This window comes from Dermacentor andersoni, chromosome 2 (assembly GCF_023375885.2).
Source record: "Dermacentor andersoni chromosome 2, qqDerAnde1_hic_scaffold, whole genome shotgun sequence".
Taxonomy (NCBI): Eukaryota; Metazoa; Arthropoda; class Arachnida; order Ixodida; family Ixodidae; genus Dermacentor; species Dermacentor andersoni.
In genome coordinates this window covers 185,339,945-185,561,041 of record NC_092815.1, presented here as the reverse complement: position 1 = coordinate 185,561,041, position 221,097 = coordinate 185,339,945, and the positions used below count along the sequence as shown (strand labels likewise).

The 221,097-nt window shown below is 47.1% G+C and overlaps 6 protein-coding genes across 6 annotated transcripts; 3 read left to right on the top strand and 3 right to left on the bottom strand.

The window, feature by feature from the left end:
• Positions 1-23,037: 23,037 nt before the first annotated feature.
• LOC126540826 (uncharacterized) lies at positions 23,038-157,734 on the bottom strand. Its single transcript, XM_072286198.1, has 9 exons — positions 157,530-157,734; positions 119,287-119,452; positions 104,411-104,562; positions 81,086-81,341; positions 55,094-55,269; positions 45,918-46,009; positions 43,034-43,192; positions 37,801-37,870; positions 23,038-23,191 (listed from the first exon to the last, which is right to left on the bottom strand). Exons 1-9 carry the CDS (start codon positions 157,732-157,734, stop codon positions 23,124-23,126), a joined length of 1,344 nt encoding a protein of 447 aa, XP_072142299.1. The 3' UTR covers positions 23,038-23,123.
• On the bottom strand, positions 62,852-63,694 carry LOC140216151 (uncharacterized). Its single transcript, XM_072286544.1, has one exon. The coding sequence runs from the start codon at positions 63,692-63,694 to the stop codon at positions 62,852-62,854; it is 843 nt and encodes a 280-aa protein (XP_072142645.1).
• Positions 157,735-158,069: 335 nt separating the features above from the next.
• Positions 158,070-165,519, top strand: LOC140215862 (uncharacterized). Its single transcript, XM_072286197.1, has 3 exons — positions 158,070-158,114; positions 161,960-162,145; positions 164,851-165,519. Exons 1-3 carry the CDS (start codon positions 158,070-158,072, stop codon positions 165,400-165,402), a joined length of 783 nt encoding a protein of 260 aa, XP_072142298.1. The 3' UTR covers positions 165,403-165,519.
• A 31,822-nt stretch (positions 165,520-197,341) lies between these two features.
• Positions 197,342-199,537, top strand: LOC140216192 (uncharacterized). Its single transcript, XM_072286604.1, has 3 exons — positions 197,342-197,969; positions 198,695-198,857; positions 199,217-199,537. The coding sequence occupies exons 1-3, from the start codon at positions 197,725-197,727 to the stop codon at positions 199,520-199,522; spliced, it is 714 nt and encodes a 237-aa protein (XP_072142705.1). The 5' UTR covers positions 197,342-197,724; the 3' UTR covers positions 199,523-199,537.
• LOC126529366 (uncharacterized) lies at positions 198,873-201,611 on the bottom strand. The gene is made up of 2 exons (XM_050176966.3): positions 200,564-201,611; positions 198,873-200,145 (listed from the first exon to the last, which is right to left on the bottom strand). Exons 1-2 carry the CDS (start codon positions 201,238-201,240, stop codon positions 199,566-199,568), a joined length of 1,257 nt encoding a protein of 418 aa, XP_050032923.1. The 5' UTR covers positions 201,241-201,611; the 3' UTR covers positions 198,873-199,565.
• Positions 201,612-209,622: 8,011 nt separating this feature from the next.
• Positions 209,623-214,370, top strand: LOC126540827 (uncharacterized). Its single transcript, XM_050187658.3, has 3 exons — positions 209,623-209,634; positions 210,767-211,000; positions 213,703-214,370. The coding sequence occupies exons 1-3, from the start codon at positions 209,623-209,625 to the stop codon at positions 214,252-214,254; spliced, it is 798 nt and encodes a 265-aa protein (XP_050043615.3). The 3' UTR covers positions 214,255-214,370.
• Positions 214,371-221,097: the final 6,727 nt, after the last annotated feature.

Sequence of the window (221,097 nt, the reverse complement as noted above, 5' to 3'; positions counted from 1 at the left end):
GCGATGCGTCCTTTTCGTTTCTGTGCGAGCAGCATGTATTCAGATCTATTCTTTCCCCTTTCACCTTTCGCACAATATCACTGTGAGGGGAATAAAACTGAACTGTTAGTAGCACTCTGTCCTGTTGCCTCCTTTCCTTCCTTGTGAATTGTATGCTAAATAAGGATTTTTTGGTGAAAGAGTACTAGTTTACGCATAAACTATTCACATGGCAGTTTGCAATAAAGGAGGGTTAGCATTCTCTAAAAATATGTCCATGCAGAGCAGTATCAAAATAGCGCCTTAAAGAAAGAACATGAGTGTATCTATCATAAAGGCCAACCCTCGTTTTTTTCCTTAACATATTTTTCAATACCGATATTGAGGTACAAGCTCACCATAGTATATCACCTTGTCAATGAAGCAAGGCACAGTGGTGTCCAACTGTCGCGGGACCAACATGGATGTGGAGATCGGCGCAGTTCAGCAACATAGCATTGTCTGCTTACACTTCTTCTCCAGGTCCAACCATACCTGTAGCAGGTATAAAACAAGTGAGTTTAGTGTCACAAGCGAAGCAATATAAACAGTGACACTGAACAAAGCAACTTTGGTTAGGCATAAATGGGATCGAAATGCAGACATTATGCCCATAACTAACTTCACTTTGAGCAGCAAAGCATCCAAGTTAAGAAAGATTATATGTATGAGCTATCTATGTGAGAAAGATTATTCGAGCACCCTCTTTTTGCCATGCCCCTCCCTTTATGCATGGATGTCTCCCTGGCTGAGTAAGCTGGACTGATCCCAGGTATAGTGTAATCAAATGTTGTCACTTGGGGGCCAATCTCGATACCATTGCATGACTTGTACAATAATTTTAATGTGTATTGTAATGCATTGTAATGTGTATTGTAATATCACCCATAAGGCTAATGGTATTACCTGACAAGGTTAACTAATAACTGTCCCCAGAAGCATAACTCAGCGTGTGTACCCGGAGGCCATTATTAGCCTTCGATAATCAGTCTTCTATCGCTTCAACCTAATTTTCATCAACATAGTACAAGCTTTAAGCATCTTCACAAGCTTAATGCACCAGGGCACCATAACGGATACCACAATAGCTTCCTGTCCAACTCAGCCTTTAAAACAAACAGTGGCAAGTTCCGTACCATGTTTTGAACAAGCGAAATTATTCTAGAATTGCATAAGCCTTTCCCATACATACAAAAATCACCGGTGCTACGAATTGCATATGAGCATTTTGTAGACAGAAAACAGCAACCACAATAGTTGGGAAAATTGGCAAGAGTTCATTTTGACGGTGCTCACAATGAAAATGAAAGAGCGCTGTGCTCTTTCAATCACAATCTGATTCTTATTTCCTCGATATGTGTGCTATGTGGACACCACATCTGCCTGTCCGTTATACCTTTAGCGTCTATGCACAGCGAATAGAACTGAAAGGAACATAAATACCAGATAATGCTATGTTGGATAGAATGAGCAAGAAACATACCTTCTCATGCAGTACAGCTTGATGAAACAGTTTTCTACCAATATCGTATACCTGCCACTGCACTAAAAAACGCTTCTTCGATTTGCTGTGCAAAGCAAATTTCTTTTACAGAAGATTGCATTTCTTCAATTACTTAGATAAACGGGTGTTTATGGAGTATTGTGGAAAACTGCTCTCATTGAAAATCACCTTAATTTTTGTGTAAAAAATAACCATACAGTCAACTCCAGAGATCAAGCTAGGTACAAGTATGCAGCAGACAAAATGGTGAACTGGTCTTTCCATGACTGTTGGGGTAAAAACAAGTGCTGCAACATTCCCGACACACTCAACATGTTTTAATAATAATAATATATGGGGTTTTACGTGCCAAAACCACTTTCTGATTATGAGGCACGCCGTAGTGGGGGACTCCGGAAATTTTGACCACCTGGGGTTCTTTAACGTGCACCTAAATCTAAGTACACGGGTGTTTTCGCATTTCGCCCCCATCGAAATGCGGCCGCCGTGGCCAGGATTCGATCCCGCGACCTCATGCTCAGCAGCCTAACACCATAGCCACTGAGCAACCACGGCGGGTTCAACATGTTTTGGAGAAGACAGCATATCAGAATTAAAAATGTTAAAAAACAAATATTTAGAGTTATATAGTGCTTTTCTGCTGTAATGGTCTGTCACTCATCCAGTATGATTCAGCTTACTGCTGAGGATAATAAATAGATCCTCTTTGTGGATTTTCAGGGAATGATTACAATGACTAGCCAGTGATGTGACATCTCTGAACGCCTGAGGACAGTGCTGGTGATTATATATCACAAACTGCTGACATGCAACTGAACTTTCGAGAAGTGTCATCTCATGCCACATGATTCACACAAAACTTTAAAGGGCACTACACAGAAAATAATTAGTTGAGCTGCATAAGTAAATTACTCTGCCACAATACCAAAAAACTATAGTTACCAAGAGAGGAGGCTTCATATGCCAAAAAAGGCAGAATGAAAGATGAACGGTGAAACGCCAATAAAGTTCCTGCACCAGCTTGCCATGGTGCCTTCACTTTTGTCGCAGCCTGCTAGGGGTCTAATTAATTTGACTTTGGCAAATATTGACAACATTACATTATAACTGAACCAGAAACTGAACTTAGCAAGTTTTAAGCAAGTGAACTGAACCGCAATAGCCAAAATACAAGAAAATACCCTGGAATGCACCACGTGCCCCTAACATGCCCGCAGTGCAATCCTGGCACAAAATTTGAAAAATTGAATTTTGATCTTCATTTTCTCTCTTTATAATTAAACTCTTATTATCAGATTTAGTAGAGAAAGCGTCCTCGGAGAATACTTAATCCGTCTAAAATGATTTAGTCTTTCTTTCTAGCATTCCTTTAAAGCCAAATTTGCAAGCTTGTTTACCGAGTCATGTGGCCCTAGTCATCCTATACACATTCAAACCGTGCACTTATCCTTGGCCTCATTAAAACTACCTTGGTATTCCATGCAACATAACACTGAACAACAGGAGTCACTGTAAAGGGAGAAACAAATGGGATGCTCCCTGTGTGACGCAACAGCAGAGTTTTAAAGGAACTGACAACAGATTGCTAAGGAGCCGAGGCATTTGTGGCACAATTAAATGTTCATTCTTGGAAGCAGTTATACCTGCAGCGGTTCCAATATCACGTAGAAATTTACTAAGCAGAATTTTTCGATCAGGATTCGGCCCCTTTCAAAACTAGGAGCCCCTATGCCAGCAACAGAGAAGTGAAAGCAATGCCTATAGCCTACTTCACTAATTGTGAAAGCAGAATGGTGGGTGGCTTTCGCAGGAATGAGTTCAACTTTAATTAACCATTTGCAAAAGCCCATTCGGAAAATAAAATGCTACCATAATATGCTGCTGCATCTGTGGTGCCCTATTTCGGCTATGTATGCAAGTTATCGAGGACAAATTCTTCTTGTGTAAGTTGATGCTTACTTAACATGTTGCTTTCTAGCGCAGACAACTCGAAAGAAAGAAGACAGTGAGAGGCAAAAGTAGAGGAAAGACAAGCGCTACACTTACAACTGCTTATTCGAAAAACAGAGCATCCCGTATATACACAAAAATGCACGTGCGCAATCGCATAAAACAAGCAAAGGATGTCAGTCAGCCGAAGGCATTGTTGTCAATTCTTATATGGTTAGCAATCTGAATTCCGAATCATAATGCGTAACAGAAGTTTGACTCGCGCGAGGTAGACAAGTGGCATGGATATGGACGACCTCTAACAGTTGACGTGAAGTTTTGTTTTTGCTTCTGCCTAGGATCCTGACGTTAAAAAACAGTGGTCAGTCGTATCTTTCTTTAAAATATTTGCGTGTTCTCTCCTTCGGTCTTTGACGCGACGCCCAGTTTGCCCGAAGACGGCTTGCGCGAACGCAGCCTAAACAGCGGTGTGTGTTCAGAGAGCGATGAGGGGGACGTTGCAAGCACGGAACCACAGGACTGCAGTTACGGGGACAGCTCATCAACCGATGACGATGACAGCGACCAAAGAACGGAGGAATCTCAACAGGAAGAAAAAGAACTGGTTAGTAGCTAAGCAAATTCAAGTTTTAGTGCACCCCCATGTGTTCCGACTGCCTTTACCTGAGCGCACCACGTCACGCACAAAACACAATTTAAAAGTGAACAACCTACTTGACATCGAACAGCACTGAAGTCTGCAGGATAATACATTCGAGCGCACATATGTAAATGGTCTTGTCCTATAAGAGTAGCATTCAGCTACTAAACATGCCGAAGAATTGATTGGCTGCGGCGCCTGTTCTGAATGTGGGCGAATCGAAAAGAATATTAGTACAAACAGTATAATTGATATTGCTATAATTTAAGCACCAAGAACAGTACCTAGAAAGCGCCGATTACTTTTATTGCATACCTGAGAACATTTTAGCTTCCTAATATATATGACCTGTGTGTAAAGTTTACTATTCTTGTGTAAAAATTTCAAGACACGAGAAACGTGTGTCATTGTTGCCCTAGTAGGTTTTCACCTTCAGTGCTTCTGTCTAGTATTCAAAAAGATGTAGCAATATTAATATTATATGGATAACCATGTCTTCTTATAAATAGCCAACAGACAGTGACACAAAGGAGAGGACTGCGGAAATTATTTGTAGTTTTAATTGAAGCGAAGAAATTTTAACTAAGTTGTATATATGGAAATAAAACTGGATGAAAAGAGCAACTGGCCGCAGGTGGAATACAAGCCTTCGTCTTGACGTTTCACATGCGATGCTCTAATTGAGTTACCGCGGTACCGTTTGTCCATCGACTTTCTTGGGTATTTATGTATTTGTATGTCTTCATGTTAAAGTTCGAGATCAGGCATTGTTGAGACACCCGAATGACGTCACCATATTCAATGTTCTTTGCACCTCCATGCATAGGTCGGCATACTCACTCACAAGCACAATTTTTTGTTAAAATGCAGGCAGTGCGAAAAGTTTTCTAGCTTTAGTTGCGTTGCACCTTAGTTATAAAACAGAATATGGTAGAAGCTTCAGTAAAATATTAGTTGAAAATTTTCTCTGTGTGGTAATAGCAAATTAGATATGTTAGACCAAATTTGAAGGACTATCTTATGCATCATGTGTGCAAGGGGAATGAAGCAATATTGAAAAGCTATCTGTATAATTTTCCAATGAAGGTACTGCCTAGACACCGTTGTCCAACCGGAAGTGCTGCCTCTTAAGAAAGCAGTCTTTGTATGTTGAGCTACAAAAGAAAAAGTAAACATCTAAACAGTGACACAAGCTTATTGCTAATTTTTACACATAATTGGTCATTCTGGTTGTAGGGAGACGATGTCACTTTTGATTTCATATACATTTTGCACTCACAATTTCCTTCAACATTAACTCGATAACTGCAAAGCTTTGTAAAAGGTAACCTGCACTGCAAGGAAGTCTATAATGTGAGCATAATTTTGATACTGCTGTTGTTTATGGGTATGTGGTAAAATCAGTTGTCACTACAATATGTACTGTACTTTGCTTTTCCCAGGATGTGCCTCGCTTTCCGGAAGCAAGAATTTCAAAAGGTCAATCTCTCATTATGGTGATGGCCCACAGCTTGCGGCATCATTAGTCTATGGAAGGCACTAAACAAGGAGGCCTTCTAAAGATTATCTATGTCCCCTTGCCAGAAGGTGCAACTTTCCCAAAGACAAAGTATCTTTTCTTCAGGAACTTCTCCTGTGTGCTTGAAAGTGAACGTACAACACATGTTTGTTGTCGAGAATGTAGTGGCTACCTTGTTTCACTACCATGTGCTGCTGCTGATATAAGGTGCTCGCAGTGCACTACTAAGCACAGAATTTCTAGTCTTGCAGAGTCGGGCTCATTTTTCCTTACTCTTAATCTCGGTGCGCTGATCAAAGAGCTGTTATTAAGCGGCAAGCTTCCACAAAAGTGAAACGCTCCTTCGCATGATGTGGAGAACATCACACGAAGCACGGGTTACACCGCTTTGCCCATGACAGTCGATGGCATATCCTTTACATGCAGCACAGATGGTGTGCCCCTTTTTAAATGATTTGGTCACAGTGTGTGGCCCCTGCTAGTGCAAGTCAATGAACTTCCCTTCAAAGAAAAGGTGCAGAAGCTCCTGCGTTTTGGCCTATGGTTTTGCACTGGCAAACCAAATATGAACACATTTTTAAAACCCCATGTTGACACAATGAACCGCCTCTCTTCTGAAGGAATTTCTTGGACAACTAAGATAGGCATGGCTAAGACATGTCGTGTATACCCAGGCCCATGCACTGTTGACACTGTTGCACGTTGTCTTGCCATGAACATGACACAGTTCAATGGTGCTCATGGCTGTGCGTGGTATCAGCATAGTGAAGAGGTCATTAACAATGGTAAAGGGCACACACGTGTTTATCCAATTGAAGTGACTGCACCGAGGCTAAGAACACAAAAAAGCTTTGAAAGGCATGTGGAACAGGCAGATCGAAGGGCGAGCCATTGTGTCGCATCAAGGGTGCAAGTGTTTTCTTTTCCGTGGCATTTTTGAAATTTCCATGTTCATTCGTAGTAGGCTATATGGATGCAGTTTGCAATGGATTTCTTAGGACTACAACTTTTTCATGTGGTTTAGCCACAAAAGACAAGCAAAATTTAGTCTCGGATCCCATCTCAGAGCAATTGATCAAAGATTAAGTCAGCAGATGCCCATCTGGGAAACTACTAGGCTGCCGCGTTCGCTTCTAGAAATGAAGTTCTGAAAGGTCCCTGAATGGCGTTACTGGTTTCTTTTTTTTTTCTCCAGTCGTCCTTATGGGTTGCGTAGCAAGAAAGTACTACAAGAACTGCACAATGCTTGTGACACTCATTCACTTCTGTTCGCAACCATCCATTCCGCTGGACAGAATTGCAGAAGTGAAGAAGCTGCTTGTACGCTTCTTAAAGGATTATCAAGAACTGTATGGAAGAGAGTGCATGTCTTATAATGCACACATTCTTATTCATATGGTAGACAATGTCAGCCAGTGGGGGCCTTTGTGGGGCTTCTCAAGCATACCCTTTCGAATCGATGAAAGGGAGGCTATTCCGCCTTGTAAATTGCACAAGGTGCGCCCATGCACAAATTGTTGACAAGTTTTCTATCTTGATGTCCCTTCCTCAAGGTGTCTCCAAGAATAACAAGTGGCAAAGTGCTGACCAGCGGTCGCTTGTTAGGTCACTCGTTATAGGCTACAACCTCAAAAAGAAGTGCACACAAACGGGAGCTGTAGTGCTATATGGGAAAGGGAGCCACCGAGCCTTATGCACTGTCATGTATAAGAAAGCAGCAGTTGGCGCATTCACTTATGTGTAGCTACACAGGACAAGTCGAAACAGAGAAATTCCTTTGTTGTTTCTAGTGCAGGTGTCCTTGAACAGGTTGCGAATATTTTCACAAATCGTAATGAACAGTCGTGTTCCTGTGTCTTATTCAAGATCAAGAAACTGCATATTGTCGACATTTTTCTTTCCTGTTTGGTCGACTGTCAGTCAGCCTATTTTGTCTCTGTTGAGGAAACAAATAAAAACGCCATAGTAAGTGCATTTGACATCAAAAAGTGCATGGTTCTTTGCTCCTCAGGAAAGACAGTCTTGTCTGCAATTCACGATGAGTATGTGTTAGAATCAAGTTGAAATATGTCAGTCTGGTTAGATTGACTGTCTTTATGCATGTTTATTATTTTTTAATTATTTTTTTGTATATAGTTTGCATTCACTAACAGTCTGAACAAACTGCTTATAAATTCAGCACATACAGCAAACTCCCTTAAGGCGAACCTTCATAAGCCAAATCTTGACATATGCTAAGCAAGTGGAAGTGCTTAGTTCGTTTCCCATATAGATACCATGCAAAAAGGTTCTGTTTAACGTGAATATTTCATTCGGGTAAGCCGAACTTCTATGGCCATCACCTTCTTGGCTCGGCAGAAGCGTATCGTGACCATTGGAACTAAGCTGTGTTTCTGTCTGCTGAACGAGTGACAACGATAATGTGAAGCCCTCGAGGTGGCTTTTGAGGCTGAAAGACAAGGTGATGACATAATAAAGAGTCGCAAGAACTATTGGTTTTCACACTTGATGCAGCTAATCAATTCTCTGTATATTTTGGTGCACTTTTTTAATACAAGGCCACGAGCATATTTTTGATAAAGGTCTGTAAAATGTAAGCTTTTTAGAATAGCACCAAGATTTGTAAAGCTCCAGCAACCAAAATTCAATGGTTAGAGTAAGAGTTCATAAAACCATCCTTTCGACTATGCAAGCATAGTAAATGTCTTCTTTCATACGTGCCTCATGATTTAAAATTTTATGTGTGCCTATAATAGTGGACCTTCTTTTGTGTGAGCCTCATCTATTAAGACAGGGGGGTATTCTGTAAGGATCCACCTAGTGGACTGTCCATTTTGGCCGCTGCTCATTGGATGCACCTTGCGAGCAAGGAGGAGACGAGTGGCCCCAGCCAATCAGCAGCAGCCGAAATGGACAGGCCACTATGTGGACTCCAACAGAAAACCTCCCCAGGATTTCTTTGTCCATTCGAGTTCATGGTAATGGGGGTCTGATGTAGTTGCGCTTCAAGGTTTCAAAAGTTACTGTTGATTACATATTTTAACTTTAAGCCTTTGACTGCTGTTTTCATTCTTCCTGCTGCTCCTCAGCCCCTGTTGGGTTTTTCATGTGTTCAGCAGACATTTCATTCGTTGTAGAAGCTGGTTCTTCATCGTTGCCTTCTGCAAATTCAGAATTTGTAAGCAATTTATGTTCATTTCTTGATATGGATATGCAGATATGCAAAATAGTGAAACACGAAAGACAACCTACATGCCAGATCCCTACTGGAAGCGCGTGTCAGTTTCAAGCATGTGCAGCCTTCTAATTGATTGTAGCGACAAGCGTTTCCTTTTTTTTTTTGCAATGGTGGCCTTTCATTTAGGTTTAAAGTATATACTGAAAATAGAGGAAGTCTCGACTAAGTGTCCTGCAACACCTGATGGAAGCTCATCCTATCCTCTATAATCAAAGCACATACAGTTGCAAAATAGAATAAGCAATGCAAAAATAAGAATAAGCAATGCAATCTAAGAACAAGCAATGCAAAAATAGCACGTGCTCGGCTATAATTTCATCAATGCAATCAGTTATACAGTATGCATAACCAATAATGTAAAAAGTCAGTTGTTGGTAGCAGCGAAGAATTCATTGTAGATAAGGAAATGATAATGAGTTAACAACACAGGTATATTACTTCTCACGCAATAGGAAAATTTTAAGTTCTTATAAGGCTGGTGAACAGTCGAATTTCTATAAGTGGAAATTTTTTTTCTGGACATGCATTTAATGTGCATGGTGTAACGACTAATTTTTTGAAAGCTGTGATTTATTCGTCTTGTCAAACTCGTAGTGTATACACAAAAAATCAAAGAATGTGTGCCTTCTTGTTTTAGTCTCTCTGTTTGAACACCTGTATTTCCAACCGTTCATCCCTGCCAACTTGTTCAGCCTGCTGTTCTTCATAAATTCGTTTATCTGTCGAAATGCAGATGGACCTGCCACATTGGCATGTCCATCCTGTCATCCTATGGCTTCCCTGCCAATCCTCAGTCCCTGCCAGGTTTTGATGTGATCTACATTCTTTCGGAACTTGTCGCATTCTTCAGTTAATACGTAACATTTTTCACACCAACTTGGGCCATATCGTTTGTGCCTGAATAGACAACCTTGGCCATTGGGTATGTGCAGCTGTGCATGTGGCATTCTTTGGCAGTACTCCAGACTGGCTATGCACCACATGGTAAGTGCCTGGATAGACGAGCAAGAGGCAAGAAGTGGAAAAGTTAACATGAAAAGCCACTGTGGGTGCGGAACGTGAACAGAATGGGACCAGTGTGTGCATTGGGCAGGGAGCGTTGAGCTACAGAGAAGGGAAGAATTTGGCAGCATGGCGCGTCACTACATTGCTCGAATGCTAATCGTATAAATATAGAGTAAGATAGATGGGTTATAGGGGATTTATTTCTTGTGTGTATAGGTATCGGCAGATATTTCATGTGACATAAAGGCTACTTCTCTATTGTTGCTTTCTCCAAATTCAGCATGTGTAAACTGTTCATAAACTCTTTTGTCCATTTAACTGCACACAGAGTAGCTTCACTGGCTCCCTATGGCTGCCGAGACAGTGACAAAGCGCCAAAACACGTGCTTCATTTGCCGTCATCAGCTTAACTTACAAGTTTTGTGCGTTTCAATTGGTAATGAGTACTCCATAGATGACACAATGGGTACGCAATCTTGTTTGCCCCAGTTGCTTCATGAGAAGCAGGGAGTGCACTGAAAATGCAAAGTGAATATACTCGGGAGAAGCAAACGCTGCGTAATGGTGGATTCACAAGTAATCTCAGAAGTGGCAGAGTGAGGATTAAGGAGCTGTTAGAAATTATCTGAAAGATGATCTAACTTTTTCTCCACACTTAGCTTCTTTTACAATCATGCAATAGTATTTCTGAGGAGAAAATTAAGCTTGTTGTTAAGCACAGTTATGACTTCATTAATAACTATCTTGTGCAACTCTCATTTGGATATCTATGCCACATCTCAAGAAAAATTTCATGTTGCACAATAATATATCTCAATGCCAGTTACTTGTGTAGTGCCTTAAAAGTGTAGATTTTTGTGCCTTCTAAGTGTCTACACAGTAATTGTTCATGTAGGCTGTAGTGATCAAATAAGGTCGCGAGATGGTTTCAACATTCATTCAGTGCTTAGAAGCCAGAATTTTCTTGGTTCTGTGTTGTAGCTGTAAGCACAATTTCTGTTATGAAGTCGGCAAACATCTCTAATTACTGCAGGTGTCACTCATTTATATTACCAGCCAACGTCGTAAAGTCAGATTTCCTGTGAAAGCTTATTATGTGCACTTCTAGTCTCTATCAGTGCCACTCAGTATGTGATGCAGCTTGCATGTTATATGTGCATTTGGAATGTCAGCGCAGGTTAACATGTAAGGTGTTATTGTATTAGTCAAGTGATCTGTTATTGAAACCATCAAACATTGCAGTGGTCATTATATGTACTGTTTTATGTTCTCCTACATGCTCTGTATATAATGTAGCAATATTTGAGATTTTAAATGAGTTTTCTTCAAGTAGTTTTTAGTGTTTGTTACTTTGTATATTTTATGCAATGTGTACGTGTGCTTTGTTTTGAAGGGTATCCGTTGGGTGTACAGCAATGAGAATTAACAAAGTGGATCTTATGCTTCCAGTATTGTCTTTGACTGTAATCATATTCCTATGGAACAGTATTTGCGATGACGAAGAGGCGAGCAGTGTGAAGACGACGACGACGATTAGAGGCTAGCGCGGGCTGTTGCCTCTTGGGCAAGTGTGGCGTATTTCCTTGTAAATATACTTGTATATAGCTTTTCGTCTGCGTCTTCCTACCTAACATATCTGGTGGAGGCGTACGTTCCCTGTACCTCCTTACGGAGCTCCGCAGTGGTCGGTACGTCGAGCCTTCCTTCATGGCTCCTGGCGATGACAACTCGACTCCGCCGGCTCCGACACCTGCTGCCTCTTGACGACCTACATCGCTCTCCCCGCTCCTCGTGATCTTGGCGTATTCTCGGGCAAAGATGGCGAAGACGTCGAGAACTGCATCAGCCTGTACGAACACGCCAGCCGCAGTAACCGGTGGAACGCTACTGTCATGCTCGCCAACTAGTCTCTTACCGCGGTGGCACACCGCGAGTTTGGTTTCGGACACACGAAGATGAGCTCACCAGTTGGGATTCGGTTAAGCAAAAGCTCCAAGACTTGTTCGGCAACCCCTACGGTCACCAACTTGCCGCGCAGAAGGCGCTTTCCGGCCGTGTGAAGACGTCAACAGAGGCCTACTTCACGTACATTGAGGGCGTCTTGGCTCTGTGCCGCAAAGTTGACGCACACATGACTGAGTCAGACAAGGTTTCCCACATCCTCAAAGGCATTTCCGATGACGCCTTCAACTTGGTCGTTTTCAACAACGTGGCGATGGTGGATGCAGTTATGAAAGAGTGCCGCCGCCTGGAAATCGGTAAAAGCCGAAGTATCGACCAGCAGTTTGCCAGTCTGCCCAACACCCCAGCGACACCTTCCTCGGCCGACGCTCCTCGTCCCAACAGCACTGGCGATGTTACCAGGTTCGTCCGGCGTGAGATCGAGGCCGCCATCCGGCTGCCTTCGACTCCAACACCTCCAACACAATTGCAGTCAGGGTTTCCCTGATCCAGGCAGTTGTCCGCGAGGAGTTCGGAAACATGGGTCTTCACACCATCTGCTCGGCCCATCGCCCTGAAACCCACCCAGTCGCCACAGTTCCATCGACTTCGTTCGCTTTCCACCTTCAGCACTGACTTACGTTGACTTAGTGTCATCCCCACCAGTCCCCGACGGTCACTACATCGCGGCTCCTATGCAAGACGTCGTCCTTACGCACGGGATCACAGTAGCTCATACAGCTTTATCTATTAACGGCGATTTGTGTTTGCCCGCGAGTGGTCAATTTTGGCTTGACGACACAAGTGCAGCCACGCGGGATGTCTCTGGCCCAGCTTTGCTCATTCGAGGATCACTCAGTAGCATCTATTGCAGTGGACGACAATTCAGCCCAGCCTCCTCTACCATCGCAGTCGGCAGCTTGTACCATCGCCGACTTACAAAAAATGATTGCGCCCGACATGCCGTCCGAGCAAGCTCGTGAGGTCTACCGCGTTCTGTTTTCCTACCACGATACTTTTGACTAACGATCGTCCTTTGGCCCAAACTACAGCTGTTGAACACCGCATTAATACCGGCGATGCCCCTCCTATTCATCGCCGTCCGTATCAAGTGTCAGCGGCTGAGCGTCAAGTTATTCACTAAGAAGTTCGCAAAATACTTGCCAAGAACATTATTGAACCGTCATGTAGTCCATGGACGGCACCTGCTGTACTGTTAAAAAAGAAGGATGGCTCATGGCGGTTTTGTGTGGATTATCGCCACCTTGTCAGGGTTACCAAAAAGGACGTGTATCCTCTACCTCGGATTGATGACGCTCTTAACTGCCTCCATGGTGCTCGCTATTTCTCCTCTATTGACCTACGCTCCGGCTACTGGCAGATTGCCGTGGACGATCTCGACCGCGAGAAGACTGCTTTTGGAACACCCGACGGTCTTTATCAATTCAAAGTGATGCCTTTCGGCCTATGTAACGCTCCTGCCACTTCTGAACGCATGGTGGACTCCCTTCTTCACGGTTTCAAATGGTCCACGTGCTTGTGCTATTTGGACGACGTTATAGTATTCTCCCAACGTTGGCTGCGCACCTCGAGCGCCTCTCAGCCGTCGTGGACATTTTTCGTCGTGCCAGTCTGCAACTCGACGCATCGAAGTGCGAATTCGGCCGTCGCCAGATTACCGTCCTTGGACATCTCATTCACGCGAACGGAGTGCAATCGGACCGAGGCAAGCTCCAGGCTGTTACGCACTTCCGTGTTCCGAAGTGTGCAAAGGATTTGCGCATCTTCATCGGCCTTTGTTCGTACTTCCGCCGTTTCGTGAAAACTTTCGCTGCCATAGCACGACCACTAACCGAGCTTTTCAAAAAAGACGCCCGTTTCCTGTGGAGCGATAACGAGGCCTCTGCATTCTCGCATCTAATCGACCTTCTCACAACGCCTCCCGTTCTGGCCCGTTTCGATCCTTGAGCGCCTATCGAAGTCCGTACTAATGCCAGCGGTCACGGAATTGGCGCAGCACTGGAACAGCGCCAGCGCAGCAGCGACCGTGTTATCGCTTACGCCAGCAGGATCCTCCCACCCTCGTAGCGCAACTATTCCATCACTGAGCGTGAGTGTCTGGTCCTAGTTTGGGCAGTTGCGAATTTCCGCATATACTTATATGGCCGACCCTTTTCCGTTGTCACAGACCATCACGCGCTTTGCTGGTTATGCTCACTGAAAGATCCTGCAGAAAGACTTGGTCACTGGGCCTTACACCTTCAAGAATATTCGTATTCTGTCACCTACAAATCTGGCCGACTACACAAGGACGCTGACAGCCTGTCTCGCGACCCGGTAGACTAGCCTGACGATGCCGACAGTAGTACCGCCAACGGCATTTTCTCTGTGTCTGCCTTCGCTAACATCGCCGATGAGCAGTACCGAGACCTATCGCTGCGAGCCCTCAACGAGCGTCTGCGCTCTACACCTACCGACGCATCCATTCGCCGATATGTCCTCCAGGGCGGCATTCTGTACCGAAGGAACTTCCTCCCTGACGGATCTGATCTTCCTCTTGTCGTGTCAAAACGTCTACGACAGACTGTGCTCTTTGAGATTCATGGCGCACCCACTACCGGACATCTTTGGGGAACCCGCACGTACGACCGCGTCCGCCGCCGCTTCTATTGGCCTGGTCTCGCTCGCTCCCTCCGACGCTATTTTGCTGCCTGTGATCCCTGTCAGCGTCGGAAAACACCTCAGGTGCTACCTGCCGGTCATCTCCAGCCGATCACCGTCCCTGTGGAACCGTTCTTTAGTGTTGGATTAGACCTCCTCGGTCCCTTTCCCACGTCATCCTCTGGGAACAAATGGGTAGCCGTCGCAACTGATTACGCCACCCGATGCGCTATGACGCGGGCTCTTCCTACCAGTTGCGCCACTGACGTCGCGGACTTTCGCTTGCGTGACATTATCTTGCTCCATGGCCTCCCGCGACAGCTGCTTACTGACCGTGGTCGTAACTTCCTCACGAAAGTTATCGCCGACATTGTGCGTTCCTGCTCCACTCAACACAAGCTGACTACTTCCTACCATCCTCAAATCAATGGCCTGACAGAGCGGGTAAGCCGTACTCTTACCGATATGCTATTCAAGTACGTTTCCAAGGACCACCACGACTGAGACATTGCCCTTCCTTACGTCACATTCGCGTATAATTCTTCCCGGCACGACACCGCCAGATTTTCTCCATTTTATCTACTGTGCGATCGCGGACCGACCTTGCCCCTTGACACGGCACTTCCTCCTGCTGCGATCTCAACAAGCGAGTTTGCGCGCGACGCCATCGCCCTCGCCGACCATGCACACCAGCGTGCCCGTGCTCGACTGACGGCCTCGCAAACCACTCAGCAGCGTCGTACAACGCCGGCCATCGTGACGTACAGTTTCCGCCTGGTGCGCTCATGCTTCTGTGGTCGCCTTCTCGTCACGTCGGACTTTTAGAGAAGCTCCTTTCGCGCTACACAGGGCCCTATCGCCTGCTGCGCCAGGTGACACCTGTGACGTACGGAATTGCTCCTGTGAGCTCAGCCTCGTCCTCCGCTCTGGCATGTAGTGATGTCCTGCAGGTCAGTAGGCTCAAGGCCTACTACACTGCTTCCGAGTCCGGTCTTTAGTCGCACCGGGACGGCGCTTTTGCCGCCGGGGGTAGTGCTACGGAACAGCATTTGCGATTACGAAGAGGCGAGCAATGTCAAGACGACGACGACGACAATTAGAGGCTAGCGCGGGCTCTTGCCTCTTAGCCAAGTGCGGCGTATTTCCTTGTAAATATACTTGTATATAGTTTTTCGTCTGCGTCTTCCTACGTAACAATATTCTGTTTGCTATGATTTGTTTACTTAAATGATGTTCATATGTGCATAGCTCTGTGTATTTTGCAAACGTGCACATGTCATGTCTGTTTCAGTGAATGTGTGCTAAATATTTGAATGCAGATTGTAACCGCGCAAACGACAACGGACGAAGAAGGAAACAATGGACAATCGCGAATTTTTTTTTTCGTGCTTGTCCTGTGTGTTTTCTTCTTCGTCCGTTGTTGTTTGTGCGGTTACATTATGCATTCAATATCAACCACCAACTAGTCCGCCTTTCTCTCTTGCATGTGCTAAATATATTGATGCCTTTCAGCCTAAAATGGCTTAGTACACCAATTTTTTAGTAGTAGGCTCCTTTTTGTGTCTCTCAGCTCTTTTGGACATCTTATAATAGTGCGGCTTACTGTACCTGTCATATCTTTTTCTCAAGATAATGTACAAGCGTTTCATATTTCAATCCTTTTGGTCAAACCATATTCATCACTTTACAGACTATTTTACATTATGGTGTGTCACGCATTTTGTTGTTGCATTTATAGTCTATTATTTCTCTTTTCTGCAGATTCGACAGAATTATATTTATTTAGTGTGCACACTGCATTCTTTTGTTTCTGGAAGTATACATGTTCTCTAACTTATAAATATAGATTCTTGGGCTGCCCGTGCAACAAATAAGATAACACCAGACTTGATGAAACCTTTGAATTCTGAGTTTTGTTTCTTCGACTGGTGCTACTCAGAACCCGACAGGTTTTTTAGTGGACATTTCTGTCTGCATATAAGGTGGTATGTTGTTGCTGTTTTCTACTACTGCCCATTCGATAATCAGTCCCCGCTGTTCTTTTTCTCTTGTTGGCTCAGTGGGCATTTTATGGTGCATAGAAACTGCTTCTACGCTGTCAGTTTCTTCCGATTGATAATTCTTCTTGTCCATAAATTCCTTCACCTGGCTAAATAATTACAGACCTGCCACTCTATTAGTGGCTGCCCTGCTGTAACAGAGTGGCAGAGCACTGAGGCACTTTCTGCACCGGCAGTCACAAATTTAACTTGCACGGATTTTGTACGTATATGTGACCTCCTGATGGATGGTACAACTCTTATGCAATGCCATTTCTTACACGAGTTGTTTCTAGAGAGGCGGTCAGTGTGCTGAAAACATAAAATGAGTATAGTTGGGGCTGGCAGGGGCTGTCTGAGGGTGGGTGCCCCAGTTATCTCTGGCGTGGCAGTCAAACGGTTGAAATATAGATGTGCCCGTATAAGGGGCAGTCAAAGATTTGCAATTCAGCTATGACGAAGAGTCGGACACTCGCTTCTTTTGTCCTTTGGTCAGCACATCAATCAAACACAGTCACAATATAAAGACATTTTGTTCCGTCATTCTTGCGTATCAGCAAGTTGAACTGGTATCCAAGCTTTCAGAATTTTAATGTTGTGTGCCAGAGCGTGATGAGGTCTTCGTGCAAACACAGCAGATTCATAAAGAAATTTGGGGTAAAATAGTAAATCTGTATGGCAAAAATATTAATTTGCTAAATTAAATTCTTGGTATAACGAGTTTAAATGCGTGCAGCGCCTGGTGACCCAAGGTCAGCATAGCCCTTATAGTAGCACAGTAACACGAGAATATTATGCCAGCGTTCTGAGAAGAGTGTATGCAGCCAAGCGACTATAGGGATTGCCAAGAGGTGTCCTCGTTGAAAACATCTCTTTTCTTTTCGCTAGCAATTCATGATGCTATGTGATGTGATCTATCGTGTCAATATAATAACTTTTCTTCAACTCTTTTTAAAAGTAATCTTTCTGCTGAAGTTTTCTAAGATCAGTAGAGTAAGGAAAGAAATGTTTGCTTCTCATGCAAGAATCGTAGCAGTAGCAGAAGCATTTCTGTGACAATGGAAAAATAGATAAATAACTAATGACTATAAGTCAGATTTACTTAATAAAAGTGGTTGCAGCTGCAGAATCGTACTCGGTCAAGGTGCAACAATTTGATTAATTTTTGTGCCAATTTTCAGAACTACATCCAAAAAATCTGAGGAGAGATGCATCACTCTTCCAATTATCCCATATCAGCATGTTGTGGGCACGAACTGAAAGCTTAATTATGCTGCAAAGATTATCATTTTGTCAGGAATCGCCAATGGCTGATAGGAACAGTAATGAGTATCTCGATATTTAGATGCAACAGAAGCTTTAACATTGTTTTCTGCATATAGTGAATATAGAATGCTTAATTTGTACCACATTCATACGTTACTCTAAAGCTGAAGGAAGGAGCAAGAAGCTTCATATATACATATAATGTACATGTAATACTTAATGTCATTTGGAAATTCATTTGTGTGCCTTCTTCAAAGCATTCTTTTCCTATGAACATTCTACTATCATCTGTTACTAGGAAGTTTAAAAATTAAGAAAACATACTGTGCAAAAAAGATGTTTAAAGGCAGCCAGTCGTTGCATATTTATTTATAGCTCAGATTATGTTATCTGTTCAGTTTTCACTAAATCATTAAAAGAAAACTTTCTAGTAACGAGTGTTACTAGAAAGTTGATTTATAATGAAGCAAATTTACACCTGTGCATGAAAAAAGATTATCTTGCACAAGCCATGTGCACTTAAAATCATAACCTTATTTAATAATATTCATGCATGGGGGGGTTGTAACTTGGGTTACGTACTTTAAAAACGTAATTATTTTTGTTGACTTCCTATTGAATGGTGTTTGAAAAAGGTTAAAATAGTGTGTCTTAATTTTTATTAACTTTTTTTAACATACTGAAGTTAGAAAAAACGTAACGAACTTTGTTTTGACAAACGTTACTAAAAAGTAAAAGTCAATAGGATGTCACTAAAGTTGATAGGAAGTTGATAAAAGTTCTAAATAAACTAAGGAAGCATATTGGTATGGGGTACTTTAGAAATTGAAACAGAATTCATTATTTTAAGGAACTTCCCGCGAATACCGTTGCGCTCTAGCTTAGTGGGCATTATTTTGTGAGTGATGCGGTCAAACGCTTTTAAAGAAATAATGAATACGACAAGAGTGAGAAGTTTCTGGTCAAATGACTCTAAGACAAGCTCTCTTTGGGGAGAGAAGTGCGGTTTCCGTCGTAAGATGTTGCCGAAGACCATGTTGGCTGGGAGTTAGTAGGTTGTTTTTCACGAGAACCAGACATTCGTCTAAATAGTATCTTTTCGAAACACTTGGAGAAATCAAGTAGAATGGAGATAGGGTGATAATTTGAGAGAATATTTTTGTCTTCTTTTCAGGAACAACCGTGACTTTAGCAATCTGCATTCTTTTGGGGAATACTGATTGTTCGATACAACAATTAAAAATGTATTCTGGCACTGCACTAATTACATCGGCTACATGTTTTATCGGTAAAGTTTTAAGGCCATCAATGTCAAGCGACTTACTGTGGCGTAAAGCCAGGAGGCAATTTTTGATTTCATGCACATCGTTTGGTGACACGAGTGCACTGGAAAGAACCCGTAAGTCAAGACATTTCAAACCAGAGACGCGAAGTAAGTATTGAAATTGTCTGCCAGCCTTTTCCCAGCCACAGGTTGATTGTTCACTAAAAGTTCAAGCACACCATTAGCAGTTCTACCTCAATTTAAAGATTGGTTGATGTTCTGCCACACAAGATCCCTCCTTTAAATAAGTCTTGACTGAACAGTTTTTCTATATATCTTTGTTTCGCGTGACGAAGAAACGAGGTTACTTGGTTCCGGCATGTTCCAAATTGTACAAGATCATCCGGTGCCCTGGTTTGGATTAGGCAGTTATAAAGGTCTGCTTTCTATTTTATCATTTTAAGGCATTCTGTGGCTACCCATGGTTTTCGAGCTTTGCGGGGCTTTTTGAGCATTACAGTAGAATAGCTTTGTTGGTATACAGATTTAAATATGGCAATAAAGCATTTTAAGCATCATATGGATCATTTTTATTGTGCACAACATCCCAGTCAACATTGTAAGTCTTGACAGAAAGTAATTCAAGGTGTCATTATTAATGCGCCGGTACTTGATTGTAGGGTATATGCATTGTTTTTTAGAGTTTACTAACGCAACAATGAGGTATGTTAGAAGATGGTCACTTATATGTACATTAATTACTCCAGAATTAAGACAATCTGCTGGGCAGTTGGTAAAAAAAACATCTATTGCCGTCGCTGCCTGTAATCCTGTGGGTTCATTTATGAAGGAAATCAAACCAGTGCACTGCAATATGGACTCAATCTATTGTTTGTTGGTAGAATATGAAAGAAAATCAATGTTGACGCCAACACCTAAAACTAGATTCGGGTTGTTTTCTGTGACCCATTGGAGATATTCGTCAAGAAAGCAAGGAAATCGGAAAAGTTGCTTTTAGGAGGCCGGTAGATAGCAGACAAGATATTTCTACCACTTTGTAGGGAGAGTATTTCGTAGTCATCATGAGTTGGAGTGAAATCAGTGAGACGCCCGCATTCAAAAGTGTTTTCAGCCGATATCTTAACACCCCGCCTCGGTTATCAGGGCAATTTTGCACATACGCGTTGTAGTTTGAAAACTAATGCTTCATAACAATCTTGGTACCAGGTTTCAGCGACCATTGGTATGTTGAAGCGTAAGTGTGGAAAGAAACGCTTCAAACTCGACACCTTTGTTGCGCAAGTGTTGTGCGTTGATGTAAAAGGAAGACGTCATTTTCTTTTCATGAGTAGACACAGCGGATAAATCAGACGGTAGGAATGATTGACACATTGTCTGGTCCGAAAGAGAAAGAAGTCGGTCCATGAGGGTTGCGAAAACGTAAAATATTAAGCAAAGCCGGAACCCTAATGTAGTTCATCATGTTCACACGCTTTAGATAGGGCTGTCACCGACATGCCATCAGATTTCCTGACCAGTACCTTCCCGTTACTGTGCCAGACGTATTTGTAGCCGTGTTCTTTTGCCCAATCCTTCGTCTTTTTTTTTCAGCAGTTCCCGTTTCCTTTTGGTCAGATTCTCTAGCACCTGCATGTTTCCATTTTCTTTCGCGATCTTTATGTTTGTCCACCACAGATCTCGGATTTCTTGCTTTGCGAAACGGCAGATAACAGCAGGAATCCTATCGTGCCGTAATGGCAGCCGGTGTACGGCATCTACGTCATTACCAGATAGCGGCGGGAGCTGAAGCTTAATAGTGATAGCATTAACTTTTGCCAAGAGATCTTCTTTTTCGGTTTCAGAGATTCCATAAAACTGTAGGTTAGCGCGCCTACTCCACCATTCTAGTTCATCAAGCTGACTTACGAGGGATTCGGTACATTCATTTCCTTCATGTTTTTCAACCTTCTTGCTTATTTCTTTTATTGCATGCTGTTGTGACTTCGAGGTGGAGGACGAAAAAAGGAAAGACGGACTCTTTCCGCAGACGGAGAAGAAACGAAAAGCTTTATACAATATTTACAGACAGTGGATGATAGCGAACATGTAGCTGCAAGAGGGCATCATACCGACTGGACGGCTGCAAGCGACTCTTTCTCTCTCCTCACACTGGGCTGGTTCTCCCTTTAGTCCCTTTGGCGACCCCTCGTTGGCAGGAACCAGTTTGGCAGGTGCCGACGTCACTCTCGTCGAATTCTTGATTCGTCGCAGAGATGGCTGGGTGCTTCTTGAAGTCCCCCTCGTTGAATTCTTGATTCATCGCGGAGAAGTGGGAGCTCCCGTCGCCTCGCTGATAGCCACGTGGTGCACGTAGTTTGGCAGCTCCCGTCGCCTCGATGATAGGCACGTGGTATTGCACAACAATGCTCCTTTTTCTGCACACGCTCTAGAAAATTAGCCAGTTGATCAGACAATATTGTACATATTTCTTGACAGCTTCAACGGTCTGTTTCAGAGGCATCAGGAATTCCAGTTTTTGATTAAAAGCTAGCAGTATATGCCACATGTTGTGCATATTTGACTCGGTGGCTGTGAGGCTGTGGAGAGTCAGAGCTTTTGGTGCTCTAGATTTATTGCGCCTTCAAGGTTTTCTATAGTAATTTTTAGATTTAAGCGCAGTTTCTGATACGCTAGCGCATTTGCGTTCATGGAACACGGTGTTGCATACACTGCAGGACAGGCCATAGTGATCTTCCAGAACTGATTGACACTCTGGTCATTCATCACCATTGTAAATTGCGGCACACTTCGCAGCAGCAGCAGTGAGACAATTTCCAAACTAATATTTTTCCTACGAAAAAAAGGAGAGAGCACCAACCTGCAACACCAGAGGATACAAATTAAACAGATGTCGTGGCCACTGCTGCTGCAAAAGTGTTTTTCAGGGTGCCACCGGGCCGCTTATTATACTGTGTCTGTCGATGGTGGCGCCGACCGACGAGTCATTAAGCTGCGATAGTAAATCCTGGCGTCGTAAGGGCACGTGCAGTGGATTTGCTCTTTTCTTTTTCTTTAGCTCGTCGTCGTATTTTGCATCTTCCAGGATTCTGCAGCAGCACAACATACAGATTAAAGAGATGTTGTCGTGGCCGCTGCTGCTGCCAAAGATCGCGAGAGGCTGCGCGTGGGTGAGGCGCGGGCGCGATTCACAGCAGCCGCCGCGTGACCTCTGCTCATGCAGTGCTTTGGTGAACGAACGACGCGCGCTACTCTGGCGCCATCTCGTAGTCACCGTCGCCACTGAGTCCGTCTTGCGTGGCACTACGCTTTTCTTCTCACGATTGACATACCCTCCGTCTGCGCATTCAGCCTGATGGTTATTCTGCACCCTCCTCCTTCGCTTTCCTGTTCCGCTCTCTTCGCTATTGCCGTCTTTCATCTTCCGCTGCGCTCTGCGTTTGCTCGCATCCTACGTTGGGCTCGTTCACTCGGTTACGAGGTACGATGCCGACGCTCGCCACACGGATGGGCGCCTAGGTGGCGCGCTGTAAAAACACTGTTCATGTAGAAACAGACGGTCAGTGAGGTCAAGGCAGTAAATGGAGCTAGTTGGTCTGCCAGGCTGGGATCGTCTGTAGACCTAAAATGACCAAGGACAGATAATAGCACCAGGTCTTATCGTGTCTGCCGATGTTTGTCTTCTTAGCGCTAAGATTTCTGTATGCGAGTGAGATGCAAACATCAGGAGTGGTAACTTGTGCAAAGTGCCAAGTCTACGTCATGAACAAAACACGTACATTAATACAGCGCAGCACATAAACACCGTGTAGAAAATGTACTAGCTGGAATAAATTTATTGCGCATCGCAATAAATTATTACAAGGGTACCGTTTGACGGACTGTGATTCGTCTTAGCTGTAAGTTCAACTGCTGCGCGAGTCAAAATAGAGATAAGCGACAGGACAATGTGTTTTCTCATGCTTTTAGTTTCCTTTAGCGCCTATATTGCGCAGTATCTCATGTTTACTGCGTAAACTATTACATTTCCTAGGAGAGCTCACACTCTCAACAGCCTGTTCTATAAAAGGCCATAGCGCTCCTGGCGAATCAAGTCTTTTGGCCGAAGAGCGCCCACGCACGAGTCACCTGCAACAAGAAAATAAGAAGTGAGGGTGCATCATTAAACGCAGATTACTCTTGCAGAACACAAAACAATAAACATCACGCAGTTACGCAGATAATCGGAATCACGTTGTTTTGTAGCGCCACAAGAACGACAGAAACCACAAGCATAGAGAGGTAACATCTAAATGTGGTGTTAGTTAGCGGTGGCAGTGAAAAAATTTAGAAAAGTGCGTGCAGTTTATGACTTCATAACATCAAAGACGACATCCTGTTCCCATTTTATTTTCTTCTAGATGGACTCAGCTTTCCCCCAGGTATCACTTTACGGTTCCCCTAACCGTGATACAGTAAAATTCGAAATCAGCAATAAGAGGAAAACTCGGAAGTCAACAATAGAAACTGCTGGTGGTTTTCTACCGTGAAATGGGCAGTAAGAAAAGGTACGTAAAAAAAAAGAAGGGCATGTGTTGGAAAGCAACCTATATGCACAAACGACGGGCGTTCACAGTCTATGCAGAAGGCGTTGCAATGTTTCATTGCCATAGGCGAGCTCTATAGCTTTCTGTGAGGGTGATTCTCTAGAACAGTCCTCTTGCTGTATTTTTTCCGCTTCATGTATTTTCAAACATCTCATCTCAGGAAGCCCTGCATATAGCCGAGCTGGTATGTTGAGCTTCCATTAAATTCTCTCTACCTCTTTCGAAACCAGCCTCACGATAACTTCTGTCCTGCCATCTCTTTGTCGACAAGTCCGCCTACGGTGGCAACTCAAAAGTAGGAAAGTGGTCAAGGGTATCTTCGGTGATCTCATCGCAACCGCAGACCTTACGCGAACCTCTGTCCATCCTGCTGGTCAAAAAAAATGCAGAGAAGTGCAATTCAGCGGAATACATCAACTGTCATTTGCACTTTCCTGGACCATTTGTAGGGCCTTAGAATGTCCTCTTTTCCGTTGTTAGGCAAGCCTTAGGTGCCGCTTCTGATTGAGTGTCGTCTTTAGATGGTAGTAACACCAAAAGTTTCACTTCCTTCTTCTGTACGTCCTCCTTAGCACTGCTATTGAGTTCTGTGGCGCTATAACGTAAAGCTATTCCAAACTGCTTCCATCCCACTTCTGCAACTAGCCCTCTATGATTGATCAAACGTATTTCCGGCTACGACCTCCCCGCTTCACCTGTTTGTGACATGACATCACGAAAACCGACAAAACTCCCTAATCTGATATGACGTTCACACTGATTATGCATAAATGTATCAAACAAAGAAAAAAATTCTTCACAATGGCGCACATTTTTCGCCATCATCCCACCGCTATTGGTAAAATGTTTGCTGGCTGCACCCACTTCGCCTTTAGGCCACATGACATCACAAAACCACGAAAGCTCACGACGTCAAGGTGACATTTACGCATTAAACATGCCTTGATGGGCCGAACAAAACTGAATTTTTTTCGAAATAGCCGGAGACTGCACTGTGCCGGAAAGAAAATAAGATGTCCGCTTACAGTCTTAAACAAATGTGCACCATTTGGGGTGTATGTTTGCGGCACAACAATAATCTTCATCTGTTTTGCTTGCGCTTGCTTTCTTGGAAACGCTGCGTTCGCTACTTTCCTTTTGAGAAAGCTCTGTCATACTCATAACGCGCATCCCGCCTGTGACTTGGAAGTACCGGGTTCGCAGCGTTAAAGAGAGGAAATGTGGACAAGACAGATGAAACGACCCAAAGGGGATAATTTTGCTTAAGAGTGTAGCCATCGCTGTGACACTGGCTACATGGGGTTGCCTGTGAGAACCAATCTATTTACGTATTTATAATAAACCCGTTACATGTCACTCTAACGTTCCTGATGCCTTTATTCACGTATACGACATTGCCCTGCCAACTTTTTTCGTTGTCGATCAGTTTTAGTGGCATTTTCCATCTTGTGGTTGCTATGGTGTACTTAGATTTAGGTGCACGTTAAAGAACCCCCGGTGGTCTAAATTTCCGGAGTCCTCCACTACGGCGTGCCTCATAATCAGGAAGTGGTTTTGGCACGTAAAACCCCATAATTTAATTTTTTTTTCATCTTGTAGTCGCACGCCGCCGCAATTTTCGCCCAGTCACTGCAAGCTGAGCAAGCGGAGGCGGGCCAATCCCAGACGCTGGACAAGACCACCCTCCTCATCCAGTTATACACTTTCAGTGCGCTAGTTCGGCGCCAACGTAACCCTCTCCACTTATGTGTGGTCCTCGCCCCTTATGAGCCAATTGGATAAGACTAGCCTGTAAAGGTCGGGAATGCAAGGTGAAATGAACAAGATGCTTGTCAAATGCATTTTTACACCTTCGTTAAGCCCTTGGGTGTCGCCCGTTGTGTTTGTTAAAAAGAAAGATGGCACGTGGCGTTCTTCCGTAGATTATCATCATCACAACGGAATAACGAAGAAGGACGTCTACTCCTTGCTTCGAATCGACGACGGGCTACATCAATTCAAAGTTATACCATTCGGTCTATGCAAAGCCCTAGGAACGTTCTAAGGTATGATGATCTCTTTGCTTCAAGGGTTCAAATGGTCGACATGCCTTTGCTACCTAGACAATGCTCTCGTGCTTTTCCCTGCTCTTGCGAAACACCTTGAGCGCTTATCATGTATTGAAGCATTTCGTAAGTCTGCGCTCTAACTGAATTTATTGAAGTGTTACTTCGGTCGCCGGTAGATTAAAGTGGTGGGTCACCTCGTCGACGCTTCTGCTATTCAACCAGATACGGAGAAAATTCGTGCTCGCACGTCATTTCCTGTACACCAACCGGTGAAAAACGCCCACAGTTTTGTAGGGCTAAGCTCCTACTTCCGAAGTTTCGAGAAAGATTTCGCAAGAATTGCCCGATCACTTACTGATCCTCTGAAGAAGGAAGTGCCGTTTACGCGGGGTCCCGCTGAAGCTTCCGGTCTTGCCCATCTCACTACCATTCTCAACACGCCACCAATACTGGCCCAATTGACTTGTTCTACTTTACAGAGGTGCGTACCGACCCCGGTGGTCACGGGATCGGAGGCGTCTTAGCCCAGCGACAAAGAGCCAAACTAATTTAATCGCCTAAGCTAGCCGCGTCCTCACAGCAGAGGAGTACTACTATTCGATTATAGAGCGCAAATGCCTGGCTCGCGGCTGGGTGTTTACTAATTTCCAACCGTATTTGTATGGCACGAACTTGTCGGTAATCACGGACCATGACGCGCTATGTTAGCTTTCGTCACTGAAGGATCCTACGGATAGGTTTGGCCGCTCAGCTCTGCGGCTACAAGAATATTCCGATATAGTAGTGCACAAGTCCGGCCGCCTACATGAAGACGCGAAATGTTTATCACGTTATCCAGCGGACGAGCCGCACGCCACCACTGACACCGATACCGACGCTTGCGTTTTCTCCGTTTCTGAACTCAACTTCTCCGTTGCGTTTCCTCCGTTTCTGAACTTCTCCATGACACCGACAAGCAATGATGCCACTTTGCACGCCATAATTGATCACTTGAAATCTTGGCATTCTGATTTATTCCTTGGCGTGTTTTTCCTCCGGGATGACGTATTATACCGCCAGAACGTTCGTCGTGATGGTCCTGCCCTACTCCCCGTCAGTCCTAAGCACCTCCAGTCAGCACTTCTCCATAAACTTCAAGACTTAGCAAATGATGGTCACCTCGGCGTCTCGCGCCCTTACGACCTTGTTCTTCGACGCTTCTTCTAGCCACGCCTTGCGCGCTGCGTCCGGAAATACTTTGTGTCTTGTGAGAAATGCCAGCGCCGAAAAACACCATCAACGCTCCCCGCCTTCAATCCCTTGACGTCCCGTCGGAGTCGTCCTTACGCGTTGGCTTGGACTTACTTGCCTTTTTCCCTCTATGAATGTCTGGCAGCAAGCGGGTTGCCGTTGCGGCAGCTTGCGCCACGCGTTACGCAGTCACCCAAGCACTTCCAACAAACTGCACCACAGATGTCGTCGATTTTCTCCCACACGATGTGATTTTACATTAAGGAGCTCCAGGCCAGCTGCTTACTGACCGTGGCCGGGCATTTATTTCAAAAGTCATCGCCGACATAGTACAGTCCTGCTCAACCAGGCACAAGCTGACTACGTCTTGCCATTCGCAAACTAATGGTCTCACACAAAGTGCCTCCATCGAACTCTGAGAGACATGCTTGCAAATATGTCTGGTCCGACGATACTGATTGGGACCTCGCTCCACCCAAGTCACATCTGCACGTAATTCTTCGCGCCATGACACTGCCGGTTATTCCCCGTTTTTTTCTTTTGTTCGGCAGCGAACAAACATTGCAACTGGACACATCCTTTCCATCCGACGCCGCAGAGGCCAGCGAATATGCACTAGTCGCCATCACCAGGGCAGCGCAAGCACGAGAAATAACCGACGCTCGCCTCCTGACCTCCCAAGAGAACCAACGGCGTTTTACGATCGACAACACTGAGACGTGCGCTTTTCACCTGGATCTCTGGTACATATTTTGTCCCCGATCGTCTATCGGCGGTTTCTGTTACGAAACCATAACTGACTCGCCCTCAGGGGGCGCTAACGTAGTGACGCGAAGCCTATTTAAGGCGCCACACTTAAAATAATTGTATGAACAGACTCTGTCTCGGTCCCCATCTGCGTCTCCGTGTCTCTCTCTTCAGGCCGCCGTCCCGGCGTGCCCAACGCGCCGGCGTAGCGTTCATGGCGGCCACGCCGACATAACATTTTGCGATGAGGGTAAACCCTTCCTTCTGAGCACGAAGCCATGTGCCATGTCATCAGAACAGGACATGGCGCAGTCGCCATTGCCATAGCCATTCCAACAACCCTTTAGAGACGAGAATGATCCAAGTACATGGCGCCTACATGTATGTTGCGCCTGCCAACTTCATCACGGCATCTTTCATTTCTCCTGCCGTTACTTCAGGCAGTATTTCTGCGTTTTATACGACTGCCTGATTCCTGCTTGCTACTTCACTTCTGCAAGCCCACTGTCCACTTCTGCTGCCCTCCTTGCTAAAGCATTTCTGCACTTTCTGCCTTTTAACGCGTCTTCGACGTCATCTGTCTCACCTCCGTCGCTACAGCGGCGTCGTCCTTACATCTGGCCTCACTTCAGTCCTGCCTGTTACTGCTCGGAATGAACGCCGGAATCCCCCCCCCCCTCCTTCTTGTCATTCCCCGGCGTACCGGCCATCCCTTGGCTAAAATGGTGACGTGTGTTGCAGGCATACATTGACGCCACCGCCAAGACCACTACGCCGGAACACAAAAAAGCGCTCCTCCTCAACGCGGTGGAAGGCGTCAGCGTTTCCTACATCATCGAAAGGCAGACTGAGGCCGAAGAAGGCACAGGGGACTTGGGGGCAGTTGAAGTTTCTGAAGTAGTGCTTCAAGTACTCCACCGGCACTTTTCTGCAGAAGAAGATGAATTTTGAAGCTGCGGCCATTTCAAGCGCACATTACAAAGTCCGGCAGAGCCTACTGCAGAATTTATCCAAGACGTTCAACGGCTCGCCAAATCCTACAAGTTTGGCACCTCTACCGACGTCATGGTCTAGGATCGGATCCTTTGCGGCTTGCAGTCACATCAACTTTGCCGCCAGTTCATTCAACTCAGCGAGTACTTTGCCGTCAAAAAAGCATTGAAAACTGCGCAGGAAGAGGAACGAACCGATAAAATAATAGAGAAGCTCGGCGTTCTACAAGTAGACACTCTTTAACAGCGTCGTCGGCCACAAGATAGCAGCCGCGACCAGTCTCGTCTTCCTCGGGACCTTCAAGATGGTAGTTACCTTTCCCGCCCTGCTGCATTTCAAGATGGCGGTCTTCCCCACCCCGTTCAAGTCCAAGATGGCGATCTTTCCCCCCTTTTCCAGTCCAAGATGGCGGTAACCTTCCCCGTCCGGTTCACTTCAATATGGCGGCCAGTGGACCGACGCTCCCCCACGACCGCGCCGAGATAACGGGCGCCGAAAGCATGGAGGTGGGCCTCCCCGTCAGGAATGGAGACAACCGAGCGCCTTCTCTGCCTCCGCGCCGTCGGCTTTCCCCGGCGGCTGTGTCCACCGTGGCTCGTCGCTGCACTGGGTGAATTTGCCAGGTTGTCCTGCCCGCCACAAACTCTGCCAGACATGTGGAAAGAACGAACATTTCCTCCAAATCTGCCCTTCACCCGAGAGTACATCGGGACCAGTCAACGAGCTGGAAACGCAAGACAGTACTACTATAAAGACAGCAACCATTCTACAGATTGACGACACTGTCGGCGCTTTACCGCTTATGCGCGTTCCCGTACAGTTCAGCAACGCGACTCTACAGTAGTATCGCGTTCCTGTGTGAATTTCCCGGTTTTGTTTTTTTCTCCTCTTCTTCTTCTTTCTCCTTTTATTCCCATTACCCCTTTCCCCGGCACAGGGTAGCTAGCCGGTACTTACACTGGCTAACCTGCCTGTCTTTCCTCCCCTTTGTCTCCTCCTCCTCCTCAGCAGTTGATGGTTGACACCGGAGCCGTTCTGTCGCTGATGAATCTTCAGGACTGCAACAAGGCACTTTTCACTTATCCGCTTGCTTCTATCCCATTTAATCATCCAGAACTACTCGGACCAGGTATAAAGAATTTGGGCTATTTCTCCGCAATCGTCAAGTTCCAATGTAACTCTGCTGCGCTGAACTTCTATGTCACTGAACGCGGTTCATCACATCTGAGACTCGACGCTATTAAGGCATTGAAGGTAGTGATCGGTGGAGCGACTTTGTCTTGTGTCCAAGCCTCATCTTCAGCACCGGACTTTAACATTGGTTCCCGCTGGACGGAATATCATCAGATTTCACTGAACTCATAAGGTGCAGTGGACTTTGACAGTGCACCGCAGGTCAATGCCTGTTCGACTTCACCACCAGCGAGAGTGAACCAGCGTAGAGTGTTGGAACAGTCTACCCCAGTTAAAGCGGCCCCACCGCAAGCTCCACGGAAAACCCAGGAGGACAGTACATAACCTTTCAGTTTGCATGTTGAACGCATTCCTACCTGGTTTTTCTACAGTCGCACGCATCGTAAGGCATACACGCCTCTCGTAAATAATTTTCCTAACACTCACATGCAACAGTTCCTTCAGATATGCTTTCAGTGAATTCCGCATTTCAGTGCAGTTCTCATTCACGAGTGCGTTCTGATACAGCTCGTAAAGTAGCTTGAATGAGTGTTTCATGTTCAGCCGTAAGGCAAGAGAGTCAGGCACGATTATTTAATCTGACTGACGTGACCAGTCAAAATGCTGCGCTCGTAGCGTCGCCTGCTGAGAGTTTCACAGGATTTGAGAATTCTGTTCAGGCACCAGTTCTACATCTGGCTGTAGCGCCCAGCCAACATGTACTTTCGCCTGATAGGCCTGTAACTGAACCTGGTGGTTCAATGCAGACACCTTCACAATGAATGACTCATGTGCCCAGTCCCCATCTTTCTCTGAAACACTTAACGCTCATATCTCCGAGCCTTCGTGCTCACATGCAGTCCTTCATAACTCTTTGCTCCCAGCTGAGCCTGCGAAGTGCGTCAGTGTTTATCATCATTATCATCAGCCTGTTTCATGTCCACTGCAGGACGGAGGCCTCTCCCTGCGATCTCCAATTACCTCTGTACTGCGCCAACCGATACTAACTAGTGCCCGCGAATTTCCTAATTTCATCGCTCCACATTATCTTTTGTCGTCCTCGATTGCGTTTCCCTTCTCTTGGTACCCGTTCGGTAACCCTAACGGTCCGATGGTTATCTAATCTGCGCAGTACATGACCTGCCCAGCTCGATCCTTTTCTCTTTATGTGAATTAGAATATCGCGTATACCCGTTTGTTCTTGATGCAAACCGCTCTCTTTCTGTCTTATAAAGTTATGCCTAACAATCTTCGTTCCATCGCTCTTTGTGCAGTCCTTAACTTGTTCTCAAGCTGCTTTGTCAGACTCCAAGTGTCTGCCCCATATGTCAGCACTGGTAAAATGCACTGATTTTACACCTTCGTTTTCAATGACAATGGTAAGCTTCGAAGTCAGGGGTTTTCAATGCCTGCCATATGCGATCCAACCCATTTTTATTCTTCTGTGAATTTCCTTCTCATGATCAGGGTTCCCTGTGATTAATTGAACTAGGTAAACGTACTCCTTCACAGACTCTAGAGGCTGACTGGCGATCTTGATATCTTGTTCCTTTGCCCGGCTATTCATCATTATCGTTGTCTTCTGCATATTAATCTTCAACTCCACTCTTATATTCTCTCTGTTAAGGTCCTCAATCATTTGTTGTAACTAGCCTGCATTGTTGCTGAATATAACAATGGCATCGGCAAACCGAAGGTTGCTGCAATATTCGCCGTCGATCTTTACTCCTAAGCCTTCCCAGTTTTATACCTTGAATACTTCTTCCGAGCACGCAGTGAATAGAATTGGACAGATTGTGTCTACCAGTCTGACCCCTTTCTTTATAAGTATATTCCTGCTTTTCTTGTGTAGATTGAAGGTAGCTGGTGCAACCTCTGTAGATATTTTCCAAGGTATTTACGTAAGCGTTCTGTATTCCTTGATTACGTAATGCCGCTATGACTGTTGGTATCTCTACTGAATCAAGTGCCTTTTCGTACCGCAATCCGCCTCTTTCATCTTCCTTTGCTGCCCTCTGACGCACGCCGCTGGAAACGTTTTGGAAGGGTGTCGGGGACTTCGCCGGTTGCTTCGCGTACCTGCGGCCATGTTTAGTGTGCATCGGTTGTGTGGTTCGTGGATCGCGATTAATTATTAATGGTTTCTCCGGGGCAGCATGTCGTTCATCCATCGAGTATAGTGGGTGAACACGCCCGAGTGCGATGTTGTGGTAACAGCGCGGCCGATAAAGGCACACTGAGCTTCGTCCGCTGACGCGACTGCCTTGAGTTAGTTGTCGCTGATGTCTGCGATTGCACATCGCTTTTTGTATTCCTTTTACACATTCACTAAACATTTCGCATATTCAAGAAGCCTTCGAGCGCCACCTTCCACGTGGGATCTGCCAATGTGGTGCATCGTTTACCTCTACAGCTTCAGATCGCTGTTAGCTTCGGTTATTATAGAAACGGCGCATCGCTGATGTGAAATAATTTCAAAACGTAGCAAAAAATGCAGGCAAGTCTGTGTCATCGACCGAGTCCATTAAACAACTGCAACTGTGATCCAGACACACATATATTACGGGCTGTTACAACTGATTCTCGCTTTTGTTTAACTTCATAATACTTACATTTTGCGCGTGCTATAAAGTATTTAGAACTGAGGTTAAACAGCGCGAATAAAACAAGGACACGAGGAAACAAATACCACAGACAAGCGCTGTGGTAATTGTTTCGTCGTGTCCTTGTTTTTTTCGCGCCGTTTAGCCTCAGTTCTAGATATGAACCAAGTAGCACTCATCAAGATCCTTCTAATATAAAGTGTTATTAGAGACAACTGTGCTCGGCATGAGTCCCCACTTGTAGGCCGTGTAGTTCTCTCTCGAAAAGGCGGATGCCATCGGTGACACCGTTGGCAACTGAGCGAGTTTATGCTGCTATATCGAATCCACTGTCTCTTCTTTCCTGTTTGACGCAGAGGTAAACAATGCTTCTTCGGAATTAAGAAATGTCAGCATAACAACACACACAGACCCACCATCTACGGGAATGCGACCGGCAGCGTTCGGGAACGGTGACCAAAGTACAAGATGCTGGTACAGCGCTGTGTCGCCGCTTGCCGCTTCCTGTGTACGTGCCGTGCGAAATGAAGAAGAGTTATCACTTCGCTATAGGGCCGCAACCTAACTATAAGAGCGGTTTCCTTCGTCCTGACTGCTTATTTTTTAAGTCCAGCTCCATCGGTAGTGGGTGCACGAACTCGACGGGGTCAGGCCTAACCCAAGCTTCGCTAAACAGAATCAACATTGACTCAAACTTCACGTGCACGGCTTGAGAGGACTGAAGCTCGTGCCTTTCAACTTCAAAGGCATGTCGACGCATTTTGAGCGCGAATAATATATCGAGAAGTCAATGAGCTGCATCTATCGCGTTGTCGGTTCGACGGCTGATCACGTAGGGTTCGGTCGGCACGCTGATTTTGTCGGTGCCGTCGACACGAAAGCCCATCGCGCTATATCATAACTCGCACCCGTCGGTTGCATCGTTGTCGGCCTATTGCGATCAAATGGTCTCAGTGACACAGTGCTGAGTAGTCGGCCAATCGTAGGCGTCTTGTCGGTCTCGATTCGACCCAATGTTACCACGCCTTAAAACAGTCTCGGAAGTCAGGCACGTGCTGCCACCACCAGCAACAGTGGGCCGACGCTACAAGAAGTCTGCGTCAGCAACGTGTATTTGAAGTGTTGCCCAAGTGTAACGAAGGGGTTTATCGAGAAATTTGACAGCCGTCAATGCAAGGCGCCAACTACGTGGTTCACGGCGCAGCCCGGACCAAGCTCTGGCCCTTTTCTGTTTCAAAGTGGAGTTTCAATCTTACGCACGTTTTCGGCACCGCACCGACCTCGAGCTATCAGTACAGTTTCAACGCGGTACATGGCACGAACGTTTACAACAGCGCGCGTCCAAGCGCTTTTTTCGCCCGGAGTACTTTCCCCCGATATCTGGCCGCGCGGTCACGCGCGCGTCCCTTCCAAATCGTTTCGCGACTAATACGTTAGGGCAGGGCGCATGCGCCGTCGCGCCGTGAAAAAGGCGGATTGTCTCGGCGGTCAAAAAGGCGGCGCCAGAAACCGCGCCACCTAAATGATTTTGTTCCCTGATGTTTAATGTGTTCGTATTGCATGTCATTACTTGTATATTTATGTAAAAACATGCACAGGTGTCCAGATATTTGGCTGCTGTGCAGTCCATTGAGTTACATGTCCGTCTTTAGTTGTGCGTTTAAATGTTGTTTTTGTGTTCTCATTGAAAAAAAAAGAAATCGAGTGCTTTATTTTCCTGCTTTTTCTACGTCAGGGAAGACAAAGTCGAGAGCCAGAGTAATGTATGTCATTCACCCCCCCCCCCCCCCCCCCAAACGTATAATGATGCTCCCTTACCTTTTGTGTAATACGCCTTCTGGAAATTGCTAATGTATAATGACACGGTTTCTTCTCAGAATAACTTCAAAAAGCGGGGGGATGATGCTATATCGGCGGTTTCGTTTCCGAAACCATAACTGACTCGCCTCCTACGTAGTGAGGTGGAGCCTATTTAAGGCGCCGCACTTAGAATAAACGGACTCTCTAACGCGGTCCCCGTCTGCGTTTCCGTCGTTGCAAATGGGTCGCAAGCCCCATGGGTAGCGTTGGCCTGGCGGCCTGGGGCACAGCTGGAAGCATCCGAAGGCCCTCGCAAAGGATGATTCGACTGCTAACAGAACAACTTGTTTATTCTAGCATCGCAAAAGAGCGGCCGGTCAGGTCGACCAAAGTGGAGAAACGGGAGACCACGTTACTCGACTGAATAAATCGAAGCTTCTCTCTTGGCGTCCGGGGGCAGCCGCTTTTATACTCTCGGAGTCGAGGGCAAAAAGGAACGGCTCGGAAGAGGCGCACGTGACGGCGGCGCACGGACACGTTGTGACAAGAAATGACGTATCCGCCGGGCCGGCGCCGGTCAGACCTCCTCGCTTCACAGTTGGGGAGCTCCTCTGCCCGACTGCCGCGCTTTGACAAGCGTGGGCACCAACACACACACACACACACACACACACACACACACACACACACACACACACACACACACACACACACACACACACACACACACACACACACACACACACACATGAAGACACGTGGCATTGAAACATGCCTGGACGCGCTTAGCAGGAGGCGTTGGGACAGCGCTGAAGTGGCCAAAATGTCCACCGCGGTGAACGAAGCCCCGGCGTCCGTTGCATCCGCGCCGGCTATACCGCACGTCGGAGGCGAAACGTAACACCGTGTCTCTCTCTTCAGGCCGCCGTCCCGGCGTGCCCAACGTGCCCGGCGTCGCGTTCATGGCGGCCACGCCGACGTAACACGCAATCCGCCACGTTAAGCTGTCAGAAAAACACCTGTCTCGGTACACAGCCCGATACCGAGAGCTGCATTCCGTGATTCGAGTTACATATGTAATCGCCCTAGGCAATGCTAGTGCCTCATCTGCCACTGATTTGTGCATGTCGCACGTTTCAAACTCTACTATTCTCTTGTCAACGCCGATATTCAGACGCACCGGGACGATGCTTCTGCCACCCGGGATAATACAGCATGCATATTGCACGTTTCTTTTCGACGATGCACGCGGGCGCCCCGACGAAGGCAAACTGCTCCTGATTCTCGAGCTGTCGGCTGATCAGGCCAGCACTGCAGTTGTTTTTGTAAATATGTCTTGTAAATAGTCTTCAGTGTTTAATCCATCGTTGGCGTAACAATGCTTTTCTGGGGCGTTCTCTTGTTTTGAATGCGCATTCACCTTTTTTTTTCATAGCATCTGGTAGAATCGACAGACGCTGCTGGTAATGGAAATTAATGCACTTCACAATGTGTCCTAGTAAAGAAGTGCTTTCCTTGTCAACGTTAGTTCAGCTATTGAGGGCCTCTCGCCGCCCGTCTGATACTCCGTGGCTATGAAGTGTCAGAGGGCACGCAACTTCATGTTACACTGCGGACGGCAATTTCAAAAAGAAAGTTGCAGCATTTTGGAAAAAGTGTATTGTATGCTATACATTGGAAAGATCGTTGAATGTATCTCCTAGGTATACTTTGTGGCGCACAATGCATTTCTTGGAAAGGGACAGAAGAAAGGAAGACAGTGAAGCGCCTTTTGGAATCGTCCGTTTGGAAGTCATTTTGGAAACGTTTAATATAGATTGCGCTGCGCGTGTGTCAGGAAGAAGGGTTAAAATCTGCTGAAGTTACTAATGACTGTAGGACGCGCTACCCACCTTCGGGGCATGCGCGCCTTTTGTTTGGCTGCCCAGACATGCAAGCAGATGGCGTTGTCGCCACACTCCAATGAACTCTGCTCCTCAACACTCCGAGGGCTCCTACTGTTAAATGGGTGTATCTAAGAAGATAAATATTACTGTACTCGAACGTGTGATCAATATACAAACAGTTTGCGAATAATAAAGTCAAGGAGATATACAAAAAGCACTTAATGAGGAGTTATTGTGACCAGCTCACAAATTTTTAGTTCCTGCGAACAGTTCGCAAGGCACAGCTGCGGCGCCATAAGAAAAGTTTCATGCATCCAACGTGTGTGCCAGCGCTGTTGAAAAATTTCGCGCACAGTTGCAGTCAGTCTTTGACAAGAAAGTTTCAAAGGTTCTCACAGGCATTTACCCTAGAATCTTAGAGGGCGTTAAGCTGTCAAGTACAAGGAAAATAAAAAATGCTTCATTCGCCTCTTTTACACTCGTTTTCAGCCTACGAGCTTATTCTCGGAGACGAAAGGCGCTCTCTTGAAATGCAAGACATCCAAATAACAAATATGCGTTACTGATATAAATTATGCAAAGAATATTAAGCAAAACGCTGACCTTTTTACTCGGAAATCGATTGAGTTCAATCCATTATGCGTGGATTTGTGCTTTTCTCATTGAATATTCAATAGCTTTCGTTGCGTATTTTGTTTTTCGATTTGTTACACTTGATGCACTACTGTAATGTTTTGTACTGCAAATATACAGTTTAATACCTGCTGATCGTGTCAGAACAATTGCGTTAAATGTGTTGGCTGCAGTATGTGGACTGAAAATAAGAAGTGGGCTCCCGCGTGCTTAGGAAAGCGATGTAAAGTGACGGCAAGCGCAATATTATTGCTACCTTTCAGATTGACAACTGAAAGCTTACCAGTTTTGTTACCATAAAGATGAGTTACAGGCATTTAATACATAAATCAGGTCGCGGTTTGCGAATGATTTACAGTGCCTATTTTGCCCAATATTTTGCCTAAAGTGAGGTTCCACATTTCTCGGCTAAAATTTGGTCTCCGCTTCTGAGTAAAGGCTACATCTATGCGCGCCAGGAAAAAGAATAATCAGACTTGTTTGGTTCCATTAGCACGGAACTAGATTGCTGCGACAACAGTTACTCTATAACCTGCCACCAGCTAAACCGCCAAGTATCGTCGCAGGACTATTCACGCATAGCAACAATAATAGCCAGAAACAGTATAGCGCGCATGAGAAATAGCCTGGAAAACACTTCACATGCAAAGAAACGAAACTGGATTTAAGAGTTTTTGCGTTCGTGTGCAGGGCCATTAACTACTAATTAATTTGAATGCATTATTTTGGAGGTAACGAAGCTGTATATCTGATTCGTTACTTTTCAGGCGCAGCGCAACTGTGAGTGTTAAATCCTCTTTAATGGTATGTTGAAAGTGCATTTGCATTTGGCTTTGTTTTTGTCGTACAGTAACAAGCTTTTGCACATATGCGCTGCTTTTATATTTCGTTGACTCCCGATTGCGGCAGCGTCAGGCTACATTCAGACTGTCAACTGCCGAACGTAACAGTTGAGGCCGCAGATAATTTTTTATCTGCTCTTATTAGCACAAGCACATGTTACATACAGGTTAGGGAAGTATGTTCTGTTACGCTCACCCATTAATGCGAGAGCCCTGTCAAGTTCCGTCGTGAGGATGTCCAGCATTTTCTTGACACCCACGGTTCCCTAAAATAAGAAGTTGCGGTCAACGTATGCTTGATGGTTTCGGTACTTAGATATTGAACAAAATGCTGCAGTTCCTGTGTTCGCGGAACCAAGCACGACTTCTGCTGTAGATAACCTCCGAGGATCTTCACCAAAAGCGTATACTTGGGTTTAGCGCCGGACCGTACGGTCATCTCCGGCGGCACGATCTATAAGTTGTAGTTATTGATTTGGTCTTTTGCAATTTAGAACACGGCAAAGCGAGTTTACTTTAGGGAGCAGTGGCTAGTAGAAATGGACTCAGTTCCATTTTTTTCATCGTCTAGTGATCAATACTGGCCGAAGAAGGAATGACGCCGGCGTCATTGTTTCGACAAGGAAGCCTGTCTACATCATATAGAGAACATAAAGATGTATCCTCTTGATCGCATTGTTTATGTAGGGGCTGGTGAAAAGTATGAATCTCCCATCTGAAGAAAGGATGCCGGAGAAGCAGGAACAGGAGTTTTGCATACCGTAAAATGGGGTTACTTTGTGACAGACTTCGTACGTTTTCATTCTCTCGCTGTACAATTATCAACATAAAGGCGAATGAATCGTGGCATAACGTTGCTAAAACCTTCCCTCACACGACGGTATGCTATACAAATCCGCATCTTTGATGCAAACGGCTATATTCAGATTAAAATCTGTCACAAAGTTCCCCCGTCGTGTGGGGCAACTTTGTGACAGAGTTGTTTTTGGCTGAATATGATTGGGGAAAAAAGAGCTGGCATAAAATTACCCCATGAAAAGTTTATTTGCGTTATCTACAATTGGTTTCTGCTCTGGCAACGCTGCAATTGTATTACAAATTATTAATACACGTACCTCCTCAATCAAGATCTTTTAACTCTAAGATACCTTGCTTGCCTACCGGCCTAGGGGATTAAATTGTGTACAAATTGCTTCTTTTGAGTACAAAATACCGTCTTCGCGGTCCGGCCATCTCCAGTTCTTTTTGGTCCTCTCCATAGTGCTAACGATGTACCCCTCAGGTTTGACTTCCGTCATTCTTCCCAGGAAAAGTTGTCCTTCCAAGTTTACTACGACAAAGTCATCCCCCTTGAAGGTGCTTTCTCCGGAACCCGTACCGCGGACCCTCGGGGCGTTCCTAGTATTTGGAATCACGGAAGTGGTAGGAGTGTCCGTATCCGATAGGTTGCCAAGACTACCGGCGAGTGCCTCGGAATCACTTGTATCTCCTTCCGACCACCTTTTGTTGTCGCCGTGCTGACCATCTGAAGATTCGCTGTCACTGGTTCCTTCTGCGCTGTCGTCCTCAAGAGAAGACCTCTTCCTAGGTCGTCTAGCTCTGATACCGGAGGAAGAACTGCCCTTCTTTCTGGTTGTCGGTTTCCCCGTCCTGCTGGCTTCTTCTACTTCGGCAACCGATATGCTTTTCCCCGCTGGGACGTTGAGCATCTTCCTCCTCTTGGTGGCCCGCTTTCCAGTCGCCTCTTTTCTTTATTTATTTAATTCCTCCAAGAAGACATGCCCTAGGACGTCTGTCAGGGATTTCAAGCTTTCCTCGAGGACTGATTTAGGTAGCCGTTGCAGCACCTCGGTCTTGTCCAGGGGGAAAATCCCGGTCTTCCGGAATCCTGACTTCAGGTTTGTTTTAATACTTTCTTCCAATTTGATCGTCATTTTTTTTTAGTAGACCGGGCAATTCGTCTTTTGGCACGGATGTGCAGCGGCTTCCAGAGGTTGACTCTTTCCATTCCGCCAAAAGTGAACGCCAAATTATTTGAGGCTACGAAAAACGGCGACATCGAGAGGCTGCAGTAGATGAGTCGCATTCGGTGATAGCGCGATGAACTTCACATTATTTTCTTCGCATAGACGAAGCACTTCGAGGCTAATGTGGGAACTCAAATTCTCCCCAATGAGAGCTTTTGGACCATCTTGCTTTTTCAATATGGGGAGCATAAGGGACATGAACCAATCTTCGAAAACTTGGTGATCAAACCAACCAGATTTCGTTCGAATATACCGGGCCCCCTCTTGTCCATTTTCTGTCCATGTCGACCAAAGCTTTTCTGCTTTGTAATTGACGTAAAGCGGAGCCAACTCTCCCGAAGCACTTCCACAAACCATAATGGAAGTACAGGCTATTGATGCGTTTTGATTTTTTTCTGGATGCTTAGCTCCTCTTCTAGTTATCACTTTTTGGCTCCCTGGATCATCCTGTACATTTGTTTCATCGTAGTTCCAAATGTTTTCGGCCGGAATACCATCTAGCTCTTTCTCCAGATGGCCAAAAACGTGTCAATCACATCTGCATCCGTTGAGGCCCTTGCATATGTGATGTTTTTTGACACGCGTTCAGAGAGGATATCTTTGTGACGTTTCATGAAAGAGTTTGCCCACTCCTTACCGGGAAAATTACCACCTTTGAAAGCAGACACTTTTCTTCCCATTCGGTCGAGATACGCCTTCACCAGACAACGCAAGTCAAACTTTGTCATTGGGAAGCCAAATGGAGACATTGCGATTGCATGAGCAATCAACCTCTGCTCCTCCTCTTCCGTAAAAACAGGTTGACGACCAACTTTTTGAGCCGGTCGATCGACTAAACCCCGAGCCTGTTTGGTCTTCAACCACAAGGTGTTCCGATGAATATTGAACCTAAGAGGAAAAACAAACAACACATAAGGCATAGGTAACGGTAATGCGTAGGTAAGGACCTAAAAACAAGAAAAAGAAAGATTTGTACTCACGAACCTTTCAGATGCTGCCCTCAATGACAATTTCTTTGAAAGGACCAACTGAACGGCATTATTCAACGTTTCTTGGGTATAATTTTGGTACGGCCGTGCACCAAGCTTCCTTTTATAATTCCTCATCTCTCTTAAACGGTGCGAAATCAACAAAACAACATATAATTTATATTAAAAACAGAGTGGGGTAACATTGAGACAGTTGGCGTGTCACAAAGTTACCCCCCGAAGTATCAACATTTCAGTTTCCTTTTTATAGCCTTAAACAAACACGACTTGATTAAATTTATATTACACTTTATTTTAGCCTACATATTAGCGATCAGAAGTACATACCTTTGTTCGCTGTTTTTCTTGTGCGGACGGGTCGAGCAAAGTTTACGGTGCTTCAACAATGCGCGCTAAAACACCCTTCAACCTGTTGGCGTCTAGAGTGGCTCCGGAGCGCGGGAACTCCGGCCAGCTGCCGCTAGGTGGCAGGGCATGTCAGGCGAGCTTGTTGAGTGGCTCCAGCTTTCCGGCGGCGCCTGGTCGTGACGCGTGATTTAAAATACAGAAAACCGAGCACGTGTCACAAAGTAACCCCTGCAGTCACAAAGTAACCTCATTTTACGGTAAAGCAACGGCTTTCCTCTTTCCAGCAACCTGATTTATCCCTAAAAGAGCTTTAGAGTTGTTCTTTGCAGAAAGATCACGTCGCCCAGAAATGCCAGCTGCATTTTGGGAGTAGGCGACGTGTGGACGGCCGGTTCCCTTTCCCCTCGCTTGTTAGTTCATTAATCTTAATGTAAAGCAAGCAGAAATAAGCGGCATCCAACACTCGTCTTCTATCCTCGTAATTTGCCCAATAAACATTTCAAGACCCCGCTTCTTGCTATTTCCTTGCAATAGCCGCGTTCGGTCGCCTGATGCTGCCTATTACATTGAACCCTTTCACACGCCAATTAATTCTGCCCATAGAAAGTTTTGCTTCAACACATTTTTCGCATTTTAAGAATAATGAACGCGTATTGCTGCTGAATGTCTTAAGATTCTTGAATTCTTCATTGAGTTTTCTCAATATTATTGAACGTGGTCTCTATTCGATAACTCTCTACAGAATATAGAGATATGAGAATAACAACGTCATTGCCAGCGTACTTAGGAAACACCCATCCGGCCATTTGAAATATCAACTGCACGTAAAACACTGAAAAACAATGAAAGAGGTGAACCCTCGACACAATGGCATACTGATACACGAGAGAGAACACACAGATGTCTACATTTCAACTCGTTTTGCTAAAACACACATATTCAAATTTTTCAGCACAGGTAAGATCAGAAGTGTTGCAAAATGTTTGCGATTTTAAATATCATTACTTTCTTCGGTGGTTGTGCTTTTCATGTAATATCTGCTTTGTGCAATAGTGCACACAGTGCCCGAAGGGGTTAAGGCATTAGATCAAATCAATGTTTTAGACAAATAAGGCTTTCTTTTTTTTTTGCAAGTAAGCATTATCATAGTTGCGAGGGGACCCTTAACCGGGACCAAATAAACTGTACTACTTCTAGCGCTATCAAACTCTCGTCTCAGTTCTTCGGTACGCACCAGGGGCTCAAATCACAAAGCTTTTTGTTCGTAAGTGGTGCTTGCCGTGGCAGTCCGTCTTCGATAATATGTCCAGAATCAGGATTGGCTCAAATTTTCTCTCGAGACAAATTCTAGCGCAAAAGTTTTGTGTAACTGCAGGCACAGGTGGACGGAATAATTACAGTTTTGAACCACAGCTTCTGTCAGCGTTGGTGCAGTTCCAGTTTGCTGCCGTGTACAATAATCTTTTTATCACTTTAACGGGACACTAAAGGGAAAAATGATTTCTTCTGCATCAGTAAATTGTCTTTCTACTACACCACTCTTATCACGATAAGACACTTGGTAAGCCAGAAAAAGCGCAAGAACGAAACACGGGTGGCGACGCCTCCTTGAAGCTCCCGAACGTAGTCGCTGTGACGTCATGGATCTTGATGGTACCTTCTAGGGCCTACTTAAGTATATAGCGGTACTGATTGAATACAATGTGTTATAAAGAAACCAAATATTAAACATGGCAAGTTTCGGGAACCTCTACTCAGCCAACGCTGCCTCAATGCGAAAACATGCTTTGGAATCCATGACGCCACACTGACGTACCTGCGTCGAGGTTTCGTGCAAAATTAAAATACTGATACTTCGACCTTCATTTTGTCATCTAATCATCAAACTATTATGTTGAAATGACTGCCTGCAGAGTTCTCAAACAATGCTTCATTAGTCTAAACTGATTTACTGTTTAACTTCAGTGTCCCTTTAAAGGTAAGAGTGTTAGCTGCAGCAAAAAAAAAGAAGAAAAAAAACCAGCACCCTAAAGGGTGTAAAAGTTTTCATTAGGTACGCTCTTACGTTGTAGGCAAGTCCCCAGAGCGCAGGCCTGCCGACGAACACAGCTTTGGCACCGAGGGCAAGCGCCTTGAGGACGTCAGTCCCGGTCCGCACGCCGCCGTCCAGGTAGATCTCCGTTTTGTTCCCTACGGCTTTCACGATCGCTGACAATGCCTCGATCTGCGGGTGACGAAGGTGGCTATGATAAGGACTTATGATAGCCGACTGTTTTCATTTTACAGAATAAGCTATTATGGACTCATTCAAGCAGCCGTTTCAGGTGGCGATGGTGTCTGCCGCCGCCGATGCCGCGCCGCCGCCTCCGCCACCGGTGTCCAAAGCAGTTGTCGGCAGGAATGAGAGAAAAAAAGTTTCCGCCACGATAAAACCTGGACCCGCTGTGTGGAAGTCAGCTACTGTACCACTAAGCCACGGCAGCGCTTTTCTTTATTGCAGTTGACACACTATTGTACAAAATAAGAAAACAACGCACGACAGAAATGTAAGGCGACTGAAAACGCGTTTAAAAGTCATGCAAACTCGCACAAGCGTCCAGTAATAGCATCCAGTCTTGCGATGGTTCTTGTGCAGCATACACACTACGAACGTAGGCAACAGATTCCTGAGAAAATGAACGACCGAATGCTTCGCGGTGGTTCAGCCTGCCTGTCACACATTCTTGAAACATTGTCAAACACAGCCAAAGGCTATGTAGATGAAGCACCATGAAGTGGTCATATGGTGGGTGACAGGGAGCTTAAACAGGTATGAAACCAATTGTGTATGGTGTGACCTCTAAAGGCTTTTCAAGTGCTGTTTGGAGAATGTCCCGGAAGAACACGACATCCCTACAAACTACAAAACAGTGATCAATCGTTTCAACATGTGGACGCAGGCGAGCTTTGTTGACCACGGCTCGAAGTAGCCCCGTTTTTTTCTAACCAGGTTCTGACAGGAAGGGTTGTGGGATGTAACTGGAAGAAAAAATGTTCTCATCCCTGGAGTACGTCTGGTTAATGGCATTGCAAATAAGGCGCACAATATTTGGGAACATGAAAAATGTGTCTTGAGTGCCGCGGAAATTTCTTTGCGGGAACCAGTGGAAATATATTGTATACTTAAGCGAGCCTTAAGAAAGTGAGGTCCTTCGACAACCTCCTTCAAGAAGCCACAAGGTGCCCGTGGTGCATCTCTGACAGATGATGACACTATTTCTGGAAGGTAATTCCTTAATCGACTTGTGCATTTTTTGAAGCGCTATCAATTAGTCTGCCAAGGCGTCTACACGGAGCGGCTACGAGTGAGCGCGCGCTGAGAACCGTGAGCATCGTTTGACCTTAAGTTTCGCGTAGATCGGGGCTGGTTGAGCGCTCAAAACTAGCCGAACCTGGCGAGACCCGACGGCTACGACACGGATACGCAGGGTGGCCTAAGTTTGTTTCCTACGCGGGATGCCGCGGCCCAGTGTGAGCAGACGATAGTAGGCTTCTTCCGGAAGTACGTAATTATTATCGAAATTTGAAAGCACAATTGCCCTTCAGCCTGTATAGTGAACTTCGTCAATAAACGTACACAGTAGGAAGAAGCGCACTCAACCAAACATGCGTTTTGACTGACGTCAGATATTGGCCAATAGCAGCCGCGTGTGGGAATCGGCTATATGGCGAAATTATGCGTCCAGAAGAGAGCGACCAGCAGGCGTGCGGTGAAATGAAAACGTTTGAGAGAAAGGTGACTTCAACCTCCGCTTATGAGCTCCATGCGCCGCGCACAACTGCACAACTTGGCTGAGATATTCCCAGCAGCGTATGCTATCCGCGGACTATGTTTTTGTCACGGATCCCGAGGAGTGGTTCAGGACCCCTTTAAAAAACTTTTGGATTTTTTCCAGAAGTATCATCAAACAATCGGGAGAATTCAGATAGGGCGGTAATTGCGTCCGCTACTGTTATCTCCGCCTTTGTAAAACGGTGATACTCTCTGGTTTTTCATATTGGTAGGGAATACTGAAGACGACATTAAAAAAGATAACATGCCCTCCATATACCAGCACACAATTGTCCACTTCAAACTTTCTTGCTTTTATTTGGAAGCTGTCGCATTGTTCAGATCGCACTGACTTGATGTTCAAGAAAGTGAAGAGCTGTCGCTGGGAGTAAATCTTGTAGAAGAAGAATTATATTTTTGAACGAAATATTTGTGAGCCTTCGATGGCATGTTCCTTAAAGTAGGAACTATTCACTTTCATATTATATAGGTCATTCAGGAGCCCCGCAAGAAATTTTGGACGCGTTATATTGTTGTCCAGTAAGGCCGTTTGGTATGCTTACCTGGAACTTGAGAGTTCTCTGTTTAATTAAGTACTGTACTTTTAAACAACTTTAGATCGTGCGATCATGGCTAAACATGAAGCACTAGTACTACTGCCTCCAGAGCCATAAGATACTCTGTAGGGACAGCTAACAGGCGAGCTATGGTCACTCTTATCAACTCTTATTCTTTCAGCCGATCAGGACGCGAGCACTATTCCCCCCAAAAATATAGCTGGGTATTTATGTTTGAGAAATTTATTCGCGATCATTATGATTACTTATGTCGTTTTATTGCAGAAACAATGTTATGATCCCCCACGCACAAGGTAATCATTATCCAGAAAAGCGACGTCATGAGAGATTCAGTTGCAGACAGTTGTTCGACGAGCTATTCGTCTGAATCTTTCTTCGGCATGGGTAAAGTAACGAATAGCATACAACGCAATGGTTGCAATTAGCAACCTCGTACCTTACCTGTCAAGCATTTCTAACGCTGTTTAACTAATGCTTGTTAGTGTTGTTAGTTCGGCTCACTAAAATTATGAGAATTTTAATCGTCACGCATGTTTGACGCATGCCGTATGTATGCTCACAGTGGCCGGTGCTCCATCCAGCTGCCGACCTCCATGGTTGGACACAAGAATGGCACTGGCGTTATACTCCACCGCAAGCTGGGCGTCCTCTGCTGCGAATTCCCCGGAAACCACCATGTCAGCATATGTTGAGCCACAGCAATGCCAAAAGCATAACACTCGTCTTATAGCACGAATGATGTTACCGCTTCCCCGATGTATGCGCTGCTCAAATTTAGCGCTCATAATCACGCGGTGGGATATACTAAACAGCTGGTATTGCTGTTGAAACTAGTGCCGTGACAACCATTGCTTAAAAAATATATATCCCCTGTCAGGAAATCTCCTCAGCTGTGAAAATGAGATATTGCAGTCATTGAATGTGAGAGAATTCATTTCAGTCCCGGCTGAATGAAGCCATGTGTGCGATGATATTAGGAGGAAGAAATTTAAATCGTTCACAGCCGTGGCAGCATTATTACGAGGTGACATTACGATATAATGTTACAATTATTACGACGCTAATTGGCAAGAAAGGCAACGGCTTGAAAGAGCTGACAGAATGTCAGGCCTTTTGCTGTTCCTGGATAGACAGAAAAGCTTTCAAACCGCGACTACCACGAGTACGGCTCAAAAGTATGAGCCCGTCGTAAGGCGATCGGAACGAACTACAAAAAGAACGGTTCCGTAGAAACAAACGTTTTGTTTGTTTATTTTTTTGAGCGTTTGAGACGTTTCGCGATTTGAGACTGGAGTTCCTTTCATTGGTAAGTTATGAGGTATGTTAATGTATTTTTTAATGTGGCGGAGCGATGGATGCTGTTGCCGAAACGGTAGTCTATGACGATGCGTGTCGAGACGTTAGGGTATATGTAAAAGTAAAAGAAATGCAAAAAATAAAACGCAAAAAATGAAGACAACAAGAAAAATAAAAATTACATATAAGACACTAAACAAACAGCAGATATATGTGTTTGTGCCTTTATTGAAGCAATGTACAATAACAACCATTTAGAAATTAATATAACTATTGAACCATACAGCTTCGCTGTCTTCCATCTTCACTTAGTGGAAAGGCTCGTAATTTTTTCGCACAAATTGTAACAATTAAGTCCAGTAGCTTTGATTCAGTAGTCACAAAGTATATTGTCACGTGGTGGTGACGTTAAGAACACAGTAGCAATACTGTGAAAGGCAAAACTAGATTTTATTGGGCGAACCTGTGCCCACAAAACAGGCTACACTTATAGCACAACGAGAGCGTCAAACACAGTCGGTGATCGTCGAAAAATCTCATCAGCGGGTCAAGCGCGTCGGCTTTTATAGATCAGTCGTCGAATGTTCCAGATTAACCGATGGGACCCGCGTGTCTACCACAAAGTTCTACACTATTCGCGTCGCGCATACATGCAATCAGATTACACAAGTTGCGGTGAAAGACAGTGGACGGAACCATCGACAACATTCCAGAAACTTCTTTTACATGCAGGCGCGTCCTGCGCTGCGAGATAACATTTGTTAGGCGGCCAAACGTGGTCGCCCGATAAAGATAAGTACACGTGTCAATATTTAGAAGCACGCGTACAGCGTTATTCACACTATTACGCTATGCAGGGCACCGTCGTGAGGAGCTGCGTTGACCGCCTATAAAACCCTGTGGGCGACAGCAGACGCGTTTCTTGAGCCAAGCATGATATGCCGGTACGGTGCCCGCAACAAGAAGTGATGATGTGGTTCAATACCCTTGCGTTGACGAGGTCAGTTTGACCGTGCTTGATTATGATCGCATGGCATTGCTTTACACCAGTGCACAAGATATTGCAGCATGCCGCGCGTCTTGATTTCCTTTCGTATTAAGGCGAAAGCTTAAGTGGCTCGTTGCGCGATGGCCTTGAAACAAACGTGACGTGTAGTCGAGTAGTAAAAAAAAAAAAAAACACGTGACCTTCTCCGAGCTAATGGCGACTGGAGAGGGAACCGAGCGGCGCGCGCAGACAGAAAAACAGGTGTTGCGTCACTGACGTCAGGCGGCGGCGGTGGCGGCAGTGGCACAGTCGACTGCGAAGCCAGAGGGACTGCTGTGAAGGACGCTCGCCAGGCCCCTAGCGGATTGCGCACAAGGCCTTGCAAGTACGCTATGGCCGAGGATGCTCGCCAAGCTAGAAACGGGGTGCAACGTGCGAAGGGGCAGGAGCATGGCGTACGACCGCGATTGCTGCTTTCCCCTGCTGAGAGGATGCAACGTAATGTTGTTCGGCTTGCATTACACATTTGTAACATTTACTAGCGACAAGCATGCTGCACCTTTAGCTAGTACATTAAGTGCCCGCATATGTCGTTGAGGACATCTACCTTAAGCGCCATGCGCATACTTCACACTCAGGTTCGTTATGTCTTACAAGGTGTATCACCCCTTTTATCCTATAACTTCTAACTTAATCAGAAGACGAAGAAGTTGCGGCAGACCACGCTCTTTCACATGGGCTACGCCGACTATCGACGTTTTAGCCGAAAACTCATCAACTGCACCAGCCTCGACTACCCGATCGGTTTCCACTCGACAAACGCTCCGTTTCAAGACCAAGTTCAAGTCCGTGAGAGAATTTTTCGTCATCCCACGCGACTTTGAAAATTCGAAGCGGCGGAAGCCCCTTTAGGCCTCGACAGGCTTAGCGCGTGAGCGACCGCCTCACCACTTAATAACCAGATCGCTTCTGCCGAGCGTAGGAGATGGCTACATCAGAGGACATGGACCTCCAAATAACTCCCCCGAATCCGGTTAGCAACGCGGACGAAAACGGGGACATAAGAATAATTTCCGAAGCGGGGACTAGCAAAAGCCAAGAGATCGCCGCCGACAACCAGGCAATGGACGGCTGGCAGTTAGTTCTATCGCGGCGACAGCGAGATGCTGTCAAGCACAACGACAGGGAAACGGCTTCCAACAACAAGGATAACATAAACGGACAGTCATCAGCAGGCGGCGCGAAAGGAGACGGGCAAATCGGTCGTCGCAACATGCGCCCAAGGAAGGGCAAGCCTCTGCCACCATTACCGAAGAATGACATCAGGATAATACTGAAGCCCCACAAGGGACCAATGCTCAAGGAATATCTGAGAACAGAAATACCACAAGCGATTATTCGGGCTACCGGGACGATAATCACAGGAAACGGACCGAACCAGCGAAAAATCACCGGAGAGGATTTCATACTGCGAATCCGAGAGGCAACGAATATCATCATCGTCTCCACACCTTCACTGGAAGTGGCGGACGTCATTCGTCGAATCACGTGCATGGAACTGCGAGGCAAGCAACACCCCTTCAATGTGTACGTAGGGAATCCAGATGATAGCTACAAAGGGGTGGTGCACGGATTCCCAGCACACACCGAATCAGCATATCTCCAGCAACACCTGCGAGTCAGGACCCCAGGAGTCACCATCGAAAGGGCCTGAATGCTAGGAAGCTCAAATACCGCTCTCCCCACCTTCTCGGGAGGCAAGCGCCCCAAATGCGTGTACTACATGGGAGTAGAGATGCGGTGTACGGAGTACAGGTCAACAATCCAAATGTGCCTGGAGTGCATGCAAGAGGGACACCGCTCGGACGTTTCACCGAACCCCAAGAACATACGCCGTGGCAGCGGACTCGAAAATCCACGCCCACAAGGACACGAATGTGAAGTGAAGTGCGCCGTGTGCAGGGCGGCAAGCAACAAGACGCGTCGGTGCCCGAACAAACTGATTGCCGCCAAGGGCGTGAAGACGACTCGCCAGTCGCGATCGCGGGAGCGGTCGGGACAGAACACCAAAAAGGTACCGGGGTGCTGGTTCGAGTCGACGGAAGAGGAGGACTTCTACCGGCACCGATCGAGATCGAGATCGCCCCACGGAAGCAGAGCGAAGAGCAATACCCCCTCGAGGGACCCCTCCAGCTCCAGGGCTTCGCAGCGGTCGAATTCGCCACTGCCTAAAAAATAGCAGGTGAGCTGGGCGAAGGTTGTTACACCCACTGCTCCAGAACAGAATGCTGGTGAAAATGATAAACGTATTCAGAAATCTGAAAAGGAAAATGCGCGACTAAGACAACAGCTCTCAGGAGAAGAACGCAAACGACAATCACTTGAGAAACAAATGTCAGAGTTAGAGGCGCGCTTCAATAGCACAATACAACAGCTGGACACGCAGCGTCAGCCTGAAGAAATAGCCAAAATGAAAGCGGCGGCAGATATAAACTCCGTCTCCGCGCAGTCTCCGTCAACCAAAATCTCAAATAACGCGCAGATAACGGCAGCGCAGATCCAGACAATGATCGCGGCAAACTTGAAAATATTTATGCATGAAGTATGAAGTAAACACAACGTATTCGTGGCGGAACAGCTTAAGGCAGTCTCGAAGGCTGTTCCCACCAAAAAAACGCGCAATTGCGATAGGAGCGGGTTCGGCAAAAACTAAAATAAGCCACTGCGTAACAGAATCCGACGGCTCGGACACGGAAACGTCACTGGCTTAAAATAAGAGTGGACAACATGGCTAATCACGCTAAGAAATCACAACGAATACAAAATTGCGAACAATTACAGATATCGCAATGGAACTGCCGCTCCTTCTCCGGGAAAGCGGCAGTGTTCCACCAGTTTATCAAAAACTCCGGAATCGCTCCGGACGTGATATGTCTGCAGGAGGTCGGGGCCAAGCCGGCCAAGCTGCAGGGATACTACACTGAGCGATCCTCAAAATTCGAAGGTCGCCACGCTGGTGAGCAAGTCGATAAACGCTCAATTATTAACACTTCCGCAAAATGAGGGAGAGACCAACTCCATAGTTATCAGTGTGATGCCAAAGAAACGAAGTAAGGCACACACACTATTAACAAATGTGTACAGTCCTCCCAAAAGCAAAGGGAACGACCAACCCCAAATTCTCTCAGCAACAAAAGATTTAGCGGGCACCAGGGATAAGGCGGTGATAGTGGGTGACTTTAATGCACCCCACATACTATGGGGATACGCGAAAACGTCGCCCAAACGGTTCCTACTCGAGCGCACCGCAACGGCCTTGGGCTTACGGGCAATCAATCAGATCGGCAAACCGACGCAAACGGGTAACAGCGTCAGCAGAGACCACGGCGCCCTACCCTGCCTTTACAATTAACATCAGAGACACACAATGGGTTTCTTTTGACGAAAACCTGGGAAGCGATTACGACATAATCCGAGTAGCGCTCTTCACGCCCAACATACGGAGAACAATAGGAATGACTAAATTAACTGACTGGCCTCGTTATAGAGAACTCCAGAGAGCGCTGGAGGAGTCGGATACAGCCCCGACCAACATGCGAGAATGGACTGAATTCCTTCGACGTGCACACGCGGACACCACTAAAGCCATTGAGCGTACAGCGGAGGTGCCGGTGATAGACTCTCACCTGGTCAGCCTATGGGAAGAGAGGGGGAAACTGGCCAAGAGGTGGAAAAGACAACGTCTAAACAAACACCTGAGACAACGCATCGCTCTCTTGGCAGAGCAAGCCCAAGGCCACGCCAACGAGCTCGCTAAAAACGAGTGGGCGACGTTCTGTGCAACCCTATCAGGAACTCTGGGAACGACCAGTACGTGGAGAATACTGCGAAGCATGCTAGACCCGATGAGCACGCTTACTGAGAATAACAAGAAGCTCCAAATTATAGCAGACAACTTCGAGGGTACCAGACCAAGATCTAGTCCATGCTCTTCAGGAAAAGTACATAGGACCCTCACCTGCCACGGGATCGTCGTACGCGAGGAGACAATACGAGAGGGAGGCGAACCTTAAATTATACGAAGAAGTAACGTACGCGGAAGTGTATGAGGCGGCACAATCCGCAGTTAAAAACTCGGCACCGGGCCCAGACTCGATCACAAATGCAATGATTCGAAACATGGATTCGGTAGCCCTAGCGAAAATAACAAAGTCTTTCAATAGCAAGTGCTGGGTCAAGGGAGACTTGCCCCAAGAGTGGAAATTGGCTAAAATAACCCTGATCCCCAAACCAAAAAAGAATCCGTTGATTAATACACTACGGCCGGTGTCGCTCACGTCCTGCCTAGGTAAGCTCTATGAAAGGGTTATCCATAGCAGATTGCAGCGATACCTGGAAGAGTGGAACTGGTTCCCGCACTCCATGATAGGATTTCGCACGGGTTTATCTTGCCAGGACGCGTTCCTCCTACTTAGAGACGAAATTCTAACTAATATACCGTACGGCGACGAGAGACCAGTCCTAGCACTAGACCTCAAATGAGCCTTCGACAACGTCTCTCACGCCGCAATATCGGAGGAACACGAACTCGCGGATTGTGGTCAGCGCACATATAATTACTTAAGAGCGTTTCTTTCCAACCGCGAGGCGAGCATCAGTATTGGCCAAATCACTTCGAATTTATTTAAAGTGTCTTACAAAAGAACACCTCAAGGAGCTATATTATCTCCTCTTTTCTTCAACATGGCGATGTGTGGCCTCGCGCGCGATCTGGATCGGATACCCGACCTAGGTTACACGCTCTACGCGGACGACATCACGCTGTGGACGAGCAGAGGTTCACTAGGGGATAAGGAGTATACGCTCCAAGGTGCGGTATTAGCGGTGGAGAAATTTTCTGCATGGAGTGGCCTGAAGTGCACACCCGAAAAATCTGAGATCATCCGGATACACTTGAAAGGCGACAAATCCAGAGGATCGATTACAATCGTGGTTGAGCGCCAATCATTCCGAGAGGTATCCACGATGCGAGTCCTAGGTTTGTGGCTTCAGAGCGACGGGAGAGCAGTACAGACACTCAAGACCCTCAAATCCACAGCCCACAACATAGCCCAAACGATACGTCGCGTGACGTATCGAAAAAGTGGGAATGCGAGAAGACGATACCCTAAGGCTCGTACAGGCCTTAGTGGTTAGTCGAATCACGTATGGCTTACCGTACCAAATCCTGAACAGGGAGGAGGAAAAGCAGGCTAACACAATAATCCGAACCACTTTCAAAGCTGCTCTGGGCCGGCCTAAATGTACTTCAACGGAGCGCATGTTAGTTTTGGGAGTGCACAATACTTTCTACGAACTGAGGCAGGCCACCCTGATGCGACAGAGAGAGCGCCTCAGCTTCACAAAAGCTGGTAGGGCAATATTGGCTGGACTCAATATTCCAGCATACCCCATTTATCTCACAGAGCAGGCCGTACCTCTCCCTCCTTCGATGAGATCCAAATTTACAGTAGCCCCAATTTCAAAGAATATGCATCCCGAGTACAACAAGGAAAGGCGCAAAGCACGCGCACAATACATTCAATCAGCGTACTCTAATAACCACAGGTACACGTACTACACGGAGGCAGCTGTGTATGCAGAGGCGATCGGGCAGCGCTACCAAAGGTGGTACGCCCTGGCAGTCGTGAACGCAATCAGCCAACAGCAAATTACCGCGTCCGCCACGGCGGGATCCGCCACCTCGGCTGAAATATTAGCAGTGGCGATCGCACTCGCTCACGCGGAGCGTTCGCAAAGGGACTCGGTCGTGGTCACGGACTCCCAGGAGGCATGTGGCATGTTTCTCAAGGAACACGTGACTACGGCTAACCTCGCGATAATCCCCAAATCCTTCAACCACCTTCATCGCCTACTCTGGTGCCCGGGCGCCGCGGGGGTACAGGGGAACAAAAAGGCTAACGCGTTAGCTCGAGGGTTCACTAACCGAGCGACGGCGTCCTCTTCTAACCCCAACCACCCGCACTATCCCTCAAAAAAATTCCACCAATTTAAATGCCAAAGACATCCTTGCTCATCAGCGTGGAGTCCACAGAAAATACCCGCCGCCTCAACTACAACTTAACGGGGAAGAGGCCGCCGATTGGCGTAAAATACAGACCGCGGTATTCCCCCATTTAAAATTGCTAAACGCCATGTATCCCACTCGTTATAGGCCCAACTGTCCTTGGTGCAGTGGCATACCTTCGCTAATACATATAACCTGGGAGTGCACTAAGCGCCCTCATAGGCAAAATACCAGTAACACAATGAAGCAGTTGGAGGCACAGCTCGCCCGCTCCGACCTGGCAGGACAAAAGTCCTTAATTAGCCAGGTCAGGCAGGCGGCAGAGGCCAGCGGGGCCCTGGACTGAGATGCTCCGACCACCCCTCCTTCAAATCTTTTCCATTGCAATAAAGTTTTTCTCTCTCTAACTTAATCCATAACTAAGTGTGCAGGAGGCTTTCGCTTCACGTGTTATACGAATATAGTATGCCCTATAATTCTTTTCACGTAATTTTCTCTGATTTAATCTACAATCACTTAAGACTCGGCAAAAGTTGTAGCTCCCACAGTTAGAGCTTCTCCACTTCAGCGCTTTCACGTCGTAGCAGTCAGCGATGCCTTCGGGGTGAAAAGGCTGGAGTCGGCCAAGGTGTTGCTCGTTGTTACCGGCAGTGTAAAGGACACGGACGAAGTGGGACGACAACACGGCGCTCACAAGCACGTTCCGCTTCGTACTTGTCCTTTGCGTTGCCGTAATCATGAACGTCGACCAACTTACCTAACCCGGCGCTCTTCTCGACGTAATTTCTCGCTGTCGTGTTACCCCTAACGAAGCTTACAATCGCTGGACCTCGGTATGCGACGAACATGCTGCGTGTGTGCGCGTTCGAGCGAGCGAGAGTCTATGTGTGTGCATGTGTGCGAACACCGCGTAAACTCAATAAGACCTGTCGCAGGACGTGGGAGGCTATGCGCTCGCCTGTATGTCTAAACCAATATGCGCACAGTATTGGCGGTATTATGCAAAAGGTCTATAGGTCTTTGAAACGGACATGCTGTCTACTTATACTACCGACATAGGTTTGCTGGATAACGGTTCCACTTTATGCGGAAAACGCAATGAAGCAAAAAAATACGCTACGTAAATATCTTCGCTGCTACAAATATCTGTCGTGAAGCACACATTTCTGTTAATAATGCATTCGGCTATTCGATGAGATTAACAATCATCGTTCATTCTTTCTCCACAAATTTCTCTTAAACTATTTGTTGCAAAGTGCATGAATGTGCGCATTTTGCAATTATCATTGTATAAGGTATCCATTCGATTTGCCTGTAGTACATTCCACTCGACGATCCGTAAGCTCGCTGCTTGGTATTTACAGATTTGAACAATTGTGTCTTACCGGTTATGATTCCTTTGAGTACTACGGGTAGCGTTGTGACATTCTTGAGCCAACTAACATCCTGCCACGTCAGTGACTGGTCGAAGAAGTCGTTTGTGTACTTGGTGAGGCCGGAGCCGCTGCTGACATTCGTCATATTGAAGTTGGCGTAAACGGTGTCGTCGAAATTACCCAACCTGGAGCAGAAAAAATTACAAATGCGAATGAACAAGAAAACTCGAGCTTGCTACGTACGTTTGCTCTCTAGAAAAAAAAATCTTAAAATCCGTCTTTTGTGTACACTTCTCTTTTCCCTTTTCGATGACAGAAACAAGTTCGCCCGTAATTTCACTTTTTACATATGCTGCGACAGCTACAGCTGACATTTAACTATTACGAATGATCACTTCAAAAAGAAATCGGAAAAGAGGCAGTTTAACCCCAAGGCAAGACATTGAAAGCGATCGCAATTTTAGCAGTGTGGTTGAGCCAGCACCACCTAGATAGCACAAGGTTTGTTCACTGCCGTCCACGACTTCATGCTGCTGGCCCGACCGCCATAGCACCTAATCGATATGCTCCTGAGCAAGCCGTCATGATTTTGACGACACCGCTTCGTCATGCCAGGCCTCGGCAAGGGAAATTTCGGGCCAGTAGCATGACGTCATGTATCGAAGTTAACAGGTCTTGTGCTGTCTAGGTGGTGTTGCTTGAGCACGGCCACTGGATAAAAAAAAAGTGTGTCCTGCCACGTCAGCCTGGCTGCAATGGGAGCGAATGTCTCAGCCGTAGTTCCATTCTCGGCCGCTTGGGTGGGCCAAACAGAACTAGCGGTCGGGGACGAGACGCGACGGTTTTCACGGGCGACGGCATTCCAAGAGCGTTCCTTGCGCATTTCCTTTGCCGATCCCGCACAGCAGTCCTCGAATGCTGGTACCACGGCAGATGACAGCGTTTTCGATGCACCCGGCAGGCCGCACTTTTGCAGCGAAGCTGTTTACCTCTAACAACCGGTGATTCTTTCGTGGCAGTCTGCAGAAAACTCGGCTCCATCACCTGGCCACCGTCACGAAGGCGTACCTTGCCGTGTTGCGGGAACCGCACACGATCTCGCTTGCCTCTCTCGACGTGAGATCGCTTGGTCTTCATTCCAAAGATATAACGCATGACTTCGTACTCAACGAGGTTCAGATGCTTTGTTTCTCGGAAACGTGGACGGACATAGTCGCCGAAGTGACCGGCTACGTTGCAATAACGGCCGCGAAACGAAGTGCGAACCGCTCTGCCAAAGTCGCCGTCTACGCAAGAAGCGTGCGTGACCGCTTACACGCTTAAATCTGACCCGGTTGACTGCGGCGATGTGTGTGCCGTGAAAACCCGTGATGGAATCGTCATCTTCACCATGTACACTTCGCCGGGCACTTCCAAGGCCAACGTAGAGCGGTTCATGCGAACGCACTTCGCGGTGTTGGCGACAGATACCACTACGCCTTTCGTCGTGGTGGGGGAGTTTAACGTCGACATTTCCAAACAGGAAAACAAGTGGTTCGGAGACTTTGTCTTCGAAGTGTTTGTGCTAAAGTGTTGCACAGAAAAGAAACTACCAACCACCATCAGTGACTCGTGTGTCGACCTAACGTTGGCGAAGAACGTGGCAACTGTGACAACTCAAAACCCCAGTGTATACCACAGCGATCATAAAGTCCTCGTGGCATGAGCTTCTCATACCGGTTGCTAACAGACACTGTAACACATATTTCCGTTCCGTACATAGCTGTCAACGCTGTGGAAGCTGTGCAAGAAGTTTGGTCAGGAAACGTTTTCACTCTGCGCTTTCTGTCCATGCTTCGCTGAGCGCCAAGAGCGTTCGCTGGCGCGAGCATGCACGCGAGGCTCTTCTCGACGGGCAAAATAAAAAATAAAACCCAGAAAATAACAACAAAAACATAAAACTCATCGAAAACAACCCGTTAGCAACAGTACACCACAGTGTGTTTGTTCCTAAGGATTAAACCTTGTTTCATTTAAAACTGAGCATATATAAAAATTCGCTGTCTCGCCTGAAAGGCAAAGCGCCGATTGCGATAGCAAATAAGTATACAGTTGTACAAAGTAAGGATATTAGTTTTATCGGCTGTGTAAACTTGTAAGCATTCGCCTTCTGCCTAAATTAAGTATGACAAGATGCGTAAGCATGACTCAACGAGGACGTAGAAGGAAACAGAAGCACAGAGAGAGCGCTGTCCTTGTGTATCTTCTTGTTTCTAGGTCCTTGTTCAGTCGCGCTTACACATTCTGTCATGCATTCAAAGCAACTAGCCCGTCAACGTGTTTTAACTAAATGAACGAGCATGGTGTCACGCGAGCACAGGTCATTATGAGCATACCTCGCTCGATGACAGCGGAAACTGTCTGTAAAAACACTGGAGTTAGGAATCATGGCATAGCCGCGTGCCCATTGGCCTCCGCGCATCTGTCGCTTCAACGCGAACTAAACGTCGAAAGCACAGCCCATGCGAAGCTACCGGCTCTATGCGTACTCTGCTAATATCGCAGATCGCTTTAAAATTTGGCCCGCGCGGGCGTGCACTTCGCTCGCGTCGCTGACCGCTTTCAAAACACTCGAGCGTCGGCAACGCGTCCCTACGGCTTCCGCCCAAGGCGTCTACTACGGCATCCGCCACTCGCATGGCTAACGCCATATCGGATGCCGCGGTTGTCTCCACTCTGTAGGAAGCGGCGGGCGAGGAGGACATCGAGGCACCTTAGCTGCCGCCGCAGGAGCACGCGCTTCCTCCCTCGCCAGACACCACTGCCCTTTGCCCTGCCTCGCGTGCCACAGCAGAGGGCACGCATCTGGGCGGCGTTCCTCGCTCGCGCCCGCGAGATTGAAGCGCGCTCGCCAGCTCACATCACACGCTTTCACTCATACGGAAGCTCACAGCGAAGGCAGAAATGCACCTGGACTGTCCCTATAACAGCTATGGCAATAAAAACAATTGCGCCCAGTTGCGGACAAAAATTGCAACGACGTTTCACTTCGTGAACGTTGGCTACGGGCAAGCATTGCCACGAACTTACACAGGTAGCACCACGGCGTTGAAGCACATATTGAAAGGGCGCGGACGCTGCATTGATCTCGACGTTGCGATGCCTTTTGTGCCTCAGGGTGCTGTTACAGTCGGGGGTCCTTGGAGCCACGAAGGTTCCATGGATGGTGCCGTGCCAGGTGCCGGGAGAAATCAGGGTTCTGGGCGACGTTCGAAGAATTATAAATAAGTATTATATTAAAAAGAAAAAGGTACACGGTTCACTTTTCAGCACGGCTCCAGCTATCGGAGCATGTTCAAGCGTCTCCCTCTCACAGCCTTCCGCATCCGCTTTCTAGGCCGTTTATTTCCCTCTTTCCCTCGACGAGGGAATTCACTGCCCAATCACAAACGCCGAACCGCCACTTGTCTCCAAAGTGATGCACCTGTCTCCAACGGGGCGCACCTTCTTCAATGTGGCACACCTGTCCTCAACGTGGTGCACCTGTCTCCAACGTGACACACCTGTTCCCGACGTTGTGCACCTGTCTCCAACGTGGCACACCTGTCTCCAATGTGACACACCTGTTACCGATGTTGTATACCTGTCTCCAACGTGGTGCACCTGTCTCCAATGCGGCACACCTGTCTCCAACTTGGCACACGCGTCTCCAACCTGGTGCACCTGTCTCCGACGTGGCACAATACGAGTCAACCGCGTGGCAAACTGTGACCCCGTCGTTGATTTCCCCTGGAGTACCTGACAATGACCCTGTCCTCGGTCAGTGGCCTCTTCGTGAAGGTAAGGAGGGCGACGTTAGTGTATTGAAGCGAATTTAATGATGAAGCACGAACATCAACCGTGACAGCTGCATGTCACCGGCGGAACATCCTTGATTCTGGGGGTTCGCCAGGCCCAAAGACGGAAAGCGCAAGTGCTAGACATGCAAAGAAACACCGCGAACATAGAGAGCGAGAACCACGGCGTCGAAGCACAGACTGAAATGGCGCGAACACAGTCGCGGACGCTACATTGATGTCGACGGTGCGAAGCCTGTGGTGCCACAGGGAAAGCACATATGCTTGAAATACAAAGAGACGTCGCGAACATGCACAGCGAGCACCACAGCGTCGAAGCACAAACACGAAGGGCGCGAACGCGGTCGCTATATTCAACTCGGTGGTGCGATGCCTGGTGTGCTACAAGGAAGGCGCCATTGCTACACATGCAAAGAAGTGTAAAGCCGTGGTAAACGAGACGGACACACGTCTTTTCGGTAACAAGGTCTAGTTTATTCTGTCCAAAAAGAGAATTGAGCGGGGGCGCGCAGCGCGCCGGAAGTGGCGAGGGCTTTAGAGAGAGAGAGGAGAAAAGAGGGAAAAGGAGCATAGAGAAGTGCGGTGCGCGGACCTAGTGCGAAAGGAAAGCAGTAAACAAAGTAATAGGAAAAGGGAGCTCGCGCACGACGTTCGGCACAGTGAGTCGGATCATGTGTCCGTGTGCCTGGTGTCCAACACTCGCGAAGGTCCGCTTACGGGAGGCCCGCGGGACGCCCCGCGGAGTTGTTTATGGCTGCGGGGGTGGTGCGCAGCTCCATCGCCGCGCCGCTACAGATTGCTCCCCCTTATTAGAGAGGAAGCGGAAGCGACGAACGATGCTCAAAATGCACAAGTGGCAGCCCAGTGCACGCGACGAAGCGGTGACGAACCGCGCACTTGCAAGGCGGAGTCCGCATGTCCCGGGAAGGCGAGATAATTAAGCGCGGGTGCCTCGCTGAATGCTGGCTTGAGTCGCTCAAGCGCGATCGTATCCCGTGTCCCATTTACGTCGACGACGAAGTTAGAAGGAAAACGTTCTAAAACGGGGAATGGCCTGAGGTATTGGGGCTGAAGCGAGCCGCGCACGGGGCCGTAACGCACAAAAACATGTGTGGCTGTCTGCAAGTCTGAAGTGATGTACACTGCACGGGGTTTGTTAAAACGTGTAGGCTGCGGACGGAGGTTTCGGAACACATCGCGAAGCTGGTCGACGTACTCGCTTGCTGTTACAGAGGAGGTGAGGGTCTTTTCTTCGAAGAAGTCGGCTGGCAGGCGAAGCGAGGTGCCGTAAACAAGCTCCGCAGTAGCGCAGGAGAGGTCCTCTTTGAAGGCAGATCGAATTCCGAGAAGCGTGAGCGGAAGTCTGTCAACCCACTTGTTTGGGCAGCCGTGCGCTGTGAGTGCTGCCTTGAGATGGCGGTGAAATCTCTCGACGAGGCCATTTGTTTGAGGGTGGTAGGAGGCAGTTCGCAAGCGTGCTGTTCCGAGAAGTTGAAGTAGCTCCGTGAAAAGGGACGACTCGAATTGCCGGCCTCGATCAGTGACAACTTTCGTTGGACAGCCAAATCGGGATACCCAAATGGACACAAAAGCTGCGGCGACAGTAGCTGCAGACATGTCGGGGATAGGTGTCGCTTCGGGCCAGCGGGTAAAGCGGTCGACACATGTCAGAAGATAGCGATAGCCTTGGCATGGGGGTAGCGGGCCGACAATGTCGACGTGCACAACGGAGAAACGTTCGTCGGGTTGCAAGAAAGGCTTTGTAGGGGGGACAGGGTACCGCTGAACTTTCGCGCGCTGACAAGGTGCGCACGAGCGGACCCAGTCCCTGATATTTGCGTTCATGCCCGGCCAGACGAAGCGTGATGACACAAGCTTTTGAGATGCGCGAATGCCTGGGTGTGCAAGAGTGCGATATGAGTCAAATATTTGCTTGCGGAAAGAGGTGGTTAGGTAAGGCCGAGATGTGTCCGTGGAGGTGTCGCAAACAATTGGCACATCTTCAAAGGTAACTGATTCAAGCTGAAGAGATGTTGACGCGTCACGTAGGTGAAGGAGCTCAGAATCACTAGCTTGTTCTGTAGCCAATTCTTGGAGGTTGAAAGGAAATGATGTTGAGATAGAGCTCTTGGAGCGACTGCGTGTGATAGCATCCACGCGACTGAGAGCGTCAGCTGGTGAGTTGTCAACGCCGCTGACGTGGCGTATGTCAGTTGAAAACTCTGAGATGAAGGCGAGCTGGCGCACCTCACGTGGAGTACATAATGATTCAGAGCGGCCGGTTGAGTAGGTGAGAGGCTTGTGGTCAGTGAACATTGTGAATGAGCGGCCTTCAAGTAGGTGCCGGAAATGCCTCACGGCGAGAAATATGGCGAGCAACTCACGGCCGAAAACACTGTAACGTGTTTGTGCGGGGGTCATGCGTTTTGAGAAAAAGGCAACGGGCTGCCACCCACCGTTTACTTTTTGTTGTAGTACCGCTCCGACCGCAGAGCTGGAGGCATCCGTCATGAGCGACAACGATAGCTGGGGTTGGGATGAGCTAGCAGTGTGGCATCGGCCATAGCGTGCTTGATAGAGTTGAAGGCTTCATCTGTTGTGCTGTCCCAGGGCAGTGCAGTTGACGATTGTTTGCCGCAAAGCAAACGCTCGAGGGGTTCCAGCAGCATAGCACAGTTTCTAATGAATCGGCGGTAAAAGTTTACCAGGCCTAGAAACTGGCGTAGCTTAGTGATTGAAACTGGCTTGGGGAACTCCATGATGGCTTGCACTTTGTGAGGAAGAGGGCGGATGCCGTTGTTATCCAAGCGATGGCCGAGAAAATCAAGTGATGGTACTCCGAACTCGCTCTTGGCAGTGTTGACGACGATACCATTTGCTGATAGGCGCTCAAAAAGCTGATGGAGATGTTGGAGGTGCTCTTCGTGGGATGAGCTTGCCACAAGCAAGTCGTCAACGTAGGCGAAAACGAACGGCAGACCACGTGTGACTGTGTCGATGAACCGCTGTGATGTCTGTGCAGCATTTTGGAGACCGAATGGCATTCTCAAAAATTCAAAGAGGCGAAATGGAGTGGTAATTGCTGTTTTTGGAATGTCTTCTTGTGCGACAGGAATTTGGTGAAAGGCTCGCACCAGGTCAATTTTGGAAAATACTGTAGTGCCATCCAGTGCCGACGTGAAATCTTGGATGTTAGGCAGTGGGTACCGGTCCGGAATGGTTTTTGCATTCAGGGATCGGTAGTCCCCACATGGCCTCCAGTCACCTGATTTCTTGGGGACCAGATGGAGCGGAGACGCCCAGCTGCTGGACGATGGTCGTATAATTCCAAGTTCCAACATGTGTTCGAACTCTGCTCGGGCAATTTTCAGTTTGTCTGGGGCGAGTCGTCGTGGGCGAGCAAATACAGGTGGACCAGTTGTTAGGATGTGATGACGTACAACATGTTGTACGGGCTTTGTCCAGTCGGGTGGTCGCGTGAGGTTGGGAAACTTTTGAAGGAGGCAAGCAAAAGGATCACCAGCAATTGTTGTGGTTGGGGCGACTATAGGCGAGTCACAGGAAACGACGCCATGAACAGAGAGCAACGTAGCAGTGTCCAGCAGGCGTTGGCGTTTCACATCGACCAGCAGTCCATGGTGGTCCTGGAAATCAGCGCCAATAAGAGCACGGCGAACGTCAGCGACGAGGAAAACCCAAAGGAACACGCGGCGCAGGCCAAGGTTCAGGGTGAGGGACCGCGACTTGTAAACAGGTATCCTGCTACCGTTGACAGCTTGAAGATAGGAGGTCGGCGGTGTAGTTCGGTCGGAACGTCGCGCGGGAATAATGCTGACCTCCGCCCCGGTGTCCACCAGGTAGTGCTGGCCTGTGGTTCTGTCCATGACATGTAATAGGCGACTTTTGCTTTGGCCCTGACCGGTTGTCGCCATTAAAGGTCGGCCGGCTGGTTTCCCTGCCATGCACAAGGACGGAGGCAGTGGCGCGCCTCCTGCCCGAAGCGGCGGTGATAAAAGCATACCCGTGATGGCGTTTGAGACCGGGAGCGTTCTTCTCTTGGACGCCGTGATCTACTCGAGCTGCGGTACCTTCCGTGACGGGGTGAATTGCGATGACGCTCCGCAGCACGTCGATTGCAGAGCACGTCGATGGGAGAAGCGGCGGAGGAAGATGTTTGCGGCACTGAACTCGCAGTGGTGTTTGATGGTGTTACGTTGCACACCGCTGGCGTCACCACCTCCATGACTTTGTCCGCCAGGCTGGCCAGGCTGTTGAGGTCCATTACCGTGGCTGTAGCGAGTATCATCTGAACGTTTACTCGAAGGCGCTGCATGAACAATTCCCGAAGGACGCGGTCGTCGTTTACTGTTGTGTTGCCGCTCATGAGCTGTTGCATACGGCGAAGGAGCTGGCTTGGCCGACGGTCTCCCAAGTCTTCTGCGGAGAGCAACTGCTGCATGCGGGCTCGCTGCGATGTTGTTGTGCGCTGGAGAAGTGCAGCCTTAAGATCGCTGTATGGAGTAGCGGAAGCCGGTCCAGAAAGCAGATCGGCAGCTTCTTCTGCAGCAGTAGGCGACAGTGCCGAAACAACTAGGTGGTACTTGCGTTGTTCCGTGTGAACGCCAGAGAGAATAAATTGCGATTCCGCTTGAAGAAACCAAAGTGCAGGGTTGCGGTCCCAGTATGGTGGGAGTCGGATGGAAACCGCAGATACGTCTTGTTGCTCAGTCGTGCCCGTAAGTTCAGTGTCTGGTTGCATCTCGTTGCTGTGCATGGCTCCACAATAACTTCGACAGTGCCGCGAAGAAAACTTTGTAAAGCCGTGGTAAACGAGACGGACACACGTATTTTCGGTAACAAGGTCTAGTTTATTCTGTCCAAAAAGAGATTTGAGCGGGCGCGCGCAGCGCGCCGGAAGTGGCGAGGGCTTTAGAGAGAGAGAGGAGAAAAGAGGGAAAAGGAGCATAGAGAAGTGCGGTGCGCGGACCTAGTGCGAAAGGAAAGCAGTAAACAAAGTAATAAGAAAAGGGAGCTCGCGCACGACGTTCGGCACAGTGAGTCGGATCATGTGCCCGTGTGCCTGGTGTCCAACACGCGCGAAGGTCCGCTTACGGGAGGCCCGCGGAACGCCCCGCGGAGTTGTTTATGGCTGCGGGGGTGGTGCGCAGCTCCATCGCCGCGCCGCTACAGAAGAGACGCCGTGGACAACCCCGCGAGCACCGCGGCGTATCAGTCAAACGCTACGCGCGAAGGCCAGCTTTCTGGTAGAAACACGATCTCTTGCTTAGGCCGATGTTTTGTTATTGCTTCGCAGTTTTATATATCAGTCTGAGAAGATTTAGCATAAAAGGCATGAGCTGTCCGTGTTTTAAAGCGAAAGCTTTGCTGGCCGCCAACTTGCGATTTCGCCGTGGCGGTGCTCCGAGGAGGCCCATGACGTCACAACACGTGCCTCGCCGGAAATATTTCTCTCTCTCTCGCTCCTAATCACTACTGCGCATGCGCCACTAGTAGCATTAAGCCACAGGTGTTGCGCCGCTGCGCCGCGCCTCTCCGCTACCGCCGTTTGGCATGACGTCACACTGTGTTCCTCGCCGTTGCGCTCGCCTCCACTCGCTTCGCCAGCTGCGTCGCATGCCTGATAACATGTCGGAGGATTGAAAAGGAGAGCTGACGTGCGCCGCAACCACAGTTGAGGCGGCATTATGGACGGTGACAATTCTGATAAGCAGGAGGAGGCCTGGAATCGACATCGGAACGAGATGAAGAGGAAACGAATCACCCAGGAAACAGACGAACAGCACGCCGAGTGACTGGCTAAACGCCGCAACATAGCTAGACAACCAGACTAACCTGGAGTTGAAATCAAGATTAACCAAGGCTAACCATGCTATGCCTTAGCTTTCGCTACATATATCCTGGCATAGCCAAGCTAAGCCACTGGCAATTTTAATGTAGAACACGTTTTATTTCATGGCATTTGTTTGTGGGCTTTCATTCTCAAAATTCCAAGGAATAGCTTTGTAAAGAATGAAATAAAAAGTATGAGCAACTTTAGTGCCCTATGGAATGCTTCAGGGCCTCAGACGAACAGCGCCGATTTGTAGAGCTGGCCAATGACCGTTGTGCGTAGAGACATAGAACTATATGCAAGTGCGAACGAAGTCATTGCAAGATGTCTGTAGTCTCCACAGCATTGACTGCTATGTATGAAACGGATTACACAAGGAGATGACGTTGCACAGCGCAGCACGCGAGAGAGCATAGAACTGCTTTTGTGCAGCAGAAATAGTGCAGATGATGACGATGATGATGATAGTGATCTATAAAAAGGAAAGATGCTTTATTCTGCAACCCGTGAGGTAGCACGGCGAAGCGTCGTAAGGTGAGAGGAAGTGGGAAGTGAAAGTTGAGAGAGAGAGGAAGGATGTGGCCTAATGGACTCCACCATGCGCGACAGGTGGCAGTCCTCAGTAAAGTGGCCAGCGTTGTAGTGGGCGCTTACAGGGTGTCTATTCCCAGTGAAATTTATGAACTCCAGCAGGCTTCGCAGCGCCATGAGCCGGTGACACACCGGAAACCGCAGGTCCGTCTCTGTGGCCGCTAGAAGGCCGTGGCGTCTGTAAGTGTTGATCACTGTTACCCACCTACCTGTGGCAGTGGCTCTTCCTCCTTCCCATCACCGACCTCAGAACGTGCACATTTTCCTCAAAGGGATAGCCAAGCAAAGAGCGCCAGCCGCAGCCCTGCAGCAGGCGGCAGCCTACAAGCTCCAGGAGGAGTTGGAAGGACACCTGCTGGTGTTCACGGTTCAGTCCTCGCCAGCGGGTCGGCAGCAGCGGCGTGCACTGTTCCAGCTCTCGCCTGTCACAGACAGTGTCGGATCCGCGTTTACAAGTTCTACTGCAGCTGAGCTCGCGGGGCTGCACCTGGCTGCCAAACTCCTTGCATAGCATCCTCCACAGCAGCCGCTGGCGGTGGTGTGCGACTCTAAGCCAGCGCTCCAGGCCCTCGTCTATCCACGGCGGGCAGGACTAACAGGGGTGCGGCTGCTTGCGAAGTTAACGGCCCTAGCCACCGCCGGAATCAAAATATTCTTCTACGCGCTGCCCTCCCATGTCGGGGTAGCCGATACCTGCGCCAAAGCTGTCTAACATCCCGGTTGGGCTTTCCCGGTTACCAGAGTGGCAGCGGCTTCGGACTACACGAGACTAGTGGCTAGTGGCAAGGCTCCCAAGCCGCTTCCAAAGAACGGCCTCTCCAGACGAGACCATTCCAGGCTCCTGCTCTTGCGGACTGGCTGCACTTGAACTGCGGCCTGGCTGTACGCCAAGTCCCACGTCACGTCACCTGCCTGCAAGAGGTGCGGGGACCCCAAGACTCTGGAGCGCCTTCTCTGTGCCTGCCCATTCTTGGCGCAGGAGCGCTTCATAGTGATCAACAATTACAGAATAGTGCAGATAAGAGGCGTGTCAGAACGCGGCCGGGACGAGAAACGCTTGATGCGGCGTTAGGGGCGTCGCACCTCGATTATGGATGAGGGCCGCGGAGTGAGTGAGTGTCAACTTTATTATTAGAAGGGGTAAGGGATAAGGGAGGCTAAGCTACGTAGGCTTCCAGGTTGTGCTTCACGATGGAGTCTTCAGCTCGTGCCAAGACCCGTGTTTGGATGTCTCGGTCGGTGCTGGAGAGAAGGGCCTCCCATTGTTCGTCGGAGGGGGGTGGCGAGACGAGGTCGGCGGGCGGGAAACTTCCGGGCAGCCCCAGAGGATGTGGTTTAACGAGGCAACGTCGCCGCACAGGCAGCAGCGTGGATCAATGACACCAGGGTGGATGTGCGAATACACTAGGGGGCACGGAAAGTTGCGGGTCTGGAGGCGACGCCAGGCGATCTCGGACCGCTTGGGAAGACTGCCATGTGGGGGTGGGTAGGCGTACCGTTCGAGGCGATAGTGCTGGGTAATGTCATGGTAGGTGACCATGGGCTCCGGCACCGGGGCGTCCGACGCGGAGGGGCCCACCGCTCGGTCGACGAATCCTTGAGCGTGTTGGTGAGCCGACTCGTTGCCGGGGTGACCCGAGTGGGCGGGGACCCAGACCAGTTCAATGTGACACGGTTCGTCCTCCAGTAGAAGTGGGCGAAGGAGTCGTAAGGTGGTAGGCGAGACGAGACCTCGGGCGAAATTGGAGATGGCGTGCTTGGAGTCGGAGAGTATGAGGCTGGCGTCGGTCGAGGTGGCGGCTAAAGCGATGGCCGCCTCCTCAGCCTCGACGACGTAGGGCGTTCGAACGGTGGCGGCCGTGATTGTCGGCCCCGAGGGTGCCGAGGAGGGCGAGACGGAGACGACTGCGAAGGCGTCCCGGGCGAGGCGTATCGGGCCGCATCCACGTAGGCGATGGCCGGGTGGTCGGCGTACTTGGCGTGAAGCATGGCCGCACGGGCTTGGCGACGGGCGTCGTGGTGTCCCGCGAGCATATTCTTGGGTAGCGGCTTGATGGAAAAGGCTGCCCGAAGAGCATGCGGTAGTGAGACCAGGTCTGGCGGGTGAGAAGAGGTGTCATGACCGATAGGGCCGCGGAAAACCGTCGGCGTTTGTCGGTTACCAGTGAGAGGGTTAGATAGATTTAGCTTGACGGTGACGGTGTTCCGCTCAGACCAGCGTTTGCCGCACGTCCGTGTTATGCACGCAGGTCCTCAGCAGGAACGCTCATGACAGCAGCAGTATCAGAACGCATGCCCCGGCTGCGCTGTAGAGAGGCAGAGGCAATTGAGCAGAGCAAAGCCACCTAGAAAAAAATGTAAGGCCTCCGCATCACCTCCTCTCCCCTGTCAATACGTCACGAGAGTCGGATGGTAGCGGTGGATGGGGGAGCGCTGCGTTTCTAGAACGCGGCGCGCGTTCTGAAAACAAATTTTCTCCGTGGCTGCAACGCTAGAGCGGCAACGCGTGGAGCATTTGCTTGGTGGCTTTGGTGGGGCATGCTGCGCCTTAAACGCGATTGCTTTTCTTCGATTGTGCGTGGTTCGTCCTGCACGGAAGCGCAACGATGCCTTACTGTTATTGCGCACCAAACTGCAAGTCCAATTATGACGGAGGACAAAGTGTCCGAGTGCACAAGTTCCCATCTGAGCGAGCCACTCGGGAAGCATGGACGAGAGCAGTTCCTCGGAAGGACTTCTCGCCAACGAAGTACAGAGTGGTAAGTATTTCTTCTCTCTATCGTTATTCTGGGTTTCCAGACGAATAGGTTTCGTCAGCATAGTGCGCAATGCATTCGTGCACGCGTGCACAAGAGATGGGTCTCTGCACCTGTCGACGCGCTTGTAAATTCAACATTTTCGTCGAGCTTCATACCAGTAACGGCTTGTTTTTTTTTTTTATTTCAGCTCTGTGAAAAGTATTTCTTGCCATCGGATTACTTGAAGACGACATCTTACACGGACGTCAAGACAGGAAAAGTGGTCGAAGTTGCCATGAAAAACATCCGTCTGAAGAAAACTGCAGTTCCGAGCTTGTTTCCCAATCGCCCTGCCTATTTATCGCGTCCGCAAGTGTGCGTTCGAGAAGCGCCGGCTGCCAAAAGAGCGTGCTTGGAAGCCACATATTTCTAAAAAGCAATAATGCTTTCTCAGCAAACCCAAGCAGAAGAGGACGCCAAAAATCTGGTTGGTAGCTTTGCGGACTTGCTCAAGGGCTTGCCAAGCTTTCAGTGTTCGGAATTCTGGACAGTTTTGAAGAAGGGCTCCAAGGTTTTCTTTTTGGACTTGTCACTTCAATCTGCTCCTGCAGTCCGTACTTCGGTGATCGTGTCCACAGACCTGCGCGTCGAAGTATTCTTTGTTGAAACGGGTGTGAGGAAGTGTGGTGATGTTTTAGTTCCTGAAAAGCTGTGCGACTTGAGAGATTTGAAAAGTGTGTTACACGTGATCGAACAGACACGTAAGGATATCAGCACTGAGCGTTCTGAAAAGGCCCGTCATCTACTGACATTGGTTTCGACATTGCTAGAGGAAGTAAGTGGAAAACATTTCGCATGCGAGTTGCAAGAATGGCATTTGGAAGTGCTTAAATTCTTGAAGAGTCAAGTTGATCTTGTTTTGAATGATGCTGGCCGATATCCCCCCGATTTATTGGTTTTTGCTAGCCTTTTGTTCACAATTTCACTTCATGCATATATATTCCTGAGAAGTTCGATGAAGCTTAAGATGCCGCATCCTGATACGATCAGAAGACTGTTCATCGTACGATGTACGCCTTGAAACGGAGCAGCAAGAATGTAGCTTTCTTTCCTATGCAAAGCGCATTGTAAGCACATATAAAGAGCATGAAAAGACAGTAACGTTAACGATTGATGAGATTCACCTTCAATCATTTTTTCATTACAAGGCTGGGTTGGTTACTGGTGCTGCGGTAAACTCATCGACTGCAGCAAAAACTGCCCACGTATTTATGATACAGAGCCTGCTTTCTTTAAACAAGGATGTTGTACACTTCACTTCACTTTATTTCCTTAAAGACCCTCATGTGAGGGTATTACATAGGGGGTGGGACACATTAGGTTAACAACAGTATACAGAAGAATTTTGAACGAGGTATACAAACAAAAATGATTATTGTGATGCAAGCGCACGCGTAATTTGGTTAAGGAACATAGATGGGCATGTGATGGCAGCAAGTTCTTGGGGAAGGCCGTTCCAGTCGCAAGCAGTCCGGGGGAAGAATGACGAAGCAAAAGTTTTTGTGTGTGCTCGTGGTCGAGACACCTGCTGCTGATGTCTGGTGCGAAGAGAGAAACGTGGTGGGGGAGGGCAGATGTAGGGTTCCTGTGATAGCTCGGAATAAAAGAATTTATGAAATAAGCCCAAACTAGAAATGTGGCGACGAAGTGCAAGAGTGTGTAAGTTGGACTGCGATTTCAAAGATGATATGCTGATATCAAAAGAGTACGAGGAATGAATGAATCTAGTTGCCCTGTTTTGAACTGATTCAAGTGAATTAGCAAGGTATACTTGTTTCGGGGACCAGATGGGCGATGCGTATTCTAATTTTGGTCGAACTAGTGATTTGTATGCGAGTAGCTTAACATGCAGGGGGGCAGAGTGGAGATGACGCTTTAAGAAGCCAAGCGTTTTGTTAGCAGATGAGATAATATTCGCGATATGGCTATTCCACGTAAGATCATGACTAAGATGAACACCGAGATATTTATATGATTGGACAGGGTCGATAGGAACGTTAGAGATAGTGTAGGGAAACAGGAGAGGATTACTGTGACGGTGGAAAGATATATATTTGCATTTCTTTATATTAAGTGTCATTAGCCAGTCGTTGCACCAGTTTTGTACCAGATTTAGGTTATTTTGTAGGGATTGTTGGTTAAAGGTGTGAGTAACTGTTTTGTAAATAACGCAATCGTCGGCAAACATCCGAATATGGCAATCTAATTTCTAAGGTAGGTCGTTAATATAAATTAAAAACAAAAGAGGCCCTAGGACGGATCCTTGGGGTACCCCTGAGGAAACTGGTAGTAAGTTAGACATTTGTTTATTAATGACGACTGATTGGGAGCGGTGAGTCAAGAATTCTTTTATCCATGCTAGTATGTCACAATGCATGTTTAGGCTGGAAAGTTTCAGAAATAGGCGGTTATGGGGTACCTTGTCAAATGCCTTAGCAAAGTCGAGGAAGATTGCGTCGGTTTGTAGGTTAGCGTCAAGGTTGGCATGCAGGTCGTGAACGAAAATGGCTAGTTGAGTCTCACTGGAGTAACCTTTACGAAATCCATGCTGTGATGAATGAAAGAAATTATTTGAGTCCAGAAACTGCATTGTTAAAGAGTAAATGACGTGTTCCATGAGCTTGCAGGGTATGCTGGTAAGTGATATGGGGCGGTAGTTAAGTGGTGAATCTTTTTTACCCGACTTGTGGACTGGGACGACCTTCCCCACTTTCCAGTCGTGGGGTATGATACCTGTAGAAATGGAGTGCGAGAATAGTAAGCATAAAAACTTGGCAGACGTGTGGCGAGTGTTTTTCAAGACCTTTGTGTTGATTTCATCAAAGCCGTTAGATGAAGAAAGTTTTAACTTATCTATAAGAAGGGATATGCCGGTTTCTGAGAACGTAACGGCTGGCATTGCAATTGTAGGGTCACTGGCTGTCATGAGGGGTGGTGGTTTTTGTTCTTTAGTGAATACAGATGCGAAGGCAGAATTAAATATGTTAGCGCACTCAACGTCTGAAATAACACGTCCAGAATCGTCAGTCAGGGTAACAACGCGCGAAGATTGGGGGTTTAAAAGCTGCCAGAATTTAGTCGGGTTATCTGTAAGTATGTTTGGCAAATCGATGTGGTAAAAGGAACGTTTAGCGTTTTTTACTGCGACCAAATACGCCTCTTCAGCAGCGTAATACTTTTCCCATGCGCAGTCTGTTCTGCTCAGTTTAGCACTTCGGAAAAGGCGTTTCTTTTTATTTTCTAATCTTCCCAGAGTCTTGGTAAACCATGGCCTGTGGTGGTTAGCGCGGAAGTTGCATTTGGGAATATATTTATTAGTCAATTCATTCATTTTATGTTTAAACATTGACCAGTTTGTGTGGATGTCTTGTTCGTCAAATGACCCCTGATATGATGGAAAAAAGGCCTCCAATTCCGCGTTGAAGGCCTCATAGTTTCCTTTGTTGTAGAGAGAAGTTGTTTTTTGGCAAGTTGCTTGTGTTATTGGAGTGAAGTTAAAGCATGCATGGATGGCTTTATGATCGCTGATTTCACGGAGATAAGTAATAGCGTTCAGGCTGTCGGGGTGGCTAGATAGTATGAGGTCAAGAATGTTAGCAGTATCTCCGGCGATGCGTGTAGGCTGGGTTACTAGTTGGGCTAGGTTAAAGGTTAAGCAGACATCCATAAACTCACGGGATTCATCCTGTCTAAATATAGAATAATTAGGGGCACACCAATCTATGCCAGGTTAGGTAAAATCCCCAAAAAGAAGAATGTGTGCCTTAGGGTGTCTAGTTTTAAGTTCGTTTAAAATGTTGTGCAGTTTACGGGGGAATTCGGGGCTATTGTGACGGGGTCTATAACAAACGCCAATTAATATAGATACTGGTGTGGCGCGACAAAGGAGCCATAATATTTCAAGGTCTGATGAGATATTGATGTGGGAACACTGTAGCTTATTGCTTGTAGCAATAAGGACGCCACCCCCTCGAGAGTTTGTACGATCAGTGCGGAAAAGATTAAAGTTAGGTAAGTTACAAAGAACTTCAGCGTCGCTTATATTATCAGTCAGCCAGGTCTCTGTCAAGATGAGCAGGTTGCTGCCCGTTGAAGACACGAGGCTGGACACAAGATCGCTCTTTGGAAGCAGGCTGCGTATGTTGGTGTAGATAACCGAGAGGCAAATATTCTCTCGAGGGGCGGTATCGCAAAGATTCGGTTTGTGACGATGGCGAGGTAAGCGCTATGCGATTTCCGTAACCGTTTCTGTGGCAGCATCGAAGGTGTAGCGTTTCTTTCCGAGAAACAAAGTTTTGTACCGCAGGGAGAACGGTCCGGTTTTTGGTTTTGCGAATGCGACAAGGTGTTTGCGTGCTGTACGAACAGGAAGGGAAAAGTCTTCTCCAATGCTAAAATTGGTGCCCTTTAACTCTGGCCCGTTTGAGAGGACAGTTTCTTTTGTTTTAGAGGACAAAAATTTAACTATAATCGGCCGCTGACGGCCATCTACGTAGCGGCCCGAACGATGTGCACGCTCAATTTGACATGGGTCCAAGGTTATCCGTAATTTGTCACGACAATGGCGGATTAGCAATTCTTCCGATTCAACGAACGTTTCGCGCGAATTAGAATCCGAAAGGCCATAAAATATCAAATTGTTGCGGCGTGACCTATTTTCGGCGTCATCTAACCGAGCTTCAAGGTTAGTAACAAGAGCAGCAGTCTTAGCGGATACAGATTGGGCAGACTGCAGATCGGTTTTGAGTTGAGACACCCTGGAAAACACTTTCTAGATCTGCTACGCGCTTGCTGAAGTCAGAAATGGTTGTGTCAATAGAACGCATATGATGTTTAAGGTCCTGTACATCTGTGATTATTTGGTCCTGACCGGTTGACAACGTCTCCAGTTTAGCAAGAACACGGTCCGATCTGTCAGGACCAGGGTTCGTCTCTATATCGGCCGACAAGAGCAGGAGGGATTTCATAACACCAAAACATTCACCAGCGACACAAATGCAACACTGCAGGCTCGGCAGCTGTACCAGGCAGTAGTTATTAGTTTTTTTAGCGAAAAGGCAGCATGGTTTACTGACCTGCATTGCGAAAGTCAGTGGATGAGAAGGCTGTGTCATGGCACAGCCACCGAGCCCACAAAGCGCAGGCGGGAGGCGGTGCTCTTTATACGCTGGCAGGAACGATGTTGTCGCTGCCGATTGCGCTTTCCATCCGATGTCGAGGATCCAGTGAGGGAGCGCGGCTTTCGTCGACGCTTCCGAGGCGCTCAAAACAAGGGCTCCGTAGTTACCCGTTGTGGAACGGCATTTCCAGCTGTGGTAGGACGACCGAGGAAGCGTTGAAGAGTGCTGGCAAGACGTAGGCGAAGGTAGGCACGAGTACCGGCATTGCGAAAGTCAGTGGATGAGAAGGCTGTGTCATGGCACAGCCACCGAGCCCACAAAGCGCAGGCGGGAGGCGGTGCTCTTTATACGCTGGCAGGAACGATGTTGTCGCTGCCGATTGCGCTTTCCATCCGATGTCGAGGATCCAGTGAGGGAGCGCGGCTTTCGTCGACGCTTCCGAGGCGCTCAAAACAAGGGCTCCGTAGTTACCCGTTGTGGAACGGCATTTCCAGCTGTGGTAGGACGACCGAGGAAACGTTGAAGAGTGCTGGCAAGACGTAGGCGAAGGTAGGCACGAGTACCTGCATTGCGAAAGTCAGTGGATGAGAAGGCTGTGTCATGGCACAGCCACCGAGCCTACAAAGCGCAGGCGGGAGGCGGTGCTCTTTATACGCTGGCAGGAACGATGTTGTCGCTGCCGATTGCGCTTTCCATCCGATGTCGAGGATCCAGTGAGGGAGTGCGGCTTTCGTCGACGCTTCCGAGGCGCTCAAAACAAGGGCTCCGTAGTTCCCGTTGTGGAACGGCATTTCCAGCTGTGGTAGGACGACCGAGGAAACGTTGAAGAGTGCTGGCAAGACGTAGGCGAAGGTAGGCACGAGTACCTGCATTGCGAAAGTCAGTGGATGAGAAGGCTGTGTCATGGCACAGCCACCGAGCCCACCTGTGGCACAAATCGATGCTAAGGCGCTGCACAACTTCCTTCGGAAAATTGTTCTTGATCTAGAGGCATCTGGCTTTAGAATAATCGCAGTGATCTCGGACAATAACTCCATAAACAGAAAAGCCATGTCCTACTTCGCTAAGCCGGCAAGTGTCAGCATTGTTTACCAGCATCCTGCTGACCCATCACGACCCCTGTTTTTTGTGGTGGACCCAGTTCACATACTAAAGTGTATAAGAAATAACTGGCTGAATCAAAGAAACATTGGCAAATGCATGTACTTTCCTGAACCGAAGAGTGATGAGGCTGAACCAAAGATACTTACAGCATCTTTCAAGGTATTATGCCAGCTGCACGAAGCTGAAAAGCATGAGCTCTTGAAGCTAGCACTAACGCTCACTTTGAAGGCACTGAACCCCTCAAACATGGAACGACAGAACGTTAAACTGGCCTTAAAGATTTTTAACTCATCTACTGTTGCTGATCTCAGTGTTGCAACGTTCCAGCATGCAAAGGAAACCTCTCAATATGTCGACACCATTTTGACTTGGTGGAACATTGTTAACGTCAAGACGCCAAGAAAAGGACAGCGGTTGCGAGATCAATTGCAAGGTCCAATAGTTTCATCGTCATGTCCTCAACTAGAATTCTTAGAGAGAATAGTTCAATGGCTTGATCACTGGAGAAGCCCCGAACATGACAATGGCCGCTTGACACGTGAAACGCACATAGCTTTCAGCCACACTACCCATGCCTTGCACGAACTTGCCATATACTGTCTCAAAGAGCTTCATTTCGAGTATGTTCTTTTGGGCAAATTTCAAACTGATAGCTTAGAGGAGCGCTTTGGAAAGTACCGGCAATTGTCTGGTGCCAATTACCACGTGTCTATAAGGCAGATATATGAATCCGAAAACAAATTGCGTTTGCAGAAGGTTCTGGACCTGCCAGATTTGGACATTCTACTACCACCGAGCGTGAACACGTTGGAGACAAGTGTACATTCAGGAAACAGCCAGTTTCAAGTCACTGTGACCGACTCCGACATTGAGAAAAAAACGTCAAGGCTACCGGTACTAACCTATGTTGCCGGCTATTGTGCCCATGCAGCTCTAAAAAAGCTGACATGCGCATCTTGCAGTGAAAGCCTTGTGATGCAAGACGTCGATCTAGATGACCCTGAGAATGCATTAATCACGAAGATGACAAGGGGTGGCCTTAAGTTTCCACGAGCAGTTGTAGTTAATGCTGTACTCTTTACTGAAATTATATTGGACAAGCTCAGGACACCAGAATATGCCGTACGATTTTTCAGCCTTCCTAGGCAGAAAGATACTCTTGTCGGCCTTGTGTTCGCTACCCTTCATGACTTTGAGGATGTCGATGTGTGTGATTTCGGTCATCCTGCACAGGAGGTAATGGGGCATGTTGTAAGTGCTGCAGCGAATACACTGCTGAACAACTTGTGCCGCACAGAAAACGACAAATTACGCAACGCCAAGAACGACCGAAAATTGCAGACCTTGAAGGCCTGAGATGTTTCTCATTATTTATTTTTTATTCATGAAGCTCTGTTTTGTTGAACATCTACCTATGTTTGTGTTGACAGAACCCTTGTAAAAAGAAACCTGTGGCGTAGCTAGGACTTATTTGCCTACATTATCAAAATTTAAACCCTGCATTTTGGCCAATTCAAATGTTATTTGAGTGCATTGTGCTACCTGTTTATGATTCGAACTCTCCATGCTACCGCAATCCATTATTTGCATGTTTTCCTTTAGGAATGACAGTAGGCCTCTCGTTTTTTACTTACTTTTCACCATTATCTCAGTATTTTATGAAGACCAATAAGGCCTGCAAATAAGGCGGGTGGAAATAAAATAACCACAAGAAATGGTACAACAAAGACGGAAGCTTATTCTATTTGAGAATTAGTTGTGCGTGACCCTATAATAATAAAATTTTAACAATAAAACGAACCTCCATATTCGTGTGTCCAGCGAGGACTGTTTTACGCAATGCAAGAGTGAGAATGATAATTGTATATGGAAGATTTAAAATGTTTGTTTCTGAATGCAGTTCTTATCATTTGTGAATAAAGTATATTCTGTGTCTTCAATATGCAGTTTCCTTCTTTTTTTCTTTCCGTCTAAGGTTAAAGTGACTAAGCAGCATGCAGTTTGCTTGTCTTAGTTCCGAGCAAAAATCCCAAGCACAATAAGGCCGGTCGTGTTGCGATAGACGCAAAAAAAAAAAAAAGATGTCGCCAGTCAAGTAATCTCACCCGCCGTGGTTGCTCAGTGGCTATGGTGTTGGGCTGCTGAGCACGAGGTCGCGGGATCGAATCCCGGCCACGGCGGCCGCATTTCGATGGGGGCGAAATGCGAAAACACCCGTGTACTTAGATTTAGGTGCACGTTAAAGAACCCCAGGTGGTCGAAATTTCCGGAGTCCTCCACTACGGCGTGCCTCATAACCAGAAAGTAGTTTTGGCACGTAAAACGCCATAATTACAATTACAATTCAAGTAATCTAAGGAAGGTATGAAATAATGTTGCTTTCTATGGTGGTGTTGACTGCAGTGAACCAGCGGCTCCCCCTTATTTTTTGCGTCTGCTATACGTGTCTTGCTTTGGAAACGAAGCATCTGAATTTTTCTGAAGCATCTGAATTGAAGCATCTGAGACACACTGCAAGCGCAACGAACCTAGGCGCGGAGACGCCGATGGCGTCGACTGTCCGGCCCATCCGACTAGCGTGACGTCACACCGGCGTGCGGAGACCTTACATTTTTTTCTAGGCTTTGGCAGAGCGCGGCGGTGCGTTCAAATGGCTAGCTCGTTTTTGCAGCAGAACGCACTGCGCGTCACTGGTGGCCATCTAATAATTCACGAGCAGGCAACGGATGCGCCGTTAATAGCAGGACAGCATGACGGCGGTGGTGCGAGCGCTGATACCGACGGCTCGAACGTGAATCGGAGGTTGCTTTAATTGGTAAGCCATCGAACTTCTCTAAGCAGAGATGTTACTGCAATTTGCCTTAGAATGCTTGACACAGTTTTTAGTGTCTGTGCCCATTCCGGTATTTAAGCGGTTTCCTTTCACGCCAACTAGCGTCGCTCCTTGCGTCCCACTGAATAGGTATGTGCCACTCTTCAATAAATCTCATTCACGCAATTTTCGGTCATTGGGTATGTGCTATTAACGCGACAGCGTTAAGGAGCTCGTGTCGCAGAAAAGCCGGTGTCGTCGGTGTCGGCGCCTTGGCCGTGAGCGATAAATCCCAGAAGGCACTTCATAAATAAAAAAACATCTTGCAAGATGGGCTGGTGGGAACCGAACCGTGGTCTCCGGTGTGTGAGACGGAGACGCTACCACTCAGCCACGAGTTCGTTCATTCAAAAACGGGACAAAATCGCCTCTAGTGAATGCGGTGTTGCCTTAGAAACGTGCCGTAGAAAGTTGTACTGCGGTGTATATCGGTAATTATGACCATGTAACTTACAGAAGTCGCAGTTTCACGAGTAGCGAAGTACGTTTCCGCTACATTTCTTCCGCGCACACACAGAGCCATCTTGCGGCAAACACAGAAGACCCCCTCCTCGCAATGTACGGCGCTGCCCCGACACGTGGCGCGCCACTCGCCCCATGATCGCGTCCGCCTTCATGGCGCGTCAGGGTCCGGCTATCTGTGCTGATCGCGACGTTTGGCTGGCGTAGCGCGTTTGAGTAGGCGGTACGAACGGGGTGCGATAACGCGATCGCGTTCCACTCTTGAAGGCGAAGCTTAAGCGTCCTCCAATTTTTTTTTTTTATGTTCTTCCCTTGAATACCGAAAAAGAAGCGCGTCCATCACCGCGGCCATTACGAGCGTACAGGAAGCCTTTAGCTCACTCCTTCCCGATGCCGCTTCGGCTGCGGGGGCCACCGGGGACCTTCTCAGTAGGCGTCGCCGCCACTGCGAGGTGGCTTTCAAAAGTTCAGAACTGGACGACCAGCTCTGGGCTGTCCCGGAAGCCGAAGATGCCGCCCGAGTCCAAGGACTTCGAGCCGCCACCTGATGCCACCACAACCCAAACTACCGGACCATTCTTTTTAATAAAGCTTCTATTCTTCTTCTTCTTCAAATTTCTGTGGCGCAGGGCGGAATCAAACTCGCGTTATCTAAATCGTTACCTTATCTTATAGCTGTTATCTGAATATATATTCAGACACGAACCACACACGGATTTCACGGTGGTGCCGCAATAGGCGCTGTGTATCCAGAGGGGAGCGCGAGAGAGCAGTCCCGGCTGCAGTACACGCCTCATACAATATGACTTTCGGGTGTGTTAATACGATTTGTCCATACATTGCTTCAATGCTAATCCACATATGAAAGGCAAAAATACGAGAAACCCTGACGTCATGTTCTAGAAGCCGGAGGTGCAGCCATGTTGGTGTGATAATGTTTGCGCCTCCAATCAGCTCTCTGGAGCAGGTAGACACGAGCTTTGAACTCTTATTTATACGAGCCGTTTGCATTCTGTGCTGCTGAAGCGCGTCAGAACAAGCCCTGTGAAACTTCTGCAACAGTTTTAGTGAAGCAGACGCGCACCTGTGTTTTTCCGTAGCACGTTGAAGAAGACGACGAAGACCCGTGGCGTGATTTCTTGAGTGTGTCTGTTGCTGGCTTACACTCACATACAGAAAACACAACTCTCAAGCTTATGCACCACACTCCAGTCACCTTATCTCGTGAATAGAGTGTGCTGCGAGAAAGACACAAACAGAAAAAAAAAGCATCTCACTTTTCAGAGGCCGAGAGCAGTGAGAGTTTCATTGCGAAATTGCCCCTGTGGCTTCAACCTCGTCCTCTCCTCTGGCATCTAGTGATGTCGTGCATGTCAGTAGGCTCAAGGCCTACTACACTGCTTCCTAGTCCAATCTTTAGTCGCTCCGGGACGGCGCTTTTGCAGCCGGGGGTAGCGCTACGGAGCAATATGTGCGATCACGAAAAGGCGAGCAGTGCGAAGACGACGACGACGATGAGAAGCTAGCGCGGGCTGTTGCCTCTTGGCCAAGCGCAGCGTATTTCGCTTGTAAATATACTTGTACATAGCTTTTCGTCTGTGTCTTCCTACATAACAATATTATGGCAACAATGCATGCTACCAGGGTACTTGCAGGAGAAATCAAACAACGTACCAAACTAATTAACGAAATTTCACTAAATAATTATTATTTACACTATGCCACATATTGCAAGTTACGAATTCTATCTGATGAGCTCGCAAGCCATGTCCACTTGGAATGAATTTACAGAATAGCGTCAGTTTGTAGATCTGCGCCATCGCAGTAAACAGGACTGTTGTTCCACTTAATTTTACAACAAAAAGCTATTTTATGCATTGAAGAACAAAAGTAACTGGAATGCCCATATATTTCGTCCAACACTTTGGGAATTGATATGTGGCAACTGGTGCTATCCTGTAGATTCGTTTCATATGTCTTGTAAACTCATCGGTCACAATTCATAAATTACAGTGTGTCGTAATTAATGAGCAAGTGTCACAATTCATAAATTACAGTGTGTCGTAATTAATGAGCAAGTTAATTAGTGAATTTTTGTGAGCTAGTTCAATACATTTTTTTAGTTTCTCGTGGTAGTAATGTCCGTCCTTTAGAATAATCGAGCTCAAGGTCAAGGATTGTGTATACTATCCGCCACAGGCAATATTTAAAAATTCCTAGAAACCTTAAAAATTACCACCCCATAGGTGAAAGCCTACAGTACACCCGCCTGGGTTGCTTAGTGGTTTTGATGGTGCGATGCTAAGCAAAAGGTCGCGGGATCAAATCCCGGCCCCGGGGGCTGCATTTGGATGGGGGGAAATGCTAAAACGCCCCTGTACTTCGATTAAGGTGCACATTAAAGAGCCACAGGTGGTCAAAATTAATCCGCGGTCCCCCACTACAGTGTGCTTCATAATCAGATCGTGGTTTTGGTACGGAAAACCCCGTAATTTAAAGCCTACTGTCCTATTGTCTCCAAACTCACACTTCTCCTAATGTACTTGCGTCCAGATCCTGATTTTGTGATATGTGATGGTCTGCCTGGTAAATTATGCCAGATTTAACAACGAAAATTCTGCGGAATTTAACTTGGAATAAGGCAATAACGAAGTGGTTGCTTCAATGGTTGCATTAATTCGTTGTAAAATATGCGCTGTGGGGATCTTGCCTTTTCGTTTTCATTAGTTGTGGACTATAGACCATAGCCGCTCGGCTTTCGTTAATTGTTAAAACGGGTTTACTGCTAGGAAAGCGACTTAGGCTATGCTGCGTCAGTCGCAAGGTGTAAGAAAATCAGCTGTAAAAGCGACAAAAGCTGCATTGCTGTACAGTTCAAATAAAAAAGCCTGTTTCTTCTAAAAAAGCTAAACCAAGTCAGTCAGTGACACCAGTGGATCGTCTCCTGAAATTGAAGATGGGTGTAAAACTATGTTTACTTGATTTAACTTGTGCAAAAGTTACCGTCTCTCTGTTTTGATATGTGTACACATGCTTAAGACGTGCATCACTGTTAAGGGATCGTGGCACTTCTCGCATACTGGTTATTCTTCCTTTTTAAATAAAAATCGCTCGTGTGTCTGCATTTGTCGTTGTCTGGGTGTCAGTAGACTTCCGAAACCACGGCTGCCAGTGCCTGTTGCGTCATAAGGAGGAATCTTGCAAATCTTTTCTTTTTTATTGGCGCCAGTATTCATTCATGCCCACCGAATCTTGCAAATACGTCCTTAGTTTTCTTCATGCATATGTGACTGAAGCGAAGGGATGATAACACCGAACAGGACACAATTCGCAGTGTTCTCGTCGGATAAAATATGCGAAAACTTACGTGATCCCTTCGGGTATCATAAAGGCGTTGCGGACGTCTACGATCCTTTGTCCCCATGTCGGAGCGTCCACCGTTAACACGACTGCCGAGAAGTTTGCGGCCTGAGCTCGGCGTAAGAGTTCCAGCGTGACGGTCCGGTTCTTGAAGACGTACAGCTGCAACCAGAGCGTGGCGTTTGGCGCGGCTTTTCTGACTTCTTCTACGGATGTCGAGCTCAGGGTGCTCAAGATCATCACCGTACCGGCTGCTCCGGAGGCTGCGTTTGATACGACACATTACGTCAGGCAGTAATTGTTAATCGAGAAGGTTGATAAAACACCCTTCTCTTTACGTTTGCGCTCGAATATAAACGTGCAAGTAAGGCAATTGTTCTGGTATAATTGGCTGTTTAAAATGACGCTCACTGCTTTCGTGGGAACATGGCCGTGGAGTTCTGTGACTGAACTTGAAGGAGAGGATATAATAGGCAACGGAGGGTGTGACGTAATTGTTATTGAGTGCACATACACTCGATTGCTGTAAAGGACGCGAGACCACAGAAGAAATCGCATCCGTGGGTTGTGGCGACTTCATAGTCGACACATTTTGAAGGAAGCGTTTCTCAAAAACTACTCGGATTAGCTATTAAATTTTTACATTATTTAAACACAATATCATTCCTTTCAAGCACGAGATACTTCTTCAAATGATTCTACCCGTTGGATAGCTTACAAAGGGCAGGAAAAAGCAAATTGCAAGCATGTTGGTTGGCAACGTTCTTGAAGGGCTCCTCACCAGGTCTGGCCAGTTTCAGCTGACAAGCGCCGTGCTACTGTGCGCACTAACGATCGTGTCTGTTAAGGATTACATTCCTACGTGAGATGGAGAGGGCTGAACTTTCAAACCGAACGCAGTTCGGCCTCCTCCTCACGGGCGCCGCGCTCCACGCCGAGAAGTCGATGTATATGCAACAAGTGCGCCTACGTACATAGCACTCGTGTGCCGTTGCTCGTATCGACACTTGAGTTCGCGAATTATTCAAGGCACTATCTGTCATTTGTGCAATCTGTTGCTTCAATAGACGCATTAAAGCTTAGAAAAATAATAAAACACACAAACCAAATGTCTGCGTATCCTTGTTTTACTTTGCAACGCAGCAGACGAGATGTACTTCCGTTTTGTTTCCATGTTCCGACGTCATGCAGTTGCGTACGCAAACAACGAAAATATGTAATTTCCCGTATTCCAGTGTTCCGTGTTCCAGTGCGGGATCATGCTCTATGGAACGCTTGTATCTGCCTCAATATTTGCGTAGAAGCGACTTATACCGCGAGTCAGGTGTTCGTGTGTACAGCGCGAAAATTCGTTTGCTGCGCGAAACGAGTCAAACTCAACAGCTCGCGCGTGACGGCCGTTTGTGGAAGTGCTCCGCGCAGCAAAAAACCGAGAAAAAACATAAGAAGGCGGGGTCCGTAACATATGCATTATGCCATCCTCGAGCTCCGGTATGGGCGAACGCAGGGAAATAGTTTCGCCGATGGAGCCTAGACGGGGTAAGTGGAGAGAGCGTCTCTTTAAGCACTTGCGCTCGCCTCCTGAATTCATGGATTCGTGGCACTAAAATGTCCTCCCCCCCCATCCCCCTATCTCGGCTAGTAATCACCAATTCGAAATATTCTTGCGGTAGAACGCTCCTTAGAGGGCACGTAACAACTTCCAGCAAATAACCGAAATTTCTTATGTGGCGTGGTGAGGGGCCCTTTAAGGTTGGGCGACAACCTCTGCATACACGGAAACCACCTGAGCAGGTATTTATCCATTTCATTACTTCATGGAAGGATGTCGGTTGGTTTGATTTACTCTCTGGAGCGTATTTTCATAAACTGGAGCAATCACACACTGAGGCAACCCCACTTTCCTTAACCAGGTCGTCTGTTCGGAAACACTATAATTAATATCGTGTTGGCATGACTTCATTAATGCAACCTTTATACATGTGACGGCATGACCCTTTTAATCAATCAGTGCGTGATGTCATACGACAACTCCCCTGTCTTGGATCTTGGTTGGCATGTCCAATTCCTATGCGCATCCGAGGAAATAGCGACTACATCACAAATTAGAATGCTATTTTTTATCGGCAGTTCGAAGCTTAACTTGTGTCCGCGGACTATTTAGTGAACGTGTTTAAGCTTTTGTTCACCATGTCATGAGAACATATCCACGAACTCTATTAAAAAATAATGTCAACGTACCGGAACACACATGAAACGCATTTCAGCTGCGGTACCGCCGATTTGCTATTATCAGACTCTTCTAAGCTATCCAAGTTGTGCAGTCACAGAGTGTAGAAACTCCATCCGCGACAGTGCAATGCCAATCCTGAAACTAGGTTCACAAAATGCAGGAGCAAAGTGGTTCCCCTGATACCGCTACGTGTCGGTAAAGTATATATAGCTCAAACAAAGCAGTTATTTAATAACTGAGCAGGTCAGTACAGCAATAACGTGAAAAATAGATACGTTCTCCATTCAGCAGGGCATTGTAGAAAACGTAGAGCCTCCGACAAAAATCGCTAGAGGGAACCCGGCGCGAGTTTCTGTGGGATATACAAAATCACGGTGGTTCAGCCAAGTAAGGATGGTTGTTATACTACATGGATTTGCGAAAGGTTGGGACGTGTTTTTCCGTAGCTCCGGATTTTCGCCCCGTTTGCTGGTTTTTTTTTTCGAACTCTGTTGTTTATGGACCGCTTTGGCGGTTCGTAATTACTACTGGCGCCTGTCTACAAGGTCCGTCGTCATCTACACCCTCCTGCTGCGTCGTCCAACTCGAGTTCTTGCGCGGCTTCGCGAGTGCGAGTGCCCCCGCGGCACTCGCCGCGTCGGCGCGGAGCATCCAAGCTGCTGTCCGCTGCGTCGAGGGAGCGGAACATTACCGATGCAACTGCCATCCAAGCCAGGAACGTCTCCTTCGTGGGGACAAGTGCAACGTGTGAAGGCGGTACCCTGAGCATGGATACCACCAACATGGAGCAGAACAGCCCTGCTGTCGTGGCGCACACCTCAGCCAAGAGAACGAAGGAAGCTACTGGCCTCCCATCGGATGAAAATGTAGCTCCAGCAGCACCGAAAAGACCTCGCTCATCCCAAGGCCTGCCCGCACGACCGACACGCACATCTCCTGAGTCGCCAACGACATCGTGGTACAAAGTGTGGTTATCAAGCCTCGTACTAGATATGACATGTCCACTCTGCACAACCGTATCATTCAAGCGGCCCTGGACGCCTGCCTCGAGACTTCCCGATTTCAAGGTTTTGCTCTACACAAACCCACTAATACGGTCTCAGTATGGGTGTCTGCTATGGCACTGGTTTATAAACTCGAAGAACTGCAACAAATACAAGTCTCGGAAGAGTGTGTCCTTCCAGTCCAGGCGTACCTCGCCAGTGGTACAGATTTAAGACGCTACGTGGTTAATGGCGTTGACCTTGACGAAGAACCCGAGAGGCTCCTGCAGGAACTATCGTGCCCCACACACAAGGTCGTGGCTGCTCGCTACCTAGGCAGCGGTCGTACGTGCCTAATCACGCTTCAAGGTCCTAATTCCCCACCTGAACGTATCCTGTATTACGGCTGCGTACTGCGCCCGCGTCCGTTCAAGCCTTCCGTTGTGTACTGCTACTCTTGCTTCAGACAGGGACACATGAAATCATCCTGCCCCTACCCACCTGAGGACGACACCATGGAGCCTGAACCGTCGGCATCGTTTAGATGCGGCCTATGCCAAACAAACGATCATGACATCACTTCCACGACGTGTCCTACGAAGTTGAAGGCCACCAAGAAGGCTCGACAACGCCATTCTCGACAGCCAGCAAGGACCCCTCGAGATTCATCAATGAAACAAGTCCATGTGTACAACCGTTACGCCGTTCTGGCCTCGCTGGAAGAGGACGCTAGCCAGGTGACAAAAGCAAGTACAGCGACAAGTGATGCTGCCACTCGTACCTATAGCGCAGCTGCTAGGTCGTCCACTTCACGACCGCAACGGGCATCACAATCGATAGAAGACACGCCGCTTCCTTTGGCAGACGAAGAGTTCGAGATCGACGCTCGCCTGGCCAACCTTGAAAAGGAAATCCAACGTCTCAAGGAACGCCGTACAGTGCTCCGGCGTCGTCATGACGGAGCGCGGCCGTCGCATTCGCCGTCGACGTCTAGTCCTGCTCATATGGCTAACCCGGCATCTGTGTCGAAGCCTCTTTCACCCCAAGAACTCCTGCGCTTCGTTGCGCAACAGCTCCAGCATCTCACCTCGGTTCTACTGGCCAATTTTAATCTATAATGGCTGCTACGTCTTCAAGTGTGCCAGAAGGCATCTTACAGTGGAATTGTCGCGGCATCGCGGGGAAGGTCGGAGAGCTGCGTCAGCGTCTCAGATAAGGGAAGCTGCGTGTTTGGGCTCTACTGCTTCAAGAATCCAACCGCCTGCCACCCATTCCAGGATTTTTTTTTTTTTTTTAATGCGAGGATAAATGCCTCAGGGCATACAAGGGTATGTGATGGGGGTGAATAAGGATGATTAAATGAATGAAAGAAGATTTGCTGACTTAATGAAGTCCAAGAGGGACCGATAATGCGGTCCCTGCGTCCAAGCAGTGTAATGGCTCAGATTATGCGGCGAGAGTCCCGCTGCTGCGAGGTGCCGGAGCCTCGTCGGTTTGAGTCATTGTGGCATACTCATCGCCTTCAATGTTGGATCGCAGGAGTGCTACGCCCGATGTCCCTTGAGGAAAGGCTGCAGCGTATGTAAGATGCACTCTTCATCAGACTCGAGTTGATCTTTCACGGTGGTGTACTCTATGGCAAGAAGTCGTGGCCGTATTGGTTCGTCTCCAACGCACGGACGTTATCATCGTTTCATACTGTGCCCGCCCCTACAGCGATCGTGCGGCTCGGTTGTGTCTCGACTGGCTGGCGCACCTACGACAGAAACATCCTGGTTGCCCCATTATGGTCGCAGGAGATTTTAACGCGCCCCACACCACATGGGGATACGCTATTTCCAGTGCGCGTGGTACATGTGTGCTGAACACATTTATGGACGCCCAATTCACTCTGCTTAATAATGTGTCAGTGCCTACTCATCGGCGAGACCACCCTCGCGCGCCGCCACACTCACCGGACTTATCTTGGTGGCTAGGAAGGACGACCGTCTCGTGGTCATGTGAACCCGACTGCTGGGGTAGCGACCATCATCCGATTCACCTTGGCTTATCTTCGGGAGGAACAGGCCGCCTCCGCCGACTATGTCGAGTGGTGGACTGGGATCCATACAGGGCGGTATCAGAAAGCAATGTATCCAACTTCATGGTGGGCCCGTCCCATTGTCTTAAGGCGGCATTAGTTGAGGCGACACGTACGTCGTGGGTTGATGAATCGCGAACCGCTCCTGATTTGCAACTTCTGCGTCTCTGGGCGTCGCGCCGCCAAGCAGAACTTGCATCAGAACGCGACCCTGCATCAAATACCCTTCGCTTAGAGGCCCAACGCCTTACTGCAGTAGCTCGGCGCCATGAACACCGCTTAGAACGCGGCCGCTGGATGGACTGGTGCTCTTCTCTCGGACCTTCGTCGTCCAATGCCTCCATTTGGCGCACCTTCCGAGTAATGGAACGTGGTCGGCGCCCTCCAGAGCCCGCAGCCTGCGCCCTGTTAGCATCAGGCCAGACACCAGCAGTATTCGCAGAAACTGTCGCCCACACCTTTTTTCCGGCTTTGCACACAGCACCGCCTCCCTTCGTTGTTCAAGACTGCCTTCCCGCGGACGCAGGCACGCCGCCTACGCTCTCTGACATCGAGGGTATACAAGCTGCCTTCACTATGGCGGAATTTTTAGCGGCAATCGACCTGTCGAAGCCATGCAAGGCACCAGGACCGGATGGCATACCGTATGAACATTATAAAAACACGGAAGGCAAGGTTCTCGAAGTGCTGTTGGGGGCCATAAACGAAGCTTGGGCTACAGGAGTCATTCCCGATTCTTGGCGGCATGCAGAAATGGTCCCTATTCCCAAACCCGGAAAACCCCAAGATAATATCGCTCATATGCGCCCAATAGCACTAACCTCAACGTTAGGCAAGCTGATGGAGCGTATGCTCGCGACACGTATTACATGGTGGCTCGAGCGGTACTCATGGTATCATCCTGGCCAAATCGGGTTCCGTGCTCATCTATGCGCAGAGGATGGCCTTGCGTACCTATCTTCTATGGTTCTCATAGGAGGCCGCTCCCGAAGAATTCGCACGATTCTGGCAATGGATATTCGTAAAGCATACGACCATGTGAGTCACGAAGCGATTGTCGAAATTCTCCATTGGCTTCAGTTCCCTAGCCGTGTCAGCACATTCGTCGAAGCCTTCCTGTGCGCTCGCACCTTCTCCATTCGCCTGGCTGGCCAAGCAGCAGGTCAGTTCGTCGCACATCGGGGTGTCCCACAAGGATCTGTGCTCGCACCAGTCCTTTTCAATATTTCTCTCCTTCTACTAGCCTGGAAGCTAGCCACGATACATAACACACAGTACATAATGTACGCAGATGACATCACTGTCTGGTCAGTTGATCCTGAAATCTGCCACCAAGAACAAGCCCTCCAAAAGGCCCTAAACAGGACGCACAACTGGTGTGCTCAGATAGGCCTTGATATTTTCAAGGACAAGACGACATACATGTCAGTAGCGAACAAGTATGGGCGCCGTCTACTGGCACTCCGGCCTCTTCAGTTAACTCTGGATCAGCAACCATTACACTAGGCTTCAACTCTCCGTGTACTCGGCCTTGAAATGGATTGCTCCGGATCTGCGGGACCATGGGTCAAGAATGCAAAGCAACAGGCTGCAGAAACGATACAGTTGATACGTCGGATTGCGAAGAAATCTGGCGGAGCGAGCACCAACATGGCTCGCCTTCTTGTCCGTTCTGTATTTCAACCACGACTCGTCTACAGAGACCAGTTTCATCATCTCACGAAGGCACGATGGGCTCGCCTTGAGGCCATTAATAACGAAGCTATGCCGGCCATAACGGGACTACCACGTCTCACTCCGTTGCCAACCCTACAGGCTGAGTCCCAACTCAACACTATTGACGAACTCGTACACCAACGTCGATGCGCGCGCGCCCTAAAGCCATCATATTTCGGCTCGGCTGCTTCACTGGCCCGGTACATGGGACACGAAATAGACAATCCAGCATCTACGAGACCCGATGTAGCTCCGTGGAAAAGGGTACAATTAAGTGACAATAAGCCTCTTGGTCGTCTGTATAGCCCGGTTCCTCGTCAGGCGAATGCCCATGTTTCCCGCCTTCACCGTGCCGATGACAATCAAGACGATGCGACTCTTGTAGCATACACTGATGCCAGTGTTAACGGCACCATAATTCACACAGCTCTCGTGTGTCCATTGATACCAGAGGCAGGCCAAACGTGCTCGTATGTTGCCGATCCTGCACCACCGGCCTACCTTGCCGAGCTTGCTGCCATACGAGACGGCTTGGCCGCGTTGCTACCTACTGTTCAAGATGCTCGATACTCTCAACTCATCATTCGCACAGACTCGACTCAAGCCATCCACGACATACGTAGGGTATCTCGGTCCACTCTATTGTCAGATAGCATTAACCGTCTTGCTGCCACTACGTATATCCTCATACGCGTCCAGTGGGTTCCTCGAGCAGCCTTGCCGGGTCTCCTTGAAGCAGATATGGCAACCCACCCACAGATTACAACATACCCACTTCCACATTTCCCTGAAGACGCCTGTGGACGACTGATCCGGGAAAAGGAAAACCTCCGACGTACCACACGAGCTCTCATACCTCCGTGTGGGTCAGACCTCCCTGGTGGGTTAACCCGCCGAGAGGAGGTTACGTTAAGGATGCTACGTGTCGGGGTCGCGCTCACCCCGTCTGTGACCGCTCTCTGGCCACAACAATACCATGGTCCTTACGGCTCATCGTGCCCATTTTGCAACACAGGAATCCAAAATGTGACAGTGACACACCTATTATGGACGTGCCCAGGACTTCATCTAAGCCGTCTCCGCCATCTCGGGGCAACAGGCCTCCGGCCTGGCCGCCCACCCGACCTTGAACGTTGGATTCATGGACCCCACCATCGTTCACTCCTAGATTTTTTGCACGAGTCGAACCTATTCGTGTATTTCTAACATTTTTTGTATTATGCCTAAGGGCATGCTTTCGAATTAAAAAAAAATTGCGAAAGGTTCATCTTTGTGGCTTCAAATGGCTTTGAACTCTGCAAAGTAATCATTTTCAACAAATTATCGCATTATAAATGCAACAGTTCGCAATCGCTATGCATGCGCGAAGAGACCATTTCGCGTTCTGTGTTTTAAAAGATAGTATTGCTTCAAAATGCACGCAAATAAAGGTGGATACATTGTGGATACAGCCACGAGAACGCCTCAACCAACAAGCATGAATATCAGACAAATACATGTGTGAACCGTGATTAACAAGCTATGCAGTCCGATCGCAGTGCCATGCTTTCTAATAGTTTTAAAGCGAAACGCTATGGTCAAAAAATAAGCAGACGCAACGCACATCTTGGAATCTGTGTGAAGTGAAGCTTTCGTGAACGCTTATTCAAATGCAACGTATTTGACGATTTCATTCCAAAGCCTTGGCGCAAATGAAACTGGCGCTTGGACGCATGCGTTCTTGCGCGCAAGTGCTACGCGATGACACACGCTCGGCCATCATCTCAAAATGATAGTTGGCGATGGTACGACGGAAGCATGCGTGCGACCATGGTCTGGCTGTGCTGGGGGACCCATGTTTGATCTCAACATTGAACACGTAATTGAAATTGTTTTTGCGGGACATATTCACAAGACAGGAGCATCACTTAGCAACCATGGTCATTAAATCCCGGGAAGGTTCGCGAAGAAGGTGTCGCTTTCAAAAAATATGGAGAACGCCTAAGGTTTCCCTTTAAGAGTGGAACGAGACAGCATTAAAATATCCCTGAGTGCTTCTCACGCTTCCCTATAACTGCAGCTTATGTAGCCGGAATGTTTACCGAGAAGTGCTGGTGGTGAACGCTATGCCCGAAGGCGAGCTTTGTAGTTTTTTGTTCTATGTTGTGCAAGGAACCAAGAGCACCGCAACGCTCCTACAAGGGTCCCTCGATGCCCCTGCTAAGACAGACCGCAAAAGGCAGCTGGGAAACGCTGTCGCGTAAAATTGGGTCTGTCGTTGAGTTTCCGCGTAGCAGAATTATATTTTTATCCTTTGAACTATACCTATATAGTCCTCTCAACATGACCTTCACGAGCAAGTTAAAAAACTTGGCTTATTCCTCTCCCTGCGGTATAAATGTTGTTGCAAGATGATATTACAAAAAGACGGACAAATCAAAGAGGAAACAAAATGTAACAAAAAAAATATTGCATCAATATTTCAGTTCATTCTTCTACCGAAGAATTGTTTACGGCGCATTTCTAGGAGGTCAACCCACTGCGATTCCGCTGGATAGAATGCAGCTGAGTTTCATAACTTGAGACCTTTGTCACAACCTCTCGGAGTCCGTGTAAATATTGACAGTACGTAAGCAGTGAAAGAGGCAAGGAACAGGTTTCAGTTTAAATAACACATTTTTGACACATAGATGAGGCGATCATAACTTTTATGCTTTGATGAATAGCCCTTTCTGAAAACCGCAAATTCTTCTCTTTGATTGAAGTCCGGCGTTTGCATTACTCGACTTTAAATCACCTTAGTGAATATTTGTTACCACGCCGAAAGCACGCTAATAGTTACTGAATCCTCTAAGTCTATTTTCTCACGTGTAGGTATCAGGTTGGCATCCCTTTAAGTCTAAGACAATTTAACTCATGTGGCTTGGGTATGGAGACAGAAGATTGCTCCATCTTCAAACACTTTCCCGTCGTGATGCCTTACAATGGAGTTCCAGCTTCATCGCTGCTTACACAGTGACTCCAATTTCTATGAACCTTATTCTGATCGTAGCTACGTGTGTCTTCTGGGTAATGTACACTTAAGCATAGATTTTTTTAGTCCCCTTTACCCTTAACGAAATTGCTGATCACACTATTGTTCTTACATTAACGGTGAACATGTTACTTTATTTTATTCCGCTTTCTCCAGCTGAGTCCTTACTTCATAAGGGTTTAATAACGTTTAATACTACTACTACTACTCCACGTTTTCTTCTTGCTGATTTCACCACTTCATATTTATTTACTGCTTCCTATGCAAAAGTATATAGATGTATGTGCAAATACTATGCATAATATACGCATATAATGTGCATACCTTATGCGTATAGAATTACAGTATGTGCGTGGAGTTATTTCGTACTTAATTGATCAACTATTATTGCTTACTGTCATTGTTTCTTTGTTGTTCGTATATATATATATATATATATATATATATATATATATATATATATATATATATATATATATATATATATATATTTACATTCTTTAGTCGCTGGAGCTTTTCTGAAATAACTGGGATAGACAACTCTTGGTGGCGCCATTTTCGAATACCTTGACTTAATTAGCGACAAAGAATCACAAATACTGTTTCCTGAAACTTTTGGATGTTATTATTTTGAATGTGGCCTATTTTTGTCTGCTTCACCAGTTTGGATAATTCAGCCACCTTAAGCTTGTCTTTTGCTTCGAAAAACTCATATTGAGTCGTTTCCTCGCGAAGTCACTTGTTTGTGATAGATCACCCGTTTCCTGTCTAACTGGCTTACCTCAGACAAGCAGTCACTAAGTGAGGTGCCGCGCCGATGTTCGTTGCAAGGCATGCAAAGGAAGGCACGCAACATCCATGTGTCGACGTCGTGCACCTGGGCCATCGACTCAACAGCCACGCAACGTTGGTGGACGCCTATATAGGAACACTTAAGTTGAGCAGTTAGGCGTCAAGTCATGCAACATGCAGGAACAGCAGTTCGGCGAGTTCGAATGCGTACTGTTGTGTACAGTTTTTTCATGAATGGAAGGAGATGATAGAGCGTGCTACTCACAGATTACGGTGGACAATTAGAGCTAGAGCACATTCATCCTTAAGAGATAATTGAGAAAGCTAGTCTGCGAATTTAAATGATACGAAAAAAATCCCCGTAGGTTCGTTTAGAGGAGGAGAGACTGAACTGAACATGAAAGTGATCTAAGTCAAAATAAAGAAGGACCCTACATCGGAACAAATCCCTATTCAGGCGCTCGAGATGGCCGTAATATCCTGTGACGTCCTACCATCGCTACCATTGGAATACAAGAAAGTGTAAAATCACTAAGTCTTTCTTTGGCTGATCACACTACGAAGGCGGGCCGTGAAATTGCAGCTATCGAGACATGAATATTCAATGAAGCCGATTATTATTTGACACGAGTCTCTGGTCACGTTCGCTTCGACGAGAAATAATGTTTATAGAAAGAACTTCGGGTTGTTCGGTTCAAGGGCCATTAGATATTCGTTCTACGCCACTGAAACCTTCAGCAGTTATGGTCCTTACGGTCACTGGAAACTCATACTATCTTCGATGAGACCTGCAGAACTGATGTGATTTCGAATGCATTGGAATGACGGAAAAACCAAGAACAAAACCAAGCGGTTGCCGTGTGATAGCTGATTTCTGAAGTGAAGGCGCTAAAATGACGGAGGACAAAGAAGAAACGCCCAACTATCCATCCTAACGCCGTGTGATAGGATACGTCAGACAAACCATGGAGTTCAACGCAGGCAGATATCAAATGGCTACCATGGAAGGATGACGTAATATCGGATCACAATAAGCCAATTGCAGAGCAGAGGCTTATGCAAGTGACTACTAAATTATGCAAGGAATGCGATGAGTTGCAGACCTACGACAAAGCTATCAGCGAGTGTTTCGAGGGAGAAGTAGCAGAAAACGTCGAAGAAACTCCAGGATCATACAGAATAAATTTATTATATGCCGCACCAGGCAGTGATCAAGAGAGAAAGAGCCACGTCAAAGATACGCATAGTCTCTGACGCATCTTCAAGGTATAATTCAGGAAAATCCTTCAATGACAACTTAGCATATGGACCCAACCTGAACTCCGACATCACAGGTTTGCTGGTGAACTTTGCACGGCACAGTATTACAATGTCTGCGGACTTGGAAAAAGCACTTCAGCGGATAGCGATAGAACAACATGACTGAGACGAACTGCGCTTTCTGTGGTGGGAAGAAACACTCAGCCAATCTACACCGCGCCCGGAGATAAAGGCATGACTAATGACAAGCGCAACAGTTAGCCCGCTGCGCAACTGCGCAAAGAAGCAAGATGTAGTTTTCTTAAAGCAGAAATGAATTTGGGAAAATTGACTTCAAATGACGCTAAACTACGAAATCTGTTTGATGAAGTCGGGGAAGTGTTAGGTGGAAAAAGGGTACTGGTTTCGGCTGGTTGGTTACAATTCATAATCAGTGCCATTTGCGCACCACTTGGAACGAGGACTGAGGGACGACGGACACAAGCGCAAACTTTCAACTGGTTGTAATGGTAGGGAGTCAAGTGGTTTATATGCATAAATGTGATATACCATGAAAGACATCATTAAACATTCATGTGCAATCAACAACAAACACTTGCAGGCGTACATTCGCAATAGCAAGATTAATTCCATATAAGAATAGGCGTTGTATGTAAGGCACACATGTCTATGGCCTACGTAACTATCACTGCGCTTTCGCAAACTCCGGCCCCGTTAATATAACTAATTTATTTTTGTGATAGTTCCATTGAAGCCACACTGATGGAGTGTTTCCCAAGGCAATAAATTTTTGCCGCTTCAATTATCTCACGTACCGTCTGATTATTGGGCGTTGCTACAACCTTGCAGTCACTGAACAATGACTTATAATAGCAATTCTGACAGTGTAAACGCAGTTGCCCTTGCAATGTCCTGTGTACGTTATTGTTATGTTCCTGAAGGCTAAGCTTCAGGCATCTGCCCGTCGGGCCAGTGTACTTTTCCGCGCAGTCAAGCGCAGCATCATACACCACTTTTTCTCCGCAATCTACGAACTGGTTGATGTCGTTATTCGTACATGTCAGCTTACTTGCACGACTTTCCCCCGTTTCTTTATATAGTGACGCTGACATGTGTGGCGCCGTGAAACCACTTTCAGAAAAGTGGTTTTCAGAAAATGAGAAAACAGGAACAAATGAAAGTTTTGGAACTGCAATGGAATTTCGTCGAAGACGTGCTGTGTTTTGCAGACACTACTTGGTAAAAGTACATTTACGAACTGGTTGATGTCGTTATTTGTACATGTCAGCTTACTTGTACGACTTTTCCCCGTTTCTTTATATAGTGACGCTGACTTGTGTGGCGCCGTAAAACCACTTTCAGAAAAGTGGTTTTCAGAAAATCAGAAAACAGGAACAAATGAAGGTTTTGGAACTGCAATGGAACTTCGTCGAAGACGTGCTGTGTTTTCCAGACACTACTTGGTAAAAGTACATTTACGAACTGGTTGATGTCGTTATTTGTACATGTCAGCTTACTTGTACGACTTTCCCCCGTTTTATTAGATAGTGACGCTGACTTGTGTGGCGCCGTGAAACCACTTTCAGAAAAGTGGTTTTCAGAAAATCAGAAAACAGGAACAAATCAAGGTTTTGGAACTGAAATGGAACTTCGTCGAAGACGTGCTGTGTTTTCCAGACACTACTTGGTACTTTCAAAACTACTTGGTACTTTCGTACTACAACTTTCGAAACGACAGATTTTCCGAGTTACAGCGAGGCTATACGATTCTTTAGGCTCTTTGAAACCATTTTTATTAGAACCAAGTTATTGCTACAAAAGAGTTGGATAGAAAAGCTAAAATGTGACGATTCACTACCACGCCAGCACCGATTAGTGTGGAAAGAGTAGGCAGACGTGCTTCAGCAAGTGGTTAATTTCACTGTAAATAGACACTATGATTGTAACAGGTAAGCTGAATTGAAAGTATCAAATATGCATGTTTTCTCTGACGCAAGTCCGAAGGCGTACGCAGCAGCAGCACACATAGAACAAGAATGCTCAGATGGAAGCAAAAGAGTGACTTTGCTCATCGCCAAACGTAGAGTCGCTCCAATTAGAGAAATCACGCTGGCAAGGCTCGAGTTATTGGCTGCCACAGTATCGGTCGGCTTCGCTAGTTACATAACTGATAGTTTTTATAAGAAAACGAGCATTATGAAATTCTTCACTGACGCACAAGTTCCGCTCTGTTGGATCAACTAAACCAAGACGAAATAACTATTTGTTCGCAATGGCACAGAACAAATCAAGAGCAAGCCCAAGGAGAGTTAATGGGGTTATGTGTATGTGTGTTATGGTTATTAGTGAAGAGAATCATTGCGGATTTTGAGGCAAACTGTATTAAAATGAAGGATATCTTAAACAGTGACTTATTGTGGAAGGGACCCACATGGATCGAGAACAAGAAACAAAGGCCTGATTATTAAAATAAATTGGACGGTGAAGCCAAAGAAGAAATGGTGGAAAGCATGACTACCACAATGAGTCGGGAAAGGTAGTCGACCTTAGCAGATTCGGATGGTACAGAAGGGCACCGCGAGTTGCAGCGCGGGTGACGCGTTACGTCAGAAATCTCAGGAGGGAAGCGAAAACAGGTTCGATAGTAGCGGTAAAGTTGGACGTGGCAGAGTTTGGGCTCGTTAAGTTAGAGCAGAAAACGTTAGACAAGACAGTAACAAAAATAAATGACAAGATTAACATGTACAGCACGGACATCTTGAGAGGCGATCAGGGCTTCGTAAGAGTGCAAGAGGCTTCAATGTGGCGATCCAGCTTTGACAAGAAGCATCCTACTGTATAGTACTTTACTGCACCGATGCAGCAGTGGCGTAGAGGTAGAACACCCGCCTCACGTGCAAAAGGTCCGTGGTTCGAGTCCTGGTGCCGCGCAATTTTCCACCGGATTCTAAAAAAAACCCGCGTGTTGATAAAATTGCATAAACAGGCCTGGAGTGTGGCCTGATCCCGGTGACCAGAACTGGTAACGCACTCCCTCACCAGAGCAGGATTGACCACCCTGGTGCAGTATTGGCCACAACCTCCTATATGAACACAACGATCGAACCCCGGCCCTCAGTCCCCAGCAGCTGCGAAGCAACTGAACACGGCGGCGGTCAGACCTGCGACGCAGCAGAGGGTGCTAAGAATCCCTGGCTCCGGACAGGCCGCCATTGGAAAATCAACCTGGCAACGCTTCACGCTAGAACGTTACCTAGTGAAGCGAGTCTAGCAGTGGTATTGGAGGAATTAGAGGGCAGTAAATGGGATATAATAGGGCTCAGTGAAGTTAGGAGGCCGAAAGAAGCATATACAGTGCTAAAAAGTGGGCACGTCCTGTGCTACCGGGGCTCAGCGGAGAGACGAGAACTAGGAGTCGGATTCCTGATTAATAAGAATATTAATAAGAATGACCTTGACCGTACCGGAAACTTGGAAGAACGCTAACATAATCCAAGCCCATAGGAAAGGGGACGCCAAGGACTTGAAAAATTATAGACCGATCAGCTTACTGTCAGTTGCCTACAAAGTATTTACTAAGGTAATGGCAAATAGAATCAGGAGCACCTTTGACCTTTGCCATTGAGCACCTTTGCCATTGACCTTTGAGCACCTTTGACTTCTGTCAAGCAAAGGACCAGGCAGGATTCCGTAAAAGCTACTCAACAATAGACCATATTCACACTATCAATCAGGTGATAGAGAAATGTGCGGAATATAACCAACCTTTATATATAGCTTTCATTGATTACGAGAAAGAGTTTGATTCAGTCGAAACCTCAGCAGTCATGGAGGCATTAAGGAGTCAGGCTATAGACGAGCTGTATGTAAAAATACTGAAAGATATCTATAGCGGCTCCACAGCCACTGTAGTCCTCCATAAAAAAAGCAACAAAATCCGAATAAACAAAGGCGTCAGGCAGGGAGATACGATCTCTCCAATGCTATTCACAGCATGTTTACAGGAGGTATTCAGATACCTGGATTGGGAAGAATTGGGGATAAACGTTAATGGAGAATACCTTAGTAACTTGCGATTCGCTGATGATGTTGCCTTGCTGAGTAACTCAGGGGACCAATTCCAGTGCATGCTCACTGACCTGGAGAGGCAAAGCAGAAGAGTGGGTGTAAAAATTAATCTGCAGAAAACTAAAGTAATGTTTTGCAGTCTCGGAAGAGAACAGCAGTTTACAATAGGTAGCGAGGCACTGGAAGTGGTAAGGGAATACATATACTTAGGGCATGTAGTGACGGCGGATCCGGATCATGAGACGGAAATAATCAGAAGAATAAGAATGGGCTGGGGTGCGTTTGGCAGGCATTCTCAGATCATGAACAGCAGGTTGCCATTATTCCTCAAGAGAAAAGTGTATAATAGCTGTGTCTTACCAGTACTCACATACGGGGCAGAAACCTGGAGGCTTACGAAAAGGGTTCTACTTAAATTGAGGACGACGCAACGAGCTATGGAAAGAAGAATGATGGGTGGAACGTTAAGGGATAAGTAAAGAGCAGATTGTGTGAGGGAACAAACGCGAGTTAATGACGTCTTAGTTGAAATCAAGAAAAAGAAATGGACATGGGCAGGACATGTAATGAGGAGGGAAGATAACCGATTGTCATTAAGGGTTACGGACTGGATTCCAAGGGACGGGTAGCGTAGCAGGGGGCGGCAGAAAGTTAGGTGGGCGGATGAGATTAAAAAGTTTGCAGGGACAACATGGGCACAATTAGTACATGACCGGAGTTGTTGGAGAAGTATGGGAGATGCCTTTGCCCTGCAGTAGGCGTAACCAGGCTTATGATGATATGTATTGTCTGAATTCGCGGTCGATTGCATTATGTTATACAATTTCTTTGCGCTTTGTCAAGGAATCGGAAGAATGATTGGAAGCGCATATGCACACGAAGTGTTCGCCAAGAGCATCGGCTTAGTCTTCCATAGTATTAGCTTCGTCATCCATTAGGGGCAAGGATGAATTTCGTGATAATTTAGCCTGCTTAGGGCGCTCCATACTTTTGTCTCCTGAGTGCATACATTTATAGCGAAAAAAAACCTTTCCAAGCTTGCCCTGCTTTCCTGTCATTTACCATTTTTAATCTCGTCAACATTTTCAACACTACAACATGGATGTAGTTTGCCCTAGACTTCATTTTATCTCCGTCATGCGTGTCCGCGATCAGCATTGCACCAGGCGGCCCGTGTTTTGCATCATTGACCATTTGCTTGAGGAATAAACGTTTTAGCCTGGCCAATGATAACAGAGATAAAACATGATATAACATGATCTATATATTAAAATTGCTTGTAAAATCTCGTGACAAATAGGTGGATTCCATGAAACATTTCTGATAAGCTGATGCTTGTGCCCACTGAAAGACATGTGGAGGGGAGTCATGTTGTTTAGCTAAGTTTAAGGCACCGAGGAAGGGGTCACTTCCAAATGAACCTTTCATTACGTTCCATTCTTAAGTTAGCGAAAAGAGAAGCAGAGCCAATCGACAGCTCCATTGATGAATATGATTTATGATGAAAATTGTAATAGGTTGGTTCCTTCTTACTGAAGAGGCACACACCTTTACAACAAAGATTTCTGTGACTAGGCCTTTCGCGTCGCATCGTGAGGCTCCCCTCAGCCTGTTGCGAGCGTGAAAATCACCCACGAGCTGACCAATCTATCTAGAACGCTGTTTTACCGAGATGAGTTGGGGGCACGCGCATACACACCCACACAACACACACACACACACACATATATATATATATATATATATATATATATATATATATATATATATATATGGCTGAGTGGCTGAGTCAGACCGTCCGAAAACGGCCTTGATCACACCTGACGGTTTATTTGAATTCACCGTGATGCCATTTGGCCTGTGTAATGCGCATGCCACATTTGAAAGAATGATGGACAACATCTTGCGTGGCCTGAAATGACAGATATGCCTGTGTTATCTGGACGACATCGTTATCTTTTCACCGGACTTTCCTTCCCACTCACTTCGACTTGAACGCGTCCTAAAGTGCATCGCCGATGCTGGCCTCCAGCTTAACTTGAAGAAGTGTCACTTCGCTGCCCGGCAGCTGGTCATCCTCGGCCATGTCGTATCGAAAGAAGGTGTACTCCCTGATCCGGCGAAACTACAAGCTGTTGCCCAGTTTCCCCAACCAACGACTTTGCAAGAACTGCGCAGCTTCATTGGATTGGCGTCATACTTTCGCCGTTTCATCCGCAATTTTGCCACTATAATAGCACCTTTAACGCAGCTTCTTCATGGTGGCCACAACCTTTCAACCTGGTCACCGGATTGCGATGCTGCCTTCACAAAGCTGCGTCGTCTCTTGAAGTCACCACCAATCCTGCGCCATTTCGACCCAAGTGCTCCAACTGAAATACACACGGATGCCAGTGGCGTTGGCCTTGGGGCCGTTCTCGCTCAGAGAAAGGCTGGCTTCGATGAGTCCGTCGTTGCCTTCGCCAGTCGTGCACTCACTAAACCTGAATCGAACTATTCTGTCGCAGAAAAGGAATGCCTGGCTATAATGTGGGCCATAACCAAATTCCGTCTGTATCTTTATGGCCGCCCGTTTGACGTCATAACTGATCACCATTCGCTGTGCTGGCTTTCGCCCTTAAAAGAACAAGCCGGTCGTCTTGCTCGATGGGCCCTTCAACTGCAGGAGTACGACATTCGCGTGCTGTATCCTTCTGGCAGAAAACATTCGGATGCGCATGCCTTGTCTCGTTTCCCGAAGGCCTCATTGTCCGAGTCTTCCCTTGCTGCCACGGACATTCTTCTGGAGCAGAAGAAAGACCCATGGATTGTGTCCATGCTGCATTTTTTGTCCAGCCCATCGACACCCACTACCAATCGCGCATTACGTCGCCAAGCACATCACTTCTCCATTCGCGACGGGCTCTTGTACCGTCGCAACTACCTCCCGGGCGGTCGCAATTGTTTACTTGTCATCCCGCGACACCTGCGTTCGGATATTTGCGCAGCGTTCCACGACGATCCCCAGTGCGCGCATGCAGGGGTACTGAAGACATACGCGCGTCTACGCCTTCGTTACTACTGGCGGGGGATGTATCGATTCATCCATCATTATGTCCGCTCCTGTCTGGTTTGCCAACGCCGTAAAGATCCCCCTCGTCGTTCAACCGCCCCATTGCAGCCTTTGCCTTGCCCAGCACGTGCTTTTGATCGAGTAGGCATCGACATTTATGGACCTCTGCCAACCACATCAGATGGCAATCGCTGGCTAATCGTGGCCATCGACCATCTTACGCGCTATGCGGAAACTTCCCCTTTGTCCAGCGCTTTTGCGCGTGACCTCGCCTGGTTTCTCCTGCGCCACATCATCCTTCGCCACGGAGCTCCCAGGGAATTACTCAGTGACAGAGGCCGCGTCTTCCTCTCCGACGTCATCGAGGCTCTCCTCAAAGAATGCCGCATCATCCATCACACCACTACTGCGTATCATCCGCAGACTAATGGCATGACCAAGCGCTTTAATCGCACTCTTGGTGACATGCTGGCCATGTACGTTGCATCCGACCAAACCAAATGGGACCATGTTCTACCTTTTCTGACCTACGCTTACAACACCGCCACGCAGACTACCCCGGGATTTTCGCCCTTCTTTCTCCTGTACGGACGCGAACCTTTTTCCACAATGGATACTATCCTTCCGTACCGCCCTGACTCCACGGAAACAACTACCCTATCCGAAGCTCCTGCACACGCAGAAGAGTGTCGCAAGCTTTCCCGTATATTTACGTCAGAAGACCAGCAACGCCAGAAGCACCATCGACAAAGTTCCAATGCTCCTGTATCCTATGCTCCTGGCTCGCTAGTGTGGCTTTGGGTTCCAGCCTCTACCACTGGACTGTCACCGAAACTCGCGTCGAAGTACCAACGCCCATACCGCGTGATCAACCAAACGTCTCCAGTCAACTATATTGTGGAACCCCTCGAGCTACCTTTGGATCATCGCCGTTGTGGACGCGAAATTGTGCATGCCCAGCGTCTCAATCCCTACTATGATCCGCCTTTGCTGTCCTACCCGTAGGTCGCCGGGACGGCTTCCGTTTCCGCGGGGGAGATAACTGTACTGTAAAATAGGGAGCAGTGGGGCTGTGGCTAGGAGAGAGACAACGACGACGAGAAAGAACAACTTTGTTTCGGTGCTCGGTCGGCTACACTACCTCTCGCTGCTCCAACGTTCTAGTCGCGAACGCTTACTGCTCAAAGTGCTTCGCGACAATATATATATATATATATATATATATATATATATGTGTGTGTGTGTGTGTGTGTGTGTGTGTGGTGTGTGGTGTGGTACAAAATTCCCCTCAAGGACATCGTCTCAAGGTCCGTCATATAGGCGACATGTTGTCTGTAACTATTGCACTGCTAGCCAAAAGCGCTCGCTTCATCGCAGTTCTTTCGAAAGATGGCACATCGGCGAAGAAAGTTTATGCATGGGGGTTAAAAGATGTGTCTACTACAGCAATTTTCGATTATGTTTATGCACGTGTTCTTTATGGTCATCGCGATTGTGCAGAAGACCCCTGACATACCAGAAGAATATTTGTGTGTCCATATTGATAGTCAGTCGTAAGGTGTTTAACGGTAAAAAAATGTATAAGCCCACAGGGCCCCTTCGGGAACCCGTGAAGCGGAGCGTGTCTTTTAGGCGCGCTCCTGGCAGCGACCGTGTGTCATATCGTTGTTCCCGCCGTAGGGGTCATTTCCCCTTGCTCCGGAAATCCAGTTTACCTAGCCGTGCCTCGCCATGGGAGTCACTATCTCCTGTTCTTTCTTGGAACTGAAGCGGCTGTCCAACTGAGGCGCCACTGCTGCTACTCAGAAATCTTGCTTTTAATTCTGGATCAAGCTAGTCGACTCTCTGTTGTCAACCTGTAAAAGCGAGTATTCGCTGCCTCCGCTAAATAGGACTGCCAACAAGTGGTGACCCAGGACATTCTCTTTTTCGAACACTAGCCATGGACAACGGTGCTCCTACTCCTGCTTACAGAGACGACGCCACGATTACGTCTCCTGTCACCGACGGAGAGCTTCAGCTTCCTAGCTTTTGGCCCAAGAATCCGCTAGTTTGGTTTGTACAAGTAGAGGCCCGTTTTCAACTCCGGCGCATCCCTCAACAGACACCAAGGTAAGTGCACGTTGTCGCCGCGCTAACCTCCGACATCGCCGATGCTATCGATGACTTGCTAGTGGCCACCTTCGGCCACCGCATACGACGAACTGAAGCGCACGGCGCTGCAGTGCCTGGAGCCATGGAAACCGAGTATACTCCTACAGCTCCTGTCCAAGAAGCTCGGCAACCAACGACCGTAACCACTCGTGCACCGATTCCGCGAGTTACTGGGCGGGTACTCCACAAACAAAAGCCTGATTCCAATTTTGCGGAAGGTGATCTTGCAACGCCTGCCGCAGTCCGAACGCATGGTACGGGCGCGTTCCGACGAGTTTAGTCTCTATCGCCTAGCTACACTCGCTGATCGCATATGCGACTGCTCATCTGCGGAACAGCTACTCAGCGCCGCTGCGAGGACCTCAGAGCCAGGAGACCGGCTCTCGCGCCTGGAGGAAATTGTCGACCGCCTTACCAGTGCACTGGGGAAGCTGATGACGGGTGGTGACACTGGAGACCAACTTTGGCACAAACGTTCGCCTTCGCAAGCTCACACTGCACGTAGAAACTCGCCGTGGCAATTTCTGCTGGTAGCACCGTCGCTTTCGCGAACAAGGAAGTCGCTGTACCCAGCCCTATTCGTGGACGGGAAACGCACCGGTAGTCGCTAGTGGCAGCATGCGACAACGGCCTACGCGCAAGCCACCTATTCTTCGTAGTCAACCACATTCCCATGCCAGGACGATGGCAGATCACAGAGTCATGTCCACCTGAAGTCGAAGCGCTGGGATACGTGATATGACCAATTGGATCTGCGCCTCTTTGTGACGGCCCTGTAAACGCCTTAGTCCAGGAATCAACTCCTGCACCAGGATTATTTTTCCTGCAACTGTGAAGCTTTTTGTGAAACCCTTGATCATCATCAGTCTATTTTTATATACACTGTACGACAAAAGCATCACCCAGTGATCTCTATTTACCCCAGTCATGTGCTAGCTCTTTCCATATTATGCCTGTATATTTACCCGCTTCATCACAACACCTGATTCTCGGTGTCCTCGGGTCCACTTATGTTTCCTTGCTACTGATTAGGTGGCTCTAATTGGCGCCCTGAGTATTACATCGACCACCCAGCTCCGTTTGCTCCTCTTAATGTCAACTAGAATATTGGCTATTCCCGTTTGCTCTTTATCCCTACCATCTTCCTGTTTCTTAACGTTACGCTTAATACTTTTCGTTGCGTCGCTCGCTGCGCGATACTTAACAACTCAAGCTTTTTGTTAACTTCTAAGTTTTTATCGCATATGTTATTACCACTAGAATGTAATGATTGTGCAGTTTCATTTTCGAGGAGAACGGTAAACTGTGGGCGATGATTTGGTAAGGCGTGTCGTATGCGCTCCATTTCATTTTATTCTTCCGCTAATTTTCTTGTGAAGATCAGTGCCGCTTGTGAATAACTGACCTAGATAAACGTACTCTTTCACAGATTCTAGAGACTCACTGAGAAAACCCTTTATTTTTTGCCTGGCTTCGTGCTATTTCGGCCGGATGAGAAAGTTGTGTGTTTCATCAAAACTTCCTTATTTTAGTGCATATTCAGCGTCTGGTCACAGAATATAAGCCGCACTTTTTGTTTACGGTGTAGTGCGGAAAAGGTTTCGCAGTGTGCTCCCGGACCGCAGTCGAGCGTGGGCATCCCTCTCTTCTTGGGTGCCGAAAACTCAATACTGCGCGGTAAACACTTAAGACAGTGTGCATAGACAATTCAGGCTGAGAAAGACACCTTAGTCATATTCTTGCTCGACTGCCGTGGCAGAATTTTTTCAGGGGTTCATTTTCTAATAGGCTATACTCTGGGTTGGCCTCTATCCTCTTTATTCATTCAATTTCTATTTTAGAAAAGAAGAAGTCTGCGATGCCACTTATGAAATCATATGTTCTAAAACCTTATTCAAAACTCGCCGGTCATCATGGGAACTTCTTAGCGACCCTACTGCTTCCTGCGCTCGCAAAAACGTGCACATTCCAACTTACTCACCCGCAGCTGTGCCATTCTCGCCGTCCGGGTGTGCCATCTTCTGCATGGCCGACGGCGCAATGCCGAAGGGCATGCTCACCGATTTTCCAAGAAGAGTTGTGCTCAGTTGCCTTTTGGTCACATTCACAAGGACCTGGTACAGCAACCGCCACCTATTTGCGCAGAGGAAAGAAATAGCCATGTGGAAATCGCTTGTTGAAATATGGCCAGTGACCCTGTTGACAACAATACATTCCCTAGACGTCTCAATATTAGATAGCGGGTTCAAATTTCGATCATGTTGGCTGCGCTGCAGCAGCAATTGTGTGCGAAGCTTTATGCATTATAAAGCATCCCTGCACATTAAGGAACACCAGGACATCAAAAAATTAATTTCGACGCTCTCCCTACACAGCTTGCAAAAACTGGGGATCGAACAGCGCGACGCCGAGAGCATCAAATGTTATTCTATTTAAGATAGCAAACTTGGCCGAGATACCTCCTAGTCCAGTATTCAATGTTAGATATACCATAATCACAATATACGCTGAGATCCTGTATCCTATGAAAATAGCACTGTCATAAGCCGCCCAATAAAACCTCAGTATAAAAAAGTACACAAACACGTGCGCACACACACGCACGCACACACACACACACAGACACACACATATATATATATGCTGTAAGGAAACGCATTGTTCCAGCCAAGCTCGTGCTACTACCACGAGGATGAAGCTGTGCTGCTGGTGATTTATATGCAGATGAAGAAGATGCACAATGGATAATGAATGATGATGTGTGGAGATGACGAAGTTGAAAAGCAGGCATTTGTTGCGCTCACACTAATTCCCTCCCGCTGTCGAAGCGGCCGCTTGGCCGCGCGGAAGTATTATGAAATGCGTCGAATATATGGTTTTAAGCGAGAGTCATGCACTATCTCTGTCCCACGGCAACGGTGATCGGACGGCGTTCTAAGGGGCGAGACACGGTTATTGACAGGTGATGTCGGTTCAGTGCTCATGTAAGGTCCATTAAAACGTATGAGAAATCTTATATATAAGCCGGGAACGCGCACACTATTGAAAAGAGCTTCGTCGCCAGGAGAAATAGTCACAGGACGGTGGGTCCAGTCGTTACGAAACTTCCAAGCATCCTGCGAGATGCCACTGTTAAAGCGGGCGAAGTGACCACACTCCGTGAGGCGAGACAGAAACTGTTCAAGGAATGGATCAGCTGAGGGTACAGGCGTCGAAAGGAACGATACATAAACAACGAAACTTGGTGAACGGCCATATACGAGAAAAAAAAATCGTGAAACGCCGGTGGTACGTTGCGCAGCCGTGTTATAGGCGAATGACACGAACGGCAGGATTGCATCCAAGTTCGTCTGGTCGGGGCGGATGTACGTCGCAATCATGTCGGAGAGAGCATGATGAAAACGCTCCGTCAAGCCGCTGGTCTGAGGATGGTAACTGGAAGTCGTCTTGTGAATTGTGTTAAAGGCCTGCAGAGCTTCGCTACAGATAGGAGAGAGGAAGACTGCCGTGGTCGCTGAGGAGAACGCGCGGAGCGCCATGGCGTAGGAAAATGTTCTGTAGGAATAAATCGGCGACTTTAGCAGCATTCCCCGATCGTAGAGATGCTGTCTCCCCGCAGCGTGTTAGATGGTCTATGGCTTTTACAATCGAACGATTGCCATGTGAGGTCATGGGAAGAGGACCGTACAAGTATATTCCAACTACTTCGAAAGGCTAAGCGGGAGAAGGCAGAGGTTGTAAAGAGCCAGAAGGAACTGTTTGTCGTTTGCGGCTTTAACAACGAACGCAGGATGCAACGTACTTCGCAACGGCTGTAGACAGGCCAGGCTAGGAGCAGTCACTTCGTATTCGGTTCTGTGGTCGCGTAGATGACCGACCGTCGGATGATCGTGAAAGGCTTCGACCATCTCACGTTGTAGAGAACGTCGTATGACCGGGGCCCATTTGTTGCCATCGACGTGATAAATGTAGCGATGTAAAGCCCCATTGTGCAGCTTGAATTGATTAAGTTGACGAAGTCAGGCGTTCGGAGGTGATGAAGAACCTTCCATGCGTTGGAGACTAGTTTGGCAGTATGGGTCGATACGTTGGTGGGACACAAGGTCAGATGGGCTGTCGGGTCTTAGCCAATCGAGGGTTGCGATGCGAAAAGCCGATGAAAAGGACTGGAACGTACGCTAGTACGGAGAGCCGATGGGGAATCGTCATGGTTCGGCCGAAGGTAGCGAGATAGAGCATCGGCGTCTTGATGCTTCTTTCCACCTCTAGAGGTGACATCGAAATCGCACTCCTGTAGGCGAAGCCCCCAGCGACCAAGGCGACCCGATAAATCTTTAGCGATGAAAGCCAGCACAGTGCAAATTTTTGCAATGCCCTGCTCGGCTATGGTGCAATTTTTCTCCGGAGCGGTTAGTGTACGACTAGCGTAAGCAATTGCTCGTTCGCGGAAAGTGCTGTCACATTGCAGTAGAATGGCACTGAGACCATGACTTCTTGCGTCAGTGTGAAGGATGATGGGCGCGGTTGGATCGAAGTGGCACAGTACTGAGTCCGACGTCAGGGAATGTTTCAAAGCCAGGGAAGCACGTTCACATTCGACATACCAAACGAAGGGCGCATTACTGGCGAGGAGTTGATGGAACGAGGACGGAAGCGCAGCGAAGTTGTGTATGAAGCGGCGGGAGTAAGAAGGACGTCTGAGAAAACTGCGCAGGTCTTTTGGACGCAGCGGGCGGCAAAAGTCGAGGACGGCAGCAAGCTTCTCAGGTTCCGGTTGAATACCTTCTTTGCTGACTAAGTCTCCAGAACTGTGATGGTCTCGCTGGCGAAACTGCATTTTTGTGTGCGTTGAGCTGCATGCCAGCGTTTTCAAGACAGGCAAGGAATTCATCAAGACGTTACAAATGTTGTGAGAACGTGGTTGAAAACACTACAATGTCGCCGAGATAGCACAGACATGTTTTCCATTTCAAACCACACAAGAGATTGTCCATTAGACGTTCGAAGGTAGCAGGTGCATTGCAGAGTCGAAAAGGCATCACATTTACCTCGTAGAGCCCATCAGGGGTAGCAAAGACCATTTTTCTTTGTCGGATTCGGACATCGGTATTTGCCAGTACACTGTTGTAAGGTCAAGGCTGGAAAAATATGCGGCACCGCGGAGCTAATCTATTGCATCGTCGATCCGTGGCAGGGGGTAAACATCTTTGCGCGTGATTTTGTTCAGCATACGGTAATCGACGCAAAAACGCACTGAGCCGTCATTCGTCTGCACTATAACAGCTGGGGAGCACCAGAGACTCGAGGAAGGACGTGTGATATTTCGTCTAAGCATGTCTGATACATTTTCCGCGATGATTTGGCGCTTTGTAATGGACACGCGATATGGGCACTGCTGAACAATGCGGGAGCCATCAGTCAGTATGCGGTAAGTAGCGGAGGTAGTCATACCGAGGACGGGCGAATTGATGTCGAACAAGGAAGGTTGTTTGTTCAATAGAGCGAGGAGATCTTTCCTATGGGCATGCGTTAATTCAAGGCTCAGGATTTTCAACAACGGCGTGGAAGAGGCATTAATTGGCGGAGATCTTTACTCACGTGGCACTGTCGAATATGTGACCATTGCAGCGGGATGAGTGTCAACAGTGCAAGTGACAGTTGATCCACGAGGCAATAGTTGGGGTTCGGAAGTTTTGTTTAAGGCGGTAAGCAATGCAGACCCATGCGAGAAGCGAATAAGGCCAGAGGTAATCACAATCCTTCGATATAGGGTACGGCCATAGGGTAGAATGAGTACGTCGCCATCCACGATGATGCAGGAGTTAACACTAATAATATGTTCTCTAAATCGTCAAAGAACGTAATTGGAAGAAGTTATGTGACGAATTTGTTCTTCGTGGTTAGAAAGAGAATTGCCGGTGGCATCCAGTTGTAGGAGGCGCTGACGACAAGAGACAGAAGCGGACGCAGAAGATAAGAAGTCTCACGCCATAATGAGTTCGTGGGAACACTCACGAAATACCGCAAAAAGCAATGTGGTGACGAATTCCGTCTATGGACACACGAACAGTACACTGCGCTATTGAAGGAACAATAGCGTTAGTCTCTGCACGACGAGAAGAGCCGGAGTAAGGCGTGTTCCCTTTTCGGAAGTGGGAACAATAGTCAGCAGGAATAATCGAAATGGCAGCGCCTCTATCAACGAGAGCTTCGACGTAGACACCTTCTAGAAACACTGACAGCAAGTTGGGCGGTCGCTCCGGAGGAATTGTAGGCTGTCCAATGGATGTAGTTTCCCTCCCTAAAACTGCATCGGAGAGTTTTCTGAGAGGGCGTTCGGGACATCAGAAGCGGTTTGGAGAGGCGACACCGAGTGACGACGTCGACACGGCGACCTGCGGTGGTATTCACGAGAATTCATAGGCCTATCAGTAGGGTAGGAAGGAGAAGGTAGCTGGTGATAAGAGGAGCGGTAAGATGTGCGCTGATAGCCCAATGCTGGATGGACGCTTGTACGTTCCTCAGGAGCGTAGCCACGTTGTCATCCTGTTGACGCCGTCGATAAAATCGGGAGATACGCCCTCGATAGCCACAGTAGTAACAAATGGGTTTTGCAGGACACGGAGCGGAGTAGTGACGCTGTACACGCACTGGCGGTGACAAAGAAGCCACTGGAGGGTGGTCCTCTTGTGTAAGCAGAGGGGTGGTAATGGCTGGAGATAGCGCCGCAGCGTCGGCATACGTTGGTACCTGATGAGTGCAGGGGCCGTCGGAGCACGGTAGACGCGATCCGGACGTAATCTCTGGACGAATCATGTTGTGCCGCTCGTGAAACTCTTCACGGACGATGCCGCGGATAAGTGTGCCCAAGTCCATAGTCCAAGGGAAACGAATGTCGGAGGTATTGTTGCATAGCCGAAGGGGCTAGAGCTCCTCAAGGCGCTGGCAAATAGTTATGACATCCTGGATGGTAGTAGGATTTTGCGTAACAAGGACATTGAAGGCGACAGTGTTTACGCCTTTAACAATGTGGCTTATTCTGTCACTCTGAGACATGGTCGCATTCAGACGCTTGTACAATGCAAGCACATCCTCAATGCATGAGGTGAACAATTCACCAGCTCCTCCATCCTTAACACCATTCTTTCCATTACATCGCCGATGCAACTGACTGAGGTGATCTGTCTTAAGGAGGTAAGCTCGCTGGAAGGCTTCCCCGGTTTAAGCAATGCTATAATTCGACTGCATTTCCAGGTGTCTGGAATATTTCCTGATTCCCATGTGGTATTATAAAAAGATAAAAAGATACGTTGTGTTTTTGTACCAGGATGGCAGAGTGCATGGGACGTGATTCGGTCAAGTCCTTGTGCCGATGAGCGTCGCACAAAAGAAATTGCAGCGTCATGCTCTCGCATCGTAAAGGTACTTCGAATTGCTCGTCAGGTGATGGGGGCGCGATGGTGACCACCAATGCAGTCACTGTATTAGACTTTTCCACAATAGGTTTACAGTAGTCCTCTGCTACCTCCTGTTCGGCGCAGCGCTGATCTAAAATAACGGCATGGAAGAAGTGTCTGGTGTAGAGTTGCCTGAAGACTTCATATGGGCCGCCAGATCTTAAATAGCGGCTGTCCTGGGTGTAGGGATCCACAGAATGTTCTCGAGTGCTGCTTCTCAAGCTTGTAGTCATGTGGAAGAACATGTCATTCAGCTCGGCGACTGTTGGAAATGTTTGACGGTGACTTGGTTCTTCTGTATCGTCGTTCCTAATGGCAAGGGATTGCACGAAGTGTCTCGTATTGTGTGTCGAGACCGGTGGCCTGCACCTCAGTACGTTAACTTGTCTGATTTTATCGTACAGGGAATAGGAAATGGCTTCCTATATTTCGCATGGAGCTGTCATGCGCTGACAGGTGGTTTCAACATTTTAAACAGATGTCTTAAATAAAATCTAGGCGAAAGCGAAGTGAGGCTGAGCGGCGGAACAAGCTAAACTGAACGTAAACTGGGATGTGGTGACTGTCATGAGTCTCTACATGAATCGACGAACATGTTGCAGACAAAGGGCCCCTTGACCCAAACGTTAGTTCAAGACAACTGCTGTAGGACGTGCCACGAATAAATGTGGGAGACCAGCCATTGAGGAGATTTAATCCCTGACTACAAAGAAAGTTGGACAAATATTTGCCACAATTGTATGAGTAAAGGCAAGGCGCAAAAGACAAGGACTGAAGAAGGACACAAACGACAGGAGCGGCGCCACTCGAGACTCGCAAGCTGAGACGGCGGTCAGGTTGACTCACAAAATGGCAGGATTGGTGCGAAAGCTTTGTTGTAAGAAAGGGCCCAATGTAGAAGAAATATGCTCAAGTAAAACTCTTGCTTGGGTAGTTGGTTCATGCTTGAATGAGTAAATGCAAGGCGCAATAGACAAGGACTGAAGAAGGACACAAACGACAGGACTGGCGCCACTCGAGACTGGCAAGCTGAGACGGCGATCAGATATACGCACAATATGGCAGGATCGGTGCGAAAGCTTTCTTCAGTCCTTCTTCAGTCCATGTCTTTTGCGCCTTGCTTTTTTTCACTCAAGCATGAACCAAGCAGCCCAAGCAAGAGTTTTACTTGAGCATATTTCTTCTACATTGGGCGCTTTCTTTCAACAAAGCTTTCGCACCAATCATGCCATTTTGTGCGTCAACCTGATTGCCGTCTCAACTTGCCAGTCTCGAGTGGCGCCAGTCCTGTCGTTTGTGTCCTTCTTCCGTCCTTGTCTTTTGCACCTTGCCTTCCCTCATTCAAGCATAAACCAAGTAGCCCGAGCAAGAGTTTTACTTTTGCCACGAGAATTCATCACAGTGCTAACCCACAAAGGATAGTCTTTGTTAAAGTTACAAATCACAATATGAGGACCTTGCCATGCTTGGAGCACAGACATCAGGTGCGAGCAATCGATACTCGCTCTTGGATGGAAGAAGCATCCTTGGATTACTGAGAACGTGCGCCATTTCTGTTTTATGGTAAGGCATACGTAATGACTACTAGTATGCGATGAGACGTCGTGTCTCAAGTAGGACAGGTATTTACGTATACAAATTCATTCTTTGCTTGGTGTGCTGTAGTTAAGAGACTGCATCTGGAAATATCTAGAAATAAGGGAGGACTAATCGATATTAGGATCAAATAAACAATAGCTGGAACTTGGTACTCAAATACCCGCTGTGGGAAATCCGACAAACGACGACGCAGACCTCGAGCATTCCTTTGTATAATAATCGATTGATGCATCCGTTCTTCAAACATCATCGTCATACTTGCTCAGTGAAGACCGACAAGAAGCGGTGCAAGTACTTCAATTAGCTGCACGGCAGCCTTAGCATTCGGGGTATTTCCGCCGGGAAGAATCCTGCGCATGGAGCCCATCGAGTTTTTCAGAATAGCGTTGACGTCAATATCACCTGTACTTTCATTCTCTTCATTACGTGTAGAAGCCGTACATAAGCACATTCCCGGAGGCCTTGATGGTAACGAGGGCCACTGAGCCTCCGATGTCGAGTCGCCTTGCACTTTCGTAGAATATAAAGGCTTTCAGGCACGTGTTTCTTCATTCCTCAGACGAGGAATTTGATCAGGCTGTACTGCATCCGTCCATCCTTCTACGCGAGGAGCGCTGCGATCTTCTTGGCGCCAATGTCGTGAAGGGCATCGAGTGGCGGCCCTTGCCGTTTCCTTGTGTGTGGAATGGTCTGACTATCTTTTTCTGAACACCGATTTTATTCCTGATCTTTGGACATTCTTATGACGCTGCGTCGTGGGCACCAGAGCAATCTGGACAGTTGGCAGCAGCTTTGCAAATGTTATCTCCATAAGATCTACCACATCGTTTGGATAATTTTGCACCCTTGCAAACTGCACTGTTCCATAAGTTTAATAAACTTATGAGGTTGTAAAAACCTCGGCATGTAAGCACGTACCGAATTCCTCACTTAGTCAACGTTGACGTGTGTTGGCAAAGTTTCCGACTGAAACACTACTTTCACACGTTCGGACCGTCCAAAGCGGTAAAAGCTTAGTACAGGAGCTGACTACGACAGTAGTTTCCCAAGGTCAGGGTCTGTAATCTCGATGTCCACCTTGCAGATGACGCCTGTTGTCACTTTCTTGTCCTACGTGGAGTATGCGCGAGTATGCCCAACTGAGTTATTCGTTTCAGTGTTTTCAGTATGTTCTGTGAATTGACTTCCACTTAATATATGTTCTTTCGAGTGTTTACACGTATTCCTTCAACTTCACCAGGGGCAGTTCGTTTGAAATATTTCGACAAGGTCTGCCTATTCGGTAAGTTAAGGTTGTCTGTTGTCATTGTCAGTACGTATGCGATAGTGTATGACAGCTTGCTACTAACCTTTTTGGATTAGCTATCAGATCTCTCAATCAGGACCACGCTGGGATCGAAGTGGTCACTCACGTCGGATGCATAACGGAGTGGTCATTCAGAACCTAATTGCGGGGTGGAGTTTGGGTCCCCCGTTACAGGGGACGACGTCCCCCATTCTTGTCATTCATTGCTAAGCCAAGGAAAGTAGAAAACACAGAGAGCTTGAAGCTGAAGCTGCTCTTTTCAATCACTTCTTCCTTTGCGCAATTCATACCACAAATCAGACTCGCGAAATCGTTGTATGCACAAGGTTGGGTTTGCACTCCGGTGTTCTCGTAGCTGCGGGTTGTTCCTTGCTAAAAGAGCTAAAACAGGGAACCAGCGCGCCTATTGTGCAAAAGAAATGCAACGAAATAATTATGTACTGATGCCTTATATTCATGCGACATCCCACAGCCTACGAGATGTGCGGATAGTGATTTTTGAGAGTGGATCGGGCGCGAATCGAATAGTTCTAGAAACGAATTGATTCGAATAATTTTCGAATAATAAGAAGCTGTTATCACAATAATTATAAAGCGTTGTTCACATGCTAGTATTCTAAAAGTTAGCAAGTTCCTCTCAATGTAGAGTTCGTTATGAAGCCTTTATTTATTAAAAATATACAAGAATATTGAGAATTGGTCGTGAAATTTTAGAGCGCAGCTCTTTGGCGTCCGTTCCTGGGTTTCGCGTCGTCGTCGGCGTTGTCGTCGGCCTCGTAACCAGCTCCGCCCCCCTTTCATCCCCCCAGCGCTAGCAGCGACCGACTGATACCGCTGGATGCCGCTGACGCCGCTAGAGAGTCAAGATAACGTGACTGCATAGAACACCGTCGCCGCCATGCAGAAAGAGGAGGAAAGGGTCCCCCCCCCCCTGTTCTTGTGTGGCGGATAGGGTGCTCTTCAGTTGCCGACGCGCCGGTTATTTCACGTAGGCCCCGGCACGTCGACGAATACGTGACCACCTTCCCACGGCTAGACCTGGTTCTTAGCGCTGCGGAAGCGAGGGTATCATATTGTTTGTGTCGGCATCGGCGGCGTTGTCCCTGAAACCAACTCCGCAGCTGGGGTTGACTCACTATCGGCGTCAGCGGCATCAGTCAGTCGCTGCTATCTCTTCCCTCCTCCCAGATCGGTGGCGGCGGATCTGTATATGTGCACCGCCCGAGCCGAAATTGCCGCTGCCGTTCGCCCTGTGCGGTGGCAATCAGAGAGCCAGATCGGTGGCGGCGGATCTGTATATGTGCACCGCCCGAGCCGAAATTGCCGCTGCCGTTCGCCACTGTGAAATTATCTGCCAGTTCTTTCTGAGCCATGAGCGAGACGACCGATGGAAGTCCTCCGTCTGCTGCTGCTGCTGCTGCTGCTAAACGAGCTGCCAGAGCAGAGGCCCAGCGCCGTCGCCGTCAGAATCCAGAGGTGCGTGCCGCCGAAGCAGAAGCTTACCGTCGCCGCCGTCGAGATGATCCAGGAGTACGCGTCGCCGAAGCAGAGGCTAAGCGCCGCCGCCGAGAAGACCCTGCCGTTCGCGCCGCCGAAGCGGAGGCTCATCGCCGCCGTCGAGAGCAACCAGCAGTAAGCGAGGCTGAAGCAGAAGCTCATCGCCGCCGCCGAGAAGACCCTGCAGTTCGCGCCGCCGAAGCGGAGGCTCATCGCCGCCGTCGAGACTTATTTGCTGCGCTCAAATTTCGCATTAGGAAGTAACGTAATCGTCGGTAATTTTTTTTGTTAGCATTTTCCGGCTCGGCTGTTACTTTATGATTTTCTTGCTTAAGTTTCCAGTTCGGCCAACCTCACATTGCAACTTGGCCAACCCTCAAATCTAAGTTAGCCCACGCTAAAATTTAAAGATGGGTCATTCCGAAATTTATGTTGGCCCACGGCAAAATTTCAAGTTGGTCCACCCCGAAATTTTAGGCTTGCCCACCTTCAAACTTAATGTGGCCATGCCCGAAATTTTAAGTTGGGTCACCCCCAAATTTAAATTGGCCCATCCACAAATTTCAATTTAGCCCACCGCCAAATTTCTGTTGCCACTCCCAAATTGGACAGCCTTAAATTTCAGGATGGCGCACCCATAAATTTCACGCTGGCCCATCCTGAAATTTCAGGCTGGGCTACCTCCAAATTTCAGTTGGCCTACCCCTATTATAGGTTTCTCCATGTATTTTCTGTGGAGCCGTGTGTATCGCTATAGCTAAAGTGTTATGCTTTTCGCGTTATGGGACAGATTTTTGTTAAAATTCTCTCTCATTTGTTCGGTTTGAATTGTTCCTTATCGGTTATAAAGCTACCAATCATATACATTTACAATGTTATAAGGATTAAATCTCTTAACTTCGCAAATCACGCATTTTTTGCAAATACAAGGCATTACACTTTTCGCGTCACAGACAGACTTTACTGGAGTAATCGCCAAAGAATGCTTACGCATTAAAGGATAAATCGAGCATTAGAGCAAATAAGTAGCTTCTTCACATGCATACAACTCTTCATAGAGTGCTAATTATCGCTGTATAGCCTTCAAGGTATGGATGTTTAGGCGACGTAGCCAGTCCCAGAACACAAGTTTTCACGTTCTATGTCTATACTGCGCCCGTGGCGGTGAAAATTTGCTGTACTTTTGCTCCAACTCCATGTATAAGTGGGCGCATTTGACGTTCTGAAATATTTGAAAAGTATTCCGAAAATATTGGCATTTACGCATACCAACTATTCGATTCGTAGATCAAATCGAATAGGACACTCTTCGACTCGTTATTCGAAAATTTCAAATTTTCTAGCACCCTTACACAATTTATATAGAGCGGGGCGCAAACGCGAAGTGGCCCTCCTGATCAGTGCGCCTTGCACGCACTCCAAATTGTGCTCCGTCGCAGGGGATCAGAAGAAAATGACCACATAGGGGAAAAAGCAGGCTAAGTAGTTTGTTGCTTGTGTAACCGGAGATGTGTTCGAAAATACAGCTAACATGGGGCAGGGTATTGGCACGTCCCTGCTATAGACTCAGGGAGCATGGAACTTCTTTGAAAGTTTCGTGTGGCGACACAAACTTGCCCGCCCATACCAAGGCACGTGGCTGTAGCCAAGTGTTTGAGCCAACTTTGGTTATGGGTGGGCGGGGGAGGGGAATTATGGGAGCTGCTCAGATTATTGCCCTTATTAACTCGCGAATCAGTGTGCCTTCAGTGCACCTGACACACAGGAAAAACAACGTTATCTGAACAGATGAAAGTAGGAAAACATATTCGATGATTTCCTCTACAGGTATGACAGAAGCCTTGCTTGTCTGTACGCTGTGTCGGCGATATGACGTGTGCGCGGTTTCTGTCGGACCTGTTTCATGCCTGGTTCGTCAGAACCGCATGTTCGTGTGTACCAGTGCATGCGTACTTCTGTCCATCACGGCAAGGTTTCAGTAAATCTTCAATTGCTACTACGCGTCTGTCCTGTCCGCCTGGGCTTTCTTTTCCCAACAATCTTTCCGCTCAGCACAACGATGAATATGCAACACCAACTAACCCAACAATCTACACTCCTCAACGCAGACACACACACACACTCGCAAGCGTACACGCACACAAGCACGTGTGACACACACACAGTACCTAAACCACTGTGATGGCCGGCATAATCTGGTTGCTGCCTTTCATACCTCACAAGGAAACGCTACCACACAGGTTAAGTACATAAAACAGGTAATGAGATGTGAAGAATTATAGTGTTTTTCAGCCCCTGTGGCGCCAGACGTGAGGATAAAGTGCCTCTGTTAGGCGTGTGAAGACCACTTTTTTGGTGCCGGTAAATCCTGTCTCTAAGATTCAACTTTTCAAATAAGCTTGGATGATGTTTCTCACGAACAATAGAGGCACACCTTCTGTGAACGTGACTCCAAGGCGTGATGTACGTGCAGGAATTCCATCTTTTCTTTGAATGCGGAACTGCTAGCCTTTCCGTTCAACGAATAATTCAGAACCCGTCTACTATGTGAAGATGGAAGACAAGTGAAGCTGCCTTCCTCGATAGCAATCATATGTTCTATATTGTAGTTATAATATATTGGTTGAATAAATGTACAAAGACATAACTTTGTTGCTTGTTTCGTGTTTCTAAATTTTTGTGTATTTTCATGTTTATTTTTTATTTGCTTACTTTCTTTAGTTCTTTCTAATTTTTTTACTTTTTTTTTAGCTTTACACTTGTAGACTGATGTTTCGAGACGCATCGTCATAGACTAGCGTGCCCACAGGAGTATGTGCCATTGAGGTTGGACGTTTTCTGCACATCATCAGGAGCGGCCTACATGACGATTTCTGTTTGTAAACATCTCGGACACATTTATTTTTCAGACCCATGCCAGGGACAGCTTCACTGTAATATTTGAAATTTCTGTTAGCCATTTTCTACATGAAGCTTTTGATCGAAAGCCCTGAGTTCCTTTATCAGTTGGTATTTTTGTTCTTTTCCTCATACGGTAGTTCAAAGAACCTTCAAATGTTCCAAATAATTTTAAGTACCATAAGAGCAACAAAAAATGACCTAAATATATAAATTACGTTAATAGCCAATGCACAGCAGAAATCGGAGACGGTTTATAGCAAGGTACCAGCACGAGCAGAACGGGACAATTGATTCTGCTGCATGCATGATTTAACACGATGCACATGTCTATGCGCCGTAACATAGTGCGAAAACATCTGACAGCATGTTTCACTCCTGTGACGCTTGAAGGAAGAAGCACGCTGCACACGTGGTAATGCTTTAATTTGTTCAAACACAGGGGTCAGACTTCTTGCAAGACGTAACGAGCCCCAGTTTGGAGTAAACGTATGGCGCCGCAGGTCGAGCTCCTTAACGACACATGCGAGCACTTCAAGAACTACCTAAACGTTCTTTCGTTGTTTCTTTCGCTTTTTTTCTTTCCGTCTTTCTTTCGTTCTTTCTTTGTGCTTTCTTCCTGAGCTCTTTACCTCGTTCTTTCTTTCGATATTTCGTTCCTTCTTTCTTTCCCGCGTTCTTTCTTTGTTTCGTTTCTTCATTCATATTCAGCCATTGAATCTTTGCTTGCTTACGGGGGTGTGCGCCATTCCTAATGAAGCCGACGTGTGCGGAAATATTAAACTACTATAGAGGGCAGAGAATCAAATATCCTCCGCCACACACACTACTTACACAACAGGAAGCAGCCGACTGGAGAAGGCTACAAACCGGAACTTTCTATAATCTACACATACTAAGTAAAATGTACCCGACACAATACAGAAACTCCTGCCCATGGTGCGGAGAAATACCAACTCTTTACCACATAACATGGGAATGTAAGCATAACTACACATTCCATAAACATAAAAACCTGAGTGCGGAGCAATGGGAGGGCCTGCTCACCAGCAGCGAGCTCACCGCCCAAAGGGCAATGGTGCAGCACGCGTGCGAAGTGGCCAGGCTCAGTGGAGCCCTGGAATAGGGGCACGCCCGTGCTGAAGAGCCAGGCAGCAAGCGCAAGACGGCTCACCGCTAAACCCCTTGATAGCATCAATAAAGTTTTTTTTCTCTCTCTCTCTCTCTTGCATCATATTTTTTGCATCACTGGATTACACGCCGCTTTTTTCGGGTATGAACCTTTACGACTAGCCACTTAAAGCTTTCGCCTTCATAAACTTGGAAAACGCCACTTGTTTCGCGCGGACATTGTTGTCTTAGGTCTATTACTATTTTTTTTACAGCGAAGCTGTCAAGCGCTCCTTTCCCCACTATCGTGTCCGCGTGTTCACCATTCACCTTTAAGAGGCCCACATACACAGCTTCGCTCGTCATCCTTCTTCATAAAGTTGAAGGGCGCTGAGTTTTATTACCTCGTCCCATTGGCGCCGTTTGGGACCATTATCTGTTAGTCGCGAGTGTCCTTAAAATTAAGAGAATTGTTAGTTTGCGCGTGCAAGATATTTTCCGCAGTCATGAGTCATGACATGACTACCTGAGTACATAGACTGAAAAAATAAATTTGGCGACATGTAGCCTATCGGTGCTATTACATCTTCCGCAGATTTCAAGTGTGTATAAAGTGCAAAAATGAGTTTGCAATACTTTCCTAGAGCTATTTACTTATATATTACCATGCTGGAGGGTATACCATACAATAGTTGCTACCAAACTGCGAGAACAACACCAAGCCAATTAGGCTCCATAGCTACTTAATGGGCACAAAGAAAAGCATATTGAAGGAAATTTCCCAAGACGCTATAAAGCACCGGGAAAGTGTGGGCGATATTGTCCCATAGGCTGACACGTGGCATTTTCGGAATAAATTGGCTGCCAGTGCAGTTTCGAAGGACATTATTAAAGCTTTTGTCTGGTAGCGAAAGGTACCGTGCGGATACTGCATGGTAACATTTGTTGTAACATTCAATAATCAGCTAACACAACCACTTTGAAACAGACCTCTTGAAGGCTTCTACGTTTTCTCGCAATGTCTGCTCCTGGTCAGCACCACTCTCGTAGTAGTCACGCACCGTCTTGTTTAGCTTGGGCAGACCAAAGCGTCTCAGGTCATCCACAGTGATTATGGTCTCGTTATCGCATTTCGCATCGCCTGCAGCACATTGTTCTGTAACAAAGAGGAAATGGCTTCTTTATCTTGGAGCAAATTCCCTACAAACACCGATGACAACACCTGAGTGCCGTTGTTGTGAACGCGGAATGAGTTTGGTTGGAGGTGGGGTAGGGGTGCAGAAAGGTCAGAGCAGGAATATAAATAGCCGCATAGAAAACAAAACACACAGATGAGGCAATGAAGTACCCGTAATGTGTGGCTGCACTCACAATTACGTTTTATTTAAAAAAATGCTTTAAAACATTCCTTATCGCGACAAATAAGCCATAAAAAGCATTTTTCTGCGTAATATAAACCCTGCTCGCTTCTACAGTGGGCTTCGAGTTACAGCTGTGAGAGTGGCTGACACATGTGGCATGCGTGGATAATTTCTGCTGTTTCTTGAGCAATATGTTTTGACAACATTAAGGTATCATTGAATAGCGACAAACGACTACACTAGGAAAACGCGCTTTCATTTCAGTGATGCGTATTATGTTGGAACGAACTTCTGTGCTAGAAAGGTGAACTACATTGCGATATTTCACATTGTATTAATAACTATGCCAAACAGTGTCAGCTGGATGTAATGCACAACATCTGAGATGTCATTGCCTATGTGCTATTCTGGGCCATTAATAATACTAAACATAAGCATAGCATTTTCATGTTACCGAATAAAAGGAACACAACGCTTTGCACAACAAGGTTGCCAAGCTGCAAAGCGCAAGGTACGATGTGCTTACGATATACAGAACAACATAAAAGTTCGTTAGCTGAGTAGGCAATGGCTGTGAGACACAGAACGCTGAAAAAACAGGGAACTGCGTAGCCGCAAAATATAACACATGACATCAATAATGTAACCAGCCGTTGTCGTTGTATCGAAAACGAGTTGTGTGCCAACTCGTTTCCGGCTACGTTTTTGCCCAGCACCCAGAAGAGTTGTTTTCTCGTAGCTCATGTTCGTGCCTTGCCGTAGTATGGCACCAGCTAGTGGTGAAATTTATCCTTTCATGTAGATCCTATAGGCTACCGTTGAATCGTCAACTATATTGTCCGCATATCACATTGACCGCTAGAAAAGATGAGGACAGGGGAACAGAACACAAAACGACAACAAGGGCAGTAACTTTCAGCTGATTTATTCAGCAATATATTTTTTGTGCCACAATAAGTTCCCTGCAGATTATCTAATATTATCGAATGCTTGACACGGTAAAATGGCCCCTTGAAGTCTAGTGTAAGAATTGCCCTGTGATCATGTTTGCTGTTGTGATCTATAATTTCTCTCTAGAGTTTCAGGACAACGTCTTGTGTAGATAGACGTGCCCTGGAACCGAACATTGCGTCGGGAATGAATCCGCAGTTCTCGAGGTAGGTAGAGAGCCTTAACTGTACTGCATTCTGCATGCGTTTCCCCGTGTATGCCGTAATGGATATCGGGCGGAGGTTACTGATGTTAACTTCTTTGCCTGCTTTGTAGATGAAGCTAACCTCCATCGCTTTCCTGGTCCTGGGCAAAGAGCCTACTCCCCAGCACTCGTTGATTTTCTGAGGCTTTCAAGCATCTTAGCGGTGAGATTAGTTAGAATCCCGAGAGTAATTTTGTCTCCTCCGTGCGTCGTGCCCCGCCTCATGACCGTGAGTGCAGCCTGGATTAAGCTGGTGCTGAATTCCCCGATGTAGTTCGCCGTCTTCGGTGCCGGTATATTCTTGCTCAGGCTGGCTAGCTTGGGTCGCGCATAAATATTTATCTTGAAGTGCTTGGATGAGTTCCTCGTTTGTGCCAACGAAACCGTGAAGTGCACGTTTGAAAAATGGGTGTCTTAACCATCTTGTTCTTGTAAGTTGTAGACAATCTTGGGGTTCCTCTCCAGTACCTCACAAATCGCATATATCTGCTCGTTTACTACTTTTGGGCCAGATAGATTGGGGATCTATGCTTAAGTGCACTCGGCATGTTTCTACAATGAACGCTCGAAACTTCGGTAGTCTGCAACTGGAGCAGCTGTGGCTCCAGGACTGTTTGAAGATGATGTTCTCTGATGTTCTCTTCGATCGCTGGTTGCACGCATCGTTCAACGATATTCTGCAGTTCTCGATCCTTGTCTGCCAGCTCGCGCTGCATGCATCGTATGAATGTAGCCGCTATTTTAGCCTCATCAATGACTTCGCTGTTCCTTTCTGTATTGCTTTCCGCACTTAACCCTGACCTAGATTGTTTTATTGCGTTAGTGCCTGCCAGTGTTGTGGGTTGGTGGACGTCTTCGTCCATCTCTAATTCATCTACTGCGTTTACGCGTGAGGCCTCATGACTATCGATGGTTCTCTCGTGCTGACACTCAAGCTCAATTAGCTTTTGCCTTAACCGGATATTTTCTAATTTAAGTACCTCTTCAGCCAACGTGCGGGGCCCGGAGGCAGTAATGCCAGCCTAACTAATTTGGTTTGAACGACGAAAGCCTACTCTCCCTTTCCTTATCATTCGCCTCTTTCTGTTTACCTCATCTCTTTCTCTTCTTTCTTTAAGTTATTACTGCTCACAACTAAGCATATTTCGTCATTTTTAATCAGTTGTGGTCATTACAAGGCGTCGTTAGACATGTTGGTAATATCATACTCCTAAGGTGTCATTACAAATCATTTCACTCATTATTAGTCATTGTTGGTCATTACTGAGCATCTTTAGTCATTTCCAATTAATTTGAGTTGTTACGAGTTGTCGTTAGACATATTGGAGATTTCATATTCATTACGAGTTATTTCAGTCATTATTAGTCATTACTGCTCACTACTAAGCATTTTAGTCATTTGTAATGAATTGTAGCCATTACAAGACGTCGTTAGACACGTTGGTGATATTTAGTAATCAGTAGTCATTGCAAATCATTTCAAGTCATTATAAGTCATTACTCGTCATTACTAAGGATGTTTAGTCATTTCTAATCAAATGTAGTCGCTACGAGTTGTTAGACATACTGGTCATTTCAAAGTCGTTAGTAGTCATTACATGTGATTTCAGTAATTATTAGTCATTACTGGTCAGCACTAAGCATCTTTAGTCATTTCAAATCAATTGTAGTTGTTACAAGTTGTTAGACATATATGTCGTTTCATAGTCATTACTAGTCATTTCAAGTTTTTCAGCTATTATTAGTCATTACTACTCATTACTAGACATTTCCCCTAATTTCTAATCAATTGCGGTGAAGCCTAGAACCGCGAATCCGGTTCTGTGCTTGTTAAAGTGTTTGTCGTGCCCTTTCGTTGTGTGTTCACAATTGCCATGCGCGCTCTGATATAAGGTGCATAAAGGCCATGTCCCTTCGCCACGTCTTGCCCATCGTGTGTTGAGCCTCTGGGCCCACGAACCTTCTATCGCGATATTGTTACGGATGATCGATGTTTATTTAGAAAGGAAGACCGGGCTGGACGAGAGGTCGCCACGATGTCGCTACCGAAATGTTACCTTGTCTGCTACTCAGTTTGTCGTCCTCCTCTTCTATCTACTCCTCTTCGCCACGTTATAGTCCCTCTTTCTCAGGCGAAGCCCACTGGGAGAGTCGCTGTTCTGTGGCGGGTAGTAGTGCTTAAGACGTGGAACATGAGAAGGGTGTTTTTGGAACGCCTATCTGTCGACAAAACCCGTGCAACCACGTAGGTAAGGTCGCTAAGTGGTCTAAAACAACGGTCGGGGTCACATAATATGAGAACAGGTTGCTCCACAAGCCATGCTTGCGTTGTGAGGTCCATATCAGCACTAGGTCACTTTTTCAAAATAAATGCCTTGATGGGAACTATCGTACCGATTATACGAGCGGTTTTGCGATGCCAATATGCGGACGCGTGCATTTCGGCGGGCTTCCTGGGCTAGGCAAAGTGTCTTGGCGACGGAATCCTCAGCGTCCAGAGAAAACGGCAGAATCTTGTCAAGTAAGCTCCGCGGCGATCGAGCATAAAGCAGATAGAAAGTGCTGTGATTCGTTGTCTCATGATTCGCAGTGTTGTAGGCGAATGTTATGAATGGCAACACATCATCCCAATTCTTGTGGTTAGAGGACACACATGGATAGCATGTTCGTCAAGGTTCAATTCGTGCGTTCAACACGACCGTTGGTTTGCGGACGGTACGGCGTTGAGTGACGAAATCGTGTTCCACATAGCCGAAGCAACCCTTCAACAACGTCGGCAACGAATTAGCGACCGCGATCACTTACGATGCCGCGACGTGGGCAATGGCGTAGGACGACATAACACAACAAGAAAGGTGTGACGCAAACAGCGGTAGATGACGGTACTGCCGCAGTGTCTGTGTAGCGTGTAAGATGGTCTACACAAACGACGTTCCATCGATTATTATTCGATGACAGTGGGAATGGGCCCAGGAGGTCTATGCCGACTTGCTCAAAAGGTGCGTGAAGGGGAATCAACGGCTGCAGAAGACCTGGTTGGGGAGTTGAAAGTCGTTTCCGCCGTTGGCATTGGTCACAAGTAGCCACATATTATTGCTTTGTTGTTTGACGCATGTGAGGCCATTAAAAGCGCTCTTGCACACGTTGTAGCGTACGGGCCAATACAAGATGACCTGATGTTGGATCATCGTGCATGGCATGTGGCACAGCACTATGGAAGCTTTTCGGGGCGACAAGAAGGAAACGGGCGCCACTGGTAGAGTGGTTGGTTTTATACAATTTGTCACGTATAGAAAAACCATCACTGGCTTTCGGATTCAGGGCCATGACGAAAAGAGGTTCCAGACTGACGTCGTTGCGTTGATCCTCCTGGAAGACGGTAGCGTCCGGAAACTCAGGTGCAATAGCGGCCAGACAGTCATCGACATTGTCTTCTTCAGAATTTGCCTGGCAGTGGTAAGCGGGAAAGACAAGCGGCCTCAGCATGACGGCGGCCGCTTCTGTATTTCACTACAAAGTCATACTCTTGCAGTCGCAAGGCCCACCGCGCTACACGACCAGACGGATCCCGAAGGCTGACCAGCCAGCATAATGAATGGGAAACAGTGACTATGCTGACTGGGCGACCATAGATGTAAGAGCGAAATGTCTGATTAGCAAAAACAGCCACAAGGCATTCCTGCTCAGTGACTGTGGAGTTTCGCTTAACATTGCCTAAGCTGCGACTGGCATAGGAAACAAGGTGTTCGGCATCGTTTTGCTGTTGAACAAGCACTGCTCCGATGCCTATTCAGCTGGCGTCAGTATGAATTTCGGTAGGGGAACACAGATCGAAGTGATGCAGGATGAGGTCTGACGTCAGTAAGAACATAACTTGACGGAACGATGACTCACATTGTGGTGTCCAGTCGAACGATACATCATTTTGCCACACACTCGTCAACGGGTGCACAAAGTGGGCGAATTTCGGGACAAAACAACGGAAATAAGAACAGAGTCCCAGGAAACTGCGCATTTCCTGCGCTGACTGCGGACGCTTGAAGGCACTGACCGCTTCAATCTTGCGGCGGTGAGGTCTGACTCCATCTTTGTCGATTAGATTACCAAGGTCCAACGTGTGTCGCTCCCCAAACCTACACTTTCCAGAATTGAGAATCAAATCTGCTTCTCCATGCATCTCATCACTAGGCTAAGGCGCTCGTTATGCTCTTCAATAGAGCGGCCGGAAAGAACATCATCCAGGTAGCAAAGATGTATTTCTCACTTTAGTCCGCGGAGAATTGTGTCCATGAATCTCTCGAACATGGCGGGGGCATACAGAGTTCGAACAGCATAACGTTAAATTCGGATAAACAGTCCGGTGTAACAAAGGCGGTCTTCTCTTTATCGACGTGATGCGCAGCCTCAACGTAGATCGAGGGACGAAAAGTAGGAGGCAGAATGTAGGCAGTCTTTTACGTCCTCAATTCGCGTGCGAGTACACATCCTTCTTAGCAATCGCACTTAGTCGCCTATAATCAACACAAAATTTCCACGAGCTATCTTTTTTCTTGACCAGGATGACAGGTGCCGCCCACGGGCTTGATGATTCTTGAATTAATTTTTCCTCAGCCTCTCTTGTACCTGGTCCGCAGTAATATTGCACTCTGATGAAGACACTCGATCAGTAAGGCTTCTGACGAAGAGGATGTGCCAATCCTGTGTCAATGCGATGACGAGCACGCGAGGATGGAATAGTTCGGTGCTCATCTTGAGAGAAGTCGAACACAGAAAGATACTGGGATAGCAGTTGCACTAAGGTGTCCCGTTCACGTGAAGTGACAAAGACGTGACAAAGTCAAAGAAACGTGACAAAGACTTGCTGACCATGCGTAGAATTATCTGCTCTTAAGCGCAAGTGGCTCGTCCTTCAGTGGAATCCTCGTTCCAGACGACCATCGATGAACTGTACGTGATGTCGTCGAAGACCGCAATCGTCATGTGTTCGTGAACACGAACGGGACGGCAGAACAATTTAACGCCTACAAAAACGTGCAAGCATAGTTCACAGATACGATACTATTAGGTAGCAGTAGGTTTTTTTCTCCCACAAGAATTACCAAAGGGTTGCACCATGGCGTGAAATGAAACGTCTGTACAAGATGTGAAGACGGATACCGCTGCTAAAGAGCACGGAGGCAGCGTCACTCGCTAAGCAACGGCAAATGTATTTTGTCCAGCGGGTCCTTCATCCACGAGTTCTGATAATAAGGTATCCTGACAGCCATCGACTCCAATTTTTTCGCTATTTATTGAAAGTTCACCGGCATCACAGTTGACTGAAGCCCCGCAGTTCTGCAGAAAGTCTATCCCTAATATAACATCGTGAGTGCAGAGTTCTAAAATCACAAACTCGGTTAAATAGCACTTGTCCGCCAATACCACATTCATTACACAAACACCAAGCGGACGAAGTATTTCACCGCCTACTCATCGGAATTTAGCATGCGTGTCGAGGGAAAACAGCACTCTTCTTTTTTTAATCTTTCCGTCCCCTTTTCCCTTTCCCCACTGTAGGGTCGCCAACTGGGCTCAGTCCTGGTTAACTTCCCTACCTTTCATTTATCATTTGCTCTCTCTCTCTCTCCCAGTTTGCGTCGAAGACGGTTCTTGAAGGGAAGGAAAGAAGGAATAACTTTATTGAAAGGGGTTTGGATGAAAGGTTATGAGCTCGATGAGTGGGGTCCCAAGTCCATGGCTACACTGGCTGCTGCCGCCTTCCTGACGTGATCCAAAACCGCAAGCTGCACCTCCGGGTCAGAGCTGGCGAGTTATGCCTCCCATTGTTACAAAGTATTCGATAATTGATATTTACCTAAGAAGGTATCTAAATTTGGTGGTCTATTTTGGCGTCCCTACGAAATGTGATATAGCGATGGCGAGCCGCCACATCACGGATAGGTGTGCCCATACAGCGTTGGAAAAATTTTGTTTATTCTTCGTGAGTTTGGAAAGACCCCTGTTTGAATCCTCCCCTTCTAACGCTTTGTGGGGGGTGCTGTATTTTCGTCGCGTGCCGCCCTTGTGAGCAAGAAATTCGCGAGGGGCCATTCCGGATAGGTCGTTGTCATCCTGGCTTGACTCCTCCCTGAATGTTTGGGGGGATTGACAGCGCTATCGAGGCTCTGCTCGGTTCGTTAGCCCTCGAGCAAAAGCGTCCGCACTCTGCAGGCCTGTGTGTCCCGGACACCAGATCAACTTGTATCCCTTTGTCAATATCCCGCCTAGGAAATTTTTAACTTTTATCGTGAGGTGGCCGTTCAAAAAGAAACGGCACGCATTGTGCGAGTCGGAGATGATAATCGTGTGTGGTTCCTCCCTCCGTGCTTGCTCTTTGATCGCCAGGGCAATGGCAAAGCATTCCGCCTTTGCGATCGAGGACGTGTACAGGGAGGGACTCGCCAACATTCTCCTGTCGGTGCCAATTACTGTTGCTACAGCACGTTTCCAGTTATGCCTGGAAGCGTCCAAATACAAAACATTTGTTTTCTTTTTAGGTGCTTACGGAGCCACCTTTCTCTCCTCTCTCTGTTTCTTTGTTTTGTTTTCGTTTGGGTCCATATTCTTGGAAGAAAGGCTCATAACTGATCTCATAGCTCCTGTGTCCACGAAGGCCAATGTATATATACCATCATTTATCTCTTCCACTTTGTTTCTCAGCATTGTAACCGGTAGAGGTATCTGTGTCATCTCGAGTCTGGCGACCTCGCCTCTATCGGCAGCGCAGTCTGGTTTCCCGACTGTGGTGGTGAGAATAAACGTCACCTCGGTGAAGGAGAGCGAGGTTGACAAGAAGACGGTGAAGTGAAACTGCAGTCTGAACCGGGTGAGTCGCTGCGGTGATTCCGTCGCGGACTGTTGATGGGGAAGGTCGTCGAAGAAGGAAAGGAGTGTGGATGCCAGGTCGAAGTTATGACGTTCAGTGCCATAGTACGTTGGCTGTGACTCACACCACCTCGGTGCCCAACGACGTTGCCGACAGAATCGAGAGATGTGTCTTGTCACACTGCAGCTATAACACACGGGAGGCTCACGGCTAACGTTTGGGTCGGATGGTTATGTCCGTGGCTCTGAGCAGGCCGTTGCTGAACCGGCATATCCCTGAGCACGCTCGTTGCCGGTTTCCCGATGGTAGTTCTGTTGCATTCTCATTGGCATTCTCGAGCGGTATTCCTTGACATTCGTTGCAGCGATCTAAAGGAGGGCTGGCTGAAGGTTGTACGGATGTTGACCATCACGGAACTCAATGTTCAATTCCTTGCAACGACATAGCTCCTCTCTAAAAATCTGTCTGATGGTCGTCGCGAGATCGACTGATGGGATGTCGTTTTCAATGCTTGCAACAGTTGTTACGTTTGCTAGTTGGTCAAACTTCGGGGTTGTGCGGCGCAGTTTGAGAGTCTCAAAGATACGGCAATGACGTATTACGCCGGTGACTAAGCTAAGGTGATTTTTACCAATGAGGAAGTCATAAACGTCCTCCGCGATTCCCTCCAACGAATGACCAACTTTGTCCTCCTTTGACCTACGAGGATTAGCGGTCCTGCATAGCATGAGTGCGTTTTTGATGTAGGTCGTGCACGTCTCAGCTGAAACTTGAGCTCTTTGAAGGAGCGTTTGCATTGCCTGATTCTTCTTCGCAAAAAAATCGCCGGAACGCTCCTTGATTTCGGACGTGAAACGATCCCATATAGTCAGAGTTTCCTCGTGGTTATCGGACCAGACGAGCGCGGTGTCCATCAAAAGGAGAGTCGCGTTACACTGCCCCAACAATAGTGCTTGTTCACCCGTTTGTAGTGGCTAAGCCATTATTCAACGTCATCGTCGGGCTTCCCTCCGGAAGCGCGAGGCTCTACCAGGTGTTGGCGCTGCCACGGACTAGCCATCGGTTGGGCCAAAGATGCCGCTGGTTCGGTGCGAGTGTTGTCTACGGTGCGGGACATCTCAAACACCGGAAGTAATGGGGGCAATCCAGTGACCCGGTGGCTTCGATGCAGATCAGGGGGTTGAAGAACCACGTCGTCCGTGTTCCGTGGTGGTCGGGGGTACCCAGCACCTTCCACCAAAAACTGCTACGGATGATCGATGCTTATTTAGAGAAGAAGACCGCGCTGGTAGAGACGTCACCACGATGTCGGCGCCGAAAGAGTGCCTTGTCTGCTACTCAGCGCGTCGTCCTCCTCTTCTTCTGTCTACTCCTTTTCACCACGTTACAATATATATGTCTTATGTGTCTGGGGGGTGGGGGACTTCGATAGCTTGTCGAGCCCCAGCACCCCCCTTCCCGGAAAAATGAAGACTTTCCGCCAATGACTACGCAAAATTAGGCCAAACAACCCTAATTGAAGCACAGCTCTGCCCCACATTCAACATCGCTTGCTGAATGTTTCCCCCATTACGTTCGGGTGGATGTCTCATCAATGCGTTACCGGTTCTTCATATTGACGTATTGGACGCATGCTGAAAACACACGAGCATTTCTGTAAAGAACGCTTGATTCAAAACTTATATTAAATTGCTGGCTTGTGGTTGGCAAAAATTTGTACAATAAAAAACGCCACCAATGACACATCATTTAGCAGGAATACACTATATATATTTTTTTATGACCTAGAATTTACTATTTATAACAAACGGACTTACGAAAGCTTCAAGTAATGTGTTTTACATTAGCGTTTGCTGCACCTTATAAAATTGTGCAATTGAATTCCAGAGTATTACTCGCAAGGCGCACTTGGCTTGGGCTTGACACCACATTTTCCTGAAATACGTAAGCGCTTTCTGAAATCATGACCAAGTGGGAAGTTGCAACTCACCTTCAAGCGGCAACGAAGGAGCCGCCAATACGGAAATACCGAGGGCCGAGAAATGCCAAAGCGCGAGATTCATTTTGGGGTAGTTATAAGCTACTGTCTTAAAGGGACGTATGCCAGTAGTCTCCCTTTGCAGAACAAAATAATGGCAGTTTAATGAGCGGAAGCATGGGGGAGAAACCCTTGGATCGCTCTGTTCTTTATAGGTCAAATGGGAAAGGTGGTATTCTTTTCTTCTTGCAGACTGTTTACTTTCGTAGGCGGACACATTCCAGATATAAACAATGCAAGACGAACGTCACAGGTCAGTTTGACATGCCTACAGAACTGACCTTTCCATCTCTAAATTCCGTGAATCGTCTCGCGTCTTTCGCGCAGTTGTGTTTCTGCAATATATATATTTTTTTACACTTTGTCTTTCAACATTTAAGAGCACAATTTATAGCGATATACGTTTGTCTCGCAGCTGTTTTGCTTCGGGTTCAGCTTGTTTAGATAAATGAAATTACGATGATGAAAGGCATTGGAAACGACGAAGATGCTTGTAAAGGCGTACAACAAACATGCTATATTTAAAGCACACACGGCAGAAATAAAACAAAACATCCACAAATAAGAACTCGCAAGTCCACGCAAGTATTCAAGGTACTCGAACAGCGTTCAGAAGTGACAACGCGAAGAAGAGAGTGGAGCACGCCCGGTGGGTGGAGCTGGGCACAGCGTCGATCTAGGGACGCTCTTGGCAAGAGCTGTTTCCTGGGCTTGAATGTAGCCTCCCTACGCCGATCCTCGCCTATGACCGAGGCGGCCGGACGCCCTGTCGACGTGCAGCGGCCGCAGCTTGGCTGAGGTATTCGAGACGCCGTCCAGGCCTGGCCTGTACTCGCGGACAACTCTCCGTGACTATGAATGGAAAGGTACAGGCGCGAGGCTGCTGCACACGTGTTCCGGCGCCAAGTAGTCTACCAGCGTTTGACAGTGCTTTTGATTGCTCGGAACAGACGCTGAATCGACACAGCTTCACGTGCGACGCTTTCGCGTTTGTCCAGGCGCAGAAGGGAAAAGCCGCAAAACATACCCAGGAATCAGGGACATTTCGTTCAGTTTCCTTTATTCGCCACCACGAGGCGTATCGACCTTAAAGATTTAGAAAATCGTGCCATAACGTATGCCATGACGCACAACTAGAGAAAACACAATAAAAAGAAACGCACCCTGAAATTGGCGCTTCCCCTCGGTAAATGGAAACGAGTGCACTTATGTATCAGAGTTATCTCGAAGACGGCCAACTACTGGCTCTACTAGCAATGAATATGTGATTTTGCGAAACACCTGGCCAGACAGCGCGTCGGTATTCCGCGGAGATGCCTGGCCGAGACAACGGCTCCCGCGAAGCTTCCGTTGAATATCTTTTTCTTGAGTTTTTTTTTTATTTTTAATTTCTGCAACGAGGCGGCCACGGACTTCCGGATATGTCAGGCTTCTGTTTCACTGGTTTCCGATAGAATCGGCGTGACCCATTTTTTCGAACGGACATTAAAGCGAAACAATAAATCAGTTTAGACTAATGAAACATTGTTTGAGACCCCTGCAGGCAGTCATTTAAAAAAAATAGTTTGAGTATTAGATGAGAAAAAGAAGAGTCAAGTATCAGTATTTGAATTTCGCGCCGATACGTAAGCGCCGGTACGTCAGCGTGACGTCAGGGATTCCAAAGTATGTTTTCGCATTTGGGTCGCGTTAGCTGAATGAAGGTTCCCAAAATTTGCCATGTTTAATATTTGGTTCCTTTAGAACACAATGTAGTCAATCTGTACCGTTAGATATAATTAGTAGGCCCTAGAAGATGTCATCAAAATCCAAGACGTCAGAGCCCCCAGGTGCGGGAACTCAAGTAGGCGTCGCCACCCGTGTTGCGTTCGTGCGCTTTTTCTGGCTTACCAAAGGTCTTATCGTTGTAAGAGTGGTGTTTTTGGTGTTATAGAACGATAATCTACTGATGCAAGAGAAATCATTTTTCCCTTTAGTGTCCCTTTAAGAAGCTTTAGCTCGGGCGTATCTCCGATTCCGGCTACTGAAATACATATGAAACGCAGGAATGCTTTTATGAAAAAACTGCCGAACCGATTTCAATCAAACTCATTGCATTTAAGGGACAACGTTAAACTGCAATGACTGCAGCAAGTAGAATTTTGATTTAGACAATGGAATTTTTCAAACAATTGCAGGACTCGGAAAACTTGAAAAAATGGATAGAAACATGAATTTTACAAATTCACAACTCAGCCATGCAAAACCAATACACATTTCTATAAACTGCATCCGTTGGAGCATCAAAAGTTAACAAATTCTTTGCGCGAATTTAGAACTTATGTGAATTGGTTACAATGTTTGGAAGGGTGTTGCTAATGGAACATTCACAAATTAATTTGTGATATATTTCAGGGTGGCATATGATACATCATTGCCGCCCGCTTTTGTTGCATTATTAAGCGCAGGTCGCAGAATTGCTATATCGTTTTAGTTGCTAAGTAGTGTTCGGCAGCTCAAGTTTGGTTTCTTGAGATCTTGCGATTTTTTGAAAGTTTACGTAAACAAAGTAGACAGCTTAAGTAAAATATAGCTTTCTCAAATCCCAACGTTTTAACATATTCTTTTAAATTGAACATACTTGATCAGATTTGGCGCAGTGGTTCTTCTCAAAAGTGATTGCCAATTTCGCATCTTTTTAGATGGGAGCCCTGGAGCTAAAACAGTGAAAGACATCAAGATTGCTGCGGTACATCAGATCCGCAGGTAGCGGACTCCAACCTATAATAGTTATTAAAAAAGAACAATTAAAGATGTTACTGTAGAACTAATTTCATGATGACTGTCGATAGTAATGCTTAGCATTCGAGTGTGTAGCCACGCACCATATTTCTGAAGTCGCGTTTGTTTAACATCTGTAATTGTCATTCAGAAACTTCCATCGGTTTGCTTATGTGTGGCCTGATCCAGTATCCTCTCATGTTAGTATAACATTCACTTGCTATAGCAAGGCTTTAATATGGCGGCGTGATGACGACTGTATGACGCTGACGGACTAACGACTATGGAATCAGAGCACGAATGGGACGTCGATGGAAAGACAAAGGTGGTATGACGACAATGTGATGATTACAATCATATAACCGTTCTTAAATGATGTCGTTGGTAGAACGATGACAGCGTGACGAATTCAACGTGCAGACAATTGGATGACGATGAGTGTATGACAACGATGGCGTGACGACCACCGGATGGCGGCGATGGCATGACGAGGACGGCATGATAGGGACTGTCTGAACAAGGCGCCATGGCAACGATGTCCCGACACCGCCGGCATAATCACTATTGAATGACGACAGTTTAATAAAGAAAGAATCAGGAGGACGGATTGACGTCGATAGAACGACAAAAACAGTATGATGACGACGGTAGCACGACAGTGGGAGGACGTCACTGAAGTGATGACAATAAACAGTTTTAGAATAGCGTTTACAACCAAATGTAAGCTCATTACGTGCTTAAAGAAGCAGCATCGTCCTCACTGCGCATGCTCCGAACGTTATTGGGTTTCTGCGGTATACGTGCGCAATGATAACGCACGTTATTTTGCGAGTTTAACGCTCGTAATGTTTACGCTCGCTAAGAAATAGCGTTTTCGATCATGGCTGCACCTTTAACTTCCCCAATTCAGCGTGAATTCTCGTGATGGCTAGGCTCTCACTCGCGTTGATCGCCAGTAACTATTGTAATGAGCTTTCACTTTCTCTAAACTCACCCGAAAGGTTAGTTATGAGCGCATATTGCGTCCTTTTTCTGAGATCATTCGGCGATTCTGCCACCCGTTAGCCTAACGAGACGCGTCCGCACAGCAACAGCAGGATGGTTGGTAATGGATCGCCTTGGCTTGAATACGTTGGGCACAAGGCACCACAACATGCCCTCTTCCATAACGTCTTCTTTACGTTTACGTTCCCGTACGGTAAACTAAAAAAATTGAAAGGACGCGCACCGTAACGTCCGGCAAAGGTGCTTGTGTTTAGCGTACGTAAGGCGACAAACGCTATTCTCAAACTTTCCAATGGTTAAACGACGGCATGAAAACGACGGCAAGACTACAGTGGTATGACGACGACTGTCTGACAAGGCGGCTTGACGAGAGTTGCATGACGATGTTAGAACGACCGCGACGGCATCGCGACCACGGCATGAGGAGGAATGCATGACGACGACTGTATGCCAACACAACGACGACAATGACATGAGAAGGTATCAGGAAAATCGGACGACCACGGGCGTATGACAACAATGGCGCAGCGACGATTGTATCACGAAGCCTGTATGGCTACGATGGCCTGATGACGGAGGCATGACGAGAGGCGGGTAATGAAGCTACAATGACGGTGTTGCAACGACCACGACGCCATCACCACCACCTCGTGGCCCAAGCTACAATACAGTTGGCGACAATGTAGAATGAATTAATTTTTTAAAGCTAAGGGGAAGAAAGATAGAATTCACTCGTATGGCCCGCTGATTATTACGTCGGTTATATACAGGTTAGTAATGCAGGCAATCAAATTAAAGCTGCAAGCATGAGCCGAGAAGAATGACATTTTGGAAGAATTTCATAATGGCTTCAGAACAGGTAGGCGTTTGGATTATAACTTATTTGTTCTTACTCAGTGTACTGAAATATCAAGAGTAGAAAGGAGCCCGTTATACGTGGCCTTTTTAGAAACTACAGGAGCGTATGACAAGGTAAACCGCAACATTATTTTTGTGGGATATTCTGGAATGGGAAAGCTTAGGCGACGATTGTCTACAGCTTTTGAGAAAGATATACCTCGAAAATACCGTTTGCGTTGAATGGGAACGGATGAGGAGTGAGAAGAAAGTCGATATCAACAATGGACTCAGGCAGGGGTGCCCTTTATCCCCACTACTATTTATGATGTACATGTTGAGGATGAAGAGGGCGCCAGAAAGAAGTAATATCGGGTTTAATCTTTAATGTGTTGCTAGCCAACAAGCAAAGTAATTTGCAACGTCTAGCTAATATCTGTAGAGAGGAAGGCGAGAATTTAGGTTTGAAATTAAGCGTTAGAAAATCAGGTGTTATGGTATTCAATGAAAACGGTGAACAGACAGGGACAATAAAGGGCTAGGAAATAGCTCGGGTAAAACAGTATAAGTACCTTGGCATATGGATAAACGATGGCAATGGATATATGGAAACACAGGAAAAAACAATAACAGTAAAGAGAAGAAAAATGCAGCCATAATGAAAAACAGAGCGCTATGGGGATACAATAGGTACGAGGTGCTCCAGGGTATGTGGAAAGATGTAATGGTTTCAGGACTTACTTTTGGAAATGCGATTGTTTGCTGAAATCAGGGGTCCAATCAGGACTCGATGACAACGAAAGGTCAGTGGGACGCCTCGCATTAGGTCCTCACGGGAAGACTATAAGTGAAGCTGTACCGGGTGATATGAGCTGGACAATTTTTAAAGTGAGGGAATGAAGAACGACTGAGGAATATGCAAAAAAGTAAGTGGGCTGGAAAAGTGTTCAGGTATATGTGCAGGGAAAACATTGATTCACACTGGAAGAAAACAACTAGGAAGCTTACCAGGAGGTATGCGTCCTGTAGGGTGAGCAACACAGCAACAAAGAACGTCAAGCGGAAAGTCAGAGAGGCTGAAATAATATGATGGATGGCGGCAATGGAAAAGAAACCTGCCATGAGTAACTACTTAACAGGAAAAAACGAAATCAGGAAAGAAACAATTTATGATAATTGAAAGAGAAGTTCATTACTTTTCTAAGCGAGATCAGGATGCCTTAGAACACGCACCCATAAAGCGAGATATAAGAAGGGAGAAGCATGTATTTGCTGTGGTAAAGCTAAGAAAACGATGGAACATGTGTAATTAGAACGTGAAGATATCTGCCCAGCGGTCGATTTCAGTGCCACGCGCCTCCTTGAAGTCCTTGGGTTAAGCCAGAGCAGGGGGAAAGTAAATATCCCCGCAATAGAGACTAGTAAGAGGCGATTGGAAGATTGGTGGAAGAAAAGTAGGAAAACGAGAAAAAACGGAGTTTTACCAAAGCTAAGTTCTCAATAGGGGTCAGAAAATTTGGTTATGGAAATATTCATCGTTGTCTTCTTTTTCTTTTTAACCTAGGTAGGACATTAAGCACCGTAAGAGCAAGAGCTTGGTGGTGCAACTGACCACCCCGTTCCAAAAGTGACGCTCATACCATCCATCCATCCACCCTAATTCTTGGTCAAGGTAAGTGAACTTTTACATTCGGTGGTGTGTTTTATTTTATTTGACTGTTCCTAATAAGGTGTTTCTAAGGTGTGAATAAGGAGTGTTCCTACTTCTACGCCACCATCAGCGGTGGCGTAGAGCTAGAACACCCGCCTCGCGTGCAAGAGGTCCGGGGTTCGAATCCCGGTGCCGCGCAATTTTCCACCAGATTAAAAAAAATCCGCGTGTTGATAAAATTGCATAAACAGGCCTGGAGTGTGGCCTGATCCCGGTGACCAGAACCGGTAACGCACTCCCTCACCAGAGCACGATTGGCCACCCTGGTGCAGTACTTGGCCACAACCTCCTATATGAACACAACAATCAAACCCCGGCCCTCAGTCGCCAGCAGCTGCGAAGCAACTGAACACGGCGGCGGTCAGACCTGCGACGCAGCAGAGGGTGCTAAGAATCCCTGGCTCCGGACAGGCCGCCATGGGAATATGAACCTGGCAACGTTTAACGCTAGGACGTTTCTAGTGAGGCGAGTCTCGGGGTGCTATTGGAGTAATTACAGGGCGGTTAATGGGATATAATAGGGCTCAGTGAAGTTAGGCGGACAAATGAAGCATATACAGTGCTAAAAAGCGGGCACGTCCTGTGCTACCGGGGCTTAGCGGAGAGACGAGAACTAAGAGTCGGATTCCTGATTAATAAGGATATAGCTGGTAACATACAGGAATTCTATAGCATTAACGAGAGGGTGGCAGGTCTTGTTGTGAAACTTAATAAGAGGTACAAATTGAAGGTAGTACAGGTCTACGCCTCTAAATCCAGTCATGATGACCAGGAAGTCGAAAGCTTTTATGAAGACGTGGAATCGGCGATGGGTAACGTCAAAACAAAATACACTATACTGATGGGCGACTTCAATGCCAGGGTAGGCAAGAAGCAGGCTGGGGACAAGTCAGTGGGGGAATATGGCATAGGCACTAGGAATAGCAGGGGAGAGTTATTAGTAGAGTTTGCGGAACATAACAATATGCGGATAATGAATACCTTCTTCCGCAAGCGAGATAGCCGAAAGTGGACGTGGAGGAGCCCGAACGGTGAGACTAGAAATGAAATAGACCTCATACTCTGCGCTAACCCTGGCATCATACAAGATGTGGACGAGCTCGGCAAGGTGCGCTGCAGTAACCACAGGACGGTAAGAACTCGAATTAGCCTAGACCTGAGGAGGGAACGGGCATCATTAAGGAGTGTGCAATAGAAGTCGGTGGTAACTTCGTTAGACAGGATACCAGTAAGCTAACGCAGGAGACGAAAGATCTGATCAAGAAACGCCAATGTATGAAAGCCTCTAACCCTACAGCTAGAATAGAACTGGCAGAACTTTCGAAGTTAATCAACAAGCGTAAGACAGCTGACATAAGGAAGTATAATATGACTAGAATTGAACATGCTCTCAGGAACGGAGGAAGCCTAAAAGCAGTGAAGAAGAAACTAGGAATTGGCAAGAATCAGATGTATGCGTTAAGAGACAAAGCCGGCAATATCAGTACTAATATGGATGAGATAGTTGAAGTGGCTGAGGAGTTCTATAGAGATTTATACAGTACCAGTGGCACCCACGACGATAATGGAAATAGTCTAGAGGAATTCGAAATCCCACAGGTAACACCGGAAGAAGTGGTAAGGGAATACATCTACTTAGGACAGGTAGTGACTGCGGATCCGGATCATGAGACTGAAATAATCAGAAGAATAAGAATGGGCTGGGGTGCGTTTGGCAGGCATTCTCAGATCATGAACAGCAGGTTGCCATTATCCCTCAAGAGAAAAATTTATAACAGCTGTGTCTTACCAGTACTCACGTACGGGGCAGAAACCTGGAGGCTTACGAAAAGGGTTCTACTTAAATTGAGGACGACGCAACGAGCTATGGAAAGAAGAATGATTGGTATAACGTTAAAGGACAAGAAAAGAGCAGAATGGGTGAGGGAACAAACGCGAGTTAATGATATCTTAGTTGAAATCAGGAAAAAGAAATGGGCATGGGCAGGACACGTAATGAGGAGGGAAGATAACCGATGGTCATTAAGAGTTACGGAATGGATTCCAAGGGAAGGAAAGCGTAGCAGAGGGCGGCAGAAAGTTACGTGGGCGGATGAGATTAAGAAGTTTGCAGGGAAAACATGGCCACAATTAGTACATGACCGGGGTAGTTGGAGAAGTATGGGAGAGGCCTTTGCCCTGCAGTGGGCATAACCAGGCTGATGATGATGATGAATAAGGTGTTTATGTTTTCTCTTCCCCAGCGTCAACCAACGTAGATGGAAAGACTGGACTCTTTTCAGAAGCACTGTGACTTTATGCGCGCTTTGCCTCCGTAGCTTTCCCTCATCTGCCACAGAAAGTTGTCCGCGAGTATAGCTGCTTTTGCCGCGTTCGCCAGCCGTAGGCATCGGGATGCATTAGATGGCGCGCGTGCGCCCATGCGGGACCCTGGTGCGACTACTGGCTGGAGTGGCCGCTACCTCGCGTCCCGGGTGCCATCTTTCATCACCCGCCGTGCCTTTTACGAAACTGGCTGCTTCCAGAATGCTATTTGCTCCTGTTTCTCCCGCTACCTGTGAAAGCGGCTGATTGGTTCTCATCCTCGTGACGCAGCGTCCCGCCAACTTCTTCCCCTACACATTACTGCTCGTGCGCACGCGCCACCATTCTGCCTCTTCGCCTTCTTCACAATGTCGACACCGCACCGCACCCGCGCACATCATGACAAAGCTTGATTTTCTATATATTCTGATTGAGGGGCGAACACATGAAAATTGATTGGGGTGCACGACATTCAGACACAATTTCTCAGTTCTCTGTCAGACTTTTGTTTCACTGAGCTTAAGCTTTCATCGTACTTTTTGTTTCAGTGCATTATCGCGCCATAGATTTTCGTTATCTTTCATTTAACACGACTTGTGTTAGATACCAAAGTTGCTTATAGTCAAAGCGAAAATGGGAGGTAGTTCCGAGTGCCTGTAACTTGTTTTTCGTTATCATTGCTTTGAATCTTTTTTTCATTCATATGCTGTTCTGGGGATTCGTTTTGATTTCAGACTTAGGGCAGCTGAATTATATGTGCAATAAAGTTTTTTATTGCGAAAGCAATACTTCTCGCGCTTTCGGCCCATCGGTGGTCGTGGCGCTTCCTTACACAGCTGTGCGTCACGTGACCATGTGACGTCACGCCAGACCGAGAGACGGGGCCCCAGCTCGCGGCATCGATGGTGGAGGCGAAGCCTTGCGCGCCGCTGCTGCGGCGCTACTGAGAGAGGGCGCTCGCAGGTGTGACGTCACGCTAGGAGGATAAATGGGGCTACAGCTCGGCTCCTCGCAGTGGTCGGCGCGCTGCCTGGCGCTATGTCGGATGATGCATAGCCATAAGTTTAACAAAGGGCAACCATGTCCACACCATCAGCCGAACCAAGGCGCAGCGAAGGGTATTGCTTTCTCAATCTTCCAGGCTTAACCAAGCTAAGCCTTCAGCCAATTTTTTTTCCTTACTTATTAGACTCATTCAATCTTTCTGCAGCTTGCCTCGTTGCATTCTGGATCGGCATGACTTGCGCTGTTCGCGTCATGAACAGGAGATGCTTTGTCCCGTTCGACTACATGTCTAGCAATGCTAGCAAGTTAGCACTGTGGCAACCGTCTTCACCTCTAAGGGTTCCTGAATGGTCTCTACCAGAAAATTTAAGTCCATGCGTTCGTCATGAAACTGCAGTGCTCACGCTCTATATATTGGCGTGATTTACATACCCGGGAGTTCCAGAGCAAATTTTATACCTAGCCGGCTGAACATCTTCCAGGGAATCATCCAAGTGAGCATTACACACTCATAGTACATCAGGGGCACCCAATCATTGCAAACTTGTCGCCGGAGCTGAGACGCAAACACTTCTCATTGCCTCAAAACAGTTTCTTTTATTATTTTTGCAATAGCACGATAAGCTGCGACCAAAAAAATTTTTGCGTAACCTGCAGCATTTGGTTGATTCAGGAGAAGCTAAAAGGTCATTATGAACCTAATGTTTCAGCACAAATCTAAAGAAGCTACATAAATTTTGAGAATTGTCTACAAATGCGTAAGCATTGTTTGGCTCGGATGTGACTTCGTTTTTGTTTAGTTTTACTTGCTCGCCTTTTCTAGCCTGTGCACGCCTGCCCATGACCTTTCCAGTGGCAAAGTATACTTAGGCTTTAGTAGGCAATTGTCAGATGTTCTTGGCGCATCCAGCCCCTTTAGTGCAATCGTACCAACTCAGCCAGGACGCCGGGCACGAGCGCGCGTCGAAGGAGCGGAGCGGTCGAAAGGACACTCCAGGCTGCTGCAACAGCGCGGGAGGCGCTGCCTGAGCGGAGAGTGCATCACCGCGAAGCCATGTCGCCCCGAAAGCTTCGCCTGCGTTCCGTCAGCGCTTTGGCAAGGCGCAATGAAAACGCACCAAGCATCTCAACGCGCTCGCTTACCCGTGAGATGTTCATAATTCGAAGGACGCTCAGCAGCGTTGAATTGGGCATTGGGCCATCCCAAAAGCTCAAGTTGGCCCACATCCCAATATCAAGTTGGCCCACTCACAAATTTAAGTTGGCCCACCCTCAAATTGCAATTTCGCCAATACCCAAATTTATGATGACCCGCTTTTATATTGACACGTGTACTTAACTTTATCGGGCGACCAAGTTTCGCCGCCTGACAAATGTTATCGCACAGCGCCGGACGCGCCTGCATGTAAAAGAAGTTTCTGGAATGTTATCGATGGTTCCGTCCGCTGTCTTTCACCGCAACTTGTGTAATCTGATTGCATCTATGCGCGACGCGAATGGTGTAGAACTTTGTGGAAGATACGTGGGTCCCAGCGGTTAGTCTGGAACATTCGACGACCGATCTATAAAAGCCGACGCGCTTGACCCGCTGATCAGATTTTCGACGATCGCCGACCGTGTTCGCCGCTATCGTTGTGCTATAAGTGTAGCCTGTTTTTGTGGGCACAGGTTCGCCCAATAAAAGTTAGTTTTGTCTTTCACAGTATTGCTACTGTGTTCTTCAACGCCACCACCACGTGACATCTGGTGGAGGTGCCTCTGCGTTCATGTACCGAACGCCCCCGCAAAGTCGCGATCGAAGCCCGAAGCCCGACGACAAAATCAACATCGCCCAAGACCAGCGTGCTAGCCGCCGACAGCAAGGACTGCCCCCAGAGCACGGACTTCAACCTGAGACGAGCAGGAAGATTGCCACCAAGTCCACCCCAATGGCAGCCCCAGCGTCCCCCGTCGTGCTGCAGCAGCCGAGGGAGCTCCCGACGTTCCGAGGTTCAATATTCGAGGACCCGGAAACCTGGCTCGAGACGTATGAGAGGGTCGCTGCATTTAACAGCTGGAACAGCGACGACAAACTGAGACATGTCTTCTTCGCATTGGAAGACGCTGCCAGGACGTTGTTCGAGAACAGAGAGGCTACCTTAACGACCTGGGACCTTTTCCGAAGCGGCTTCCTGCAGACATTCACAAGCGTCGTACGCCGAGAACGAGCCCAAGCACTACTAGAAACGCGAGTGCAGCTGCCTAATGAGACCACCGCGATTTTTACAGGAGAAATGAGCCGCCTATTCGGCCACGCCGACCCGGAAATGTCCGAGGAAACGAAAGTCCGGCTACTGATGCGTGGTGTAAAGGAGGTACTTTTCGCCGGTATGGTACGAAGCCCACCGAAGACTGTCGACGAGTTCCTTCCAGAGGCCACTAGCATCGAGAAGACACTCGAGATGCGAAACCGGCAATTCGACCGCCGCACCAACTCTACAAACTATGCCGGAGTTCAATCACTGGCCTCCGACGACCTGCGCGAGGCTATCAGGGCAGTCGTACGAGAGGACCTTCAGAAGATCTTCCCGTCGTCGCAGCCTCAAGTGGCCTCGATCGCTGACATCGTCAAAGATAAGGTTCAGCTGTCGCTTGGAGTTCCGGAGGTGCAACCTCAATTACCGCAACCCCAGCCAGAAGCGATGACCTACGCCGCCGTCGCACGCCGTGAAGGTCCTCCTCCGCGACCGCGCCATGGAGGGTCCTGTAACGACGCCATTCCGTCGACCACCGCCGCCACCGCCGCCAGCACGCCCACCCGTCGCCCAGCGCAGCTACCCGAGGAAGACAGACGTTTGGCGCGCTCCTGACCACCGCCCACTCTGCTACCACTGCGGAGAAGTGGGTCACGTCTACCGACGATGTCCATACCGGGAGATGGGAATGCGAGGTTTCGCCGTCAACGCTCCGCGCACGCAGCAAGGTGAACGCCCTCGCGATATCGCTAACTACCTCGCCGCTACTCAGTGGACCTCTCGACGACCGTTGCGTTCGCCATCACCAGGCCGCTATCTGTCGCCGCAGCGCCGACCACACACTGGCCCAGCCCGGGGCTGGTCAGCGAGCCCATATCCGGAAAACTAAAAGCAGCAACCGATGGAGGTGCGGTTGCTGTCAGTCGAACTGACGAAGATCCTCCGCCGCCGACGAAGACGACGAATAGGCCAACTCGACGACACGCCGCCGTCCCGACGATGACTGGAAGGAAAGAGTGCGACGACGAAAGACGACCTGACGACGTCACATACCAGCCACAGGTCAACGCGACGCAGTCGTGATCCGACGCCAAGACCGAACTGTAATGCAAGACAAAGAACCACCGACCTCGACGTGCTTCTCGACGGCCACGCAGTCACCGCCTTAGTCGACACAGGGGCTGATCACTCCGTCATGAGTGGACACATCGCCACCCAGTTGAAGAAAGTTAAGACTACGTGGAAAGGCCCTCAAATTCGGACCGCTGGAGGACACCTCATAACGCCGACTGGAATGTGCACGGCAGGAATTACCATTCACGACCGGACTTAGCCTGTCATCTTCGTTATCCTCCAACAGTGTTCACGAGACGTCATTCTCCGCATGGACTTCCTGAACCAACACGGCGCAAATCACTCCGTCATGAGTGGACACATCGCCGCCCAGTTGAAGAAAGTTAAGACTACGTGGAAAGGCCCTCAAATTCGGACCGCTGGAGGACATCTCATAACGCCGACTGGAATGTGCACGGCAGGAATTACCATTCACGACTGGACTTAGCCTGTCATCTTCGTTATCCTCCAACAGTGTTCACGAGACGTCATTCTCCGCATGGACTTCCTGAACCAACACGGCGCAATCATCAACCTGAAGTCAAAGTAAATAACGCTGTCGGAAGATCATGCGATACCGCCGGAGAGCCCTCGTAGTCATCACGCCTTGAGTGTGCTCGAAGATCAAGTAAGCATCCCGCCTCGCTCCATTATTGTTATTTCGGTCGGCACCGAAACACCCGCTGACGTAGAAGGCGTCATCGAAGGCGACCAACGTTTACTGCTAGACCATGAAATTTACTTAGGCAAGAGGGATCGCTCGACTGCACGGAGGAAACACGAAAGTGTTGCTGACAAACTTCAGCCAGGAGTTCAAGCACATAAACAAGGGCACGATGATCGCATACATCGAGGAAATTCTGGAAAACAGCAATGCGTTTGTCCTCTCGGATTCTGCCGCATCTACCCCGACGACGGTAGTTCCCGAGCCAGACTTCGACATAAATCCAAGTCTCCCCACGATTAAGCCACAACAGCTCAGAAGTCTACTTTGACGATACAAAGAGTGCTTTTCGACGTCATCAAGGATTCGACGAACCCCAGTCGCAAAGCATCGCATAATAACCGAAGAGTGCACTCAACCTCTCCGCCAGAGCCCATACCGTGTTTCGACGCGAGAACGTGAAGCTATAAGGCACCAAGTCGACGAAATGCTGCGCGACGACATCATCCAGCCGTCCAAAAGCCCGTGGGCATCTCCTGTAATCTTGGTGAAAGAAAAGGACGGAACCCTACGTTTGTGCGTCGATTATCGTCGTCTGAACAAGATCACCGAAGAAGGACGTATACCCCCTCCCACGGATAGACGACGCATTGGATCGGCTCTGCAACGCTAAATACTTCTCGTCAATGGACCTCAAGTCTGGCTATTGGCAAATAGAAGTCGACGAAAGAGATCGAGAAAAGACGGCCTTCATCACCCCAGACGGCCTCTACGAGTTGAAGGTTATGCCATTCGGACTGTGCTCGGCGCCTGCACCGTTCCAGTGCGTGATGGCCACTGTTTTAGCAGGATTGAAGTGGCAGACCTGTCTCGTTTACTTGGATGACGTCGTCTTCTTCGCCGGAAATTTCGACGATCACCTGCGGCGGCTTGCGACAGTACTAGAGGCCATCAAGTCATCAGGGCTCACTCTGAAGCCCGAAAAGTGCCGCTTCGCTTTCGATGAGCTTCTTTTCCTAGGCCACGTAATCAGCAAATCTGGTGTCCGCCCAGACCCGCAAAAGACACCTGCCATCACACAGTTCCCGCAACCCATCGACAAGAAGGCAGTGCGTAGATTCTTTGGCATATGTGCCTACTACAGGCGCTTTGTCAAGGACTTTTCACGCATTGCTGAGCCGTTGACACGTCTAACTAAATGTGATGTTGAGTTCAAGTGGGAAACGCCGCAGTCCGACGCATTTGAAGAACTCAAACGACGCATGCAGTCGCCGCCGGTACTTGCGCACTTCGACGAGTACGCCGATACAGAAATCCATGCATGACGCCAGTAGCCTAGGCCTCGGTGCCGTTCTAGTCCAGAGGAGAAACGGAGTCGAACAGGTGATAGCTTATGCAAGCCGGTCGCTGTCAAAAGCGGAAGGCAACTATTCTATGACCGAAAAGGAATGCCTCGCCATCGTTTGGGCTACAGCTAAATTTCGCCCTTATGTATATGGCAGGCCATTGAAAGTCTTCAGCGACCATCACGCGTTGTGTTGGCTAGCGAATATAAAGGATCCTTCAGGACGACTGGCGCGGTGGAGCATCAGACTACAAGAATACGACATCATTGTAACCTACAAGTCCGCACGAAAACACTCCGATGCCGATTGCCTATCGCGCGCCCCCATTGACCCGTCGCCAGAAGATGACGAGAATGACGACTCATTCCTTGGAATGATAAGCCCGGAAGACTTCGCTGAACAGCGACGGGTAGACCCGGAGCTAAAAGGCCTCGTCGAATATTTGGAAGGGCACACCGACGTTGTCCCCAGGGCATTTAAGCGCGGATTATCTTCCTTCACGCTTGAAAATAAAATACTCGTGAAGAAGAACTTCTCACCAGTCCGCGCCAACTACCTTCTTGTTTTTCCGTCGGCGCTGCGTCCAGAAGTACTGCGCGCCCTACATGACGATCCGACCGCCGGGCACCTCGGCTTCTCCCGGACGCTATCGAGGATACAAGAAAGGTATTACTGGCCGCGCCTAACAGCCGACGTCGCCCGTTATGTCAAGACATGCCGAGACTGTCAGCCACGCAAGACACCACCGACAAGGCCAGCGGGACTACTACAGCCGATCAAGCCTCCTTACCGGCCTTTTCGGCAGATCGGGATGGACTTGTTGGGACCGTTTCCGACATCAACTTCCGGAAATATGTGCATCGTCGTGGCGACGGACTATCTCACCCGCTTCGCTGAAACTAAAGCTCTACCGAAAGGCAGCGCAGCCGAAGTGGCGAAATTTTTCGTCGAGAACATCCTGCTGCGACATGGTGCTCCAGAAGTCCTCATCACCGACAGAGGAACGGCTTTTACAGCAGAGCTCACCCAAGCCATTCTGCAGTACAGCCAGACAAGTCACAGGAGGACAACTGCCTACCATCCGCAGACGAATGGTCTCACGGAGCGCCTGAACAAGACCCTCGCCGACATGCTAGCAATGTACGTCGACGTCGAGCACAAGACGTAGGACACGGTCCTGCCGTATGTAACCTTCGCTTACAACACGGCAGTGCAAGAAACAACACAGATCACGCCGTTTAAGCTGGTTTACGGCAGGAACCCGACAACGACGCTCGACGCCATGCTGCCCCACGTCACTGACGAAGAGAATGTTGACGTCGCTAGCTATCTGCAGCGCGCCGAAGAAGCCCGACAGCTCGTCCGCCTACGGATCAGGAACCAACAGAGGACCGACAGCCGACAATACAACCTCCGGCGACGCTTCGTCGAGTACCAGCCCGGCGACCGTGTTTGGGTTTGGACACCGATACGCCGACGAGGTCTGAGTGAGAAACTATTGCGCCGCTATTTCGGACCCTACAAGGTCATTCGACGTATTGGCGCACTGGACTATGAGGTCGTGCCAGACGGAATTTCGCATTCACAGCGGCGCCGCGCACGATCTGAAGTGGTCCACGTGGTGCGCCTTAAACCCTTTTACGGACGCTGACGATTTCCTTATTTTTGTTGTTTTCTTTGCTACGAGTGCTTTTATTTATTACTTTCGTTTGTTTGCAGCATCGGGTCGATGCTTTTTAAGAGGGGGATAATGACACGTGTGCTTAACTTTATCGGGCGACCAAGTTTCGCCGCCTGACAAATGTTATCGCACAGCGCCGGACGCGCTTGCATGTAAAAGAAGTTTCTCGAATGTTATCGATGGTTCCGTCCGCTGTCTTTCACCGCAACTTGTGTAATCTGATGGCATCTATGCGCGACGCGAATGGTGTAGAACTTTGTGGAAGACACGCGGGTCCCATCGGTTAATCTGGAACATTCGACGACCGATCTATAAAAGCCGACGCGCTTGACCCGCTGATCATATTTTCGACGATCGCCGACCGTGTTCGGCGCTATCGTTGTGCTATAAGTGTAGCCAGTTTTTGTGGGCACAAGTTGGCCCAATAAAAGTTAGTTTTGTCTTTCACAGTATTGCTACTGTGTTCTTCAACGTCACCACCACGTGACAATATTTCAAGTTGGCATACCCGCAAATTTAACTTAGCCCACCCCCGATTTCAAGTTGGCCCACCTAGAAATATTAAGTGGGCCCACCACGAAGTTTCAGTTGGCCCACATCCAAATTTCACGCTAGCCCACCCCAAAACTTAAGTTGGGTAACCCTCAAATTAAAAGTTTACCCACCCACAAATTTTCGTGTGCCCGCTCCCTAACTTCAAGTTGGCCTACATGCAAATTTAAAGTTCGCCCAGCCCCAAGGTTCAGTTCGCCCACCCCAACTGTAGGCTCCCCCATGCATTTTCTAAGAAGCCCTATGTATCTCTACGGGTATTGTCTTTTTATTTTTTGCTCAAAATTGTTCATTATCGTTTAAAAGCTAGCAATCATCTACATTTACACTATCATAACGATTATGATAACTTTGTAAATTACGCATTATTGTGCAAATACGAGGCATTACACTTTTTGTGTGACGGCTGGGCAGCTCGCCAAATGGCTATGCATTAAAATAATTGGCAGCTCAGTGAATGGCTCTTGGCTTATTTTCAAGCGAAGCTTGTTTTGGCTCACAAGTAGCGTTGTCGTGGTCACGCCAAAACTCAGTTGCTCCCAGAGCTGAGCAGCTGCGGGAAGGGTGGTTTCGTGAGTTGACAGGTGTGCTGGCGCAAGAGCCTGAGTCATCAGGAAGATTTCTAACTGCATAAGCGCGCGCTCACACCACGCGCGCAAACAATCAGAGCCGTTCCGCTTCAGCAGATGAGGGAAAGGTCAGGAAACGGTCTCGCGCACGCTGCGCCGGCTTCGTTTCCGTTGAGTTCCGTCTCTGAATTACAGATGGGACGGCCCCGCTTTGTGCGTTCCTTGGAGGTAAGGGTAGCGTTCGACAAGATGAGGTGAGAACTCGCCCGTGAAAGGCCTCGCCTTTGCGGCGCCGATCCAGCCCTTAGGGCCAAGATATAGTCCGGCATTTTCGGCGCGCCAGGCTGCGGCAGGCGAAGTCGTATACGCTACGCTAGCCACGCCAGCCAGTGCAAGAAATCTGATTCCTCTACAGTTGAGCGTGCGCGCCACTAAAACCCCTAATTTTCCAAAAGTAGGACCAACCACTTCCCTCCACCTTCGCTCCACTCCCGCGGTGGCGACAGTGGCGCCGCCTATGCCGGCCCCGCCGTAGCGGACTACGGCTAGCGCGCTACCACAGCAAATACACGGAAATGTTCGTTCGAGCCCTTCGCGGCAGTTTTTGAGGCGAGATATTGCTTCGTCAGTCGGTAACTGGCCTTAATAATGCTGTGTTGGAAATACGCAAAATTGAGAAATTTACAATTATTTACCACGTAAAGCGCCTGCACGTTGAGAGTTCGGCTTGCTAAAACACCACGCATCCACACGGTGTGCTCAAACACGCGTGTAATTAAGTCAGTTTCAGGTTTTGTCTGCGTGAAACTATGTGTACGTGGTTTCCTAGGCTCATTGACGTACCTGCAGGATACATTTGTTTGGTCGGTGCGTGAGATTCCAACTGTCTGGGGCCAACAATGCGCAGCAATAGGGCCGCTTGTGCTCCGCGCCTTTTACAGATGTATGTAGCTCATGCACAGGTTGTGGCAGCCATGAGCACGGTTTTCGCACGTAGACAGTATTGACGACTTTAACAACGTACCAGCACATGAAATAATTTTTTATTTATTTATTAGAGTGAAAATAGTTGCAATTTGATAGCAAGAACGACGAAAATGTTGGGACAACTGGACAGAGGTTCCTAGAATAATTATGCCCCCCCCCCCCCTTTAGTACCAGTAACAGTTTTATTGAAGTGCTCATTTTATATCGGCGTCTGTATTCTTTGGCGTTGTAAGTTAAGGCAGGGAAGCAGTGTTGCTTTAACTGGAACACTCAAGGCACTCAGGACAGAGAAAAAGCTTTGATTCTTGGGTTTTACGTGCCGAATTCTCGATCTGATTATAGGCACGCCGTAATCGGAGACTCAGAATTAACTTTGACCAGCTAGGGTTCTTTAACGTGTCCCAAATGGACGGGACGCTGACGTCTTTGCATATCGCTACCCCTCGAAATGCGGCCGCAGCGTCCGCGATTTGATCCCGCGGCCTCGCGCGATGAATCCGACTGCGCGTACTTTCGGCGCGCTGGGCCTGCAATGGCGGTCAGAGCGCGCTGGAAATAAAAAAAATATTGAGAAGCGCGACGCGCTCTTCCACGTGACACAGATTGGCCAATGGGAGAGCGGAGGAGGCTGGGGTGATAGGAAGCGCGGATGAGGACACGACGGGGAGAGCGAGGTGGAGCAACAATTCAAGAATGGCGCTACTTTTGTAAAATTGAGGGGTTTTACGCGCCGCGCGAGGCGGGCACCATCTCTGCGTCTGGGAGCGCACCTACATGGCCGCGGTGAAATGTTGTTTCTATGGCGCACGTGCGCTCTCTGTCTTGCACGGAGGATGGCCTCTCCTCAGTTTCCTTCCTCCATGCTGTCTTGCATATTGGGAGCGAGCTCCACCACTGGAAAAGCTGGCGCCACCGTCTGCGTGACGTGCATGAGGGATCACGTGGACACAGCGGCCGCGTCGGCTGCTTCGGAAGCGCCGAAGCGAGCTGAAAGCGAAAGTTAAAGTGCTACCTGCGCTTCGGTTCTGATTAAGTGGTGAGGCTTTCGCGTCTTGGGTGTCTGCTTGATAACATCCGAAACTACTATAATAGGTAGTGGGTGCCTTTGGAGGCGTCCAGCATGGCAGGCTACTGTTTGGTGCCGAAGTGGCGGATGTACGCAACGGAGCCCGGTATCAGCCTTTTTCACTCGTAGCCACAGGAGAAGAAGCTGCGTGAAGCTTGGCTCGCGAAACTTGGAACCAGCAAACAGCCATAGGCTACAACTCGGGTATGAAGCAAGCACAGACGCGAGGAAGATTTCTGCTACGGCGCCGGGACTGCGAGGTTCGGTGAGTCGCAGAAAACGCGCACTGACGCACTCGCCTGCGCCCGCTGCCCGTCTAAAGTCATGACGGTTTGGTCTATGAACCTGTTAATGCTTTATAATGGCAAATTCACTGGAACGGAGAGGGAGCGGTAAGACGCACATTAAAAAAAGGCATGGCATATGGTCATGTTTGTGTTATGAACTAATACACTGGATTACGAAAAAGAAGCAGAGGGACATCGCACGCGGATTGCATACAGTGCGATGCAACTTTAGAAATAATATTGAAACGTCCAACACCTTAGAAAAAAAAGAAATGTTGAATCGTCGCGACGGCATATCACAGTCGCCGTAGGCGTCGAAGTTCCTTGTTAAGAAGAAATTGTCTGTGAACAGCTCTGATAACGTACACGCAGCAATGGTTCCTTGTGGACTGTCAAATGTTCATATGGTGCGCCCTAAAGCTCACAGCACGGTGCGAAAACTCTCTCAGTGAAAGCGAAACATTGTGCGCGGACATGCATGCAGTGCTAAAAACCGGGCACGTCCTGTGCTACCGGGGCTTCGCGGAGAGACGAGAACTAGGAGTCGGATTTCTGATTAATAAGGATATAGCTGGTAACATACAGGAATTCTATAGCATTAACGAGAGGGTGGCAGGTCTTGTTGTGAAACCTAATAAGAGGTACAAAATGAAGGTTGTACAGGTCTACCCCCTACATCCAGTCATGATGACCAGGAAGTCGAAAACTTCTATGAAGACGTGGAATCGGCGATGGGTAGAGTGAAAACAAAATACACTATACTGATGGGCGTCTTCAATGCCAAGGTAGGCAAGAAGCAGGCTGGAGACAAGTCAGTCGGGGAATATGGCATAGGCACTAGGAATAGCAGGGGAGAGTTATTAGTAGACTTTGCAGAACAGAATAATATGCGGGCAATGAATACCTTCTTCCGCAAGCGAGATAGCAGAAAGTGGACGTGGAGGAGCCCGAATGACGAGACTAGAAATGAAGTAGACTTTATACTTTGCGCTAACCCTGGTATCATATAAAATGTGGACGTGCTCGGCAAGGTGCGCTGCAGTGCCCATAGGATGGTAAGAACTCGAATTAGCCTAGACTTGAGGAGTTAACGGAAGAAACTGGTACATAAGAAGCCGACCAATGAGTTAGCGGTAAGAGGGAAAATAGGGGAATTCCGGATCAAGCTACAGAACAGGTATTCGGCTTTAACTCAGGAAGAGGACCTTAGTGTTGAAACAATGAACGCCAATCTTACGCGCATCATTAAGGAGTGTGCAATAGAATTCGGTGGTAACTCCGTTAGACAGGAAACCAGTAAGCTATCGGAGGAGACGAAATACCTCATCAAGAAACGCCAATGTATGAAAGCCTCTAACCCTACAGCTAGAATAGAACTTGAACTTTCAAAGTTAATCAACAAGCGTAAGACAGCTGACATAAGGAAGTATAATATAAATAGAATTGAACATGCTCTCAGGAACGGAGGAAGCCTAAAAGGAGTGAAGAAACTAGGAATTGTCAAGAATCAGATGTATGCGTTAAGAGACAAAGCCGGCAATAGCATTACTAATATGGATGAGATAGTTCAAGTGGCAGAGAAGTTCTATAGAGATTTATACAGTACCAGTGGCACCCACGACCATAATGGAAGAGAGAATAGTCTAGAGGAATTTAAAATCCCACAAATCACATTGATGTCCTGCTACTCCGGCCCTTACCGGCTCCTTTGTTAGGTAACCAACGTAACCTACGAGATGTATCCGGTCGCACCTACTACTCGCTCCATCCAGACTTCCCATCACGTCGTTCAGGTCAGCCGCCTAGAACGCTACCAGTCCTTTTCTGCCTAAAAAGCAGTGAGACGGTGCTTCCACGCCAAGTGGAAATATGTTGCGCAGTTCTCCACAAAGCTGCGGACGATGAGCACGAGCTTAGGTCTGAAGAAGTGAACGCTTCAATGACTAGACTGCTGTAGGAATGGCTTTGTCAATTACTATAAATTATCGTACATTCTGTAAATAAAGAAACATAAATTATTGTGTAGTACGTGCCAAGACCACGGTCTGATTATGAGGCATGCCGTAGTGGGTGGATGTGAAAAATTTCGACCACCTGGGCATCTTTAACGTAAACCTAAATCTAAGTACACGTGTGTCTCCGAATTTCGCCCCCCATCGAAGTGCGGCCACCGTAATGTATATACGCTACCCGTCTTGCTTCTTCTCTCAGCAAAAATACTATTCTAAACCGAACTTAACTGGAAGCTTTAGCTCCTACATGGGAAATAAGCAATCCTTTGTTCTTACAACCACTGCACCGCGATTCTTGAGTTATGTGGAACTTAAAAGAAACAGTTACAATGAGATTTCACGAAGCGAATTTTTATTTAGGTTCCACTTCTTTAAATTCTAAAAAAATGGGAAATTTCAAGAAACAGTACTCGAAGGATACGACTCTTTACCTCGGCAACTAAAAACGGTATCGGAATTCTGTAAGCTGTACCTCATATTTCATTTAATGCGGACAAAACTGATATGTCATATGCCATACTGAAATACACCAATAACTCCGGAACATTTTATTTAATTAGGGGGTTTTACGTACCAAAACCACTTTGTAATTATGAGGCACGCCGTAGTGGGGGACGCCGGAAATTTCGACCACCTGGAGTTCTTTAACGTGCACCTAAATCTGTGAGCCGCGGCGCTGGCTAACACTCCCAGAGTTCTACTAGCACACATAAATACCCAAGAAAGTGGATGGGGAAACAGCGCCGCGGTAGCGCAATTGGTAGAGCATCGCATGCGAAATGCGAAGGTTGTGAGTTCGGTTGCCACCTGCGGCAAGTTGTTTTTCCATCCACTTTAATTTCCATTACCTTTTCGTTTCTTCATTTCATTTATTAAGCACAACTAATTTCCCCTACGTTGTCCTTGGTGCCAGTGTTTGTTGGCTTCTTATTATATATATGAATGTGCCTGCATGTATGTGTGCAGCGTGTTTATAATTCGTACACTTTTTACAAGAAAGCATGAAAACTTTACTCACGTCACTGAAGACAAAATATCTGCCCCGGCGGACATTATCTGCAAACAAAACTCTACAGCAAATAATTCTTTAATAATGTATTAGTGATTAACTCCTTAGTTACAGGTGCTATGACTAGTGTTCTTAATAGAAACTTGCGGCGAATCGTCGCCAAAGTCTGGTTAACGTGTTTGTGCATTTAAAATTGGCCATGTAGACTAAAATATTTGGACTTACATTATTCTATCAATTTACCTGATTACGCACGCTGCACCACGACGCCCCTGTGATGAAGTACGGCGGCGCGCCATGAAACTTCCCCAGATGTAGCTACAAAGTGGTCTGCCTCACCCTTACGGCTCACTGCATTACATATGGATCCAATCTGGAGTTGTGCAAGATGCCTATTGGAATAGGCTCGTCGGAAGGGGGAAGTGCGACGACAGCTTCATTTTACACCAGAGATTTCTGTCACATGGTATTTGGACTAAGAACAACGCTTGGCGGTTCCGCTTGCGTAATCAGATAAATTGAACGAATAATTGGACACGCTATTTCAGTGGTCTGCATGTTCACTTGAATTACGTTGCTTTTCTGTTACAGAACATGTCGGCCCGGGCACCTCATTATTCTGTAGCGACCTGGTTCCACCAAAATTGTTTCCTTCTTTTCTTTTTAAATTTATTCAAGAAAAACAAACGACACTATAATACTAGGAAGGTACTTACCAATTCGATAGTTGGGTTAAAGAACTAGTGATATCGAGACCTCTACAGCCGTATATTATACTGTCCTTCACTGAGGTTCCAGAATATGATCGTCCTCAAAGGCTGTGCACAATAAAATTACGTCGCAGAAAAAAAAACGAGTATGAACTAATATCGCGCGGTACATTCTGTATTCTCTTTTAGGACAATCATGCTTCACTAGCGAAGTGGCGTCACCTGTCTACACTTGCAGCTCTTCCTCCCGAAGGTAACCATGCATGCTGTTCATCCGAAACGTCTTTCACTGCACCATAAGCGGGAATGTCCGAACTTATATTGTTCAGATTACTAGCTGGCTTTGCGTCATACATCTCTGCGGAAACGGGCGTTGACCATCCTCGAGGCGAGCCATCCACTTGCTCCGTCGCGTTCTCTTGCGAACGAGGAATGCAAAGGGGGCAAATTCTTGGCAGGGCTACCGGCGGAAGACCGCGTGTGCCGGGCGTGCTGGCTCTCCTCCTGCGCGACGTTTCCGTCCCGCCGTGTTCGGGGTGTCTGCGAGGCCCCGTGTCCGCAGGATATCTGCCGGCAGCGCTGGCGCTTTTGGTGCTGCCGTGGTTAACCTGCGTCGATGTCGATCCTGCGCGTAGCAGGAAAAAGATCACGAACAGTGTTACTCCAGAGATCATAACGACGTAGCCGCCGATGCATTTGGTTGGGGAACTCTCGGCGTGGCCCTGTTCGCGCTCTTCCGGTGTCAAGGAGAAAATGGCGTGGCTTACTGGCGCGGCCTCAGCGTCCCGCTTCCGTGCGCGACCCAGGTGGTCTTCAGCGGCAAAGACAGCGGGAGCAGGCGATTCTCTAGACTGTCCACGGACAGGAAGAAGCTGCTGAAATGACATGCTGAGGTGCAAATGAAGGACTGTTTGCTGGTATTTCGTAACAGCGGATCCAGGCGGCTTCAATAACCTGTCAATAAGCCTTGGTCGTTTTCTCTTCTTCCTTCGCTTCTTGCTCTTGTTCTGGAGCCTCGATATATAGTATGCGCCCACTACAGGAGATCCGCCGAGAATCGGGATGATTGAATTGATTTAACGTTCCACAGCATGGCTGTGAGAGATGCAGTAGTGATGGGCTCCTCATTAGGCGCGAACACTGGCGTTCGTTACAGTAAGACAAAAAGGTTCGTACAAGCGCGCTTTTACATTCCACCTTCATTAGAATGCAGCCAGGGCGGCCGGGTGCTATAAACCCTTGATCAACAAAACACTGTAATAGTCATTATTCCACTGCAGCCAGTAAACACTGCATCATGTTAACGCGCCTTGCTCATTTGGTTCTTCGTTACTTTTTTACATATATACTCCAGCCTAATAAACCATTGAATTTGGAGGCGATGTGGAGCATAAAGATATGCGCAGCTCAATGAAGCTTAGCGTGGGGCAAAAAGTAGAGGAATTACTACTGCATGCAATTAGGAACAAAATGGAAATGCACACCCTGCGGACAAGTTTTAACTACAGAAAGTTGTAGGTCTCTCGCATAGCGTTTAGGAGTAGTGGTTGGTTGCGTTGGTTAGCTTTGCTTAAAATGGGTCTTCAGATCAAGCTGCCTTGCTCAGTTTCTCTGGCACAATTCTCTAGTGGTCCACACGCTCCTACATGCTTCATAAGATCGCTACATCGTCCACGCACGGCCGAGCGAACTTTCTGCCGCTCCAATACAGCGCTGTCTTAATCAAATGGAAAGGGATATTCTTTAAACGGAAGCTCAGCACGGCTGCCAGAAACGTAACGTTTTGCGAAATAAGCACTGCTTAGCAATTATCACGCGTATTTATCACGCGTAATTATCAGCTGTTGCTAATACCTACGAACTAAGTCCATGACTGTAATATACGTTGCTTGGAGCGCGGCCTTGACCCTTTCCTGGATATTATGTGTAGGGGAGCTCTGGTCGACGCGAAGAGAGTTTGGACGCGGGTAGTTCGTGCATTGTGTACAGTCCTTGTAGTGTAATTCTGGAATTGTCAATGGCGAAGTAATGTAACGCTAAGGCGGGAGCAATCACACGTAGGGCACACATGTAGTGAATTTTTAACTCCTTTATTTGTCTTTGCCTAAGAGACAACTAGGAAGGTTTACAATATACAAGCTTGCCCTCTGAAAGCGCGACGTCGTCATCTTTAACGTTCGTCCTGCATTTGGTGGGGACAGAAGACAAACATTCAGCAGCCCTGAGTCGATCACTGCGCTAAGCAGCTCTACTGCAATGTACTGGTTCACATGCCCTGGTACCCCTAGTCATACAAGCAAACGAATGTTTACATAGCCAATGCTAAGGAATGTACCTCATTTGGACACTACTGTGCACTGCTATGTGACTGCCGTCACTTTGTGGCAATACAAACGTGCAAATTTATGTTCCTGATTTTGACGTTGATAAATTTGTAGGTCCCTGGCCTTTCTGATGCACAAAAGTAGGCAACTCCTACCAAGATCTACACTTTGATAGTGGAACATACAGGCGGGAATGCGACTGTCGCGGATTTGACAGCGCAGCTCTTAGGTGCCCCTTCCTGCGGCGAGCGTCGGCGGCGTAACCGAGCGAATGAGCACAGCGATAGATGAAAGAGCGAACGCGGAGCGGGAGATCAAATTTGCCGGCTCTTCCGTGATCGAGAGTAGATGTAAGCGTGAAATTGCAACTGGCAAAGCAGTTTGGTTTGAGATTACCCTAGCCACAATCTTAAAGTGGGTGTAGTGCATACGCTTGAGAAAACCAGCAAAAAATTTCAGACACAAACACGACAGAAAAAAGTGACACCAGAACGCTGGACTAGCAACTTACATATAACCCGCCGTGGTTGCTCAGTGGCTATGGTGTTAGGCTGCTGAGCACGAGGTCGCGGGATCGAATCCCGGCCACGGCGGCCGCATTTCGATGGGGGCGAAATGCGAAAACACCCGTGTACTTAGATTTAGGTGCACGTTAAAGAACCCCAGGTGGTCGAAATTTCCGTAGTCCCCCACTACGGCGTGCCTCATAATCAGAAAGTGGTTTCGGCATGTAAAACCCCATAATTTATTTTTTTTAATTAACTTACATATATTTGAAAACAAGGATCAACCCTTGAAGATCCAACCGCCGACGCCTGCACAATGCTCTTGTCAAGGTAAAGATTCCTTAAATTGATCAACATACCATTTTGCCCAAACTACCTAATATTTAAGTACAGCCTTTTAGAAAAGCAATTTTTTCATCGCTAAGAAAGATAAAAACAACATGATGCCTTTTCCTTCCTTTTGTATACTGATATAGAACGCCTCAATATTTCGGTTTTCATCCGGTGTAGTGCATGTTCGCAACGGCACACTCCACAACGCCATACTGTGCACTGGTCCATGTGGATGTTGCCCAGCTACAAGAAGAACACCGGCATTAGGTGGCATGACAGGCAGCGGAAGATACCAGGGAGACAAAGCGCACGGCCCAGCTAGAAGAATATCACCTGAAGGAGGCGCCACGCAGCGATGATTGATGGTCTCGCCGTTTCTTCCGTGCTTTTCGATGACCGTGCCTAGGATCCTAAATTTTCCGACCTCGGGGATCACGTTGTCGGATTTCGTTACGATTCAAATTTTTCCGTGTTCGCGTTGTCTGGTCTTGCCTGTGCTGTTTTTGGTAGGTGGGAGTATGAGAAGCTCCGATTTGCCCAGCGAACATCTCAGTCCGATGCATTCCATCTGGTCTTCTATTGCATCGACGGCGGCTTGCAGCCTGATATCGTCCGCGTAGATGATGTAGCTGATGCCTTCGATGCCCGCGAGCTTTTCGGCCACTCCGATCATTACCAGGTTGAACAGCATCGGCGAAATGACCGATCCTTGCGGTGTGCCGGTGCTCCCGAGCTTCTTCTCTTGCGCCTGTAGGTCGCCTGCTCGTAGCTCGGCGGGCCTGTCCATGAGGAAGTCCTTCATGTAGTTGTAGGATCTTTCGCCCATGTTGAGCTTGGAGACTTGGTACAGAATCGTCGAGTGTTTCACCTTATCGAAGTCGCTCTGCAGGTTGAGCCCTAGGATTGCTTTGTTGTCGTGGGCGCTGCCGCCATCGTAGATGATTTGATATTTGAGCTGCAGCATCGCGTCCTGTGTGCTTAGGTGCTGTCTGAAGCCGATCACCGTGGGCGGGTACAGCCCTTCTCCTTCCAGGTAGTCTTACCACCTGTTGAGCAGGACGTGCTCCAGCACCTTGCCCACGCAGGACGTGAGCGAGATGGGCCGGAGGTTATCGTGCGTCAGGTGTGGGATGCCCCGCACACAAGCGTTCTCAGCAGGAACGCTAATGTGCGGGGCACCCCGCGTCTTTGGCACGACTGCTGAGCGGTTGTGTGCACAGAACACTGTGGTTAACGTCAACCTAAATTTCTGCAATCCTTACTTTCGGCTGTGAACAACATGGACGGCTTTCCTTCGCTATGTGGTGGACCATCGAGGTGCGGCACCTCGAGATGCCTCATAAAGTCAGCGTTTAGCTGGGACAGGAGAACATGGACCTCCCTCTGTCCCCGTCTCCTAGGCCCTTCCATTACAAAAGAAGGGAAATAAAGTTCACGTATTTATTAATTCTGAGACGCCGTCAGCTCAACGCTAAGCCTTGCCATCGATACCTTGATTTGGGCGAGTTCGTTCATCTTCACAATTTTCATAAAACAGCGTTAAACACAAAGTCGAAGCGCCAGTCCTGTCGTAAGTGTTCCTTCGACTTCGTCTTTATTGCTTTTTTTAAGAAAATTGTCTTGCCATCGCTTTGAATGTTTGCGTTAACTTTACAATCATCTCATCAGATGGGCACCAGTTACTGTTTTATGAACTAGCGCGCAGTTATGGTATCCAATGCAACTTTCTTCTCACGCCGTTTCCTCCTGTTGCCTTTCTTTGCCTTTCTTTCCTTTTGTTTTTTCGCTCTGACTTCCTTTTGAGCAGGTCTGCGCTCCGTAAGCTTCCGAAACCAGTTTTTCAAATATTGTTGATATGTTTGCACTACGCAATAAAAATAGGAAAAATAACAATAGCAGCGCGCAAGACGGCGCTGATTTTTGTGCGCTATAAAACCTGCGTTGATTATTAGGAGTAAAGCTCTACCTTTGGGGCAGCTCCGTTGACCCTGTGGAAAATGTCAAACGCAGAAATGTCCTCACTAGACGAGCGCTGGCAAGCTTTTTGCGTAGACGAGGGTAGACAATGTTTTGGACTTAAGAGGTCAATCATCATCACCACCTTTTTATTAAACATATGAGAGTCTCAGGTCAAGCTCCCTTATAAGGCGCTCATTAACTAGTACTTTATTGTAGTCGTGGTGTACTGCACGTGAAAAGCATCAATAACTGCTTGGAGACATTGTTCTAAACTCGCCAGAAGGAACGCTAAGCACCTGCTAAAGTAATATTCCACAAGTGAAAAAGGGCGCTCTTTAGAATTTCGTATCAGAAGCCGATAGACGTTCTTCAGCGTCCAAACCTGTATACCCGCTCTGAACCTTCCTAAAGTGACGCTCATGTATTGATAAATATAATTTATTTTTTCCGACTATACCGCCATTCGGCAAAACGTTCAAAAACGTTCTAGATAGATAAGTTTTCTTAATCGTCTTGTATTCCTTTCGTCTGCACTCCTTTCTTTACTATATGTACTCTATATTGCACCTGCTTCTCCTTCCCGTCATGCCAACCCCTAAATGTAGTCCTTCAGGTGTCAGTCTAAAGGCGACACTGCTGCAATGGCCAGGCAGGTCTTGCTTCTTTTCCACTATTCGCCAAATCAACCACCGCTTACCTTTCCGCGTCATTTACCGCAGGCTCCTTGTAAACTGGCAAATGTCATGATGCGTTTAAGCAATTGCTTTCGTTTTAATTTAGCGCATTACCTGTTTTGCAACGTTCACAAGGAAAGACAACCAAATGCGTGGTGTTATGCACTGTCTCCTGTATGCGGAAGTTTTACCTGAGTAGCTCTTACCTAAATATATGGGAACCGTGATAATCGTTATGGTCGGCATCCGCTGCAGCGAATTATATCAAGTTTGTTGCGGTCCCAAAAACAAAAATAAATACAGGCAGAAAAAGGCATATCATAACGAGGCCATCAAAGCTGTTTAGAATAGAGCTTAAGGATCGCAAATTTTCAGGAAACTGAAGTATCAAATTCAAAACTAGGTTTAACACAGGGAAAGCAAAAAAAAAAGAAGGATATCACAGTTGTGCAAACTTCGATCATTGAAAAATGAAACACTCAAAAGGTACGTAACATACACTACCCTGTAGTATATTACTGATGTGTTAGCCGACCGTTTACAGAACCGCCATAAAAATCATGGCAATTTCTCGTCAGCTCTAAGCTCGTATGTCATATTTGTTGCATTTCGGTGTTTTAACAGCTCCAATTCACATATTTGTTTTTAGAACTGAGGCAGAAATTGATAAACCTTGTGATTCATTTTCAGTCAGGTTGCTGCATTCTTGCGAACATTGTCAAAAAATTGAGGCCTTATACAGTCAGTAGAATTTAGTTTTCTCTTTCACACTAACAAGTTTAATTTGAATGGGATTAGCGGTCGTTTGATGAGGGCATTTGGTTCGGCGTTAAATGTGTATCTGTATAGGAAAATCCGAGTTGTTGCCGAGGTAAAGCTTTCCGCTAAATCAAAGTGAGTACGCAAAAGCGAACTGACCAGCCACCGCAAGTAAACAGCCTATGCTTCAACAGCTCCAGGAAGCAAAGGTCACGTAAGAGTCACGTCACGAGCTTTCACATTCTTGCGGCGGCATGACGAAAAGCGCGACCTTCATGCTTGTTGACACTGCCTTCCCTCACGAAATGTCGCAGAGTGGCGAGCGCATTCCGTGAGGAGCCCATCGGATGGGGCAAGCACGCGGCACGACGCGCGGAAAATTAAATTTCGACAATGTGGGGAACTGTAACGACAGCACACTTGACACGTGCCCTTGCGACATTCGAGCGGTAGTGGTCCCGCTCGCAATATAAAAGCTCGGCGCGCTGGAAGCAAGGCACCAGTGCAGAAGCCCGGCCTCGCCTTCTTTCTTTACACTACACCAAAGCAACGGACGTTCCAGAGGGTACGACGTTAAGCACAGAGAAAAGTTAAAAATGTTATCCAAGGTAAGCAGATCGCATTTTCAGCGCGGATAGACCATCTGGTGATCTTCTAATAGCATATTGTCGTCCCCCAGTGCCCTAGTGCCTGTTTTAAAAGCGTCCGCGATGTATTTTTCATCATTGGTTTATTGGCATATCTATTTTCTATCGAAATTATTTCCCAAGCTTCGAAATAAGCGTTAATGACCACGATGCGAGCCAGGATTTTTCAAGGCTTGACTGTTTGACAACGGCGAGTAGGTTTTCCAGAACTACCGCAAGCTAAAGTTAACGTTCTCTTTTTTTTAAAGTGGCGCTTTCTTTGCATTCTTGCAAGGCCAGCGCCCGAAACGTCGGGCGCTGGCTGTCTTACCGAGTAGAGACAAGTCCGCTACCACGCTGCGCACGACGAATAACCAGGCCACATACTATCGATTATCCACTGTCGCGGCATTGTATTCGTTGTGGCGTGGTGTGCGCGCAGTGCTTTAACATTGGGGGCCCGTGTGTACCGACGAGTGCGCTGAACAGCTTTTCCCAAACGCGAAACCGAGGAGCGTCATACGTAGTGAAGGGTCGCTTGGATACGCAGTCATCAGACAGCAGCGGAAGTGGACTGCGTGGTTTAGAAGTGTAAGCAACTAACACGAAGAACACTTCGCACCGGCCGACTTTGGTTCGGTGTCTAGTGTGTGCGACACATTGTTGGTTTAGGCCTGCCGTATCTGCGGCGTCGGAGCACCCCACGTGTAGGTTGAGCGACGCCCTTCCCAGTGAAAATGTGCCCAACTTTTTGGTGTGCTGTGCTTCCATATTGCCTATACTTAAAGAAAAGAACGTCTTTCGCTGCAAACATCAACGAAATCATCGCTGAAACTGATGCCTAGAGTGCGTGATATCGACATAATGTTTTTTTATATGCGGAACCGTTTGTTGGCATGATGTTTGAAATTTACGGCAGCTTTCTGTGCTGATTATCGCATTCGCCTAAGCATCGCAGCAATGTCTCAATCGCACTCTTTGGAAGATTATGTGCCGGTAAACTAAATTCCTTGCTTCGTTTCTGCATTTGTTCTTCCGCCTTTCAACGGATATCACAATATTTCCCAGTGGTTGTCTACTAAGTATCGACACAGCTCCGACATTCTTTGCGTATAATTTTCTTATGTAGCTCGCTGGAAATGATGCTATCTGCACTTTCTTTTTTTTGCAGGTAAAACTTCTTGTCATTTGCTTTGTCACCAAGGCATGGGCACTCCAGCACCACTCAGCAGGAAACCAGGGCCCCGGCTATGCTGGCTACGGTAGTTACGGTGGTTCCGGTGGATACGGAGGCTACGGCGGCTACAACGCTGCTACGGCCGGTGCACCTTACCAGGGATACGGCACTTCCTCCTTTGTAGGTGACAGTTTCAGTAAAAAGTCGCGCGTAGCTGTTTCCAAGCATTGCAATGAGCGCAACTCCACCGAGTAATATGACTCGCGGTAAACTTTAAGTATTCAAAACGAATGACGGTGGCGGTTTCCACTTAAGCCTTGTTTTCGTGCACTACAAATCGCGAAATGCGAGTGCGACAAGCGGAAGTTCGGCAACTTCTAATTTTGAAATTTTGGTTAGTATAGAAGCGAAGTGCGCGGGACGCTGCATAGCAGCTGACTTGGTAAACCGATTGGAGACGCCGTTTCTTTCAATATTGATAGTGCTACACCAAAAGGTTATGCAGTGTCATTAAATGCCACTTAAATATTTATTGCGTAGCATATATCGGTCTTGTGGTACTCTTTAGGCGCATACACTTTTGAAACTGCATATTACTCTTGCAGAAGAGGAACAAAGCAGATTTTAAGCTATTGTTTATTGCGTTGCACAGGACACGATAATTTTTCTTTAAAAAATTATCTGCTTGCACAACAACCTATACCCTTGTCGTAAAGATGCGTCGTTAACACAGTCGAAATGTTCCCCTTTTCCTGGACACATTAATGTCAGCTGCCACAGATTGTAGGCATGTACTATTCTGTCAAGCTTGTCTTTTGAAGCGACATTTTACGAATTTTGCCTTAGTAGCTGTTGTCACGGAATAACTTTCAAGAGATCTCGGCGAACGTGCTCGTGAAGCACGGGCGCTAAAAATTTGCGGTGCTTTTGTAATTTACCTTTGTGTTCTCCCTAAATGCATCAATGAACAAGTACGGCCTCTACCAGAACCCGAAAGCATTTTTTTGTCTATGGAAGGGATATACACTGTGGAAGGCAAAAGCAAGGGCCTTCATAGTATCTCGGAAGGAAACAAGTGCCGAATACAACTATGGATGTCTATAGAAATTGTCTACATTTACTTTAATCTATTGTAACACAAGAGAGTGGATGAAGCAAAAGTTTGAAGAGCCTATCTCGCTGTAGGCTCTACAATTTTATGTTTTTTTAAACCATGTGGCTACAATCGGCACAACTGCACTTTTCCTGTCAGAATTTTTTGTAACATTTCCAAAATCGCGAGGAACTCTAGATGTAACAGATTGCACACCGAGAATGTAAATGTCAGCTGAGCGATTCGGGCTGCAGCAGATTCGTGGAGCCTATGGCTCGATTCCGGCGTTGGTCTGTCGTTTATTCTGCCATGTCGCTAGCGATCTACAATAGCGACCTGTATTACTATAACATCAAAGTCACAAGTCCTTGTTAAACGATATTTGTGTCACTGTGCGCAGGAGGAGCGTTAGTGCGCGTACGAAACCAAGGCAAAGATCTATAAGGGTGTTAAAATGAGCGTTGTTTGAGGCACCGCTGGCTTATAGTCGTGGTCAACAAGTATTGGGAAGCTGCCGTGCCAGCAAAACAAGCAAAAAGCAGCGAAACACTTCCTTCGAGTAGAGATCTGTGAACCTTTTGAATCAATTTCCGCACGCGTAAACTGGGGTATAAACAAAGCTGCAATTTTCTGCAATGTGGAAACCATGACACTTGTAACATAAAATAGTCCCTAATGCACGACAATTCTTTTCACCTATGTCCTAGGGAAAAACGGACGGCCACACCTTCACGCAATGCTCCGAGTGGGGTTGCCGCTTTCATTGCGCTGCCACCCAACCCTATTCCTTGTCTCGATTCCTGGCTGTTTCAGCTGTTTATTTATTTATTTATTTATTTATTTATTTATTTATTTATTTATTTAGGCAAAACAAATACAAGGTTCGCACGCAAGGTAAGGCAAAAGGAAGGCGTAATCCTCCTGACTGAGGCCTTTACCTCGCTGGAGCAGCAGAAGTAGCAGTTTAGTAATTAAACAAAATACAACTAATAAGACAGAAAACATCGAAACTATTCACAGCAAAATTTTAACCACATTGAAAAGTATCCATTATTTGCAAAATAGCAAGTAACTAAATAAATATAGCACTGCAAGAAATACGAACATTATGTTAATAACAAAGGTTATACATTCAGAATATAATATTTATAACATCACTATTGACATCAAACAACTTAAAACTCCATTAACATTCGTTAAACATGCTGTGATCAGAAAATAGTATGTCTTGTATTACATGCCTAAATTTGTGTATTGTTCTACAATTTATAGGTTCATCAACAATGTAAGGGTACGTGTTACAGAAACACATAGTCTCACATTCGATCGTTTGCGGGCCATATTTTGTCCTTGAAGTGCGACGTAGGCTCTATCCTGTGTTTCTACTCAAGTAACGATTTGAAAATAGTTCGGTGTTGCTGGAGATCTCTTAAATGGCCGTATGCAGATCTTTGTTTTGTAAGAGTCTCCAATATTAGGAATATTGTAGCGCATTCATGATGTAGAAGATCCTATGTATAGTTTTGAGAAGTTCGCGCAACCGAACAGCTCGCCGTTGCAGTACTGCCCATTTTCTATATATATTTTATTACCATTTCCCTATACTAAGAGGCAGTAGCTAAAATTCGCCACCAAAAACGAGTTTCGCAGACAACAGTGACTAACCTTTCTTTTGGAGGTAGGCGAAGCCCACTCGACGTAGCAGCAAAGTTTCAGTTGGAATTATCACTTACATACGGAATCAGACTCCCCAAAATATTGCGTTAGTAAGATAACACCCTTTCCTTCCCAGCCACCTCAGCCGTACAGCTTTGGCTACGACACGGCGGACGAGTTCGGCAACCGGCAGTTCCGTAGCGAGCAGGGCGACGCCAACAACGTGAAGACTGGCTCGTATGGATACCGAGATGTGAACGGTCTCTTCCGGCGCGTCAGCTACATCGCCGACGCCAACGGCTTCCGCGCCACAGTGGACACCAACGAGCCGGGCACGGCACCGGGAGCCAGCGCGGACGTCGTGTTCAACGCATCGCCAGTTGTCCCACCGGTTCCTGGTGGTGCTCAGAACACATATGGCGCGGGCGCAGGAGTGCCCGGTTACAACGCTTACGCCGGATTCGGTGGTGACGGATACGGCCCCTCCAGTAGCGCAGCTGGAGCCTTCGGGTACGGCGGCTACGGGCGCAACGGCTACCCTCCAAATGCGCCGGCTATCAGTGGCCACGCCTATGGGGGTCACGCCCAACAAGGGTACGGTGCGGTTGGTTATGCTCCAGGTGGATATGGGCCATCTGGCTACGGCGGATTGGCTGCAGGTCACCAGGGCTTCCGCCGTCGCAGATAAATGTGCTGCGCGATGACTGGAAAGCAGTACGTGCGAGTGACCTTTGGTTTGATTGCAATTTTTTTTATTGGAGATCTTTCCAGCTGAATGAGCCTGAATAAAGAAATTGCTCCTTCATTGTTCCTTGCGATGTTGATATGACTTCTCGAAGAAGATCGTAATGAGGCAGTGATTGCACTGCTTATGTGAGAGAATTTTTCGCGAGTTCTAGAAAGAGCTGTGGAAACTACTGAAATCACAGCAGGGGTGCTATGCAGGATGCGCCGAGTTTCTCGTTCACCCGAGTTTTACCCGAGTTTGCTTGACGGCAGTCAGTGAACGGAGATACGTGAAACGCGCAAAGGCTGCAGGCAAAAAAATATGTAGAAAAAAGCCGCGTATGACAACATGAGCGCACCCTGCGCGGCACGCTGTTTCCACGTTTCAAGCGCAGACGGCTGCACAACGAAACGCGCCAGCGCCGCGTATTGTTATCAACGGATTATCGCAACTTAGCAATACCGTGACTGCCCCGCTGTCTGTCTGCAGACTTGCCGTGAGCCGCTTGCCACGCCTTTCCCGGGCGCGTCAAGGGCGTGCCTCCTCTTTCGGCAACTATCTTTATATCCTCGATCGATTGCGAACAGGGTACATGCGGTGCATTCTTGCACCTACGCTTTCGCTCAAACGAATACGTTAAAATACAACAGATAAAATAACGACCATTTTTATTTCTTTAAGTGTCTGTTTTTCGTTTTGAATGCTAGAAATTTCGGATGACAAACGGAGATCGAGCAAACTATTACATTTTTCACTTCTTGCCGCGAGTGGCGACAGTGAGGCGAAAGCTTAGAAGCGGATACATTGAAGCCGGTCGCACGCACGAGGCAGTTCATGCGGTGAGAAGTCGCCTAGGGGCGCTACAGTGTTATTCTCAATAAAGTCAGTCATTCAATAAGGTCAGTCACTCTTTCTCTATTATGGGAATAGAAACGCAGCGCCGCGGTACGACTGTTCATCGCAGGCGCTTTAAGGGTCTCGCTTTAGCAACTAAAAACTATGCACTAGTCACTGATACGGGAGGAACGGCTGTCGGTGCAAAATGGCAGTCCGTCGGCTCCGTAGTGACGCAGTTCAGGGAAAGTGTACTGTTTATCTTTGTGCGCGAAGCCTCTGCGATGCATTGCGAAGAATTGCGTGCTTCCCAGCGACACAATTCATCGCTTATCATCGCTTGCCCAGTGAAAGTGCCTCTGAGCGCATGTACGCAGTATTTGAGTGTTTTGTGCACTCCAAGGTCTTTGCGGATTACCTCTGCTGGAGCCAGCAGCGATCACAGATGGATATCGTAACGACACCGCAGCAATCGCATTTTGGCAGGTGAGGGCTCTTGTGTGCAGTTATGAAATGAGTCTTCGAACGGAGGAATGTGTTGGACCTGTCGAGTGCGAAGTGCTTGTGATGAAGAAATGCCATTGCACTGGGTCTAGAAAAGCGAGCGATTCTCGGACGCTGATCGTGTTTACGACGCTGTGGCTCCGATACATCACCGATGACAGAGCAGCCATCTCAAACGACTGCTGCGATACGCACTCCTCAGCATCGTCGTCACCCTCGGCGCATCGACGCCTTGCAAGCAGCTACAGTGACGTGCCGATAATTATTTACTGTGCGCTACGTCGCCACAATGCAGGCAATGAAACTGTTCTGTGTAGCCATCTCAGCCCGAGAAGCCAGCGACAGTCAACGCTTTGTTTTTGATAGTAGTGCGCAGTATACATCACCGATGACAGTGTGTTGTGCGTTTTATGTCGGTGGTGAATATTGTTGATGCTTCTCGGCTCGGCACCGCGTCGCTGTTGCCGAAAAACAAGTTGGGCGTGGCCCAACCGTGGTGGGTGCGCGCACAACAGTTACATGCCTCGCGTGGGGCGTGACCTCTGGCTTTGATTGACAGGCGAACTCGTACTAAACTCGTACATCGCGAAACCCCCTCCGAGTTCAACTCGGGAACATGGCGGCGGCAGCAGCAGCCTGTGTTATTGCAGCCAGCGGCAGCAAGCGTCAGTATGACCGTCTGGACCCGTTCGCGTACATGACCGCCGTGGAGTTTCAGCGTCATTTTGGCCTGTCGAAGACATCAGTGCGCTGGCTGTGTGACGAGCTAGGCGAAGACTCGTCTGTGGAGACAGCGTGGCGGGCTTCATTCGCTCACCGTTGAAGAGCAAGTCGTCTGCGCCCTCCGTTTCTACGGGACTGGGAGTTTTCAGGGAAGCGTCGGCGCCGAGCGTTACATTGAACGTCATCAAACTACTGTGAGCCGCAGTGTCAGAGATGTCTGATGCGCTTATTGATGCGGCAGTGCGGAAGCGGTGGCTGGCTTTCCCGAAGACTGTGGCTGAGCGGGCATTTATAAAAAAAAAACGCTTCTTCGCGGAAACATTACGAACGTAGTCGGGTGTGTCGACGCAACGTACGTAGGAATTAAGGTGCCTTCAATGTCAGCGTTACTGTGATTAGCATTGAAGCAATGTCTAGACGCACCATATTGCCAAATTTGTCACTTCTCTGTAGCCGACTTAAATTTTGTGTTTCCGACGTCACACATGCGGCAGCCTATGATACTGACTTTTTCACTGGTTGCTGACTTTTTACCGATTGTTCGACTTGTCTTTCAGGGTGCCTTCCAAATGGCTCACTTTTTGGGGGAAAGAGGTTAATGAAGTATAAATAAATAAATGGATATCACAAATTGTGTGAAGTACCCTGTGAACGCTAATCTCACAAAGAACTTTTTTTTTATGAGATTACTTAGTACTTAGTTCAACTTACTTAGTATGCATAAAGCAGAATTTTGGTCATGCGTCATCTATCGGCCACACTATGAAACAGCAAGGCATTGCACAATTTGTTGCAGTGCGAGATGCGGATGTCGCACCAAGCCGGTTGTGCTTATGCATTTATGGCAAAATGAAAATGCATTGAGAATCTTAGTGTGCTGGCTTGCATGAAGAAAATACTTCAGAGTGTTTGCTGTTTTCACTGTTGGTGCATGTGCCAGTGGTTCAGTGTATTTCTTTTGGGGGGGAGGGGGGGCAGCATTATTCTGTATGGACAAATCGTATATTTTCGTCTCATAATAGGGCTCTAATTCTTCAGCAGTAGAACATTGCAGATCCAATGCTCTGCAGAACTCGGTGTGCGTGAACATGTCGTGAACCACCAAGGCAAAATTACATATAGGGAGAAATGTGGTGCAGATGCCAATGAAAAGTGGGTTTTTTACCCGCCATGATAAAAATAAAGATTGCAGAGCGAATAGACCTTTTGTACAGCTTTAGAGCAATGATTACACAAACTGTGACATGCTCAAACGTGTAAAAGCTTGCCGCAGTGCCAAAGTAGGATGAGCGATATGCAGCATATTTTGGCATTGAACATGTCTTGTAAATGCTATTTTTTGTTGTAAGCCTCAAGCCTCGCTGTCACGCCTTTCCCTCCGGCACTCCCTTTACTGAAACACAGCACTGTCTTTCTATTGGTGTCATGATGATGATGGTAATGGCAGCAGTAAGGCTGGTTAATGCTTGCCCCTTTGATTCCTGCGAGTTTAGTGGTACAGAATATGGCACGTGCATACACCTGTGCAGCAAAATTTTATGCTTGCAGTGATTTGTTGGAGAGCTAATTCGTGTTGGGACATTTCAAAGATGTGCGCCATTGTGGCTTAATAACTAGATCATTGGTGAGGTTGAAGACTCGTTGTATCGGTATAGAAGCTTGAAGCTGAATTGCACCACAATTCGACAGGACACAAAGAAGAGAAATACACACAGCAGAACGCTCTGCTGTGTGTGTTACTCTTCTTTGTGTGCCCTCGAATTGTTGCGCGGTCCAACTTCAAGTAGAGCATTGGGCCTCTTTTGTGCAGGACTGAGGAAGAGAAATACACATAGCAGAACGCACTGCTGTGTGTGTTACTCTTCTTTGTGTGCCGTCGAATTGTTGTGCGATCCAACTTCCAATAGAGCATTGGGCCTCTTTGGTGCAGGACCGAGGAAGTGTGAGCTATTCGACACCATGCCAGTGCCTTGCCGCACGATTATGGAAGTCTGAAGGTTTGCAAACAAAGCTTTGCTTTCAAATCCACCTGCTCATGTAATACAAGCACTGATCTAAAGAACCATCATACAGAAATAATGGTGAAATGAATGGCCTTTGAAAATTTGTATGTTGACACTAATGACATAATAGGTGCCACAGCAAACTCGACAGTTGTACTGGACAGAGCACTTTGTTTCCTATGTGAAGCACAAGCTTTGATTACATGCTGTGCAGATAACCAAGCTCAGTTTGTTTTAACGTGGTACACAACATTCACTGTAATCTGTTTTTGATTCTAAAGTGCCAAACACCACCTCTTTTTCAAGGATGTCATGGGAATATTTGGTGAGAACTGTTTACAGCCCCTCATAATGGATGTTTGGCCAGCCAGCTTTGCTTGGGTGCCTTTATAGATTTCTGTTCCTGATCATTGTGTGCTATCAAGTTGCTAAAATCTATGCAACCAGTGCAAGGCATTACGTGATTCTATAGTCGGATACAACTTTAGGAGGCCGCAGAATCTGCACTTCAACGGCAGGTGAACACAAGCCTGCACCAATGGGCGCACACTCTACACTGACGTCGTGCCGCTGGACGCACAAATACCTGCTCGTGAAGAGAGACTATTTCTTTAGACGTGGAGGCAATCGGCTGCTGCGCTTTGGTCATCTGGGCCGGGCCTCTCCTGTCTTGTGAAGTTGTATCCGACTAGAGGATGCCGCTTTTCATACAACACAAAGGACAAAGTGTACAATTATTTGGCCTATGACATTGATACATCACAAGTGAGCTATGCATGCGCTTAAGCTGTGTGAAAATTAGTACATGCAAATATATGACATTGTTAAAGAATATGTGGTATCGAACATGCATGTAATGGCACGTTTAAATCGGGGAGTGTTGCATTCATGTGCACAGTCTATAGGTGGTAGCATTATTAAGGTCATGCTGTTTCCTGTCTTTTCATTGTGAAATACACACACCGTTCATCTTGTGGCTAATCAACACCCACTGTATTTTTGCACATAGAAAGAACAAACAGCACAATGACGTATATGCTGCATTAGTGTCTTTTTCATTTACACGGTCCAGGTTGTCTTATGTGTTTGCCCATTTTGAAGAGACATCAAGTGCATGCTACAAGTGTCCCAATATGCACAGCACAATGTTTACTGCAATAATTTTATTCATGCTCTTGAATAATAAACAAAATAATAAACTGAAAGCTCCTTTCTGAAGTGTGTTCTGGGGGCTCGACTGGAAAGCAGTGAATGCACTGATCCTACTGTTGCAGAGCAGCCCTCTAGACCTTGCCACACTCTCAAGAGCATGTGCCTGGCGCTCGCCTACTGCCACCAGGCGGTTGAGTGTCTCCAGCAGCAGAATGTGTTGCTGCAAAAAAAGTGGATTGTTGGAAAGAATCGACCGCATACAAACCATTATTTACAAATAAAAATGCTCATTGCACTATTGGTACTAACTGCCCTTGACTGTGGAAGCCTTTAGTGTATGCATAATAAAACAATTTGTCGGGACAACATTGCTTTATTTTTCATAACGGGTTGTATTTTCCAGAGCCAATTGTAATGTTTATTAGTGTGCCAACAGCTGACGTATCCTCAAACCTTTACGAGTCTCTACTGTCAGCACCACAAACCTATTTTTCTTCACTGCAAAATCAATGGCGCTCCCTACAATGCCGTCTTATGCGAGCTGATTGCATCCTATGCCTACAAACATCATATTTTTGTCCTATTACGCAATTTTCTACCATCCTCGGCTGCAGTTCTCTCTCCTTGACATCCATTCTGTCACGCTTATATAATCACCTGTTATAAATTGGCAACAAGTGATTGAAGATGTGCATGGCCTGCCCACCGATTCCATTTTTTTTCTTAATCTCAACTAGCATATCAGTTGCTACGGTTTACTACGCCTTCCTGCCTTAATGCTATCTCCAACAATTTTTGTTACTTCGCTTTCTGCACAGTCCTCGACTTCTCAAGTTTCTTTGTTAACCTCCAGGTTTATGTCCCATATTGCATAACCGGTAGAATGCAACGATTCTAAACATTTTTCAAGGATATCGGTAACGTGGCGATCACGATTCGGTAATGCCTCCCATGTGCTGTTCAACCCATCAAATATTTCTATTAGTTTCCTGCTTTATATCAGTACCTGCTATTGATATTTCACCTGGGTAAAGATGCTCTTCCATAGATTCTGCGGGCTGAATGTCACTGATTAACTTCTGTTATATCACTAAGTTAGTGAAGGTTACCTTTATCTTTTCCATATTTTCGCGGGCCCACGTACATGTAAAAGCACGAACACTCATTGGCTCTCAATGCCTTTTTTAAACTGCAGGACATTCAGTTCGTTACTACGAAAGCGACTTAATCCGTGCACTATTATTATGCTAAATATGAAACAGTAGAAATATACTTATCTGCAGTTTGGCGATGCCTCCGTCACTGTGTTGGTTGCGAGATCCATCGTCGGCACCACCTCCTTGTCGCATCGTAACTATATCGGCTGTCTTCCTTTTGCACACACTATGCAATATTCGTGACGCTCGCAGTCACGCAGAGTGGAGGAACTCGGCGCACTCACAGAAGCAGCACCGGATAAGTTGTTTGTTCAGGAATGTGCCGTGAACAGTAAGTACGCGTTGCGATCTGTAAAATCGCCTAAGCTATTCGCAGTCGTTCGGGGTGCTCGGAAAGGTTGCTCACGGAGGAACAGAACTATCCAAGAAATAGTGGTCATCGTCGAGCCTGATCACTACGTCGCGCACTGCAAGCTCGTTGTACGAGTTTGTTTACACTGGGCCTCTTCGGTGTTTAGCCGCCATGCTCGCCCGATGAATGTATGTGATGACGCCACCACAGCGTTCCCTCGTGGTATAATGCGAAGCGTACTAAATTACAAATTAGTCGAATACACATTCAGTGCACATCTTGTAAGCTTTAAAATGCTTTTAAACCACGTTAAACTAACTAATAATATTGTAATAAATGCATTTGTTTTATAACTCGCTTGTGCGTGTAATGCACTCGGTGGAACGACAAACAAGTGAAAGAAGGCGCGACCATGCACCGACGGTATGATCACGTGAGCCCCAGTTTGTCGACCGCCCAGAAGGCAACGCCCAAGGAATGATAGCCACCCAGAGTGAATCTAGATAAACCAATGAAACTGGAGACTTCTCGAAAGATAAACTGTGTCTCGGTACCATTTGTGCTTTCATCTTGGGGTGTCGCCAGAGCTCGTGAAGATCCCGAGTTTCGCCAAACTCGGCGCATCCTGCATAGCACCCCAGCTTCTGAAACTTCCTGTATAACAGAAGTTAAATACTCATAAAATTTAGCTACGCCGTCTCGAACACTATTCATAGCGTCAGTTCATAGTGGCCTTCCAGAGATGCGCCACGTGAATTAACCTTCCTTATTTAATGAAGCATTCTTGGAATTCGTCCATCTGCGGAATGTAGCTGCTGCTACCGCATTAATCTCACAGTTCATGAAATCATTCATATCTACTTCGTCTACGCCCTACCTCAATATTGCTTACATTCTGTTTAAAGGACCAGATCAGTTAGTTTTACTTTAACTCTTACATACTCCTCAGTGAAGAGGCGATTGAGCACGTGTTGTATTTTTGTGATCTCTATGACAACGAACGCGGCGTTCTTCAGTGGGTGTTAAACAGATTAGATAGCAGAGCATTTTCAGAAATTAAGATTCTCGGACCATGGCCCCATGCGTCACAGGCTTACAAAGCGACGCGGGCACTGCTACATTTCATGAAAGCGACTGGCCTCAGTGACCGATTATAGGCGTCAAGTTGTGGACATCCGCACGTAATCACACCGATAGTGCCTTCTTCCCTCCATCTCCTTTATTTCTTCCCTTAAACCTCTTCGCCTGTGCAGGGTAGCAAACCGGACGCGTGTCTGGTTGACCTCCCTACCTTTCCTTCCTTCCTTTTCATCCTCCTTCTCCTGACGTACTCCAGGCTGCTTTCTGGTTTTTACTGGTCTTCTTCGAATCCTGCCTGTCTGAGCAATGCTACAAAACAAGGTTCGCATGCTTCACGGCAACCTGTACTGATGGGCGTTGTTTGAAACATCCGCAGCGTTGCTTGAAGCGGGCGCTACTTGAAACTGGCCCCGCTAACTGTGTTCTCGTGAAACAAACAAGTCTGGCCTAGGGTTGCGTCGAGAATAACTGGATGCCCTGTAGATGACATTGAGCGCAACGAGAGATACAATATTATTACGTACCATTTCTTTAAACAAAGTGTATACGATCAGCATCCTTAGTAGTCTCTGGCGGCATAATTTCTGCTGCGGTAACACGGCACCAACCAAACCACAAACGTCACTTAGTGATGTATGTTTCGGCAGTCCTTGTCATTCTGCGCAATGCAAGGTTATCTCTGTAACAAAAAAGAAAAGAAAGATGTTATTTTCCTGATGCAGCGATACTACCTGATACCTTAGATTAAGCTGACCTATAGCATTGCATGTTGCATTTGCGAATCGCATGTTGTCGAATATCTACAACACTTTTTACCCTAACAAACATGGTTTTCAGGAAGCCACATCTTGTGAGACTCAACAAGCCAACCCTTAATTCTTTCGCTACCGTGTACAGAGAAACCTATGAATGTGATCGACACTTTCTACGTGTTCTTTAACATTCTTTGTGGTATTGTACTAGCAACATCATCCACCGTCTTAAATGACGAATGCACTTTATCTCTTTATTTTATTTCAAAGTTTTTGGCAGAGTTAATAGTCTGGGAAAAATATAAACCCGACTGCAGCTATCCGCATAACTATCCTGCAGTGCTCCTAAAATTTTCCATAAAAAGACGCAAGATTTACGCTTTGTTCGACTCGGCAACGTAACTTTTTAAATGATAGCAGCAGTGAAGATACAGAAGTTTCTCACAGGTTCTGAGTTTTCTGATCCGACGTCTAGGTGGATTTAGCGATACTTCAAATAATGGTAGACGCTCATGAGTGCCTCTATTTTGCTTAGGTGCGTGGCTCCTTAACTTCCGGATTTAATTCACATGTCACTTCCCTGCGTGACATTATCTCGAAGCACAACTTACAGCAAGTCGTGACACAGCCCACACGAGTTTGCGCTCAGTCGACCACAATACTTGATATCTTTATAAAGCAGTCCCTCGAGCAGTTCCCTAAGTTGAAAAAGGGATTCCTCATCATGGAGCTAATGCTTTTTTCTTCCACGCTTGAGCCATGCCGAATAAATCGCTGCAACTTTGTTACTTTCAGCAATTTCTCACGCACCAGGGATGAAAGCGCACTTGATTATTTGGACTTGCACCTTAGTAGCTTCAGAGGCATGACACAGTTAAGCTTTGAAACGAGATTAAAATTATTTGTATTTACTGCATCAAAAGCGTCGTGCCTAGGAAAAATAAGCAAACGTGTAAACCTACTCGCTGGATGATGTGCAAAGGCACACCAAAAGGGAAGTCAAGCGCGTATTTACAAGGTATTTTTCGTTTCATAGTTGCTATGTTTGAGAAAAAAATAATAAACATAAAAGTCAGTAATGCCAAGTTACACTGCTTTCAGCATCCATTGCCCAACCTCATTCGGAGTGCCGCTAACAAGTTTTGTGGCTTTCATAGCAGTAGACGCAAATCAGTCGACCAGATTGGCATGACGGAAATTTTATCAATGAAAAACAAAGTATTGGGTAACGGTTGCATAGATACTTTAACAGTAATTTTTACCTCGTTAGATTTCTCTCTTTCTGGCCGCAGCACACACAATGATCAATGTGATATAGTTTGATTGCCTGGCCTTCTTCCTAAGTTTTTAAATATAAAAACGAAATGGACTCCTGGGCCAGACAACCTACCCAATACGTTTCTTCATAGATAAGCTGAAATGTTATCCCACTTCGTAGTTATAATATTTCGCGTCTTTGTCTTCAGCTGTGCTTCCTAGAGACTGGCTTACTGCCCGTGCTATTGCAGTGCTAAAGTTGATGATTCCACACTAATAGCAAACTATCGCCCCGTATCACTTACCTCCTTTAAAACTTTTAGAGCGTATAATAGCTAATGAAATTAACAAGTTTATAGGAGACAGATGCGTTTCGTTACCCTGCCGCATGCTTATCGAGACGGCTTTTCTACTGTAATGCAATTAGCTACTGTTAATCGCGATTTCGCAAGCATACTGGACAAAGGGGGACAAATTAGGGCCATATTTTTTATACGAAAGAAGGATTTAACGTGATTACACCCTCAAAGGTAATAAAAAGAAGCTTGAACTGCCCAATTTACCCACGTATGCTATAAATTCGACTACTGCTTACTTTATTAAACCACACGCCATTCATTGTTATTACTCACTCTTCTAGCGACTTCCCTTAACTTCTGATGTTCCTCAGTATAGCGCTTTAAGACCGTTGTTATTTGACATATTAATGGCACCATTCACACTGTTACTTCGCCTGTAAAAATGAAACAGTTTACTGATAGCTGTCTGCTCTTTGCCCAAGTTACCTGCCCTCAAGAAGAAATCGCATTAAATTCCAGCCTTCAAAACGGTCTCAATACGCTTCTTCGAATACGAAACTTAACATAATCAAAACAATTATCATGAAAATTATGAAAAAATAATAAGCTATCGTTTGCCTACAGCCTTGCTTCTCTGGTACTTACCGAAGTTTGCTAATACAAATATCTAGGCGTTACATTGACCAATAGCCTAAACGGGAAATCCCATATTTCTTACTTGTGCGACTCTGCTTTACAGAAACTTTGCCTGCTGAGACACAAATTAAAACATGCTCCCGCTGAAACTCGTCTAATTGCCTATACCCCCTCGTCCGTCCTAAACTGGAATATGCAGCTATGATATGGGATCCCTATACGAAGACTAACATTGATGCCCTAGAAATGATTCAGGGTAAAGCAGTAAGGCTTATTTTATCAAAATATTGCTTAACTAACTCCCCAGGCAAATTAACGATCGAACGTAATGTTGGGACGTGCCAATTAAGCAGGAAAACTCGCACATTTCAATTTCTTTTGTAATAATACGGGTAAATTGTCTGTTTCTCCACAACCTTACATACACCTATTTACAGCCCGCAGGACAAGCCATCGTCAACCTGCGTCACTAAAACCTTACAGTGCCAGAACTACCGCTTTCAGGTATTTCTTCCCTCGCATAGTAACAGAGTGGAACAGCCTGCCCATTGAATAATTCACCAGCATTGACTCGATTGAACATATATCTAATTAAGTTGGCTGAGTTCTTCATGTCCTCATATTTAATTAACCTGTTATTGAACCTGCTGTTTAATTAACTTGTTGTTGCTATTGTTGCTGTTGTTTTTGTAGTTCATTAATGACTTCTACTTCCGCACTAGTGAAGCAATCTTGCACTAAAGGATTGCGTTGTATCGTTCTTATAATGTAAAATTTTACTTTTCTGACGTGCTTGCAGCAATATTTTTTGTCGTACTTCGCTTCTACACATAGGCATCGAGTTTTCAATCGGCCGGGGAGGGAGGGGGGAGAAGGGATGGGGCGCAATTCCCTGCCTCTCTTTTTTTCATTCGTCCCTGTCTTCCCCACATGCTGCTGGGCAAGAGATGTACACAGGTGGATAGGTGATATATTTAAACCTCAGTTTTATTTGTTGCTAAAGTCGAGCGAATATTCTAAAAATAATGACCGCATGGCTCACAAATACTAAAAAAAGAATGAAAAAGAAACTGAAGAACACGTAAACTCTTCGCGAACATTCACAACGCCCTTAGTCAAAGTGAGAGAAAACACTGGGCAACAAGAACAGTTCCTCAGCAAGCTAACAATTCAAATGTTACAGACTCATTGCAAATCCTTCGTTTCTAAGAACTACTCGACAATACAAACATTGCAACAATAAGCTAACAATTCGAAAATTAAAAAGAAATTTTCAACTCTTTGTGTCTAAGAAACCGTAGGAAGCAAAACATTTCTGCTATAAACTAAAAATATAAAATCTCAAGACAGATCATAAACTCTTCGCGTTTCAAAAATGTAAACGAGCTACCCAACGCGATACAAAAAAAAAAATAAGAACAATACTGAGGAGGCGGAGATTGTAATCACGAAGTGGCAAAATGCACATTTTAGCGGGAGGGGGAGTGGCGGTATAAGTTAACGTTAGAGACTGTGACAGCTTGAATAAAGCTGGCGCATTACACTGTTATGAAGTTCACTGTCCTTTTACATAAATCATATTGCACAATCGTGAATGCGTTTCTACGCACAGTTCATCTGTTAATAAACTCATCCGCGATTTCAGAGATTTATTTTGCGGGCAAGTTCTTCGTCCCTCTGGAGAACTGCTTTGCGATTTAACCGCGCTTATCTAATTGTTGACCTCAGGTACGTTTTGTCGCTACGGAGGCATGAAAACGATCTCTCAGGTCTGCATGACGTGACTGGGCTTTTACAACAATTTTGACATGCTTAGCCACCTCAGGTGCATTTTGCCACTTCGTGATTACAATCTCCGCCTCCTCAGTATTGTTCTTTTTTTTTGTATCGCGTTGGGTAGCTCGTTTACATTTTTGAAACGCGAAGAGTTTATGATCTGTCTTGAGATTTCGCAGCTTCTCACAGTTATCGCGTGAAAGCATCTCTACAACATCCTGAAACATTTTTAAGGCTGTATTGCGCTGCATTGATAAATCGATGAGAATACTACGATGAACGTGGACCAGCTCAGGCTCAAGGTTTTTCCCGTAAAGCTTCAACATGTACGTGCTGTCACCATTACCAGTCTAAAACTGCTCAATTTGTGTCATGCACGTGCTGTCAGATTTCTGGTGATACCTGCCGCCCAGGGCACAATGTACTCTGTCCAATTCCTCGTAGAACAGCTGATAGTAGATGTCCTCGGCCGAAGGACATACGTGAAGTACGGTTCCGTCGTCATACCGTCGTGGAGTCTTCCTTTGGCTTGGCGCAGGAGCTTCTTTGTCTTTAAAAGACGGCTCCAATTCACGCGCCTTTGCGTGTGTCTTGTTCAAAAATTTGCAAAGTCCTTCCTTCCTAAGTCCGCTAAGACTCTCCGTGATGGACTTTGACTACTTTTTCTGCTTGATCAAATCTCAGTGCTCCTTTCTGCAACGCAGCACTTACTGTTTCTAATCGCGAAAACGCTAGCGTCATAAGCTTGAGGATGAAGTATGTATGGACTTTCGACAGTGCTCTTAAAAATGCACCGGCTTTGGATCCGGCATCGTTCCGTTCTTCTGATGCTAGGTCATGAAGAAATGAGAACAGCTGGCTATAGTTCTGTACAATTGACCCCGTACAAGTGGCCCTTAACGGCTACCTCGTCGGACAAAATTTCCGAAATTCACGCTTTCACCTTCTTTCTGAAATACGTGGAATATATCCAGGCGATTTGGTAAGCACGCAACAAACCTTATCTTTTCTGACATCATGCCCCGAAATTACGACACATTTCCACTTTCTGACTCACGTCCTGCAGCACCACTTTAAGTATGTGCGCAAATTAGAATGTTTGCCGACGACTGCATATTGTACAAGAAAATGGAGTCACCAGGTGATCAGGCCGACCTTAATCTTAACTTACAGAAAATTAATAACTGGTGTGATCGGTGGCAAATGCAGTTAACCCAACTAAATCAGTTTTTATGCCTTTCTCTAGAAAAAAGAATATTTTAAATTTCTCATACAGTATCAATGGTCACGAGCTTGCTCAAGTTAAACAACATAAATACTTAGATCTTGTATTTACACCCGACTTGCGTTGGAATCTTCATGTAAATGAACTTTGTGCAAAAGCTAACAAAGTATTGTGGGGGCTGAGACGTAACCCGCGCTCTGCCTCCCCTGAAATTAAAATTTTAGCTTAGAAAACCTTGCTAAGACCGATAATTGAGTACGCAAAAATAGTATGGGATTCCTACACCCAAAGTAGCTGTCTAAAACTAGAGAAAGTCCAGCACCTTACTTCTAGGTTTATATTTAATAAATACCGCCGTTTTCACTCTCCGACTGAATTATGTAAACTTACAAAGCTTCCACCTCTGCAAAAACGTACGGAGTATGAAAGGCTTAAATTCCTGTTTTTAGTAATTCATAACCATGCCAAAATAAGATACGACAAGTACTTCCAAATCAAGACACAGGAAACATCACGGCACAGACACAGTATGTATATACCTCCTTCCACAGTGCACAATGACTGCTTCAGGTATAGTTTTCCCAGAGAAAATCAGCAGTGGAACTCTTTGCCTGACTCAATTGTCCAAATAAAATCAGGCAATGCATTCTTGGAAGCAATACATGGCCTTATGTACCCTGATGCACCCTGATGTTCTGTAGTAATATTGTGATATTATTACGATATGATTGAGCGATGCTCAAGAGACGAGCCGCCGCGAGAACGACGAAGAAGTTGGTCGGTGCCCTTGGCACGAGCGAGTGTCAGCCTGGCTGCCAGGCTCCAGTGTAAATAGCGTGTAAATAGCATCTCTCGTCTGTGTCTTTCCACACGTAAGATTTCTGGTGGAGGTCAGTGATCCCCGTCCTCTCCACGGAACTCCGAATTGGTCGGCACACCGAGCTTGTCACCATGCCTCCCGGTGACGAGCCCGCCTCTGCAACGGCTTCGGCTTGTCCGACTGCTCCAATCGTCACGGTTGCCCCACATCGTGACCCAGGTGTGTTCTCTGGCCCGGAGGGACAGGTCGTCGATGACTGGATCAAGCTCTATGAACATGCCAGCACTAATACCAGGTGGGTCCCAACGATTATACTCGCCAATGTCATCTTTTATCTCGGCGGCACCCCACGCGTGTGGCACCAAACACATGATGACGAAATAACCAGTTGGGTCAGTTTCGAAGAAAAATTACGGGAACTGTTCGGCGACCCCATTGGGCGCAAGGCTGCCGCGAGAAAGGCTCTTTCGTCTCGTGTTCAGTCATCTACAGAGCCATACGTTTCCTACATCCTCGACGTCTTGGCTCTATGCCGTAAAGCTGACGATCATATGTCCGAAGCAGATAAAGTGGCATATGTGCTAAAAGGCATCGCCGACGACGCTTTCAATTTGCTTGTTTTCGGCAACGTCTCGACTATCGACGCCATTATAAAAGAATGCCGTCGCCTTGAGCAGGCTAAGAGCCGCCGTATCTCACACCACATTGCGCGCCTACCCAACACTGCTGCTACGCCGACATGTGAGGGTCGACCGCGTCAGACGACCACCTGTGACGACGTCACCCGTATTGTCCGCCGCGAACTCGAGGCCACCTGTTCGCCAGCCTTCTGCACGACGCTTCCCGATCCGCCAGCAACCACCATTGCAATGATTCAGGCCGTCGTCAGACAGGAATTTCAAAACATGGGTCTGAACACCGTGTGTTCTACGTCTCGACCCAGCGTTCCCCAGTTATCTAGCGGCCCTCCTCGTCCCCGGCAGTCCTTTTCTGCCACATCTCGCCGTAAGCCGTCCGAATGGCGTACCCCTGCTGACAGGCCGATCTGCTTCCACTGCTGTCGCATCGGCCACGTCGCTCGTCAGTGCCGCAACCGATGGCCACCACCTCCTCGGACTTATGCCCCCACTTATTCCCGCACCTTTGGACCTTCTGTACCATATGCCACCCGCCGTGAACCCACTACCACTGATGTCCCTGCTCCGAACCTTCGCTACAGCCGCTCGCCCTCACCTCGACGCCACCAGTCTCGTTCGCCCCAAGCCCGCCGCTTTTCTTCGCCGCCTATCGCCTCCCGCACCCAGCCGGAAAACTAGGCACTGCAGCTTCTGGAGGTGAAGCTGCGTTGTGACCCTGCCCTGAAATCCTCTGATCACGTTACCTACTAACCGAAACATTCTTGACGTTGACGTTGACGGCTATCCTGTCACGGCACTCATCGATACAGGAGCACATCTTTCTATTATGAGTGCTGCCTTCCGACGACGACTGAACAAGCTCCTCACCCCAGCGTAGGAAAGCGTCGTCCGCGTTGCAGATGGCGGTACTGTGCCTATCATCGGCATGTGTACGGCACGTGTCAGCATCGCCGGCAGCCACACTCCTGTCCTCTTCACCGTAATTGCTCATTGCCCCTACGACCTTATTCTCGGCCTCGATTTTCTCTCCGCCCATTCTGCCCTTATTGACCGCTCTTCCAGTACCCTTCGCCTTGAGTTGCCGATGCTCGCAGAACCTTCTGACGCAGCCCACTGCCGCTTACGCTCCACCGGCTTTCTTCGCCTGCCGCCAAAGTCCATAGCCTACATTGAACTGTTGTCTTTCCCACCAGATCCTGATGGCGAGTACCTCGTCACTCCTCTGCCCGACATCCCAATACAATGTCACCGTGCCTCACAGTATAGTTACTATTACTGCGAACCACACTCGCATGCCTGTCAGTCACTTTGGATTGGCAAAGCAAATTCTACCGCAGGGTATTTGCCTTGCCACCATTGATTGTCGCGGTGACCTATACGTGGCAGCGTTATTGACCGATGGTTCTCGCGACCTTAGCATGCCCCTCGCGCCAGCCTGGGGCGTCGATCCCAACATAAAGAGAATGGTTGCGACGGACCTGTCCTCGACGCAGGCTGAAGACCTTTGCGAAGTATTATCGTCCTACCGCGATATTTTCGACTTCGACGATCGCACTTTAGGCCAGACGCTCGCTGTCAAGCAACGCATTCTTACTGGCGATGCTGCGCCTATTCACCGACGACCGTATCAAGTTTCTGTGTCGGAACGCCGAGTAATTCAAGGTGAAGTGAACAAAAGGCTCGATAAAAACATCATTGAGCATTCATCGAGTCCCTGGGCATCACCGGTGTTGTTGGTTAAGAAGAAGGACGGCACGTGGCGCTTCTGTGTAGATTACCGTCACCTGAACAGCATTACAAAAAAGGACGTCTACCCGCTCCCACGTATAGACGACGCCCTTGAATGCCTGCACGGTTCCAGATATTTCTCGTCTATTGATCTTCGTTCGGGATATTGGCAGATTGCTGTTGACGATGTGGACAAAGAAAAAACCGCGTTCATCACACCTAATGGCCTATACCAATTTAAAGTAATGCCGTTTGGATTATGCAACGCCCCTGCCACCTTTGAACGTATGATGGACTCCTTGCTCCAAGGTTTCAAATGGTCCACATGCCTCTGCTACCTCGACGACGTCATCGTCTTCTCGCCAACGTTCGACACTCACCTTGAGCGCCTCACAACTATACTTGATGTTTTTCGAAAGGCTAAGCTGGAACTTAACTCATCCAAATGTCGTGTTGGCCACCGACAAATTACTTTTCTGGGCCATTTCGTTGATGCTTCCGGAGTACAGCCTGATCCCGACAAAACTCGCGCTGTCCGAGAGTTTCCGGTTCCGAAGACAGCCACAGATGTTTGAAGTATTGTAGGGCTGTGCTCGTAATTTCGTCGTTTTGTTCCAGACTTTGCGACAATTGCTAGGCCCCTAACTAATATTTTAAAGAAAGGCGTACAATTCTCGTGGGGTACTACAGAAGCCACCGCCTTCTCTCGTCTCGTCACTCTTCTAACCTCACCACCCCTTCTCGCACACTTCAACCCTGATGCACCTACAGAATTACGTACAGATGCAAGCGGTCATGGCGTAGCATAGGGTAGCTAGTCTTAGCATAGCGTCAGCGAGGCCAGGGTCGCGTTATTGCTTATGCGAACCGACTCCTCACGCCATCGGAGCACAACTATTCCATTACGGAACGAGAATGCCTTGCTGTAGTCTGGGCGGTTGCGAAGTTCCGTCCTTACCTTTACGGTCGCCCTTTTTCCGTAGTCACTGACCATCATGCTCTCTGCTGGCTCTCATTGCTAAGAGATCCTACAGGCCGGCTTGGTCGATGGGCTTTGAGGTTACAAGAATTTTCATATTGCGTGGTCTACAAGTCTGGCCGCCGGCACCAAGACGCTGACAGGTTGTCGCGTTACCCTGTTGATGACCCTGACTCCTCCAATATTACCAGTGCTCCTTGCGTATTCTCTGTGTCGCAGCTCCTTCATTTCGCCGACGAGCAACGTCGTGATGCCTCCATCAGAGCACTCATCGACCGTTTTGAACACTCTCCGGCCGACGCCACACTACGCCTCTTCGTCCTCCGCGACGGTACTCTGTACCGTCGTAACCTTCATCCAGACGGCTCTGAGTTCCTTCTTGTAGTACCTAAACACCTCCGCTCCACTGTTCTAGAAGAGCTTCACGACGCACCAACGGCAGGACACCTCGGCGTATCTCGAACCTATGACCCCTGTACGTCGCCGTTTTTTCTGGCCGGGCCTTGCCCGTTCCCTACGACGTTACGTCGCCGCTTGTGAACTTTGCCAACGACGCAAGAAGCCTTCCCAGCTCTCCGCTGGTTACCTGCAGCCGCTCGACATCCCTGCCGAGCCCTTCCATCGTGTCGGCTTGGGCCTTCTCGGCCCATTTCCGGAATCTACATCAGGAAACATGTGGGTTGCAGTCGCGGTGGACAACGCGACCCGCTACGCCGTAACGCGTGCTCTTCCGACCAGTTGTGCAACTAATGTTGCGGACTTCCTGCTACATGATATCAATTTGATGCATGGTGCTCCGCGTCAATTGCTTATAGACCGCGGCGGCACCTTTTTGGCCAAAGTCATTGACGACATCATGCGTGCCTGCTCAATACGTCATATACGCTGACGATATCACAGTGTGGGTCCCAAGGGGGTCAATCGCAGCACTAGAGCAGACACTACAGGCAGCGGTAGACACCACAGAATCCTTCCTTAAGGGCACCGGACTCAGGCTATCACCTAGTAAATCTGAGCTGCTGCTCTTCAGACAGGGGAGACAAGATGTGAGAAACCTTGTGCCTTTAGAAACTCTGCCAATAAAAATCACGGACAACACAGGACGGGTCATACCCAGAGTAGAGCAAATAAAAATTCTGGGTCTTCTCATTGACGCAAGGAGCTGTAACGCTACGGCCCTAAACCGTCTCACAGGTCAGGCCAACAGTACTTTAAAGCTCCTGGGCAGGGTCTCAAACCGAAATGCAGGCCTCAAGGAGGACAATCTCATCAGAGCATATCATGCATTTTTCATCAGTCATGTGACGTACATTGCATCATACCTGAACTGGGGGAAGGGAGAGAAGGCTAAGCTAAACGCACTTATACGCTCCGGACTCAAAAGGGCTCTGGGACTCCCGCACGGAACGAGTACCGAACTCCTCAACAAGTTAGGACTTCATAACACTATAGATGAGCTCATTGAGGCACATTCGATGTCACAAATTGCAAGACTCTCCAACACTAAGCCAGGGTGTAAAATTCTAGATGAAGTCGGAATACTGCCTCGAGGAGGAGACGTCTCTAAGTTCAAAATACCCAAGGAGGTGGAGACACAATTAGTTGTAGACCCCATACCTAGAAATATTGATCCTGTGTACAACAAGGGCAGAAGGGACGCCAGGGCCAAATGCATTCTGGGTAAACTGCACCAACAACACAGCTCAGCTCTTTTTGTCGATGCAACTAGTTATGGATCGGGCAACCGCTACGCTATTGCCGTGGTCGACGAGAGCGGTAAATTAATAAACGCGGCATCACTAAGAACGACCTCCATTCATGCCGCCGAAGAAGCAAGCATAGCACTTGCAATTACAATGAGGAGAGGCTCCACGATTTTCTCTGATTCCCGTACAGCTATTAGGAATTACTCAGCCGGCTTCATCTCAGTGGAAGCACACAAGTTACTTATACACAGTATTAATACTCATAATTACGACCAACTGGATAGTTCACACCTAGTCTGGTTTCCGGCTCATCAGGGCCACTCGGTCAGCCCCAGTGGCTGCAATCCTAACGAGCAAGCTCACTCTGCTGTGCGAGATCTCACATGCCGCGCATCAGATCAGGAACTGCTCCAGGATGACTGCGGCTCCTACAAAGACCCACTTACTACTTTTCACGAGATCACCTCACACTATAGGGAAGGCAGGAGGTTTTTTCCTCCCCCCCATCAGAAGCTCAACCGAGCTCAGGCAGTCACATTAAGAATGATTCAAACTAAATCTTATCCCACACCTTTCGTGCTTAACAAAATTGACCGGGACTTTCCCGCGGAATGTAAAAGTTGTGGACACACTCCGTGTCTATTTGATCATATGTCCCCAACCAAAGGGCTTCGGATCTCAACAGTGAGGAGGACTGGAGTCGGCGCATATCCAGCGAAGTCCTCCAAGATCAACTCCTGGCCGTCCGGAGAGCTCACGACATCGGGAAAGCCTTTGGCCTACCGGTGCCTACGTGGGCGAAGCCACCGGCGTAGCCTGGGGGCTTGTGCCCTCGGACCCTAGTTTCTCTGGACTAAAATAAAGTTCTTGCCATGCCATGCTCAATACAGCATAAATTTACCACCTCCTACCACCCCCAAACGACCGGCGTCACTGAGCGTTTGAACCGCACCCTTACATACATGCTATGCAAATACGTTTCAGACGACCACCGTGACTGGGACCTGGCTCTACCTTACATTACCTTTGCATACAGCTCTTCCCGTCTCGAAACTGCTGGCTTTTTCCCGTTTTACCTCTTGTATGGCCGCGAACCGACGCTACCACTGGACACTGGGCTTCCGTCCGCCACAGCTTCAACTAGCGATTATGCCCGTGATGCAATCATCCATGCTGACCATGCTCGCCAACTTGCGCGCGCTCGTCTACAAGTGTCTCAAGACAAGCAGAAACACCGCTACGACCTCCGTCACCGCGATGTCCATATTGTGGCCGGCGCCGTCGTGTTGCTTTGGTCACCATCGCGTAAAGTCGGCCTTTGTGAAAAACTGCTTTCCGGTTACACAGGCCCATATCGCGTGATACGCAAAGTGACCGATGTCACCTATGAAATCGTTCTAGCCACGCCCACTACGTCCTCCGCTGTTACAACCAGTGACATTGTCCATGTTGCCCGACTCAAGCCCTACAACTCTCCGTGCACCTTGGATATTTAACAGTACCCTGACGGTGCTTTTGCGCCGGGGGGTAATATTACGATATGATTGAGCGATGCTCAAGAGACGAGCCGCCGCGACAACGACGAAGTTGGTCGGTGCCCTTGGCACGAGCGAGTGTCAGCCTGGCTGCCTGGCTCCAGTGTAAATAGCGTGTAAATAGCATCTCTCGTCTGTGTGTTTCCACACGTAACAATATAATAAGTCAAAGTGTGCTGTGTAATTATATTGTTAATGTGTTTCATATCAGCAGTGCTACTTCATTTTCTTTTTTCTTCTTTTTAGTGCATTGTTCAATCGCACTAATACGCTTCTCTGTTTATGTATGTTACATCAACTCCTGTAATAGCCCGTCATGGGCTGACAGTATCAATAAATAAATAAGTCAATGTATGTAGAGAGCTCGCGGCTCCTCTTATGTGAGAGCTTGCTACCCATCGTTCTGTCCTCTCATTTGTGTAGCGCCATCATGGAGCATTAGAATTGTCAATGCTAAGACTAAAACGGCAAAGGACTTCCTTTAGAAGGACAAAAATACTGGCCGCTCTGGTGTCCGCAGTGTTAGGAAATACACAGAACAGCTGGTATTTGGTTACAGTGGTTACAGTGGCAGATGCCGAGCCTGCGCCGGTAATGCAAACCTCGTTAGGTTCAGAAGCGGACGTCAAAGGTTCCATGCCAAGTATATTGCGTGTCCTTTCGTCACCCTCTTTGGGAGATCTGTTCTTGATGAGAAATGTGGCCATTCTTTTTCACTGTTTCCTGAAATAGTGTACCAGGAAGGTAAGACCACCAAAAAATTGAGTTCTACAAGCGTGTTTCAGGTTTAAGAGAAAGAATTTACGTGTTAATGAAAACCATCCCTCAAGATGCCATGGTAAATTACCATAGACGCACAAGCCTTAAGGAAAATAATGATCGGGACCCAAGGCTAACAGAAGAGAAAAACCTCGAAGATCTCCTGCAGTATTTTCGCGTTGAGGTTGACTGCAGGGAGAGAACAGCACACGGTCCGCTAGAGGTGTTAAGCGGACAATACTTTCTGCCCAGAGCAACCGCCGAGAGTCACCAGCTTCATTGGCAGGAGTGCTCTAGAACAGTGGAAATGGAACGTGAGTGTTTTGCGAGAACCATCATGCAGCATGAGAGTGCGACTCCTCCTTGGTCTACAACGAGAAAAAGTGTGATCGAGGCAACCGGCTCCTCGAGCCAAAACTGAAACTGCCGTTGCACGGTTAGCTGCACGCACTGCACCGGCAGACATGCTTCATCTATGTGTTATACAAACAGAGCACAGACGGTTAAACTTGAACTAAGGCAGTCTCTCAGCAGTTCATTGATGCATGCTACGCGAATAGGCAGCAAAAGCCATTACAAATTTGACAGTGCTGTTCTACTTCAGACGTTCAGCAATGTTTTACTGCTACGTTCGAGACATCTGTTAGAGCGGCAGCCAACGTAGTTTTGTTAGCCCAAAATTATCACGGAAACTGAAGATCGAAGTCATACATGAAGTTGACTTATGCAAATACGTCTTTCGCTCTCAAAGTCCCAACCACACTTGACGGCGAAAGAATTTTAAACTTTCACTGCATAGTCAGTTGGACGGAATTCTTGTAGAAACTGAGGCTATTGAAACCCCGCGTATTTGCGAAGACACTGTGCAGATTCCGCATGTCAAGAATTTCGTCAAAATAACGGAGAGCCGTTATAGGCCCCTCGCTGACGCGGTTGCTTATCCTGCTACACTACAGGAACCAGGAATAAGTTTGCTAATCGGAGCTGATGAGACCTGCAAAATATTAAAGAAGTAACACGGGTGATGCCAACAAAACACTAGTTGCTAGGGGCTCAGTACTCGGGTGGGTATTGCGAGGCCCAAAAAGCAATGGAAGATGCCTCAATCGACGGACGCTGTGCTGTGGACGGTGTGTGTGCTTCGAACTTCGTGTCGCATGTTCGACGATCTGTCAACATCATTGCAGGAATTTTGGCAGCTTGAGAGTATGGGTATAACTGATCAGCCAGATTCATCTGATCATTTTAAGACTGTTTTGAAAGAATGTAACAGCAATGTTAAGCTACGGGGTTAGCGCTACGAAATAAGCCTTCCCTTTGAAGACCTTGACGTCAAACTTTATCACAAACGGTCGTTAGCGATTAAAAGCTTGAAAGATTAAAATCAACGTTTGTCCAAGAGCGAAAATCTACTCCTACATGATGCGGTGGTCACGAAGTATCTCAAGGTTGATGATGCAAAACTAGAAGCTCCGCACTGCACAGCTAAGGACAAGACGTATTACATGCCCCATCGCACAGTCATCAAAGAATCTTCCACAGTAACAAAGCTACAGGTGTTTTTTCATGCGTCATCTCATGCTGCCGGAGCGACATCCTTGAATGATCATCTGGGTGAAGGCCCCAGCCTCAACAATGAGCTGTTGGAAACGTTATCTTTCGCACGCATAAGATTGCGATCACCACAGACGTTCAGAAGGCGTTTCTGATGATTTTAATAAAGTTCGTCGACAAGGATTCCCTGAGATTCCTGCGGATTGAGAAGACCTAATTCGAATCAAAGACTGTGTAAGCACTTGTGTACCCTTCGGTACTACATCTAGACCGTTTCTAGTAAGCGCGGCTTTACAATGCCATTTCCATCAAGGTTGTGAGCCTTATGAGACTACCACTCTAAAGTTATTCAAACACTCTGATTTAGACGACATGCTGACTGGAGTTGAGGACAATGATGCCGTTCGCCAGTTGCATCGCCGGGCCACACATATATTTTCTGGCGCAGGCATGAAGCTGCAAAAGCGAGCAACCAGAAGCGCTGATATACATGGCTACATGCAGAAGAAAGGAGAGTCCAGTTCTCCTGATAAGACAAAATATTGGCACTCATGTGAGACATTCAAGAAGGTACTCTAAGCGTGAATGCACAACCGGTATTGAAGTGGTTGAAGAAACAGGAGCCCACAACATGATTCAGTTTGCAGACTTGAGCTCGAATATATGACCCACTGGCCTTTGTAGCGCCGTTTTCGATCCGAGTCGAAATTATTTTTCAGTGCATCTGGCGAATAGTGACGTCGAGGGACCACGGAATACCAGAAGAACTAGCGCAACATTGCAAGAACTGGCTGCATAAAGTGTCTCATATTGCATCGTTGGCTGTTCGAAGACTGTGCCCTCTCTCGAGGTCCTTTCCAGACACACAGCTGCACCTTTTGACAGATGCGAGCAATGCAGCTTACGGACCTGTCGCTTTTTTGTTCTTCCCAACACAGACTATGGGCGCTGACAGGCCCCTGCTAATGACAAAGGCCCGAGTAGAGATTTGGTTTATTTCAACACATCAGTACACTTGTAACACAACAGAATGTACCATTTATGATGAAGATAGCGGGGTAAATGCTGCATTTCTGCAGCTTCACTAGCCTTGCCACTCCCTTGGCACAAAGGCAGCAACATGCGGTACATAAGAGTTTGAGTCGTGCGCAAAATTTTGAGTGACACTTCAGAAACCATCATATAATAACGCACAAGATGTCGTATTTACATAAGAAAAATACACATTCAGACACCATATCTAACATTGAATTTTTAGACATAGCACATAAACTTCCATCTCTGAGTTTGAATTTATTTAGTAAATTGGGTTGGCAATACTGTAGTATCTGTGATCCATAGTTTGTACGCGTCTTGTTGAACGTACAGAGAGATTTAGAGTTATGTTTGCTAATGTACGTATGTGGCGGCTGTTTTGGATAAGGTCTGATCTAAATGTCGTTAAGAGATAGTATTTATAAAAACCTTCAAACTTCAATATCTTCAATCTTGCAAATGATTCGAACCTTGGTGCATTGTATGTATACCTGCAATCCAACGTATGTCCTTTTTTTTGCAACATGATGAAGCTATGTCATGATTTCTTGGTCCCGGCACCCCAAATTAAATGACAGTAGAGCCGATGTGGAGTAAATGAAGCATTATATATCATAAATTTTTGCTCTTCTGGTAATATGCGGTGACATTTTCTTGGTATTCCTACTAAATTACAAAGCTTGTTTCTTATGTAATTCTTGTGGTGCTCCCAGGGCATGTATTTATGAAACACAGCTCCCAATGTCTTTCCAAAGCGACAGAATTCTATTTTACAATTATTTAGGTATAAAGAATTGAACATAGGGAATGTTGTAGGCTTGGCTCGGAAAATAGCGTATTTTGTCGTAGAACAGTTTCTTCTTTAAGAGATTTTTACCGTCCAAGCGTGCAACCCATTTAGTCTGTCATTTGCCAATGCAATAACATTACCAACATTCATTCCAGAAAAACACAGGTGTCATCGGCATAAATAACATATGCTATTGAACTGTCCCCTCTAATGCTGTCGTTTATAAACATGATAAACAAAAGCGGGCCAAGTATACACCATGTATACACCATGCGGTATACCATGTCAAATTTTTGCTAGTAAAGACACTTCATTTATTCATATAAACTGGTGCCGATCGGTCAATTAACCCCTGAATTAAAGTTAACACGACACCGCGAATGCCATAGCATTTAATTTTTTTGCAGTTATGATACGTGATTTATGGTATCGGAGGCCTTTGAAAAATCTAGGAAAATACCTAAGGGTAATGTTTTCGCTTCAATATTTGTCTAATATTAACTCCTTTTAATAAAGCAGCGCAGATTAGGTTGAGAGGCTGAAACCGAACAGTGATGGCGTAATAACACAAATGTTCGTCAAAAATGTTCAAAGTCTAATAAAGATAATACTGTCTAGTCCTTTTACGAATGCTGGTAATATTGAATTTTACAAGTAATTATTGAGATTTTTTTTCTCTGCCCTCTTATATATTACAGTTACTTTAGCTGTTTTCAGAGGTTGAGGAAAATACCGGTAGTTAAAGCGAGGTTGTATTGCGTGGTAAATACGGACTGAGGCGGTCAATAACAAAAATAATAAGTTGTAGTTTTAAACCATTGATCGCCTCACTCTTACATTAAAGGATCTAAATATAAATATTATCTCATGTTCATCTGCTGATGTGGCAAATAGGGAATCTTGTGTGGAAAGGGAAGGTAGTTTAGAGCTTCTGCATCATATTTACCATTTACTAGAATATTAATATGCTCGCTGAATTTCCTAACCATGTAAGTTACTTTGTATGCTTTATTACATATGGTAAGGCCATCAATGATATTTTTCCGCTGCCTTTCAGAGACTACAGCATCTAATTTGATCCACATCTTTTTCCCGTTTACCGCGCCGTCAAAGTAAAATAGTAGTCGTGTTTACATTGTCTCAGGAGCTAAATTATTTCGGTATAGTACTTTAAAAGCCTTGAAAGCAGCTATGTCGCGTCCTGCAAGGAACACATTATAAAGGCTATTTTTTTTCATTCATCATTTTAAGCGTGGAAGGGATTATCCATGGTTTACGCGCACGTTTATGTATTTTTTGTCAGAATTTTATATGGAAAGTGCTTCTTACATACCCAGCATCATCATTATCAGCCAGGTTACGCCCACTGCAGGGCAAAGGCCTCTCCCATACTTCTCCAACCACCCCGGTCACGTACTAATTTTGGCCACGTTGTCCCTGCAAACTTCCTAATGTCATCCGCCCACCTAACTTTCTGCCGCCCCCTGCTACCCTTCCCTTCCCTTGGTATCTAGTCCGCAAGCCTTAATGACCATCAGTTATCTTCCCTCCTCATTACATGTCCTGCCCATGCCCATTTATTTTTCTTGATTTCAACAAAGATGTCATTACCCGTGCTTGTTCCCTCACCCACTCTGTTCTTTTCTTATCCCTTAACGTTACACCCATCATTCTTCTTTGCATAGCTCGTTGCGTCGTCCTCAATTTAACCAGAAACCTCTTCGTAAGCCTCCATGTTTCTGCCACGTACGTGAGTACTGGTAAGACACAGCTGTTATACACTTTTCTCTTGAGGGATAATGGCATCCTGCTGTTCATGATCTGAGAATGCCTGCCAAACGCACCCCATCCCATGCTTATTCTTATGATTATTTCAATCTCATGATCCCGATCCGCAGTCACTACCTGTCCTAAGTAGATGTATTCCCTTACCACTTCCAGTGCCTCACTACCTATTGTAAACTGCTGTTCCCTTCCGAGACTGTTAAACATTACTTTAGTTTTCTGCAGATTAATTTTTACACCCACCCTTAGGCTTTGCCTCTCGAAGCCAGTGAGCATGCATTGCAGTTTGTCTCCTGAGTTAATAAGCAAGGCAATATCATCAGCGAATCGCAAGTTACTAAGGTATTCTCCATCAACTTTTATCCCCAATTCTTCCCACTCCAAGTCTCTGAATACCTTCTGTAAACACGATGTGAATAGCATTGGAGAGATCGTATCTCCCTGACTGATGCCTTTCTTTATTGGAATTTTGTTGCTTTCTTTATGGAGGACTACGGTGGCTGTGGAGCCGCTATAGATATCTTTCAGTATTTTTAGATATGGCTCATCTACACCCTGATTCCGTAATACCTCCATGACTGCCGAGGTTTCGACTGAATCAAACGCTTTTTCGTAATCAATGAAAGCTATATATAAGGGTTGGTTATATTCCGCACATTTCTCTATCACCTGATTGATAGTGTGAATATGGTCTATTGTTGAGTAGCCTTTACGGAATCCTGCCTGGTCCTTTGGTTGACATAAGTCTATGGTGTTCCTGATTCTATTTGCGATTACCTTAGTAAATACTTTGTAGGCAACGGACAGTAAGCTGATCGGTCTATAATTTTTCAAGTCTTTGGCGTCCCCTTTCTTATGGATTAGGATTATGTTAGCGTTCTTCCAAGATTCCGGTACGCTCGAGGTCATGAGGCATTCTGTATATAAGGTGGCCAGTCTTTCTAGAACAATAATCCCGCCATCCTTCAACAAATCTGCTGTTACCTTTTCCTCCCGATCTGCTTTCCCCTTTGCATAGCTCCCAAGGCGTTCTTTACTTCTTCCGGCGTTACTTGTGGGATTTAAAATTTCTCTAGACTATTCTCTCGCACATTATCGTCGTGGGTGCTACTGGTACCGTATAAATCTCTACAGAACTCCCCAGCCAGTTGAACTATCTCATCCATATTAGTAACGATATTGCCGGCTTTGTCTCTTAAGGCATACATCTGATTCTTGCTTATTCCTAGTTTCTTCGTCACTGCTTTTAGGCTTCCTCCGTTCCTGAGAGCCTGTTCAATTCCATCCATATTATAGTTCCTTATGTCCGCTGTCTCACGCTTGTTGATTAACTTAGAAAGTTCTGCCAGTTCTATTCTAGCTGTAGGGTTAGAGGCTTTCATACATTGGCGTTTCTTGATCAGATCTTTCGTCTCCTGCGATAGCTTACTGGTTTCCTGTTTAACGGCGTTACCACCGACTTCTATTGCGCACTCCTTAATGATGCCCATAAGATTGTCGTTCATTGCTTCAACACTATGGTCCTCTTCCTGGGTTAAAGCCGAATACCTGTTCTGTGGCTTGATCCGGAATTCCTCTAATTTTTCTCTTACCGCTAACTCATTGCTTGGCTTCTTATGTACCAGTTTCTTCCGTTCCCTCCTCAAGTCTAGGCTAATTCGAGTTCTTACCATCCTATGGTCACAGCAGCGCACCTTGCCGAGCACGTCCACATCTTCTATGATGCCAGGGTTAGCGCAGAGTATGAAGTCTATTTCATTTCTAGTCTCGCCATTTGGGCTCCTCCACGTCCACTTTCGGCTAACCCGCTATCGGAAGTAGGTATTCATGATCCGCTTATTATTCTGTTCTGCAAATTCTACTAATAACTATCCCCTGCTATTCCTAGAGCCTATGCCATATTCCCCCACTGACTTGTCTCCGGCCTGCTTCTTGCCTACCTTGGCATTGAAGTAGCCCATCAGTATAGTGTATTTTGTTTTGACTTTACCCATCGCCGATTCCACGTCTTCATAAAAGCTTTCGACTTCCTGGTCATCATAAGATCTCTATGAGAAGATATTATAGCGTAAGATCTCCATAAAACAGTTGTACGCTATATCAGGCGAAAATGTCGATAACACGTCATCCCAAATTAATGAGCTAATTTCATCTAAGAAAAACAAGAGTGAATCAGAAGTTATTTGTTGAAATTTTATTTCCGGCAAAGCGTTGTTTTTTGTAGTTTTTTCTGGTGTCTAGCCAAAACAAGGTATATGGGTGGGTGATCACTTACTGGCGTGGCAAGAACGGCGGAATGATCGCTTCAGTGGAAGCGTTTGTTAGAAATAAATCTATTGGAGTTGCACTTGTCGGTGTAATTCTGGTAGGAATTGAAATTTTATTTGAAACAATATTTGAAGCAAAGAAGACCGATAACTTCGAACGCTTTGTTGTGTTCGCTTACATATGCTTATTGTGCAGGCGAGGTTCAACATGTGCGGGCTACTTAAGGTATATATTGCGTAGACAAGTGATCCGTAGCATCGCAGTTCTGTTTTACAAACAACGAGAATTTATTCGGCTGCTTTAACAGGCCTGCTAACGCATGCGACATCAAATTGAGGCGTAAAAATAGGAAGCGGGTAAAGGGGAGATGAGGGAGAAAGACGTGTACCCTATAGCCTATGTTCTGGCAAATTAAAATGTGGGTGAATGAATTATTGACTTACTTTTTAAAGATTCCTTAAGAACTCATTGGACCTTGTTTGATTTGCTCGCAAATTCCCTGAATTCGCAGTGCTGATCGAGCAGGGGCTGCCTGTCCGCTATCTTGTTTGTATTTCCTTGCTACTTGATTTCTGTGCTAAAACTAACCAAAAGATGATTTGTCCATTTTGCCAAAGATTATTCTCGCGCGAACGAGGCTTGCGTGATTGATTACTTGGAAAATTGTGTAACTTATTTTGACGAAAATAATGTAAATAATTTTGTACCCGCTTTAAGCACACGTGTCATTATTGTCGTGATAAATTCATAGCAAATAAAAAAAACAAGTTCACAGGCAAACACAATGGAGCTATCGCGATGTCATTCATTTAAAACCCAAAATTCACAGACTAAAAATGCTCCTGCGCAGCCAAGCTTGACATCTCAAGTGCTGGACAAACTAGCACTTGCCGTGCGTAGGTCAAAGGATTATTATTTTCACTACTCACTACCTAATTTTATTACTAATAATCCAAGTAAGTTTTGTAATTACATGGCTGAGAAGAAGAAAGTAATGTCCAGAATGACAAGAAATTGACAGGTGGTTAAGGAGAAGGTAGAATTTGGTCATCAATTTAATATCTTTTTTCACAGTGTGTTCTCGAATGCTAGTTATTGCTCACTAGGATAGACGGCACATTCTACCACCCATTTGATGGGAATAGTATAACATATGCGGGCGTGCTCTCTATGGTGTTGAACCTAAACCCTAAATGTTAGAGGGGGCCTGACAATATTCCTTACTTGTTTCTCTCTAGATATTCTGTAACCTCATAAAAGTTCCTTGTTATAATATTCCAAGCTTCATTATTGTTGTCTGAATTACTGAGTGAATGGAGCACAGCCCGAATAGCACCATTTCATTTTCTATTTATTTACAGTACACCCTGCAGCGTCGAAGCATTATAGCAGGGGAGTGGTGTGATGCCCAAATATGGGGACAACGGTTCGTGTACTCAAAGGTTTCAGCGGTTCTCTTAGGCGGAGCCTCCGTGAACCCAATTGAGGACAAAGCCGTTGGTTTCGAACACGCACACAATCTTTTATGGAACTAAAAAAGGCTTAAAATAAATGATAGAAAGAAATAGAAAGAATAAAATAAACACTCAAATAGACATCACGGCGGTAAGACACATTTGGGGCTAGTGTGAAGCTAACTAGTGCGCGAGTCCGGGCTTGCCAAGACGGCAGGGACGCATAACAGTGTCAATGTGGAGACGCGGCGACAAGTTGGCGAAAGGAGTTGCGACGGTCTCACCAAAGGTCGTGGTGTAAGTTGACTGACCGGGCGACCGGAGCGCGCCAGCTCTGGCTTGGAGAGGTAAAGCAGGCGGCTTGGTGGCACGAGCAGACGGCGGCGGCGTTCTGGCCGGGCAGCGGGGTGTAGAGCTCGGGCCCGTAGCCCGACTGCTCTTGTCCTGCGCACGGGCACAGAAGCTCACCGGCCTTGAGGAGCTGACGGCACGCTCGGGTAGACGGGCGACGCACAGGAAAGGGCTGGCAGGAGGCCCCAGTCGGGTGAAGTCCTGGTGGCTCGGGTCCGGAACCCGAGGGCCCGTCTTCAACTCCCGGTGGTTGACCTCCTCCTGGCGTCGCTTCCTGGAACTCTCCCGGCGTCTCCCCTGCGTCTCCTCTATCTGCCAGCGCACCACGCTTTTACTTCTCTCTGGCCGATTAGGCATTCTCCGATTGGCTGCCTGAAACCCCGTGGTCTTTCCTAATTGGTTTCGTTTTCTTCTTTTAGTTGTTTTTCTTGCGCCTAGCCTTCACGTGCCGGACGCTCTTCGGCGTTGTCGATTTTCTCCTTCCAGCACGGAATTTGCATCGGCGCGCGCAGTCCTTGTCGTCTGCTCCTGACCGTCCTGATCACCGCACCATGTCGCGCACCACACATCACATAAGCCCCCTTTTTTAACAAGTTTTTCTGAAGAAAAACTGCCGCTCAGTGCGCGACATAGTTCACAACACTACAGTCATTGTCTGTCCACGAGGTTGCGCTGTAAGGCTTCATGCACAGTCCACACAGTTGCACAGTTCACTGAGCATACAGATCAAAGACATTAACGGAAGGCACTAATACCCCTGTCACACGAGCACTTTAAAGGCATTTGAAGAAAAAGACATCTCACACAAAGGAGTTGCATCCGCAGACACACGCCAAAGTTTAATCTCTTTTTCAGAAGCGGTCTTTTCCGAAACCGGAGATCACCGATCTCTTTTACGGCTGGAAAGGCGTAGCCTCCAACGCAGTGGGCACCAGTAATTATCATGCAATAAAGAAACGAAGCAAAAGTGCATTTTTATTTCAAGTGTACACATCACAAAAAAGGGTTTTGTCTTTCGTTGAACCTTAAGTAGGCGCAGTTTTGCACTTTTTGCACGGCACTCTCGTAAGCAGTTCGAAAATATCACGTGACGCTAACAGACGATGCAAATTCGCGCCATTTTCTGCGACCATGGCTACGGCGAGCGGTACCGACGAACAGCCTCCGGCACGCCAAAGAAAACCGCGGGTACAGTGGTCGGAGAGAGACACCTGGGCGTTAATCAAGTTATGGGAAGACAACCTGCCCTCGCTGCGTGCGCAGAAGCACAACGGAGGCGTTTACGATGGCATTGCACAAGCATTGACGAGCATGGGTGTACCTCGCACAAAGGCGCAAGTGCACAGCAAGATAGAGAACCTGGGACAGACCTACAGGTAAGACAAAGCACAGCAGTAAGCTGTGAGCGCTAAATTTACCTTGAAGCGGCTTCAGGCTGTGGTCGCAAGCTGCAAGCTCTCGTTTGTGGTGTCGCGACCTCAGCATCGAACGTTGTTTCCGTAGTAGGCAGCGACGGAACCCTAATCTAGCGGACGGAGCCGTAGTAACGAAGGTTTTAAGGCAGAGACCCTTCATTTCAGCTAGCGTCGAATTTTGCAGGGCTGAACTGCGCCCTGCACACACGAAAGTCGACGACGCGCTAAAGGCTGTTTCTGCAATTCCTTTACAGTGCGAGTCGGTCTGAGTAAACGCAAATTCGCCTTCACATGCGGCGAAGAATGACAACCCGCGCAGGTCGTCAATAGCATGATTTCGTTCGTCACAAGATAACGGGAACCTTAACTTATGGACAGGCGCATTTCACATTATATTGTACGCCTTCTCACGGCAACATATAATACGAAGCAGGAAGTCGTCTGCATGTTTTCATTTCTGCAGATGTGACTACGGTTTGCATTTTTCTCGGACCATGCGCAAGCGTTGTTCTCAGACAAGAAAACATGAGAAACTTTAAATTTTTTCGAGTAAAAAGGGTTACCTTCGCTTCTCAGGCTTTCTGTACCATCAAGTCGCGTTTGTATCTATCGGCAAACGTTTTGCTCTGTGTATATCTTTACATTTTGAGTATATAAAATTTTAGTTCTTTCGTTTTCTTATCCAGGAGCTGCCTGAAACACATGACAACAGGGTCATCACCGCCGAGCTGGCCATTCTTCTCCGAAGTCCATAGGTTTCTAGGATCCCTGCCTGTTCACGATACATCTTTAATGGAAGAGGCTGGGTGCAGCGAGAGCACAACAAGCAGCACTGCCTCCGTCGAAGAAGTAAGAAATGCATAGTGGAGACTATATATGCTTTATTACAGTCAACTAAATTTCAAGACATAATGTAGCATCAGCTGTGCTGCCAAGCCCATAATCTGCACAACCCTGCAGTGTAGCGGACTGCTCTTGTTAATACTGTGGTTCATTTCTGCTTGTGCTCACGCGCTGTTCATTTTGCAAGCTTGGCAGTGCGCTGTTTGGAGAATAAAAAAAATGCAGACTCTAAAATAAAAAAACGTGAATACATACACGCAAGGAGAGGCAGCTCTCTTGCAAGTAAAAACCCTGAACTAATTGTTTACCGCTTCACACATCAACTAATGTGGTCAATGTATTTCGGATCCCTTCTTCAAACGCAGCTGATCTTCGACATGCTTGATTCCGGCTCTGCTTCTTGTGAAGACGTCGCCGAAGATTGTTCACCTTCCGAGTCGCCAGTACAACAGGTTGAATCCAGGAACCTCGCAAGTGGCAGTTCCGAATGTGCCCGCAGGAAGAGAAGGCAACCGGCTGGCGACTTTCAAGAAAGGATGCTTGAGGAGCAGCGACGGCAGAGAGAGCAGTTTGCTGATGCGCACAAAATGGAAATGGATCTCCGTAAAGAGGGGCTCAAGTTGCAAGAGAAACTTGTAGATGCAATGTTGAAGTTTTTTAGTAAAAACTGACATGGTGTTCCACAATTGTTGCTGATTCTTGGGACTCTTGCGTTCAGTTCCTTCGCTTGTAATATTCCACAAGTGCTGTCCTGATGGCGGATGCATTTCCAATTTCAGCTTCTGTTCTGCGTGATGGCTGTGGAAATGTAGCATTGGACTGCTGCACCTCACTTAACCACTGTGGGTGGACACTGTCGTTGAAGTGCTCGCAAATGTTATTGAGCACGCAGCATGCTCGTATAGCCAAACGGGCATTGCCAACAGAACACTCCATTCTTTTCGCAATGAAACGGAACCGGGCCTTTAGCCTTCCGAATGCGTTTTCAACTATCCTCCTTGCTCCAGATAAATGACAGTTGAAATTCCTTTCAGCTTCACTGATGACAGTTCGGTGTCCAAATGGCTTCATGAGGTTTGGGGTTAGTGGAAATGCTTGATCGCATAATATTATCGGTGGGACTGCTGTGGTACCCACTGCGGCAACAGGTGCTTTGAAAAGGGGACTGTTGACAATCTTCGACAGCCGTGAAACACCAAACACATGTGCGTCGTGGCAGCGTCCTGGGGCACCGACATTGCAGTATCTGAATCGATACTTGTGGTCGACCAATGCTAGTAGGATAATACTGTGCCTGCAAGAAAAAACAAAGTGCAAAGTGAATAAAGGTTAGTGCAGCATGGCACTGCTGAGTTCACTGCCTTTAGTTACTGTGATGCGATTTTACAGTTTGCTTTTATTAATAGCTGTGAGTGCAGCTCGGATTACATTATTTCACATAATGCCACAACCGGTCGCTGTTAGCGTACTCTACATCGTATAGGAGTTGCAGTCCTGCGGAGAACTCTTTTCGTCGTCGCATTAAAATTGTCGCTGCTAAACACTGCAAGACTGCGAACCAAATTACGCGTTTTCTTAAGAGCTGCTGGTAAAATTGAATAACATTTTACTTAGCAATAAAATATGGGTCAGTCAGTTACTTTTTTTTACTACTATAAAAATGGGCCCAAACAGAACACTTACATGAAATAAGTTAAATCGTGGCCACTTACCAACCCTTGTAGTTGTAGTAGTCGGTGGCGTACTTCTTTGGAGGCGAAATAGGGAAATGGCAGCCATCAAGGGCACCGACAGCTTGAGGGAAATCGCACACGGCTTCGAACTCTTGGATGTGCCTAGGCATTTCCTCTTCAGTAATCATTCTGATCCAGTCACTTTCGAGCACAGAGACAACAGCTGCGCAAAACTCTCTGTAAATGACGTTGACGGATGAGCGCCCAACGCCGAAGAGGTTTGCCACAGTTCTATCTTCGGCAGAAGAGCACAATTTGTAGAGGCCAATGGCGACACGCTTTTCCGCAGTGATCGGGTCACGCATGTTGGTAACTTGTTTTTCGAGCACATGGCGCAGACTTTCCACGAGAAACCGGAACGTTGAGGGGTTCACTCGAAACGACTGCTTGAAGTTGTGGCCACCGAGGTGAGGCACAGTCTCCTCGAACCACTTTTCGTGGCGGATGAAAGCCCACGTCGATCGGTTGCAGACTCTCGTGGGAAGCGCCAAGGCATAAAATGTACACCCGTTGAGTAGCAACTGCCGCTTAATACGGTCTTTGACTGCCTTTGCGGCGTCTGCTTCGCTCTCTGCAGCAAGAATCCTTGCCAAAATGCATGCTATTTCGACTTTTTCCTTCGTGTCCGTGCAGTCCCCCATATTCTCGACCTCCATGTTGACTCCGATGTAAACAGTGGCCCAAGGTTGCTAGACGAACATGTAAAATTTGCTACTTCTGCGAAGACTCTTGAAGCTACCTTATTAAATCTTCTTTAATTTAACCTTTTCGAATAAACTGTATCTAAATTCACTAAAACAAGCATATTATAGTACGTTTCTAATTTCTATATTGAAATACGTTGGTTTATTCTAACTGGTTTTGTTTCAGAATCTAGCGCCATGCTTTCCATAGCGTGTTCGGAAGGAAACGATAAAAGGAGATCGCCCGCGCCGTGTGTCTGCAGCGCAACTCCTTTTAATTAGAGGTCTTTCAACTCGGTAAAGGACCGCTTAGGTAAAAGAGTTTTTGCGTGCTTGTGTGACAGAGGTATAATTCAAAAATACCACCACAACTCTACAGAATAAAAACTGTAGCATCAAAGGCTATCACAACACACTATAAACCATCAAGTTGAAGGTTACCAAGTCCGAGGTCAAAATCCGTGAAAAGTCATATGCGAAGCATCGGCTTCTTTAGGTGACTCTTTCCCATATCAAGCGAACTAGACCTTTATCTTCTCGGTCAGAGTGCACTGGCCAGTTCGTGACCATATCGCTCCAGGCATTAATGTCTTTGGATGGCGTCGACCGAGTCACTGCCTGCGTTCTAAGGTAGGGAACCTTGTAATGCGTGGTTGCCGCATCAGTGCCAGTGGTCGAACCACACACGAGTGCATGAAAACACAAAGGATGTTCTGGATCCTTAAAGCCATAAGTTGGTGGGGTACACATGCCTGAGCCCTCCCAAGTGCACATAGGGTCACGAGCAGTTGCCTTTGTTAAATTCAAGGAACGCAGTAAGGACAACTCAATACTCTTTATTGAAACCAAACCTGGTACCTCAGGAGCCCTGATATCTTCAGGTCCATCTTGACCCTCGCGCGAACACTCCGACGTATTATATTTAGCCTGCAGGAGGTTCTCAGTTCTAACCTTCTCAACCAGGCCCATGCACGACGACTCGGAGAACCATGTACGAGCCAGTCATCGCCTGCGCTGGGCTCGCGCAGCACCGGTTGAGATACGGAAGCGATATGCTCCCTGCTTCGTGAGCAAACATCAGTATCTATGCCTACAATGGCATCATTACAAGGTGTCTTTCCTTGAGACACTTTTTGCTCGCTTAGGCCTGGCCGCGCAGCTCACGGGCCGCTAGCGTTCGAAAGAGCACAGCCAACGCTGTCTGAGAACCAAAAGATGACAATAAAGTGTATGGCACCATGTATCTGCCTTTTGAAAGTCGCTATTCTACATGACAACTAAAACCTCAGCGTACGAGAAGTTATAGCTCGAGTGATATTGTGAACATCAGAAAGAACACGGAAGCAATATTTTCTGTAACATGTTTCGACAGTGCCTAGCGTATGTGATGCGGTCCTGTACAAACTGTTAGAGGCCAGAGACCTTATCTGCTTAAGTTTTGACTTGTTGCCCGTATGTTCTTCTTTGAGCGCCCGGATAACAGCTCTTGCTTTTGGCTCAAGGTCACCTGAAGGTAGCCGACAACTGGAGCTAAAAAAAACTTAATTATTGTAATTTACATGCGAAAACCACTTTGTGATTATGAGGCACGATATAGTGGGGGACTCCGCGAATTCGGACCACCTGGTGTTCTTTACCGCGCACCTAAATCTAAGTACACGGGTGTTTTCGCATTTTTTTTTCGGCATAGATGCAGCTTACCGTGCGCTCTCACAAACTTCCAAAGCCATAGAGTTGTTTAATACTCTTTTGCACTCTCCGCTTAACCGCGTAGCACATTTGATCACGAGAAATCATTAGGAGGATTCAACTTCGTGTGGGGCAGCTTCCTTAATCTCTCGCTAACCTGGCCGTCGGTTAGCCATGACTGGAGGGGAGAAGACTAGGTACGCTGTTTAATGTTTAATCTTCCTTTGTGTACCTTTAAAGTAGGTGTAACGCAAATAAAGAGGGAGCTGCTCTCTTTTTATGCTACCTTTAATGTTACCCAGAAAAATGCTGTGTATAACGCAGGAAGGTTATCAAGTAACTTAGAAGGTCGATGGTTTGGGCTAGGTGGTTTTTCATTTTAGACTATGTGGCGCACCGTTAAACGGGACCGGACACAGTAAAAAAATGAGGACAAGCGCTTGTCCTCGTTTTTTCCTGTGCACCCTGTCCCGCTTCGCGCTGTGCCGCACAGTCTAAAAATGGTTATAAAATATTTTTTTTTCTTTGCGAGATTGTAGAACGCGACGACCATCAGTCTTGCTTGAAAGGTTCGCCCTTTGGCGCTTTTCGGGCTTAAGTTTATCCACGCAAGGAATTTTATCGTTTCAGATGATGTTTTTGATATCACATGCTAAAGGCATTCGATGAACACGGAGACTAAGCGATAACCACCCTTTTTTCGTCGCAGATATACTGAGGTTGTGGAGTAGGGGTAGAGCACTCGATTTAGAAAGGTGTAATTTCCTAATTTCATCAAGCCAACTAAATTTATGCCGTTCTCGACTACGCTCCCGTTGCCTTGGCACGAATTACGTAACTGTAATGGACGACCGGTTATAAGCCCTACGCAGATAACCGGTAGACCATTGTTGTCACGGATTATTTTCTTCGTTTCTCGATAGTTGGAGTGTATTGGAGCCAACTTTATTTCTGCCTGCAGTTGGGTGCTCCCGCACCCCGACGAGGGCCTACGTCATCTACGAAGCCGCTGTTACTCGGCGCGGGTCTCCGCTCGCCGTTGCCGGCTCGCTGGGTCCCTGCCTTTCGAGCGCCCCGAGGACCTCCTGGACGGCCCAGAGCTGTTCGTCTCGGTCGTAGCTCTTCGCGGCTGCCTCGAGCCGTGGTGGGATCGTTCTTAATTTTGCTTCTTCTGGATTTTTAACGCAGTCCCACAAGACGTGCGTTGTTACGTTTCGCCTACGACGCGCGGTATAGCCGGCGCGGATGCAACGGACGCCGGGGCTTCGTTCCAAGCAGCGGACATTTTGGCCCGTTCAGCGCCGCCGATACGCCTCCCCGCCAAGCGCGTCCACGCGTGTTTCAGTGCCACGTGTCTTCGTGTGTGCGTGTGTGTGTGTGTGCCCACGCTTGTCAAAGCGCGGCAGCCGGGGAGAGGAGCTCCCCAAGTGTGAAGCGAGGAGGTCTGTCCGGCGCCCGGCCGGCGGCTGAGTCACTACACTCGTCTCAACATGTCTCTCAGTCTGTCCGTACCCGCCGTCACGTGGTCTCGTCACGAGGCCTTCCTTCTTGCCCTCAACTGCGAAAGTATAAGAGCAGCTGCCCCCGGACGCCAAGAGAGAGGCTCCGATTTCTTCTGTTGAGTTACGTGCTCTCCCGTCTCTCACTTCGGTCGACCTGACCGCCCGCTCTTTTGCGATGTTAGAATAAACCAGTTGTTCTGTTACCAGTCGACTCATGCTTTGCCGGGACCTTCGGATGCTTCCAGTGCCCCAGGCCGCCAGGCCAACGCTACCCTTGGGGCTTGCGACCCGTTTGCAATAACGGGCGTCAGCACTGAGGTTCCAACAACTCGTGCCAGTGGTGCGATACACAACAGCGTGTAATCTGCCGTCTCCCTCCGGCAGATTCTGCACTTATCGGTAGGATATGTCTCGGGGTACATGCGATACGTCAGTCCCGGGCTCGGTAGCGATCCGGTCTGGAGCTGTCTCAGTAGTATCGCCTCCGCTCGACTCAGCCTCGGGTGCGGGAGAGTACTGCGAGCCAGGCGGTAGGCCTTCGTGATTTCGTTGTAGTCCGTCATGCGGTCCTTGGTTCCGAACCACGTCGGACGGTCTGTCGCCGGACGGTCTGTCGCCGGACGGTCTGTCGCCGGGGTGCGGTTGGTTAGCGCTCGCGCCGCTACGTGTGCCGTCTCATTTTGGTTCTCATAGCGTTCCGACGCGTCGCCCGCGTGCGCCGGGAACCACTTGAGTCTTACTGTTCTGTTTTATAGTTTGGTCGCTCGCAGGATGCGCTCGGCCTCCATGCAGACTTGGCCTTTGCGGAAGTGTCGCACCGCCTCTCTCGAGTCACTCAGCACCGTGTGGCAATCTGCGTCGGCGATGGCCAGGGCGATGGCTACCTCCTCCGCTTGTTTCGCTCCGGTGCTTCTCACGCTCGCTGCCGTCCTCGTGGCGCCGGCTGACGCCTCTATGACGACCGCGGCGAAGGCGTTCCGTTGGTATTCGGCCGCGTTCAAGTACCGCGCGTGCTAGTCATTGGCGTGCTGATCGAAGAGAGCTTTGGCCCTCGCCGCTCTTCTTCCCTTGTTGAACACGGGATTCATGTTCTTCCGTATGGGGTCGATTCTGGTCTGGCGTCGGTCCTCTTCGGGGACGGGGAGCTTCATCTTCACCTCGTTCGAGCGTCCTAATCCCAGGTCGTCCAGTATCTTCCTCCAGGGTTTGGTCATGGGCAGTCGCTCCAGTTGAGAGGTCCGTTGCGCTTCGGCTATTTCTTCGAGCGTATTGTGTATCCCGAGCTGTAAAAAGCGGGTCGTGCTCGTGGACTCCAACAGGCCCAGCGCCGTCTTGTACGCTCTTCTGATGATCCCATTGATTTTGTTACGTTCCTGTTGCAGCCATATGTGGTAGGCTGCAACGTACGCGACGTAAACGAAGGATAGGACGAGCCTAATTAGGCTCTCCTTTCTCATGCCAGCCTTCCGGGAAGTGACTCATTTGAGGAGTCAAATCGCGTTGGCTGCTTTTGCCGTGATATGATTGATGGTTTCGCCGTTTCTTCCGTGCTTTTCGATGACCGTGCCTAGGATCCTCATTTTTCCGACCTCGGGGATCACGTTGCCGGATTACGTTACGATTCTAATTTTTTCGTGTTCGCCTTGTCTGGTTTTGCCTCTGCTGTTTTTGGTAGGTGGGAGTATGAGAAGCTCCGATTTGTTCAGCGAACATCTTAGTCCGGTGCATTCCATATCTGGTCTTCTATTGCGTCGACGGCGGCTTGCAGCCTGATATCGTCCGCGTAGATGATGTACCTGATGTCTTCGATGTCCGCGAGCTTTTCGGCCACTCCGATCATTACCAGGTTGAACAGCATCGGCGAAATGACGGATACCTGCGGCGTGCCGGTGCTCCCGAGCTTCTCCTCTTGCGCCTGTAGGTCGCCTGCTCGTAGCTCGGCGGGCCTGTCCGTGAGGAAGTCCTTGATGTAGTTGTAGGATCTTTCGCCCATGTTGAGCTTGGAGACTTGGCACAGAATCGTCGAGTGTTTCACCTTATCGGAGGCGCTCTGCAGGTCCAGCCCTAGGATTGCTTTGTTGTCGCGGGTGCTGCCGCCATCGTAGATGATTTGATATTTGAGCTGCAGCATCGCGTCCTGCGTGCTTAGGTGCTGTCTAAAGCGGATCACCGTGGCCGGGTAAAGCCCTTCTCGTTCCAGGTATTCTTACCACATGTTGAGCAGGACGTGCTCCAGCACCTTGCCCAGGCAGGACGTGAGCGAGATGGGTCGGAGGTTATCGTGCGTCAGGTGTGGGATGCCCCGCACATAAGCGTTCTAAGCAGGAACGCTAATGTGCGGGGCACCCCACGTCTTAGGCACGACTGCTGAGCGGTTGTGTGCACAGAACACTGTGGTTAACGTCAACCTAAACTTCTGCAATCCTTTCTTTCGGCGGTGAACATCACGGACGGCTTTCCTTCGCTATGGGGTGGACCATCGAGGTGCGACACCTCGAAATGCCTCATAAAGTCAGCGTTTAGCTGGGACAGGAGAACATGGACCTCCCTCTCTCCCCGCCTCCTGGGCCCTTCCATTACAAAAGAAGGGAAATAAAGTTAACGTATTTATTAATTCTGAGACGCATTCAGCTCAGCGCTAAACCTTGCCATCGATACCTTGATTTGGGCGAGTTCGTTCAAATTCACAATTTTCAGAAAACAGCGTTAAAGACGAAGTCGAAGCGCCAGTCCTGTCGTAAGTGTTCCTTCGACTTCGTCTTCGTCTTTAGTGTTTTTTTAAAGAAAACTGTCTTGCCATCGCTTTCAATGTTTGGGTTAACTTTACAATCTTCTCATCAAATGGGCACCAGTTACTGTTTTATGAACTAGCGCACAGTTACGGTATCCAATGCAACTTTCTTCTCACCCCGTTTCCTCCTTTTGCCTTTCTTTGTATTTCTTTCATTTGCTTTTGTCGCTCTGACTTCCTTTTCTTTTGAGCAGGTCTGCGCTCCATAAACTTCCGAAACCAGTTCTTCAAATATTGTTGTTATGTTTGCACTACACAATAAAAATAGGAAAAATAACAACAGCAGCGCGCAAAACGGCGCTGATTTCGGTGCGCTATAAAACCTGCGTTGATTATTAGGAGTAAAGCTCTACCTTTGGGGCAGCTCCGCTGACCCTATTATAAATGTCAAACGCAGAAATGTCCTCACTAGACGAGCGCTGGCAAGCTTTTTGCGTAGACGAGGGTAGACAATGTTTTGGACTTAAGAGGTCAATCATCTTCACCACCTTTTTATTAAACATATGAGAGTCTCAGGTCAAGCTTCCTTCTAAGGCACTCATTAACGAGTACTTTATCGTAGTCGTGGTGTACTGCACGTGAAAAGCATCAATAGCTGCTTGGGGACATTGTTCTAAACCTCGCCAGAAGGAACGCTAAGCACCTGGCTAAGTAATATTCCACAAGTGAAAAAGGGCGCTCTTTAGAATTTGGTATCAAAAGCCGATAGGCGTTCTGCAGCGTCCAAACCTCTATACCCGCCCTGAACCTTCCTAAAGTGACGCTCATGTTGCGTGGATAAACCTAATTGATTTTTTCCGACTATACCGCCATTCGGCAAAATGTTCAAAACGTTCTAGATAGGTAAGTTTTCTTAATCGTCTCGTATTACTTTCGTCTGCACTCCTTTCATTACTCTATATACTCTATATTGCACCTGCTTCTCCTTCCCGTCATGCCAACCCCTAAATACAGTCGTTCAGGTGTCAGTCTAAAGGCGACACTGCTGCAATGGCCATGCAGGTCTTGCTTCTTTTCCAATAATTGTCAAATCAACCACCGCTTACCTTTCCGCGTCATTTACCGCAGGCTCCTTGTAAACTGGCAAATGTCATGATGCGTTTAAGCAATTGCTTTCGTTTTAATTTAGTGCATTACCTGTTTTGCAACGTTCACAAGGAAAGGCAACCAAATGCGTGGTGCGATGCACTGTCTCCTGTATGCGGAAGCTTTACCTGAGTATCTCTTACCTAAATATATGGGAACCGTGATAATCGTTATGGTCGGCATACACTGCAGAGAATTACATCAAGTTTGTTGCGGTACAAAAAAAATAAAGAAAGGCAGAAAAAGGCAGATCATAACGAGGTCATCAAAACGGTTTAGGATAAAGCTTAAGGATGGCAAGTTTTCAGGAAACTGAAGTATCAAATTCAAAACTAGGTTTAACACAGGGAAAGCAAAAACAAAGAAGGATATCACAATTGTGCAAACTTCAATCATTGAGAAAAATGAAGCAGACAAAAGGTACGGAATATACTCTACCCTGTAGTATACTACTGATGTGTTAGCGGACAGTTTACAGAACCGCCATAAACATCTGGGCAATTTCTCGTCAGCTCTAAGCTCGTATGTCATATTTGTTGCATTTAGGTGTTTTAACAGATCCAATTCACATATTTGTTTTTAGAACTGAGGTAGAGATTGGTTAACCTTGCGATTCATTTTCAGTCAGGTTGCTGCTTTCTTGCGAACATTGTAAAAAAATTGAGGCCTTATACAGTCGGTAGAATTTAGTTTTCTCTTTTACACTAACAAGTTTAATTTGAATGGGATTAGCGGTCGCTTGATGAGGGCATTTGGTTCGGCGTTAAATGTGTATCTGTATAGAAAAATCCGAGTTGTTGCCGAGGTAAAGCTTTCCGCTAAATCAAAGTGACTACGCAAAAGCGAACTGACCAGCCACCGCAAGTAAACAGAGTATGCTTCAACAGATCCAGGGAGCAAAGGTCACGTAAGAGTCACGTCACGAGCTTTCGCATTCTTGCGGCTGCATGACGAAAAGCGCGACCTTCATGCTTGTTGACACTACCTTCCCTCAAGAAATATCGCAGAGTGCCTAGCGCATTCCGTGAGGAGCCCATCGGATTGGGCAAGCACGCGGCACGACGCGCGAAAAATTAAATTTCAACAATGTGGGGAACTGTAACGACAGCACACTCGACACGTGCCCTTGCGACATTCGAGCGGTAGTGGTCCCGCTCGCAATATAAGAGCTCGGCGCTGGAAGCAAGGCACCAGTGCAGAAGCCCGGCTTCGCCTTCTTTCTTTACTCTACACAAAAGCAACGGACGTTCCAGAGGGTACGACGTTGAGCACAGAGAAAAGTTCAAAATGTTATCCAAGGTAAGCAGATCGCATTTTCAGCGCGGATAGCCCATCTGGTGATTTTCTAATACCATATTGACCTCCCCCAATGCCCTAGTGCCTGCTTTAAAAGCGTCCGCGATGTATTTTTCATCATTGGTTTGTTGGCATATCTATTTTCTATCCAAATTATTTGCCAAGCTTCGAAATAAGCGTTAATGACCACGATGCGAGCCAGGATTTTTCAAGGCTTGACTGTTTGACAACGGCGAGTACGTTTTCCAGAACTACCGCAAGCTAAAGTTAACGTTCTCTTTTTTTTAAAGTGGCGCTTTCTTTGCATTCTTGCACGGCCAGCGCCCGAAACGTCGGGCGCTGGCTGTCTTGCCGAGTAGAGACAAGTCCGCTACCACGCTGCGCACGACGAAGAACCAGGCCACATACTACCGATTATCCACTGTCGCGGCATTCTGTTCGTTGTGGCGTGGTGTGCGCGCAGTGCGTTAACATCGGGGGCCCGTGTGTACCGACGAGTGCGCTGAACAGCTTTTCCCAAACGCGAAACCGAGGAGCGTCATACATAGTGAAGGGTCGCTTGGATACGCAGTCATCAGACAGCAGCGGAAGTGGACTGCGTGGTTTAGAAGTGTAAGCAACTAACACGAAGAACACTTCGCACCGGCCGACTTCGGTTCGGTGTCTAGTGTGTGCGATACACGGTTGGTTTAGGCCTGCCGTATCTGCGGCGTCGGAGCACCCCACGTGTAGGTTGAGCGACGCCCTTCCCAGTGAAAATGTGCCCAACTTTGGGGTGTGCTGTGCTTCCATCTTCAGAGAACGTCTTCCCTACAAACACCAAGAAAATCTTCGCTGAAACTGATTCCTAGAGTGCGTGATATCGACATAATGTTTTCCTATATGCGGAACCGTTTGTTGGCATGATGTTTGAAATTTACGGCAATTTTCTGTGCTGATTATCGCATTCGCCTAAGCATAGCAGCAATGTCTGAATTGCACTCTTTGGAGCATTATGTGCCGGTAAACTACATTCCTTTCTTCGTTTCTGCATTTGTTCTTCCGCCTTTCAACGGATATCACAATATTTCCCGGTGGTTGTCTACTAAGTATCGACACAGCTCCGACATTCTTTGCGTATAATTTTCTTATGTAGCTCGCTGGAAATGATGCTATCTGCACTTTCTTTTTTTTTTTTTCGCAGGTAAAGCTTCTTCTCATTTGCTTTGTCGCCAAGGCATGGGCACTCCAGCACCACTCAGCAGGAAACCAGGGTCCCGGCTATGCTGGCTACGGAAGTTACGGTGGTTACGGTGGATACGGAGGCTACGGCGGCTACAACGCTGCTACGGCCGGCGCACCTTACCAGGGATACGGCGCTTCCTCCTTTGTAGGTGCAGGTTTCAGTAAAATTCGCGCGTAGCTGTTTCCAAGCATTGGAATGAGTGCAACTCCACCGAGTAAAATGACTCGTGGTAAACTTTAAGGGTTCAAAACGAATGACGGTAGCGGTTTCCACTTAAGCATTGTTTTCGTGCACCACATATCGCGAAATGCGGGTGCGACAAGCGGAAATTCGGCACCTTCTAATTTTGAAATTTTGGTCAGTATAGAAGCGAAGGTCGCGGGACGCTGCATAGCAGCTGACTTTGTAAACCAATTGGAGGCGCCGTTTCTTTAAATATTGATAGCGTTACACCAAAAGGTTATGCAGTGTCATTAAATGCCACTTAAATATTTATTGCGTAGCATATATCGGTCTTGCGGTACCCTTTAGGCGCATACACTTTTGAAACTGCATATTACACTCTTGCAGAAGAGGAACAAAGCAGATTTTAAGCTATTGTCTATTGCGTTGCACAGGACACGATAACTTTTCTTAAATAAGTTATCTGCCTGCACAAAAACCTATACCCTTGTCGTAAACACGCGTCGTTAACACAGTCGGAATGTTCCCCTTTTCCTGGACACATTAACGTCAGCTGCCAAAGATTGTATGCATGTACTATTCTGTCAAGCTTGTCTTTTGAATCGACATTTTACGAATTTTACCTTAGTAGCTGTTGTCACGGAATAACTTTCAAGAGATCTCGGCGAACGTGCTCGTGAAGCACGGGCGCTAAATATTTGCGGAGCTTTTGTAATATACCTTTGTGTTGTCCCTAAATGCGTCAATGAACAAGTACGGCCTCTACCAGAAGCCGAAAGCTTTTTTCGTCTACGAAAGGGATATACACTGTGGAAGGCAAAATCGAGGGCCTTCATAGTATCTCGGAAGGAAACAAGCGACGAATACAACTGTGGATGTCTATAGAAATTGTCTACATTTACTTTAATCTATTGTTATATAAGAGAGTGGATGAAGTAAAATTTTGAAGAGCCTATCTCGCGGTACGCTCTACGATTTTATGTTTTTTTTAAACCATGTGGCTACAATCGGCACAACTGCACTTTTCCGGTCAGAATTTTTTGTAACATTTCCAAAATCGCGAGGAACTCTAGATGTAACAGATTGCACACCGACAATGTAAATGTCAGCTGAGCGATTCGGGCTGCAGCATATTCGGGGAGCCTATGGCTCGATTCCGGCGTAGGTCTGTCGTTTATTCTACCATGTCGCTAGCTATCTATATTAGCGACCTGTATTACTATAACATCAAGGTGACAAGTCTGTATTATACGATATTTATGTCACTGTGTGCAGCAGGATTGTTAGTGCGCGTACGAAACCAAGGCAAAGATCTATAAGGGTGTTAAAATGAGCGTTGTTTCAGGCACCGCTGGCTTATAGTCGTGGTCAACAAGTATTGGGAAATCACCGTGCCAGCAAAACAAGCAAAAAGTAGAGAAACACTTCCTTCGAGTAGAGATTTGTGAACCTTTGAATCAATTTCCGCATGCGTAAAGTGGGGTATAAACCAAGCTGTAATTTTCTGCAATATGGAAACCATGACACTTGGAACATAAAATAGTCCCTAATGCACGACAATTCTTTTCACCTATGTCCTAGGGAAAAACGGACAGCTACACCTTCACGCAGTGCTCCGAGTGGCGTTACCACTTTCGTTGCGCTGCCACCCAACCCTATTCATTGTCTCGATTCCTGGCTGTTTCAGCTGTTTGTCTATTTATTTATTTATTTATTTATTTATTTATTTATTTGGGCAAAACAAATACAAGGTTCGCACGTAAGGTAAGGCAAAAGGAAGGCGTAATCTTCCTGACTAAGGCCTTTACCTCGCTGGAGCAGCAGAAGTAGCAGTTTAGTAATAAAACAAAATACAACTAATAAGACAGAAAACATCAAAACTATTCGCAGCAAAATTTTAACCACATTGAAAAGTGTCCATTATTTGCAAAATTGCAAGTAACTAAATAAATATAGCACTGCAAGAAATACCAACATTATGTTAATGACAAAGGTTATACATTCAGAATATAATATTTATAACATCACTATGGACATCAAAAAATTTAAAACTCCATTAACATTCGTTAAACATGCTGTGATCAGAATATAGTATGTCTTGTATTACATGCTTAAATTTGTGAATCGTTCTACAATTTATAGCTTCGTCAACAATGTAAGGGTACGTGCTACATAAACACATAGTCTCATATTCGATCGTTTGCGTGCCATATTTTGCCCTTGAAATGCGACGTAGGCTCTATCCTGTGTCTCTACTCAAGTAACGATTTGAAAATAGTTCGGTGTTGCTGGAGATCTCTTTAAATGGCCGTATGCAGATCTTTGTTTTGTAAGAGTCTCTAATATTAAGAATGTTGTAGCGCATCCATGATGTAGAAGGTCCCATGTATAGTTTTGAGAAGTTCGCGCAACCGAACAGCTCGCCGTTGCAGTACTGCCAATTTTGTATAGGCATTCTATTACCATTTCCCTATACTAAGACGCAGTAGCTAAGATTCGCATACAAAAACGAGTTTCGCAGACAACAGTGACTAAGCTTTCTTTTGGAGGTAGGCGCAGCCCACTCGACGCAGCAGCAAAGTTTCAGTTGGAATTATCACTTACATACGGAATCAGACTCCCAAAAATATTCCGTTAGTAAGATAAAACCCTTTCCTTCCCAGCCACCTCAGCCGTACAGCTTTGGCTACGACACGGCAGACGAGTTCGGCAACCGGCAGTTCCGTAGCGAGCAGGGCGACGCCAACAACGTGAAGACTGGCTCGTATGGATACCGAGATGTAAACGGTCTCTTCCGGCGCGTTAACTACATCGCCGACGCCAACGGCTTCCGCGCCACAGTGGACACCAACGAGCCGGGCACGGCACCGGGAGCCAGCGCGGACGTCGTGTTCAACGCATCGCCAGTTGTCCCACCGGTTCCTGGTGGTGCTCAGAACACATATGGCGCGGGCGCAGGAGTGCCCGGTTACAACGCTTACGCCGGATTCCGTGGTTACGGATACGGCCCTTCCAGTAGCGCAGCTGGAGCCTTCGGGTACGGCGGCTACGGGCGCAACGGCTACCCTCCAAATGGGCCGGCTATCAGTGGCCACGCCTATGGGGGTCACGCCCAACAAGGGTACGGTGCGGTTGGTTATGCTCCAGGTGGATATGGGCCAGCTGGCTACGGCGGATTGGCTGCAGGTCACCAGGGCTTTCGCCGTCGCAGATAAATATGCTGTGCGATGACTGGAAAGCAGTACGTGCGAGTGACCTTTGGTTTGATTGCAATTTTTTTATTCGAGATCTTTCCAGCTGAATGAGCCTCAATAAAGAAATTGCTCCTTCATTGTTCCTTGCGATGTTGATATGACTTCTCGAAGAAGATCCTAATGAGGCAGTGGTTGCACTGCTTATGTGAGAGAATTTTTCGCGAGTTCTAGAAAGAGCTGTGGAAACTACTGAAATCACAGCAGCTTCTAAAACTTCCTGTATAACAGAAGTTAAATACTCATAAAATTTTAGCTACGCCGTCTCGAACACTATTCATAGCGTCAGTTCATAGTGGCTTTCCAGAGATGCGCCACGTGAATTAACCTTCCTTATTTAATGAAGCATTCTTGGAATTCGTCCATCTGCGGAATGTAGCTGCTGCTACCGCATTAATCTCACAGTTCATGAAATCATTCATATCTACTTCGTCTACGCCCTACCTCAATATTGCTTACATTCTGTTTAAAGGACCAGATCAGTTAGTTTTACTTTAACTCTTACATACTCCACAGTGAAGAGGCGATTGAGCACGTGTTGTATTTTTGTGATCTCTATGACAACGAACGCGGCGTTCTTCAGTGGGTGTTAAACAGATTAGATAACAGAGCATTTTCAGAAATTAAGATTCTCGGACCATGGCCCCATGCGTCACAGGCTTACAAAGCGACGCGGGCACTGCTACATTTCATGAAAGCGACTGGCCTCAGTGACCGATTATAGGCGTCAAGTTGTGGACATCCGCACGTAATCACACCGATAGTGCCTCCTTCCCTCCATCTCCTTTATTTCTTCCCTTAAACCTCTTCGCCTGTGCAGGGTAGCAAACCGGACGCGTGTCTGGTTGACCTCCCTACCTTTCCTTCCTTCCTTTTCATCCTCCTCCTCCTGACGTACTCCAGGCTGGTTTCTGGTTTTTACTGGTCTTCTTCGAATCCTGCCTGTCTGAGCAATGCTCCAAAACAAGGTTCGCATGCTTCACGGCAACCTGTACTGATGGGCGTTGTTTGAAAGATCCGCAGCGTTGCTTGAAGCGGGCGCTACTTGAAACTGGCCCCGCTAACTGTGTTCTCGTGAAACAAACAAGTCTGGCCTAGGGGTGCGTCGAGAATAACTGGATGCCCTGTAGATGACATTGAGCGCAACGAGAGATACAATATTATTACGTACCATTTCTTTAAACAAAGTGTATACGATCAGCATCCTTAGTAGTCTCTGGCGGCATAGTTTCTGCTCCGGTAACACGGCACCAACCAGACCACAAACGTCACTTAGTGATGTATGTTTCGGCAGTCCTTGTCATTCTGCGCAATGCAAGGTTATCTCTGTAACAAAAAAGAAAAGAAAGATGTTATTTTCCTGATGCAGCGATACTACCTTATACCTTAGATTAAGCTGACCTATAGCATTGCATGTTGCATTTGCGAATCGCATGTTGTCGAATATCTACAACACTTTTTACCCTAACAAATATGGTTTTCAGGAAGCCACATCTTGTGAGACTCAACAAGCCAACCCTTAATTCTTTCGGTACCGTGTACAGAGAAACCTATGAATGTGATCGACACTTTCTACGTGTTCTTTAACATTCTTTGTGGTATTGTACTAGCAACATCATCCACCGTCTTAAATGACGAATGCACTTTATCTCTTTATTTTATTTCAAAGTTTTTGGCAGAGTTAATAGTCTGGGAAAAATATAAACCCGACTGCAGCTATCCTCATAACTATCCTGCAGTGCTCCTAACACTTTTCAATAAAAAGACGCAAGATTTACGCTTTGTTCGACTCGGCAACGTAACTTTTTAAATGATAGCAGCAGTGAAGATACAGAAGTTTCTCACAGGTTCTGAGTTTTCTGATCCGACGTCTAGGTGGATTTAGCGATACTTCAAATAATGGTAGACGCTCATGAGTGCCTCTATTTTGCTTAGGTGCGTGGCTCCTTAACTTCCGGATTTAATTCACATGTGTGATAAGGAAGATATGGGCCCAGGCCTCAAACCCACAGGGATGGCACAATGAACACAGAGAAGCTTTAATAACACGGGGACGGGACTAGGATAACGTACACGATAACACACACACAGTTCCCTTCATGAGTGTCTGTCGCTTAGGTATGGTCAAGCTAAGCGTCAATATAGGAAGGCGTCCGATAGCGCGTCGGTATCACACACTCACGGCACGAAGAGGCGCAAAGGTGAATCTGGAGCAGCGAGTGGCGCAGGCGCTGGAGACCGGGGCGGATGCCAGGCACACGACGAGCCACTCGCGCGACAGCTGGGTCGGGACGTCTGCCCGCCACAGGGTAGACCGTTCGGAAGGCTTAGCTGCACCGGAACATGCCGGCGTCGGATGCTCGCCCAGCAGTGGAGCAGGCCGGTTGAAGCCCAAGGACAGCTCGGCCTGTTCTGCCAGCACACCCAGGAACACCGGCCTTGGGAAGACGAACTGCTCGGCTCGTTCGGAAGGCCAGCCCAGGCAGCTCAGGCAGATCGCATGGCTGCCGTCTCCGTCCAGACACCGGCTCTTCTCTTTCTCTTCGTCCGTCGCCGCCGCACAGCAGTCACGCGCATTCGGCCGCGACATTCAAACAGTCCAAACTCCTATCACAACATGTCACTTCCCTGCGTGACATTATCTCGAAGCACAACTTACAGCAAGTCGTGACACAGCCCACACGAGTTTGCGCTCAATCGACCACAATACTTGATGTCTTTATAAAGCAGTCCCTCGAGCAGTTCCCTAAGTTGAAAAAGGGATTCCTCATCATGGAGCTAATGCATTTTTCTTCTACGCTTGAGCCATGCCGAATAAATCGCTGCAACTTTGTTACTTTCAACAATTTCTCACGCACCAGGGATGAAAGCGCACTTGATTATTTGGACTTGCACCTTAGTAGCTTCAGAGGCATGACATAGTTAAGCTTTGAAACGAGATTAAAGTTATTTGTATTTACTGCATCAATAGCGCCGTGCCTAGGAAATATAAGCAAACGTGTAAACCTACTCGCTGGATGATGTGCAAAGGCACACCAAAAGGGAAGTCAAGCGCGTATTTACAAGGTATTTTTCGTTTCATAGTTGCTATGTTGGAGAAAAAAATAATAAACATAAAAGTCAGTAATGCCAAGCTACACTGCTTTCAGCATCCATTGCCCAACCTCATTCGGAGTGCCGCTAACAAGTTTTGCGGCTTTCATAGCAGTAGACGCAAATCAGTCGACCAGATTGCGCATGACGGAAATTTTATCAATGAAAAACAAAGTATTGGGTAACGGTTGCATAGATACTTTAACAGTAATTTTTACGTCGTTAGATTTCTCTCTTTCTGGTCGCATCACACACAATGATCAATGTGATATAGTTTGATTGCCTGGCCTTCTTCCTAAGTTTTTAAATATAAACACGAAATCGACTCCTGGGTCAGACAACCTACCCAATACGTTTCTTCATAGATAAGCTGAAATGTTATCCCACTTCGTAGTTATAATATTTCGCGTCTTTGTCTTCAGCTGTGCTTCCTAGAGACTGGCTTACTGCCCGTGCTATTGCAGTGCTAAAGTTGATGATTCCACACTAATAGCAAACTATCGCCCCGTATCACTTACCTCCTTTTTTAAAAGTTTTAGAGCGTATAATAGCTAATGAAATTAACAAGTTTCTAGGAGACAGATGCGTTTCGTTACCCTGCAGCATGCTTATCGAGACGGCTTTTCTACTGTAATGCAATTAGCTACTGTTAATCGCGATTTCGCAAGCATACTGGACAAAGGGGGACAAATTAGGGCCATATTTTTTATACGAAAGAAGGATTTAACGTGATTACACCCTCAAAGGTAATAAAAAGAAGCTTGAACTGCTCAATTCACCCACGTATGCTATAAATTCGACTACTGCTTACTTTATTAAACCACACGCCATTCATTGTTATTACTCACTCTTCTAGCGACTTCCCTTAACTTCTGATGTTCCTCAGTATAGCGCTTTAAGACCGTTGTTATTTGACATATTAATGGCACCATTCACACTGTTACTTTGCCTGTAAAAATGAAACAGTTAACTGATAACTGTCTGCTCTTTGCCAAAGTTACCTGCCCTCAAGACGAAATCGCATTAAATTCCAGCCTTCAAAACGGTCTCAATACGCTTCTTCGAATACGGAACTTAACATAATCAAAACAATTATCAGGAAAATTATGAAAAAATAATAAGCTATCGTTTGCCTACAGCCTTGCTTCTCTGGTACTTACCGAAGTTAGCTAATACAAATATCTAGGCGTTACATTGACCAATAGCCTAAACGGAAAATCCCATATTTCTTACGTATGCGACTCTGCTTTACAGAAACTTTGCCTGCTGAGACACAAATTAAAACATGCTGCCGCTGAAACTCGTCTAATTGCCTATACCCCCTCGTCCGTCCTAAACTGGAATATGCAGCTATGATATGGGATCCCTATACTAAGACTAACATTGATGCCCTAGAAATGATTCAGGGTAAAGCAGTAAGGCTTATTTTATCAAAATATTGCTTAACTAACTCCCCAGGCAAATTAACGATCGAACCTAATGTTGGGACGTGGCAATTAAGGAGGAAAACTCGCACATTTCAATTTCTTTTCTAACAATAAGGGTAAATTGTCTGTTTTTCCACAGCCTTACATACACCTATTTACGGCCCGCAGAACAAGCCATCGTCAACCTGCGTCACTAAAACCTTACAATGCCAGAACTACCGCTTTCAGGTATTTCTTCCCTCGCATAGTAACAGAGTGGAACAGCCTGCCCATTGAACAATTCACCAGCATTGACTCGATTGAACATATATCTAATTAAGTTGGATGAGTTCTTCATGTCTTCATATTTAATTAACCTGTTATTGAACCTGCTGTTTAATTAACTTGTTGTTGCTATTGTTGCTGTTGTTTTTGCAGTTCATTAATGACTTCTACTTCCGCACTAGTGAAGCAATCTTGCACTAAAGGATTGCGTTGTATCGTTCTTATAACGTAAAATTTTACTTTTCTGACGTACTTGCAGCAATATTTTTTGTCGTACTTCGCTTCTACACATAGGCATCGAGTTTTCAATCTGTCGGGGAGGGAGGGGGGAGAAGGGATGGGGCGCGATTCCCTGCCTCTCTTTTTTTCATTCGTCCCTGTCTTCCCCACATCATCATCATCATCATCATCATCATCATCATCATCCTGGTTACGCCCACTGCAGGGCAAAGGCCTCTCCCATACTTCTCCAGCTACCCCGGTCATGTACTAATTGTGGCCATGTTGTCCCTGCAAACGTCTTAATGTCATCCGCCCACCGAACTTTCTGCCGCCCCCTACTACGCTTCCCTTCCCTTGGAATCCAGTCCGTAAATGACATCGGTTATCTTCCCTCCTAATTACATTTCCGGACCAAGCCCATTTCTTTTTCTTGATTTCAACTAAGATGTCATTTACCCGCGTTTGTTCCCTCACCCAATTTGCTCTTTTCTTATCCCTTAACGTTACACCTATCATTCTTCTTTCCATAGCTCGTTGCGTCGTCCTCAATTTCAGCAGAACCCTTTTCGTAAGCCTCCAGGTTTCTCCCCCGTACGTGAGTACTGGTAAGACAGAGCTGTTATACACTTTCCTCTTGAGGGATAGCGGCAACCTGCTGTTCATGATTTGAGAATGCCTGCCAAACGCACCCCCGCCCATTCTTATTCTTCTGGTTATTTCAGTCTCATGATGCGGGTCCGTGGTCACTACCTGCCCTAAGTAGATGTATTCCCTTACCACTTCCAGTGTCTCGCTACCTATTGTAAACTGCTGTTCTCTTCCGAGACTGTTAAGCATTACTTTAGTTTTCTGTAGATTAATTTTCAGACCCACCCTTCTGCTTTGCCTCTCCAGGTCAGTGAGCATGCATTGCAATTGGTCTCCTGAGTTACTAAGCAAGGCAATATCATCAGCAAAACGCAAGTTGCTAAGGTATTCTCCATCAACTTTTATCCCCAATTCTTCCCACTCCAGGTCTCTGAATACCTCCTGTAAACATGCTGTGAATAGCATTGGAGATATCGTATCTCCCTGTCTGACGCCTTTCTTTAATGGGATTTTGTTGCTTTCTTTGTGGAGGATTACGGTGGCTGTGGAACCGCTATAGATATCTTCCAGTATCTTTACATATGGCTCATCTGCACCCTGATTCCGTAGTGCCTTCATGACTGCTGAGGTTTCGACTGAATCAAATGCTTTTTCGTAATCAATGAAGGCTATATATAAGGGTTGGTTATATTACGCACATTTCTCTATCACCTGGTTGATAGTGTGAATATGGTCTATTGTTGAGTAGCCTTTACGGAATCCTGCCTGGTCCTTTGGTTGAAAGAAGTCTAAGGTATTCTTGATTCTATTTGCGATTACCTTAGTAAATACTTTGTAGGCAACGGACAGTAAGCTGATCGGTCTATAATTTTTCAAGTCTTTGGCGTCCCCTTTCTTATGGATTAGGATTATGTTAGCGTTCTTCCAAGATTCCGGTACGTTTGAGGTCATGAGGCATTGTGTATATAGGGCGGCCAATCTTTCTAGGACAGTGTTCCCACCATCCTTCAACCAATCTGCTGTTACCTGATCCTCCCCAGCTGCCTTCCCCCTTTGCATCGCTCCCAAGGCGTTCTTTACCTCTTCCGGTGTTACTTGTGGGATTTCAAGTTCCTCTAGCCTATTCTCCCTCACCTTATCGTCATGAGTGTTACTGGTACTGTATAAATCTCTATAAAACTCTTCAGCCACTTGAACTATCTCATCCATATTA

What these genes read in the sequence shown, in the direction of transcription:
- LOC140216151 (XM_072286544.1), bottom strand. Translation starts at nt 63,694, where the DNA reads ATGCACAGCAACGAGATGCAACCAGACACTGAACTTACGGGCACGACT.
- LOC126540826 (XM_072286198.1), bottom strand. Translation starts at nt 157,734, where the DNA reads ATGCTGCAGCTCAAATATCAAATCATCTACGATGGCGGCAGCGCCCAC. An exon ending in ATGATACCCGAAGGGATCAC is followed by an intron (nt 55,270 to 81,085) that starts GTAAGTTTTCGC and finishes TTTCTGCTCCAG; the next exon opens with GTTGGGTAATTTCGACGACA. An exon ending in TGGATGGAGCACCGGCCACT is followed by an intron (nt 43,193 to 45,917) that starts GTGAGCATACAT and finishes CGTCACCCGCAG; the next exon opens with ATCGAGGCATTGTCAGCGAT.
- LOC140215862 (XM_072286197.1), top strand. Translation starts at nt 158,070, where the DNA reads ATGTGGTGGACCATCGAGGTGCGGCACCTCGAGATGCCTCATAAA. An exon ending in ACCTCGAGATGCCTCATAAA is followed by an intron (nt 158,115 to 161,959) that starts GTCAGCGTTTAG and finishes TTTTTTTTGCAG; the next exon opens with GTAAAACTTCTTGTCATTTG. An exon ending in GATACGGCACTTCCTCCTTT is followed by an intron (nt 162,146 to 164,850) that starts GTAGGTGACAGT and finishes TTTCCTTCCCAG; the next exon opens with CCACCTCAGCCGTACAGCTT.
- LOC140216192 (XM_072286604.1), top strand. Translation starts at nt 197,725, where the DNA reads ATGGCTACGGCGAGCGGTACCGACGAACAGCCTCCGGCACGCCAAAGA. An exon ending in AACCTGGGACAGACCTACAG is followed by an intron (nt 197,970 to 198,694) that starts GTAAGACAAAGC and finishes TTTCTTATCCAG; the next exon opens with GAGCTGCCTGAAACACATGA. An exon ending in GCACTGCCTCCGTCGAAGAA is followed by an intron (nt 198,858 to 199,216) that starts GTAAGAAATGCA and finishes CTTCAAACGCAG; the next exon opens with CTGATCTTCGACATGCTTGA.
- LOC126529366 (XM_050176966.3), bottom strand. Translation starts at nt 201,240, where the DNA reads ATGGAGGTCGAGAATATGGGGGACTGCACGGACACGAAGGAAAAAGTC. An exon ending in TACTACAACTACAAGGGTTG is followed by an intron (nt 200,146 to 200,563) that starts GTAAGTGGCCAC and finishes TTTTTCTTGCAG; the next exon opens with GCACAGTATTATCCTACTAG.
- LOC126540827 (XM_050187658.3), top strand. An exon ending in GATACGGCGCTTCCTCCTTT is followed by an intron (nt 211,001 to 213,702) that starts GTAGGTGCAGGT and finishes TTTCCTTCCCAG; the next exon opens with CCACCTCAGCCGTACAGCTT.